Source organism: Heterodontus francisci, chromosome 1, assembly GCF_036365525.1.
Source record: "Heterodontus francisci isolate sHetFra1 chromosome 1, sHetFra1.hap1, whole genome shotgun sequence".
In the NCBI taxonomy this organism is placed as follows: domain Eukaryota; kingdom Metazoa; phylum Chordata; class Chondrichthyes; order Heterodontiformes; family Heterodontidae; genus Heterodontus; species Heterodontus francisci.
The window spans coordinates 196,011,164-196,299,521 of NC_090371.1; the positions used below are offsets into that span (position 1 = coordinate 196,011,164).

General features: G+C 44.5%; 1 protein-coding gene and 1 pseudogene across 1 annotated transcript; one reads left to right on the forward strand and one right to left on the reverse strand.

The window, feature by feature from the left end:
* Positions 1-20,275: 20,275 nt before the first annotated feature.
* On the reverse strand, positions 20,276-148,077 carry LOC137353252 (annexin A10-like). Its single transcript, XM_068019365.1, has 12 exons — positions 148,005-148,077; positions 135,067-135,148; positions 108,343-108,437; positions 75,512-75,625; positions 65,038-65,128; positions 52,451-52,530; positions 38,637-38,696; positions 38,400-38,493; positions 32,280-32,375; positions 32,067-32,125; positions 22,387-22,509; positions 20,276-20,921 (listed from the first exon to the last, which is right to left on the reverse strand). The coding sequence occupies exons 1-12, from the start codon at positions 148,020-148,022 to the stop codon at positions 20,853-20,855; spliced, it is 981 nt and encodes a 326-aa protein (XP_067875466.1). The 5' UTR covers positions 148,023-148,077; the 3' UTR covers positions 20,276-20,852.
* Positions 59,366-59,474, forward strand: LOC137377813 (U2 spliceosomal RNA; annotated as a pseudogene).
* Positions 148,078-288,358: the final 140,281 nt, after the last annotated feature.

Below are 288,358 nucleotides of genomic sequence, written 5' to 3' on the forward strand. Positions count from 1 at the left end.
TCAGTTACTAGGGGACATAGGTTTAAGGTGCGAGGGGCAAAGTTTAGAGGGGATGTGCAAGGCAAGTTTTTTACACAGAGTGTGGTGAGTGCCTGGATGTTGCTGCCAGGGGAGGTGGTGGAAGCAAATACGATAGCGACGTTTAAGAGACATCTTGACAAATATATGAATAGGAAGGGAATAGAGGGATATGGGCCCCGGAAGTGCAGAAGGTGTTAGTTTTGGCAGGCATCAAGATCGGCGCAGGCTTGGAGGGCTGAATGGCCTGTTCCTGTGCTGTACTGTTCTTTGTTCTTTGTTTGTTCTTTGTTCTATATCAAGAAACGACTGAAGGCACTCTATACTGCAAAAGCTATGGGTCCTGACAATATTCCGGCAATAGTACTGAAGACCTGTGCTCCAGAACTTGCCGCGCCCCTAGCCAAGCTGTTCCAGTACAGCTGCAACACTGGCATCGACCCTGCAATGTGGAAAATTGCCCAGGTATGTCCTGTACACAAAACGCAGGACAAGTCCAACCCAGCCAATTACCGCCCCATCTGCCTACTCTCAATCATCAGTAAAGTGATGGAAGGTGCCATCAACAGTGCCATCAAGCGGCACCTGCTTAGCAATAACCTTCTCAGTGACGCTCAGTTTGGGTTCCGCCAGGGCCACTCAGCTCCTGACCTCATTACAGCCTTGGTTCAAACATGGACAGAAGAGCTGAACTCAAGAGGTGACGTGAGAGTGACTGCCCTTGACATCAAGGCAGCATTTGACCGGGTATGGCATCAAGGAGCCCTAGCAAAACTAAGGTCAATGGGAATCAGAGGGAAAACCCTCCGCTCGCTGGAGTCATACCTAGCACAAAGGAAGATGGTTGTGGTTGTTGGAGATCAATCATCTGAGCTCCAGGACATCACTGCAGGAGTACCTCAGGGTAGTGTCCGAGGCCCAACCATCTTCAGCTGCTTCATCAATGATCTTCCTTCAGTCATAAGGTCAGAAGTGGGGATGTTCACTGATGATTGCACAATGTTCAGCACCATTCGTGACTCCTCAGATACTGAAGCAGTCCGTGTAGAAATGCAGCAAGACCTGGACAATATCCAGGCTTGGGCTGATAAGTGGCAAGTAACATTTGCGCCACACAAGTGCCAGGCAATGACCATCTCCAACAAGAGAGAATCTAACCATCTCCCCTTGACATTCAACAGCATTACCATCGCTGAATCCCCCACTATCAACATCCTAGGGGCTACCATTGACCAGAAACTGAACTGGAGTAGCCATATAAGTAGCGTAGCTGCAAGAGCAGGTCAGAGGCTAGGAATCCTGAGGCGAGTAACTCACCTCCTGACTCCCCAAAGCCTGTCCACCATCTACAAGGCACAAGTCAGGAGTGTGATGGAATACTCTCCACTTGCCTGGATGGGTGCAGCTCCAACAACACTCAAGAAGCTCGACACCATCCAGGACAAAGCAGCCCGCTTGATTGGCACCCCATCTACAAGCATTCACTCCCTCCACCACCGATGCACAGTGTCAGCAGTGTGCACCATCTACAAGATGCACTGCTGCAATGCACCGAGGCTCCTTCGACAGCACCTTCCAAACCCACGATTTCTACCAACTAGAACCTGCAAGTTCCCCTCCATGTCACATACCATCCTGATTTGGAACTATATCGCCATTCCTTCACTGTCGCTGGGTCAAAATCCTGGAACTCCCTTCCTAACAGCACTGTGGGTATACCTATGCCAAATGGACTGCAGCGGTTCAAGAAGGCAGCTCACCAGCACCTTCTCAAGGGCAATTAGGGATGGGTAATAAATGCTGGCCTGGCCAGTGACGCCCACATCCCATGAATGAATAAAAAAAAAGACTTTTCTCTCTTGGGGTTAATGTGTCTTCAGTGTATTCAGTGGCTTGTGAAAAAGAGATGAGAGCAGACAGGAGAGATCTTCTCAGTCCAGGAGCAGTCTTTCTGAGTTCAAATCTCTGTAGCCAGTTCAAAAGAAAACCCTGGATCAGCCAGGTAGTCATGTGACCAGCTGGTCTCACCAGTCCTGGCCCTTGTAGATTGTATCCTCCTTAGCAGGCCCTGGAATGCGCTTCCTCACCATCCATGTCAGTATGTTAGTATGCAAATGTTTTTTTCCAGCCACAGCTGATCTGTTTAATAAGTCATTTCCTCGCTCCAACAACTGTTAAAAATCAGTGTTCATGACAAAACTGATGTGCCTTATTCTTGGCAGGTGGGGGCCTGGCATGACAGTTGCAAATATGCTGAAGTAAAAAGAGAAAATGCTAGAATTACGCAACAGGTCAGTCAGAACCTGCAAATGGGAAAGGCAGATAATTGATACTGAAGGCTGAATTTTCTCAGGGAGGTGGGAGGGCTGGCAAGATGGCAGGGGAAGGCGGCAGGAGGGGAGCGCAACATCTTCCTGCCGCAATAACATATTGCCAGCAGTGGGAACTTTAGTGGCGCGGCTACCCAGTGGGCAGCCAATTCAGCCACTTAAGGGCTGAATTAAGGGACACTTCCTGTCCCCAGGTGGGAATTTTGCACATTGGACGGCCCCGCTGCAAGGTGAGGAGACCACCAGGTAAACCCTGACGGCCTCACAGTGGATTCCCGAGAGGGAGCCCTTGTTAATGGGTGCTCCATGGCCCACAGAGGAACTCCCATGGCAGCATTGCCTACCCCCGTGCTTCTTGCCACCAGTGCACCACAATTCCACCACCTCCTCCTGCCCCCGCCCTACCCCCGCGATCATCGAGGATTGCCTGTCTGGCCCTGGCTTCCTTAAAAAAAACTCATCAGTCTTCAAGGGCGCCTCAGCATTGAGGCACCCTCATCCTTGTGCTGCAGCCTCAACCGTGGCCGCTCCTAGCGGTGGGTCTGCTGAAGCTGCTGGCCCTCTGATTGGGCCGGCAGCTCTGTGCCGCATCCGGCAAAATGACGCCCCAGTGTCCCATGGTTGCTGGAAAGGGACCGGATCCTGCTCTCAGCCCCAGCACAGGACGTGACCCACGGCAGAAAATTTCAGGTGTGCAATCTTTCAATTAACAATATCTGTTCCAAGTTGAATTTAAACAATATAGGAACATAAGAAATAGGAGCTATAATAGGTCATCGGCCCTTCGAACCTGCTGCCCCATTCAACAAGATCATGGCTGATCTTCAACCGTGAACAGGAAACCCTACTTCACCCTGGCAGATGCATTTTCAGCATTTACAGCAACCCTCTTTTTGCTGGAGAATTAATAACAACTTGAAATCCATAAATTATCTGTGGAATATTTAGCCTTAATCAAATTTTGATATGTGTAAATGTAAAGGCAGGAGGCTAGACCTATTTTCATAGATTGGAGTTTCAATGCAATGACATTTCCTGGGAATTAACTACATAGACCTTTGTGTGAGCTAATGGCATCACTGGAGACACAAAAGCACCCTACTAGTACACTGACTGGAATCATATATCTATATACATATCCAGACTTCTTATTACATTCAGTAGAGTGGTGCCTGACTGTTCTGCATTCCTATAATTGGGCATTAGAATGTTTCAGCTATAACAAGGACATAGAGATTATATTGATCTATCTCATGTACATAACAGTTCCATATTAGCGAAAATCGTAGTAAATTGTGGAGAAGCTCAATTGGAAGAGAAATTATTGGAAACTCCATTTTGTGAAATTAATAATTCAATGATTATAACTGTGATGGAATATAGGTATAATAGGCTTAATTAGGTATAATTTATATATAGCTAATATATTATCCCTTTTAGAATTAAAGATTAAATAAATGGTCAGTTTTCAAGACTCACTGACATTCCCCTTTAAGAAGGTAGAGTTAAAAAATTTCAAGGTCTTTCAAGGTCCCTGTTACAATAGAATGTGAACCAAAAACAAGTTGGAAAATCCATTTCAGTATCTCTGTTGCCAGGGGCATGGAGGATAAACACACACATTGAAATATCCTGCATCAGTAAAAGGTAGCCATAAATTTAATTAATTGATGGTATTGGTAAATGTAGGCAGATTGACCCAAAAAGAGGGTTCAACCTACCATAAAACACAATCAAAGATAATAAAACAATAAAATGGAATAGTACTTACAGGATCAAGAGGTGAAGTAAACACAATTATAAATATTTTGACCAGATAAATGCTCACAACTTCAAGAGCAAGGGAATTCCAGTAAAACATTAAGTGGAGATGTTATTTAACGATACTACAAAAATGGATCTTGAAATCAAGAAAAACACACATAGAAAGATAACACCTATATGCTAAAAGGTCAGAAGATATCTTCGAACCAGTATAAACATGAGAGGCTTTGAATCAAAAATTAGACGTGTTGAATTCCTCAAACAATACTTCTCACCCTATGGTTTACTTTGGGAATTTAAGATAAAAGTTTACTTTAAATTTTGATTGATATTCTAAGATATTTTGCTGCAACATTAGCAAGGTTAAACTTTTGGCTTCAATGTTAGAAATAAGATTGTGTGTTGCATCTCTTAGTAATATTTGATATTGTGATATACTTATCCACTTAAAAGTGTATTGCATGTTAAATTCTTTAATAAATATATAAAATTTAATAAGTCATCTCATGTAGCATTCTGTATACAACGACAAGAACCCACTCTCTGTGTCTCTTTAGATGGAGAGATACGTATTGAAGAGAGTTTCCCAGACCCTTATGATATCTGGGATATTTATAATTTAGCGATAATTATTAAAAAATAGGCTATCTGAAAGATGGTAATATTCTCTGTTAGTTTTCTTTCTTTGAAGGAAAACTAGTTCAATTCTTTGGACCCAAATAAGTGTCTATAAGAATTTGTGTGGTTTGAACTTAATTAAAGGAGATTCATAAAGATGTACTCCTGATTTGGTTTAGTCCCTATAAGGGGTTAAAGTCATAAATCACTTCATAACTAGCTCCAGTATGGAGCTCAAAGTGATTTTTCTCTGAAATTGGCATGTAAATAACCTCTTTAAATTCCTGATGTGATGAAAATATTTTTATTTAATAATATATTATCTATTTATTCCTTGTTTCTTTAACAGTATCTCATATACTAGGAAGCTCAGTTCTCCTCTGCTGAAGTTTATTCACCAAGCAGTCAGATTTATTCTACACAATTTCTTTTGTATCTACAACACATTTAAAAACATATACAGTCTGCTAAGAGTTACAATTACTTCTCATGACAGGTTCCCCAACACACTTTCTTAGCTTCCTGATTGCTATGAAACAGCATGATCAACTATATTGAGATTCAATTATGCATTAAAAAAAATATTCAGTTTCCTATTAGTAAAGGACAGCCAGTAGACCAGGAGAGCAGAAGAGCACAATAGTAAAAGGAAGGAATAGTTGAGGAGGAAAGGGGGCTAAAGTGGGAAGGCAGATAAGGGAAGCAAGGAAGCTTTGAGGACCATAGACAAAATTCATGCCTCAAGAGCAAACATAAAGTGGTGATGTTTGAGAACGAGCAAGCCAGAAGTTCAGTAAAAAAACAAAAGGGGGAAGGCAATTGGGAGATGTGGAGTGGCAACAGTTGGAAAGAGAGGTGAAGGGCAGGAATGGTGACAGCAAGGTGGAGGCAGAGTAACAATAAGGCCAGGCAAGGAAAAGGGGAGAAGAAAGCAGAAGCAAAGAGAAAGAGGAATCAGAGTTAATGTTTCAGGTTTGTGACCTTTCATCAGAACTGAAACACACCACAGAGCTGAAATTTTAACTCTGTTTTTCTCTCCACAGATGCTGCCAGACCTGCTGAGTATTTCCAGCACTTTCGGTTTCTATTTCAGATTTCCAGCATTTGCAGTATTTTACTATTATTATATAAAGAAGGAAATATTGGGCTGGATTTTAAGAGCCTGCTGCTCGCCCCACCGCAATCATGTGGAGGGACGGGCTGTCTGTCCCTGGCAATGGTGTAAGCTGCCTGTGTGCAGGCACTAGTGTCATTTTTAAAGGGCAACCAGCCCAGCCGGCACATATAAATTTTTAAAGAAGTAACCCCCCAAAATTAAATAAATAAATTTCTAACGCCCCTTTCCCACTCCCCCCAATAACAATTACATTAACTATTTGCACTTTCCCCCAAAACACTTACTTTTTACATCTGACTGTCCCCCACAAACTGCACAATATTTAAAGTTCAACCCGTCCCCCCTCCCTGCACTGAAAATCTTACCTCCTCCCCCCTCTCCACCAGTGTGGCGCTGCCTTTCCCTGGACGGGTATTTGAAGGCACGGGAGTGGCAGCTGCTGTGCCAAAGATCGTAGTGGGCCCTCAAGATTGCAGGTAAATGTATGTTAATTCATTCATTTTATTGCTTTCAATATTTCAATTGAGGTCCTGTCACCCGGCAGCGGGGGTGGGGGGGGGTGGGCGCCACGGAGCCTCGCTGCTGCCGGGAGGATCAGGCCGGGCCCTCTGGCATCGAGGTCCGTGGTGGGCCTCAACCAGTCCCATCTTCAGGCCCTCCCCACCAAGGAACCCGATGCCTGGGGGACACAAAATCCAGCCCATTGAGTGTACTGTTCATTCATAGCTCTTATACATCAAACACGTATTAGTTTGAAGCCTGTGTCGTGACTCAGCAGAGCTTATCCAGTCTATCACCCATAATGAGAAGAGAATTTACATAGTGGCATGTGGCATACTTCAGATTTATATCGAGTAAGGAATTTCTGTTGCAATCCTGAGGTTGTGCTATCACTTATTTAGATATTGGGCAGTAAATGGCACACTTTGGGTTGTAGGGAATGAAAAGCTGTCACGGGAGTGACTGGTGCTACTGAACTTGAGAAGAAGACTACCAATGGAGCAACAGAAAGAACTGTCAGTTTTTCTGATGTGACACTGGAGGCCTTCGTCCAAGAGGGCAAAGGAGGAGATAGGTCATGTTTCCACAGGGGCCAGGAGACCCTCCAGGCAAATCGTTTTGACTGGAAGGGGAACAGATGCTAGAGAATTCTAGGAGTTCAGCCCTGAGGATCTGGCTGTAGTGCCGCAAAAAAGTTCAACGATGTTACCTGAGTGGTCAAGGTCAGTCAATGCATCTTCCAATGCCATCTTCTAACCACTGTACTATCAACCTCTCATGCTACTCAATACACTACAGCCCCATCACCCACCCATTAGCAATCAGGACTCATGCCTAACATTCAGGTTTGGGAACTAATACTATAGGAGAGCTCAAGATACTCTGACTGGGTTCGATTAAATCATTTTCCAGCATGTACTGGATTTCCTGGCAGACCTGAGCTAGTTTATTTGGGTTCAGTCTATAGAGGTTCTGTTTTATTGGTGGGGTCTCTCCTACCTCCACATGGTGCACTGTTAAAGATGTGCAACCCGGTTCGTCCCTGCAGACTTCCTTGAACTCCTTTAATAATGTGATTAGGTCCTGTCTCTGTTGTTCAGAGAGATAATCCAGCATTGTGTCCAATCCCTTTAAAATTTCGCTGTTTTCCAATTTAGTGGTTGGGGGTTCAATTTTAGAGTTTTCAGGGTTCTCGTCCTCGTCCAGTTGATCCCCACTATTGCTCTCTTCCTCTATCACTTTTACTGCCTGGCACACACATAATGATCTGTCTAGTCCCTGGCTGTAGTATCTTTTCAGCATGTTAATATCACACATCTTTGTTTTTTCCTTCTGTCAGGAGTGTTAATTAGGTAGCTTACCTCATTCACTTTTTTCCCTGCACTATCTGGGCCACTAAACTTGCCTTTAAAGGTTCACCCTGCAGGGATAGCAGCACCAGACTTGGTCTCCTGGTTTAAACTCACGGACTGCACCTTTCTTATCTGCCTGTCATTTCATTTTTTTCTGAAAGGTTTTGAGCTGTTCCTTTGATACTGCACAGGCCTGGGAAAGTCTCTCCCAGAAGGCGGTCACATAGTTTAGTATCGAAGTTTCGTCTCTTTGATCTAGGAACTTTTCCTTGATCAATTTTAGGGGGTCTCTCATCTCATGTCCGAAAATCAATTGCAAGGGAGTAAAACCTATGGATTCATTAGGGGAATCCCTGGTAGCAAATAGCAAGAAAATTACTCCTTTGTCCCAGTCGGAGGGGTATTCACTGCAATATTCTTGGAGCATAGTTTTTAGGGTCTGATGTTCCAGAGCCCCTTGGGGCTGGGGGTTATATGCTGAGGATTTCAGCTGGTCAATACTTTGTATGACTTCCTGGAACATTCGGGACATGAAATTGATTCCCTGATTGACTATTTCTTTGGGGAGTCCGTATCTGGTGAAGAACTGGGTTAACCCCTCGACTATGGCTTTGGTAGTAATTTGGTAGTATGGCTTCTGGGAATCTGGTGGCCATATCCATGATAGTTAACAGGTACTGATCACCTGTCTTGGTTTTGGGTAGGGCTCCCATCCAAATCGATTAGAACCCTACTGAAAGGTTCTTCGAAAGCAGGAATGGGGATCAGTGACGCAGGTTTAAGGGTAGGTTGGGGTTTCCCAATAATCTGGCAGATCTGGCAGAATTTAGACACATCCGTGTGGAATTGTGGCCAGTAAAAGTGTCGGCTAATTTGTGCTTGTTCTTTCGGATACCCACCTGCCCAGCCATGGGGATTTCGTGGGCAATTCATAGAAACTCTCTGCGATACTTGTGGGTGGGGGGGGCACAATTTGGTGAACAACTGTCCACTCCTCCTCTGCATGTCGCTGTGGGGTTCTTCATTTCTTCATTAAAATTTCAGTTTTTAAACCGTAACACTCAAGCAGCTTCACTGTGTCTGCCTCGGAATAAGCTGTCTGTGCTATCTTTTTTAAATTAGGGTCTGCTTTTTGGGCTTCAATTGTGGAGGGTCTGTCCTATACTTCCCCTAAATCTCTGAAAAAGTTTCAGCCAGCCAGAGCTCTGAGTCATGGGGCTGATTTTCTGGTTCAGCTCTCTCTGGGGGAGCTTGCCTGTTACTGCACAGGCAGGAAAGATTCTAGGGACTTCCTCCTGTATTTGTTCTTTCTTCTTGGCCTCATTTGGCTGGTCTAATATCACTGGGGCTGCGACCACCTTACCTCCAGAAAATCATTGCCAAGTAGCCAGTCTATGCTGGCCATAGATAGAGCAGGGACAATTCCTGCAGTAACAGGCCCAGAAACAAGGTCGCACTGCAAGTGGAGCTGATACAGGGGCACAGACATGTATCATCCTTCAATTCCTTTTACCAGAACCTTCGAAGGTCATTCCTTTACCCAACATAAGGGATTGAATGGCCCCGGTGTCTCGAATCAGGACAATGGGTTTACTTGCCTCACTAGAGGGGTATGGAGACACCGTTCCTTTTAAAACAAAGTCCTGATAGCTTTCGGAATTTTGTCCACTTCTCCCATACCTACAGCAGTATTCTTTTTGGATTCTTTTCCCACGGCTAGGGCCATAGTCGGGTCTGCCTGGGCACCCTTTTCTTTGTTAACCCTGTTCACCCCTACAAAATTAATGGGCTTCCCCTTCAACTTCCAACAGTCAGCTTTGATCTGTCCTGTTTTGCTGCAATGGGAACACACAGGTCTGTTGTATACATTCCTGCCCTCTGCATTTTCTTTCCTTACTGGTAGAGGGCTACTTGTGTGCTCACCTTTTGTTTCTCTGTCACTAACGCGCCATCATTTATCACCTTCCCACTTGCTGCCCTTTCTGAATCTTTGGGAATTATCATGAAAGGCCTTTCCCTGAGTAAAGGGTTTATGTGCGAGGCAGTCATCTGCCATGGTGGCGGCTTCTCTGACCCTGTGAATTCTTTGTTCTTCTATGTGAGTTCTTAAACTACTTGGAATGCTATTTTTAAACTCTTCCAGCAAGGAAGAGGGGAGGCAGTGGCGTAGTGGTATTGTCAGTAGACCCAGGGTATTGCTCTGGGGACATGGGTTCAAATCCCACCACAGCAGAAGGTGGAATTTGAATTCAATTAATAAATCTGGAATTAAAAGCTAGTCTAATGATGGCCATGAAACCATTGTCGATTGTTGTAAAAACCCATCTGGTTCACTAATGTCCTTTAGGGAAGGAAATCTGCTGTCCTTACCTGGTCTGGCCTACATGTGACTCCAGACCCACAGCAAAGTCGTTGACTCTTAGATGCCCTCTGAAATGGCCTAGCAAGTCACTCAGTTGTATCTAACCACTACAAAGTCAATAAAAAGGAATGAAACCGGACGGACCACCCAGCATCGACCCCAGCACTGGAAACGAAGACAGCAAACCCAGCACTGTCGACCCTGCAAAGTCCTCCTTACTAACATCTGGGGGCTTGTGCCAAAATTGCGGCAAGTGGTGAGGGAACCAACAAGAGGGGAAAACATACTTGACCTTGTCATCACCAATCTGCCTGCTGCAGATGCATCTGTCCATGATAGTATTGGTAGGAGTGACCACCGCACAGTCCTTGTGGAGACGACGTCCCGCCTTCACATTGAGGATACCCTCCATTGTGTTGTTTGGCAGTACCACCATGCTAAATGGGATAGATTTAGAACAGATCTAGCAATGCAAAACTGGGCATCCATGAGGCTCTGTGGGCCATCAGCAGCAGCAGAATTGTACTCAACCACAGTCTGTCACCTCATGGCCCGGAATATCCCCCACTCTACCATTACCGTCAAGCCAGGAGACCAACCCTAGTTCAATGAAGAGTGCAAGAGGGCATGCCAGGAGCAGCACCAGGCATACCTCAAAATGAGATGTCAACCTGGTGAAGCTACAACACAGGACTATCTGCGTGCCAAACTGTGTAAGCAGCATGCAATAGACAGAGCTAAGCAATCCCATAACCAACGGATCAGATCTAAGCTCTGCAGTCCTGCCACATCCAGCTGTGAATGGTGGTGGATAATTAAACAACTAACTGGAGGAGGTGGCTCCACAAATATCCCCATCCTCAATGATGGGGAGCCCAACACATCAGTGCAAAAGATAAGGCTGAAGCATTTGCAACAATCTTCAGCCAGAGGTGCCGTGTTGATGATCCATCTCAACCTCCTCTTGAAGTCCCCAGCATCACAGATGCCAGACTTCAGCCAATTCGATTTACTCCGCCTGATATCAAGAAACGACTGAAGGCACTGGATACTGCAAAAGCTATGGGCCCTGACAATATTCCTGCAATAGTACTGAAGACCTGTGCTCCAGAACTTGCCGCGCCCCTAGCCAAGCTGTTCCAGTACAGCTGCAACACTGGCATCTGCCCTGCAATGTGGAAAATTGCCCAGGTATGTCCTGTACACAAAAAGCAGGACAAGTCAAACCCAGCCAATTACCGCCCCAACAGCCTACTCTCAATCATCAATAAAGTGATGGAAGGTGTCATCAACAGTGCCATCAAGCGGCACTTGTTTAGCAATAACCTTCTCAGTCACGCTCAGTTTGGGTTTCCGCCAAGGTCACTCAGCTCCTGACCTCATTACAGCCTTGGTTCAAACATGGACAAAAGAGCTGAACTCAAGAGGTGAGGTGAGAGTGACTGCCCTTGACATCAAGGCAGCATTTGACCGAGTATGGCATCAAGAAGCCCTAGCAAAACTGAGGTCAATGGGAATCAGGGGGAAAACCCTCTGCTGGCTGGAGTCATACCTAGCACAAAGGAAGATGGTTGTCGCCGTTGGAGGTCAATCATCTGAGCTCCAGGACATCACTGCAGGAGTTCCTCAGGGTAGTGTCCTAGGCCCAACCATCTTTAGCTGATTCATCAATGACCTTCCTTCAATCATAAGGTCAGAAGTGGGGATGTTCGCTGATGATTGCACAATGTTCAGCACCATTCGTGACTCCTCAGATACTGAAGCAGTCTGTGTAGAAATGCAGCAAGACCTGGACAATATCCAGGCTTGGGCTGATAAGTGGCAAGTAACATTCGCGCCACACAAGTGCCAAGCAATGACTATCTCCAACAAGAGGGAAACTAACCATCTCTCCTTGACATTCAACGGCATTACCATCGCTGAATCCCCCACTATCAACATCCTAGGGGCTACCATTGACCAGAAACTTAACTGGTGTAGCCATATAAATACCGTGGCTACAAGAGCAGGTCAGAGGCTAGGAATCCTGAGGCGAGTAACTCACCTCCTGACTCCTCAAAGCCTGTCCACCATCTACAAGGCACAAGTCAGGAGTGTGATGGAATATTCTCCACTTGCCTGGATGGGTGCAGCTCCAACAACACTCAAGAAGCTCGACACCTTCCAGGACAAATCAGCCCGCTTGATTGGCGCACCATCTACAAACATTCACTCCCTCCACCACCGAAGAACAGTGGCAGCAGTGTGTACCATCTACAAGATGCACTGCAGCAATGCGCCAATGCTCCTTCGACAGCACCTTCCAAACCCACGACCTCTATCTACTAGAAGGACAAGAGCAGCAAATGCATGAGAACACCACCACCTGCAAGTTCCCCTCCAAGTCACACACTATCCTGACTTGGAACTATATCGCCGTTCCTTCACTGTCGCTGGTTCAAAATCCTGGAACTCCGTTCCTAACAGCACTGTGGGTATACCTACCTCAAATGGACTGCAGCGGTTCAAGAAGGCAGTTCACAACCACCTTCTCAAGGGCAATTAGGGATGGGCAATAAATGCTGGCCTGGCCAGTGACGCCCACATCACATGAATGAATAAAAAAAAGCAACATCACTTCTCACAAATTTTCATCTGAGGATTCTAGCTTGAGAGAAAGTATCCAGCGGTCAAAAGCCAAGTTTGATTCTTTTGAATTCAAGGTTAGTCTGTGTAGCTCTTTTCTGGGTGTGTCGGAATTTCTGTCTATATGCTTCCAGTACCAGCTCATCTGCATTTACAATTGCAGTTTTAGTTTGTTCATAATGAGAGGAACTTTCTTCTGATAACAGGGATAAAGCTTCACGAGCCCTGCTCATGAACTCACCTTGTAAGAGGAGAATCCAGAATTCTTTTGGCCGTTTTAGCCTGGTAGCTATTTTCTCAAAGGCGATGAAATATGACTCAACCTCCTCATTTAATTTTGGCACTAGTCTTGAGTGTCTCAGCACATCCAAGATTGGCTCTGAATTGGGGATATGGTTTGAGGGACTAGTAGCATTTTCATTTTGGGTTGGCAGTCTCTGTAACTCAAACCTTCTTGCTGCTTCCTCTCTTTGCATTTCTCTTTCCCCTTTTCTCTTCTGAAACTCTCTTTCCTCTTTTTTCTTTTTTTGAAGCTGAAACTCCCTTTCTTCTTATTCCTTTGGAAGCTGAAACTCCGTTTATTCTTTTTCCTTTTGAAATTGCAGCTCTTTCCTTTTTAACTGCATCTCCCTTTCTTTCATTTTCATCTGTAACTGCATTCTAGCTAGAATTATTTTATTAGATCGGATTCCAAGATTTCTTCTTCTAGCAGGAGGAAGTTTCAGATGATTGTCTAGACTTTTCACCAGTTCGGGTTTCTTTGATTTTTGTCGGAAAGTGATCCCCATCTCTGTAGCTAAGCTTTTTAAATCTTCAATGCTTAATTTGTTTAACTTATCATGGCATATCTCTCCCTGCTGCACAAACTCCTCAGCATTAAATGTGGCCATCTCTTTTTTTTCTAACACCACAGAGAAAAAACAGAAGACTACAAGAAAACCTATTTGTTTATTTTCCACAATTTTAGAGATCAATTTTCCTCCCGTTTTTCCAAATCTCTTGTTTGTCTGGTGGTTCAGATCCAGGTGCAAGCCCCCAGTTTGTTACGGCTTCGTGGTGTGATGTTGGTGGTTCCCACTGTTCAATTCCCCACATGACCACAGCAAGTATACTTGTATTAAGAGTTAAGCCCCTTTGTGTTTTATTTTTCAAATAAACAGACAGCGACAGGTTTTCTTGTAAGTTTTAAAAAACAAAGTCAATTGTTTATTTATCAATATGCCTTATCCCGAGATTGTGATAACCACATTTGCTCACGCATTCACTCACACACACACACAAGTAGAAATAGATAGAGAATGGAAAGATGTAGGTGGGTTTTAGTCGGGGGAGAAGGGTTACATTAAACCTGTTAAATTCTCTTGAGACTTAGGTTATAGAGGGTTGCAGGCCTGTGATGATTGTAGATTTCTCTCTTGATTGAAGGTTCAGTTGAAGATGGTGGGTCACTTCTAGCTCTCTCTCTGCTGTATGATGTAGATGTCAGATTGTTCAGCAGGTCATGTGCTGTCTGGCTTGTTGGAATGCCAGCAGTTACAAGTAGCTTCACCTTCTGGGTCAGTCTCTCTCTCTCTCTTTCTGGCTGTCTTTAAAAAAAAAGTAAAACAGTCATTTCTCACCTCCTGTTAGGAGATATTCTGGTTTCTTTCCCAGGGTATTCACACAATGGCCCAGGATGTGGCTACTTCACACCTCCTTTGTTTTAGAAAAAGACATTCAATTCTGGAATGTTTTTATGATAGGTGTAAGATGTGTTTCATTATCACCTTTTGGCTTTGAAGATTTGTCCTTTGTCTTTGTCAAACTATTTGAATATACAAAAGGTTAATCCCCTTTGCTTCGGTGGCCATTTTGGACCATTGATTACTTTAAAAAAATAAAGGTTCATTTTTTAAAGACAAAGTCCATTTTTTCAACACTCTTCCGAGTTACTCCATGAATGTTTTACTATTGCACCTCCGATGTGTGTGATGTGCCTCAGAGTTCTCTGTGTCATGCCTTATTTCGAGGACTCTGCCTCTCAGCTTTGGGCAGTCATTGCATAATGATACTTTGAATCACACCTGAAGCACCTATTGACTATTCCTTGGGCATTCCTGGGATTCATTCAGCTATGATTGCTGTTCCTATTCTGTATTCGCTGTAATAGTCAGACCTGCTAAAGGTGTTTTCATCCTCATTCCTCCTGTCTTTATCTCTTACATTGTATTTATGCCTGCGTCCAGTATCTGGACCATTTCTAAATGCAGTAAACATTGAGTCCTCCATTCTTTGTGTCACTGCAGAATTCCATGTTTGTTCTACCAGGGCTGCAGGAAATGACGGTTTCCCCTGGAATTTCTTTAAGGCAGATCTAACAGAGAGTTTTTTCCAAGAACTGAACTCCAGTTAGAACCAGAAGCCTGTCCGTATGCAACACCCTAGCACAATCTAGCAATTGAAATGCTAGCGCTGAACCAGGGATCTCCAAATTGAATTTCCTCAATCTTCTATAGAGTCTGTTAAAGTCCATGATATATTCCTCCATTGAAAAACCATCTGTTTTCCAAAATCTATCAAAGTCTGACTGTGCTTCATATGCATTCAATAGGTCATCCAAGAATTCTAACAGAAGAACCAACGCTTCATCAGTATCCAACTGACGGGTATCCAGTTGAGAAAACACTTTACTTCTGATTTTACTTTTGGTAGGAAGTGCCAACGCCAAGGCAATAACTTGTTTCCTCTTTGGTAGAGATGTAACCCGTGTCCACATATCCACTTCATTCTTCCACTGGTCATATGGTTCAGACTCAGAGAACATCGGAGGGTAATCATACCCTGAAAATTTAGACTTGCTTTCTGCCATATTTTCCACAATAGCCTGTGAGATTTTAATTTTCTATGTAAAAAAAAAATTCCTACTTTCCAACCTTCAGCTTTAGGCAACCATCCTCGACCACCATGTTAAATTTCAGAAAGCTTGTTGTAGAAGGATAATGTTGGAGCCTATCTTTACTCAGTTTCACCTTTATTATACAGAGTAAAAGGATTACAAAGATATAGCTCCTCATTCAAAAACCTCCACCAGTCTCTGCAAGTGTCTGATTATAATGCTGAAGTAAGAACCCAATTAACACCCTCCACCTGCATATAATCAAACAATTGATACACAATTAACAGATTAATGGTGGGGGGGTTGGGGTCTATGACAGGGAGACAGGGTCTCAGGGTCTATGACTGGGGTCAGCACCTCAGGGTCTCTGAGGACGCGTTGGGGTTTCAGGGTCTATGACGGGGTTCGGGGTCTCTCAGTTGTTCTGCAAGGTGGGGTGGGGGGGGGGGCGGGGAAGAGGGGGGCTGTGGTAGTTCTTGGGTTTGGCTGGCTGTAGTTAGTGACCAAATTGTTATATAAGATGTTAGGTCGCTCATACTGCTGGATAAGAGGATCAGCTATCAGCAAGGGTGGGTACTGAGGACCATCAGGAGTGCACTAGGAGAAATGTCAAAAGCTCAGTTGCCAAGACAGGGTTGTCTCTGCATCAACAGCACTCTTTAGGCCTACTGGTCATCTGGCCTGGGTCTCATACACCCTGTCGTTTTGGACCCCAGTGGCATCATGTGGCACCTTCGATGGAGGGAGGGGCCACAGGCAGCTGCACCTGCCTGTGAAGCTTCACAACAAGAGCAGCAGCAGCTGGCCATGCCAAGAAGGGCCCACATGTGCCAGAGAGTGTACAGGAACTGGATCAGCTGCCTCCAAATTTCCGAGAGACATTGTAAGCAAAGACTACAGTGAGGCCATCACCAACTTATGCACCTTGCTACAGGACGAGTTGCGACCCATAGGATTTGGTGGTCACCCTATGCCAATGTCCCTGAAGATCACTGTGGCACTAAACTTTTATGCTTGTGGATCTTTTCAAGTATTCACCGGGAACATGTGTAGGGTCTCACAGGCAGCAGCCCATCGCTGTATCAAGGAGGTGACCAATGCCCTGTTCAAAAGGGCCAGCGACTATGAGCGCTACCGGACCGACCCTGACAGTCAGGCCGAGAGGGCCATTGGATTTAGGACCATTGGCGGATTCCCCCAAGTGCAAGGTGTATTGGATTGCAAGCCTGTGACCATCAAGGGTCCCAAGAACCAGCCAGTCCATAGCAGAGGGATGGAAATATGGAGAATTGTGGAGCAGCGGTGATGTGGGAAACTGGAGTTCTAAGTATTCGCTCATGGACAGCTTGTCTGGAGTGAAAGGGCCCTGGATGCCTTCTCCTTTCCTTCCTTCCTCCTCCTTTCTTCCTGCTCTTCTTTTTTCTCCTCCTCCCTCCCTTCCTTCCTCTTCCTTTCCTCTTCCTCCCGAGATGCTTACCAAAGGCCTGGTTGAAAGAGTGCCACTCTCAGACACTCCAATCGAACTTGAAGAGTTCAGGTGTAAGCCCCTGCTGCCAGCAGCATGGGTTGTTACCATTGCTGAGTACCACATGGCTGCTGGAGCAGGAAATTGAGGAGAAAGTGCCTGAGCTAAAGTGCTCACTCCTGCCTTATTTGCATGTTTGCAGTGGGCCTGCGCCTATTGTAGGTTCTCAACCCTCCCAGAGTAATGTAAAGGAGACAGAGCCCTGACCCAATGGGTTTCATCCCCCTTTTTACTAACCATTGCACATTCCCCAACATCAACAACCAAAGCTTATATAACATCTTTAATGTAATAAAATGTCTCAAGCTGCTTCACAGGAGCATTATAAGCAAAATTTGGCACTGAAACACTTAAGGAGATATTACTGCAGATGGCCAAAAAACTTGGTCAAAAAGATTGCTTTTAAGGTGTGTCTTAAAGAATGAAAGACAGCCAGAGAGGTAAAGAGGTTTAGGGAGGAAATTCCAGAGCTTAGAACCTATGCAGCTGAAGACACAGGTACCAATGGTGAAGCAGTTAAAATTGGGGTGCTCAAGAGGCCAGAATTAGAGGAGTGCAGATATCTCAGAGGGTTCTGGGGCTGGAGGAGATCACAGAGAAATGGAGGGGTGAGGTCAAGGAAGGAATTGCAAATAAGGATGAGAACTTTAAAATTTAAGCATTGGTTGACTGGGAGACAATGTAGGTCTGCTGGCACAGGTATGATGGATGAATAGGACTTGTGCAAATAAGGACAGGGTCCGCAGAGCTTTGGATGATGTCAAGTTTACGGAGGGTAGAATGGGGGAGGCCAGCCAGGATGGCGTTGGAATAGTCAAATCTCAAGGTAACAAAGGCATGGATAAAAGTTTTGTCAGCAGATAAGCTGAAGTGGGGACGGGGTAGTTGGCGATGTTCTGGAGATGGAAATAGGTGGTCTTAGTGATGGAGCAGATATGTGGTCAGAAGCTCATCTCGGGATCAAATATGACACCAAGGTTGCGAGCAGTCTGGATCAGCCTCAGACAGGTACCAGGGAGAGGGATGGAGTCGGTAAGTAGGGAACAGAGTTTGTGGTGGGGACCGAAGGCAAAGGCACGATCTTCCCAATATTTAATTGGACGAAATTTCTGTTTATCCAGTACTGGATGTCAGGCAAGCAGCCTGACAATTTAGCTACAGTGGAGGAGTTGAGAGAGGTGGTGGTGAGGTAGGACTGGGTGTTGTAATGTACATATGAAAACTCTTGCGGATGTTGCTGAGGGGCAGCATGTTCGGGTCTGAGGTTCTGTTAAAGGATGATAAATACCCGATAGATCAAGATTATAGGATGAACAGGTGTTGGGTGTTAATTAGTTCATTATATTCGAGTGTGCATATATAAAGAAGAGCCAGCCAGCACTGGCTGGGGGTATTGTTTGGAGAGCAGAAGTAAGCTATGTGGCAAGCAATAAACAATCTCTGGCAAAGCATCCTAGTCTCAGTGTCTTCTTCACAAACAGGCTTGGAAGTTTCTCTAACACAGTATTGAGATGAGAAATAGGAGGGAGTCAAGGATAGATCCCCAGGGCAAAAGTTAAGAAAATTGGCTCCATATTTATAGTAGAAAGGGCACAGAAAATAACTCTAAGAACAAGTTAATAAATTGGTATGGTACAAAAAGTATAAAAGTTGATGTGTTATCATTGATGAAACTATGTAGCCTAAGTTTTCTGCCTCTTCGCCTTTGGATTCTTTGGTAGATCTGGGACAGGCAAGGTTGAAAGCAACTGGGAAATGCACTCTGTGTCCCTGTCTCCCTGCTGTTTTCTTGGGGTCAGTCCTGTTGGGGCACAGTATGTGTACCCCTATGTGGGTTGTAAAATCCATGGTCTCTGCCATGTATTTTGTTCTTTATAATCTTTGCATACTGGATGCTTAGGTAGTCTGTTAGGCCCCTATGTTCATCATTCAGATGTTAGCAAAATGGTTACTGGCCAGCTTGAAAGAAAATGGCCCAGTACAAGCACCCTCGGATTGCGCCTATGCACAGAACCCTTTAATTTAAACCAACATTTTCACAGTGTAATTATTTTTTCAATCCAGGCACCTCTTTATCTCACTCCGGCAGGATCTCAGGCTCGCTGCAGCAACCCTCCACCTTTATATTGGAATAACTCTCTGATGGAGGGTGGCAAGCCCACCTCCTGTATGTTAATAACTCTGGGGCTGGAATTATAGCTGGGGTCAACCGCGCCTCTCTGTGGCAAATGCAAGTGCCGACCCATTGACGATGTGCCTTGATCTGTAAGCGGGAGGGATACTGAACGTCTAGTCAAGTCTGTCTATTCTCAATTTTGGAATATTTGAAGTAAAAAATATTAATTCTACTTTTAAGGAAACTTTACTGATCCTGGTACCCAACAAACAATTGTTCCATAGTAGGACAGCTCCTGATCAGGCCTCAGCCTGGTTGAATGTCTAACTTTTATTGAAATAAATGGAGCTGCTCTGAGAATTGTATGGGGTCTTCTTGTACTCTACATAGCAGAGTGACTCAGCAAAAACCCAAAATGCTGGGTCTTCCGAAGGTGAAAAATAACCAGCTAGATTATCAACGTTATCTCAAAAGTACTAGATGCTTTTAAATGCATATAAAAAGGTGCTTAACAAAGTGAAGGTTTTACTACTATGACAGCTACTCACTTTGCTGAGAGGCACAGCAGGAACATGAAGCTATTCGCTGCAGGTGTGCACCTTGCAGAGTTGAAATGGATCATGTAGAAGCAGAGAAGTTTCCAGCACAGATTGAAGCTACATACCACATTCTGCAATGCCAGCTCTTTGCTGGAGCAATCAAAAACTAATCCTACTCTCCTATTCTCTTCCCTTAGCCCTTTATCTTCCTCTGGTTCAAATACCTATACAACTTTCTCCTAAAATATGGAATGGTCTCTACCTCAACCACTCCCTGTGGCATACCATGTTCTAATAACTGTCTGAGTAAAGAAATTTCTCTTAGTGTCCCTCCTTAACTATTGAGTCTCTCATGGGAAACAAACCTGGTCAATCTATTCCATAAATGACTGATTCTTTTCAAATTCATAATTGTTTTAATGACATGAGTGTTACCAAACCTTTTATGCAAGACGTTTTGCATTTATTAGGACTGTACTTTATTTAGTATTATAATGAAATGTATTGCAAGCAATTGAAGAGAAAAACATGCTTTTATTTTGTTACAGTTATTACATTTTGTGCTAAATCAACTGAATAAATCACAAGATCTACAAAGGTACCGGCAAAAAAGCAATCAAGTCACAGTAATAGGTCAGAGATCCTTCATATGATAATATGCTCTGTTCTTCAAACAAGAGTGAATGAATAATCAGAAACCTCTGCATTCATTAAGAAGTCTGTGGGCACATTCGTAATAAGAACAGGAAAATGTACCTAATAGTTTCTTTGATATTGTCATCTCAAAAATGTTCTGCAATATTAAAAATTCCTGCTGATCTTGTTTAGCAATGCAAGAGTTATCCTTAAATAGTAATTAAATAAGCTGTTACATTTTTAAGGCATGATTTATAAAACGTATTAGAGCATTTTTCTCTTCACAGATGCTCAGAAGATCATCAAAAAAGATTTATCTATAGTAACTGGTTATCCATGTGCATTTTGCTGCAACTGTTTCTAAGACAATAATTTGACTCTTCAATCAACATTAAAAACTGGAGTGGGCTTGGGTTTTGTGAGACTTCAGAATTTTTACTCTTGATTTACAAGTAGTCATGAATCTTTCTTCATTTAATAATCTTCAGCGTCACCAGTACAAATTGCCAAGAGAGCTGCCTCATAGTGTCCTGATGCATATTCCTGCAAGGGATCAAATAACAGGTTAAGCACCTGAATTAAAATAGAGGACAAAGAAATTCTACACCAATGTGTTAATATTTGCACAGCATCATTTCAAGGTTTTAATTAATATTTTCTTTTGATATGTACTATGTGGACATAATAACAGTATCAAGCAGTAACAGTCTGAGTCAGTTTTCTTTTAATATTTACATCCATATTTAAATCAATCAAGTGTACAAGTTGAATGTGACTACAAAATCAAAAAAAAATCTATATTTAGCTTTACTTATCACTCTCAATTTTAAAAGCAACCCTTCAGGGAATTAATAACATTGAAAATATTTTAGTGCTGATTTTAACCCTGCTTACCCAATGAAAAACATATGGGAGGGCAGTTAAAATGCCTTGGGATTTAGCTGCAGCAATCCCGCTGTTTTAACGCAGGATCCGATTTTAATCTGGTCTTCTGAGCAGGCAAGTGGAAGCCAACATCCTATTTCTTTAAATAGGCTCATCAGGCTCTAATGGTGTCATCAGGGCTTCCTCTACAATTTTAACCGGAGGCCTGCTCGGGAAGATGTTGTGGCTTCTCCACTGAGTCAACCTAGCTGGAAGAGGAGCTATGGCCGGAAGAGGAGCTATGGCCTGAAGAGGCTCAAAAGGTAAATGGATTTTCTTTTTCTTCCTTTCCTTGTAAGATGAAGAGGAGCACGAGAGCTCCTCTGGACCCCAGAGAGAAAGTTGAAGCTTCCTCTGCATCGGACTTCCTGGATGAGATCATATAACTCTGTATAGACTGTTGAGCAAACATAGGACTTTCCTGGTCTGTACTACATCATGTGGTGTATATACCCACTACTTCAGACTTGGCTCAGCGGTGGCTGACTCCGCGTCAGAAGGTCATGGATCTAAGCAATGCTCCACTGACTTAAGCACATAATCTAAGCTAACACTTCAGTGCAGTGCACGTCGGAGGTGCTGTATTTTGGTGTTGAATGTGAAACTGAGGCCCTGTTTGCTTACTTAGGTGCAAAAGATCCTATGACACTATTCAAATGTTATCTTCCTAGTCAACATTTAGCCCTCAACCAACATCACCAAAAACAGATTATCTTGATCATTTATCTTTGCTCTATGTAGGACCATGCAGTGCACAAATTGGTCGACATGTTTGCCTATATAAACATCAGTTTATGTACCTCAAAAGTAATTCATTGACTATGATGTAATTTAAGTTATTGAAAGAGGTATGAAAGATACTTTTCTGGTGTAATTATTTTAGTGGTATAAAAGGAAAATAGTGATTTGAAAATTAGATTTATGAGTAAAGTTTCTTGTTCTATTGATAACCTATTATAACTATGCAAATTCCAACAGGCTGATTCTGCCTGGCCTGTAGTTAATAATACAGAAAATCAGACCATGAGGTAATTGCTGGGTTTCCACGTGTATGCATGTACCATAAAGGATGAACAAACCATACCTTGATATTGTGGTGTAGGGAATTTCCATATCGCTCCTTGTAATTTCTTTTGATATTCATCAGATCCAGCTCACTTCTTGAAATCATGATTCTTATAACTGTTCTGTTGTGAAAGCCAAAGTCCTAAGTAAATTTATAAAAATCTGGGTTATATAATGGACTTCTGCAAAAATATTCCCCAGAGAAGTGGTACCATTTAGTTTTGTTTAGGCAGTTTTATTGAAAAAATGTATAGTTATTCCTAAATAATCAAGCTGAATTTTGTGGAAAGTAGTAAGTATTAAAAATAACATTAAGAAATCATGGGAAGGACGATTTTGTGATCCTGCGCTTGTAGCAGCCAGCAGCATTCACAAGGAGCATATCTTGGCATCTTACAAGCACACAGCCTACTGGGAGCACTCCAGGATATTTCAATTTTGGAACATAGACTTTCCATCTAAATGGTGGATTAGGAGGAGCATTATATCCTGGTGCCATTACATACTTATGTGCATGCAACAGTGAAAAATAAATCATAAATCAGCCTGAGAGGTGGTCATGATCATTCCTTTTAGATGGAGTTTACATCTATTTATTAAAGTCCAGTAGTTGAAAAGGCTACTGGTAAATTTTAAATGTGCTGTGAGTGTGGCTAAGTCAATGGAAATAAAAGCCAGGAGATGGAAAAGGGACTGCTGACTTGTTATCACCACTTTTCACTATTGCACACAATCAAGATTTACCCCAACAAATAAGTCCATTAAAGTCAAAGATAGACTATCCATAGGCAGGTTACTTAACATGGACTGTAATTGCTGAATTCAAGGACTTGGGTACAAAATTGTGAACCCAGAGTTCAGAAAAAATATGTTTTTTTTGTGGAGTTGCAGATATGGTAGAATGGCGATCTATCTTGTTATGAATCATAAGATTCTTCAGAGTAATATATTTTCCATTTGGAATTTGTAGCTTGCTGACCCTTCTTAAATTGGCTTTTGTGTCTTTTTTTCTTTGTATCAGAGGAAAGTGAAGGATTCAACATCCTTGACTAATACCTAAATTGTTTGCAGGCAGTCACCTGCCAAGATGTTTAAGATGTTGGTATTGCCTAGGAAATGGGAGTCGATGCCAAGCTCACTCAGGTGATAGTTAAATATAATTAATATTGATCACCGGATTATCAATTGCATGCTGTTTAATTACAAATGACAAGCTATTATCTGTATTGGCCCTTCCACAAGAAGACTCTCATCCATTGTAGCAGTGTTGCCTTGTTCTAGAGGTATGGAAATTGAATTAAGAAGCTTGGCTGACATTCCTCAATGCTTTGAACTCTATTTTGATTAATAGTCAATTTTTTATCTTCCTTCTTGTCCTACACTGGATCAAAGAGATAAGGTGATATAACTAGGACTACAGTCTGTTCTTAGGTTCCCATCTCACCATCCACGAACAAGAAACTAGAAGAACTCCATGACATTCATCTCTCACCGAAGCTTTTCGTTACAGACACATGATTCAAAGTTATAGAAGAGAATTTCTACAAGTTTATAGTAGGAATAATAATGAGCTTTCAGGATAATGAACTGGGGCATGACAAACTGCGAAAAAATGGAAGGGATAGCAGAGGACAGGAACAGATTAGCAGATTAGACAAATTGGTGGGAGATTCAATGCAGAGAAATATGAAGTAATGCATTTTGGGGAAAAAATGTGAAAAAATATACTTTAAGTTGTAAAATTCTTAACAGAGTGGAGGATCAAAGAGATCTAATGGTGCAGATAACCATATTTTTGAAAGGAGTAAGTGTGAGATAGAAAAGGCCATTAAAAAGCAAATGGGATTCTGGATTTTATACAAAGAGACACTAAATGTAAAAGCAGGAAGCAATGTTGAAGTTGTACACATTGTCTACACTTCCAAACCCTCCCATTAGCCTCCTCCTATTTCTACAACTAATAGCCCTGTATCCCCTTTCCTAATAGGATTGCATCCAGTTCTTTTTTAAGCCGTACCGTGGTTTTCGATTCCAAGCGCAGGCTTGGAGGGCCGAATGGTCTGTTCCTGTGCTGTACTGTTCTTTGTTCTTTGTTGTTAAAACCCCTGCTGATATTTTGTTACCCCTTTCTAATACCCTCTCACTGAAAAAAAAAGTTGCCGAAAATCAAATTTTTCCTTTGACATTTTAAACCATATTCTCTCATTCTTAAATTGTGTGACCAACAGAAAAACTTTCCAGGATTTAATTTCTTATGCCCAGAAAGTCCTCTCCTCATCCCTTCTCAAGAGAGTTAAGTCCCAAACAGACAATCTTTTCTCATAACTCAGCCCCCTAAATTCAGGAATCAGTTTGGTATACCTCCTCTGAACTCCCTCCAATAACCCTACTTGACTTCTACATTATAGAAATCTAAACTTAGCATTGTATTCCTGGACATAATTGACACACAATCCCAGTGCTTTGCAAGCTGTATGCACCTAAAGAAGCTGGTGGCAGAACCATGGGAAATAGATCTGCCAACCTCAGTTGCTTATTACTGGCGATCTGCAACCCCAGAGGCAGCGAGGAACAATTGGCTCAGATGCTGGCTGAGGCCACAAGAAGTGCCAGGGTTGGGGGAGGGGGTGGGATGGAAAGAAATTGCTTTTATACCGGTGTCAGTTCACCCTGTCCCTTTTATCCTAGGGCCAGTTCCTACTTTCCCTTTTATGCCAGTGTCAGTTCACCCTGCCCCTTTTATCCCAGTCTCAGTTTCCTCTTTCACTCTTTCAGAATTGGAAATATTCACTGATGATTGCACAGTATTCAGAACCATTCATAAATTTTCAGATACCGAAGCAGTAAATGGTAACTCCTCAGGATGTTGATAGTGGGGAATTCAACGATAATAATGCCATTGAATGTAAGGGGAGATGGTTAGATTCTTTCTTGTTGGAGATGGTCATTGCCTGCCACTTGTGTGGCAGGAATGTCACTTTCCACTTATCAGCCCAAGCCTGAATGTTATCCAGGGTTTGTTGCATATGGACACAGACTGCTTCAGTATCTGAGGAGTAATGAATGTTCTGAACACTGTGCAATCATTTGCGAAAATCCCCACTACTGATCTTATGATGGAGGAAAGGTCATAGATGAAGCAGCTGAAGATGGTTGGGGCTATGACACTATGCTGAAGAACTCCTGCAGAGATGTCCTGGGACAGAGTTTGGAGCCCATCCTTTCCAGTGTGGAAGTGGTGACCAACTCCATAGCAAACTTATGGACCCAACCATGATACACTATCTGATGGCTGATGTCTCAGCTTTCATTGCAGCACAAGCAGAAGCCACCCAACATTTGGGTTCTGAAGTCATGCAAGCTCACACCCTGCTCTTATGAAAGCTCAGCTTGCTATCAGACAAGCTCAGACAGCTGCCAACTTAGCTGCAGGTACAAGTGTTCAAAGTGGTTTGCAGCATGCCACAGCAATCTGTCCTCCAACACATTGCTAGGATTGCTGAGGTGCAATCTTAGGAGGATGGCAGTGGCACCGTGGAGCACAAACCTGCTGTCCTTCCTTAAGTTGACAGCATATGTACTCCCACTGCCGTTCCGCAGCGCCCTTGTTGTTGCTTGTCAGCCAGCCAGCTGTCGCCCAGGCTGAGATGGTGCAATCGAACAGTGAGGCCTTCTAGAGCCAGAGCAGCTTGAGGGCATCCTGCACGACCATCTGCAGTCTCGCCCCTGAAAATCAGCAGCCTTTCACCAGCCATGCTGTGGTCACTGGGGTAGCACTCCAAAGGAGCAACTGGACAGGCAAAGGCACACAGAAGACAGGCACTAAGGGAATGTACAAGCGTAATTAGTTGATGTTTGTATGCAATACGAAATGGTTTGATTTACAGTTTGGAGCATGTATTTTGTGGTGGCTTTTATTTTTGCAATTTAGCCAAGCAGATGCTGTGATGGTCAGTAATAGAGGGAAGGTAAGCTGTGGAAATTTTGTGAATTGGGAATTGGAGTTGTGTTTACTGGTATTGCAGTCAGATGAGTCAATCACAGACAGCCTGCCAGAAAAGTTTTGGTTGTCTCCTCTCTTCCTCCTTCACCTCTTCCTCCTCCTCCTCTTCAACTGGTCACTATATAGCTGGTGTCAAGGGTTGTGCCCTCACGATGGTGAGGTTGTATAACTTGCAGCAGACCACCACGAATCTTGCCACATGCTCTGCCGAGCACTGCAGGGTTCCTCCAGAGCAGTCCAAATAGCAGAAGCGTTGTTTATGCATCCCAATGGTCTACTTGATCACATTTTGTGTGGCAGCATGGCTTTCATTATATGCACAAGCCCATGTGTGCATGGGTTGCACACTGGAGTCACGTTGTCAAAGGAGAGCTCTTGTTGCCCAGTTGCCACCCTCTGGTTTGTCATGGTGGCTCAAATGCAGCTGGCACAGGGAACTGCTGCAGATGGAAGGCATCATGACTGTTGCCAGGAGAGCAGGCATTGACCTGCATGATTCACTGCGTCCTGTTAAACACCAGCTAGACGTTGAGGGAGTGGAATCCCTTTTGGTTGTGGTATATTTCAGAGTTGACATGTGATGCCTGCAAAGTGACATGTGTGGACTCAATAACACCCTGCACCATGAAGAAACCTGCAATCCTCATGAACCTGCGTGGCTGCTCTGCCTCCTCTCTGGCAAGAGAGACTGAAATGTATTCAGCTCTCTTGGAATAGAAAGCTTCAGTGACCTCCCTTATGCAACAGTGGATGGCAAAGTGGGAGATGTTGCAAAGATCGGCTGCTCCAGGCTGGAAGTAGCCATAAAAGTTTGTGGTCATGATAACCTTCACAGTCACTGGCAATGCCATCCTCGCCCTGCTCTGAGGCTGCAGTTACAGCTATTTCAGTGAGGACATCCTTAGTGAAGCAGAGACATCTGACACACTGGGCTGGGTTCTGTGTTCATCCTGATGGCGAGTTTCAATGCGGTGTGGGGGGAGAGGGGGGGTGGCGTGGGGGGCTATTGAATCGGGCACAATCGCCCACCACGGAACCCAAAGCTGGGAATCCCGGTTGCGATTCTCCCGCAGGCGGGATACACTGATGACGGCCTTCCTCCCCAGAGGCCAAATAAGGGTATCTTCCTGCTGCCACTGGGATCATACCAGCGACAGGGAGAGCCTCTGCCATGTGGGGAGTAAAATGAGATGCCCTCCCTGCAGGCTTGGGGAGGAGTCCCTCTCTCGTAGGCAATTTGTAGCCCATGGAGGAACCCCACTGGGAACAAATGTACTCCCTGGGATCCCCCTCCCCCTGGACTGAATGACCACCCCCACACTCCCTCGCCAGAGCCTTTCGGACTGGCCCTAGAGACCCTGTCTCACTTACCTGTGCTCCAGGGTTTCACCGCTGGGCCTGGGTCTGTGGCCTCTGCTGTACCTGGTGACGCTGCCGATACCGTTGAGCTGCCGGCCCTGTGATTGGTTGGCAGCTCTTGGGGGCTGGATCCCCGTCCCCATTAAGTGTTTCCAGGGACGGGGATCTGGCCTCCTTAAACATTGACCCCAAAAGACCAGAGGATTGCTCCGGGGGCGGGATGGGGGTCAGAAAAATTGCAGAGGTGGGACTCCCCCCGACTTTTCAGCCCGGCCCTGGGAGCTCCGCCTTCCGCAGAAAATCCAGCCCACTGTGCCTCGCTGAGGTTCAGGAGGGAGAATTGTCTCCTGAACACCCTGGGTGGATGTGATCTCCTGCTGAGAGGTCTTCTCTCCCTCCTCCATCTTCCAGCACCTTGTCCTGCTCTGTATCACTTCTGATCATTCTCTTCGTATTGCTGTAGTCCAAGAGGGATGCATACTGCTGCATCCATGTCTAGGAGAAAGTGGTTTGTGCAGAATGCTTGAAGTCAGGACAGAGACCTACATCACGTGCCACACCACTCCCTGTAGACTTCAGCAACTTTAATTAATTCAGAAAACCACCAAACTCTTCTACAATTGCAGCAAGAGCCAGTAGAAATCTCTCAGCAACCAACCTGACAGTAATTAATGATTCCTTTAAATAACACTGGTGTGTGGAGGAGGCGCCTTCCTGCTGCTGAATACATGTTCATCTGTGCGTGTTTAAGAGAGAGTATTAGCTGGAGCGTTGAGCTCCAAAATGGCTCCACTGGCGTCAAATCAGCGTTACATGCTGATTGACATCATGATCTGCCTACTCTGGATACTTCTGGAGAACGCTCCCTGAGCTAATGCCCTCACCAGAAAGGCATCTGGCATGGCCTGCACCAAAATTGATTCAATTTTGGAGGCAAAATAGCACAAGGAATGCCAAAAACCGAGTGCTACAAAGCCAGATTTTCTGGCAGCAGAGTCAAAACCAGGAAGTATAAACCAGGAAGTATAGATTCGATGTAAGTCATGTACAGTGTTAAGGCCGAGGGGGGAGTAATGCACTGTCAATTCAGTCCCAATACTCCACAGGTCACAGCATATTATTATAGTTTTCCCACCCTAACCGAAAATCAGTCAAATTAAACACTTTATTAACCCCCAGAATAAAATACACCAAACCAGGTATCTTTAAACAACAACAAATTAACTATTTATTAATAAACTAAATCTTAATACTATTAAGATAAACTACGTCTAAAGACTTTATAACTTATTATTTTCTCTTAACCCTAATGCACACACATATACATTCAAAAATCAACAGTTAACCGGTTTGAAAAATAGTACTTCTTCGGAATAAAGTAAGTAGCTGGGTTGTAAGTCCTGGTGAGTTACGTTCCTGGTTGGTGGGGTGTCTCAGATTAGAATAATCAGATGCCACTTGAAGTCTCCAGGCAAATTCGATGAAACAGTCTTTTAATAGAGAGGCATTCGAAGCAGTTCAGTTGCAGCAGGCATCACACATTCTTTGAACAAGGAGTATAGCTACAGGTCTATTTGGATTCTAAAATTGGTAGTTTTGTCAGTAGAAATTTTACTGAGAATTCCAGCAAACACAAACAAATGACAGAGTCCTTCTTGAAGGCAAATGTTCTTTTTTTCCAGGCTTTTTTTTTCTCTCCTTAGGCAATACAGAGCCTGAAGATAAATGTAGATTTTCCTGCTAAGAAAAATAGACAGCTTCTTCCTTCAGAGCATGCTTCGCTGGACTCCCGTTCAAACCAGTTGAAGCCAGTCTTTATCCACCGTTAAAAGTTACAGTACACCATGTGACCTTCTCTCTCTCCTGCTGTGGCCTAGGAAACAGGTGCTGCTGCTGGCACACTGTGCTTAGTCTTAAAGGCACACTGTTTTAAAACAGAGTCTTAAAGGCACACTGTTTTAAACAGAAGAGAAAAGAACAGATCCGTGACAACAGAAAGCAAAATTAGGAGAGGGGAAGAAAGATGGTATTGAGAGAGAGATAAAAGAGGCAGAAAGAAAAGTAAAAGGCAGTATTTTAATTTAAAAAAAAGTCCAACCCTAATTAAATTCTACAGGAATGAGACTCCACAATTATAAATTTCAATTTCAGTTGGTTGTTTGGTAGTAATTATAACTTATCACACCATTAAAAATTCACTTACACCTGAATGTACGCACCCTAACATTTCCTGGCATGTTTACTGGGTAACTAATTGGTAAATACAGCAACTTTGTGCCCTTGCTTTGATTTCAGTGTCCAGGCTATTGGTGAAATATTATTGCACACCCCTGTGGAGAAGCGGGCTAACTCAGACAGCAACTTCCAGATTTCCACATTTAGCTGCACATCTGCTTATTTTAGAAGCTGATGTTAGCCTTACCAATGCAAAATCCATTCTAGTTTCTTGTCTACATCAAGCTCTTTAAACATTCCCCACATCTCACTGCATATATTTTCAAAGCTTCCCTTATGTGTTTGTGTTAATTAAATAGAGAAGCACTATTTCATTGGTCACTAAAATAGAATCATTGAATAGTACAGCAAAGAAAGAGGCCATTTGGCCCATCCAGTCTGTGCCAATTCTTTCAAAGAGCAATCCAGTTACTCACACTCCCCAGCTCGTTCCTCATATCCTTGTAACATATTCTCCTTCCAGTACTTATAAAATTCCCTTTTGAAAGCTACTATTGGGCTGAATTTTGTGGAGGTGGCAGAGGTATCAACGCCAGAACCAAAAGCAGGAGGTGACACTGCTTCAGTTAGTGGCCAGACCCGGGAAGACATATTTCCAATTAAGAGGCTGCCACCGGCCGCTGTTCAATTAAGGGTGGCCTGCCCCAAGCACTGCCGGCTCAATCAGAGGACAGGAAGCTCAACAGCCTCTCAAGCAACACTGCTAGTGATGGCCATTGCTGAGGCTGCAGCTGCAAGGAGAGGGCGCCTCAATGGCTGGGTGCCCACAAAGAAAGGTAAGTGGGGTCGGGGATTGCTGGGGCCAGGCAGACATGCCCTGGCAATTGGGTGGTGGGTGGGGAGGGGTGGGGGAGGGTGTCATGGAACACCAGTGACAGCGTTGTCACGAAGGTGGCCATAGCCACCAGTGGGCCTTTTCGTGGGCCATGGAGTGCATATAAAGGAGGTCGCCCAACCCCCCAGAACACAGTGGGCCCCCACAACAGGGGCAAAATGCCCATGGAGGCAGAAACTCACCCATAATTGGCCGCTTAAGTAGCTCAATTGGCCTCCTGGCAAGCAATCGATCTGCCAACCTTCCTGCCTCTGGCAAAATTCATGGCGGTGGGAAGACGCCGGGCACCCATTTGATGCCTTCCTGCACCATTTTGTCAGTCTTCCCGCCAACCAGCCCATTGCTAAAGGGCCCGCAAAAGTCCGGCCATTGATTCTGTATCCTCCACCCTATGAGGCAGTACATTCCAAATCCTAAACATTCATTACGTAAAAAAGATTTCCTCATGCCACCTCTGGTTCTTTTGCCAGTCACCTTAAATCTGTGCCCTTTGGTTATCGACCCTTCAGTTATTGGAAACAGTTTTTAAAAAAATTTACTCTACCTAAAACGTTTATGATTTAAAATACTTCTATTAAATCTCCTCTTAGCCATTTCTGCTCTAAGGAGAACAACCCAGTTTCTCCAGTCTAGCCACGTAACTGCAATCATTCATTCTTAGTAATGTTCTTGAAAATCTCTTCTGCCCCCTCTTCAAAGCCTTCACATCCTTCCTAAGTGTGGTGCCCAGAACTGGACACAATACACCAACTGAGACTGAAACACCCCAGGTCCCTCTGTTCCTGCACCAACTTAAAAACTCTATCATTTAGCTTGTATTGTCTCTCCTCATTCGGCCTACCACGTCACACGTCATCTCACACATTTCTGAGTTGAATTTCATAAGATGCATTCTGATTTGATAACAGTAGGGGACACTAGTGTCTGTAGAATGTCTGTAATCAGTTTTACTGTAAAATTATAGGCGACAACTAAGAATTGCACATGTTCTAAAACTGTAGTCAATCAGCATTTCAAAGTTTATATTTTATATGAAGGAAATAATTTAGTGCAAAATAGTAGATTATTTAATTTTTATAGTGATATCCTCTCCAAGTTCATCTCTGTGTATGAAACTATCCCCCTGTGGGAGATGGAGATATTACTGGAAATATGTGAGTTTAATATTTCAAATGAAAATCCCAGTTGAATTGTAGCTATATCAATTTTGTCTTAAAAATATCTATAATATTCCAAAAATGTGCTTTGGAAGGATAAAATTACTTACATATATTGCACTGTAGAGCTTGTATGCAAAATAGGAAGCTTTGTCCCGAACACAAAGAACTGTGAGAAATAAAACAAAAGAATACAGATTGATTATATCAATAAAAACCTAAAGAAATTTCTGTTTGAAATTTGAGTTTAATGCATTTTGCAACTAGAATTTTAAAAATGCAACTTGAATTTAAATGTAATTTCATAAATGTAATTCACTTACTAACTGCAATAAGTAATTCCTGGAAGTGTCCATCATAACAGTCAGTGATTGCTTGTACAATATCTTGGCCAGACACAAGTTGGAATTGTTGAAAAGCTACAAGTATAAGTAAGATTATGGAAAGTTATGAAGTTTTTCAGCAATGTTCTAATAATCTGCCTACAGCAGTATAATAAGGTCAGAGTGCCAGCAACTTTAAGTGCAAAATACATCACGTAACACAGTGAAAAATAATTGACTGCAATTCCAGTACTTGATCGCTAATTAGATAAAATCCCTGCCTGATTTTAAGAAATTTATCTCTGATGTCAGATTCTTAAGCAAATATCTGCCTATCTTTGAAGTGCATAACCCACTGGCTGTGCTCAATCTTCTAAAGTACAAATTACACAGTGTAAAAAGAAAAATAAATGGGAAGTTGTGAGTTTATTATACGTTTTGTCACAAAAAGTCATACTTAATAACGGGTAAAATCACAATAGAAATGTTTAGTGCAAGGTGTTAGTATCTGCTTAATTTTTACACATGTCAATGTCAAAGATCATGCTTGCTATTTATTTATTGTCACATTCATCAAAGGAGCTATAAAGAAGCCCAAACATAACTAATATTTTAATTACTTATGTCCAGATTTTGCCAAACTGACAAGTATTTAAATATATTTTATTATGCATTGTAGTTATTCTATAGTTTTAATTACAAAATCTATCTTATTGACACATGTCCAGGAATTGCAGTCCATTTATATGGTGTTGGAAATGTAGTGTGGTGGTATGTCTGCCCATCTCTTTGCCCTCTGCTTGACCCTGTCCCAAAATCCCAAGGATGAAGTAATTTAAATAGAAGCACTGGTGCTACTGGTGCCCCTGCCCCACGTAGCTGGCAGGATTTCAGAGCTGCAACTTACCACTCTTCCTGGGGACGGGTCCATAGGCCATGACTTTCCCTGTGGGACCTGGAGGAGCACTCCTGCCTGTCCACACAAAGGAATGATTTGCACTCACTTTGGAGGGTCTCTTCATCCTCCTGAAAGCTGCTGACCTGCTTCAGCCTGCAGGGAAGTTGTGGGGACTTCAATGCTCAGGCCTGAGTTATCAATAGGAACCAAATTTGCATAAATCTGCCGCTGATGCCTAATGGCGCCACATTCACCAAATTGCATTCAGTAATTCAAATGGAGGTCTGTGGGATTCCAGCAGGGGAATGGGGTAGGAAGGCTAAATGCTCCATTTTCAAAGGACCGTCCCCACCTGAAAATTGCATCGGTTAGGCCTTGAGTGCCAATCTGAGGAATTTGACCAACATGAAAATGGTTCCCTATATATTTCCATAGCGATATTTAGCAACTACAGTACTACAACCACGAGTTTCATTCATTTGCAGCATTCTCATTTTCCCTGCCTGCCTTTGGTTGTATGTGTGCATGATTATTTGCTTGTTCAGAGAATTAGCTGCATTCAGAAATCAAACTAGTTTCATTTGATAAATTTGTAAATCATCTTCAATGGTGTGTGCAGAATCATCACCATGCTTGCCATCCTGGGGTCTTCAGGAATACATTGGAATCTTACTAATTGATAAGTTTCTCTGAGCCTTCCATGACTACACATTTTTTTCATTATAATTCTGGTTTCATGGTACTATGGATACAGCTTGAAGCCAAGACTGATGGCTCCATTTCTGATTCCTAAACCGTAGCAGGGAGGAGAAACAACTATCAGAATCTTTCTAACTGCTCTGTGATCTACAGAATTTGAGGGACAAAAACACATTTCGGGTACTCTGAGTTGATTTTAACCCTGTTCATCTGGCAGAAATCAGACAACTGGCAATTAAAATCACCCAGGGAACTTATCCGCCACGCTCCACTCTTTACTGCAGTGTCCAATTTGAACCTGAGCAGGCAGGATGAAAGCCCACCAGAAACCAGCTTGGTCTTTTTTTAAATATGCAGATCAGGCTCTGAAGTGCTTGGGACCCGACTGCTATTTTAATGATGGGTTTGAGCAGGGAAGTGGTTGTGGCTTTCCTGCCAATTCAACCTAATGGGAAGAGGAGCCAAAGTCCGAAGATGGCTAAAGAGTTAACTATTTTTTAACTTTCCTTGTGGATCCTTCTGAAACCCCCTCCCCAAGACTTACCTGAGGCTGGGGCCCCTGGTAGTGGTCTTCTGCTGTCCGACATTACCCTTCCGCCCAGTGGCCAGCTGCTGCTTCCTGCCAGTGTTGGGTGGGAAACATACTGGCGACATGCAATTGAGGCCTTGAAGTTAAAATTGCCCAGACCTCATGCAGCTGAGGTCAGGAAGGTACGTTGACCCGCACCCACCAGCTCCCATCCAGTCCCTGCTTGCCTAATTCCCATCCTGAGTTAAAATTGGGTCTTTTGACAATACAGCTGGCAATATCATCATCTTATCTTTTCAACATTGCATTCTCAATGACCTTGCTATAAGCCAAAGGGTGAAAGTAAAATTTAACCTAGACAAGAACAATAATTCATCAGATAATTAAAGTGCAGATAGAGATTTGCAGACTCCTATTAGGTTAAACCTCTGTAGACTAAAAGTATTATGGCACCTAATTAGGTTATTGACCTTCGTTAAATGAGGGACATCTAACTTTGTTTTGCAATTCAAATCATTTTAAGAAAAAGTGACACATTCTCATTGTATAACAGCATTATTTATTTAGTACAGTTTTTTTTTATCCTTTCATGGGATGTGGGCATCACTGGCAAGGCCAGCATTTGTTGCCCATCCCTAATTGCCCTTGAACTAAGTGACTTGCTAAGCCATTTCAGAGGGCAGTTAAGAGTCAACCACATTGCTGTGGGTCTGGAGTCACATGTAGACCAGATCAGGTAAGGACATTAGTGAACCAGACAGGTTTTTACAACAAATGATGATAACTTCATGGCACAATTACTGAGTGAAACTAGTTGCTTTCAATTCTAGATTTTTAAAAATTATTTCTTTGAATTGTTTAATTGAATTCAAATTCCACCAGCTGCCATGGTGGGATATGAACCTGTATCCAAGGACATTAGCCTGTACCTCTGGATTACTAGCTCAGTGACATTGCCACTACTCCACCATCTCCCCAGGATGACAGAAAAGGTGATGACATTCTGTCGAGAGCAATAAGGAGAAGAAGATTTTCTGAATAAAAATCTTGCTTAACGAAAAGGCTTCTCACAGATCCTTCTCAAATCATCAACTGATCATCTCTGTTTTTGAAACTCATGTCAGATAAAGCCAGCAGATCTTCTAAGGAATAATACTCTGGAGGTCCCGATTCCAACACGACTGGAGTTCCCAATCTGAGGAAAGAAATTTCTGAGTTGGCATTGACTTCCTTCCTGCACAACACCCGTTATAAATTTGAGCCTGCTACGTTTTGGAAGTACCTCCCACTCAGCTGGTTGTTCTCTTCACTAAGCCACAAAGATACCCAGTGCTTTACCTGTTTGAAGCAATAATAATTCATACAGTCAGTCAATAGTCCTTAATTACTTGATGTTTTTTATTTATATATTCTCAACAAATTATAATGAATAAGCTTAAATATGACTTAATGTCCAAAAGAAAAAGTGGTTGAACAAGTGAGATGATGATAATGTTATTCCATTCTCTACTCAACTTTTAGCTGTATGGTCTCCTGGGGGTGAAGTGATTTTTCTGGTCATTATGTGTAGCAGCATTATTAAGGCATTCAAAATTCTCCTGCTGATTTCCATTTCCACAGTCCATCTTAATGACCTTTGGCTTTTAGCTGTGCAACATATTGTTCCTCAGGTCTTAGTTCCTCCTTCCTTGTGCCTCCTGCACCTTTAACTTCTGTATATCTCAACAAATATTTAAGTTTTCTTTGACCAATATATTCGGGCCATCTCCCTTTTTCTCATTGGCAGCTTGGCATGTTGGAAAGAGTTGCTATTTTTTCTAAATCCTCTAAAAGATCATATTTGTCTTTGCAGCTATCTTTTGAGGATTTTTTTTTGTCTTTTATTGCTTTTTTGTCCTCCTTGTTGGAAACTGTCCAGAATATTTTGAATGCACAGCAAGTAGTCAATGCAATGGTCATAGCATTAACAAATCACCCACATCATCTTTTCGATTGCATTAACTTGTCTCTGTGGATTCCCAAATGTGCACAATCTTTTAAATGGCATCCTCTGAACACTCTTGCAAATAGATATTTGCAGGAATTGTTTCAAAACAGTTTATTTTGAAATTGGTACTTACCTTCTTCCAACCAGATAGAAAACTGATATTACATTTTTAGCAGCATTGCAAACTTTCAGTTACACCAGGAGTGCATTTTTGCAATATCACACAAAAAAAGAATTTGTTCTGAGGATTGGGCGATGCGAGCAAGGTTGCATTTATAGTTACCTCGAGAAGGTGATGATTGGACTTGTCCTTGAACCACTGCAGACCTTGTGAAGATTGGACTTTAACAATAGTATTAGGTAAGGAATTGCAGAATATTAACCTTGTATTGTTGAAGAAACAGTGATATATATGTATCCAAGTCAGGAATGGTGCTACTCAAGGGAACTTTTCGTGATATTACTGCTGTTGTCCTTCTGGATGGATAAGGTTTCAAGGGAGGAAGGTATTGTTGAAGCAAGCTAGTTGGGCTGTTGCAGTGCATCCTGTAGATAGTAGTCTGGCCACAGCATGCCAGTGGTGGAGGGAGTAGATATTCAGTCCAGAGGAATTGATCAAGCAAAGTGCTTTGTCCTGAATGGTTTCTGCTTGACACTTGTAGCTCTGATGTTGATGTGGCTGGTCTAGTTAATCATCTGCATTAAGATTTTGTACTCAGGCACCTTGAAGCCACCATTTAAAGGTTTACTCACAAAGGCAGTACCCATGGTTCAATAATTTAACTGAAAAATGATGGTGTACGTGCCTATCATCAACCTGGGTCAAATACCTGGGGGGAAGAAACTAAGGGGAAGAAATTCGCTTGCATAGCCCCAGAGCAGGCAGTGTTGCAGGCCTTGAAGAACGCCACGCTGGCTGTGCAGGCAGAACTGCTTTCCGTGTATGAGTTTCTCCCCCTAATGTTTTTGAAGGAAAAATATGGTTGCAGAGTGCATTAAATTATTTCATCCTTCTTAGGACTTTTTTTTTACTGTTTTGTAATTTAAAAAAATATAATGTTATTGGAGGAGAATGGCTTTTGAACTCTTTTACACTGTGGGTAATTAGTAATCACCACCACTGTACACTAAAATGCCATCAGCAGTACTATGGTAATAAAGATTTGAATCTATTTTTCCAACAATCTCAGTGTGCCGTCATGCTAACAGGGAGCACACTGCAGGAAATCAGAGTGCAAGACATGATTCTCCGTCCATTAAAATTGATGGCTGGAAAATCATAACTCCATTTCCACAATTTCCTGGCAGGCACTCCTTACGACAACGGCTCCCCAGGGAACATAGAATGATGGGATTGTGCCTGAAATGCGAATTTAATGTTAAAATATAAGTCCTTTGATCCTTGGTACATTAGCTGATCTTAGTACCGGTGCCACATCTGCCATTAGCAACCTTCGTCTAGGGGAATATATGCCTGGGTCCTCATTCCTGATCTATGCTGGAAAGTGAACCTCTGTTGTAATTTGGTGATGACAGAATCCGGCTCGGCTATAGTGCCCCCTTTTCATGTTCAAACAGATGAAGAATGCTCACTTGTGTGAAATGTCAGAGGGTTGTTGAGACCTGTGGAACTTTACCTCAGTGTGTGCCTGAAACTTCAGGACAGGAGGGAGGATAGACTGGATGGTTGGCAAATTAGTTCTGTATCTTGTGAGCTATGTTATATAAGCAAAAAAATTCACATTTGAGCATCATTTGTTTTCTGTTAATACAACACTAATTCTAACATGTGCTTATACAATCAGGTTCTCTATATCGTACATTACCAACATAATTTGTGATTTCATTCAGCAGATATAACTCCCTGTGAAAATTTAAATAGCTCTTTTAAAAGGTAATTTGATGCCTGGTTTTGTAATGCAAGTTGTATACACGCTCTTATGACTTTATGGTTTCCATATACTAAGGAAATAATTCAGGATGTCCAACAGTGCAATCTATAATTACCCAGCCACAACTGTTGATAGCTCTTTTTACACAGGATATCTTGCAGTATATTTTTATGCTCCCCTGTTTTGCCTTGGCAAGCTTCCCAAAGGATCTGCAAAATCAAAAGTTAAAAGAAAGAATTAGCAGTGCCATGTTATCTATTATCTCTTCAAACTCCTTTGCTCAATAATTCAGTTAAGGTCAAGATAACAAAGTATGTTTGAAAGGGAAGCGTATAAAAGATTTGTCTTTTACCGTGGCATCTTGTGCAGCCATGCCTTGGTCCTCATATCCATATCCCTCTTCTCTGGCTCCCTGTGAATTTTAGACAATATTAATTGTGGTGTGTTATGAAAGTGCTTCCTTTTTTAATATTTTGTGAGGACTCGTGTTTTAAAATTATGGGAATGGATTCCTTTGGAGGACTGAAGTGATTCCATTGATGCTGGACTTTATTTTTTTTAAAGATCACTGGAAGGACTTTGGGACTGTTTAAAAATACTTACTGGAAGTCACATGTCTTCAGCTAAGTAAACAGCAGGTGCCTTCTGGCTATGGGAGTTGTTTACAGAGAAGTGACATGCCAAGATTTATGCTGGTCAAGAGTCGGTTTCAGTTTGGGTATTATTTTGAGTCAGTTGGGTTTGCTTCCTGCTGAGAGAAGCACTCAGCTCATTCTTTCTTCACCTCTCTGAGAAACCCTGAGAATCCAGTGTGATTGCTGAAACCCCTGTTGCCGCATTTCTCCTGGAAAGCCTGCCAAACTAATCCTTGATGTCCCCTGAAGAGAACTGCTCCAAAAGGATCCCTGTGACAGCCATCTATGCGTATTTGGGACACCAGAAAAGGAACAACTGATATCATTCCATATTTTATCCTTTTCCTTCAAGAATTAACAAGTATTTAGCCAAAGTATTTTTTTTTTGCCTTTTTGTAAAGAGATCTCTGCAGAGAAAACTTCTTTATTTTTTTCTTTAGTTGAGTTCCTCATATTCCCCCTGCATCTTTTGCCCAAAACTTTCAATCTTTGTCCCCTAGTCCTTCTACCATTTGTTAATGGGAACAGTTTTTCCTTGTCTAACTTATCTAAGCCTCTCATAATCTTGTACACTTCATAATAAGTAATTAAAACAAGAGGGATTTACTATAACCTTCTTCTACCAGGCAAATCTTTCACAGTGGCCTGAAGGGATTATTTATGGTAATACCTTCTGTACACATTCCTATGATAATTTTTTTTTTATTTTCAGAAGTGAAATGCTAGGCCCCATAGTATAGAACATTATGAAGGTTTAAATGAGTGGGTGTAAAAATTAGACAACTCAAATAGTAATGCTAAGCTTGCATTTAAAATCTGTAGGCTGTAGAAAATAGGGAAGGTTGGGGAATGTAAGGAATCCCAAAGTTTTGAATTAGACTGGGAGATGCTGTGATGAGTCTTAAAGGGAGTGTTTTGGATCCCTTAAGTCAGTACCTGGCCTGCTGAGGATCTGGATCTGAAAATCTTCACTTTGATTTCAACACTATTAGGGAGGGAGAAGAAGGCCTTCGATTACATATTTGCTACTTTGGAGAAACAAAAAAGGAAAGCCCAGAAGAATAGTGGCCATTGTAATATCAATAAAATAAAGGACAAGATTGTGATTATGGCCCTGAAATCCTGGTTTGTCTAGGTCTCTTGCCATAACTTTAGTGGGAGAACAGTAAAACCGCCCAGAGAAGAGGTATAGATGGGCATTTTCAGCATTACTGCTGTTTCTCTGAGGGTTTTGCCAGACTCCTGACAAAATTACAGGAGAAGACCTGAAGAATCCGTGTGGACCTTCAAGGGGCTATTGGAATATATTTGCTGCTGAGTTATGGATAAAATTTCAGCATGTGACCTTTAGCCCCGGACAATTTAGTGCTTGGGCAAAGCCGTGTGGTTTACCAATAGTTGTCATTAATACTATTATTAAAAAAATGTACATAAAGGTGCCTGTGAATCTAACTGTGGATATAACTTATTATCAGGACAAATAAAGGACCACACCTGAAATGCCAATCTATATTTGTATCTTTGTGCATTTTACATAGAATTACATTGAATATACCACACAGAAACAGGCCATTCAGCCTGATCAATCCATGCTGGCATTTATGCTTCACTTGAGCCTCCTCCCATCCTTTCTTATCTAACTCTATTAGCATAATCCTCAATTTCCATTCCCCTCATATGCTTATCTATCTTCTCCATCTATACTATTTACCTCAACTAGTCCCAGTTGTAGCAAGTTCCACATTCTCATCATTCGCTGGGTAAGGAAGTTTCTTCTGAATTATTTATTTGATTTCCTGGTGACGATCTGATATTGATGACCTCCAGTTTTGCTCTTCCCCACAAGTGAAAACACTATCTCTCTGTCTACTTTATTAAAATATTTCAGTGTGTTAAATACCTCTATAAGGTCACTGCTCAGTCTTCTCTTTTCAAAGAAAAAGCTTTGTAATGTCCAAGTGAGAAAGAGGTCCAGGGTTCCCTTTCAGCCTTCACCTGGTCTTACAGTAGCAGGGTTTAAATTTTAAACACACCGTGTTTTTAGCTCCCCCTTGGTGAATCCTTGTTCACTGCTTTCCAATTATAAGGCAAAGAAACCAGCACAAACAGGTTTTCTTAGGTTTAAAGAAGAAAGGTTGAAATTTATTAAAACTTAAACTTAAACTCTAATTCTGTTAACACCTACAGATACATGCGCACCCATGCTAGCATGCATATGCGATACATACATGCAGATAGGGACAGAAAAGAGCAGAAGAAATAAAGTGGAAAAGTTTGAGGCAATATCTGAAGAGTTTTTGTTATGGGTCTTCAAGCTCACTGTATAGTCCTTGATTGTAGGTAGATCTTGCTGTTCGTTGGGGCCCAGGTATTCTTCTTAAACCTTGTTCATTGTAGGAGATTTTTCTGTCTTGGGGTTCATTTGTCTTCAGTGGATTCAGAGACTTGTGAGAAAGAGATGGGAGTAGACAGGAGAGGCTGTGGCGAACCGGCCAGGAGAGGTCTTTTCAATCCAGGAGCAAACAGCTTTCTGCTGGCTCTCAGTTCAAAACTGTACAATTCAGAAAAAAAACCCAGGTTGCCAAGCAGGTTAGTCATGTGACTGACTGGTTTGACCATGTCTGTTTGTGGATTGTATTGGAGCAGAGAATAGCTCCTTTGTTCCAAGTACTGTCTGATAATATGCAAAAATGTCTTTCCAGCCAGGGACCTGGCAACCCCTTGTCACAGGCCTTCTCTTCTTCCCGGGAACAATTTGAAATTTAATATCCATGTGATGAAATTAATGTGCCTCATTCTTGGCAGTTGGGGGCCTGCATGACAGACACCCAACCTGTTTATCGTTTTCTGATAAACAGCATCCTTAAAAATCTTTTTGTACCTTCAACAGTACCTTTACATTCTTTTTATAATACAATTACAATTGTAATATTACAATTTTATAATTTTCTATTTTTATTTAATTTTCAGCAATGTCACTTTTCCTTTTACCTTATGAAAAAACAGGAAACAGATATGCAACTTTGGAAATGTTCTTCCCTCTGACTGCACACTATGGGCTGAATTTAGTGACCCTGTCGCGGGTCCCAGTGATGGAAGCGAAAATGCATACCATTCCCACTAGTCATGTGGGCGGCCAGCCCACCGCGATCATGTGGTGGGCAGCCACTTTACATAGTGTAGGTGTGGAGCCTGGCTAATCATGCGCTGGGGCGGGATGCGAGACTCCAAATACGGTATCAGGTGACTCTGGAGCCAATGCTGACGCCATATTTAAAGTCCTGCCAGCTCTGCTTGTATTGCTGTCTAGGACTGATTTGCAGTTAGCTCTTCACTACTGAGACCGGTGTTGGAGTGACTCCTGGACACCCCCCCCCACCCCCAGAGATGGACCCCGCAGGATGGCAGAGGCAAGACACAGGGTGGCTCCATGGTTTAGCAATGCATCCCTCAAGACTCTCCTCCAGGCTGCAAGGGAAAGGTAGGAGGTCCTCTTCCCCAGCGATGGCAAGAAGAGGTTCTCACACCTGACCAAGAAAGCCTGGATTAAGATAGCTGAGGAGGTTAGCAGCCATGGGGTCACAACCAGGACATGGGTACATTGTTGCTTGAGTGTCAATGACCTCCTGCATTATGCCAAAGTGACTGCTGAATAACTCTCTCCGTTTTAGGGATTACAAGCGGCTACGCAGGAAAAAGCAGGAAAGGGGAGGGAGGCACTACAACGGCGTTAGCAGAGGTGGTGAGGCATCACCTTATCCTGACAAATGCCTGGCTACATGTCGGCCCTAGGCCACCTTCTTTCACAGCTTACCCCCATTAACTGAGAGTGGACAGGAGCATGAGCTATATAGAATACCCCAGTAGGGGACGAGGTGCTGCCACTAGCAGAACTGACATGTTGATCTCTCTGCGAATTATGACTATTTCCCTCTTTCCACTGCCAAAACATGAGGGCCCATAACAGCAGGGAGACAGCCCGGACTGGTGGAGGCACCCGAGATCTTTGGCCTTTCTCCACAGCAGAGAAGGAGGCACTGGAATTAGTGGGGACCCAGTGTGGCTGCTCCATATCTGTTGGAGAGAATGGAGTCTCTGTTCAAGAAATACAGTGAGGTTTGTCTTCCATCGACATACAGTTCAGTTCTGGACACCCCCATAAAGCATGGCTGGCATGACGAGATCTGTATGGCTTAATTCACACATTTGTGTTCTCTCATGAAGGTTGGGGCGCCGCAGGAGACTCCAGTGGAAAGGAGACACAATTCTACCTCTGAGGAGGAACCACAGTCAGAGGAAGCCCTGTCCCATGACTCTCCTGCCCTTCCACCAGCACAGATACTTTCACTTCGGTGGGTTCCCTCTTGGCTATGTAATCAGGCTCACAAGCTGGTGAGAGCACCGCACGTGCGCCTGGGCAGCTGGCTGAGGCTGAGACAGCCGAAGCCTCTGACAGTCAGAGGACTGTGGGTGGCCAGGCCCATGCTGAGCCCCAGGCTGATGACGAGCCTCTGGTGTTGGCAGCACAGGGCATGCTGGAGTTGCAGGAAGAACTAAAGCAACATCTGGCAGAGATGTCAGAGGCCATGAGCAGCCATGAGTGAATGATGGAGGAGTCCATCCATGCCATGAGTGCTTCCATCTATCAGGCATGTGAGCACATGGCTTCCTCCATCTAGAGGTTGGCGACACTCATGGAGAGCCAGGTTCCACAAATGCACGCAGACCTGCACACCATCACCTTGGCCATGACCTCAATGCGGCAGTGGCAAGGTGAGAGAGGCACCTGGAGTCTTCTCCAGCTCCTCGTCCTTCTCTGGTGAGCAGAGAGGTTCAAGTGAGCCTTAAAAAGGAATAAGAGAGGCTGAGCTCCGCAGCTGCGGGCTCCCCTCAGGTGCTCCGAGTGTGGACACCAGCTCCTTAGCCCCTCTGCCAGTGAGCTCAGCTCCCGCAGCCGCAATGCCTGAGGAGAGTCCTGCACCAATGCAGAAAACCCTCAGGCAGCTGGGGCCTTCCAGGCCTCAGGCAGCCAGAGGACAGCTGCCAAGGGCTGATCAGCAGCCTGTCTCCAGCCCAGCTGCTAGTGCTGGGGTCACATCTCATAAAAGCGCTCGCAAACATATAATGAAAACTACCTAGAGACACTTGGGGTTCATGGGTTTTGAAATTTGACATCTGCTCCATCATATAAAGTTCTTTTGTTCAAGCAATTATCCTTCATTGTGTAAAAATGATTGTTCTATCGTGCATTGATTGTGAGCTGCCGTCTTCACACTTCCCCCTTAGTGGAAGCCAATGTAGGCACAGCCCTCATTTGAATAGTCTCTACCATGGGCTATAGCGCGTGGTACAGCCAGGCTCTAGGCATGAAAGACAAATAAAAAGGAAGTAACAGACTGCATGCATTGAGGTGAGTCTTTATTGTTTTTACTCTGAGTGGCCATCAGGGTGGCAGGAAGCAGTAAGTAAGAGATTGTCTCTTGCCTCCTTGGACAGTCACTCAACCTGCCTGTCCTCCAGTGCAAGGGTTTCAACATCCAGTGCTGCTTGTTCATCACCCTCATAGAGAGATACAGCACTGAAACAGACCCTTTGGCCCACTGAGTCTATGCTGACCATCAACCACCCATTTATACTAATCCTACATTAACCCCATATTCCCTACCACATCCCTACAATTCTCCTACCACCTACCTTCACGAGGGGCAATTTACAATGACCAACTTAACTATCAACCTGCAGGTTTTTGGCTGTGGGAGGAAACCAGAGCACCCAGTGGAAACCCACACAGTCACAGGGAGAACTTGCAAACTCTGCAGAGGCAGTACCCAGAACTGAACCTGGGTCACTGGAGCTATGAGGCTGCAGTGCTAACCACTGCGCCACTGTGCCACCCTCCTCTGCATCCTCCTTGTTGGTGGAGGAGTGTTGTTCGATCATGTCCTCATCATGCAAGGCCTCCTCCCTCTGCAGTAATAGATTATGCAGCACACAGCAGACCACAACAATTCGGGAAACCCTTGCTGGGACATACAGCAGGGCTTCACCAGATCGATCTAGGCAACGGAATCTCATCTTCAGCAGCCCAATGGCCTGCTTGATGGTCGCTCGAGTGGAGCCGTGGCAAGTGTTGTACCTCTCCTCCGCTGCATTGCGAGGGTTCCTCACAGGCATCAATAGCCATGTCTTCAATGGGTAGCCTTTGTCCCCAAGAATCCAGCCCTGAAGGCGAGCGGGGTGCCTGAAATACTGTGGCACCTGGGACTGTTGAAGTATGTAGGAGTCGTGGCTGCTTCCCGGGAAGCAGGCACACGCCTGCAGGTAACGCTTTTGGTGGTCACAGACCAGTTATATGTTGATGGAATGGATGCACTTCCTGATGATGAAGGCAATTAGCTTTTTCATTGGAGTCTTGATGCCCTCATGCGTGTAATCTATCACACCTTGCACCCAGGGGAATCCAGCGATGGTCTTGAAGCTGATGATTTGGTCCCGGTAGCGCACATAGTCGCCGGCCCTCTGGAACAGGGCATTGGTCACCTTCTCGATGCAGCGGTGGGCTGCTGTCTGTGAGACCCCACACATGTCCCCGGTGGATGCTTGAAATGATCCAGACGCATAAAAGTTTAGTACCACTATGATCTTCAGGGCCACTGGCATAGGGTGACCCCTAAATCCTATTGGTCGCGACTTGTCCTGCAGCAAGGCGTATAAGTCGGTGACGGCCTCCCTGGAGACCCATAGTCTTTGCTTACAATGCTGCTTGGACATTTGGAGGTAGCTGATTTGAGTCCAGTACCTTCTCTGGTGCAGGTGGGCCCTTCTTGGCATGGCCAACTGCTGTTGCTCTTATCGTGGAGTTTCACGAGCAGGCACAGCTGCCTCTTGGCCCTCCCTCTGTCGGAGGCACCACATCACGCCACAGAGGACAAAAAGGCAGGGTGTATGAGACCCGTGCCAGGTGACCAATGGGCCTCTAGAGCACTGTCAATACCGAGACGACCCTTCCTTGGCAGCTGTGCCTTTGCTACTTCTCCTGGCAGACTCCCTGATGGCCCTCAGTGCTCACCCTTGCTAATAGCCAACCCCTTCATCCAGCAGTATGGACACCCAACCCTCTCACCCAACAGTTTGGACAGCCGATACAGTCCCCCAAAACCAAGCTCCCCACCTTGCAGACCACCTGCGAAACTGCTCAGCAGGTACTGCCACTTGAGACCTTGCTCACCCGCACTCCCACCCGATACCCTGCACAGCTATTACGCCCCTTGCACACTACCCGAGACCATGATCCTACCTGGCAGAGCACACAGGACTGCAGGCCAACAGTCTGCTCCCCGCTCTCCCTTTTCCTCCTATGCAGTACTGGTCATGGCTGCCTACCCATTGTGGCACTGAGGCCTTGCTACGTTGCCACCAGCTTTCAACAGCTGGGAACCTGAAGGTACATGAGGACTGCCCATCATCCACTTAATTCCAAGCCCCCCCCCCACCATTAAATCACCATGAATTAGATGCTAATGTATTAAAAGTATCTGCTCATCAATTTAATTTGCATTCCAGTCGTGTTGGGGTGGCAAGATCACCTTGGTGCTTTCCTGCCACTGACTATATCCGGAACTGAGGTCATAATGTTGGATTTCTGGGTGGACGCTTCTGACTTGATTTTCTGGCCCATCACGCCACCATTCCCACTCCAAACAACTGCACTAAATTCAGCCCTATGCCACCATTAAATTTTGCTCGCTGTCATCTCATGTTGAAGCGCCACTTAAATTCTTTCCTTCACACCAATAGGTAGTATTCGGGCCTCGAGCATTGCATTGGTCTGAATGACTTTAATTTCTGAAGCTAATTAACAGTAAAGGAATGATCATACAATACAAAGGAATGATCACAATGTTGTAAATGGGTTTAACGATGAATTAATCTAATACTAAGAAGCATCCCAATTACAATGAAGCAACTTTTAAAATGCTTGTAAATGAAGATGGTGAGACCCTCAGGCTCTTTCCTTCTAGCTTTCGTCCCACGAAGAACTCTGTGGACATTCTCCCATTTGTCAATCTTATTTGGCAGAAGATCTGCAGAAACCTCACAAACATGGCATAATGTGGTTTTCCACTGAAGTTATGGAGAGCGAGTAGGAAAACCTTGATGGAAATTCACGCCCTCCCCTCTATTTTTAATCTGATACTTTAATAGACAAGATATTCGATATTATTGTATTTTTGCCTGTTCTGCAAACAAATACATTTTCATTCAGTGGAGATGCTTTCGTTAGGTGTATGAAGGAAGTCATGTAAGCACTAAGTGATGGTCATAGTTCCACTAACAGCAAACTTGTTTTGAAGGAACTATGTCCCCAGTAATTGCTTCCTCCCTGCTAAGCTCAGCCCATTCAATCTATCTTACAGAAAATAGGGGCACAAGTCTCACTTTGGTACTGATTCATGCTATTACAAACAAACCAAACTGGTGACATTTTGACCAGTTTGGAGTCTTCAATTTGATTGAGCACTGATCCATAGCATACACATACACACAAGTAATAATGTGAGTCAGTAGTTCCTGATGATATGGCATGTTACTTATCCTGCCTGAAAAGACCTAGAGTCACCTTATACACACAAATAAAAGCCAGGACCCTGACCCGCAGCCAAAAAGATGTGAAGTGAATGCCATATCAGCTAAATTCCCAAGCTGCTGTGAGAGCTAAACATTTGATATTTAATTAGCTGAGCACTGCGTTGACATTTGAAAGCAAAGGAGAATAAGACATTTTTCCCCTCTACATCTAGTGACCAGTATTGATCGAGCTCTTGGCCAGCCAGGACCAATGCACACACATTATTGGCAGCAAACCTTGCTCAGCTGCAACCTTAAAAAAAAAATCATTTAATAAATCAAGCAGCCTTTCGCTTCCCAAATTGTAGTATTTATTGGTAGAGTTTTATGAGCCCAATTAATATACTAAGTCATATTATTATGAAACACTGACTTTGTTGACCAGTGAAAATGTTTGACAGTTTTCAGAATGAATAATATTTTAAAAGTGTTTGAATAAGGTGTCATCAATTTGAAATAAAGATTTTATTGAAAATAATGTTCAAAATACTATTGGAATATGTTTGTTGCCAAATTATAGATAAAATTTCAACAAACAATCTTTAGCCCTGGACAATATTATTTTAAGTGTTTGGGCAAAGCCTCACAGTTTACCAATACAGCAGTTTATTTCTTCTCCCTTTCTCACTCCTGACGTGCCTATATTGTGAGCTATTAAGTAGAGCGAGGAGTCTGATGGTATATTGCTTTGATGTGCACCACACAGAACCACTGAGCGATAAGAAGTTCAGCCATTTGCATGTACGACCAATGCAACCTTACAGAACAAATTTTCTAACGACTGCGCTAACCTAACAATTATGTCAAAACTGTTTTCCTTTGTGGCTTGATGCAAAATATATTGGGGCCACAATCATGATGGTTAAACTGGGATGATGAACTCCACTGCTGAACCCAGTGAAGATTGTGGGATAAAAGGGGAGACACATCGTCAGCAAGGGCCTGATGCATACCAGCCACCTCTATAGGTGGGCCTTTCCTCTGGTTTTTCATTTCTCTGAGGATTCCTAAGCCTCCATAATGAACAGCCCGGAGGAAAAATGTTTATGTTTTTTAAGGTCTTGTTAAAGGCTAATTATGGGAAGGTCAGGCACAATTATGCAGTATTGAAGGATCTTTGAACAATCAGCAGTCCTGGCCAAATCCAGTCATGAATGTTGGTGGACAATTAAACAACTAAAGTGAGGTGTCAGCTGTATTAACATCTCCCATCCTCAATGATGGCAGAGTCCAGCAATTGCTTGCAAAAGATAAGACTGAAGCAATAATTTTCAGACAGAGTTGCTGAGTGGATGCTCCATCTCAGCCTCCTCCTGAGGCCCCCAACATCACAGATGTAAGTCTTCAGCCAATTCGATTAATTCCACGTGATATCAAGAAACAGCTGAACATGCTGGATATAGAAAAGGCTTTGGCCTCCAATAACATGCCAGCTGTAATGCTGAAGACTTATGCTCTAGAAATAGCTATGCTGCTAGCCACCTGTTCCAGTACAGCTACAACATCTACCCAACAATCTGGAAAATTGCCCAGGTGTGTCCTGTCCACAAAAAGCAGGACGAATCTAATCCAGCAATTACTGCCCTATCAGCCTAATCTCAATCATCAACAAAGTGATGGAGGTGTCATCAACAGTAAGCGGCACTTACCAGCAACCTGTTCACCAATGCTCAGTTTGGATTCAACTCCAGATCTCATTACAGCCTTTGTCCAATCATGGACAAAAGAGCTGAATTCTAGAGGCAAGATGAAAGTGACTGCATTTGGCATCAAGGCAGTATTTGACTGAGTGTGACACCAAGAAAGCCTAGTAAAATTGAAGTTAATGAGAATCAGGGGGAAAACTCTCCACTGGCTGGAGTCATACCTAGGACAAAGGAAGATGGTCATAGCTGTTGGAGGTCAATCATCTCAGCCCCAGGACATTGCTGCAGGAGTTCCTCAGGGCAGTGTCCTAGGCCTATCCATTTTCAGTTGCTTCATCAATGACCTATCCTCCATTGTAAGGTCAGAATGGGGATGTTAGCTGATGATTGCACAGTGTTCAGTTCCATTCACAGCTCGTCAGATAATGAAGCAGTTGTACCCACATGCAGCAAGACCTGGACAACATTTTGACTTGGGCTAATAAGTGGCAGTAACATTTGTGCTACACAAATGCCAGGCAATGACCATCTGCAACAAGCGAGAATCAAACCATCTCCCCTTGACATTCATTGGCATTACCATGGCTGAATGCCCCACCATCGACATCCTGGGGTCACCATTGACCAGAACCTTAACTAGGCCACCTACAAAAATACTGTAGCTACAAGAAACAGGTCAGAGGTTGGGAATTCTTTGGTGAGTAAACTACCTCCTGACTTCACAAAGTCTGTCCATCATCTAGAAGGCACAAGTCAGGAGTGTGATGGAATACTCTCCACTTGCCTGGATGAGTGCGGCTCCAACAACACTCAAGAAGCTCGACACCACCCAGGATAAAGCAGCCTGCTTGATCGGCACACCATCCACCACCTTAAACATTCACTCCCGACGCACAATGGCAGCAATGTGTACCATATACAAGATGCACTGCAGCAACTCACCAAGGCTCCTTCAACAGCACCTTCAAAACCCGCGACTTCTTCCACCTAGAGAAACAAAGGCAGCAGATGTGTGGGAACACCACCATCTGCAAGTTCCCCACAAACCTCACACCATCCTGACTTGGAACTATATCGCTGTTCCTTCACTGTCGCTGGATCAAGATCCTGGAACTCCCACCCTTACAGCACTGTGGGTGTACCTACACCAGATGGATTGTAGGGATTCAAGAAGGCATCTCACCACCACCTTCTCAAGGGCATTTAGGGATGGACAACAAATGCTGGCCTTGGCAGCAATGCCCAATGCAATCCCATGAAAAAAATAAAAAACGTTTTGATTTTTGGGTTCCTGATGCACCTCTGTGGGTGGACCTTTCCTCTGTTCTTTCATTTATCTGAGGATTCCTTAGCCTCCATAATTGGTCCTTAATGAACAGCCCGGAGTAAAAATGTTAGTGCTTTTTAAGGTCTTGTTAAGGGCTAATTATGGGAACGTCCAGCACAATTATGCAATATTGAAGGATCTTTGAACAATCAGCAATTCTGGCCTAATCCAGTCATGAATGGTGGTGGATAAGTAAACACCTAATGTGAGGTGTAGGCTGTATTAACATTTCCCATCCTCAATTCTTGTATTTTCATTATCAGTTTGCAATTCCTGAGAAAAAAAGGCCACTTTCTTTGTAAAGATTGGAATTTGGGCTCTTTTGTCTGCTCTCAATCTGGGGCGGAAATTGGTCAGAGGACCATTCTGCTGGCTCCCTCTGACTACCATCACTTTGGGGATTTTTCATCAGAAGTAACAAGAAACCTTGAACACATCTGCCCAGTGATGAATGGTATATTCAATGTGGGCAAGAATAATGCATCAAATTTCATTAGAATCATAGCAATACTGGATGCAAGTATCAGCAGCATGTTCCTGGCATCGAGCAGTTCTATGGCATAGGGAAGCAAGTGAAGAATTAAATGGTGCCTTAAAGGAATGTACATAATTATGCCTGAGGCCTACAAGCTACTTTTTCTCCTGCTGTCTGCAGGCTTTGCAGTGGAGACAGTAATCCCGTGGATCGCCTGCCACAAGTATGTTCACTAGACTGAACCTGACAAGTTCACCAGGGTAAGCAGCAGAGAGGCTGGGCAGGTGCAAAGCCCTCCATGCTCATTCCATGCTAGTTTTTCATCAAAGTGGAAATCTAGCTTGAGCAGTAGGTAAAACAACTTTATGAAGTATATTTTTAAATTGCAATTCTTTCCTCCGGAAGCCGTAGAAACATCTACAATGAAGTGACTGAAAGATCAACTCCTGTTGTAAAAGTCACTTTTGACAAAGTACTTGGAGTAGAGAGTTAGCAGTCACCTCTTGACATAGCAGAATGTTGCATTTATTAGAAGTAACTTATTATCCATGAAATGTATTTCCAGCTAAAGAGCCCAAGATATTTGAGTCAGTATGAATTTTTCTGCTTATTTGAGTGTCTGGAACACGTGGACCCTATTATCATATTTAAGAGTCTCCTAACAAAGCTGAATAATCCACACATATCGTGTTTCTGTTTGCTTAATATGAAACACCCAATCTCTCTCCATAGGAATACATCCCAGTTACCTATCCTTCACTAAGGACTGCACCTTGACATGGTGGAAAGGCTTGCATGCTCCTTTGATTTTCAGAGATATGCTGATTGGACTTTAAATCCTGGCAGAGCCACACTAGCCAGACATGTTGAAAGGTAGGAGACAGACTAAAGTTGAATCCTCCTGGCAGGAAGTTGTGAGTCAGACTAATGCCTTTCATACAATCCAGTAGCAAGATTACTATGTTACAAATATTTAGGAAAATGATTTGGGCACTCTCTTATACGCTGCAATCTTAAGCAGATTGGAAATTTCCTGTCATTGCAGAAGGACAAGAAAGGCCACAATTCCCATCACCCCTTCTCAGCACAGTCCAAAAGGACTGCCTCCAGTGGAATCTGGTATCCATTAGGGCTTCCAGGTATTGAGATGGATTAACAATTATGATTAGCAACACTTATATCTTCCGATCAAAACTTTTGACTAAGAATGAAAAAAAATCATTGTCACGATATGTCATTTTACACGAGACTGAGAATATTCTAGTCAGGCTTCATTTCCTAATGAAAACAATAGGAACATTAAATGTAAGTTACTTTCACGTGTTTGAGCCAACATGAGAAATCATAAAAGTTAATACTTGAACATTATAGTTAGTGTTTTTCATATCAGGACACAACATTTCTTTTACAAAACACAAAACAGACTCGATACAACATAAATAAGTTGCAAGATACCTGTGCAAGTATCATTAGGGCATCCCTGAAGTGCCCAGATGTTTCTGAATCAATATCCTCTTGAAGTGGTACACCGAATTCTAAAAACAAAACAAAAAATGTGCACATTACTTTGTTAGCCATGTGAAATATTCAATTTTATAGATGACACAATGGGTTAGATACTGTAATGGATTGGTAACCCAGAGATCATGGGCTGAATTTTATTCGGGCGCCGTTGCGCAGCCCGTTTAAACTCAGCGGGGTACCCGCATTCAGCGGCCACTGCAGAGCCCCTACAATATTTCGCACGTGGGCTCATTAGCTCAGTCAGCTGCTGGCTCTAATAGTTTACACCGACATGTAGCAGATGTGGACTGTAGCACAGCAGGTGAGCGAGGCCGATATGTGGTTTCCAGAGCCTTTGTCTGCTCAGGCACTGCCGTTCATCCCTAGACCCCTGCTAGCCCTACATGCGGAGCCTGGGTGACATCTGCCCTCCCATGCACCTTCCTGTTATAGGTCCTCATTGCCCTCAGAGATTGAGGATGAATGCAGTTGACGTCTCTCTTCATAATTCCAGGCATCCCCCTATTGGGTACGTATTTGTGCAGACCACCGCAAGCAGGAAAAAAAGGTCATGCCCTTTTTGGCCCGTTGTACAGGACACCGCCCTATCTATCCAGGCATTGGGAGCGTATTTAGAACATGCAGATCGCCAGCTCAATGGCAGATCTTTCAGCTCAGCGTTTTCTCTCTCCTCTGCAACAGTGGTGGGGTCTCTGACTGGTGTCGGGAGCCATGTCTGCAAGGGATAGCCCTTGCCACCAAGAAACCACCCCTCCATCTGAGCCAGTTCAGTGAACAGCAGTGGCAGCTGGGACTGGGGCAGGACCCAGGTGTCATGGCAGCTTCCTGAGAAGTGGTCACAGATTTGCATGAAGCATCTCCGGTGATGAAATACCAGCTGCGCTAGATTGAGAGGATTCCTTTAACTGCAATGTCTGTAGGTGGTAGCCTGGCGGGAGGCCTGATGGTCACATGGGTGCAGTCTATAGACCCTGAGGACTATGGTTCTCTGGCAATGGTGCCAAGACCGATGGTCCTCTGGGCCTGGCTGTGAGGGTCCGTCCTGAAGCGGACATACTCACTGGCCCTCCGTTGCAGGGCAACAGTGTCCTCCCTCATGCAGTGGTGCACTGCTGACTGTGTGACCCCACAATGGTCTCTGGTGGGTCCCTAAAATGCTGCATAGGCGTCAAGCTTAAGAGCCGCTGCCACTATGAGGACCGCAGGCATAGGAGGTCGACCGAAGCCCATGGGCTGCAGGTCATCATCGAGCAGGGCAGTGAGATGTGTCACCACCCTCTCTACATGTGCAATTACCTCTGAAGCTGGTGCTCCGACATCCGATGACATGTCATGTGGGGCCTGTAGATGCATGGCGACTGTAATGGCGAGCTCCCCTTGGGGGCTGCTGCTCACAACTGGGGGCCTGTACGTGGACAGCACCTGCCTGTTGATCTTGCCTCCGGTGCATACAGATCCTCAGGAGAAGTGGATCGCATGCTAAGGATGAGCCAGGCTCATTTCCATGTGATAAATGAAGCTGTATCCTTCATTAATGCAAAGGTTCCTAACAGGGCAGGGATTGGTGTTGACGGGTACATCAGGTGCTAACATGGATCAACTACGTGGCGTGGCATGGCATTGCCCATCTTGGCCAACACTGAGAGAGGCACAGCATGACCACATCAAGATCCTACCAGCTGCACGATTGCCCCCACCATCCATATAACCTTAATGCTCCTACCCTTTCTGGCACCCTCCCCAAACACTGGATGACTAGAGTGCGGTTTCTCCTGCGCAAACACAAATAAATGCAGAGAGTACACCGTTTACGGAAGGAGGGAACACAGTACTTCCCTTCCAGTTTGCAGAGTGAGACCCCTGAGTATTCCCCCTCCCTCCTCCCTTCCAGTATGCAGAGTGAGACCCCTGAAAAAGGAACTTACCTCCTGTTGTGAAACCTTCTGTGTCCAATGACCCGCCGGTTTTTCTAATCGTGAACGGGACGGCACGTGACGGCCGCCCGTTCAAAGTAAAATCAGGAAGTGTCCATGGAGAGATGGCAGGCTGCATAATCTGCAGAGGTAAGTACTGTTTAACATATTCTGATTGGGTTGCTGTCACCACGCTGCTAGGGGGGGTGGGTGGTGGAGGGGGCGGGAGTGCGGTGGGTGGCTGCACTGAGGTCCCCCTGCCACCGGTTATTTGCGGCGGGTCCTTCTCAATATCGTGGGTCGAGGCGGGCCTCTCCTTGCAGAATTTTACTGGCCCCTGCGCCGCAACCCACGTCGTTGAGAGGTCGGTAAAATCCAGCCCCATGAGTTTAAACCCCAGTATGATTATTTGTGAATTTGATAAATTTGTTTGTGAGCCAGTACAAGAAAATAACAAATCATCGTAAAGACACAATTAATTCACTAGCCTTATTTGGTCTTGTGCACACAAGACTTGTGATTTTGAGGACGATATATTAGCATGGATAGAGGACTGGCTGACTAACAGGAAACACAGTCAGGATAAATGGGTCATTTTCAGGATGGCAAACTGTAACTAGTGGAATGCCACAGGGATCAGTGCTGGGGTCTCAACTATTTACAATCTATATTAATGACTTGGATGAAGGGACCGATTGTTTGTAGCCAAATTTGCTGACGATGCGAAGATAAGTAGGAAAGCAAGTTGTGTGGAGGATACAAAGAATTTTAGATAGGTTAGGTGAGTGGGCAAAAAGTTGGCAGATGAAGTATAAAGTGGTAAAATGTGAGGTTGTCCACTTTGGCAGGAAGAATAGAAAAGCAGAATATTATTTATATGGAGAGAGACTGCTGAATGCTGCGGTACTGAGGGACCTGGGTGTCCTTGTACCCTGAATTACAAAAAGTCAGCGTGCAGGTACAGCAGGTAATTAGGAAAGCAAATGGAATGTTGGCTTTTATTGCAAAGGAGATGGAATATAAAAGTAGGGAAGTCTTGCTACAACTATACAGGGCATTGGTGAGACTGCAAGTAGAGTACTATATAAAGTTTTGCTCACCTTATTTAAGTAGGGATGTACTTGCATTGGAAAAAGTTCAGAGAAGGTCCACTTGGCTGATTCCTGGGATGAAGGGTTTGTCTTATGAGGAAAGGATGAGCAGATTGGGCCTATACTCATTGGAGCTTAGAAGATTGAGGGGTGATCTTATTGAAACATAGAAGACTCTGAAGGGGCTTGACAGGGTAGATGCTGAGAGGATGTTTCCACTCGTGGGGGAATCTAGAACTAAGGAGCACAGTTTCAAAATAAGCGGTGTCTCATTTAAGATGGAGATGAGGAGAAATTTCTTCTCTCAGGGTGTCGTTAGTGTTTGGAATTCTCTTCTCCAGTGGGCAGTGGAGGCTGTGTCATTGAATATATTCAAGGCTGAGTCAGACAGATTTTTGATTGATAAGGGAGTCAAAGGTTATGGGGGACAGGCAGAAAAGTGGAGTTAAAGCCACCATCAAATCAGCCATGAACTGAGTGAATGGCAGAGCAGGCTCGAGGGGCTGAAAGACCTTCTCCTGCTCCTATTTCGTATGTTCTTATGTAATGCGAAAGTGACTTAATTCTCCCTGGAGTGACTGCAACATGCTCAGTTGTAATGACTATGTCGTTCAGTAATAAGGAAAAGATGGATGGACCTATTGGAAATAACCCAGGCATCATACAAGGACAGGACTTAGGTATTTTCAGCCCAGTTGATCCTTCAAGGACTTTCTCACTAACATCTGAGGACTGGTGGCCACAGACTACACAAGCAACAGCCTGACATAGATATACTCATAGAATCATAGCAACATCAATTTGCATTTACATAACACCTTTAACTGGTCCCAAGACACTTATCATATCTATCAGTCATCTTTCCAGACTGCTCCATCACTATGCCTGGGTAGTCCTGTTCCATATAGGATACACAATACACATTGACGCTGGACCCCATGAAATCTCATGAGTTCATGTCAATAACCAGAAACCAGTCATCACAGCGCTAGGACATCAGTACAGGAGTTTGTCAGCAAACCATCGTCAGCTTCTTCATCAATGATCCTCCTTCAATCATGTGGCAAGGAGTGTGCTGTTTGCTGACGATTCTACAATGTTCAACTCCATTCATAACTTCCATATTGAAGCAGCTTAGACAACATTCAGGTTTGGGTTGACAAATAGCAGGTAACATTTGTGCTACATAACTGCTACACAATTCTACTTCCAGCAAGAAAAAAATGATTTCCCCCATGTACTTCAGCAGACCACCACCAATGAGTCCCTAACATCAATATACGGAGGCACCATAATTTTTCTCCCTTGTCATCGCAATTTATGAAGTACAAATAATGCCTTAGTGAACAAATCTTTAAGTGGTTGCTGCAAGGTGCCCAAGTACAAAATTTTATTGTAGATGACTAACTGGAGCAGCCATATTGAGAAGGAATATAGGTATAATAGGCTTGATTGAGTAAAATTTGGAAATAGTTAGTGTATTATGCCTTTAGAGTTAAAGATTGAATAAATGATTAGTTTTCAGAGCTCACTGACGTTCCCCTTTAAGATGATAGAGTTAAACATTTCAAGGTCTCTGTTAGAATAGAATTGCTGTTACCAGGGGCTTGGGAGATAAACAAACACATTGAAATATCTTGTGTGACCTCAATAAGAAGTAGCAATAAAACCTAATTGGTTTATGGGGTTGTTGTTTAGACAGGTCGGCTTCGGAGGTTGCTGTGGATACCATGGAAAGGGCAATTAACAATAAATGGAATTTACTCACAGGAACAAGAGAGGTCAAGTAAACACAATTATAAACATTTTGACCAGATAAAAGCTCACAACTTTAAATTCCAGTAAACATTAAATTCAAGATATGGATTTCAAAGGGAACACAGGAAGGTCACATCTAACGCAAAAGTCATATGACACCTTAGAAATAGTATAAAATACAAGGTTCTGAAGCAAACACTTAGGGGAGTTGAATCCTTGACAACACTTTTCATCCCATGCCTTATTTGGGGATTTAAGGTACAAGTTTACTTTAAATTTTGATGGATATTCTGGATATTCTAAGATAATTTTGCTGTAACATTAGCAAGGTTAAACTTTTGGATTCTCTGTTAGAAATAAGAATATCTGTTACATCTCTCAGTAATATTTGATATTGTGATATACTTATCTACTTAAGAAGTTTATTGCATGTTAAATTCTTTAATACATATATAAAAGTTAATAAATCATCTCAAGTAGTATTCTGTATACAACTACAAGAACCCCTTCTCTGTGTCTCTTTAAGTGGAGAGATATGTATTGAAGAGAGTTTCCCAGATCCTTATAATATCTGGGATATTTATGACTTAGCCATAAAAATATTAGAAATAGGCTATCCAAAAGATGGTAAAATTCTCTTTTGGTTTTCTTTCTTTGAGGGAAAGCTAGTGCAATTCTTTGGACCCAAATAAGTGTCTGAGAATTTGACTGGTTTGAACTTGATTAAAGGAGATTCGTGGGTATGTGCTCCTGATTTGCTTTAGTCCCGACAAGGGGTTAAAGTCATAAATCACTTCAATATCAACACCTTGGTTACAGGAACAGGACAAAATCTGGGTACTCTGTGACAAGTGGTATGCCTTCTGACCCCTCATATTCTCTCCACCAAGGCTTAAGTCAAGTGTCTGATGAAACTCTCACCACTTGCCTCGATGGCTACAGCCAGAACAAAACTCAAGAAACTAGATACCATCCAGGAGAAAGCAGGCTGCTTGATTTTGGCTGAACTCACTATCCATTCCCTCCGTCACCAATGAACTGTGACTGCAATATGTATGATTGTCATGCAGGTCCCCACCTGCCAAGAATGAGGCATATTAATTTTGCCATATGGACATTAAATTTCAAATTGTTGCTGGGAGAAAGAGAAGGCCTATTACAAGGGCTGCCAGATTGGCTGGAAAGACATTCTTGCATATTGATATACAGTACTTGAAAGGTCAAAGGGGCTATTCCCTGCTCCAATTTAACCCACAACGGACCTTTGATTACCAGGTATTGTGTGTAGAGGAGACATTCCAAGGTCTGCTAGGACAAGACAATCCACAAGGGCCAGGACTGTTTAGGCCAGCTGGTCACATGACTAACTGGCTGTTGCAGGTTTTTTTGAACTCGCCACAGAGATTGTGAACTCAGAAAGCTGTTTGCTCCTGGACTGAAAAGACCTTGTGGCTGGCTCACCACAGCCTCTCCTGTCTGCTTCCATCTCCTTCTCACAGAACTGAAACCCACATGAATCCCAAGAGAGAAAAGTCTCCAACAGTGAACAAGGTTTAAGAAGAATACTGGGCCCCAACGAAAAGCAAGATCAACCTACAAAAGGACTCTACAGCGAGCTCGAAGCACAGTAACAAAAATTCCCTCCTCAGAGATTGCCTCAAACTGTTCCACTTTATCTTTTCTTCTGCTCTTTTCTGTCTCTATTTGCATGTACATATCGCGTATACATGCTAGCGGGGTGCAGCGTGTATCCATAGGTGTTAACCTAATTCGAGTTTGTAGTTTAAGTTTAATAAAATTTCACCTTTCTTCTGTAAACCTAAGAAGCCTGTTTGTGCTTATTTCTTTGTTTTATAATTGGAAAGCGGTGAACAAGGATTCACCAAGGGAGAGCTCAAAACACGGTGTGTTTAAAATCAAACCCTGTTACAGTAAGACCTGGTGAAGGCTGAGAGGGAACCCTAGACACCTTTCTCACCTGTTGGTAACAATGATCTATAGGATGTGCTGCAGCAACTTATCAAACTTACTTCAAGAACATCTTCCTATCCTGTAACCTTTACTACTGAGAAGGGCAAGAGCATTAATGTTCTCGGCCTTTTGGCTAAGATCAAGTGTAGTATCTGTTCTTATCAGTGCTTATTTGATTGAGAAGAGACCATGATCATTGCCTTTTGATCCTGGGGAAGCTTTGAGTAAAATGGCTATAACCAATTTTCGAGCTTCGGCCCAGGGAGTGCGCAACACCGTTCGGGTGGTCGTGAAGGACAAGGAAGGAGATGCACCGGTCGATCGCACCTTCTTCATCAAGAAAATTCTCTTCGATTGCTGCGGATTTCAAGCGACGGACGTCTTCTGCCTGCAGGATTTCCCCAGCAGTGGATACTTCGACGTGACGTTCCGGAACGTGGCGGGATGCATGAAGTTCCTGAAGGCGTTCAAGGAGAAAGGGGACCGGGCGCCACTGTCGATCCTCACAGCGGAGCCGCTCTTCACGCTTCCGTCACAACGGGACCGGGTGGTGACGATTCACCTCTACAACCCCCATGTTCCGGTGGTGGATGTACTCACCTTTCTCGCCAGGGACGTCGAGGTGGCCGGCAGCAGCACTGATGTCAAGGACCCCTTTGGGATCTGGACCAGCAAGCGGCAGGTCAAGGTGACCTTGAAGGTAGATCCCAGTGGAGCCATCATCCACCCTCCCTCCAGCTTCGCTATCGGGGGAAGTCGAGGCTTCTTGGTCTACGCTGGGCAGCCCAGAGTTTGCCGCACCTGTGGCAAATCTGGTCACATGGCAGCCAACTGCAGCACGGTTGTTTGCAAGAACTGCAAGGAGGAAGGCCATCAGACCAAGGACTGTAAGCAGACTAAGTGTTGCAACTTGTGCGGTGCGGCAGGCCATCTCTACAAGACCTGCCCCAAACGTTGCCTCAGCTATGCTCAGGCGGCAAGGTCCAAGGAAAGGCCGGGAGAAGGTTCGACGAAGGCGTCCGCTGTTCGAAAGGAGACCAGCAACCTTCTCCGCAGTGAGGAACTTCAACCTGAGAAGGAAGGGGAGGCGGCTGAAACCAACGACCCAGCACCTACCCAGCGCCCGGAAACCCCGACTCCACAGACAGAATCAATGGAGGAGGAGGCAGCAGTTGGACAAACAGGTCAGTGGCAAGTGGTCCAGAGGAAAACCACAAAGAAAAAACATCCCAAAGCCACCACCCAAACCAGTGGCAAGAGGAGGCTCTCTTCTGAATCAGACTGCAACAACTCCTCTTCACTGGACAGGGAAATGCTGGAACGACAGCCCCTTCAAAAGAGGCGGCAGAACTCCGAGATGGATGATAAGGCATCCCAGCCCCCGGGCACTGGAAGCTGTGATGGGCCCGGCGTGGCCCAACCCCAATGCCCCACACGTAACGACGTGGCCAACGCATCTCAGCTCCGGGACACTGGGAGCAAAGACACGTCTGGCGCACCTGAGCTCCGGGAGACCGGGAGCTGTGATGTTTTCGAGGAGGAACAGATGGAAGCAGCTGAGGACAACCCAATCCTCTCTGCCTACAAGACCCCCCCGATGTCACCCGAGCGGCACAAACCCTGCAGGAAAAATCAGGAGGGGTTTCTGAGCCCAACCAACGTGAAACTGCTTGCGCACACGATGGGTATGCAGGAACATCCCGAAGGGGAAGGACTGGGACTAGCGAGGACAAATGGTATGGGAAGCAACAACTAATTTTTAGTAAAAAATGGGTGTAAGAATTGCTTCCATTAATGTGCGTAGCATTAAATCTACTACGCGATGTGTTTCAACCTTGGATTACCTTGCCAAGGTCAAAGCTGACCTACTGTTTCTGCAGGAGTGTGGAATACCACACCTCAGCACCTACAGGCAGTGGTCGCGATGGTGGTCCCACGGGCCATCGATCTGGTCGGGGGGTAATGACTGCCGTTCCTCCGGCCTGGGTATTCTGCTGCGGGGAGGTAACTTCACCATCTCCGAAGTTAAGGAGGTGGTGGGCGGCCGCCTCCTCGTAGCAGACGTGATGTACAACAACGCTCCGCTCCGGTTGATCAACGTGTACGCCCCGGTACAACGCAGCGAGCGGCTGACCGTCTTCCAGCAGCTCCCACTGCTGCTGGCGACGTCCAGGCCGGTCATCCTAGGCGGTGATTTCAACTGCATCATCGATGCGGCTGGACGATCCGGCAGTGACGACAGCAAACTGGACGCTACGTCCAGATTCCTAATAGAAACAGTTAAGGATGCCAAACTGCACGACGTCTTCAGCAAACCTGCAGACGGAGCACAGCGCAGATACACATGGTCAAGATCGGACGGGTCTGCCCGTTCCAGGATTGACTTCCTGTTTGCGTCCCGTGCTGTCACGGTCGGATCCACCGACGTCAAGCTTCTCCGACCACTGCCTCTTACTGGCCGACTGTCACTTACAGGACGACCAGCGGGTTGGCAGAGGGACGTGGAAGATCAATGCTACACTGCTGACCCCAGAGAACGTTGAGGAACTCAAAAGGGATTACAATGGTTGGAGGACCGTGAAGTCCCTCTTTGAGTCTCCAGTTCACTGGTGGGAAGCGATTAAGGAGAACATCAAGAGGTTCTTCATCCACAAAGGTGTTCAGAAGGCGACAGAGAGACAGAGGGAACTGTCCCGACTCCAGAAAATTATGCAAAATCTACTCCGGTTGCTGTCAATGGGGGTCGAGGTCAAGGAGAACCTCCAAGAGGTGAAGAGCCAGCAGGCCTCGGTCTTTGCCAAGGAGGCCTCCAAGATCATCTTCCGGTCCAGAGTCCGCTCCATCGAGCAGGATGAGACGTGCTCGCGTTACTTCTTCCAAAAGGTACAGAGAGAGAGCTCTGTTATCAGCAGCCTGAAGGAAGAAGATGGCTCGGTAACGTCTTCGCAGTCCGACATACTAAGGATCAGCAAATCCTTTTATGCTGGGCTGTATGACGCAAAGCCCACAGACAGCAGAGCCTCCCAGTCCTTCCTGTCATCTATCACAGAGGTCTTAGATGACAGCAGGAGGGAGGGACTGGACAAGCCGCTAACTCTGGACGAGCTGACAAAGGCCGTCGAGTCTTTCGAGACGAGTAAAACTCCCGGGAGCGACGGCTTACCGGTCGAGTTGTACTCGGCCCTGTGGGACTGGGTCGGCCTGGACCTGCTGGAAGTATACGAGAGTATGCTCCTGGCCGGCAGCATGTCAGAATCCATGAGAAAAGGCATCATCACCCTCATTTACAAGCAGAAGGGGGAGAGGGCAGAAATCAGAAATTGGCGGCCCATCTCACTGCTTAATGTTAATTACAAGATTCTGTCCAAAGTCATAGCCAGTCGAGTCAAGTCTGCTCTGGAGTTGGTGATTCACCCCGATCAGACCTGTACTGTACCCGGCAGGAAGATCTCTGATAGTCTCGCGCTACTCAGGGATCCGATCGCCTACGTACGGGACAGGAGGGTGGACACCTGCCTCATCAGCCTGGACCAGGAGAAGGCTTTTGACAGGATATCGCACACCTACATGATGGACGTGCTTTCCAAAATGGTGTTTGGGGAGGGAATCTGCAATTGGATCCAACTGCTCTACACAAACATCAGTAGCGCAGTCTCAATCAACGGGTGGGAATCTGAAAGTTTCCCGATCAAATCTGGAGTCAGACAGGGCTGTCCTCTGTCCCCGGTCTTGTTTGTTTGCTGTATTGAACCCTTTGCTGAGTCTATTAGGAAGGATGCGAGCATAAGAGGGGTGACAATCCCAGGCAGCGGAGGCACTCAGGTCAAAACCTCCCTGTACATGGATGATGTCGCCGTTTTCTGCTCGGATCCGCTGTCCGTTCGCAGACTGATGAGCATCTGCGACCAGTTCGAACTGGCCTCGGGAGCCAAAGTCAACCACGGCAAGAGCGAGGCCATGTTCTTTGGCAACTGGGCTGACCGATCCTTTGTCCCCTTCACCGTCAGGTCAGATTACCTGAAGGTGCTGGGGATATGGTTCGGAAGGGCCGGGGCGTGCACCAAATCATGGGAGGAGCGAGTAGCCAAGGTACGACAAAAGTTGGGCATGTGGGGGCAGCGATCTCTCTCCATTGTGGGTAAGAACCTGGTCATCAGGTGCGAGGCGCTCACGTTGTTGCTCTACGTGGCGCAGGTCTGGCCCATACCCCACTCCTGCGCCGTGGCAGTCACCCGAGCCATTTTCCGCTTCGTCTGGGGATGTAAAATGGACCGGGTCCGGAGGGACACGATGTTCAAATCTCTGGACAAGGGCGGGAAAAATGTACCCAACGTGGCCCTCATCCTGATGACCACCTTCGTGTGCGGCTGCATCAAGCTGTGTGTAGATCCCCAGTACACAAACTCCAAGTGTCACTACGTGCTGAGGTTCTATCTGTCCCCGGTGTTGCGAAGGATGGGCCTCGTCACATTGCCGCGGAACGCTCCGTGCAGTTGGGCGGTGCCGTACCACCTATCCTTCGTGGAGCAGTTTCTGCGGGAAAACACCTTTGACCACCGGTCCATCAGGCAGTGGTCTGCACGGAATGTCCTCAAGGCCCTACGGGAAAAGGAAACGGTGGATCCTGTCGGATGGTTCCCCGAGCAGACCGTCAAAGTCATTTGGCGGAATGCCTCATCACCAGAACTTTCAAACAAGCACCAAGACGTAGCTTGGCTGGTGGTGAGAAGGGCCCTCCCCGTCAGATCCTTCATGCACACCCGAAGTCTCGCCCCCTCCGCACAGTGCCCCCGCGTTGGCTGTGGTGGGGAAGAGACGGTCGCCCACCTCCTCCTGGAATGTGCCTTTGCAAAGCAGGTGTGGAAAGAGATGCAGTGGTTTTTGTCAAGGTTCATCCCAAGCAGCTCTGTAACACAGGAGTCTGTGCTCTACGGGCTGTTCCCAGGGACGCACACCGAGACAAACATCAACTGCTGCTGGAGGACTATCAATTCGGTGAAAGACGCCCTTTGGTCTGCCCAAAACTTGCTGGTCTTCCAGCGCAAAGAGTTGTCCACCACCGAATGTTGCAGACTGGCACATTCCAAGGTCCAGGACTACGTGCTGAGGGACGCACTAAAGCTTGGGGCAGCCGCAGCAAAGGCTCAATGGGGGAAGACCACAGTGTAAGGTTCCCCCACCAAGCTGGACTGAGGGGCTGGATCCATGGGAAACCCCTCGAACTGTATCGTTAATATTCTCAATTGCTGTAAATGTAAAACTGTAATTGACATGACAATTGTGAAACGGAAGGGTTGGGAAGAAACTCATGACAGTATTGAAGGAAACTGATCTCCCTTGCAATGTTTGTATTTTTTGGTGCTGTTTGGAAACTGTTTGGCAATGTAATTTTTACAGATTTTTATGAATAAAGTATATTTTGGAAATAAAAAAAAAGAATTAATGTCATGGGAGCATTATCACCTCCAAATTCCCTACTAAGAAACAGGCCTAACTTGGAAATATATGGCCATTACTTCACTGTTGCTAGGTCAAAATCCTGGAGTTCCCTACCTAAGAACATTGTGGGAGCACCATCACAATAAGGACTTCAGTTGTTAAATAGAAGGCCCACTTATACCTTTTCAGGGCATTTAAGGAGGGGCAAAGAATCTAGCCTGGCCAGCGTCATCCACATCTCAAGATCAAATTAAAAACCCAGCATGGATCCTGATGGTCTTAATTTCTGTAAAACTAAACTGGGAGTCATTTTATTATTCAAATGTAATTGTAAAAATTGTATTACGCATCATGTAGACGTCATTGATCGCGTAGATCTCACTGTTTGTTCTTGAGGTAAGAATCTCAATTAAACAGTTTTCATCTGTGCCTGCACCCTTCAAGTAAAAGAACAAAACAAAAGAGTTGATAAAAATGACTGTTATGAACCCAATTAGATTAATCAGGTATTGAAACAAAAACAATTCATAGCATCAAAAAATGAATACACTATTAAATATTGCAGTTTTTATTACTGGACATAAAAATGCATCTTAATACTGGCGTTAGGTTCAAATGCAGTGGATTAGTAGGGGCATGATGTCACGAATAATAATACTTTGAATATATACAGGCCATGTTTTGGTTTTTCATACTGCTTCCTGGATAAGTGTTTGAGACAAGAGAAAGATATTAATCATTTATATCAGGGAGAATGCATGAACAGATATATGAGCTGGTGTAGAGGCCTACAACCTCAGTTCTTTTTTTTTAGAGATACAGCACTGAAACAGGCCCTTCGGCCCACCGAGTCTGTGCCGACCATCAACCACCCACTTTTTATACTAATCCTACACTAATCCCATATTCCTACCACATCCCCACCTGTCCCTATATTTCCCTACCACCTACCTATACTAGGGACAATTTATAATGGCCAATTTACCTACCAACCTGCAAGTCTTTTGGCTTGTGGGAGGAAACCGGAGCACCCGGAGAAAACCCACGCAGACACAGGGAGAACTTGCAAACTCCACACAGGCAGTACCCAGAATTGAACCCGGGTCGCTGGAGCTGTGAGGCTGCGGTGCTAACCAATGCGCCACTGTGCCGCCCACTGTTCTGTAACGCACTGGTTCAAATTTATCACTTCAAAGCCATATGATGTGCAGGGTTCAGTTTTATAATAATACATGAACCAGATTAACCTTGTTTGTGGTTTGATTATTGTATAAAACTGTTCTGTGTAGCATAATTTCCATTTCCAGTTCCATACTACATAGCTTAGCCAATCCCTCTGAAGTGCAGTTGAAGAAGAAGGCTCACTTCCCCTTCTCAGGCCAACAGGGATGGATAATAAATGTGGCCTTGCCATCATTGCCTACATCCTGAGGACAGAAACAGGTCCTTTTATTATATAGGACTGCAATACCAGTGCAAAGTTACATTTCAAAAATGCTTAGGTGGTCTAATAGATCTCCTGCTTAAAAATTAACCAACCAGGAAGTGAGCCCAAAGCTCTCCTTTCAATGAGTTATGAGGGGTAGCAGATAGTGTAATTCATGACTGTAATATACAGACCTGGTCTAGGGCCAATATCCATAGTCTAACAATGCAAATATTATGAACAAAGAGATAAATAGGCACAGTGAATATTGGAAATTCAGGTGGGTTGGAGTGCACACCCATAAAGGAATGTGCATGATTTTCCTCAATTGAAATAAATGGAGCAAAATCAGGCAGGTTCCTTTACATACGATACACTCTAATTTTGCAATATTTGCTGCATTCCCAACATTGCAACAGAGACTACACTTGAAAAGTACTTCATTGTTTGTAAAGTGTTTTGAGACCACTTGAGGTGAACGGTGTGATAGAGAAATGTAAGTATTTCTTTATTTAGGTCATTCAGTGTGTCATTCCGGTGCATCTTATATTAAAAGGGGACTACCATCTTATGGGGGAGTTTTCAGGGAGGCTGAGTTTCAACATTTCAACATTTAACCCCCATTGGGCCAAGTTCGTTCTGTGGCAGGTGCTGTATCTGCAGCAACATGACAATGCAATTTTTATGATAATATTCTAGTATGTTAACATTTTGAAAACTAACTTATTTATCAGAATACAGGATTGGCAAAACAATTCTTCTTCTTTGACCTCCTTGTCTCGAGAGACAATGGGTAAGTGCCTGGAGGTGGTCAGTGGTTTGTGAACCAGCGCCTGGAGTGGCTATAAAGGCCAATTCGAGAGTGACAGACTCTTCCACAGGTGCTGCAGATAAAATTGGTTGTCGGGGCTGTTACACAGTTGGCTCTCCCCTTGCACTTCTGTCTTTTTTCCTGCCAACTGCTTAGTCTCTTCGACTCGCCACACTTTAGCCCCGCCTTTATGGCTGCCCACCAGCTCTGGCGATCACTGGCAACTGACTCCCATGACTTGTGATCAATGTCACAGGACTTCATGTTGCGTTTGCAGACATCTTTAAAGCGGAAACATGGACAGCCGGTGGGTCTGATACCAGTGACGACCTCACTGTACAATGTGTCCTTGGGGATCCTGCCACCTTCCATGCGGCTCACGTGGCCAAGCCATCTCAAGCGCCGCTGGCTCAGTAGGGAGTATATGCTGGGGATGTTGGCCGCCTTGAGGACTCTTGTGTTGGAGATACGGTCCTGCCAAGGATTCTCCGGAGGCAGCGAAGATGCAATGAATTGAGACGTCGCTCTTGGCTGACATACATTGTCCAGGCCTCGCTGCCATAGAGCAAGGTACTGAGGACACAGGCTTGATACACTTGGACTTTTGTGTTCTGTGTCAGTGCGCCATTTTCCCACACTCTCTTGGCCAGTCTGGACATGGCAATGGAAGCATTTCCCATGTGTTTGTTGATTTCTGCATCGAGAGACAGGTTACTGGTGATAGTTGAGCCTAGGTAGGTGAACTTGTGAACCACTTCCAGAGCGTGGTCGCCGATATTGATGGATGGAGCATTTCTGACGTCCTGTCCCATGATGTTCGTTTTCTTGAGGCTGATGGTTAGGCCAAATTCGTTGCAGGCAGCCGCAATCCTGTCGATGAGTCTCTGCAGACACTCTTCAGTGTGAGATGTTAATGCAGCATCGCCAGCAAAGAGGAGTTCCCTGATGAGGACTTTCCGTACTTTGGTCTTCGCTCTTAGACGGGCAAGGTTGAACAACCTGCCCCCTGATCTTGTGTGGAGGAAAATTCCTTCTTCTGAAGACTTGAACACATGTGAGAGCAGCAGGAAGAAGGTTAGCACCGCAGCCTCACAACTCCAGTGGCCCAGGTTCGATTCTGGGTACTGCCTGTGCGGAGTTTGCAAGTTCTCCCTGTGACCGCGTGGGTTTCCGCCAGGTGTTCCGGTTTCCTCCACAGCCAAAGACTTGCAGGTTGATAGGTAAATTGACCATTGTAAATTGCCCCTAGTGTAGGTAGGTGGTAGGGGATTAGTATAAATGGGTGGTTGATGGTCGGCAGACTCGGTGGGCCGAAGGGCCCGTTTCAGTGCTGTATCTCTAACTAAATAAATAAAAAATAAATAAATAAGTAGATTCCCAAACAGTGTAGGTGCGAGAACCCAGCCCTGTTTCACGCCACTCAGGATAGGAACGGGGTCTGATGAGGTGCCGCTATGCTGAATTGTGACTTTCATATTGTCGTGGAATGAGGTGATGATACTTAGTAGCTTTGGTGGACATCCGATCTTTTCTAGTAGTCTGAAGAGACCATGTCTGCTGATGAGGTCAAAGGCTTTGGTGAGATCAATGAAAGCAACATAGAGGGGCATCTGTTGTTCGCAGCATTTCTCCTGTAGCTGGCGAAGGGAGAACAGCATGTCAATGGTCGATCTCTCTGCTCGAAAGCCACACTGTGCCTCAGGGTAGACACGCTCAGCCAGCTTCTGCAGCCTGTTTAAAGTGACTCGAGTGAAGACTTTCCCCACTATGCTGAGCAGGGAGATTCCACGGTAGTTGTTGCAGTCACCGTGGTCACCCTTGTTCTTATAGAGGGTGATGATATTGGCATCGCGCCTGAGGTACTGCTCCCTCGTCCCAGCACAGGCAAAGCAGTTCGTAGAGTGCTGAAACTATAGCAGGCTTGGCACTCTTGATTATTTCAGGGGTAATGCTGTCCTTCCCAGGGGCTTTTCTGCTGGCGAGAGAATCAATGGTATCACTGAGTTCCGATTTTGTTGGCTGTACGTCCAGCTCATCCATGACTGGCAGAGACTGGGCTGCATTGAGGGCGGTCTGTGTGACAACATTTTCCCTGGAGTAAAGTTCTAGGTAGTGCTCCATCCAGTGGTCCATTTGCTTACATTGGTCAGTGATTGTGTCCCCTGATTTAGATTTAGGGGGGCGATCTTCTTGATGGTTGGCCCAAAAGCTCTCTTAATGCCACCATACATTCCTCTGATGTTTCCGGTGTCGGAGGCCAGCTGAATATGACTGCATAGGTGTTGCCAGTAGTCATTTGCGCAGTGCCTGGCTGTTCTTTGTGCAGCGCTTCTGGCTGCTTTAAGTGCTACGGATGTTAACTCGCTGGGGCTTTCTTGTAGTTCAGCAGTGCAATGCGCTGAGCGGCTATGACAGGTTCCAGCTCTTCAAAGTGAGATTGAAACCAGTTTGCATTCTGCTTCACACATTTGCCATAGGTGGTCATTGCTGAATCATAGATGACGTCTCTGATGTGGGCCCACTTGGTCTCTGCATCCCCTGTCGGAGTGTTTTGAAAGGCTTTTTCAAGTGAATTTAGAAACTTATATAACAGCTGTGGATGAGAAAGTCTGCTAGTGTTGATGTGCGGGCGGCCCTTCTGCTTGGAGTGATGCAGCTTCTTTGGTTTGACCTTGCTGCACACCAGGGAGTGGTCGGTGTCGCAGTCCACACTGTGGAAGCTGCGTGTGATTTGAATGCTGTTTAAAAAGGCTCGCCTTGTGACGATGAGGTCCAGCCGATGCCAACGACGTGATCTTGGGTGCCTCCATGAAACCTGGTGAAAGAGTTGAGTGTGAAAGAACGAGTTGGTGATGCAGAGGTTATGATAGGTACACAACTCAAGCAGTCTCTGTCCATTCTCATTCATCCTTCCAATGCCTTAGCGCCCAAGGCAGGAGGGCCATGAGTCATGGTCGGCCCCAACTCTGGCATTAAAGTCCCCCAGCAGGAACAGATGTTCGGTATTGGGGATGCTACTAATGATATTATGGAGTTCCTCGTAGAACTGGTCTTCAGCCTCAGATGGGGAGCAGAGCGTTGGAGCATAGATGCTGAGTAGGTGTACTGGACCAGAGGCGGTGAGCAGTCAGATGGACAATATTCGTTCCGAGCCATTTGAGGGTGGCTGTATCATGCTGAGCAGGGTAGGGATCCTGAAGAACCAAGACAGCATGGAGTGGGCTTCGCCATCAGAAATTCTTTGCTCAAAACAATCATAATAGTGTATTAACATCTGCATAACTCACCATTTCCCTGTTGCCAAATCTAGCAAATTATCTTGGATGATGTTGCCATTTTAAGATACAAATATTATCTAAGATGGCCTCAGACAATCAATGGCAATCAACAAGTTACTAATATCATAATGAGGAGAGGAAGACTGTTGAAAGTGAATGTGACCTTGAACTTAATGGAATGAACCTAATGGAATTTCTAAAAATGACTTCAATGTTTTTCCACCTACCAATTACATTTTTTAACATCATCTTGAAAATTTAATTAGTGGCATTGAATTAAATTCACCAGGGCTGTCTGTCAAATTAGAATTTATTGCAGCATTGAGTCATGGAGCCAGGGTGAGATATTAGCTCTGCAACATAACACAACCAGCTAATAATGTGAAATAGCTTTACAAACCAATGTTCAGCTGCTGTACAGAGCTCAAATGCATTGTTACTTGCTTTAGTTCTGTAAGTGATAACTAATCATACATGTTCAATCCATACAGCACAGCAGATGGACTCTGATTTTCTGCTGCAACCTAACATCCTGCCAGGGTACATTCTATTCCTTGATCAAGAGAACATTCAACTGATCTGCAGTTGGCTGCTTGCTAGCAAATGCACAAGGGTGATCTAATTCTTCCTCTGGTGAAGTATCTGTGCTCTGCTAACCACTTAACTACTGTTGAAGTCATAAAGTTATTTATTCATAAATATATAATATATATTAAAAAATCTGCGATTCCGTTCCGGTTCGTGTGGCAGGGCAGCAACCACACTCTGCCATTGTAAGAAGATGTTGGACTTTCTGGGATCCAGAAATCACCTGAAATAAATATGGGCATCTACATCAATCTGAGCGCAGCTTGATTTTCCCCTTGGAGGGGTATGTAAAATGACACAAAAATTTGTGGTATGGTAAATAGTGAGGAGGAAAGCCTCAGATTACAGGACAATATAGATGGGTGGGTAAGATGGGCAAAGCAGTGGCAAATGGAATTTAATCTTGAGAAGTGTGAGGTGATGCATTTTGGGAGGGCTAACAAGGCAAGGGAATTTACAATGGGTGGTAGGACCCTCGGAAGTACAGAGGGTCAGAGGGACCTTGGTGTACTTGTCCATAGATCACTGAAGGCAGCAGCACAGGTAGATAAGGTGGTTAGGAAGGCATATGGGACACTTGCCTTTATTAGCCGAGGCATAGAATATAAGAGCAGGGAGGTTACGATGGAGCTGTATAAAACACTAGTTAGGCCACAGCTGGAGTACTGTGTACAGTTCTGGTCACCACACTATAGGAAGGATGTGATTGCACTGGAGAGGGTGCAGAGGAGATTCACCAGGATGTTGCCTGGGTTGGAGCATTTCAGCTATGAAGAGAGACTAGATAGGCTAGAGTTGTTTTCCTTAGAGCAGGGAAGGCTGAGGGGAGACCTGATTGAGGTATACAAAATTATGAGGGGTATAGATAGGGTAGATAGGAAGAAACATTTTCCCTTAGCGGAGGTGACAATAACCAAGGGGCATAGATTTAAGGTAAGGGGCAGGAGGTTTAGAGGGGATTTGAGGAAAACTTTTCTCACCCAGAGGGTGGTTGGAATCTGGAACACACTGCCTGAAGGGCAACATTTAAGAAGTATCTAGATCAGCACTTGAAACGCCATAGCATACAAGGCTACGGGCCAAGTGCTGGAAAATGGGATTAGAATAGATAAATTTGATGGCTGACACGGACACAATGGGCCGAAGGGCCTGTTTCATTGCTGTACTCTATGCCTCTATGGTGCTAAAAGCAGCTTTGGAAGGAGCTGGCGGGCCCAAATTAAAAATGCAAGGTCTATGGAGACTGACCCCCTTTATAGGAGGGATGATTTATAGGAGTGTTCCTGGCCATATTCTGGAACATTCTGTGGGCTTCACTTATATTGTTCCATTGACTCACGAACATACGAATTAGGAGCAGGAGTAGGCCACCCGGCCTCTCGAGCCCGTTGTGCCATTCAATAAGCTCATGGCTGATCTGATTGTAACCTCAACTCCACATTCCTGCCTACCTCCATTCACCCTCTTGCTTATCAAGATTATATCTACCTCTGCCTTAAAAATATTTAAAGACTCTGCTTCCATTGCCTTTTGAGGAAGAGAGATCGAAAGACTCACGACCCTCAGAAAAAATTTCTCCTCATCTCTGTCTTTAATGGGCGACCCATTATTTTTAAACAGTTCTAGATTCACCCACAAGGGGAAACATCCTTTCCACATCCACCCTTTCAAGAGCCCTCAGGATCTTATATGTTTCAATTAAGTCACCTCTTACTCTTCTAAACGCCTGCAGATGCAAGCCTAGCCTGTACAATCTTTCCTCATAAGACAACCTCCCCATTCCAGGTATTAGTCTAGTAAACCTTCTCTGAACTGCTTCCAATGCATTTACATCCTCCCTTAAATAAGGAGACCTATACTGTACACATTACTCCAGATGTGGTCTCACCAATGCCTTGTATAGCTGAAGCATAACCTCCCTATTTTTGTATTCAATTCCCCTTGCAATAAATGATAACATTCTATTAGCTTTCCTAATTACTTGCTGAACCTACATACTAACCTTTTATGATTCCTGCACTAGGACACCCAAATCCCTCTGCATCTCAGAGCTCCGCAATCTCTCACCATTTAGATAATATGCTTTTTAAAAAATTTTCCTGCCAAAATGGACAATTTCACATTTTCCCACATTATACTCCATTTTCCAGATCTTTGCCCACTCACTTAACCTATCTATATCCCTATGTAGCCTCCTTATGTCCCCTTCACACTTACTTTGTGTCATCAGCAAATTTAGCAACCATACCTTCAGTCCCTTCATCCAAGTAATTTATATAAATTGTAAAAAGTTGAGGCCCCCAGCACTGAAACCTGCAGCACAGCACTCGTTACATCGTGCCAGCATGGAAATGACGCATTTATGCCTACTCTCTGTTTCCTGTTAGCTAGCCAATGTGAGGCATCTTGCTGGTGTCTGAGCCACTTGGGGCAGAGGAAGCAGGAGCAACGGAAAATCCAGTGCATGAAGACATCCTGACTCTTTCTTAATGTCAGGCCATCCATGAGGTGAATGGGGCTTCCATCTGTCCCAGCAGTCAGTGAAAATTCCCTGTACATTACCTTTAGGGCAGAACCTGGCATTTTCTGATCTCACCCCACATCCTTCCCTCAATTGTCCTCTCCCATTCTTTTCATGTTGCACTTTGTTTTAGGACCTGAAGAAATCTGGGGCCATTAAATTCTTGCTTGACAACAGGTAATTGAAGGAGGCATTTAATTTCAGGTGAGCTGGCACAGAGCCTGTGATTATAGACAGCACTGGTGACTGGTGTATCTAGTTTTCTTTTAACTATGTTGTTTCTTTATAAAAGTAGGAAGTGAATACACGGTCCTATGGTACATTATACAAGTTAAAATATGGGCTGAATTTTCACTTTGGGGATGGGACACGGATCCCAAATCAGCCCCCGGGGGGAAACAATCACTTATTCAGATTTTGACCGGGGCTCCCCCTTAATTGGCATGGAGACAGGTTCCCTGTCCAATTAAGGGCAGCAGGGGGGCTTGTGAAGTTGGAGGGCCAATCAGAGGCCTTTCAGCTTCAGAGGAGCACCTGGTTGCAATTAGTGGTAAGTAACTGATTGGGCTCTTCAACAGGAAGCTGTTCGCTTGGCCACTTCTTGAAAAATTTTAATAGAAGATTGAGAAAGCAGCCAGGCCACCACTGTGGGAGACTGGAGTGGTGTTGGGTGTGGGGGGGAGATGGGAATCCCTGTACAGGGCTGCCTTTAGCTGTGCCCACCCCAGGCAGTCACAGAGGGCACAAAGGCCTGCCTGGAGCGCTGGCACCCTGTCCCACCTCCAGGCAGTTGATCTGTCCCCCGCTGCATTGGGAAACTGAAGGCTGACTGGAAAATCCCAGTCGGCCTCCTTTACTTACCTTTAACAAGGCTCTTAATGAGGCTAATTGGCTTCCTGCCTCATGGGATGTGGGCAGCCTTGCCAGCCCGGAAGCCATCTTGGTCAAAATGGATGTCGCCAAGAATGGGGTCGGGAAACCAGCATGCCAGCCAGTCCCGATATTTATGGGCCCTGTCCGCCTCCCTTCCCGACCTCTGTGGGGCCCAGAAGCTCTGCCCTATAAGTTCTTCCTTATAAGGAGTAATTCTTGGACTATGCTTCTAGCTATTGGGAATGCATAATAAAAATTTGGGCACGCATTGCATATGATATAACAAGTGTGGCAGCATCTGAATTTCCACTATGCACTGTTAGGGGGAAAGACTCCTTGTTGGGACTGCAATGCTGTAAAATTATCCGTATTATTCTAAGCATAAAGAGCAAAAAAGTGCAGCACATAAAGAACATAAGTAGGTACCACCGTCACTTAAATAGTTACCAAAGCCTTCTCATTCAAACCTCATTCAATTTTGGAGGATCTATGTCTCAACTACTCAGATAAGTCTATGTGAAGTACAAGTGTTCATTTGGTGTGTTAAGAATGAGAGCTTGACAGTAGTATTACATTTTATATTTCGTGCAGACCATGAGCTCTCAGAATTCAGCCTTTAGCTCTCAAGAGCATACATTTGAATCCCAGCCTTGACTGCTAGTCGATCTTGTCTGCACTCATTTTGACTAGTTTTGGTTACTATATCACTTTACTTACTAGCTGAAGTACTTCAGTTGGGGTTGAAGAGGGATGTGAAGAAAAACAGCAATCCCATTAAGGATCTTTGTTTTGGTTCTGGAGGCCCTAAAGTTAAGGGATTTATGAAGTCAAATCTCAATCCTAAAATTCAAGGCTGGAACCCTAGTCTTCTTAGGTCTATGCATGTATTTTCCAATACTTCACCCTCCCCTCCTCCTCCCTCCCCTTTCCCCCAACACCCTGCACCTGCACCACTACAACCCTACACACACAGAACAACCAGGGCCTCAATACATTATACTGATTAAGGAGTGGAATAATTGCCTGGGACAGCAGATATCCCTAACAAAAAGGTGCAATGGGAAAATATTTAAAGGATATAAATACTTTTAACATCATAAAAGTAATTGTAAATATTGTAATTAAAAACATAAATAGTTCTGTTACTCTATGTGATCTTGCTACTGAACTGCCTTCTAAACTGACCAGTCCAACAATTAAACTAACCCATTCCAGCATAAATATGCTGCCAAATAAATACTTTGTTTTTAAGAGGGATCAAAAAACAATAGTCTTATTTATGTTTCCAATTCATGAAAATGTAACAGAATGTTTATACAGTACCTTCATGGCATGTCTTAATTCATGGGCATCAAAGAAGGCTGGTGGATACATCAGACCTACCATTACTTCTTTGAAATGGCCAGACAATTTCTCCTTAAGGTCGCTGACCAGATCCTGTATTTGAAAGAAGACATGTTTATTCATGAACAACATGCAATTACAGCTTAATCTGTCAATAACCTGGTGCTAATTCTTGGTTAGTGAAAGAAGCTGTCTGCTAAAATATTTTATAATCTTGTGCATTTGAGAAAAATCCACAAAACTTTAAACTGCACTTTGAAATTAATAAGTGTTATACATATGTTATGCTAATTAAGCTAATATTATTATGATGCTATACTAAGAAGATTGTGGTGATTTAGCTAACAGTGCCAGTTTCGACATGTACACTGATGACACCCAGCTGTACTTCCCCGTCACTTCTCTCGACCACTCCACTGGTCTCTAAGTTGTCCGACATCCAATACTAGATGAGCAGAAATTTCCTCCAACTAAATGTTGGGAAGACTGTAGCCATTGTCTTCGGTCCCTGCCACAACTCTGTTCTTTAGCCACCAACCCCATCCAGGGATAGGCACTGACATGTTGCACCACAGACATTTGACAAAATTATTGACTCAGCCATGGATGTGGGGGAAATTAATCTGTATATAAAGTGTATAGCCAATCTAATGCCATCAAAACACAATCCAATTTAAAACACATTTCTCACTATAAATAAAGTAGCTAAGCATACAAACATCAATGGAGAGCAGCACAACTGTATTAGCTAGCAAGCAAGCAAAATAGTATGCATTGCCAACGTAAATGACTTTTGTTGGCAGAATAGAGTTAGCTACATCATGTCATGTGGTGGTAGATGGACCTTATCAGATGACCTCTGTGGATTCACACTGTGTCAGGAGTGCAAATTCACCCAATAAACCATGAAACCCAAGGAGAGGATTGTTATTTTGGTCACTGAGGTGAAGCAGTTGAAAAATCAGCAACAGGAAGACAGACTATTTCTTACACAGCTGTTGTCACAAGACAATTTAACTCATGATTGTCAGTGTTTGTGCAACTTCTCCATCTGCTTGTAATATGTGTCTGAAGACAGGGCAGCCAAAAAAAGGGCAGTGATCTCCAAATCAGCAGAATTTTATAGGATGGAGCAGATAGTACTTCAGAAGAGTCATGTAAAACAAAAAAGCATAGTGTGACAGGAAGGGACAGAGAGATTAACAGTAGGTATCCAAGACTAGTTTATTCATCTTGACAGGCTGTTAAACTAGATCCTGGATTCTAAAATACAGAAACAACAGCATCTCTCATGGACAAAATGTCATTTTCTCACCAAAGCTAGTGACAAAATTAGATAAACACAATTACAAATAAAGAGCGTCCGTCAGTTCCTCCAATAAAACAATTCTCTTAAATTCACTGATGTCTATATCTCAGTTTATCACTGTCGATTCCGATTCAGCTCTGACAAGACAATTATTAACAAAAAGCTTTACTGCAAAAAGTTGAGCGGTTGTTACTGCATGTATTGTTCAGTTACAAAATGTTTAGTCACTATCTGTAAGATTGTACTCCAGACTAACCAATTTATGTCCAACCTCATTGTAAGGGTATTTGAGTACAGGAGCAAAGATGTCTTGCTGGAATTGTATAAAGCCTTCCTGGACTGCACCTGGAGCATTGTGTACAGTTTTGGTCTCCTTATCGAAAGAAGGATGTACTTACCATAGAGTGAGTGCAACAACAGTTTATCAGACTAATCCCTGGAATGGCAGGATTGTCTTATGAGGAGAGATTGAGGAAACTGGGCCTGTATTCTTTAGAGTTTTGAAGAATGAGTGGTGATCTAATTGAAACTTACAAAATTCTTACAGGGCATGACAGGGTGAATGTAGATAGGATGCTTCTCCTGGCTGGTGAGTCTAGAAGCGGGGGACATAATCTTAGAATAAGGGTTAGGTCATTTAAAACTGAGATGAAGAGGAATTTCTTCACTCAGAGGGTGGTGAATCTGTGGAATTCTCTACCCCAGAGGGCTTTGGAAGCTTAATCACAGAGCATGTTCAAGACAGAAATCGATAGATTTTTGGAGACAAGTGACATCAAGGGATATGGAGATAGCACGGGAAAGTGGTACTGAGGTAGATGACAGTCAATATAATTGAATGGTGGAGCAGGCTTGACGGGCTGAATGACCTACTGTTCTGATATTCCTATTTTCCTATGCTCCTATTCTTTCTTTCTTTTGGGCCTCCTTATCTCGAGAGACAATGGATACGCGCCTGGAGGTGGTCAGTGGTTTGTGAAGCAGCGCCTGGAGTGGCTATAAAGGCCAATTCTGGAGTGACAGGCTCTTCCACAGGTGCTGCAGAGAAATTTGTTTGTTGGGGCTGTTGCACAGTTGGCTCTCCCCTTGCGCCTCTGTCTTTTTTCCTGCCAACTACTAAGTCTCTTCGACTCGCCACAATTTAGCCCTGTCTTTATGGCTGCCCGCCAGCTCTGGCGAATGCTGGCAACTGACTCCCACGACTTGTGATCAATGTCACACGATTTCATGTCGCGTTTGCAGACGTCTTTATAACGGAGACATGGACGGCCGGTGGGTCTGATACCAGTGGCGAGCTCGCTGTACAATGTGTCTTTGGGGATCCTGCCATCTTCCATGCGGCTCACATGGCCAAGCCATCTCAAGCGCCGCTGACTCAGTAGTGTGTATAAGCTGGGGATGTTGGCCGCTTCAAGGACTTCTGTGTTGGAGATATAGTCCTGCCACCTGATGCCAAGTATTCTCCGAAGGCAGCGAAGATGGAATGAATTGAGACGTCGCTCTTGGCTGGCATACGTTGTCCAGGCCTCGCTGCCGTAGAGCAAGGTACTGAGGACACAGGCCTGATACACTCGGACTTTTGTGTTCCGTGTCAGTGCGCCATTTTCCCACACTCTCTTGGCCAGTCTGAACATAGCAGTGGAAGCCTTACCCATGCGCTTGTTGATTTCTGCATCTAGAGACAGGTTACTGGTGATAGTTGAGCCTAGGTAGGTGAACTCTTGAACCACTTCCAGAGCGTGGTCGCCAATATTGATGGATGGAGCATTTCTGACATCCTGCCCCATGATGTTCGTTTTCTTGAGGCTGATGGTTAGGCCAAATTCATTGCAGGCAGACGCAAACCTGTCGATGAGACTCTGCAGGCATTCTTCAGTGTGAGATGTTAAAGCAGCATCGTCAGCAAAGAGGAGTTCTCTGATGAGGACTTTCCGTACTTTGGACTTCGCTCTTAGACGGGCAAGGTTGAACAACCTGCCCCCTGATCTTGTGTGGAGGAAAATTCCTTCTTCAGAGGATTTGAACGCATGTGAAAGCAGCAGGGAGAAGAAAATCCCAAAAAGTGTGGGTGCGAGAACACAGCCCTGTTTCACACCACTCAGGATAGGAAAGGGCTCTGATGAGGAGCCACCATGTTGAATTGTGCCTTTCATATTGTCATGGAATGAGGTGATGATACTTAGTAGCTTTGGTGGACATCCGATCTTTTCTAGTAGTCTGAAGAGACCACGTCTGCTGACGAGGTCAAAGGCTTTGGTGAGATCAATGAAAGCAATGTAGAGGGGCATCTGTTGTTCACGGCATTTCTCCTGTATCTGACGAAGGGAGAACATTGCTCCTATTACCTGTGAGCAAAGGTGCACTTTTAACGTAATGTATTATATGATACAGACAACTTTCAAATGACATTGGCCACTCAGGTTATTTGCCCTCAAACTGGATAGTAAATGATGCACATTACAGTTACTGATCTTTGACATACTTGTAAAACTTGCCATTTAATCCAAAGCACAGCAAAAAATAATCAGTTAATGACTGTTCCTAACATGGTCGTTGAAACATCATAAATTTTTACTGTATCTTCCCCAACAGATTTTAAAATTGCAAATTCTGCATAGATTTTGTTAAGGAAACGTAGACAGTGAATCATAGATTAAGGTTTATTAAAGCTATCCATTACATTGTATTTACTAACTAATGTACATGGGTCAGCAGCATCCTGTTTTTGCCAACATCACTCAGCACCATTACAACACACTCTTACAATCATGAGGAACTTACAATGTTGACTTCTGGAGATTCCTTGGTTTTGCTTGCCTGTTTTCCCCCTTAATACAAGTTCTAGAATAATGTGATTCCAAATGGATAGCAGCAGAATTGCGACATTTATATAGAAGTAAAAGTCCAGCAATCTTTGACATGTCACTGAGCTTGTGTTAATCAAAACAACAACAAAGGTGCACTTTTGTGAAGAATCTTTGAATGAGAAGACTAATTTATTGAGTTACTTTCTGGTCAATATGTTGGATGTTAGTGATATGTTAGTGATATACCTGGCAGTTTTTTGCTTGCACAAGTAGTCAATGTTTGTCTGCACACTTGTAGCAATTCAAAGTATTCTGGATAGATGTCCATCTGTCAGGAGTGATCTTGAACACCCTCTCTCTCTCTCTCTGCCTGTATTCCCCCTCTCTGTGTCATTTCCACCCCCCCCCCCCCGTGTCGTCCCCCTCACTCTCTCTCTCTCCCCTCTCTCTCTCTTCCCCCTCTCTCTGCCCCCCTCTTTCTCCCTCCCCCTCTCTCTCTCTCTCTCTCTCCCCTCTCCGTCACTCTCTCTCTCTTTCTGCCCCTCTCTCTTTCTCCCTCTCTCTCCCCCCCTTTCTCTCTCCCTCACTCTCTCTCTCTTCCCTCTCTCTCACTGCCCTCTCTCTCTGCCCCCTCTCTCTCTCTCACTCTGTCACCCGCTCTCTCTCTCACTCTGTCACCCGCTCTTTCTCTCTCTCTGACAGTTGCAGACATAGGGAACTCTCCACTGAGCAGCTTTGTGGTTGGTCCGTTTTTTAACCAAATTCACAGTCTTTTTTCACAGTTGACAGGTGCTTAGAGTGGACAAGTTTGTGGTTTTCAGCAGGCTTTTAAAAAAAAAATCGGAACCCACTGGCAAACCACAAACATGTCTGAGATTCGGAAGCGCTGTCTCTGCTCTAAGCACCTGTCAGTTATGAAACTGATGGCTGCGATTATTTAAAAGTCAGTCTGGTCTGGAAGAAGCCAATGGGAAATTTCTCATCCCTGAAATCACGGAGCTCAAAATGTTTACCACGGACACTGGTGTCCATGTATGAACACGCTGCAGATCCCTGACCCCATCCCTTTGCCTGGTAACTGTCTGAGGCTGAACCAGACTGTTTGCAACTTTGGTGTCATACTTGACCTAAGATGAGCTTCTGACCATATATCTGTGCCATCACTAAGGCCGCCTATTTCCACTGCCGCAACATCGCCCGGCTCTGTCCTTGTCTCAGCTCATTTGCTGCTGAAACCCTCATCCATGCCTTTGTTACCTCTAGATGTGACTATTCCAGTGCACTCCTGGCCAGTCTCCCATACTCTATCCTCTGTAAACTTGAAGTCATTCAAAACTCTCTGCCCATGTCCTAACTTGCACCAAGTCCCATTCACTTATCATCCCTGTGCTTGCTGACCTACACTGGCTCTCAGTTAAGCAAAGCCTCAATTTTAAAATTATCATTCTAATTTTCAAATCCCCTCATGCCATCACCTCTCCCTATCTCTGTAATTTCCTCCAGCCCCTCTGAGATAGCTGCTGTCCTCTAATTCCGGTCTTTTGAACATCCTCAATTTTAATCTGACCACCATTGGCAAATGTGTCTTCAGCTGTCTAGGCCCTAAGTTCTGGATTCCCTCCCTAAACCTCTCCACTTCTCTACCTCTCTTTCCTCCTTTGAAACACCTAAAAACCTACATCTTTGACCAAGCTTTTTGCCATCTGCTCTAATATCGCCTTATGTGGCTTGGTGTCAAATTTTGCTTTATAGTACTTCTGTGAAGCATCATGGGATATTTTATTATGTTAAAGGTGCTATATAAAGTTGCTATTGTTAAAAGCACTATACAAATACAAGTTGTTGCTGTAGTCACAGTATTATGCTGCTTTTATACTTAAGTATTGATTCAATAGTTCCTGGCAAGAAGGAAGCAACATTTATGGCATGATGACATTCAAAATGCAAATGAAAAGCTGCCCACTTAGGACATAATTGGTTCAAGTAAGATGACCTCCAAAAAGTAGTCATTGTTTTACTTTGTAGGGGTGGCGCAATGGCGCAGTGGTTAGCACCACAGCTCCAGCGACTTGGGTTCAGTTCTGGGTACTGCCTGTGCAGAATTTGCAAGTTCTCCCTGTGACTGCGTGGGTTTCCGTCGGGTGCTCCGGTTTCCTCCCACAGCGAAAGACTGGCAGGTTGATAGGTAAATTGGCCATTGTAAATTGCCCCTAGTGCAGGTAGCAGAATGGTGAAGATGTGGTAGGGAATATGGGATTAATGTAGGATTAGTATAAATGGGTGGTTGTTGGTCAGCACAGACTTCGTGGGCCAAAGGGCCTGTTTCAGTGCTGTATCTTTCTGCGACTCTGTACCTGGAACTCAATGACAGAAACCAGCCATAAAGCCACTATTTATACATATTTTTTGTTTCATTGGATAAATTCTGATAGTACAGTTACTGATATTATTAAAGGACTGAACAGCAGTATTTCTCAATATAAACTGGATTTAGTGCTGGCAGCAGGGGTCTTGCCGCCGGGCCCGAAAGCAGTTGGGGTGGTGGTGGTGAATACCTGCTTCGGCAGTGAGCAGGACCCAGTCCGCATCACGTCAGCCAGCAGAAGCCAAATAATTGGCTGCTGCCGGGCAGTCATCACTATTAAGGACAGTCGCACATCCCCAAGAGCTGTGACCAATCAGAGGGCTAGCAGCTCAGCCGCCTCAGCAGCACCACCGGGAGTGTTGGCCATTGCTGGGGCTCCTTCTGGAGGAGGAGGGCACATGATGGATGTGCACCCTGACAATCAGGTAAGTGGGGTCTGGGGGTGCCGAGTCAGTCAGGCAGACCCTGGCGAGGGCGGTGAGTTGGTGAGGTGGCGTCATTGCCATGAAGGTGGCCATGCCGCTGGGTGGCCCCTCTGTGAGCCAAAGAGTGCTCAAAAAGAAGGGCCCACTCCAGTGTCCACCAGGAGACCTGGTGGTCTCCCCATATGGTGGAGGGCCCCACCCCCACCACTGGTTAAACGTCAGCAGAGGCAGGAAGAGGTCCTTATATGCCCAGTGCCTTAATATGTATTTGGGCGGGAGGGCTATCATCTGCCACATTTCCTACCTCCCTGCACCATCTTGCCAGCCTTCCTGCCTCCCAACCTGTCCCCAAAGGGCTGGTAAAATCTGGCCCAATGAACTGCCTCAATCTTCCATAGGTATTGCCATTTCAGATGGCATTGTGAATTAACGTTACATGACCTACACAACAGGGCCTCCTCAAGAAAAAATGCCAAACTCACCTTTGGAACTATCATGAAGACCCCATCTGCCAAGAATGAGGCATATTAATTTCGTGATTTGAACATTAATTTTTAAACTGTTGCTGGAGTGAAGAAATGACTTGTTTTACAAGAGAGCACCAGACACTTGACTGGAAGGACATTTGCATACTAAGAGACAGTACTTGGAGAGACAAAGAACTACTCCCAAATGGATATTGATCACCAGACATTGAAGATGTAAGGAAGTGCATTCCAGGGTCTGCTGAGATGATAGAATCCACAAACGCAGAAGTGATTAAACCAATTGGTCATCTGACTAACTGGCTGGTCCAGGCTTTTTGAATTAGACACAGGACAGTTTGAATTCAGATTGCAGAGTACAACTGAACCTGGAACAAGCCACCACCACCTTCTCAAGGACAATTAGGGATGGGCAATAAATTCTGGCCTGGCCAGCGACGCCCAAATCCCATGAATGAATGAAAAAAAGAGAGGTCTCTCTCCTGGCTGGCTCTCTCTCACTTTCTCCCAAGCCTCCAGACCCACTGAAGACACGCAAGCCTCAAGAGAGAAAAGACTCCGACATCGATACAAGTTAAAGCGTACCTGCAACCAAAGACTCAACATCAAACTGAAAGTACTGTAACTACCAGATATTGCCTCAAACTTTTCTGCTTTATTCCTTTTAATTTTTCTGTCTCCTTCTGCATGTGTTTATCGCGTATGCATGCCGGCATGGTCGCATCACGTACTCGTAGTCATTAACCAAATTAGAGTTTAAGATTAATAAACTTCCACCTTTCTTGTTTAAATCTAAGAAAACCTGTCTGATTTCTTTGCCTTACAATTGGAAAGCAGTAAACAAGAATTCACTGAGAGGGAGCTAAAACACGGTGTTTTTTAAATTAAACCCTGTTACGGTTAGACCAGGCAAAGGCTGAGAAGGAACCCCGAGATCCCTGTCTCACCTGGTTGTAACAGGAACCCATAAGGATAAGTTAAATTAAAAATGCCAGTAAGAAAATCAAGAACCCATAAAAAATGCAGGGTGCACAAATATCAAATAGGAATCAAAACATCAGCATTTAAACAGGGAGATATCACTCCCCCCACCCCCCACCGCCACCCACTCAAACAACTGTGTAACACAATATCAGAGAAAAGAGCACCTGTACTCAGCATGTAAGTGAGAAGGAAATCCCCATCTAGTGATTCATCACACCGAACAGGATAGTGTCAAGAAAACCTGCTATGCCAAAGGAGGATTTTTTAATTCATTGATTGGAAAGCTACATTAAACTTTTAATGAAACAAAAAGAGCTGGAATCCTACAGTTAAATTTTGAAAAAATCTGGTAGCTAAGATGGGCATCGCAATTTGTATTTGAACACCTTGCATGTTCCAAGGCATCAAAGAGGAGACACATATCTGATGAGCCTGTACCCAAAACAATGGCTTGCTATATGGATTGAAATTTCATTAGCAAGACACTCAAAGCCATCCTGGGACATTAACATTGAAAGGGCCAACCCTTCCAGGTGTAAATATTAACATCCTGAGGCCTGAGAGACTAAATTCCCAAACTTAAATCTAATTAGAAGGTTCCAGAGAATAGACTGAGGCAGTCATGTGATCATCTGCCCATTGCTGTGAAAGCTGGGAATTTCCCTTGGAAAAGGCAGACAAGCCAGTGACTCAAACTGGACAGAAGCCAGAAGGGCTGTCCCTCTCTCTCTCTCTCTCCCCAGAAGGCCTGGTGGGGCTTGTGAAGCTTATCTGCCTGTTGCTAGATCCAAGACAAAGCCACCAGGGGAAGAAAGCCAACTACAATGTTGCCACCAAGAAAACCCTGAACCAGGTGGGCTAGACATAAAGTGCACTTCTACCAGCCAAAGTCATCAAGAACACAACTTCAGCCAGAAGACTACGGAATCACCCAACTCCACAGACTGTATTAATTTCTATTTGTTCTGGACTCTAATCCAACCACAAATCTACTCCTCATCACTCTGTAATCTATTTGTGTGTGTGTGATTCTCATGTAAGTGTGTGTGTGAATATGTAGTGTAATTTTATTTTATTTATTTCGGGTTTAGATTGTTAAGTATAATAAACTCACCTTTTTCTGGTTTAAACTCAAGAAAACCTGTCCAATTGGTTCTTTTACAATCACAACAAAGGTAAAAAAGGAAAAACCCACTGAAGTGGTAAGCACATCCACAGTTTTAAAAGGAATAAACCCTGTTGCGGTCAAATAAGAGGAAGGACAAGAAGGGAGCCTATGACTCCTGCTCACCTGGTCGTAACAGAAGTTTGGGGGCTCTAGACCTTTATTGTAATCAACGACAAACAAGAAATTGGAAGTGGGAAATCAAATTGATCCTGAGCAAAAATTTAAAGACTTCAATACAGGTTTTCTTGTGGTTTTCACTGCTAGAGTACTAACATGTCCACATTTGAGGCTAGTACCTTCGTAAGCCAGAGTGAAGCAACTTGGGACAGTTTAAATGCCCTATTTATTGAAGAGTTGAGGAAAGTAATTGGGCAGTTAGGGATAATTATCTGTCCAAAGGCTAGGAAACGCAAAATTCTAAAACTTGTGGCCAACCATTTTGCACTTGAAACTGAAGAACAGGAGACAGGTTTAGAGTCAGAAACAGACAGGGTAATGTTAGCTAAGATACAACTAGAATAGAGGAGACTGGAATTAGAATTCCAAGAAAAAGAGAGAGCTTTCCAGAGAGAGAAAGAGGAGAGTATCAGAAAAGGGAAAAACAAAGGGCTTTCCAGAAGGAGAAGGAGGAAAGGGAGTTAAGGCAGCTCAAACTAACTACGGGAAGACCTAATACACCCAGTGAAGGCATGGCTAGTGAGGGAGCTACCCCTAGCTCAGAACCGGGTGCTGAGCTCTTAGAGTTCTCCCAGTTGATACCAAAGTCCAATGAGGGGGATGTGGAAGCATTTTTCGTCACTTTTGAAAAGCTTGCAAAGCACCTGAAATGGCTGGCAAAAAGCTGGATGGTGTTATTACAAAGCAAAGTAACAAGAAAAGCCCATGAGGTCTATTCACTGTTGCCAGATGAGAGTTCATCTGACTATGAGATGACTATAAATGTTATCATGGGGGCATATGAGCTAGTACCAGAGGCATACCGCCAAAAATTCTGAATCCACCGAAAGCAGCCTGAACAAACCTACCTCGAATTTAAGAGTTAAGCAACTTGCTTTTGACCAGTGGATATGGGCAATTAAGATACAGTCCACATACGAAAACCTAATTCAGGTGATCCTTCTCGAGCTGTTCAAAAATTTGCTTCCCCTTTCCATTAAAACCCACACAGAGGAGAGTAAAGGGTTCCAAGGGCCAGTCAGGCCACAATCCTGCAGATGAATTTATGCTTGTACACAAGCCCTTACCCCAGGGGAAACCCGTCCCTAATCACTCCCAAAAAGCTGAAAAGGATAAAAGGTGGGTGATAGGAGCCTGAAAAGCTCCGGGAAGAAGGGAAAGCTAGAAAGGGGCCCCTCCTCAGGTCAAAAATGACAGTGCTGAGAACAGGAGTAACACCCGAAGACCTGTGTGTTTCCATTGTAACAAGGCAGGTCACCTTTGAGCTGACTGCTGGTACTTACGGGGAAAACCGGTAGGATTAATCAGGGCACACCAGACCAGTGCAGGAGAAGGAGTCCTGATGGAAAGCACAGCAGATCAGGCTGTGGCTTTAACTGTTGGCGTAAGACCCAATAAACCTACTGCTGTGGGCGCGGGAAAATTTTACAAAGTCCCTGAAAGTTACCAGGATTTTGTGGCCCAAGGAAAAGTGACCCTATACCCCTTGAGTGGGGCAAGCAAGCCCATAGTCATACTTAGGGATTCGGGGTCACCAAATCCCTTCTGCTAGGAAAAGCCATGACCTTTCTCCCCAGAGCATGCATTGGATGCTAGTGAATGGTATTGGAAGAAAGTATATGCCCACACCTTTATACTGGGTGCACCTGGAGTGCGACCTTTTTTCGGCCCCGGTCCTAGTCTATTGGTGGATGGGGTCGACCTGCTCCTGGGTAATGATCTGGCAGGGGTGAAAGTGGTAGCTTCCCCAGTGGTTTTAGAAAGACCGAAAGAGGTCAGGGAGACAGAGCAGTTGCAGGAGAAGGTCACTGGCATTTTCCCTGACTATGTGGTGACCTGGTCCATGACCAAACAAGCTCCATCAAAGGAGGCTAAACTGGCACTGCAGACAGATGAACCTACTGTCTGGTTATTTGAAAGAATTTTTGGGGAAGTTAGAGGACCCAAAAGATGAGTTAAACAGAACTTCCTTGGTTGAGGCTCAGCAAGCTGGCCCAGTATTAAAAAATGTTAGCACAGACTGCGCAAACCGAAAGTGAAGCAGAGGGAGTCCCAGAGTGCTATTACTTAAAGTACCGTAAGGAAATGCTAAGAATAGCCCACGAACTTCCAATGGCTGCACACGTCGGTGTATGGAAAACTCAAGCCCTCATAAGACAGCAATTTTACTGGCCAAAACTCCACAAAGATGTGGTGGAGTTCTGTAAAACTTGCCACATGTGCCAGGTTGTGGGGAAACCCCAACCTGCAATAAAACCTGCATACCTATTTCCCAGACTGGCTTTTGGGGAACACTTCAGCAGAGTGTTGGTGGATTGTGTGGGTCCCCTGTTGAAAACAAAATGGGGCTACCAGTATCTTCTCACCATTATGGATGTGGCTCCCCAATTCCCAGAGGCCATTCCATTAAGAACTTTCTCTGCCATAGTAGTGGTGGAGTGGCTAACCCAATTCTTTACCAGATATGGGCTGCCAGCTGAGATCCAGTCGGATCAGTGATCAAATTTCATATCCGGGATCTTTAAAAAAGTCATGGGTAATCTGGGTATAACCCAGTCAATGTCCACAGCCTACCACCCACAGTCATAAGAGGCTTTGGAACGGTACCACCAGACCCTAAAGACAATGATCAGGGTATACTGCTATGAGTACCTCTATGACTGGGACAAAGGGCTGGGATTTCTCCTGTTTATCAACAGGGACTCACCCAATGAGTTCACCAGCTTTAGTCCCTTGAATTAGTTTGTGGACACAAGGTGAGAGGTCCTCTTAAAATAATCAAGGAGAGGTTTTTGGGACATAGGGATGAGTCTTCCATGTTATACGACATTTCCATGTTCCAGGAGCAGCCTGTGCAATGGCTCAGGAACACCTAAAAACCTCCCAGACAGCTATGAAAAGGCAGGGAGACAAACATGCCAAGGCTAGAACATTTCAGCCAGAGACCATGTATTGGTACAACTCCCAATTCAGGATGAACCCCTGAAAGCCCGGTTTAATGGCTTATACCATTTGGCAAAAAGGATTAGCCAGGTAAATTATTTAGTTGACCCACCCTAGACCGAGGGAAAAAACAAAGGCTGTGCCACATTAACATGCTGAAACTGTATCACAGCCGGGAAGGGGACAGACAAGCACAGGTCTGTCAGACAGTCAGGAAGGAAGGGGACAGAAAGCACAGTGAGGAATGTTAAAGGAGGGCCGGGAGGATTCCCAAATTGAACCCCCTACTGTCTGATTAGTCAACCTTGAAATGTTAGTAAAATTAGACCTAAATGCAGGCCAAAGAGAAAGGCTAAAATGGCACCTACAGAAATCTGCAGGGCCAAGAAAAGCTCCCAAAAGGGCAGGCCAAACTTGAGGGAGATGCCTCAGCTAGTTGAAGTACTGCAGGGGAGTGCAGTGAAGGCAGGACAGACAACAGTGAGTGGTAATGTCCCAGAAGACATGGGGCAGATTAGGAAAAAGATCCTCCCCACAGCAAAGGGAAAAGAGAAGCAAAAATGCCCGAAAGAAAACCGCACTTGTGTAACTCACCAGAAGACTAAAAGTGAAGTCAGTGTGTAGCTACCCACTGAAGAACCCAATGATCAGGTCCCAAACCCAAAGCTAATCAAACCCAACAATTTCAATTCAGAACTCAGCAAGAACAAGGGCTCGGAGGAAATCTCAGACACCTCACAGGGGCTAAAAACAATTTATTACCCACTGTCACTATAGAGAGGAAAATTATCAAGGTGCTGGAACCTGAATGGTTAAAGCCATGTGTTGCAGAAACAACAGTTGAAGGGTTAAAGCTTGTACATACAGAAGGACTCGCCACAAGCAATCATGGAAATTTTCAGACCCCAAGCTTCACCAACAACCACATGTTGAATGAAATGCACATTCCCAGCGTATTACAAATTGATGCTAGAGGAACTGTAACCCCATTTAACAACACATAACACAAAAGAAATACAATTTATTAATGGTACCACATCCAAAGGAAGGATGATGACAAATTTCAAAAAATTAAACCAGAATAGCTGTGCAGACAATGCCAGCTGCAGCAATTCTAAGATTAATGTGTGAACTTGAGAAGTGAGTGTTTGAGAATGAATGTGTGTGATTTCTTTTTCTGCAACCTTGTAATGAGTCACAAAGCACTGGCCAAATTCTTCCTATCACTAAGACACAAACTAACGGCTGACAACTCTTCCATCGGCTGAGGCACAAATAGGAGCTGGGAATCCCCAATCCACTAAGCCCAAATTCAAACTGAGAACAACCCAACTCTTGCTGCACTAAGCTTAACATTGATCCTTCCCCCTCACCACCTTTTGTCTATTTTCTCATCCATTTCCCCTCCCCCTCCTTCTATCTGCCACCCCACCCTTTCAATCTCCTCTCCCATGCCTCCCTGATCCTCTCCCACACCCATCCCTCTCTTCCTCTCCATCTGTTCTTTTTTCCCTCATTCTCATCACCCAATTCTACCTCTGCTTCTCCTTTCCCCCACTGAGGCACAAATTAGGGTCCAAACCCCTCCCCACATACAATTTAGACTCTCCCTTCTGTCTGTTGGGGCACAAATCGGTGCTCAACAGCATCTCCATCCAGTGAGCCCCAAAGCAAACCCCATGAACAACCTTCTCACTGAGACAAAATTTGAACTGAGACACCCCACATTACCACTAAGGAGAATTCTCTGTTACCTCTTCTCTGACTTTGACCCTTTTCCCTCCCTCTCCCCTTGCCTCAACATTTTCCACTTTGCTCATTCTCCTTTCCATCTCCCCTTCCTCTCTCCTATCCTCCCCTTCTTCCCTCCATTTCTGACAAGTGCTTTTCCCTTCCCTACCTGACCCCTCCCTTCATCCCACAACCCTCTCCCTTGCTCCTTGCATCCCTCTCATTCACTTCCCTCTCTCCTGTCCTTCCTATTTTCCATCTCCTTTTTTGATACCTTTGCTCCCCACCTCCTCTGTCCTCCTTTTCTTCTGTCCTCAATTCCTCTCCACTCCCTCTCCTTTTCCTTCCTCTTCACTCCTCCTCCCCTTCTCACTCATTCTCTACTCCACATCTCCACAAATTCAATTCCCTTTGAATGTCCTGAGGCCCTGTCTGCCCACTCAGTTGGATGTAAAAGTCATGGCACAATTTAAAGAACAGCAGGAAGAGTTCTTCTTTTGTCTTTGCTAATCACTCAACCAATGTCACTAAAACAACATTGGGACATCAGTAATATCATTGCGCACAAATGGTTGCTGTGTTTCCTTACATTACAGCAGTAACCACATTTCAAAAATGCTTAATTTGCTGTGGGTTTGGGACACCCTGAGATTGTAAAAGGTGCTATATAAATACAAGTTCTTTCTTAATCAAGGCCACTGATTTAGCTTTCAAGGAAAAGCTGAACAGTTACAGAAGGCAAACCACAACACAGTAAAAATTCCAGAATACCATGTAATAAGAAAAGAACAGAATTAGTCTTTTGAACCAGTTTAAACCAATGGCCTCCTTGGGTGTTGCATGGTATAAAACCCTATTATTACCAAGTAGAGTATCCGTTGATTCACTGTACGAAACACTGCAGGACATTGGCCATTTACTATAATAAATATTATTATTAAGGGTAAAACTTGTACACTTATTGTCAGTGGTTTAAATCTTGAATAGAATAGTTCTACTCCATCTGAAAATGAGAAGAGGGGATTTTTCTTGCCTTTTTTTATTATATTTATTTTTCGCTGTTTGCTTCCCAATGCAAGGGTCTTGTGGTACACTCCAGTGCTCCTCTTTTAAATAAACAATTGTGGCCCAAGCTTGATATCTCAGGCTGAGAATTTGGGGTGATAAACCCGCAGCTGAAGGAAAGAGGTGCAGTTTTTAATTACAATTTAAAATCCTGTGCACTAATATTTCTTATTTTGACCGATTTAGTTGTAGCACAAAGGTACAAAAATAGAAAAAATTCTCGGTATCTTCCTTCGTCTGCAGAGTAGCCTCCTAATTAAATGAATCGAATATTAAAATGTCCAGACACAGATGAAAGTGAGGGCATGCAGTGAGAGGATACATTTGCTTGAGTGAGACATTGCCAGAGTGAAGTTGGAAATTTGATGCACATGGGAATTTGTAGAGGGGCTCTGTTTCCTTTTTTTTAGCCTCCAGCAGCTGGTGAGTCTTCCCTTGACTCCAAGGTAGGTGAGTGCAACGTTCCGTTACTTCAACTGTGAGAATTATTAACTAATTGATTAATAAAAAAAAAAGTTGTACAAAGATGGCAGGACTGGTGGTGTGCTGCAACTGCAGCGTGTGGGAATCTGTGGAATACATTGTAATCCTGGCGGCACAGTGGCTAGCACCGCAGCCTCACAGTTCCAGCAACCCAGGTTCGGCTCTGGGTACTGCCTGTGCGGAATTTGCAAGTTCTCCCTGTGACCGTGTGGGTTTCCTCTGGGTGCTCCAGTTTCCTCCCTCATGCCAAAAACTTGTGAGTTGATAGGTAAATTGGCCATTGTTAAAAGAATTGTCCCTAATGTAGGTAGGAGAATTGAGGGGAGGTGGGGATGTGAGAGGGAAAAAATGGGATTAATGTCGGATTAGTATAAATGGGTGGTTGATGATCGGTGCAGACTTTTTGGGCCAAAGGGCCTGTTTTGGTGTTGTATCTCTCTATGACCCTATGACAACCATGTCTGCAGTAAGTGTCTGCAGCTTGCACAACTTCAGCTCAGAGTTGATGAGCTGGAGACTGTTGCAGACACTGGGAGCATCCGGGAGGGGGAGAGTTACCTGGACACTTTGTTCCAGGAGGAAGAGTAAGGAGAACATTAGAGATGGCCAATGGTCAGGGATAGGAGGGTGTGACTGTGAGTCAGGCAGGTCAAGGGAAGCAGCATGTAGTGATGGAAGACCCTCAGCCCCTAACCTTGTCTAACAGATATGAAGTCCTTGTTACCTGCTTGGATGAAGAGAACGACTGTAAAGTGGATGAGCAGACTGACCATGGAACCATGGTGAAAGATGCCATTCCAGTGAGGGGAGTGAAGAGGAATGTGGTAGTGATAGGAGACAGTATAGTCAGGGGGATAGATACTGTTCTCTGCAGCCGTGACTGGGAGCTCCAACAGCTGTGTTGCCTTCCAGGTGCCAGTGTTAAGGACATCTCCTCACGGCTAGAGAGGAACCTGGAATGGGAAGGGGCGGATCCAGTTGTCATGGTCCATGTGGGAACCAATCACATAGGTAGAACCAGGAATGATGTTCTGCTTTGAGAATTTGAGGAGTTAGGGTCCAAACTAAAATGCAGAACATCAAAGGCAATCATCTCCGATTGTTTTCCGAGCCACGTGCAAATTGGCACAGGGTCAAGCAGATTAGTGAACTAAATGCGTGGCTCAAAGAGTGGTGTGGGAAGGAGGGGTTTCAATTCTTGGGGCACTGGCATCAGTACTCCGGGAAGAGGGAGCTATTCTGCTGGGATGGGCTTCACTTGAACTGGGATGGGACCAGTGTCCTGGCCAATTGCATGACTAGGCTGTGCACAGCGCTTTAAACTAATGGGGGAGGGGGGAGGGTTTGGGTAAAGGCAACTTTAGAAATCCAAAGAGAGAGGTCAGGGTACTGGAGCAGGATAGTGATTTGGATAACTCCCAACAGAATGGGTCAGTAAAGGAAAAGAAAGTTTAACAAAAATTGTACATTGGCAAATGAGGTCATTGCAGGGAACAGAGGTAAAAAAAATGAAATTAAAGTTCATTTATCTGAATGCATGAAGCATCTGTGATAAGATAGATGAACTTGTGGCACGAATAGAGGTAAATGATCTAGATCTAATTGCCATTACCGAGACATGGTTACAAGGAGATCAAGGTTGGCAAATGAATATTCCAGGGTACACAATATTTTGGACAGACAGAATGGCAAAGGAAGAGGGTTGCCCTGATAGCAAAGGATGACATAAGGGCATTAATAAGAAGGGATCTGGCCTCAGAAGATCATGAAGTCGAATCAGTTTACATGGAAATTAGGAATAGCAGGAGTAGTTTACAGCCCCCCTAACAGTAGTTATATTATTGGACAGAACATTAAACAGGAAATTATTGGAGCATGTAAAAAAGGTAATGTATTAATTGTGGGGGAATTTAATCTGCATATAGAACTGGGACAATCAAATTGGCAACAATGAGTTTGTAGAATGTTTTCGTGACTATTTCTTGGAGCAATACGTTGTAGAACCAACTAGGGATAAAGCTATCTTAGATCTCATGTTGTGTAATGAAGCAGGGTTAATAAGCAATGTCATAGTAAAATATCCACTGAGAAATAGTGATCATAATCCCATTGAATTTATTGTTAAGTTTGAAAGTGACTTATTTCAATCATAAACAAGAATTTAAACTTAAACAAAGCCAATTACGAAGGTATGAGGGGAGAATTGGCTAAGGTTAATTGGGTAAATAGACTGGAAGGTATGGCAGTAAATGAACAGTGGGAAACATTTAAAGAAACAATTCAAAGGGTTCAATAAAAGTACATTCCGTTCAAAAACAAAAACTCGTTAAGAAAGACCCATCCATGGCTCACTCAGGAAGTTAATGAGAGTGTTAAGAATAAAAGAGGCTGACAATATTGCAAAAAATAGCAGCAAGTCTGAGGATTGGGAGGGTTTTAGAAATCAACAAAGGGCCACCAAAAAGTTGATAAAAAGGGAAAAAATAGAATATGAGAGTAAACTAGCCAACAGTATAAAATGAGAGTGTAAGAGCTTTTACAAGTACATAAAAAGTAAGAGAGTAGTTAAAGTAGACGTTGGTCCCTTAGAGGCAGAGACAGGAGAAATCATCATGGGGAATAAAGAAATGGCAAAGGCATTGAACAAATATTTTGTGACTGTCTTCACAGAAGAAGACACGGGTTCCATACCAGAAACAGGCAGTAACCTATGGGCTAAAAATAGTGAGGAAATTAAGGAAATTGATATCAGCCAAGAAAAAGTATTGAAGAAATTTGAGGGACTAAAAGCTAACAAGTCCCCGGGACCAGATGGTCTACACCCTCGGGTTTTAAAAGAGATAACTGCAGTGATAGTGAATGCGCTGGCTATGATTTTCCAGAATTCCTTAGATTCAGAAATGGTCCCGTCAGATTGGAAGTTGGCAAATGCTACATCGCTTTTCAAGAAAGGAGGGAGAGAGAAAATAGGGAACTACAGGCCAGTTAGCCTGACATCAGTCAGGAAGATGCTGGAAACTATTATTAAAGAAGTCTTAACAATGTACTTGGAAAAGCATAGTATGATTAGAATAAGTCAGCATGATTTTACTAAAGGGAGATCCTGTTTGACAAATTTATTAGAGTTTTTTGAGGATGTAACTAGTAGGGTAGATAATGGGGAACCAGTAGATGTAGTATACCTGGATTTCCAAAAGGCATTCGATGAGGTGTCACACAAAAGATTAATAGGCAAGATAAGGGCTCGTGGTGTTGGGGGTAAAATATTAGCTTGGACAGAGAATTGGTTAACAGACAGAAAGCAGAGAGTGAGCATAAATGGGGCATTCTCAAGTTGGCAGGCAGTGAATAGTGGGGTGTCACAAGGATCAGTGCTGGGGCCTCAGCTATTTACACTCTATATTAATGACTTGGATGAAGAGACTGAGAGTAATGTATCTATGTTTGCTGATGATACAAATCTTGGTGGAAAAGTAAGCTGTGGGGAGAATATAGTGAGGCTGCAAAGAGATATAGACAGGTTAAGAGAGTGGGCAACAAGATGGCAAATGAAGTATAATGTAAGGAAGTGTGAAGTTGTTCACTTTGGTCATAAAAATAGAAAAGCAGAATATTTTTTAAAAGGTGTGAAACTGGTAAGTGTTGCTGTTCAGAGAGACTTGGGGGCACTCCTACAAGGAACCCACAAAGTTAACATGCAGATGCAGCAGGCTATTAGGAAGGCAAGTGGCATATTGGCCTTTATTGCAAAGGGATTGGAGTACAGGAATAAAGAAGTCTTACTAAAAGTGTACAGGGTTTTGGTGAGACTGCACCTGGAATTCTGTGTGCGGTTTTGGTCTCCACATTTAAGGAAGGATATATCTGCACTGGAGGCGGTGCAGCGAAGATTTACTAAATTGGTCCCTGGGATGAGGAAGTTGTCCAATGATGAGAGGCTGAGTAAATTGGGCCTATATTCTCTGGAGTTTAGAAGAATGAGAGGCGATCTAATTGAGACATACAAGATTCTGAAAGGGTTTGATAGGGTAGAAGCTGAGAGATTGTTCCCACTGGTCAGGGAATCTAGAACACAGGAACACAATCATAGGATGAAGAGCCGATCATCCAGGACTGAGATGAGGAGAAATTACTTCACTCAAAGTGTTGTGAATCTTTGGAATTCTCTACCCCAGGGGGTTGTGGATGCTCCATTTTTGAATATATTTAAGGCTGGGTAGATAGATTGTTTGTCTTGCAGGGAATCAAGGGATATGAGGAGCGGGCAGGGATTAGCCATGGTCATATTTAATGGTGAAGCAGGCTTGATTGGCCATATGGTCTATTTCTGCTCCTATTTCTTGTGTTCTTGTGAAAAAGGCTTGAAGTCATTACAGTAGCAGCACTACCAATCCATAGTTGGCGTTGGCAGGCCTGAACTATTTTTGGGTTTGGGCCTCATTTGAATGCTGTCATTAAGCTGCAGATGCCCCACTGCAGGTTACCTATTGTGTGTGGGAAGTGTAAGAACGGGTGGGAAGTTGTCCGGCTCCTGTCATGAGCCAGCTGGCAGATTGGGCTTGGACGGGGGAAGCCAATCCTCTGGGTTGGGGGGGCGGGGGGGGGGGGGGGGATGCGGGGGGCTGGGAAGGTGGGTGTGGTGGTTGGGTAGTGAGCATGGGAGTCCCCAGTACTTTTGTGAGTAGCAGTGTTGCTTGAGCTGGCCCATGTACTCCCTTTAAAGACTCCTGGTTACTACTCAACACCTAGTAAAATTCAACAAAGCATGCATGATGCATTCTGAACCCATTTGTAACTGGAAATTATAAACAGGGTCCTACAACTAGGACCCCAATTTCCATGTTTAAGCAACCTCATGCCAAAAACAGGCTAGCATGCTGCTTGACCATTTGCAGGCTCACTTGAAAATTGCATCAGGCATATCTTGGGAATCAATGGACTGGCCGAAGATCTCCCGTACCCCACTGCCACATTTTCAAGTGTCTGATGTCCATATTTCAGGGAAGAAATGGATGTTCACAATGTGGAATTCTTGAATATAAACCTCAATCCTACCACTAGATGGCACAGCATGTCAGGAAATCAACCCACGGTTCTACCAGATTGCCTCCGACAATATCCATGTTAACATAATGACTCAGCAATTATACATTCCTGCCTCCTGCTTACAGCTCCACAATCTGCCTCGATTTATTTGTCAATGTGTGGTGCGGTGACAAAGCTAATGGGTTCTTTATCATATCTGTCAATATGCCTAGTCCCAAGTGATCCTGGAACCATTTGGGATTGGTGCACCACTATTCTGAAAAAGCCTTGAACTCTTCCAATATGTTTTGTTAAATGCACAAATAAATCTGCAGCTGGAAGGAAAGAGGTGCAGCTTTTAATTACAACTTAAAATTCTGTGCACTAATATTTCCTATTTTGACCGATTAAGTTGTGGCACAAAGGTACAAAAATAGAACAAAATTCTCGGCGTCTTCCTTTGACGGCAAAAGTAGCCTCCTAATTAAATGAATCGAATAATAAAATGTCCAGACATAGATGAAAATATTGGTAAATACAAGTACAGCAAAAACATAGCAACATTCTATTACCGAGTCAGTCATATCAGCCAGTGAATCCTAATGCTATGCTAAACACTCGTTGAAATGCTTAATATTCAATCGGCTTATTTCCGCCTTTGTGGAGTAACACTTTTTTGTGAAAAATAAAAGTGTAAGTCCTTCTCCCACAATGAAAAAAAGTCAACAAATATTTGCTACAAGATATTAATGCCGAACAAACAGAAGAACTATCAGGCATTGGAATCTCATGAGGATCTCCATGTAAAGTGCTCAAAAAAGGATTTCTGGTAAGTGAAAGTTTCCAGAATATCCTGTAAGGAATAGCTACTGGAAATTCTAATGAAGGGAGCCCAGATTTCTACTTTCAATTTTAACTAGAGCACCATTAACATGCTGTATTAAACATTTATTAATGGCTTAGAAAACTGCAGGAACTATGATGGACTAAATTTAGCAACTAGTACATCATTTCAAATCATCTCACAGAAGGAGAGCAATTAAATTCATCCAAAGTATATCAGAATATAATTAATAAAGCAGTCAATGCTGCTCTCTGGAAGTAAAAGGTCACAGCAGGTTAAAAACGAATTTGCAATGGTGAAAATAATCAGTTCATTCCTCTGTGTGAGTACAAGAAATATCAAACAGTCGTCAAATCACTCCTTGAAATAAAATTAATTCCTAGAATCATTTTGATACTGACAGTGGGCCCAAGAGAGTATCAATTCATTACAAGAATGAGGACTAATTAAAATGACCCCCTACAATCACAGGGAGGGCAAGTTGCAGCTGATAATAAAGAACAAGAAAATAAAAATTTAGGTTATCATCAATTAGCATACATTAATTGTATCATGCTGAAGGATATTGTCTGTGTTGTGTCATTGCTAAATATTTCATATCAGTTGTTTTTTTCGGAAGTTATATATAATAAATGACTATTCAGATACACATTTGATGAACACACATTTTGTTACGGCCATGCATTGTAGTTTCTGCCTCAGGTACTTCAGGTAGATGTTAATAGACTGGAGATAATAATTGTCCTTACCTTTAAATTTCCACAAATGGTACACAAGGAGTACATTTATTTGACTATCAAACAGTGATATTTCCTCTGGTGAATTGAATAAGTTACAAATACATCAACATGTTTAATGCTAAAGGGAAATTTTTGCATAATGCTTTTCTCTGTTAAAATAATTTAAAAAGGGGTGTTTTTACATTAATATATTTGGCATAACTCATATATCTATCATAGAATTTACAGAGAGATTTATGAACGTTGACAGACACAAACAGGGAACAGGTTGACGGTTCTGAAACATCCATAGCAGCATCATATGGATTGACAAGAATTTGGACTTCATATTCTCTATTTGGTCTCACATGGTATGGCATATGTGTTGTCATGACCAAGTGCTGTCTTCAAGTCAAGAAGTGTTAGAGAATGAAGGGATAATTGGATCAAGATGGAGGAAGGAGGCAAGAGGGAGGAGAGAAAGAGGAAAGCAGAAAGCAGTAAAAGTGGGGGGGGGGGGGGTGGGAAGAGAAGATAGGGAAAAAGAAAAGAGGCAGGAGAGGAAGGAGAAAAGGGGAAAGAGGCTGAGGAGGAGCTGAGATGGGCATGGGGAATTACCTCCATGGGACCGTAGGAAAATATTTTAGCAGAAGGGTGGGAAATACCTTGAGGAGGGGATGGTTGGAAATGTACTTCTGGCAGTATATATTATAGATATATATGGTAAACATTTTCATTCTAAATTTCTGGGACAGAGCATTGCATAACGGCAGCACATAGCAGAAAACTTGGGTGTGAATACGCCATGCTTATTATTCAGCCCACCTGACTTTTTGCCTACACCTTAGCAAAACATATAGGGCTGGATTTTGTGCAGGGGGTGGGGCTCCCAGCGCTGGGCCGATAAGGCGGGAGGAGTCCGGCCTCTGCATTTTTTCAGCACCCGCCCCCCCCCCCCCCAGAGCGATTCTCTGGGCTTTCTAAATTGAAGCTTCAACAGGCAGGATCCCCGTCCCTTTAAAGACTTTAAAGGGACAGGGGATCCCACCTCCAAGAGATGCCGATCAATCAGAGGGACCGGTGGCCACTGCAGAGGCCTCGGACCCAAGCCCAGCGCTGGAACCCCAGAACAGAGGTAGGTGAGGCGGGGTTGCCAAGTCCAGTCCAGAAGGCCCCGGTGAAGGGGGGGGGGGGGTAGGGCGGGGTGGGGTAGGGTGGGGTGGTCATTCAGTCCAAGGAGCAGGGGGAGGCCCAGGTGGATAAATTTGTTACCGGTAGGGGTCCTCCGTGGGCCACAAATTGCCCACGAAGGAGGGATCCCTCCCAAGCCCGCAGAGAGTGCGTTTCGTTTTACAAGGCGTCCTCCCCACACAGCCGAGGCCCCCCGCCCCCCGTTGCCCGCCACTGGTAAGATCCCAGTGGCAGCAGGAAGAGGTCCTTAATGGGCTGTTAATAGGCTACGTAAGGGCTTCAAATGGCCTCTGGGTGAGAAGGTCGTTGCCTATCCCGTCCCCAGGAAGATCGCTAGGCGATCGGGCACCTGTTGCAATACTTTGTGCACCCTCGCCTCTGTCCTACCTCAGGGGGCCTCACAAAATTCAGCCCATAGTGGGTGTATTTCCACAGAGATAACTACAGTGGATGAGATGTAGAAACCTCAGTAAAATGAATTTACAGGGGTGTAGGTGGTAGTTCTGCAGTTTTTCCACCAAAGTTACAGCTGATAATTAGGAGCATCTTTATGGAAAATTGCCCACTAGTGAGGGGTAAAATTCACCTTCAGGTGGTAGCAGCAGCCTGGCCCCTCCCCCCACCCCATGAACTTTGACTCCTATCTGCCGCCGGGAACGCCATTCTCACTGGCTACGAGTTGGAGTCAGTATCCGATTATGCTTACGAGGCCTGGGAGCTCAAATTTCCACATTTCACACCCTGAAATAAAATTGGGCATCAAGCCTCACTTTGTAGTTTCTCTCTTTCCGTACCTCTCTCCCTCTCTCTCTGAGGAGCAGTGCTTATCTCAGCTCGATGCATCCCAGAGTAACATGCCTGAACAACAGTTCACTTCTTTCACTCTGTTGTCCCACTACACGATTTAATTGCAATGCTGATTATTTTCAGAAGGCAAGTAGTGGTCTTCGATCTTGTCAAATGGAAATCAAAGTGAAAAGCAATGGCCTTTGATCTGTCATTTTAAACAATGTTTAAATTACGAGGTTGGGCTATTACAAATAGCTGATTATTTGACGCAGAATGAACTGTATTGTGTATCTGGTGACTCAAGTCTCATTGCTGCTGTGCTAATTTGCTCTTTTGACACTTAGCTGCTGACTCACTCTTCAATCTGTGTGCTGTTTGTATTTACCTGGCAGGGGAGAGATCATGATCAGTGACCTTTGATCCTGTTCCAGGTAGATTTTTGAATTAAATGGCTGTAAACAATTCTAGAGCTTCAGGCCAGTGAGTGTGTAACAGCGTTCGGGTGGTGGTGAAGGATAATGAAGGAGACGCACCTATTGACCGTACCTTCTTCATTAAGAAAATCCTTACTGATTGCTGTGGATTTCAAGCTGCAGACATCTTCTGCCTGCAGAGCTTCCCCAGCAGTGGCTATTTCGACAGGACGTCCAAGAGTGTGGTGGGATGCATCAAGTTCCTGAATGTGTTGAAGGAGAGGGGAAACCGGGCACTGCTGTCGATCCTCACAGTGGAGCCACTCTTCACGCTGCCGTCGCATTGCGACCGGGTGGTGACAATTCACCTCGACAACTCCCATGTTCCTGTTGTGGATGTACTCACCTTCCTCGCCAGGTACGTCCAGGTGGCCGGCAGCAGCACTGATGTCAGGGACCCATTTGGGATTTGGACCAGCAGGCAGCAGATCAAGGTGACCTTGAAGGTCGATGCCAACGGAGCCATCATCCATCCCCCCTCCAGCTTCACTACTGGGGGAAGTCGAGGCTTCTTGGTCTATGAGGGGCAGTCCAGAGTTTGTCGTACCTGTGACAAATCTGGTCCTATGGCAGCCAACTGCAGTACAGTCGTCTGCAAGAATTGCCGGAAGGAAGGCCTTCAGACCAAGGACTGTAAACAGAGTAAGTGCTGCAATCTGTGCGGTGAGGCAGGCCATCTCGACAAAACCTGCCTCAAACGCTGCCTTAGTTATGCACAGGCGGCAAGGTCCAAGGAAAGGCCGGGAGAAGGAACAGTGACCACGTCTGGTGCTGGGAGGGAGACAAGCAGTGAGAAAAGTCTATCTGAGAAGGAGAAGAAAGGGGAGGCAGCTGCAACCAATGACCTAACACCTACCCCATGCCCGGAAACTTCTCTCTACAGACAGAATCAATGGAAGAGGAGGCACAGATAGACAAACTGGTCAGTGACAAGTGGTACAAAGGAAAACCACAAAGATGAAGCTTCCAAAAAAGGAACAGGTCAGCACCCAAACGGATACTGCCAGACCTGCTGAGTATTTCCAGCATTTCTTGTTTTTATTTCAGATTTCCAACATCTGCAGTATTTTGCTTTTACTTATGGCAAGAGGAGGCTACCGTCTGAGACAGACTGCGGCAGCTCCTCCTCATTGGACGAGGAAGGGCCGGAAAGACAGCACCTACAAAAGAAGCGGCAGAACTCAAAGGAGCTGGAAGAGCAAGCCTACCAGTTCCAGGGCACTGGAGGCTGTGATGGGCCCAGTGTGCCCCAAACCCAAAATGCCAAACCCAGTGACATGCCCAGCGCACCCCAGCTCTGGGAGACTGAGAGCAGCGAAGTGTCTGGCGCACTCCAGTTCCGGGGAGCCGGGAGCATTGATGTCTTCGAGGAGGGACAGAGGGGAAAGACCAGCAGAGGACAGCGCAAGCCTTGCTGCCCACAAGAGCACCCCCGATGTCACCCCAGCGGAACAAAACCCCCATGAGTAACCAGGAGGGGTTTCTGAGCCCAACAAATGTGAAACAGCTTGTGTACAATATGGGTATGCAGGAACATACCCAAGGACTGGGACTAGCAAGGACACCTGGTGTGGTAAGCAGCACCCAACTTTAAAATGGGTATGAAGATTGCTTCAATTAATGTGCGTAGTGTTTAATCCACTATGCGATGTGTTTCGACCTTGGACTACCTCGCCAAGGTCAAAGCCGACCTGCTGTTTCTGCAGGAGTGTGGAATACCACACCTCAGCACTTACAGGCAGTGATCACGATGGTGGTCCCACGGGCCATCGATCTGGTCAGGGGGTAATGATTCCAGTTCCTCCGGCCTTGGTATTCTGCTGCAGGGAGGCAACTTCATCATCTTCAGGGCGGCACAGTGGCGCAGTGGTTAGCACCGCAGCCTCACAGCTCCAGGGACCCGGGTTCGATTCCTGGTACTGCCTGTGTGGAGTTTGCAAGTTCTCCCTGTGTCTGCGTGGGTTTCCTCCGGGTGCTCCGGTTTCCTCCCACAAGCCAAAAGACTTGCAGGTTGTTAGGTAAATTGGCCATTATAAATTGTCACTAGTATAGGTAGGTGGTAGGGAAATATAGGAACAGGTGGGGATGTTTGGTAGGAATATGGAATTAGTGTTTCTTTTGGGCCTCCTTATCTTGAGAGACAATGGATACGCGCCTGGAGGTGGTCAGTGGTTTGTGAAGCAGCGCCTGGAGTGGCTATAAAGGCCAATTCTGGAGTGACAGGCTCTTCCACAGGTGCTGCAGAGAAATTTGTTTGTTGGGGCTGTTGCACAGTTGGCTCTCCCCTTGCGCCTCTGTCTTTTTTCCTGCCAACTACTAAGTCTCTTCGACTCGCCACAATTTAGCCCTGTCTTTAATTAGTGTAGGATTAGTATAAATGGGTGGTTGATGTTCGGCACAGACTCAGTGGGCCGAAGGGCCTGTTTCAGTGCTGTATCTCTAATCCTAATCTAATCTCCGAAGTTAAGGAGGTGGTGGGCGGTTGCCTCCTCGGAGCAGATGTAATGTACAACAATGCTCTGCTCTGGTTAATCAATGTGTATGCCCCGGCTCAATGCAGCAAGCGACTGACCGTCTTCCAGCAGCTCCCACTGCTGCTGGCGCGTCCAGGCTGATCATTCTTGGCGGTGACTTCAACGGCATCATCGATGCAGCTGGACGATCTGGCAGTGATGACAGCAAACTGGACGTTACGTCCAGATTCCTCATGAAAAGAGCAAAAGATGCCAAGCTGCACGACGTCTTCAGCAAACCTGCAGATGGAGCACAGCTTAGATACACCTGGTCAAGATCGGACGGGTCTGCCCATTCCAGGATTGACTTCCTGTTTGTGTCCCGTGCTTTCACGGTCAGATCCACCGACGTCAAGCCGGTGTTCTTCTCTGACCACTGCCTCTTTCTTACTGGCCAACTGTCACTTACTGGATGACCAGCAGGTTGGCAGGGGGACATGGAAACTGAATGTTACACTGCTAACCCCAGAGAACATTGAGGAACTCAAAAGGGATTGCAAAGGTTGGAGAACCGTGAAACCCCTCTTTGAGTCTCCAGTGCACTGGTGGGAGGTGATCAAGGCGAACATCAAGAGGTTCTTTATCCTCAAAAGTGCTCAGAGGGCAAGGGAGAGACAGAAGGAAATGTCCCGACTCCAGAAAAGAATGCAAAATCTGCTCTGGCTGCAGTCGATGGGGGTCGAGGTCAAGGAGGACTTCCATGAGGTGAAGAGCCAGCAGGCCTTGCTCTTTGCCAGGGAGGCCTCCAAGATCATCTTCTGGTCCAGAGTCTGCTCCGTTGAGCAGGATGAGACGTGCTCACGTTTCTTCTTCCAAAAGGTACAGAGAGAGAGCTCAAGAGGATGGCTCGTTATGTCTTCGCAGTCTGACATACTAAGGATTAGCAAATCCTTTTATGCCAGGCTGTACGACGTGAAGTCCATGGACAGCACAGCTTCCCAGTCCTTCCTGTCATCTATCATGGAGGTCTTAGATGAAAGCATGAGGGAGAGTCTGGACAAACTGCTAAAGCTGGACGAGCTGACAAAGGCCGTCAGGTCGTTTGAGACGAGTAAAACTCCCAGAAGCGACGGCTTACCGGTTGAGTTGTATTCGGCTCTGTGGGACTGGATTGGCTCAGACCTGCTGGAAGTATATGAGAGTATGCTTCTGGCCGGCAGCATGTCAGAATCCATGAGGAAAGGCATCATCACCCTCATCTACAAGCAGAAGGGGGAGAAGGCGGAAATCAGAAATTGGTGGCCCATCTCACTGCTTAATGTAGACTACAAGATTCTGTTCAAAGTCATCGCCAGTCAGGTCAAGTCTGCTTTGGAATTGGTGATTCACCCTGATCGGACCTGTACTGTACCTGGCAGGAAGATCTCTGATAGCCTCATGCTACTCAGGGATACGATCGCATGTGTATGGGACAGGGGGTGGACACTTGCCTCATCAGCTTGGACCAGGAGCAGGCTTTTGACAGGATATCGCACACATACTTGATGCACGTGCTCTCCAAAGTGGGGTTTGGGGAGGGAATCCGCAATTGGATCAAACTGCTCTACACAAATATCAGTAACGCAGTCTCAATCAATGGGTGGGAATCAGAAAGTCTCCCGATCCAATCTGGAGTTAGGCAGGGCTGTCCTCTCTCCCCTGTCTTGTTTGTTTGCTGTATTGAACCTTTTGCTGAGTCCATTAGGAAGGATGCGGGCATAAGCGAGTGACAATCCAAGGCAGTGGAGGCACTCAGGTCAAAGTCTCCCTGTCCATGGATGACATCGTAGTCTTCTGCTCGGATCTGCTGTCTGTTCACAGACTGATGAGCATCTGCGACCAGTTCGAACTGATCTCGGGAGCCAAAGTAAATGGCGGCAAGAGCGAGGACATGTTCTTTAGGAACTGGGCTGACTGATCCCTTGTCCCCTTCACCGTCAGGTCAGACTACCTGAAGGTGCTGTGGATATGGTTTGGAAGGGCCATAGGAGTAGCTATGGTACACCAGAAACTGAGCATATGGGAGTAGCGATCTCTCTCCATTGTGGGTAAGAATCTGATCATCAGATGCAAGGTGATCACATTGTTGCTGTATGTGGCGCAGGTCTGGCCCATACCCCACTCCTCTGCTGTGGCGGTTACCCAAAGCCATTTTCCGCTTTATCTGGAGATGCAAAATGGACCGGGTCCGGAGGGACACGATGTTCAAATCTCTGGATAAAGGCAGAAAAAACATACTCAACATTGCCCTCAACCTGATGACCACCTTTGTGTGCAGCTGTATCAAGCTGTGCATAGAAAACCAGTACACAAACACCAAGTGTCACTACGTGCTGAGGTTCTATGTGTCGCTGGTGTTGCAAGGGATGGGTCTGTCCACATTGCCACGGAACGCTCCATCTAGTTGGACTGTACCATACCACCTATCCTTTGTGTAAAAGTCTGTGCAGAAAAATGCCTTTGACCACCAATCCATCAGGCAGTGGTCTGCACGGAATGTCCTCAAGGCCCTACGGGAAAAGAAGATGATGGGTCCTGTCACATGGTTCCCCGAGCAGACTGTCAAAGTCATTTGGCAGAATGCCTCATCACCAGAACTTTCAAACAAGCACCAAGACATAGCTTGGCTGGGGGTGAGAAGGGCCCTCCCCGTCAGATTCTTCCTGCATGCCCGGAATCTCACCGCCTCCACACGCTGCCCTTGAGGTGGCTGTGTTCGGGAAGAGATTGTTGCCCACTTCCTTCTGGAATGTGCCTTTGCAAAGCAGGTGTGGAAAGAGATGCAATGGTTGTTGTCGAGGTTCATCCAAAGCAGCTCTGTAACATAGGGGTCTGTGCTCTACGGGCTATTCCCAGGGACGCACACCGAGATAAACATCAACTGCTGCTGCAGGACCATCAATTCGGTGAAAGATACCCTTTGGTCTGCCGGAAACTAGTTGGCCTTCCAGTGCAAAGAGGTGTCCTCGACTGAGTGTTGCAGACTGGCACATTCCAAGGTCCAGGACTACATTCTGAGGGACGCACTAAAGCTTGGGGCAGCTGCCGCAAAGGCTCAATGGGGAAAAGACCACTTTGTAAGGTCCTCCTGCCATAGTGAACCGAGGGGCTGATTTGTAAAATGGAATGGAAGGGTTGTGAGGCAACTCACTCCTGTATTGAAGAAAATTGATTTCTTTTGGACTTTCTGGAATGTCAACTTGGTGCTGTTTTGAACTGTTTGTAATGTATTTTTTACAGATTTTATGAATAAAGTATATTTTTGGGAAAAAAAGTGCTGTTTGTACTGTGTCCGTAAAGTGCAGCCAGCTGTTTCATACCTTGAGCAGGTGAATGGTCACAAAAAGTGCTAGAACTCTGGTGAAGGAGCCATACACAAAACATCCGATCATCGATTTACTACATTTTGTTTTTATTCAGATTTCCAATGATCACAGTTTGAAGTGCCAGCTTGGCTCTGTTGGTATGACTCTCACTTCTGAATCAGTAGGCCATTAATGTTAGATGTAACAAAGTTTTGCACATTTTGAATCCAGGCTTTTATTTCAATGAAGTACTGAGGGAGTGCTACATTGTTGGACTTGCTGGACAGCATTTTCCCGGCTGCGGGGTGGCGGTCTGGGAGGCAGGGGGCCTGGAAGATAGCGGTGAGACATATCGGGATATCTCTCAAATGGAGGTGGGCAGCCAATTTACATAAGTAATGGCCCAATTTAGGGTGATTTTCCTGGCCCACTGGAAATTTGCTGGTGGCGGAGCGGGCCCCTGCCACGTGCAGAGGCCGTCAGTTTCATGGTGGCGGTCTCCCTGTGGCTGTCCAGGGTGCCTTTGGAACCGGAGGCTCCATGCCCCAGTGGGGGTTTGCAGCCAGGGAGGCTCTCCCTGTGGTCCCAATGGGCTTGGCCCCTTTCACTTTTAATTTTGTACTTACCTCTCTGAGGACGACTCCATGTTGAGCTGGCCTCTTGATCCTTGAACTGTCTCAGCAGCGCTCAACTCTCCCGCTGGGGTTACTGAGGCTCTAGAGCTGCCAGCCCTATGATTGGACTGGCAGCATTGACATCCCACCTGCTGTCCTTAGTTGGATGGTGAGTCTGGAGGCAATTAGGAGGCCACCTCTGGTAAAATTGCTGAGCTGGTTGCACTGCCGACCAGGGATACATGGACACCAGTGTCCATGGTAAAAAATGTTGAGGTCCGTGACTGGTAATTTCAGGTATGAGAAATTTACCTTTGGCTTCTTTGGAGCAGCTTTAAAATAACTGCAAGTGTCAGTTTCACAGCTGATGGGTGCTGGGAGCTTCAGACAGATTCGGGGTTTTCCGGCGGGTTTACATTTTTTTTTCAAAGCCCGCTGGAAAACCATGATCTGTCCAAAGTTTGTAAATCGCTGTTCCCGCTCTCAACACGGTTGGAGGGGGTGGGGGCCAAGAGAGAGAGAGTGGGCAGAGAGAGAGGGGGAGACAGAGTGGGGAGACAGGGAGAGGGGGATGGAGACAAAGAGCAGGGCCAGAGAGAGAGAGGGGAGACAGAGAGAGAGGGGAATCAGAGATAGAGAGAGGGGACAGAGAGAGTGGGGCAACAGAGAGAGGAGGGAAAGAGAAAGAGAGGGGAGAGCCAGATAGAGGGGCGATCAGTGAGAGAGAGAGAGGGAGACAGAGAGGGCAGAGAGACAGTGGGGAAACAGAGAGAGAGAGACAGAGAGTGGGGAACAGAGAGGGGGGAACAGAGAGAGTGCGAGGGAACAATACAGAGGGGGGTAGGGGATAAGGAGAGGGGAGTGTAATGGGGCTGAATGATATTGGCAAAAACAGGATGTTGCTGACCCATATATAGTAGTTAGTAAATACAATGTAACACATAGCTTTAATAAACCTTAATCTATGATGAACTGTCCATGATTCTGTAACAAAATCCATGCTGCATTTACAGTTTAAAAAACTGTCGAGGAAGACATAGTAAAAGTTTTTGATGTTTTACTGACCATATTTAAATGAGCCACCGCACGGGAGATCACGGCGGCTCTTTGGCATGTGGGCTGCCATTTTTTGAGCTCGCCGCCGATCGGCAGATTCTTAAAAGCCAGCCCTGTATTTCAGTCAGGATGGCAGGTGGGAGTCAGAAGACTCCCCATCCAAAGACTAAAAATTGGGAAAGCAAGTTTGACAAATCTCAGGAATTTCTTAACTAGTAACTAGCTGACATGACACAAAAGACTGGAGAATGAATCTGGTATCTATCTGTAATATAATCTGACATCTCGAAATCATTGCTGATTATGTTACCTAAGTGCAAAACATAATGATAAATAGTGGGAAAATGCCAGATCTCATACCTGTCCATACGCAGCAGTGTAGATCTGAGCAATAATGAGCCTTTGGGCATTACAGCGCTGGGTCAAAATTTCAATAAGATCATCTTTGTTGCATTCTAAATGGAGAAATAACAAAGAGTGTAATATGATTGTATTTTGATTTGAAGACTTTGGTATAATTATTATACAGTCAGCATTTACAAAAGATAGCCTAAAATCAATAAAATCTACTGATTCTGTTATCAAATAAAAAAACTCAATAGCCTGGACCCGCCTATCAGCAGTGAAGCTGACTGCCCAAAAAGCTACAAACTTACCTGGTATGTTGTTTGCAGGAAGAAGAGAACTTCTTTATCTTGCAGCAGGGCCTACCGTCGGGACAAACAGTGTGGGGTTCCAGCGCAGCACATTGCCCAAGAAGCCAAGGCCCCTTTTGACATCATGAGCTGAAGACATGTCCCTTGAGGTCTGTGTTCAGCTCAATATCAGGTAAGCTTGTTTTAATGATTTTTAATATATTTAAATAATTAGGACACTTTAAAAACTGTTATAACCTTTAAAAGACATTTAACACTTCTATAATTTTCAAATCGTGGACAGTAACCTTGAATGTGCGCAGCGAAAATCCATCAAATCATCCCTGAAATGAACCCGTTCCTTGGAAATATGAAATGGTCACAAATCTTTGAATTGTAGAAGTATGTTGCAAATATAAATATTAACAAAATGCTCATAACACAAACCCTGCAGCTCGAATTGGCAGCATATTGCTACTTCTGATTTTAAGAATTTTGGTTAACTTCTCTGTAAAGTGGTAAGGATAACCACAGCAATGCTGATTTAAATTCTTCACGGACTCAGACTCTGGGGTTTCAGCCATGGAACAAGGAGTGAATGTCATTCCTCGATAATCTGTCCAATGGGTTTATCCCACACCCCTGCCGTTTTGGTGGTGTTGGTGTGGGATGAGGGGTAGGGAGTAGAATGGGAACGGAAGCCCTGGTGTAGTAAGAGGGGCAGCATTTCTGAGTGTGAGTTGGGCTTGGACTTAACTGCTCACATTATGGTGTAGGATAATAAGAAGGATCCGCGATAACAAGGTGAGGAAATACTTCCTCAGCAAAGCAAAGACTTACATATAACTATACCCATTGCAATCCTGGAAGACCGCCATCATTAACAACGAGCTCAGTAGACTCAATGTGAACATTGCAGCACTTCAGGAGACACGCCTCCCTGCGAGAGGATCTCTACGAGAGCAAGACTACACCTTCTTCTGGCAGGGTAGGGATCCTGAAGATCCAAGACAGCATGGAGTGGGCTTCGCCATCAGAAACTCTTTGCTCAGCATGATAGAGCCTCCCTCAAATGGCTCAGAACGCATACTGTCCATCCGACTGTTCACCGCCTCTGGTCCAGCACACATACTCAGCATCTATGCTCCAACACTTTGCTCCCCACCTGAAGCTAAAGACCAGTTCTACGAGGAACTCTATAACATCATCAGTAGCATCCCCAATACCAAACACCTGTTCCTGCTGGGGGACTTTAATGCCAAGGTTGGGGCCGACCATGACTCATGGCCCTCCTGCCTTGGGCGCTATGGCATTGGAAGGATAAACGAAAATGGACAGAGACTGCTTGAGTTGTGTACCTATCATAACCTCTGCATCACCAGCTCGTTCTTTCACACTCAACTCTGTCACCAGGTTTCTTGGACGCACTCAAGATTGCGTCGTTGGCACCAGCTGGACCTCATCATCACAAGGCGAGCCTCTTTAAACAGCGTTCAAATCACACGCAGCTTCCACAGTGTGGACCGCGACACTGACCACTCCCTGGTGTGCAGCAAGGTTAGACTCAAACCAAAGAAGCTGCATCACTCCAAGCAGAAGGGCTGCCTGCGCATCAACACGAGCAGAATTTCTCATCCACAGCTGTTACATAAGTTTCTAAATTCACTTGAAAAAGCCCTTTAGAACACTCCTACAGGGGATGCAGAGACCAAGTGGGCCCACATCAGAGACGCCATCTATGACTCAGCAATGACCACCTATGGCAAACGTGTGAAGCGGAATGCAGACTGGTTTCAATCTCACTTCGAAGAGCTGGAACCTGTCATCGCCGCTAAGCGCATTGCATTGCTGAACTACAAGAAAGCCCCCAGCGAGTTAACATCCATAGCACTTAAAGCAGCCAGAAGCACTGCACAAAGAACAGCCAGGCGCTGCGCAAATGACTACTGGCAACACCTATGCAGTCATATTCAGCTGGTCTCTGATACCGGAAACATCAGAGGAATGTATGATGGCATTAAGAGAGCTTTTGGGTCAACCATCAAGAAGATCGCCCCCCTAAATCTAAATCAGGGGACACAATCACTGACCAATGTAAACAAATGGACCGCTGGATGGAGCTTTACCTAGAACTGTACTCGAGGGAAAATGTTGTCACTGAGACCGCCCTCAATGCAGCCCAGTCTCTGAGCTGGACGTACAGCCAACAAAATTGGAACTCAGTGATGCCATTGATTCTCTAGCCAGTGGAACAGCCCCTGGGAAGGACGGCATTACCCCAGAAATAATCAAGAGTGCCAAGCCTGCTTTACTTTCAGCACTGTATGAACTGCTTTGCCTGTGCTGGGACGAGGGAGCAGTACCTCAGGACATACGCGATGCCAATATCATCACCCTCTATAAGAACAAGGGTGACCGCGGTGACTGCAACAACTACCGTGGAATCTCCCTGCTCAGCATAGTGGGGAAAGTCTTCGCTCGAGTCGCTTTAAACAGGCTCCAGAAGCTGGCTGAGCGTGTCTACCCTGAGGCACAGAGTGGCATTTGAGCAGAATTCAGCACAGCGGCGCCTGATCAGACCTCTTTCCTATCCTGAGTGGCGTGAAACAGGGCTGTGTTCTCGCACCTACACTGTTTGGGATCTTCTTCTCCCTGCTGCTCTCACATGCGTTCAAGTCTTCAGAAGAAGGCATTTTCCTCCACACAAGATCAGGTGGCAGGTTGTTCAACCTTGCCCGTCTAAGAGCGAAGACCAAAGTACGGAAAGTCCTCATCAGGGAACTTCTCTCTGCTGACGATGCTGCATTAACATCCCACACAGAAGAGTGTCTGCCAAGACTCATCGACAGGATTGCGGCTGCCTGCAACGAATTTGGCCTGACCATCAGCCTCAAGAAAACGAACATCGTGGGACAGGACGTCAGAAATGCCCATCCATCAATATCGGCGACCACGCTCTGGAAGTGGTTCAAGAGTTCACCTACCTAGGCTCAACTATTACCAATAACCTGTCTCTCGATGCAAAAATCAACAAGCGCATGGAAAAGGCTTCCACTGCTATGTCCAGACTGGCCAAGAGAGTGTGCGGAAATGGTGCACTGACACGGAACACAAAAGTCCGAGTCTATCAAGCCTGTGTCCTCGGTACCTTGCTCTACGGCAGCGAGGCCTGGACAATGTATGTCAGCCAAGAGTGACATCTCAATTCATTCCATCTCCTCTGCCTCCAGAGAATCCTTGGCATCAGGTGGCAGGACCGTATCTCCAACACAGAGGTCCTCGACGCGGCTAACATCCCCAGCATATACACCCTATTGAGCCAGCGGCGCTTGAGATGGCTTGGCCATGTGAGCCACATGGAAGATGGCAGGCTCACCAAGGACACATTGTACAGCGAGCTCGTCACTGATATCTGGCTGTCCATGTCTCCACTTTAAAGATGTCTGCAAACGCGACATGAAGTCCTGTGACACTGATCACAGTCGTGGGAGTCAGTTGCCAGTGATCGCTAGAGCTGGCGGGCAGCCATAAAGACGGGGCTAAAGTGTGGCAAGTCAAAGAGACTTAGCAGTTGGCAGGAAAAAAGACAGAAGCGCAAGGGGAGAGCCAACTGTGTAACAGCCCCAACAACCAATTTTATCTGTAGCACCTGTGGAAGAGTCTGTCACTCTCGAATTGGCCTTGATAGCCACTCCAGGCGCTGCTTCACAAACCACTGACCGCCTCCAGGCGCTTACTCATTGTCTCCCGAGACAAGGAAGCCAAAGAAGATTGCAGTCCAGTGGAACCCTATAGTGGAGTTGGGGGGTGGGGTGGCCAGACAGCGGGCGAGAATTGGTGGGGCAGCCAGGGGGAGCCTGGGTTGGGAAGGTGTAACCTGGGGAGGGGAACTGGGGTGGGGGGAACCGGGTAGGAGACCCGGCGGGGGTAGATGGGTGAGGGGGGTGCTTGTGTGGTGGAGCCAGGGGTGGGGGGGATGCCGGGGTGGGGTTGGGGGACTGGTTTCGGGAACCAGGGTGGAGTAGCTGGGGGGTGGGGTGGGGGGTGTTGGTATGCTGAATGGGGGAGCAGGGGCGTAACCTGTGCGGGGGAGAGCTGCAAGACCCAGGGGGTTGTGGGGAACTGGGGTTCTGGGGTGGAACGTGGGGGGTGGGGGTGAATCTGGGGGTGCCAGTGGGGAGCCAGCGGGGAGCTGGTAGAGGGAGGCAGAGCAGCCAGAGGAGGGGATATGTTTCAACACTTCTGTTGCTTTGCATTTAAAGATGCACTCCTGAGCAGGCTCTGTGCGTGCTAATATTTGTCCTGAAAAGATCTTTGCGAAAACTGTAACTTCTGGGCAATCAGCCCAAGTTCCAGATTTACAGGTGCCAGTTCCCTTAGAAACTGGCCTGGTGGAACCATCAGCGTGTGCTCCGCCGCTGCCCTTTGAGGCGCACCGCAAGATCCGTTTCTCGGCACAAGTGCAATCGCCAGAAGTTGCGGTGCCGTTGCAGCCCTCAATACCCGCAAAAGTCTCAGATTTAGCCATTATTGGGTCTGCAAGATCCAGGCCAATATTTGCTAGGATGAAATTAAAGTGATTCCACCGGTTGGTGAGGCAATAATGATAGGAATCAAATTAGGAAGAGTGTTTGGAGAACACAATTAGCAGAGTCTAGAATTCACTGTCACAAATATTGTTGAAGCAGAATGCATGAATTTTTTGAACAAGAAGTTAGATTGTTACTTAAAAAAAGAGGGAAATTGGAGGGTTTCAGGAGTAAGCAGAAGAATGGGACTAGGTTGATGGAGAAAAGCACCAGCTCAGGCTGGAGAGGCCTTGTTTAAGTGCTGTCACATTCTATGGGAGTATTTTTTGACTTTGGGAGATGACCTTTGGGTGATATTGCCCTTTTTATACTATTATCCAAAATTAAAATGACCCCTTATGATTGACAATACCCTGAGACATCTAAGACTCAATATGCAGAAGCAATTGCTCTTATTCGAGGTGATGTTTAAACAGTGCAGCCTATAACTCTCCATTACTACCCGTGGGTCAATGTTATGACATTGATCTATAAAGATCTGAAAAGGTCCAGACTTGATCCCTGGTCAGTCGACAGTTGTCAAACTGAGCTGAAGCAGTGTCCTGATTGTTTCTGAGACAGGGAAAGAACAAAATATACAAAGTTCTTGGCCCTCTTTTCTACCCAGTGTCTCTTGCTGGAAGTTTACCTGTGTGGATGCCAGGATCCAATTTGGTTGTGATGTCTTTCATGGTCAAATAGCTGCCTAACAGTCCAGGGGAATTTCCTGACTCATACATAAAGAATGTGCACTTGGATGATGCTCCAAAGGCTGTCACTAATCATGGAATTGTGCTCATAGAGTTATACAGCACAGAAACAGGCCTTTCAGCCCTTCGTGTCCGTAACGGCCATTAAGCACCTATCTATTCTAATCCCATTTTCCAGCACATGGCCCTTAGCTTTGTGTGCTATGGTGTTTCAAGCGCTCATCTAAATACTTCTTAAATGTTTTGAGGGTTCCTGCTTCTACTACCCCTTCAGGCAGTGTGTTCCAGATTCCAACCACCCTCTGGGTGAAATTGTTTTTCCTCAAATCCCCTCCAAACCTCCTGCCCCTTACCTTAAATCTATGCCCCCTGGTTATTGACACTTCTGCTGAAAAAGTTTCTTCCTATCTACCTTATATACGCCCTTCATAATTTTGTATACTTCATACTTGTATGCTGTAGCTAAAGCCACTACTTTCAGTACAGCAAGAGTAAGGCAGAGAATACGGTAGAAAAAATTGAATGAGTAAATCCTCCCCAAAAACCTGCATATGGACTGCATTCTATGGTATATGAGTGAAGTAAAGAATATCAGTTCTATGACTAATTAGTCATCAGCTAAACACCATACTTCAATTAAAATTGGTGAACAAGGAGCAGTGTAATTAATCATTATCTGATAATCTAAATGACAATGTCAATTTCTTATAGTGTCTTTTGTAAGTTTCTCATTTCTTTCCTTTCTCTCCTGAAGGCACATGCTAATATATAGCTTCATGGGTATTAGACAGCCTTCTCGTCCCTTGTGCAAATGGCTATTCATCATGGCTGCATATTGTAGTATAATGTGTGTCAGCTGTTGCTGGGTAGATTATGCTGTCAGGCAAGCCCCCCCCACCTGCCAAGAATGAGACACATATTTTTCCTCATGAACATTAAAACTTAAAATTTGTGCTGGGAAGAAAAGAGGGCCTATCACAAGGAATTGCCAGGCCGCTTGCCTTGAAAGACCTTTTTTGCATACTAGCAGACATTGTTGGAACACGGGACCCAGTCCTTGCTTCCCCAATACACAGAAGAAGTGGTCAGACCAGTTTAGTCACATGACTAACTGGCGGTTAGTTTTTTGAATTTGAACTGGCCACAGAGCTTTGAACTGAGAAAGCTGTTTGCTCCTGGACTGAGGACATCTCTCTCCTGTCTGCTCTCATCTCTTTCTCACAGAACTGAAGACCCATTGAAGACACATGAACCCCAAGAGTGAAAAGTATCCTACATTGAACCAGGGTTAAGAAGAATACTGGGCCCCAATGAAAAGCTAGACTACTTACAAAAGGACTACAGTTAGCTTGAAGCACAGTAAACAAGAAACTCTTCTGATATTGCCTCAAACCTCTCTACTTTATTTTTCTCCTGCTCTTTTCTGTCCCTATTTGCATATGTATATTGCGTGTGTATGCTAGCATGGGGCACGGTGTGTATCCATAGGCGTCAATTGAATTAGAGTTTAAGTTTAAGAGTTAATAAATTTTGCTTTTCTTCTTTAAACCTAAGATGCTCATTTCTTTGCCTTATTGGAAAGTGGTGAACAAGGATTCACCAAGGGGGAGCTCAAAACACTGTGTGTTTAAAATTAAACCCTGTTACAATAAGACCAGGTGAAGACAGTAAAAGACCCCGAGACACCTTTCACACCTGGTCGTAACAATGTATATAGACCTTAAGCATCATCACAGGATGTGATGTCATGAGTCAGAACCTCGTATTGCTCAGTGTTAATATAGATACCTTAGAGATAAGACCCCTGTAAATAAACTCCTGTTACTTTGACCCAAAGTTTACTATCCTCATTTAATATTAACAGCACACTGACCAGTATAGTATACAGAGGCAGCGGTAAAAATAACTTTTGTAGGGTAAAGACAGAAGATATCAAACATCGAAGAGAAGTATGGAAAAGTCAATGGCCTTATTGGAGAGCTTTGAGCGAGTGGCAGGGCCCAACCAGGCTGAGGCATGGCCGAGATGAATTCGAAGATTCGACAGGTACCGTTCTACATCGTGTCTAATGGCATGACCAGACCGGGAAGAGGTCAGTGTTTTACTTTACACCATGGAAGACAGTGTGGATGGCAGTGTGGACCCTGGGGATCGATGAAAAGGAAACCCAGTATGGCGAAGTATTAAAAGAAGCCTTGGAGGAATACTTTAAGATTAGAAAGAATGGTATCAGGGAAAGGGTGAAATTCAAAAAACGCACCCAAAAAGGTGATGAAAGTATCGATTCATTCATTAATGATCTGTACGAAATAGCAGAGGATTGCTACTATGCGAGCTTGCGAGAAGAACTGATTTGGGACAGAATAGTAGTTGGAGTCATAGATGAAGCGCTGTCAGACCAGCTTCAGTCGAAAGAGGATGTGACTTTGCAAAAAGCCATTCTGTACAGCAGGCAGGCTGAGGTCTGAAAATTTAATTGACTACTTATTCAGGGGGATCCGGGGAGTCCGACCTCAAAAATTCTAGAATCAGTTGAGTCTGTGGAGAGGGCAAAGAATAATGGCACCAGAAAGCTTGAGAGGTAGGAAAGACATCTACAGGCAGCACCACTGAATTGCAGTAGGTGTGTCTGGAAGTGGCACTGACTAGAAATTGCCCAGTCCGGGAAGCTGAATGTTTCTGGTGCAAGTAAAGGGGGCACTTTCAGCAGGTCTGTCACAGCAGGAAACAAACGCTGCAGATTAGCAAAAAAAAAAGAAATAAAAGAGAAACAAATGATCAATAATCCCTTTCTTGGGGAAGTGCAAGAGAAAAACGAAGATTGCTGTGAAGCGGAAATCTTAGTGGGGAAAAATAAAACCAATTTCAAGTTAGATACAGGAGCAGCAGTTTCTGTCCTATCTGACAAAACACCATGGCTGAGGAAGGAAAGGATTAGGAAAATCAACAAGAAATTATATGGGCAAGGAGGGATTCAATTCAAGGTTGTAGGAGAAATACAAACAACTTTAACACACTGAAATAATACCACTTGGAAACCCTATATGTTATAAAGAACCAAGCCTGTTCACTACTCAGTAAGAAAGCTTGTTTAACCTAACAGCTGTTATGCAGGGTGGAAGAGATCAAGGGACAAGAGAATCAGCTCAGCGATTTTAGAGCTGAGTTCCCCAAATTATTTGAAGTTTAGGAATATTAAAAACAGAGTATCACATTACTCTCAACAAAGAGCCAGAACTGGTATGTTAGTTCAAACTGAGAAAGGTCCCACACCCACTCCTAGAAAAGGTAAATAAGAAAATCAATGCCATGCTAAATCAAGGAGTTATTTCCACAGTAACTAAACCCACTAGGTGATGCAGTGCTCTGGGATGGTTCCAGTAAGGAAACCAAATGGGTCTATTAGGATTTGTGTGGACCTTACACAACTCAATAAAACTATAGAGAGATTCACCCTGTGGCGTCAGTCGATCACTGCCTTGCAAAACTCCATATTCACCAAATTAGACGCAAAGAGCGGGTTCTGGCAGTTGCCTTTAGATGAGGAGTCTAAATTGTTAACTACCTTTATCCCACCCTTCGGAAGATTCTGTTTCGACAGACTGCCATTCAGTATTGCGTCAGCACCAGAGATATTCCAGCGGATGATATTAACAATTCTAGAAGGCTTAGAGGGGACCATATGCCACATGGATGATGTTCTGATTCATGGAGCAAACCAAGAAGAACACGACGCAAGAGTAAGAGCTGTGTTGCACAGATTACAAGAGGCTGGTCTCACATTAAATGAGAAATGCATATTCTCACATTTGACAGTGAGGTTCCTTGGCCACATAATTGATGGATCAGGCATCAAGACAGATCCACAGGAGACAAAGGCAATAAAGGATTTCCCAGAGCCAAAGACCATAACATATTTACAGCGATTTATGGGTATGGTTAACCAGGTAGGAAAATTCCTACCAAATTTAGCCACTGTTAACGAGTCTTTACGATGTCTGCTAAAGAGCAGTGTTGCCTGGTGCTGGAAAGATTGCCAGGAAAATTCTTTTGAGAAGATCAAAGAAATGTTAACTTCAACAGAAGTATTGGTGCATTATTATCTGGAGCTAGTGACCATTATTGCAGCAGATGCATCATCAACAGGATTACGTGCAGTCTTGTTCCAGATTCAAAAAGATGGATGACTCAGGCTTGTGTACTTTGCTTCTTGTTCATTGTCAGAGACAGAATGAAGGTATGCAGTGATTGAAAAGGAAGCTTAGCAGCAACATGGGTGTGCAAAAAATTTTCAGACTATGTACTGGGCCTCAGGGTCAAGATCGAAATTGACCACAAGCCACTAGTGACGTTGCTCAATTACCCTCCGGTATAGAGATTTTGACTACGACTAATAACGTAAGACACAACAACTAAACATGTCCCAGTAAAACATCAGGTGACAGCTGGCATGTTATCAAGAGCATCAATTGCTATACCTGAAGTGGGAGATGTCTCATTCTTGGAGGAGGTGGAACTATAACTGAAGATTTGCCAGCAACTGCTCAAAGATGACGCCAAATTAGAAACCTACAGAAAGAGGATGAAGTCTGCGCAAAAATAAGACAGTTTTGCTAAGAAGGTTGGCCAGAATATGTGCCTAATAACCTGATTTTAAGGGAATATCATTGGCAATGAAGCCATCATACTACTGTGAACGACTTACTAGTCTATGATGAAATTCTAGTTATTCCGTGGGCTTTGAGGTTAGACATCCTAGAGAAACTACACCAATGACATTTAGGAATCACCAAGAGCAAGAACAAGGAACTCAGTGTGGTGGCCGGGGGTTTCCAAGGAGATCGAAAACAGGACTTCCAGGTGTATCACATGCGCTACAACTAGACAAGACTCTAGAGAGCCACTGATGTCATCTTCATTTCCGTCCAGGCCATGGGAGCACCTGGGAATGGACCTGTTTGAACATAAAGGGAGGATTTTCCTTATTGTCATTCACTATTACTCCAGATGGGTTGAAGTCAAACCAATACATAGCCAGAATTCTGAAGCTGTAATCAAATCATAAAAATAAATTTATGCAACACATGGCATTCTGGACCTAGTCACCCCTGATAATGGTCCACAATTCACGAATGAAGCCTTCAAAGCTTTCGCAGAAATGTATGGGTTTGCCCATGTTACAAGTTCACCGAGGTACCCCCAGGGCAATGGAGAAGCAGAGAGAGGCGTTCGAATCATGAAAATGTTACTGAAAAAGAATGAGGATTTTCACCTGGCACTATTAAACTATTGATCAATGCCACTCCAGAACAGGTTGGCCCCATGTGACTTGCTAATGGGTAGGAGATTGAGGACACAACTACCCACACTCCCAAGAACCTTTCAGTCACGAATCAGTGCAGAAGATCGGGAAAGAGTGAGGATGAGAGAAGAGGAAGAGAGGTCAATCCAAACTTTTAAAAGACAGTGTTTTAGCTTCCCCTCACTGAGTCCTTGCTCACTGCTCTTTAATTGTAATTGCAAAGAAATCAACCAGACAGGTTTTCTCAGATTTAAACAAGAAAGGTGTAGGTTTATTACCCTTAAAACTCTAACTCAGTTAAAACTACTAAAAATATGCGACACGATCACGCGAGCATGCATAAATGATAAACACACACGTAAACAAAGGAGGAGAAAGAATTAAAGGGGGGAAGGTTTAAAGTAGTAGATGGAATTTAGTTACTGGTTTTGGGTTGGATGTTAAGTTAAGTCTTGCAGTTCTCTTTGGGGCCCAGTACACACTTTCAAATTTGTTTCTCTGGTCTTCTGTCTTGAGGCTTAAGTTACTTACACGTGTCCCTGGAACTTTGTGTAAGAGAGAGACAGACAGAGTGCTCTCTTCTTGAAGTTCAGTTGAAGTCTCTTTCCTTTCTGTGTCAGGCACAATTCAAAATGCCCCAGGTTGGCCAGCAGGTTAGTCTTGTGACTCCTTGTTTGGTTTGTGGATTCCTCCAAGCTTACCAGAAGGGGTGGAATCCTGGCTCTTACATCACTATTGACAAAACCCATCTGGCCAATTGAATTTGGGAGTACTCCCATTGTCTCTCCATGCCACTGTCTTTTAGAATGCAAATGTACAGCCATTTTTTCAGCCACTGTCCTGTGGTCTTTTAAAACAAGTTATGTTCAATGTCCAGTAACCATTCAAATAATGTTCCATGTGACAAAATTAATATATTTCCATCTGGCAGGTGTGGTTTCCATCACAATATGGGGAAGTGATGGAGAAATCTCCATACCCTCAATCCTGCATCGTTCAGACAGACCAGGGATGGAGAAGGAGAAATAGATCATTGGTACTGACACCATAAATGGGAAAAATCAAGAGGATCAGCTACCAGAGAGAGCTGATGAACCACTGACACGACCAACAACAGATCACCCAGACAACAGTGAAAACAGAGAACATGAGTCATCCAGTAGTTCCACTCATCCTCAGGAAAGTTGGGAAGAAGAACCGAAAGATCCAATACCCCAGAAAGTGGAAGAAGAACACGGTGTGGCAGAGTCGTGAGAACCCCACAGCATTACAGACCTGATGAATGAAGTCAGAGATTTGGGGGGAGATGTAGCATAATGTACATGAGCTGTTGCTGGGTAGATTATGTATACAGACATTAAGCATCATCACAGGATGTGATGCCATGAGTCGGAACCTCGTATTGTTCAGTGTTAATGTAGATGCCATAGAGATAAGACCCCTGTAAGTAAACTCCAGTTACTTTGACCCAAAGTTTACTATCCTCATTTAATATTAACAACACACTGACCAGTATGGTACACATATAGTGACAGCACTATTCCCAGCCAAATACAGATGTTTTGGTAAATTCCCCGTCAATTATCTTGGAGATCTCACTATTTTGTTTGACTTGGATTGATTTTACACATTTGCAAGTAACTATCGGCCACTCACGGCATTTTGCTGGACAAATAATCCTGCTGTACTCAGCAGACTCTGGCCAGGATTTTACTGGCCACTGGAAGGCAGGCTGGGAGGCAGGGGGGAGCCAGTGAAATTGTGGTGAACTGCGTCGGGTTGGCTCCCTAATTTGGTCCTGCCACCAGGGCATTTTCCCAGCGCTGGGACTGGATGCAGAGAGGCTGCCTGCTCCAAGGAGACGGGTAGCCAATTACCAGAATTAAAGGCTCAATTAGGGTTCAATTTATGGTGGCATCAGCATTTTGCTGACAGCAGAGGTCACCTTTCTGAGTGGGAGGCTGCCAGGTAAATAGAAGCTTCCCCTCTGCTGCAGCCCAGGGGGCTAGCCCAACAAGGGGGCTGTGGACAGGGATGGCAGAGAGTGCATATATTAACTGTAAACAATAAAAAATTGTTAGTTAATCTTTACCAGAGTCTAAGACTTTCTCTAGAATGCCCTACAATGTTACTAATACAAATACAACTAAACCCAACAATCCTTACCCGTTTTTTCTGTCCATCAGATACTTTGACTGAAATGGGAGGCAGATGTATAACAAGCCTGCCTAAATATGAACCCTGATATTCTGTGTACATTCTATCAGCCACTTGCTATAATTCAGGAGGGGCACCAGCAGAACCTCAGAGAAATGGCATTAGCAGATGAAAATGCCTTGTACTCCAATTCGCTGGGGGTTCAGCTGCTGGAGTTACAACAAGAACCTGATAAAACCCATGAGGAGTTTAAAGATAGTTTGGACCTACTTATGCTGCAGCAAGTAGTGGAATGGAATCACTCTGTCCAGCTACAAATTGAGGTGGGCACATCACTGATGCGGCAAATAGCATGAGTGGTCACCCAAAATACGCACATCCTCCTGACCTGGGCAATATGACAGAGAGTCGGGGTGTACCTATATGATGGACAGATGTTTAGCCCTAAAACCATAAGACCTCTCCTCAAATTTATGGGCTCTCATCTTTTACAACAATTCTCTTCAGCAAAATCACTTTAACATGGTTATGTGTTGGCTAAGTCAATCACATTGGCCTAGAAATCTATTGATGCCATGACTATTTTATATGTACAAGCATAAAATGGATGTCTAAGCATCCAATATGGCACACAGCATGCATGCACACAGTCTGTGCCGGAAGTGTATCACCCAAAACATTGATAAAACTGAAGTATGGGCATCCAGGACTCGTGTCTGAAATAGGTATTTGACTCATAATGCCTGTCTCAGGGCCCATTCTCAAAATTGGGCTGCCTGAATATAGCCAGCACTGTGTTACGTTCACAATAACCAAAAATACATCTGGTCTAATCGATGGTTTTGAAAGCTAGAGGCGACCACCAAAAAGTATAACTAAATGTAGAGTGGGGAGCTGCACAAGTACTCCTCCTGGCTCCACAGCAACTCTGAACACTGTTGACAGCCCTGGCTCATCCCCATCCTGATTGCCTCTCCTCTCGCTGAATCGCCTTCCTCCCCTTGCCCATTGCACCTGCCTCCCATGACCTACTTGAGGGTTGTTTCCAGTGACACAGTGGCCCACAATCTACAACTGCTTTGCCAGAGAGCTGGCTGTGAAACCACAGCAGGTGTCTACAGCTCCCTCATCTAATTTAAATAAGGCCCGAGGCCTAATATTGAGTGTGCCTTGGGCTCATCCATTCCATTTGTGTCAGTAGGTCATTGCTATCAAATGTCACCCCCTCCTCAAACTGCTTGAGGTCTTCGCCTGTGCAAAGTCCCCATGCTTAAATGGACAATCCACGGTTGTCATTTCAACAATAACACCACTGATCCTTATCTATTAGGTAGAATAAATGCAAGAGATACGCAACTGCTATTTTTAGTAACCTGGTCTGTAGTACTGGATTCAAGGTTAGAATCTACTGTTACCAGGATCTTATGGCCACATGCTGTTCATTAGCGGTAAGGTGAATGCACAATTCATCTCATGACTCCATTACATGAAACTTGATCAATTCAATCTTTCACTTTGCTGAAAATCATATTTCATTATCAAAATGTTGTGCTTGAAATCTCATTTTAATCTTTCAAGAATTCAAAACAACTTAAAAATGTATCACTTGTCTTGAAAGACAAAGTCATCCATAAAATGTTAGGTGTTTGGAAATGCTTGTTGCTTTGTCAAATAAATTGCATTTGAAAGATGAAGGTGATTAAACGTGAGATCATGTGATTGCCTATTGTTAATGTTACATTAGAAAATTATAAACAAAGTAATAATAAAGAATAAAAGAGATAAAATGTTTTTAAAACAACAATAGCATTGCTCAGTTGAATTGAAATCAGCTAGTTTATAGAGATTTTTCAGAGTAGGTGTGATTAATAATAGTGGAAACAAAACAAAAGCTAATGCAATTTCATTGCTTTTTTATATTCAAGTAATAAGGTTTACAGTCCTGTAATGTTGGTTGACTGATTTGTGCCCTTGATATTTTGCATTTATGAGGATTCAAAACTAAATTTAAAAAAAATCATGATAACAATGTATGATTTCTTTCATTTTCCTCAGAGGGTGGTTTATTTTACATTAAATTTAAATTAAAGAATCAATACATACACTTCTAGTGTGCATGAATGGAAATTTGATCTTTAAAAAAGTCATTATTAATGAAGAATTACTTAGGGAATTTAGTCATTGTAGTTTCACCTTGTTTAGAAAATGATTTTCAGGGACATTTAAAATTGCATCTTCACTAAATATTAAAGGGTGGAAATGATCAAGTTTATAATTAGCAAAAGTAAACAATGTCGAATAAATGCTTCAGAAACTCTGCCTTTGCACCATGTATGACTGCTTCAGCAAGTGCATGTTAAGGAATATGTTATATCTGTTGTACTCAATCCCTTACTGTACTGACTAAACTTAATGGGGATAATTTTAACTTTAGGCAAAAATGGGTGATATTGGATCAGACGCCCGTCATGCATCTCTCCCAAATTTCATATCCATTATTGGAGAGAAAAGAAACAAGAAATGGGAGCATACATTTCATTTAATTTCATTTCGAAAGTCAAAATTACCCCAAATCTTTCATTAGAAACAGAAAATGCTATAGACACTCAGAAGATCAGGCAGCATCTTAACCTTCTCTGCTGCGATGGAAGTAGTCCTAATTGCTCGAGTTGTCCTCATGATAATGCTATCCCATTCCTGGCATCACCCTGTTGAATTTACACTCTCTACGGCTTTAATGTCCTTTCTATAATGAGGCACTCAAAACTGCAAACAGTATTCTAACCGTGGCCTGACCAAAATTTTGTATAAATTCATTTGTGTTGCTTTACTCTTGTACTGAATGCCTCTAGTTTAAAAACCCCAAATACCTTTTTTTTTTTGGCTTTATCCACCTGCACTTTCAGCCAGTAGATATTTATAGCCCTAGATCTCTCTGTTCATCCATAATGTGTTTCCATTAAGTTCTTTGTTTTTATTCTCCCAAGTTGTATTATCTTGCACTTACAATAATGTGCATTTAATGTCTGCCCAAACTGCTAACCTTTCTGTCCCCTCCAGAAGTCTTTTATAGTTGTCCTCACTGTTTGACAAACCTAATTTTGTGTCATCAGCAAATCTGAGATTGTGTTACCTACAACCAAGTTCAAATCATCAATATATACTGAGAAAAGTAGACCCAGCAGTGGCCCTTGGATATATCACTTTCAACGCTTCTCCAATCTGTGCAGCATGCATCTATCATCAACCATGTTCCTATCATTTCCTCGCATACTATATGCCTGAATGTTTCAGAGGCCTCTTGTAAGACCTCATCAAATATCTTCTGAAAATCTATACACAAAACATCGACTGCAATCCTTTTATATATTCACTTCTTCAAAATATAAAGCTTTTTCAAATATAACATGTTGACTGGCATTGATTAACTCATGCATTTTCTAAACAAATGCTAATTTTATCATTTAATTATCGATCCTAACATTTTTCTCACAGTAGACAATAGTCTAACTGGTTGGGAGCGGGGGACTCAGTTGATTTCTCCCGAACTCCCCGCACCCCTTGCCAAGTCTTACGACCAGGTGAGAAAGGTGTCTAAGGGTCCCTTGTAGCCTTCAACTGGTCTTATTGTAACAGGGTGTTGTTTAAATACACTGTGTTTTGAGCTCCCCCTTGGCAAATCCTTGTTCACCACTTTCCAATTATAAGGTAAAGAAATGAGCATAAATAGGTTTTCTTAGGTTTAAAGAAGAAAAGTGAAATTTATTAAAACTTAAACTCTAATTCGGTTGATGCCTACGGATACATACAAATAGAGACAGAAAAGAGCAGAAGAAAAATAAAGTGGAGAGGTTTGAGGCAATCTCTGAAGAGGGCTTTTTGTTACTGTGCTTCGAGCTCGCTGTAGTCCTTGTTTGTAGGTAGATCATGCTTTTCTTTGGGGCCCAGTATTCTTCTTAAACCTTGTTTCACTGCAGGAGACTTTTCTCTCTTGGGGGTCATATGTCTTCAATGGTTTCTGAAGCTGGTGAGAAAGATGAGAGCAGACAGGAGAGAGATGTTCTCAATCCAGGAGCAAACATCTTTCTGAGTTTTAAAACTCTGTGGCAAGTTCGAAATCAAAGAAACTCCAACAGCCATGTGACTAAACTGGTCTGACCATGTTTGTTTGTGTATTCGGCCATCTTAGCAGTTAACCTGGAATGCTAGCCTCTCCACCTTCAATGTCTGGTAATCAAAAGTCCATTGTGGATTAAATTGGAGCAGGGAGTGGCCCCTTTGTCCTTTCCAAGTACTGTCTGTTACTATGTAAATATCTTTCCAGTCAAAGGTATGTTTTTTTTTTAAGCAAGCTCTTTCTTTACTTCAGTAACAGTTGAAAAATCAAAGTGCATGTGGCAGAATATATGTGCTTTATTCTTGGCAGGTGGGGGCCTGCATGACACCTCCACCCCCAGGGGAATGAAATGCGATTTGAAAAAAAAAGGCACATTTCATTTAAAGGTTTGAGAGAAAAATAAGATACAGAAAGAAAAACCATGCATTTCTCTCATTCATTTCTATTTATTCATCAATCTTAAAGCTTATTAAAGTTGTTTTTTCTGGGTGCCAGTGCTGCTTTAACTTCCCTTTTTTTTGGCATCCCAGTAGCCATGTGGTTCTTTGGGGAAGCTTTTCTTCAGTTCGCCCATTGCCATGACTGCCTAGGGTTTTGTTCCTGTTGAGGTAATGTTTTTTTTTCCAGGAGAGTTAGTAGTGGGCAGGTCTATCCTGAACTCTCTTTCAGTGCTTTGCTGAGTCATGCAAAAGTTTTTGGCATCAGGGGATGGGTGTTTCCCTTTGCCTCTGACTGTGGGGGAGGATTCTTTGTTAATATTCCCTTTGATCTCTGGGACACTCCTACCTGCAGGTATTTGGGCAGACTTGACTGCACTCTCCTGTGGTACTTCGACTAGGTGAGGCATCACCCTCATGGTTTCTGTGCCACCTAGAGGTCTCTCTTTGTCTCTACAGGTTCCTGTAAACGCTGCCAGCAACTCTGGTGAGATGGTTCGAGTGTCTGCGTTTACATAGGAGGATGTGGGTTTTAACTTTTCACATTTTTCAGGATTGGCTGATCGGATAGTAAGGGTTTCCATCTGGGATTCCTCCCAGACTTCCTTTAACCTACCCTCTTGGTCACTTTATCCCCTTCTCTTTCCAAACTTTTGCCAGTCGTGTGCCTGCCTGTCCCTTTTGTTCACAGCGGGGGGGGGGTCCCTTACAGTTCACCAGCCCTCTGCTGGAGGGTCCTCCTAACACTGGTACAGGACTTAGGGGTGCAGGTTTCACTCTAGGTTGGGGTTTCCCCTCAACCTGGCACATGTGGCAACTCCTGCAGTACTCCACCACATCTTTGTGGAGTTTTGGCCAGTCAAACCGTTGTCTTATACGGGCTTTGGTCTTTCGTATACCAGCATGTACAGCCACTGTAGTCTCATGGGCCCTTCTTAATATTTCTCTCCGTACCTCTGCGGCACTACTAACTGGGGAACTACTGTCCACTCTTTGCCCTCAGGCCTGTGAGGAGGTCTCCATTTCCTCATCAGTACCTCATTCTTTAAATAGTAGCAATTAGGGACACCCTCTGCTTCACTTTCAGACTGGGCAGCCTGTGCTAACTCTAGCAATACTGGGTCAGCTCACTGAGCCTCAGCTAGGGAAAATCCATTTAATTCGTTCCTTGGGTCTCCTAACTTTTCAAAGGAAGTCTTGGACAGGCAGACCTCATGGTCATCTGCCTGCAGTGCTAATGCAGTCTCCTCTGGGGGAAGCTGGTTTGATCATGGCCTGATCCACTACACATTCAGGACCACTGCAGAGGCCACTGCCCTGTCTCTCTGACCTCCTGCAATCTTTCTTTCACTACTGAAGGGGGGTTACCACCTTCACCCCTGCCAGATCATTATCTAGGAGCAGGTCAACCCCGTCCAAGGCAAACTAGGGACAATCCCTACGGTGACCTGTCCCAAAACTAGGAGGCACTCCAGGTGTACCCAGTGTACAGGCACAGGCATACACTGCCCTCCAATACCATTCACCGCTATTTTGGTGCTCACTGCACTCTCTGGGGGAAAGGTCAGGTCTTTTCCCAGTGAAAGGGATCTAGTGGCCACTGTGTCCCTGAGAATCATGATGGGCTTGCTTGGCCCACTCGAGGGGTATGGGGTTACTTTCCCTTCAGACACAAAACCCTGATAGCCTTCAGGAATCCTATTAAATTTTCCTGCACTGGTCATAGTAAGCTTCCTAGGTTTCACTCTTACTCCAGTTAAAGCCACAGCTTGTTCTGCTGTGCTTTTCATCAGGGTCCCGTCTTCACTGAGTGGGTGTGCCCTGATTAACCCGACTGGTTTTCCCTTTAGTTTCCAGCAGTCAGCTTTTAAATGCCCTGCTTTATTACAATGGAAGCACACAGGTCTCCGGGTCTCACTCTTGCTCACAGCACCTTCCTTTTTGACTGGAGGAGAGCTCCCTGTGTCTCCTACTTTCCTTTCTCTCCCAGGACTACCTGGGCAGTGATCACCTTCTCACCCTTTGTCCTTTTCAGATTTGTGGGGGTGATTAGGAAAGGTTCTTCCCTGGAAACCGATTTATAAATTAAAGCAAACTCATTGGCCAGAACGGCCGCTTGCCGGGCTCCCTGACCCCGCTGCTCCACTACATGGTTCTTTATTGAGAATGGGAGAGAGTTTTTAAATTCCTCGAACGGAATTACTTCTCTGAGTGTCTCATATGAGCTGTATTTTAAGAGCCCTCAGCCACTGGTCAAAAGCCAGCTGCTTACTTCTTTAAAACTCGAGATAAGTTTGATTAGCTTTTGGCAGTAGGCTTCGGGCACTAATTCATATGCTCTGAGGATAGCATTTTTGGACAGTTCATAATTTGATGAACTTTCATCTGGCAACAAGGAATAAACCTCATAGGCTTTTCCAGTTAGCTTGCTTTGTATTAAAAGAGACCAGGTCACAGCTGGCCATTATAGCTGCCTTGCCAGTTTCTCAAAAGACACAACAAAACACTTCCACATCTTCCTCATTGAAATTTGGAATTAATTGAGTGCATTTTAGCAATTTTGTACTCAGACTGAATTATGCTCCTCCATATTGGCCATGCTTTCACTGGGGTTACTCTGTCGCCCCCTAGTTAACTTAAGACGCTTCAGCTCTCTTTCTTCACATTCTTTCTGGAATATTCTTTCTCTCTGTCCTGCCTTTCATTCTCTTCACATTCCTTTTGGAAGGCTGTCTCTTTCTCCCTCTCCTGCCTCTCTCTTTTTCCTCTAATTCAAGTTTTCTTTTTTCCAATTGTAACTTTTCTGGTAGTACCCTGTCTGGGTCTGCTTCTAACATGCTTCTACTTCTTCAGATTCAAGGGAAAGATGGTTGGTCACTAGCCTTAGGAGTTCAGACTTCCTAGCCTTGCCACGTACAGTGATCCCACACTGCTCAGCCATTTTTCTCAGCTCCTCCATAGACAGTTGTTTTAACTTCACCCCAGCTTGGAGAGCAACTCACTTCAGTTGCAGCCATGTTGGTATTCAATCACACTCAACCACAAGAAGTCCTGTATTAATCTTGCTCTTTTTTTGCTTGGGAACAATTTGGCTTCCCACTTCCAATTTCTCTCGTTTGTCTGTGGGTCAATTCCAGACACTAGCACCCAAATTTCTATTACGACCAAGTGAGAAAGGTGTCTAGGGCTCCCTTTTAGCCTTCACCTGGTCTTATTGTAATAGAGTTTTGGTTAAATACACCATGTTTGGAGCTCCCCTTTGGTGAGTCCTTGTTCACTGCTTTCCAATTATAAGGAAAAAAATGAGCACAATCAGGCTTTGTTAGGTTTAAAGAAGAAAAGTTAAATTTATTAAAACTTAAACTCTAATTCAGTTAATGCCTATGGCTACACACTGTGCCCATACTAGCATGCATACGTGATACGCACACACAAATAGAGACAGAAAAGAGCAGAAGAAAATTAAAGTGGGGAGGTTTGAGGCAATCTCTGAAGAGGGGTTTTTGTTACTGTGCTTCGAGCTCGCTGTAGTCCTTGTTTGTAGGTAGATCTTGCTTTTCTTTGGGGCCCAGTATTCTTCTTAAACCTTGTTCACTGCAGGAGACTTTTCTCTCTTGGAGGTCATATGTCTTCAATGTTGTCTGAAGCTGGTGAGAGAGATGAGAGCAGGCAGGAGAGATAGGGCGGCACAGTGGCGCAGTGGTTAGCACCGCAGCCTCACAGCTCCACCGACCCGGGTTCAATTCTGGGTACTGCCTGTGTGGAGTTTGCAAGTTCTCCCTGTGTCTGCATGGGTTTTCTCCGGGTGCTCTGGTTTCCTCCCACAAGCCAAAAGACTTGCAGGTTGATAGGTAAATTGGCCATTATAAATTGCCCCTAGTATAGGTAGGTGGTAGGGAAATATAGGGACAGGTGGGGATGTGGTAGGAATATGGAATTAGTGTAGGATTAGTATAAATGGGTGGTTGATGGTCGGCACAGACTCAGTGGGCCGAAGGGCCTGTTTCAGTGCTGTGTCTCTAAATAAAAAAATATGCTCTCCAATCCAGCGCCAAACAATTTCTGAGTTTTAAAACTCTGTGGCAAGTTCGAAATCAAAGAAACTCCAACAGCCAGTTAATCATGTGACTAAACTGGTCTGACCACGTCTGTTTGTGTATTTGGCCATCTTAGCAGTTAACCTGGAATGCTAGCCTCTCCACCTTCAATGTCTGGTAATCAAAAGTCCACTGTGGATTAAATTGGAGCAGGGAGTGGCCCCTTTGTCCTTTCCAAGTGATGTCTGTTACTATGTAAATATCTTTCCAGTCAAGGGTCTGGTGTTTTTTTTTTAAACAAGTTCTTTCTTTACTCCAGTAACAGTTGAAAAATCAATGTTCACGTTGCGAAATATGTGTGCCTCATTCTTGGCAGGTGGGAGCCTGCGTGACACAAGAGATACTGAGGCTAATTGTGACAAACTACTGCAGCTCTGATTGAGATCAGTTATCTCCACACAGACCAGCATTCAAACCTGATACTTCGCTGATCTATAACTCATTTACACAGTGCAATTACGATTGAACCAACTTAGAAGATATCTATTTACCGCAGTAAAAATGGACTCAATATAGGCTGGGACTCTTTCCATTGCACTAACTTTCAACTGAATGCTCTGCACACTTCATACTAATTTGTTCCTAAAATGCCAACCCATAATCAAGGGCCGCAGAGGGTTGAGGATGGGGGCAGGTTAAAGAGTTAGATATGCAGAACACGACTCTAACACATGCCTGATGCCTTTTTTATGGCGGTGCATACTGCGGTGTCCATGTGTCCCACTGTGGAAAGGCGGAACACTTAACATATCAGGCTGCTACTGTGTAATTGGGAATCCAATGCAAAATTCACTGCTGCTTTCTAGAGGTCGGGAAACCTTGCAATGTCAGGGAGGCAGGATCTGCCAGCTCCACAAGACAAGTGCCTTTTCCAGGACTCCTTCTTAGTCAGGAGGAGCAGGAGTGCTCCCCACTGGCCCCTCATGGAAGCCTTTGGCGTCCCCCAGTTCTGATTGCCATGCAGCCCTCCCGATTGCAGCCTCTCCCTCCTTCCCAATTGCCAACCTCTCTGACCTCCCAGTTGCCTGGGGCTGTTCCCAAGGGTCATTGGCTGTGCCCTCCCACTGCTGGATTTCTCTCCCAGTTATCAATGTGGCTGGCTGCCGGGCAGATAAAGAATTTAAAAAACAATGAGATCCTGATTTCAAATGTGACAGGGCCTCCATGTCCCTGGCTTTGCCTAGTTCTGTGTCCATTTTCAGCCTTTGCCTATACCCTCCCCATAAATACCGAGGCCCCACAGTTTAATATAGTTCTGGGTGCAGTTTTACTCTAAAGGGATCATTTATAATGGAGTGTCATGTGCTTATGAGGGCAGTAATTCCTAAGTGAACATTAAGTACCTTTATATATTATATATGTGCTGTCATGAAATGATTTGTGGTCATAATTGCTTATTTCACAATCAGTGTAATGATTATGTAACTAATGTGAACCATGTTAAAACAAATCCCTCATCATTGCAATCAACATAACAACTACAAAGTTCAAAGTATGAATCCGGCTAATTAATACAGACTATTTCAAATAGAGGGGTGTTACCTTAATGAACATGTTACACATTTTCCAATAAAATATGTATAATCTCATTGTTGTTGCAGTTTTGCTGCTGTCATTCTGTCTAGACTAGAGTGGTATCTGGGTCATCAACATTGAAGTAGCATAATAGAGAAAGAATAATGCTGAGCAATGGGGATCTTTCATGAAATAATAAACTCCCATATTGTTTTGTTGAGAAATATGGTACTGAGGCACACCTGTGAACAAGTACTTGGTTTGACAGCTGCACTGTGGTAAGCTGATCTCAGCAGGCACTAATCTTTGCCTCAGTGTCTACTCCCTTTCTTAATCACTAACCAGTGAGTGTTGGGCAAAGAATGTTTGGCTACTTGGAAACTGCACCCAGCCAAGAGTCAGCACCTTCATGAGAGGAGTTAAGGGGGAGGGAAACAGGTGGAAAAAGGAGAAAAGTAATTTCATCCTAATTTTATCTTGTTTTGTGGGGTATTTAAAGAGTTGTTTACTGCGAATAAAAGAATCTCCCGTGTCCAAATACTTCTACTACATAAATACCTATCATGGAGCCTGAGACGTCAGATGTAAAATGTAATTTTCCAGGTACCTGCATAAAGTTTGAAATCGATGTTATCATCAATTTGCATGCATTTCAAGATATAATGGGGCTAATTTTAACTTAATCTGCTGGGCGGGAAATGCACAGGATTGGGTGGAACACCAGTTTTACACCCAATCAATACTATTCTGCTTTGAAGTCGATGGAGAGTAAAATCAGGGGGTACAATTCCAACAATGCACCCAATCCCATCAATTATTGAATGGGCGGATAAGATTAAAATCTCCGCCAACAAATATTGATATACTGTTTAAGACTTATCCACAGTTCTAAAAACACCTCTTTCTAAATTCACGAGCCCACAAAAATTCAGAAAGAACAAATGGTGATTAAGAGATATGAATGTGTAAATATGACTGAATTGCCTGAATTGAACAGGTAAAATCTCAAGATTCGAGGGCTGATATGGTCCACAAGCTACAGTTAGAAGCCCCTGGCTGGGAAATTCCTCAAAGCCGCTCTCTTGCTCCCTCACTAGAAGCTAAGAGGAAGCCTTGTTTAAACTGGTTTTCTGTCACAGCTCCGGTAAAATTATGGCAGCAAAGTGGGAGTGACTCTGAAGAATTTATGGGCCCCATTTCTAACATATTGGCCATTTATTGGGGGTGGTGCGGGGCGGTGGGGGGGGGGGGGGGAATCAATCAAAAATCACATGATATGGATTAAAGAGATTGACCTGTCATTGGTGCAAAGAATCATGAATAACTCAATATCACAAATTTGATTTTTCTAGCAACTTTTGTATTTTTTTCCATCTTTTGCACAAAGTATGATTGCTGGTAATGTTACTGGAGAAGTTAGCTTGGAGAAGTGATTGCATTTGACCGTGTGGGTTTTGATTTAACACATTTGCTGGAACTGACAGATTTAATTCAGCTTCCTCACACATGAACATAGTTGCTTCTCCCATGAGGTTCACACTCACCATTTGTACCAAAATATTCCAAAATTAAAACAAAAAACAGACAGAAGGAACATTAAAGTTGGTTCAATTTACTAATAATTAATGCAACAAGATGATTTTTAAATGAGACTCTGTTGGTGAAACTCCTGGAATAAATTTCAGGCTATTTATTCAATAGTGTGAATGCAACAGGCTCTGTATCTGGTCACAATTTATGGTGCTATTTTTGGATGCAACAAAACCTACCATGGATTCTTGCATTTTTCTTTAAATGTGTTTTAATAGTAATTAATAGACAGGGCCACAATTGCAGTTGAAAGCCTATTTATATTTTCTACCCAGACACTTCAATGAATCAAAATACTGCATGTACTAAATGTCCCCGAAAAGCACAATATCACACTGAATTCATTCACTTGTATTAGGTTTCCACTATATTAATCCAACTTAAAAATAGTTCAGGTTTTAATAAATATTGATTAAATAATGCTCAGGATATTTAAGTAAAAACAGTATTGTAGAGATTAAAAATGTTTTTGTCAGTAATGGGTTCAAGCATTGTCCTTAAACCTTTGGGACTAGGATTTGAATATAGGTGAGATTGATTAGATTCTCCTCTCTCTGGTGACAATTTGTCCTCAGTGGAATCAACTTGAACACCCTCAAACCATTTTTAGGGATTATAAGTCCACAATATAAATGTGCTTATAATGTGACACTAATTGGCAACCTTATTTATAAAGACCACAAAATTGGCTAGTTTGGCAAATGGCACCGCCAGGCTTGTATAAGAAGAAAGGGTGTGCCATTCTAAGGTTGGAATTAAGACATGCAGGCTGGAATTTTACCAAGTTCCCGCACCGCCCCCCACCCCTGGGTGTGGGCTTGGAGGTGGGAGGCGTAAAATCAGGAGGGTGATGGGGTAGCCATGCCCATTGCCTACCCGCCCCGACTGGTATTTTGCCCTTAGGCCAATTGAGGCCCTTAAGTGGCCAATTAATAGCCACTTAAGTGTCTCTTCCCACTGCCACTGGTATTTTACCAGTGGTAGATGGGCACCGCCACTTGGGGAGGCCGCCCAGTTAAACCTCGCTCCCTCCTTGCGGGCTGTGGGTGTCTCCAGACATCCTGTGCACCATGGAAGATTCCCCCAGCAGCATGGGCTCCCCCCACATTGAAAGACCCCCTGCCCTCTCCATTGAACTCCCTCCCCCTCGCTGGAGTATGGCTGACTGGCCCTTGCGAGGTCCATCCCCACTTACGTGCGTCTGAGGATGGCCTCTATGGTACCTCTTCTTGCTGGGTGCAGTCCCAGCAGTGGCCACCGCTCCTAGTGCACTGCTGGGCCTGAAGAGCTGCCAACCCTCTGATTGATCGGTAGCTCTTGGAGATGGGACATCCTGCCTCAGAGGAGCAGAAGCCACGACTGCAGGTAATTAATTGCCTGAGGACCATGAAACATGGCTTCCAGGGCCAGTGGAGGTAGGCTTGCCCCTGGCTTTCCAGTCAGTGGGCGAGACCACTATCTCCTTTTAAAATACCGGCCGCTGTTGCAACAAAGCAGGGGAAACTTTTCTGTGTTTCTAACCCGTGCTATACTTACTCATCGAGCTTTTGATACTGACACCAGGTACAAGTATGCAAATTATTGCAATCCTTCACAGCTGAATTAAAATTCATGATGTCAGTAAGTGCTTGGTTTTCTGGCATGACATTAAATGTTTTAGGAATGTCATTATGGAAAATGATGGAAAAACTATCATGTTTGCCAAATCACAAGATAGCACCCACAGCAATGAAAGCCTCAGGAAGTTTCAAGATTGACAACTAGATATAAAGAAAAGTTTTTATGATTAAAAAACAATTCAGGCTTTCTTTTAATTTGGTTTTGCTAATCAGTGTGTCAAATCAATGATTGCTCTTCAATCTTTTTGGAGGATGAAGGATTTAGAAGGTGACAATGTTTGAACTGTTGCTTGAAAGGTATTTTCTTGTAACAATCTATTTATTCGTTGTTACATACCCATTTCTTGTAGTGCTGAGGCCAAAATTTCTGCATCTTGACCAGGATTAAAGTCTGCTGCTGGAAAAATGGTTCCCTGATTCTGTAAAAATAAAAGATGCATGATGCCAGATAACACAAACAAAGAACAAAGAACAGTACAGCACAGGAACAGGCCATTCGGCCCTCCAAGCCTGCGCCAATCTTGATGCCTGCCTAAACTAACACCTTCTGCACTTCCGGGGCCCATATCCCTCTATTGCCTTCCTATTCATGTATTTGTCAAGATGTCTCTTAAACAACGCTATCGTATCTGCTTCCACCACCTCCCCTGGCAGCAAGTTCCAGGCACTCACCACCCTCTGTGTAAAAAACTTGCCTCGCATATCCCCTCTAAACTTTGCCCCTCGCACCTTAAACCTATGTTCCCCAGTAACTGACTCTTCCACCCTGGGAAAAAGTTTCTGACTATCCACTCTGTCCATGCCGCTCATAACTTTGTAAACCTCTACATGTCGCCCCGCCACCTCCGTCGTTCCAGTGAAAACAATCCGAGTTTTTCCAAACTCTCCTCATAGCTAATGCCCTCCAGACCAGGCAACATCCTGGTAAACCTCCTCTCTACCCTCTCCAAAGCCTCCACATTCTTCTGGTAGTGTGGCGACCAGAATTGCACGCAATATTCTAAGTGTGACCTGACTAAGGTTCTGTACAGCTGCAACATGACTTGCCAATTTTTATACTCTATGCCCCGACCGATGAAGGCAAGCATGCCGTATGCCTTATTGACTACCTTATTCACCTGCGTTGCCACTTTCAGTGATCTATGGACCTGTACGCCCAGATCTCTCTGCCTGTCAATACTCCTAAGGGTTCTGCCATTTACTGTATACCTCCTACCAGCATTAGACCTTCCAAAATGCATTACCTCACATTTGTCCGGATTAAACCCCATCTGCCATTTCTCTGCCCAAGTCTCCAACCAATCTATATCCTGCTGTATCCTCTGACAATCCTCATCATTATCCGCAACTCCACCAACCTTTGTGTCGTCCGCAAACTTACTAATCAGACCAGCTACATTTTCCTCCAAATCATTTATATATACTACAAAGAGCAAAGGTCCCAGCACTGATCCCTGCGGAACACCACTAGTCACATTCCTCCATTCAGAAAAACACCCATCCACTGATACCCTCTGTCTTCTATGACCGAGCCAGTTCTGTATCCATCTTGCCAGCTCACCTCTGATCCCGTGTGACTTCACCTTTTGCACCAGTCTGCCATGAGGGACCTTGTCAAAGGCTTTACTAAATTCCATGTAGATAACATCCACTGCCCTTCCTTCATCAATCATCTTTGTCACTTCCTCAAAAAACGCAATCAAATTAGTAAGACACGACCTCCCCTTCACAAAACCATGCTGTCTCTCACTAATAAGTTCTTTTGTTTCCAAATGGGAGTAAATCCTGTCCCGAATAATCCTCTCTAATAGTTTCCCTACCACTGACGTAAGGCTCACCGGCCTATAATTTCCTGGATTATCCTTGCCACCCTTCTTAAACAAAGGAACAACATTGGCTATTCTCCAGTCCTCTGGGACCTCACCTGTAGCCAATGAGGATGCAAAGATTTCTGTCAAGGACCCAGCAATTTCCTCCCTTGCCTCCCTCAGTATTCTAGGGTAGATCCCATCAGGCCCTGGGGACTTATCTATCTTAATGCTTTGCAAGACACCCAACACCTCCTCCTTTTTGATAATGAGATGACTGAGACTATCTGCACTCCCTTCCTTAGGCTCATCATCCACCAAGTCCTTCTCTTTGGTGAATACTGATGCAAAGTACTCATTTAGCACCTCGCCCATTTCCTCTGGCTCCACACACAGATTCCCATCTCCGTCTTTGAGTGGGCCAACCCTTTCCTTAGTTACCCTCTTGCTCTTTATATATGCATAAAAAGCCTTGGGATTTTCCTTAATCCTGTTTGCCAATGACTTTTCATGACCCCTTTTAGCCCTCCTAACTCCTTGCTTAAGTTCCTTCCTACTGTCTTTATATTCCTCAAGTGCTTCATCTGTTCCTAGCCTTCCAGCCCTTACAAATGCTTCCTTTTTCTTTTTGACTAGGCTCACAATATCCCGCGTTATCCAAGCTTCCCGAAACTTGCCAAACTTGTCTTTCTTCCTCACAGGAACATGCTGGTCCTGGATTCTAATCAACTGACGTTTGAAAGACTCCCACATGTCAGATGTTGATTTACCCTCAAACAGCCGCCCCCAATCTAAACAAATGGGCTAAGCTACACAGCACAAAATGGAAGGCCATAAAGGTTATTGAACAATAATTATAAATTCAATGTCTGTTCAGCTGTTATTTTATATTACTCCTTTAAATAGCAAAATTAATATAAGCTAGCTAGATTTAGATTTTTGATCTACTATACATTAAATTAAAATATTCGTTTATTAGTTGGACTGAATGTATTTTATGAACATTGCTATTTAAAATAATACAGTGTACTTTTCAAGTTTGGTTTTATATCTTACTTATTTTTGCATATATTGGGGGCAATTCTGACAGGCAAGGGAAGGTGGGTTTGGGTATGTGAGGGAAGTTAAATCCCCTAAAAGTGACATTGGGTTGGGATCCCACCATCATCTCATCCTCTTCCGGGTTTTACCCGGAAAGGTTTGAAGGCGGGGAGGAAACTGCTGTGCAATTGTTGGGTAAAACATTCAAATATTATAATATTGCTGAAAATAAAGACACGTTGTCAAAGCTTTTCGAATTGCATGCATCAGGACAATCCGCAAGAATAACCAATGTAAGGGAAAACAACAACTTATACTGCATGAAAAGAGAGTGCTGATTGATTGGCTAGTGAACTCTGATTGGTAGAAGTGTTGCCATGGAGAATGCACCAATTTATGGTGACTGACAGTTAACTGCCAAGCTTTGTTTGAAATTTAAACTAGGCAGCTTGACTCTGATTGGTCAAGGCTTTACCCTGAGGAATGAACCATCGAATGGCTGTCACTTATTTGTTCAGCTGAAACAAGCACAATGTTTGTACATATTCTTTCTGTCTGCAAAGAATAGGGCCCTGTGTATTAATATATGTAGCTTCCAATACACACAAATGCACCACACTGCGAGCCCTACTGACAATCTTAAATTGGTTGTCAGCGTAATTCTTAGCACACTGTGGATTATTTAGCAAATGTTGTCCAATCGCGGAATCACATCTAATGTTGAACACTATGTTTTGAGTTTTGCAAGCACGGGCTGGTTGGGTACGGCCTGTACCTTGCCCGTTGCGAACAGCAGAAGGGACATGTTGTTTGATACGATTCGCCAGTCTTTGGGACATATGGCCTATATACTTAGCATCACACTACCTGTTATAATAAGCACTTCAGTAGTGGTTTAATCAAGGATTCTGGCTTTAACAGCCAGTGTACCTATTTCCCGAGCTATCAGCAACTCACCAGGGTCACCAAAGTGAGTGCACAGCAGAGAGTGTTTCTTCAGTGAAATTGACAGGCTGGGAAGCCTTTGATCAGTGAAACTGAAGAGCTCCAGCCATGGCCAGGTGAGAGGCTGCTGCTCACAGAAACTCCTTCTCAGACAGTGCTTTCACTGCTTGACAGGTGATTGCCAACTTCTTGGAAGTCACTTCATCTGTCTTGCACTTCACTTAGGACAGAGGTGATGGACACAGAGATCCAGTTCCAAGGAGGTGAGACCCCCCCCACCGCAACAAATGATTTACAGACAGAGGATCAGCTATATTGACGTGTGAACACCAGTGCCTCAGGAGGCTCAGGCCCTCACGGCAGGTCATTGCTGACATCTGTAGCTGCCTGAAACAAGACCTCATTTCTAGTGGACCAGGTGGGCACGCATTGCCAGTGGCCATCAAGGCCTGTCACTGCAAGGTCACCCCATCCCTGAGTCTCTGTCTCTCCCTGGAGTTCTCCGCTCTCTTCTCCTGCAAGGACAGAAAGCAAAGAGCTATGAGTATGACAAATGGCTTATGTGGGGAGGGGGGATGGACAACATTTATGGAGTATGACTGTGAGGCATGGGTGTGAGAGGGCAATGGGATGAAGGTGAGTCTGAGTGTTGATTGCTTAGATGAGGATGTGAGGAGGTGCCTGGAGGGAGAGGAATGAGTAGAGCTACAAGGTGTGCTGTTCTGAGAGTTGTGCAGAAGAATGATGGGAAAGTCAGAGTTTGGGACTTGGCATCTGAAATTGTTATGCCACTCACCTTTCCTGCCCTCCTGAGGTCTTGGATCCTCTTGGTGCACGGTCTCCAGGTTGGAGGGACCATATTTCTGCTGTTCACATCCTTAGTCGCTTCTGTCCATGCCTGCTTGGCTTGTGAGGCTGGCCTCTTCCTCTTGTCCTTGGGAGAGTTCACCTCACAGCATCCTTTCAGATTCCACAGCAGGATCTCCAGGTAAGACTGTGACACCTGATGGGGAGCAGCATTCCCAGGTCTCCTCCCCATTCCTGTAATTGCTGCTGCTTCAAAGATCTATGAGCAAGCGAGCCATTCTGGCCCCTGCTGGGGTCCCTTTAATTAGAAATCCTTCCTTTGACAGATCTATCGTGTCATCCCGCCCACTGTCTCTGATTGGTCAAGAAACCTGGAGGCAGGATGCGAATGCCATGGCTCAGTTAAAGAGCCATGGCAAAGCTCTTTGCAACTGTCAATAGATTTCTGACCCGCTATAGGTCCCGCCATTTTGGCAGGGATCATCAGTTGAAAATTCTGCCCATTATTTCAAACTGTTTGAAATGTTCTTGTATTTATAAAATGTTATATTTATGAATATTTTACTATTTTCCAATAGTAACATGACCAGTTAGAGACTATGGATTGAATATTCAGGTCTCTCCAGGGGCAGGAGCAAAAGTCGGCGGGGGATGAAAGCGTGTTTCACCAGGTTGAGGGGAGAGTGGGCCTGAGATCCTGCCCAATCCATTAACAATGCCAATTAACATTGTTAAGGGGCTCATTGAGAACTCGTTAAGGGGCGTGTTCTGATTTTGATGGGGGCACACAGGCTGCCCGCATTATCTGGGGCAGACCAGGTGTATGGAGGAGGACACACAGTGGGGAACCAGTCATAGCTGCCCCAAGGAATTAGGGGGGGCCCCATGAAAGAGTGAAGGATGCAAAGGGGCACTTGACGATTGGCACACAAGTGCCATCGGGTCAGTGCAGGTTGTGGGCAGAGTGGGCAGTAAGCACTCAGGCAGTGCAGGAGGTCGTCATGCTCCTGGCATCACAGAGACATAAGAGGGGGAAAGGTTGCCAAACAGAATTGACAGGCCATGTTAGCACAAGGAAGGCAGCAGCTGGCAATGTGGGGATAACTCTCAGATTTTGGGTTGACTGGCAATCAGGAACAATACCCTCCACAGCTAGACCAGAGCCCTGGGCATCAAGAAGGCAGAGGAGAGGGACAAGGGGCAATAAGGACACAGAGGACATACCCTCAGCATAAGATCTACCACCAAAGATGGAGCTGCTTTGAGATGATCAAGAACTGGTGTCTCTCCAGGCAGTTGGTCACAGACATCTGTGCCCTTGTCGCTGAAGATCTCACACCTCGCAGCACTGTTGGCCATGCTCTGCCACTAGCTGTTAAAGTCACTATGGCCTTGAACTTATTTGCTTCTTGCTCCTTCGAAGGATGAGCTGTGGATCTTGGTGGCATCTCACAATGGCAAAGCTCAAAGATCACTGATGCCCTATTTGAGAGAGCGGGACAGTACATTCAGTTTCACACTGAAACGGCCTCACAGGCATAGAGGGCAGTGGGTTTCCCCAGGTGCATGGCATCATTGATTGCACCCAATTGGCCATCAAGGCACCCAATGACCAGCCACTGAGATTCATCAACAGGAAGGGATTCCACTCCCTCAACATTCACCTGGTCTGCAACCACAAGAGCTTCCTCCATGTGGGCACTCACTTTACTGGCAGCTGTCATGACTCATTCATCCTCTGCCAGTCCAGGGTGCTGCAGCTCTTCATTCCATTCCCCAAACTCCGTGGATGGATTCTAGGGGACAAGGGATATCCCTTGAAGAGATGGTTACTCACCCCTCTATAAGAACCAGAGATACAGCCAGAGAGGTATTACAACGGAACCATCTGCTCACTAGGTTAACCATTGACATACCATTGGGCTTCTGAAGATGTGTTTCCAGTGCCTGGACCAGTCAGGTGACACCCTGCAGAACACCCCTATAAGGGTCTCGCACATTGTGGTAGTCTGCTGTGCTCTCTATAGCATGGCACCCAGAGAGGGGTGGACCTTGAAGAGGGTGATTTCCTGGAACGACACAGCTCGTCGGAGGAGGAAGAAGGACAGGACATGGAAGAGGAGGCAGAGGGGAAGATGCAAAACACTGAGGTGCCCCAGCTGCACAGGGAGGTGCCTGGGCCCGGCGTGGGGGCTTGAAGATCTCATTAGGATGCCATCAACATCACGGATCTTCTGATCCAGGCACGGTTCAGCTGAGACCCTCTGACTCAGGAGGAATGGCATGGTCTGGAACTCACTCTGAGCTGCCTGTGCTAACAGCTTGGAACATGTAAACTCTTACCGCCAATGAAGGAAGCACATATGCCCAGAGGTTTCACCGCCTCCGTAGACAGACCTTTGTTCACCACTTCATCCCTCTTTTCTTATCTTGCTGTTAATAAAAGAATACTTACATACCTGGCTTCATGTGTCAGTATTTACGTGGTGCTCATGAAGGAAAACAGTGCGCAGTGGCACGTAGAAGACACCCCTGTCACTCACACAGTGCTCTGCCCGACACAATGGTCTCTACTTTCGTCCACATCTACGCAGTACTCCCCTTGTTGCTTTGGATGAGGTGGAGGCAGCCTACTCACTTGACGCTGCTTGCGGCTGAGATGCTCGTGACGGTCATCCTCGTTGTGGAACTGCCCATGGGGCATGCTGCAGGGGCACCCTCCATCACTGGGACGTGATGCTCAGATGCTCCCTCCATCAGAGGGGCTAAAGGGGCCGATGATGATGCTCCATGAGGGGTGGCGCTTCATCCTCCTCGGTGACTACCTCAGCCCTTGGATGGTGCTCCATATGACTGGAGGGGAGAACCAGCTGGGACATAACTGGCATCCACTCCAGACATCAGCGCCACTGACCTGTCCATGCTACATAGTGTGGCATGCATCCTGTGTACACCAGTGCATAGTTCCTGCATGCACTCCAAGTTCTGCTCCTTATGGCTCTTGATGAGTTTGGCCATTCTCTCAATGGAAGAGCTCATGCGTTTAAAGCCCTGAGCCATTGTGGCACATATGAGCTGGATGGATTCTTTCATTCTCAGCCCATGACTCCACACTTCCTCGGGGAGCTCTGACATGTGGGAGCACATGGGTTGCTGCTGGTCGAGACAGAGCCTCCTTTCCTGTGACTCCTGAGGCCCTGCATCTGTGCCCAGCTGAGCCGGGCTGTGTCTGTTCTCCATCCTCCCAGGGGAACAGGCCACACCTGTAACTGCCTCTGACACCTCCTCCTGCACACGAGTGTTATGCTCATCACTTAGAGCCAGCCTATCTAACCGTGTGCGAGGACCTATCGAGATGACTGTATATGTGCTGCTGAAGGGTGTGTTTGTAAGGTGTGACAGTGCCTCTTCGGAGTTCTGCTGTTGCTGTGCTTGGCCCAGTGATAGTGAGGGAGTTGGTCTCATTGCTCGATATCTGCATTTATGGGAGACACAAGAAGAGATCATGAGAACTAGCCTCAGAGAACGGAAGCCCCTGCAGTGCTGAGACTTCCCAGAACAGCTCATTGTTCGGTATGCTGTCAGACGGGGTACAACACTATGCGACCCTTCATGAATGCATTACACTCTAATCACCATCTCCACCGCAGATGCTCCTTTCCTATTGTCCGAGTTCCTCATCATCCATAACCCTGGTGAGGTCCATGGCTTCCCCCTCCATGGCAATGGTAATGTGAAGGTAGGGAATCCCTCCTCCAGTCTGGGCCCTCTCCTGGACATTATGAACCCATTTTTCCTACAAGGAGAAAACAGAGCGAGATTATGCAATGTTGTCCTCTATGGCCAATGCCAGCTACTCCAATTAACTAGAAGCTGTATATTTCAGTGCTGGCAGGTTCTCTGCAGCGCTATGGCTCTGAGCCATTCTGAGGAGTCAGTAAGTGCCCCCGACACATACCCCTGCCATGTTCAGGAGCAGCATGCAACCTGAGGCTACTCAGCTGGTGTGTCTGCTGGAGGGTGAATCCCTAGAGACCTGTCCTGAGGTTTGGGGTTGCATTCACCTAGTCAGAGCTTATCAGGTCATTAAACCTCTTCCTGCACTGGATCCAGTTTCTACGCACCATACTCCTGCAGGCTGTATCAGCTATCTCCCTCCAGGCCAGCTTAATCTGTGTGGGTGGCCTCCTCCTGCCACCATCCAGGAAGAGGACCTCCCTCTCTCCCTTATGGCCTTCAGGAGGACCTCCAGGTCTGCATCGGTGAATTGAGGGGCTGCCCTGCCACGGATTCCAGGCCTTTGTCTCTCTGGAGACATTCTATGATTCAATGATTCTATGATCTTCAAGACTGAACGTAAAGCAGTGAAATGGTAGCTACAGTAATGGCTGCCATGGTCTTTTTAAATCAGGTCCGCACTTGAAAAGTTCCTTCCTCTGTTCCTGCCCCCACGGCCATTAATTGGCTGCCAAATATGTCTCCAGGCCAATTAAGGAGGCGGCCTCATTAAAATCGGGGCAAATGACTGTTTCCCACCGGGAGCGGGTTCGGGACCTGGAAATTGTCCCGACTTTCATTTCCCGCCCCCAGAAGGAAAATCCTGCCCTATGTTGGTGAAAAGAAATTTAAAAATCATGTATTTTTAACACACAACTATCTTAAGTTAATACTACGAACAACTGCAGAATACATTTACTTCCCCTGAAGACTACAAATTATACACATAAAATTGAACTTACTAACTTAATTATGTATTTATTTATATGAAGGAGTGTTTTTTTTATTTGTTATAGGAGATGGGTATCACAGGCAAGGTGAGCATTTATTGCCCATCCCTAATTTCCCTTAAGAAGGTGACGATGAACAGCCTTCTCGAACTGCTGCAGTCCACATGGTGTGGGTACACCCAAAGTGTTGTTAGGAAGGGAGTTCCTGGAATAAAAACAAGAAATGCTGGAAATACTCAGCAGGTCTGGCAGCATCTGTGGAGAGGGAAGCAGAGTTAACGTTTCAGGTCAGTGACCTTTAATCAGATTCTGATCAGATTTCTGATCAGATCACACTTGATCAAATGCTGCCTTGATGTCAAGGGCAGTCACTCTCAGGTTACCTCTGGAATTCAGTTGTTTTGGCCATGTTTGGACCATGGCAGAAATGAGATCTGGAGCGGAGTGGCCCTGGTGGAACCCAATGTGTTTTATTCGAAGTGATGTATTAAAGTCCACAATAAACACATGAGCATAGAATTTCCAGCTGCACTGTTGCGCTGCTGGAAATGTCAAGGAGAGAACTTCTGCCGACCGTTTGGTTCCTGCCACAATCATGTTCTGAATATTAATCAATGATTTGAGCATCCCTTCCATTTTACTCTTTTGATAACGGGATGGTGGCCCAAAGTCAAACAGCAATCAACCCTTCCAGGATTGATTGCTATTTGAATTCAGCATATATGGGCCTAATATGGTGCATGTACTTGTTTTCTATGCGCGATGCCAATATCATCACCCTCTATAAAAACAAAGGTGACCGCGGTGACTGCAACAACTACCGTGGAATCTCCCTGCTCAGCATAGTGGGGAAAGTCTTTGCTCGAGTCGCTCGAAACAGGCTCCAGAAGCTGGCCGAGCGCGTCTACCCTGAGGCACAGTGTGGCTTTCGTGCAGAGAGATCGACCGTTGACATGCTGTTCTCCCTTCGTCAGATACAGGAGAAATGCCGCGAACAACAGACGTCCCTCTACATTGCTTTCATTGATCTCACCAAAGCCTTTGACCTCGTCAGCAGATGTGATCTCTTCAGACTACTAGAAAAGATTGGATGTCAACCAAACCTACTAAGTATCATCACCTCATTCCATGACAATATGAAAGGCACAATTCAACATGGTGGCTCCTCATCAGAGCCCTTTCCTATCCTGAGTGGTGTGAAACAGGGCTGTGTTCTCGCACCCACACTTTTTGGGATTTTCTTCTTCCTGCTGCTTTCACATGCGTTCAAGTCCTCTGAAGAAGGAATTTTCCTCCACACGAGATCAGGCGGCAGGTTGTTCAACCTTGCCCGTCTAAGAGTGAAGTCCAAAGTACGGAAAGTCCTCATCAGGGAACTCCTCTTTGTTGACGATGCTGCTTTAACATCTGACACGGAAGAGTGCCTGCAGAGTCTCATCGACAGGTTTGCGGCTGCCTGCAATGAATTTGGCCTAACCATCAGCCTCAAGAAAACGAACATCATGGGACAGGACGTCAGAAATGCTCCATCCATCAATATTGGCGACCACGCTCTGGAAGTGGTTCAAGAGTTCACCTACCTAGGCTCAACTATCACCAGTAACCTGTCTCTAGATGCAGAAATCAACAAGCGCATGGGAAAGGCTTCTACTGCCATGTCCAGACTGGTCAAGAGAGTATGGGAATATGGCGCACTGACACGGAACACAAAAGTCTGAGTCTATCAAGCCTGTGTCCTCAGTACCTTGCTCTATGGCAGCGAGGCCTGGACAATGATAGTCAGCCAAGAGTGACGTCTCAATTCATTCCATCTTCGCTGCCTCCGGAGAATACTTGGCATCAGGTGGCAGGACCGTATCTCCAACACAGAAGTCCTCGAGGCGGCCAACATCCCCAGCTTATACACACTACTGAGTCAGCGGCGCCTGAGATGGCTTGGCCATGTGAGCAGCATGGAAGATGGCAGGATCCCCAAAGACACATTGTACAGCGAGCTCGCCACTGGTATCAGACCCAACGGCCTTCCATGTCTCCGCTTTAAAGACGTCTGCAAACGCGACATGAAGTCCTGTGACATTGATCACAAGTCATGGGAGTCAGTTGCCAGCGTTTGCCAGAGCTGGCGGGCAGCCATAAAGGTGGGGCTAAAGTGTGGTGAGTCGAAGAGACTTAGCAGTTGGCAGGAAAGAAGACAGAGGCGAAAGGAGAGAGCCAACTGTGAAACAGCCCCGACAAACAAATTTTTCTGCAGCACCTGTGGAAGAGCCTGTCACTCTAGAATTGGCCTTTATAGCCACTCCAGGCGCTGCTCCACACACCGCTGACCACCTCCAGGTGCTTACCCATTGTCTCTCGAGATAAGGAGGCCAAAGAAGACTTGTTTTCTATAGGTGTGTGTACCACTGGCTGTAGAAGGATTTCTGAATAATCCCAGAAAACGCTCCCTCTCTGAGATGCCTCCAAATTGACATCTGGAGAGAGGGGCTGAGTGAAAAAGCACCTGTCCCTCCCTGTCAAGATTTGCTGGTGCAACTCTCAATTGGCAGAAACCTAGTGGAAATAGTTCTGTTCCAGTTTTAGGCACCTCTGTTCCTAAGATGCCTGATTTCTATCTTAAGAAAGTAGAGGTTGAAGCTATTGCTTTTACTTCATTCCAAATATTTCTCATGTTGTTTATAAGATGATCACAAACTTTATAAAGTCACATGCAAATAATTTGCAAGATATGTTAAAACTGACATAAATGAACAACTTCAAGCTAGAATGGGAGTTGGGCTCAGTGACTGTCGAACAGAATGAAGGATTGTTTTTTTTAATTATTCATTCATGGGATGTGGGCGTCGCTGGCCAGGCCAGCATTTCTTGCCCATCCCTATTTGCCCTTGAGAAGGTGGTGGTGAACTGCCTTCTTGAACCGCTGCAGTCCATTTGGGGTAGGTACACCCACAGTGCTGTTAGGAAGGGAGTTCCAGGATTTTGACCCAGTGACAGTGAAGGAATGGCGATATAGTTCCAAGTCAGGATGATGTGTGACTGGGAGGGGAACTTGCAGGTGGTGGTGTTCCCATGCATTTGCTGCCCTTGTCCTTCTAGTTGGTAGAGGTCGTTTCTATACTAAAAGGGATTGTAAAGATTTGTGCCGGATGAGTCCACCACTGGTTTAATAAGGCTACTTCAGTCAACCATATTATTGAGTTTGAGCCCTGTGATCAAATAAAACATTTGACCAAGTCAGAGCTGTCTTTGTATTCAGGTACATATCACATGCACAAAAATGATCTGTTAACATCTTGGGGCCTCATTATAATCTTTACTTAATTCCCTCTAAATTGGTGAATCTCATTCAGCTTTAATGAGATTATATCCCAGATAGAACTGACCAGAAAGGGAAGCAACTATAATGGTTTTGTTAAACTTTTCTAATATTTGTTTTAGAATAATAATTTTCTAGAAAAATACACTGGTAAAACTTTAAAAATTAATGTTAGATTCCAAGCAATTTTTACTGCTCCAATGACATCCTTTTCAGACCAAAATATTTTAAAAAATATTTTGTTTGGACTTTAATCTTCAATGTATATTATCCGGGCAAATATAAGTTGGACAAATCTCTTATGCAGTATTTAAATCTACCATCACACTTTTCAATGAAGGTACCAGGAATATGCCAGGAATCCTATCTCCTATTGGACACTCTTATGCATAGTAAAGATTTACCACTGGTCTGAACAGATTATGTTAATCATGACATGGATGACAAAAATTGGTACCTATTCTCAATACAGGCATATAGAGTTACTGAATGTAGCTGACATAAGCACTCAATACTTTAATAGCTCATTTACTGACAATATGGAAATACACCAGTGGCAAAGGACCTCTCTTTATCACACAACACTATTCCTCATGGATCCAAGAGAGAGAAAATTTTTAAACAGGATACTTACCATTTGGCCACAATACATGTTTAAGATTCACAGTCTCAGGTTTGCAGGTCTGTAATATAATCAAACTGGAATGACAAATGTGACTCTGACCTTGCAAACTATTTAAGTAGCTCATTTAATTTACATAAAGTGGTCATGCCATGAATAAATTGTACTGCCCAATCACAAGTTAGTTGCTCTGTGCGTGATGGATGAGGTCCTCTGAGCTATGAGGTTTGAATAGCTCTCTGTACTGCATAGTGCACATTGTAATATTGATTGGTTTGCCTAGTTACACAATAATTATATCACAAAATGTCACATTAGCATTCTGGCAAATTTGTACTTCACCTTCGATATTGCACAGCCCTAAGAAGCTTGCACTGCCCAAATAAAAGAACAGCTCAAATATTACTTTAAAAATTTGAACAGAAATAGATTACTCATTTATAATGCACCTGGGGCAAAGTTATATAAAACAAAAACATCCTGGAAACCATGACTAACATTTTTACAATTAATGTTGTGCAATTTTCAGAGATCCAAAGCTTAAAACAGGGTTATGCCATTCTAGGAGCATTGATGTTATTTAACAATGATCACACTACATTCGTACAGCTCAACATTGTATCGCTATTAAAGAATATTTCTCAGAATAAGGTCACAGCACAATGATTGCCAGTGCATGACTAGTATTATATTTTAAGATTTAGAGTGAGCTATAATTCTGCTGCTGTATATGATAAAAGTTGTATCTTTTTTCATTCATGTTCTTTTTTTGAGTCTTGCTGAACTATCGCTTGGTGGTCAAGTAAGTAAGCATGTGATATGTTGTCAGGGCTCTGCGATATCAATCTGTAACCAGCTGTCTGGAGGTGAATGAGAGTGGCCCAAAGCGATGTTTCCTGTTTCTTGTGGAACAATGACTAATCTCCACATCTGTTCCTGTTTTCAGATGAAAATTGGTGCGTTAGTGGTTCCAAAATCTGAAACCAAAATAGCACCCACATTGTGTCCAAGGTCTGTCCGATGTGATTTTCGAGCAGCCTTGATTTAGGTGAGTCATTGCTCCTTTCTGAAATAGGTGGGAGCAAATTCAGGTACTACACTGGTCTCAAGACCCAAACACTGTTTTCAATGCCATCTACCTCACTACTGACAGTTCTACAACCTGACCAGAAACCATGAGCGGTGCAAGTTTGGAGGACCACATTTTCAGTCTTATACAAAGGGATCCTCAACTGCTCTTTAATTGTGTAGAGGTAAAAATTGACATGGACTGATCAGGCTAAATGGCCTGTTTCCATGTTGTAACTTCTATACGCTAGAGTTCTCACTAAGCAGAGCATTGGACTACTGAAGTAAAGATTATGCTGTCTGGTCAGGTCTGGTGATGGGCCGCGCTATAGTCCACAAAGAGTGTTCAGCCTCAAAGGGATTGGTTGCATGCTGCAGAACTTTGCGCTGCAACAGGAACAACATCTAGGGCTGAATTTTGCTGTTAATGGGAAAGTCCCACCATTGGGGCTGAAGACGGGAAGTGACTCCGCTTTGGCCGGGGGCAGAATCTGGAGCAGCATATTGCCAGTGGTGGCCAATTAAGAGGCCGCCGCTGCAGCCGTCATCCAATTAAAGTGGCCATTGCTGAGGCTGCAGCTCCAGGGAGAGGATGTCTCATTGGCCAGGCACCCTCAAAAACATATATGTTAGGTTGGGGAGCACGAGAGCCAGGCATCCAGGCCCCCGTGACTGGAGTGGGGGGGTGGTGGGCTGCAGTGTCACTCATTGCCATGAGGGCAGCCATTACTAGGGGCCCCTCTGTGGGCTGTGGGGCGCCCCCACGGGACTCGCTGGGAGGCCGCCAAGGTTCACTGGGTGCTTTCTCCATGAGGTGGCGGGCCCTCTCGACACAGGCAAAATGTCAGCAGAGGTGGGAAATGGCCCCTAATTGGCCACTTAAATGGCTCAATTGACCTCCGGGCAGGCATCCAAGCCATCACCTTTCCCACCACTGGCAATATGGCATGACGGTGGGAAGATGTTGGGCTCCCCTGCCAATGCATTCCCCAGCCATTTTTCTGGCACTCATGCCTCCCAGCCTGTCCCCAAAGGGCCTGGACAATTCAGCCCCTCGAGTTACCAGGCGTTGAGCACAATGATGTAGAAACATTGAAGACATTGCAGATGGCGAGGAAGGGCTACAAACATTGGCTGCAACCAGATTTTTTTTGGCAATAACTTACTGAAGAGTGCTTCACCTGAACAGTCCCTGTTCCCCAACAATAACAATTATGTTATGCATTTTTCTAAGTCCTTCAAACATCCAAAAATTGAAACTACCTCAAAAAGCACCATTGCTATTATTATTAACTAACATTGGAGCTACAGCAGATATGACAGAAATACCCCTGGCATACAAAGATTTTGTGAAACATTGTAATTTGCAAATTCTCGGAACAAACCATTAAACTAGTGATCAACCTGGGTGGAAACCCCTGGTGCCTGCCTTATATACTCTTTTTGCTGATCTATGAATTTACCTTAAAAAAGACAGCCAGGAAAGAGAGAGAAGCAACATCCAGCAGCTGGCTTTCCAGCAAGCCAGAGGCATGTGACTTGCTGTAGAATCCTCCATCTACATTATACAGCAGTGAACTAGAAGTGGCCCACTGTCTTCAACTGCACCTTCAATCAAGAAAAAAAACTACAATCATCTCAGGCCTGCACCCATCGAGAACTTAATTTCCAAGAGAATTCAACAGGTTTATCGTGACCTCTGCCATTAAAAATTACCTTCCTTTTTATTCCCTCTCTATGTGTCTCTTCTTGCTTGCGTGTGCGTGTGCGTGTGTGTGTGAGCAAATGCATGAATGGATGCGGTTGCGACAATTTTGGGATCAGGCCTATTGATCAATAAACAACTTATTTTCCATTGTTTAAAACCTGCAAGAAAAACTGCTACTGTCTGTTTATTTAAAAAATAAAACACCAAGAGGTTACACCCTAATAACAAAACACTTGCTATGGTCAGGTGGGGAGTTGAACAGTGGGAACCACCCACATTGCACCACGTGTCTATAACAAATTGAGGGCTCGAAGCCAGGATCTGAACTGCCAGATAAATTAGTGATTTGGAAAATGGGAGGAAAATTGACCTCTAAAATTGAAAAGATAAACAAACAGGTTTTCTTGTATTCTTCTGTTTTTTTTTCTCTACAGTGTAAGAAAGAAAAAAGATGGTCACATTTAATGCTAAGGAATTTGTTCAGCAGGGAGAGATATCCCATGATAAGTTAAACAAATTAAGTGTTGAAGATTTAAAAAGCTTAGCTACAAGAGGTGGGAATCACTTTCAGACAAAAGGCAAAGAAACCTGAACTGGTAAAAAGTCTAGCCAACCAGTTTAAAGTTACCCCTGAATTAGAAGAAGACAGCCATGGAACCAGAGACTGAAAAAGTATTTCTAGCTAGAATCCATTTGCAGATCAAAAGGGAAGAAATGCATTTTCTAAAGGAGGGAGAGGAAAGAGAAATGCAAAGAGAGGAAGCAGCCAGAAAGTTTGAGCTAGAAAGGCTACAAGCACAAGGTAAGCATGCTACCAGTCACTCAAACCTTATCCCCAATTCAGAGCAAAACTTTGATGTGCTGAAACACTCAAGACTAGTGCCAAACTTTAATGAGGAGGAGGTTGAGTCATATTTTATCTCAATTGAGAAAATAGCTGCCAAGCTAAAATGGCTGAAAGAAGTTTGCTTCATCAATGACCTTCCCTCCATCATAAGATCAGAAGGGGGGATGTTTAGCACCATTCGCGACTCCTCAGATAATGAAGCAGTCCGTGTCCAGATGCAGCAGGATCTGGACAACATCCAGGCTTAGGCTGATAAATGGCAAGTAACATTCATGCCACACAAGTGCCAAACAATGACCATCTCAAACAAGAGAGAATCTAACTATTTCCCCTTGACATTCAATAGTATTACCATCACTGAATCCCCTGCAATAAACATCCTGGGGGTCATCATTGACCAGAAACTGAACAGGATCAGCCACATAAATGCTATGGCTACAAGAGCAGGTCACAGGCTGGGAATTCTGTGGCAAGTAACTCACCTCCTGACTCCCCAATGCCTGTCCATCATCTACAAGGCAAAAGTCAGGAGTGTGATGAAAAGCTTTCCACTTGTCTGGATGGGTACAGCTGCAACAAAACTCAAGAAGCTCGACATCATCCAGGACAAAGCAGCCTGCCTGATTGGCATCCCATCTACCACCTTCAACATTCACACCCTCCACCACTGACGCACAGTTGCAGCAGTGTGTACCATCTACAGGATGCACTGCAGCAACTCACCAAGTCTCCTTTGACAGCACCTTCTAAACCCGTGACCTCTACCACCTAGAAGGACAAGTGCAGCAGATGCATTGGAACATCACCACCTGCAAGTTCCCCTCCAAGCCACACATCATCCTGATTTGGAACTATATCACCGTGCCTTCACTGTTGCTGGGTCATGATCCTGGTATTCCCTTCCTAACAGCACTTTTGGTGTACCTACACCCCAAGGACTGCAGTGGTTCAAGAAGGCAGCTCACTACCACCTTCTCAAGGGCAATTATGGATGGGCAATACATGTTGGCCTGGCCAGCGATGTCCACATTCCCCGAATGAGTATAAAAAACTTTGTATTGATTAATGCAAGGTCAATGCAGTTACAAAAACAGATTCATACACAATCCCTCGTATCGAAGACTGCATAGATCAGGCAGGAAATTCCAGCTACATCAGCAAATAGACCTATTGAAAGAATACTGGCAAATACCAATGACCCAGCAGGCAAAGCAAATCTCCACCCTTGTCACCCACTATGGCTTATTTCAGTGCAAAGTGCACTTCGGTCTGCAAAATGCTGCAGCAACATTCCAAAGGTTAATTAATCAAGTGATAGCTGGTCTAAATAACTGTGTTATTTACCTCGATGACCTGCTAGTTTTCAGCAACACCTGGGAAGACTATTTAAATCAATTATAGGCCCTCTTCAAAAGCCTCCAGAATGCTCACCTGGTGACCAACTTGGCAAAAAGTGAATTTACCAAAGACAAATTCACCTATTTAGGCCACATCATAGGCCAAGGTTGAATATTGCCAAGGACAGCAAAATTGAGTCCCTGGTAGATTTCCTCATTCCAAAAGCCAGGTAGGAAAACATGCGCTTCCTGGGAATGTAAGGGTTCTACTGCAAATTTGTTCCCAATTTTAGCACCTTAGTTGCTCCCCTGACTGACCTGCTCAAGATAAGTGCAAAAATAGTGTGGTCGGAGCTGTGCCAACTAGCATTCGAAAAGTTGAAGGCAATTCTAACAAACAACTGGTATTGGCAGCCCGAATTTCAACAAACAATTTAAAATGGCCATTTGCCAGTGCCAATGCCAGTGATTGTGGAGTAGGGACCGTCCTACTCCAGGACGATGATTCAGGTTTGGAAAGACCAATTATCTATTTCTCAAAAAAACTGAACAGACAGCAAAATAAATACCCTATTATAGAAAAGGAAGCATTAGGGCTCCTCTTAGCTCTTTGTTACGATCAGGTGAGGAGGGGTCGAAAGGCTCCCCTCTTGTCCTTCTCCTTATTTGACCACAACACTGTTTATTCCTTTTAAAACAGTGGATGTGTTTACCAATTCAGTGAGTGTTTAAGCTCTTATGTGCTATGATCATGAAAGAACTGATCGGAAAGGTTTTCTTGAGTTTAAACAATAAAGTTAGTTTTATTGTACTTAAAGTCTAAACTCGATCCAAGCAAAATAAGAAAACTACACTCACACACACTGACATGAAAATCACACACACAAAAGTAGGTTACAGAGTAATAAAGAATAGTTTGGTTGGTTTAGAGTCCAGAACAAATAAAAATAATATACAGTCTGTGGGGTCTGGTAATTCAGTTGTCTTCTGGCTAAATTCATGGTTCTGAAGTCTCTGGCTGGTAGAAGTACACTTGCAGCTGGTCCACCTGGTTCAGTGTTTTCTTGGAGGCAGTGATGTAGGTGGCTTTCTTCCCCGGGGTCTCTGTCTGCAGCAAAGGTAGACTTGAATGTTCCACAGACGCCGACAGGTTTGGAAACTTGCGATGTTACCTGGAGAGAGAGAGGGAGAAAAAGACAGCCCACTGCGGTCTTGCACTGGTTAGCTCTGAAAGCTTGTCTGCTGTATGTGACAAAAAACTCCAAGTTCACACAAACTGGGGAGACTGTCACATGGTTCTCTCAGTACTCTTTTTTTAATGAGGTCCAAAGTGTACGAATCCCAAATCTCTCTCAGGCAGTATTGTTTCAATATTTACACCCTGGGGCTTCGTCTCCACGAGTGAATGCTCTAAGATGGCTTTGAATGTCCTGCTAACTAGGGTGATACTGGATAATTTGCTCAACTGTTCAGGTCATTTTCCTGGATGGGACCTTTTTAGACATACGTCTCCACTTCAATGTTCTGGAATGTGAGGTATTTCAATGCAAATTGTGGTGGCCATCTTGGCTGCCAGCTTTTTAAAAGTTAAATTTAGGATTCCAGCTTTCCTTTTTAAAAGTTTAATATAGGTTTCCAACCGATAAATTAAATATCATCATTCAGCATAGCATGTTTTCTTGACATCTGCAACATTTCGAAGTCTATGCTAATAACAGGCACAGAGAGATTCAAATTCACACGGTCAACAATCCATTCACCTTCCTTGAAAATTTCACAGTAAAAAACGCCAGGCTATCTCAATGGAGTTTATTCCTCCAATCATTCAACCTAAAAATTTCACCCAGTTGGGAAAGACAATGTCCTAGCCAATACACTGTCAAGAATATAAAGAACACTATGTAAATTAAATTGATATTTTACTTGGGGCCGGAGGTCTGAGGAGTGAATGAAATGAATGTGTACAGTCATGTGACCCTAAACCTGCTTACTTTTATTTCCCTTCTTTCTGAACCCAAAAAAACAAACAACATAAAACTGATATCCAAGGAATTTAATTTTTTCCTTTTTGGGGAGGTGTCACGCACAGTAGAAGTGCGATGATACAAACTATGGGCTAACTCCGAAGAAAATCTGACTTTGTCATTTAAAATGAACCTTTATTTTAAAAAGTGAACAATGGTCCAAAATGGCCACCGAAGGGAAAGGGACTGGCCTTTGTCTGTCAAAGACAAAGGACAAATCTTCAAATCTAAGAGGTGTCAATTCAACCCCATTCTAAAACATTCCAGAATTGAATGTCTTCTTCTGAAACAAAGAATGTGTGAAGTAGCCATTGTGTGTTCACCATAGGGAAGACATGCGAATGTCACCTACCAGGAGGTGAGAAGAAACACAGCTTTACCTTAAAAATGACAGCCAGGCAAGAGAGAGAGAGAGAGAGAGACAGTGAGAAGCAAAATCCACCAGCTGGCTTTCCAGAAAGCCAGAAGGCACGCATCCTGCTGTACAATACTATCTCTACATTAGAAAGCAGTGAACTAGAAGTGTACTACCATCTTCAACTGAACCTTCAAGCAAGAGAGAAATCTACAGTCATCTCAGACCTGCAGCCATCAAGAACTTATTTTCCAAGAGAATTCAGCAGGTTTATCATGACCTCCCTCCCACCCAACTAAAAAAATCACCTTAAAACCAAAAAAGTGCTGGAAATACTCAGCAGGTCTGGCAGTATCTGTGGAGAGAGAAGCAAAGTTAATGTTTCAGGTCAGTGACTTTTCATAAGAACTGACAAAGGTTAGAAATGTAATAAAGCAAATAAAATGTAGGTGGGGCAAAAGAGAACAAATGGGAAGGTGTTGATAGGACACAGGGTCACTGAGAATAACTGACCAGGAGGTCATGGGGCAAAGGCAAAGACAAAGAGTGTGTTAATGGGGTGGTGAAATACAAAGCGTTAGTGCAGAGAGGGTGTTAAATGACAGAAAAATGAAAGCCCGAGCCAAAAGCAAAACATGAAAAAAAGGTAGGCAGGCACATGGTAAAAAAGGGATAATGATGAAACAAACTAAAATAAAATGAAATAAAAATAAAAATACAAAGTAAAACTAAAAAAAGGTAAAGCTAAAAAAAAAAGGGGCGGTCAGTCATGCTCTGAAATTATTGAACTCAATGTTCAGTTTGGTAGGCTGCAGCGTACCTAATCGGTAAATGAGGTGCTGTTCCTTGAGCTTGTGTTGATATTCACTAGAACGCTGCAGCAATCCCAGGACAGAGATATGGGCATGAGAGTAGGGGAGTGGGGTGTTGAAATGGCAAGCAACAGGAAGCTCAGGGTCATGTTTTCGGACTGAGTGGGGTGTTCTGTAAAGAGGTCACCCAATCTGCATTTGGTCTCCCCAATGTAGAGGAGACCACATTGTGAGCAGTGAATACAGTATACTAAATGGAAAGAAGTACAAGTAAATTGCTGCTTCACCTGAAAGGAATGTTTGGGGCCTTAGATAGTGAGGCGAGAGCAGGTAAAAGGGTAGGTATTGCACCTGAAGGTTCCTCAAATGAGGCCATATGGGTAGAACTTAAAAACAAAAAGGGGACAATCACTTGACTGGGAGAGTACTACAGGCCTCCAAACAGTCAGGGAGAAATAGAGGAGCAGATATGCAGGCAAATCTCAGAGATGTGTAAAAATAATAGGGTAATAATAGTAGGGGATTTCAACTTACCTAATATCAACTGGGATAGTCTTAGTGCAAAAGGCTTAAAGGGGGCGGAATTCTTAAAATGCATACAGGACAGCTTTTTGAGCCAGTACGTAGAAAGTCCTACAAGAGAAGGGGCAGTGCTAGACCTAATCCTAGGGAATGAAGCCGGACAAGTGGTAGAAGTGTCAATGGGGGATCATTTCGGGGATAGTGACCATAACTCTGTAAGATTTAAGGTAGTAATGGAAAAGGACAAAGACGGGCCGGAAATAAAGGTACTGAATTGCGGGAAGGCTGATTTCAATATGATAAAACAGGATCTGGCCAAAGTGGACTGGGAGAAGCTACTTGTAGGAAAGTCTACATCAGACCAGTGGGAGTCATTCAAAGTGAAAATAGTGAGGGTTCAGAGCCAACATGTACCCGTTAAGGTGAAGGGTAGGACCAACAAGTCCAGGGAACCCTGGATGTCAAGGGATATAGAGTATTGGATTTGGAAAAAAAGGAGGCTTATGGCAGATTCAGAGTGCTGAAAACAGCAGTGGCACTAGAGGAGTATAGAAAGTGTAGGGGGGTACTTAAAAAAGTAATTGGGAGACCGAAGAGGGGACATGATAAAACACTGGCGGTCAAGATAAAGGAAAATCCTAAGGCATTTTATAAGTATATTAAGGGCAAGAGGATAACAAGGGAAAGAGTAGGGCCCATTAGGGTCCAAAATGGCAATCTGTGTGCGGAGCCGGAGGACATGGTGAGGTTTTAAATGATTACTTTTCACCTGTGTTCACGATGGAGAAGGACGGTGTAGGTGTAGAGATCAGGGAGGGGGATTGCAATATACTTGAACATATTAGCATTGAAAAGGAGGAAGTATTAGATGTTTCAGCGGGCTTAAAAGTGGATAAATCCCCAGGCTCAGATGAGATGTATCCCAGGCTGTTATGTGAGGCAAGGGAGGAGTTAGCAGGGGCTCTGACACAAATTTTCAAATCCTTTCTGGCCACGGGAGAGGTGCCAGAGGACTGGAGGACAGCGAATGTGGTACCATTATTCAAGAAAGGTAGCAGGGATAGACCTGATAATTACAGGCCGGTGAAGTCTAACATCAGTGGTTGGGAAACTATTGGAACAAATTCTGAGGGACAGGATTAATCTCCAGTTGGAGAGGCAGGGATTAATCTGGGATAGTCAGCATGGCTTTGTCAGGGGGAGATCATGTCCAACTAACTTGGTTGAATTTTTCGAGGAGGTGACTAGATGTGTAGATGAGGGTAAAGCAGTTGATGTAGTCTACATGGACGTCCGTAAGGCTTTTGATAAGGTCCCGCATGGGAGATTGGTTAAGAAGGTAAGAGCCCATGGGATCCAGGGCAATTTGGCAAATTGGATCCAAAATTGGCTTCGTGGCAGGAGGCAGAGGGTAATGGTCGAGGGTTGTTTTTGCCAGTGGAAGCCTGTGACCTGTGGTGTACCACAGGGATCAGTGCTGGGACCTTGCTGTTTGTAGTGTACATTAATGATTTTGACGTGAATATAGGAGGTATGATAAGTAAATTCCAGATGACACGAAAATTGGTGGTGTCATAAATAATGAGGAGGAAAGCCTTAGATTACAGGACAATATAGATGGGCTGGTAAGATGGGCGGAGCAGTGGCAAATGGAATTTAATCCTGAGAAGTGTGAGATGATACATTTTGGGAGGATTAACAAGGCAAGGGAATATACAATGGGTGGTAGGACCCTAGGAAGTACAGAAGGTCAGAGGGACCTTGGCGTACTTTTCTATAGATCACTGAAGGCAGCAGCACAGGTAGATAAGGTGGTTAGGAAGGCATATGGGATACTTGCCTTTATTAGCTGAGGCATAGAATATAAGAGCAGGAAGGTTATGCTGGAGCTGCACAAAACGCTAGTTAGGCCACAGCTGGAGTACTGTGTAGAGTTCTGGGCACCACACTATTGGAAGGATGTGATTGCACTGGAGAGGGTGCAGAGGGGATTTGCCAGGATGTTGCCTGAGCTGGAGCATTTCAGCTACGAACAGACAGAAAAGGCGAGGGTTGTTTTCCTTAGAGCAGAGAAGGCTGACGGGGGACATGATTGAGGTATACAAAATTATGAGGGGCATTGATAGGTTCGATCGGAAGAGACTTTTTCCCTTAGCAGAGGGGTCAATAACCAGGGGGCACAGAATTAAGGTAAGGGAAAGGAGGTTTGGAGGGTATTTGAGGAAAAAAAATTTTCACCCAAAGGGTGTTTGGAATCTGGAACGCACTGTCTGAAGGGCTGGTAGAGGCAGGAACCCTCTCAACATTTAAGAAATATTTAGATGAGCACTTGAAACATAGTATACAAGGCTACGGGCCAAATGCTGGAAAATGGGATTGGAATAGTTAGGTGCTTGATGGCTGGCACAGACACGATGGGCCAAAGGGCCTGTTTCTGTGCTGTATAACTCTATGACTCAATGACTCTATGACCTCCTGCATTTGCATGGGGAAGTGCCGTGGGAAGGGGACGAGGTGTCAGGGGTAATGGAGGAGTGGAACAGGGTGTCACAGAGGAATGATCCCTTCGGAATGCTGACAGGGGAGGGGAGAGGAAGATGCATTTGGTAGTGGCATCACGCTGGACGTGACGGAAATGGCGGAGGCTGGTGGGGTAGAAAGTGAGGACAAAGGGAATCCTGTCGCGATTCTGGGAGGGAAGGGAAGGGGTGAGAGCAGAGGTGCAGGAAACAGGCCGGACATGGTTGAGGGCCCTGTCAACCACAGTGGGGGGAATCCTCGGTTAAGGGTAAAGGAAGACACCCCCACCTCAATGGATTTTGTGCTCGGCATGATGTTGAACTCTTCTTCCGTCGTCTTCACCTCCGGGCTCACTTCTTTGACTGGGAGTCCTCCCCCCGACCAGCGGACTCATTCACCCGCCTCCAGCATTCTCCCTCCACCTGGACCCCTCCCTCTGGCCTCTTACCCGCTCTTGATCTCTTCATTGAAAACTGTCGCGAGACATTGGCCATCTCAAATTCTCTGCCCACCGACTCCCACAGCTACCTCGACTATACCTCTTCACACCCTGCCTCCTGTAAGGACTCCATTCCATTCTCCCAGTTTCTCCGTCTCCGATGCATCTGCTCTGATGATACAACCTTCCACAATAGCGCTCCTGATAAGTCTTCCTTTTTCCTTCACCAAGGGAAGATCTCTGGAGGAGATGAGGTCAGTGATAGTCCTGTGGACAGTAGCTTGATGTTCGCTGGTGGGGCCATGGTCCAGGGGGAGGTAGGCAGAAGTGTCTGAGAGTTGGCGCTCAGTCTCGGCAAGGTAGAGGTCAGTACGCCAGACAACAACAGCACCACCCTTGTCGGCAGTTTGATCACAATGTTGGGGTTAGACCTGAGAGAACGGAATGCAGCAAGTTCAGAGGGAAACAGGTTAGAGTGAATGAGGGAGGCAGAAAAATTGAGACGGCCGATCTCTCGCTGACAGTTTTCAATGATAAGCTCCAGAGTGGGTAAGAGGCCAGAGGGAGGGGTCCAGGTGGAGGGAGAATGCTGGAGGCGGGTGAATGGGTTTGCTGGTTGGGGGGAGGACTCCTGGTCAAAGAAGTGAGCCCAGAGGCGAAGGCGACAGAAGAAGAGCTCAACGTCATGCCGAGCGCAAATTCTATTGAGGTAGGGATGTCTTCCTTTTTCCTTAACCGAGGATTCCCCCCACTGTGGTTGACAGGGCCCTCAACCGTGTCCGGCCCATTTCCACACCTCTGCTCTCACTCCTTCCCCTCCCTCCCAGAACCGTGACAGGGCTCCCCTTATCCTCACTTTCCACCCCACCAGCCTCCACATCCAAAGGATCATGCTCTGCCATTTCCGCCACGTCCAGCGTGATGCCACTACCAAATGCATCCTCCCCTCCCCTCACCTATCATTATTCCAAAGGGATCATTCCCTCCGCGACACCCTGGTCCACTCCTCCATTACCCCCAACACCTCATCCCCTTCCCACAACACCTCCCCATATCGCAGGAAGTGTAATACCTGACCATTTACCTCCTCTCGCCTCATTATCCACGGCCCCAAACATTCCTTTCAGGTGAAGCAGCGATTTACTTGTACTTCTTTCCATTTAATATTCACTGCTCACAGTGTGGTCTCCTTTACACTGGATAGATCAAAGGCAGATTGGGTGACCACTTCGCAGAACAGCTCTGCTCAGTCTGAAAACATGACCCCGAGTTTCCTGTTGTTTGCTATTTCAACACACACCCTGCTGCTCTCATGCACACAACTCTGTCCTGGGATTGCTGCAGTGTTCCAGTGAACATCAACACAAGCTCAAGGAACAGCATCTCATTAGGTACGCTACAGCCTACCGGACTGAACATTGAGTTCAGTAATTTCAGAGCATGACCGGCCCCCCCCCTTTTGTTTGTTTTACCTTTTTTTAGTTTTACTTTGTATTTATTTAAATTTCATTTTATTTTTGTTTGTTTCATGGTTACACTTTTTTTAGCACGTGCCTGCCCACTTTTTTTTCATGTTTTGCTTTTGGCTAGGGCTTTCATTATTCGATTATTTAATATCCTCTCTGCACTAAAGCTTTGTATTTCACCACCCCATTAACACACTCTTTGTCTTTGCCTTTGCCCTATGACCTCCTTGTCAGTTATTCTCTGTGACCCTCTGTCCTATCAACACCTTCCCATTTGTTCTCTTTTGCCACACCCCCACTTTATTTACTTAATACCTATTACATTTCTAATCTTTGCCATTCTGATGCAAGGTCACTGACCTGAAACGTTAACTTTGCTTCTCCCTCCACAGATGCTGCCAGACCTGCTGAGTATTTCCAGCACTTTTTGGTTTTATTTCAGATTTCCAGCATCTGCAGTATTTTACTTTTAAAAAATCACCTTCCTTTTTTTCCTCTCTAACTGTCTCTTCTTGTTAGTGTGTGTGTGTGTGTGTGTGTGTGTGTGTGTGTGTGTGTGTGTGTGTGTGTGTGTGTGTGTGTGTGTGTGTGTGTGTGTGTGTGTGTGTGTGTACGTGCGAGTGAATGCAATTGCAACAATTTCGGCATAAGGAGTATTGATCAATAAACAATTGATTTTCTGTTTTTTAAAACCTACAAGAAAACCTGTTGCTGTCTGTTTATTTTAAAAAAACCCTAATAACAAAACACTTGTTGGAGTCAGATGGGGAGTTGAACAGTGGGAATCACCTGTATCGCACCACATGGCCATAACATAGTGAACTGCAATGATCCTTCTTCTCAAGGTCAAACCCTTGAAGTCGTCACCTCTGTCCTCTCCAGCTGACCTAGGATGTGAGCTTGCTCTCCAGCACGCTTTCCACCTGAACTTGCTCCTGCAAACTTGTGTTCAAACTTGAATCACCAAGTGCAGACCCCTTTATCTCACTATCTGCAGTATGTAACATACTAATTTCGGAGCTGATTTATGAAGGGTGAGAGAATCTTCAGGAGGGTTTTCCTCAGTCTTTGGTGCAGTTTGGCTCACGACTTCTGCTGAACTTGGAAAAAGTGGAGAGGGCAATGGTTAGTGGTATAGGTAAGCAGGATGTCCTGCAGAGTAAAGGAGGGAGAGCGAGAGATCAGTATAAAGAGGCAAGTATAAAGAGGTCTGTGTGCCCTCCAACCTCACCATCTGTAGTGCTGGATTTCTCCCTTTTCCAAGATGTCAAAGGTGGCCTCCTCAATTGACACTTCGGAACATAGGAACATAGGAGCAGGAGTAGGCTATTCAGCCCATCAACAAGTTTGTCAAACATGATTTCCCATTCATAAATCCATGTTGACTATGCCCGATCAGATCATTATTATCCACGTGTCCATTTATCACATCCTTTAGAATAGATTCAAACATTTTCCCTACTACTGATGTAAGGCTAACAGCTCTGTAGTTCCCAGTTTTCTCTTTCCCTCCCTTCGTAAATAGTGGGGTGACATTTTCTATCTTCCAATCTGCAGCAACCATTCCAGAATCTATAGAATTTTGGAAGATGATCACCAATGCATCCACTATCTCCATAGCTACCTCTTTCAACACTCTGGGTTATAGAATATCAGGCTCTGGGGACTTATCAACCTTCAGCCCCAGTCATTTCTCCAATACAACCTTCTTACTAATACTAATTTCCTTCAATTCTTCATTTTCCCTAATCTCTTGGACCTCTAATTTTGAGAGATTTCTTGTATCTTTCTCAATGAAGACAGACACAAAGTAATCACTTAGCTTCTCTGCCATTTCTCTATTCCCCATTATAAACTCTCCTGACTCTGCCTGTGACTCTGCCACATTTGTCTTAGCCAAACGTTTCCTTTTTACGTACCCTTGGAAGCTTTTACAGTCCGTTTTTATGTTATTTGCTAGTTTACATTCATATTCTATTCTCCCTTTCCTTATCAGTTTCTTGGTTGCTCCTTTGCTGTATTCTATAATCCTTCCAATCCTTAGATTTATTACTATTTCTGGCAACCTTATAGGCCTTTTCTTTTAATCTTATACAATCCTTAACTTCCTTTGTTAGCCAAGGTTGACTGTCTTTACTTTTGGGGTTTTTCTGCATTGAAGGAATGTATAGTTGCTGTAAACTATGTAATAACTTTTCGAAGACTATCCATTTTCTATGCACTGTCATACCTTTTAATGTATTTTCCCAATCCACCTCAGCCAATTTGCCCCTCATACCTTCATAATTTCCTTTGTTCAAATTTAACACCCTGGCTTCAGATTGAACTACCTCACTTTCAAACTTGCATTAATGCTGGTCTTCCTTCTAACCTTGACATCTACCTATTACTGTGCACATCGCATCTTGGAGGAAGAGTGGGAATGGGTTAGTGTGTTAGATTTTGAAGTGTTGTAAAAAAGTGTGAGGATACTTTTTGTTGAGCTGCTGCTAAGAGGAAGAAGCAACAGGTGTGAGAAAGAAGGGAGAGTAGTCGTGATGGCAGTAGCAAGGCCCAAGGTTGTCAGTGGAAGCAGAAGGATGTGCGCTGAAGTATCTAGATGCACGTGGAGGAGAGGCATGGGAAGCAAGGGAGGGAAGAATTGGTAGTGCTTGGCCTAATGAATGATTGTGCAGGGCTGTGCAGAGCTTAAGACAGATGTGAAGGCGATTCATACGTTAGCGTCGCTGGCCTGAAGTTGTGAAATTTACTATATAAATGTAAGTCTTTCTTTTTTTTCACTGCCAATTGTGGCCTTTCTTGAGGGATTGACATTGTGAGCCACCTCTCTCCACTACTGCTGTGTTGTTTGCCTTGATGCCCATCACTTAGGAAGATGACTTCCTTCCTGCTGTTAAGCTGTTCCACAAGCAACCTCATGGCATCATCTGCAAACCTGGCAGCAAAGTTTGAAGTGCCAGCTCCAGTGGATACATAGGAATTGCTAAACAAAATACTTAGTCTACCACAGACCCAGTTTGATAAGGTGGCGGTTTAAAAATGAAAAACAAAGGAATGTGCCGCCCAATCCTCAGCATACACACCTGCCACAATTTTCACAACTGTGAGGTTTGTGGCATGTCTGTGTCCAGCTGTTGAGAGGTGGAGCACCTCATTAAAATATTTGAAACGGGCTCCCACAGTGCATTTGGGACTCTGATTTAAATTTACCAGTAGATCTGTGGATTTCCCAGGGCTCAAGAAACCTGATAGTTAAAGGGAAGCAGGAGCTCAAGCAGGTACGAAGCTTTTTACAGGACTCCTTATGTGCCAGAAGGAGCAGGGTTGCTGCCCCTGGCCCTTCAAGAAAAACTTCGGCCAGTCCGCTATTTCCTACATTGCAACAGTGACTATATTTCAAAAGTACTTCATTGGCTGTAAAGAGCTTTGGAATGTCCTGAGATTGTGAAAGGTGCTATATAAACACAACTCTTTCCTTTTTTCCCTGCTGATTGCGGTCTTTGTCACCATCCACCACCACCACCACACCCACCCTCCCCCCCCACCCCCCATCCCCTCCAGCCTTGATGCCAACTCCCCTCTTTCCCCTTATGCCTGATCTCCAGCCTTCCCCCTCCTGTTTAGTGGGGACCATCTCCTGCCACTTGTTTTCCTTCCAGGCAGCCGGCCAGCCTGTGAATTTGTCTGGCTGCTGGCTGGGAAACGGAAGAAAAAGTAGTGATAAGGTCTTGTTGTTTAATTTGGCAGGACCTTCACGTCCCCAGCATTGACATACACCCTGTCCGTCACATCCACCCCATAAATATCGGGGTCATTGCCTTTGCAGATTAGTTTTGAATTTACCTGTTTCAAATGCAGGCTGTGTTCACCATAGAAAAATTGCACCTCCTCTTTAAGTGGTGCAGGCTGTTTTTAAATATCGGCAGCCTTGCTGGATTTCTTGCCCTCCTTGCCTATGAGGAATATAGGATAGGTAGCACTGGCAGCTGACCCTGAATATCAAAATAAGGCCAACCACAAAAATGGTTTGACGTCCTCTCATCCCTCCCACGCTACTCCCCGACATCTTCGAATGGGCGAAATGGGCACTCACCCACTACCCACTCTCAATGGGCTGGATTTTGTTCTCCCCCTTTAAAAATGGCGCCAGTGTCTGCACACAGGCAGCTGTCGCCATTGCCAGGGTTGGACAGCCCACCCACTTCCACGACATTGGGGAAGCGGGTCACTCCGGTTTTTTAAATGAGCCGCCATGCGGGAGATTGCAGCGGCTCTTTGGCGTCTTCAGCGGCGGGCTCTTAAAATCCAGCCCAATTAGTGTGTAACCCAAGCATTGCTCCTACCCCATGCCTCCTCCAGTGGCTCAGATTGGAAACACCCTAAATAAGAAATCAGAGATATGTTCTGCCATTCTATGCCAAAGTGCATTGGAACACGAACACACGGCTCTACTGTTCTAGCTCACTCACCTATGTTTTGAGTCTTGCATTGATAATTAATAACCATGATAAAATAGCAAAGCTTTTCTAAACCATTTCAATTTGGCATCTGGTTAAGAGTTGAACTGACTGAGTGAAAACTGCAGGCAGTCTCAGTATAGTGCATATTGAATCAACAAAGCCTTGGTTTCAGAATAGTATTACAACTAAATCCTCAGTGGTTCAGAGAAGGACATTTTATTGAGATTACAAATAAAGCTATCAGTCCTTTTCGAAGCTGGATAGCATCGTTGATTAATATTGCTGCACATAATATAACCTCATCAGCAGACGTGGTCTCTTCAGACTACTAGCAAAGATTGGATGTCCACCAAAGCTACTAAGTATCATTACCTCGTTCCATGACAATATGAAAGGCACAATTCAGCTTGGCGGTGCCTCATCAGACCCATTTCCCATCCTGATTGGTGTGAAACATGGCTGTGTTCTCGCACCTACACCTTTGGGATCTTCTTCTCACCGCTGCTCTCTCATGCGTTTAAGTCTTCAGAAGAAGGAATTTTCCTCCACATAAGATCAGATGGCAGGTTGTTCAACCTTGCCCATCTTAGAGCGAAGACCAAAGTACGTAAAGTCCTTGGCAGGGAACTCCTCTTTGCTGACAATGCTGCATTAATATCCCACAGGGAAGAGTGTCTGCAGAGACTCATCGACAGGTTTGCGGCTGCCTGCAATGAATTTGGCCTAACCATCAGTTTCAAGAAAACGAACATCATGGGCCAGGATGTCAGAAATGCTCCATCCATCAATATCGGTGACCACGCTCTGGAAGTGGTTCAAGAGTTCACCTACCTAGGCTCAACCATCACCAGTAACCTGTCTCTAGATGCAGAAATCAACAAGCGCATGGGTAAGGCTTCCACTACTATGTCCAGACTGGCCAAGAGGGTGTGGGAAAATGGCGCACTGACACGGAACACAAAAGTCCGAGTGTTTCAAGCCTGTGCCCTCAGTACCTTGGTCTACGGCAGCGAGGCCTGGACAACATATGTCAGCCAAGAGCGACGTCTCAACGCATTCCATCTTTGTTGCCCCGGAGAATCCTTGGCATCAGGTGGCAGTCCTCGAGGCAGCCAACATCCCCAGTATATACACCCTACTGAGCCAGCACTGCTTGAGATGGCTTGGCAATGTGAGCCGCGAGGAAGATGGCAGGATTCCCAAGGACGTATTGTACAGCGAGCTGGTCACTGGTATCAGACCCACCAGTCATCCATGTTTCCACTTTAAAGACGTTTGCAAACGTGACATGACATCCTGCAACATTGACTACAAGTCATGGGAGCCAGTTGCCAACGATCGCCAGAGCTGGCGGACAGCTATAAAGGCGGGGCTAAAGAGAGGTGAGTCGAAGAGACTCAGCAGTTGGCAGGAAAAGAGACAGAAGTGTAAGGAGAGAGCCAACTGTGTAACAGCCCCGACAACCAACTTTACCTGCAGCACCTGTGGAAGAGTCTGTCACTCCAGAAGTGGCCTTTATAGCCACTCCAGGCGCTGCTCCACAAACCACTGACCACCTCTGGGTGCTTACCCATTGTCTCTTGAGACAAGGAGGCCAAAAAAAAAAGGACATAATATAAATACTTTAGATGGTTGAGGATAGATATGCAGCACAGTGGTAATGTCTTCTGCACAGAAAATCTACAGCCAAAAATCAAGCTTTTGATTCTTGACAGAGACTAACAAATCAATTTGGCAACCATGGCATGCTTGACAGAATATTGGGTAAGAAGACACAAAGAAAATGATGGAGGTCCACTTCACCTTAAGTGCTTTCAGGCTGTTATGTGCATCTTAGTAACTGATCAATGGAATAGCATTGCCTGCAGCATTACACCCTACGTACAGTTTTGGTCCTCGTATTTAAAGAAGGATATACCAGCATTGGAGGCAGTTCAGAAAAGGTTCACTAGGTTGATTCCTGGGATGAAGGGGTTGTCTTATCAAGAACGGCTAAACAAGTTAGGCCTTTATTCATTGGAGTTTGGAGAATGAGAGATGATCTTATTGAAACATATAAGATTCTAAGGGGGCTTGACAGGGTAGATGTTGGGAATATGTTTCCACTGGTGGGGGAATCTTGAACTAGGGGATGTAGTTACAGAATAAGGGGTCACACATTTAAAACTGAGATGCAAAGGAATTTCTTCTCTCAGAGGGTGGTGAATCTCTGGAATTCTCTACGTCAGAGAGTTGTGGAGGATAGGTCACTAAATGTATGAAAGGAGGATGTAGATAGATTTTTGAAATCTTGGGGAGTCTAGGGTTATGCGGAGCATAAGAGGAGTTGAGGCCTGGGACAGATCAGCTATGATCTTATTGAATGGTGGGGCAGGCTTGAGGGGCTGAATGGCCTACTCCTGCTCCTATTTCTTATGTTCTTATGCAGCTCTCCTCACTAAATACAGGTAGCTGACCTGAGAGACAATTTTATTTTTCTTATTTAGAGATACAGCACTGAAACAGGCCCTTCAGCCCACCGAGTCTGTGTCGACCAAAAACTACCCATTTATACTAACCCTGCAGTAATCCCATATTCCCTATCACCTACCTACACTAGGGGCAATTTACAATGGCCAAATTACCTATCAACCTACAAGTCTTTGGGAGGAAACCGGAGCACCCGGCGAAAACCCACACGGTCACAGGGAGAACTTGCAAACTCCGCACACGCAGTACCCAGAATTGAACCCTGGTCCCTGGAGCTGTGAAGCTGCAGTGCTAACCACTGCACCACTGTGCCGCCCCGAGGTAAATGATAGTTCAGGCACTGTCAAGGTATATGCCCTCGAAGAGGAAAGGTAGGACAAACAAATCCAGAGCTCCCTGGATGACAGAAGAGATAAAGATAATGATGAAGAAGAAAAAGTGTGCTTGTGACAGATGTCAGGCAGATAACACAATGAAGAACCAGTCTGAATATAGAAGGTTGAGAGGGGAAGTGAAAAAGCAAATAAGAGAAGCAAAGAGAGAGTATGAAAAGAGACTGGCAGCTAACATAAAAGGGAATCCCAAAGTCTTGCATCGGCATATAAATAGTAAAAGGGTGGTAAAAGGTGGAGTTGGGCTGATTCGGGACTAAAAGGGGGATTTACCCATGGAGGCAGGGGGAATAGCTAAGGTATTAAAAGAATACTTTGCATCTGTCTTTGCCAAGGAAGAAGGCCATGGTGGAGAGGAGGTAATTAATACACTAGAAGGATTTAAAATTGATAAAGAGGAGGTATTGGATAGGCTATCTATATTTAAAGTTGATAAAGCACCAGGACCGGATGAGATGCATCCAAGGATACCAAGGGAAGTCAGAGTGGAAATTGTGAAGGCATCGGCGATAATTTCCAGTTTTCTTTAGTCTCAGGTGGTGCCAGAGGACTGTAGAATTGCAAATGTTACACCTTTGTTCAAAAAAGGATGTAAAGATAAGCCCAGCAACTACAAGCCAGTCAGTTTAACTTCGGCGGTGGGAAATTTCTGGTAACAATAATTTGGGACCAAATTAATAGTCACATGGACAAATGTGGCTTGATTAAGGAAAGCTAGCATGGATTTGTTAAGGAAAAATCAAATTTAACTAACTTTCTGGAATTTTTTGAAGGGGTAACTGAGAGGATTGATGAGGGCAATGTTGTTGATGTGGTGTACATGGACTTTCAAAAGCATTCAAAATCACGAGGGGTCTGGACAGAGTAGATAAGGAGAAACTGTTCCCACTTGTGAAAGGATCAAGAACAAGAGGGCACAGATTTAAAGTAATTGGCAAAAGAAGCAATGGCGACACGAAGAAAAACTTTTTCATGCAGCACGTGATTAGGATCTGGAATGCACTGCCAGAGAGTGCAGTGTAGGCAGATTCAATTGAAGAATACAAAATGGAATTAGATAGTTATATGAAAAGGAAGAATGTACAGGGTTATGGGGAAAAGGCAAGGGAATGGCACTAAGTGAATTGCTCACTTGGACAGCCGGTGTGGACACGATGGGCTGAATGGCCTCCTTCTGTGCTGTAACAATTCAGTAATTCTGTGAAATGAGAGGGGTTTACAATGTTCTAAAATGAGAGGAAAAAACTGAGAGGAAATATGCACCATTTTAAAAAAGATTAGTCTTAGTTTTATTACTCTAATGCACTTTGTCACTTTGCTTGTGGCCTTTTAACAATAATGGTCTGATGATATTTGGTTGTTTGAGAGTTCAAACCAAGATCTGATCAATCCCGTAATACGTTTGCTGATGCAAACTGAAAATGTCTGTTTTAATGTAAATTATCACAGTCCTTATCCTGATTGAGACAATGGGTTGCGCATTGTAGATTTTTGACAGCATAAATCTCTTTTAACTTTGATAGGATATTGCATGAAATTGTTTGTCAGATAATGAGGTGCAATGTATAACCATGTTGGAGGAGAGCGTGACTTTGTGCAATAGAGTAAAATGGGTGAGAGTAGGGTCGATATTGACACACATGCCCATGACAGGCGGGAGAGAGTCGGAGGAAAGGCCAGTAGTGTACAAAGGAAGTTCACATACTTTGGCACTTTGGTGGATGCCTGAAAATTTCAGTATTCCTACTGAATCTGGGAAACTATGTGGACCAGCTACACTATCCCCTTCCAGGCACCCTCATTCGGTATAGGACATCCAAGGCTTCGTCAACCTTCCTCCAGAGGAGAAAGCCCTGGAAGTGGCTGGTTCGCAGGGCGGCCATGCGAAAGCTGATGATAAGACAGGAGTATCAACCCAAGAGGATGAAGAGGCATGGTGCTCACGTGTCCACCACTGGACATATGGAGCTCCATACATCAGGCATGGTTGGGATGAGGAGATGTGAAGCCCTCAAAGCCTAAATGTTTGTGTTCTCTCATGCAGGTCTTGTATTTCCCAAAGGACAATCAGCTGCACAGAACAGGGGCCACAGCAGTCCACTTCTGAGGAAGAGGTGCGAGCCTCAGAGGGTGCTGTGTCACATCATTCCCCCGCACCCTCCACCAGCACAGATACCCACACGTCAGTGGGTGTGTGTTCTCAATAAAATTCAGGATCACAAGCTGGTAAGCACACATGCACACATCCAAGCAGCTGACAGAGTTTGTGACAGCTGAGGCCACTGACAATCATAGGACTGTGGGAGGCGAGGCCCATGCTGAACCCCAGGCTGATGAAGTGCCTCTGTTGTCAGCAACACATTACCTGCTTGAGCTGCAGCAAGAGGTAAACGAACATCTGGTGCAGCTGCCAGAGGCAATGTGCAGCCATGCGCGGAGGATGGTGGAGTTCATCCTGGCCATGAGTGCTGCAATATCTCAGGCTTCCTCCATCGAGATGGCGACCCACACCGAGAGTCAAATTCAGCAGACCAGTCAGTGGATGCCAGAAATGCACACAGACCTGTGTGCTATTGCCTCGGTATGAACTCAACACAGTGGCAAGGCGAGAGGGGGACTGAGGTGCCTGGAGTCTCGACCAGGTTCTCATCCTTTTCTGGTCAGCTCAGAAGTAGAAGAGTGCCTTTCAAGGGAGGACGAGCAGTTGCCCGGGGGCCTGGGGGCCGCTGTCAGGGTACTCTGAGTGTGGACAGCAGCTCCTCAGCCCCTCTGCCCAGTAATTACAATGACAGGGTCATCTCAGGCCACGAGGCAGCAAGGCCAGCAGCCTGCCTCCACCGTAGCTGCAAGCGCATGGATCGCACCTCATAGGAGCACACGTAAGCACACTAAGAGAAGCACCTAGATGCATTTGGGGTGCACAGATATTTAGACCTTTCACATGTTAAACGTTAATACAATAATACCACTTGATGAATGTCAGATTTACTGCTGTTAGTCATCCATCTATTTATTGCTGCTCTGTCAGATGCCAAAAATACCCTTTCTCCCTCAATGGCCTGCAAGTGTTGCACTAGACTGCGTTCGGTCAGCTCCGCAGCTCTGTCAGTGTGCCTATAGTCATCGACCCTCTTGATCAGAGCATTGGTCACCTCCTTGATGTAGCAGTGGGCCACAGCCTGTGCGATCCGACGCATGTTCCCAATAGATCCCTGAAAAGATCCAGATGTGTAAAAGCTGAGTGTCGCAGTGATCTTCAGGGCCACTGGCATTGGGTGTCCACTGAAGCCCAAGGGTTTCAGCTTGTCCTGCAACATGATGACGGCCTCCCTTCAGATCTTTAGTCTGCGCTGACACTGCCACTAGGACATCAGCAGATAGTTGAGCCATGTTCAGTAGATTCTCTCCCGCAGTTAGGCCCTTCTTTGAGTGGCAGGCATTCACGCTCCTCTATGCGCCCATGCCAGTGTGACCAACCAGAGGCTGGTCCCCTTGCTGTTTCTGCTGTCGTTGCTGTGAAGCTGCCGGTGCCTGAACCTTCTTCCCTCTCCGCTGCTCCTCTTCCTCATGGAGGGCTACAAAGACTGGGTGTATCAAAATGGCTGGCTGCCAGAGGTGGCGCCGAGGTCTTGCCTCATTGCCACTACATTTACCCGTTTGGGGCTCTGAAGGCCCGTAATTCCCATTCACCATTCATGAAATACAAAATTCCCTGTAAAATGCCATTCAATTACATTTAAATTAAGGTTAATTACCCTCTAAAGAAGCTCAATTGATGTCCCGCCACATCATAGTGAGAAGTCTGCCCTCCATCTTTCCCGCCGCATGTAAAATTCGGAAGCAACGTCACGACATCGGGCATCCATCCAAATGCATCCATCCACATTTTCCAGCCCCACCACAGCTTCCTACCCAGTTCTTTCAGGCTCGGTAATATTCCAGCCTAGGTGTGTAACTTGTTGTTGCAATATCTGCTGCTGATGAGCTAGGACTTCATTCAGAGTTACAGATATAGCACAGTCAGTAAAACACACTCTCCTGGTACTGTTGCAGCCATAATCTCTCCTGCTCCTTTCCTCTGCATAGCCATTTCATCTGCCACAATCATTTCGATCACAATTATTTGGGAAGTCAACATACCCAATAAGTGCCTAACAGCCCCCACACTGATCAAGGATTTTGCTGCTAACTTGAGTGGCATAGGGAGGTAAATTAGTATAGCAGAGGTCTCGGCCTGCATCTATGTTTGCATTATTGGCCACTAATTACTTCCCTTATTAACAGCAATAATTTGAGAAGTAGAAGAATTAGCCTTAGAAGAAATTAAATCTGGAGTTCTTTAGCTTAACTGTTTAGTTGTCTATTCATTCCTGAATTCCTAGGAATCCAAGTGGTTAAAACAAAATCCTCAAATATGTACTCTTAATCTAAAAATGTTACGGTTGGCTCCCGGGCTGCAAATGTTCTCAGTGTTGTTTCCACTTTGCTGATGTAACTTTGGCAGAAATGTGTAGGAGACTCTGTTTATCCATATAAATGACATTTCCACCATATTTCTGGTGAAGTTGTGACAGTGGAAAGGGAGCAGCTCCAAGGAAATTCTGAGATTTCTTCTATCTGAAGTCTGGGTGTTTCTGGAAGCAAACATTGTGGGGAGTGGCTATTACCAATTATTTGTATAAAGCTAATAATGACTCTATTGATTCAGTTTGTTTTCTCTGATAAGTCATCCAGCATGTAATTTTGAAAGTTAGGATTGTGCAACTCCTTTTAGATTAACATTTATGTTGTAGTTAAATCATTACTAATTTATTTTCTTTGCCATTTAGTTTCTCATCTCACCCTTTACTCCAGCACTAATTTACAAAGAATTAGATAGAAATGACAACATTGAAACTGGCCGTCAGTATTCATCCTTCACAAGAGCAGTTGTCCTAATCTCATGTGCCTGCACTGTTCTCAGATCACTTTATTCTTTTTGTCTGCAACTAACCAGCACACCTATTTTACAACTTGTCCTGGGTGGTAGTGTTAAATGGGCAGCGTTGCACCAATTGCCTGTTTTACGTCCCACTGATCTGTTGAAGTCAAACAGAACTGAATACTAGGCAGGGAGTGTAAGAGGCAGCAGATGCATTTCCGTCTGTCTTGCTCTACTGCCAAGATGAATATCTACCTCAAGGGTCTTTGCTTCATTCACTGACTCTGTGATGCACACAGTCTATAGTGAGACTGAAACAGCAGCAAAGTAGCTACGCTACTCTGATATTAGTCATCAAGAGCTGCAGCAATCTGCTTCCCCACAAGGAACACCTGGCATTTCATCAGACTGTTCCTCTAAATACATAACTGAAAATGCAAATATAATAATCAGGGTTCTCATCCCATTGGCAGTTCGTGGCAAGATAGGACAGGATGTCTGCCAACCCAACTGAATGAGACCTCAACCTATTTTCCAGGGTCAGGAGGCATTAAGTAAGAAGAGCAGCTCCCAGCAGGATCCCAGCCACCAGGTCTTCCACTGCAAAGCCAGAAAAGTTTGGCGGTGCTGTAGCAAAATTGATGCTGCAACATCTGAAGAGCTGCAGTTCCTTTAAAAAGCATGGAAGTACCTCAAAGGTCTGACCAAAGGTTTTAGTTTAGAGATACAGCACTGAAACAGGCCCTTCGGCCCACCGAGTCTGTGCCGACCATCAACCACCCGTTTACACTAATCCTACACTAATCCCATATTCCTATCACATCCCCACCTATCCCTATATATTTCCCTACCACCTACCTATACTAGGGGCAATTTATAATGGCCAATTTACCTATCAACCTGCAAGTCTTTGGCATGTGGGAGGAAACCGGAGCACCCGGAGGAAACCCACGCAGACACAGGGAGAACTTGCAAACTCCACACAGGCAGTACCCGGAATTGAACCCGGGTCGCTGGAGCTGTGAGGCTGCGGTGCTAACCACACCTTTTTTAGGCCTTGGTAAATCATTGGAGCCTCAGGGGATGGTGTTTCCCACAATTGGACTGCTTACTTCCAAAGGAGGCATCTGCAGGCCTTCCACTCCTCTGCCAGAGATTACTGACATTCCTCGATTTGGTGGTGACAGCAAAAGGCAGTGAAATGGGACAGATTGCCGGACTCCGTCTCACCACCATAATTTACATATGGTAGATGATGAAGAGGCGACTGTAGCCATTCTGATGGGCTGAAGGGAGGGGCAAGAATTTGGTGTTTGGTCTTGCTGGCCATTTTCCCCTTAGTGTCCACTATCATCAATTGATTTTGGGTGGGATAATAGAGGATAATCCAGCCCAATGTGTTAAGCACCATCACACAGAGTGGTGTGTCATCACAAGGCCCATGACTAGGAATTGTAAGACAGAATACTTTGTTAAATAGATGGGGAAAATTATATAGAATATATAAGGCTGGGTCTAACTTTATGCTAATTAATGCTGGTCTGTAGACAGTTCCACCAATAATTTTCATGGGGTTTTCACAATCTCCAGTGCCGATTCGGTGGAAGATTGTAGATAACCTGAGAGAAACGGTGTAACAGTTCGATAAGACATTTCTCTTAGGTACCCACTGATCTCCCTCCAAAGTTAGCAGTGGGATGGGGGTGGAGATCAAAAGTGAGGCCTGCATGCTAAGGGAATCTTTTTGATTCACTGTTCCTGAGTTTCCTGTGAAATAATGAGGGTAATTTCCAAGCTAACCACCTGGGCAGTAAGTTAGTCGAGCGGATCACCAACCCATTGTAGAACTGTCTTGATTTTCATCCCTTTGGTTTTGGCTGGGTTCTACAATAGGTGAGTTGTCTGTATTACCAGGTTACCTCCGAGGTGGTGAAGGTGTGAATGACCCCCGACATGTAATTTTGGTTTGTAGGTAAATTATTGGAGGTAACTGGTTACAAGATTTTTCTATGTTAACAATAAAAATCCATCTTAAAATTATTTAGACAGCTGTGCTTACTAATTACATCATTCCGCATCTATGTTCTGCATGTATTGAAGTTTAAATGTTGCCATACCTGAAATAGGAAATCATCCAGAATTATGTTTTAAGAATTAAATTGTCACAGTTTAATGAATTCCTTATATGTAAGCGAGTTATTTACACCGCTTTTAACTGTCTAAGTTTCATAATTATTTGGGTCATACCCTTTCCTTCAACTGCTGAATAGTTTTCTAGTTTTCAGGCAACTGGGAAGGTGGTTCTTTGCTTTCAGCCATTTTAGAGGGAACATGTACAAACTGTCGAAGAGCTGGACAGCTCTTAATGACACTAATTTTTTACTACATAATAAGCTGCTGGAAAAAAAGTCATTACATGTGGGCATTATATGTGATGTGTCAGAAGCACCATCAAAATATGCTAATGAGCTGGGACTGCAAGCTATGTTATGGGTGAGGTCAGTTCATTAAGAGTGGAATCTTCTTCACATAAAATTTTCAGGCGTTGGGACAATTTCTGGGTCCCAACTCCACTTGAATCAGCAGTGTGCCTGCAGGGGAGATCTTCTGGGAAGCAGCCAATTAGGCCTCTGCATTCACTGTCCAATTAAGGAAAGCAAGTGGAACACAGATGCGGTAGGGCCAATGGGAGGGCTTGTAGGAATGTCCACCCTACTGGGAGAGGGGAGTGCTGCTGAAGAAGAGGGAGACCTTGGGGTGGGGCGCCTCAAATGGAGGTACTCACAAAAGGCTCCAAAGTCAGTTAAAAAAAATAAGGCCGACTGTGAGGGCCCTCAGGGTGGAGGGGAAACCTCTCCACAAGAATTCTTGCAGTCACAATTGGACCTCTTTGAGCCCTGTGGCTGCCTGATACTGGCATTTCATTCAGCCTCCGATGATCCTCAGACCTCCTGCTGAGAGGCTGCCTGCACAGAGTGTCTGGGCTCTTGACAAACAGGCGGCCCGTGCAATGCCAGGAAAATTCCATTAATGTCAGAAACTGGCCCTTGACTGAGGCCTTAATTACTTTATTACCTGCTCATATCTGTCGAGCGGGTTGCCACTTCCAGTGGCTGCTGGCCCTTCGAAACCCGCTTGGAGGAAGGACAACTTCGGGGAGCTGTTCAGATGGAGTTTTCTGCTACTTCCTGGGCCCTCCACCTCCAAAGCCGCTGCCTAGGGGCCGGGAAGATTCCGGCCTAAGGGTGCAGGGCTGCTGAGTGCTTGAGGAGCAATTACAGGAGTTTCTATGGCCTGACCTCCATGTTGCGGGGTTGGAGGGGGGGGGGGAGCGTAAATGGCAGAATTATTTAGCTGTGGTTGTTTGACATTCTTGCTCCTAACCACAATGATATTCCTAAAACATTGTGCGCTAAGCACTGGAAATACCACAAAATTATGTAACTGTGCTGACCTCATGTGGTAATGCAAAGACAGCTCAATCCAGCATTGGTGCTGGCAGCAGCCAATGAGCAGCAATCTCATACTTTAGGTACCCATTGTCATTAAATACTCCCAGGTTAAGTGCAGTCCAGGTTGTTATGTCAAATAAAGCTCCCATGACTATTGCCCAATTAAGCACCTCAGCTCTAATCTCAGATAACAACCTTTCTTGCAACATTGTTCATTTCCTACAGCCTCTGTATGTGATGTGATTTAATCCATATTTGTACACAGCTTGTGTTGTAGGCTTGTGGCTGCAGAGGAGTGGATTAAGGTGATGAAAGGAAAGATAGGTGAAACAGGGAGTGAGAGGTATTCAAAGTAAACAGGGGTCAAGGACACCAGAAGTCTTAAAAGGATCTCAAATTCTTGGGTTTTGAAGGGCAGAAAATAGTTTGATGTTGTTTATTCACTGCATTAGTTTAACATGAGGTCTTATTGTAAGCAGCCATTATTGAACTTGTTTTATTTACACCTCCCCAACAGAGAGGGCAGCAGAGAGGCAGTATAGAAAATGCACAGCCAGTTAAGTACATGTACAAGTAAGTAAGTACAAGTACATACACTCACTCCCCACTTAAAAAAGAACTTATATATTAAAATGTAAAATGGTACATGTGCATAATGCCCTAATATACAATAAAAATAACTGAAATTTAACAGGTTGGTTGCATGCTTGTTTTTACTGTAATCACAACTAAAACATATATCACCAATATTTCCAGAATAATAAATATGTTAAAAATTTGTTTTTCCTTAACACCAGTATGTCTTTAACAAAAATATCATAATTTGACAAGTAGTAATGAAAAGAACAGTGTATTTCTTCTTCCTATATACTTTCCATTAACCTACCTGGCTTCTTTCTCTTTCTATCTGGGTATCTTCTTCCATTTCCATAAGCTTGACTCTGCTCTCTCAATATCTCAGACTGTGTTGACCCTGAACTTTGACTTTGACTACCAACTCCACTTAATGGTTGGGACTGTGAAATTGATTTGTTGGTCTCAATCAAAGACCCTGACTCACTTTGTTCTACTGGTGGATTCTGTGATACTGGCAAACTTTCAATTTCTTTGTGACTTGTACTTTCCTCCTGACTTTCACTTGGGACTGCAGGAACTTGGACTATAGGACGTTTCTCATACTCTCCCTTTGTCAGATTTACTTTTTGAAGCAAATAATCTATATGACACTGACAGAGTCACTTTCCAAATCTCACTAGATATGTGAATGTCTTTTTACAACAACTCCAAACACACTCTTCTCCATCTCACCTTGGTGGTTTTTCACCATGACCTGTTGACCAGCACTGAATTCTCCAAGTTTCATAACTCAAGTAACATGACTCATCTTCATTCAGTCTTGCTTTTCTCTTACTTTGCTATTGACATCAGGCTTAAGCGAACTAAACCTTGTCCATGGAGCATGTTTAAACACTAACTTGTAGGATGAGAAACCTGTTGTAGATGGTGGAGTTATTCTGTAAGAGAGCAGAAAATTGTCTAGCCTGTGTCAAAGAGAAACATGAAAATTACTGCCTAGCCTGTCACCTAGCAAATAATTTCTGCAAAGACCTCTTCACAATTTGTATAGTTCTTTCTGCAGCACCATTCAGGGCTGGGTGATATGGTGGCATTAGACTGTGTTTAACTCCATTCTTACTCAGAAATATTTCAAACTCTTCTAGTATAAACTGTGAACCATTATCTGACACCAACATCCCTGGGAACTTATAGATTGCAAACCAATTTCTCAAAACCTCAGTAGTTTTGGCACTTGTGATATTGGAAATAGACATTTTGAGACACACTTCACAATCTTTCACCACCTCTTCAATATCTCTATCTACCTTTGGTTGCCAAAAATAGCTTCTTGCTACTGCTTTCATATGGACTATCCCTGTGTGCTCTTGATGAAGTTCCTCTAACAATCTCTCCCTAAACGTTGGCATAATAATAACTTTTAAACCCCATAGGAGACAGCCTTGAGTTACACTCAGTTCATTTTTACATGTGAAATACTCCTGCAATTTCTCATTATCACACTCTTTAGGCCAGCCATTCATAACATAATTTATTTTTTCACTGAGCACCACATCCTTGATAGTTTCTTCTGAAATTCCTCTGGCAGATACTGGTATGTAATTTGTATATGTAAAGTAATTCATAGGTAACTCATTGGCTAAAATTGAATTAGTCTTCACTTCCTCAATGTCAGACATACTCTCACTGATCCCTAATGTAAACAATTCAGCCCAGTTTAACTGTATTTTCTTGAGCCAATTTCTTTACATTAGGGAGACTTTGTTCCCTCCTATTACTACCAACGGCAAGTAATAGGATGCATCATCATATTCCACCCTAACACTGGAATACTGTTATTGGAATAACTAGTCAGTTTCACACAAGATTTTCATAAGGGAATATGGGTTAGGGACTTCTTGTACTCTCTTTCCAAGATAACAGACACTGCTGCAGCTGTATCAACAATGAAGCTAAGTTGTGAATCTCTGACTTTCATTTTTACTGTGGGCACTGGAATTCTATCTTCAACCCTTTTACTCTCATCTTCTATGTGCTGTTTTTCTTGCTCTCTGACTGAGTACAACTCTTGATCTTCCAGCTCGATAGCATCAACTGCTTGTTTCCATATTTATCATGTGCACATTCGAGGACTTCCAGATTCCTGAACTAGCTTCAGGTCTACCACAAACTGGTGCATTGCTGCAACCTGGAGCTTTACTGCGACCTGGAGCATTACTGTTTCCTCTACCCCTGCATGCCATCTGGATATGACCAACTTTCCCACAGGCATAGCATTTTGACTGGAAATGGGGGCAATTAGATGGATGGTGTCTTCAATGGCTACGGCATCTAAATTTCTGACTCTGAGGCCGGAATTTTATGCCCCTCCGAAAGAGAGAGCTGATGGTGGAGGGGCGGGGGGGCATAAAATGGAGTGGGAGGCTCGAGGGGCTCTTCCTGACCAACTCCCACCTCCGCCACCATTTTACGCAGGGCAGCGGCGGGAAACGGCCTGCCCGCCTTGGATAATCAAGGCCCTTAAGTGGCCAATTAATCGCCACTTAAGGACCTCCACCCACCGCCACAGGGATTTTACCATTGGCAGGCTGGCAGCCCAGGCCTGAGAAAAGCCGCCTGACAAAAGTAGGCAGCTTTCTGACAGCCTTGGCGGGGGGGAGGTGTGGGTCGCTCCTGATCGGGCACCCTGTGCCCAACAGACGGCCACCCCTGATGCCCCAACCAACCCAAACGCTCAACAGCCCCTCCCCCCAATTGACCCATCCCCCCTGCCTTACGAGGTCCTGACTGATCACCCACGGCGAGGCCCCAAAAACCTACCTTTTTCTGCGGCTGTCATGTGGAAGCTGGGTTGCTTTCCCAGCAATGGCCACCGCTCCCAGTGGCGGTGATGGGACTAAGAGCGGGTGGCCCTCCCGCCTAAGACCAATGAAGGGTCTGGGGTCCGTAAAATCCGGACTGGATTCCCAGGCACGGCAGAGGTAGGATCACCACTGACATTTTAGTCGGTGGACGGTTCTTGTCCGCCATGCGAAAAGTTCTGGCCTGAGTCTGTGAACTTGGCTACTGTGGCCTGGTTCCTGCTGACATCTGGTGGGCCTCCCCTGCTGGCTCAGGAAAAGAACTTCCTTGCAATTTGCAACGATCTCTTCCTGCCATTTCCATGGATTTGACCTCCTCACAGGCCTCCTTCCATGTAAGCTTATTGCCTTTACTCAAAAGCTTGGCCTGGATTTTACTGTTCTTTAGACCTCCAAAGAACGTATCTCGAAGGTTGACTTCTAAGTTCGCACCATACCCACAGTGACGAGAGTTTTTTTAATTGAAGAATATAATCTGCAATAGACTCACTTGGCAACTGCTTCCTTTCATGGAATGTAACTTGCAGTGCAATTTCATTCTTAATCATGCCATCTGGCCCCATCATGGTGAGGAAAACATTCCCTATTTTATTAGCTTGCAACCTTCATTCATAATTACACCAGTCCTCTTTGTTAGGGTTTTGTCCCAAAATATGTCTTCAGTGTTATTGTATACTGTGCTACAGACACACCCGGAGCAATCTTTCAAATCACCCAAGCTTCCTCAAAATCGACTTTGGGAATTCCAAAAAGTGTATCACAATGTTCTTCAGACTGTAATCTCTCGAATTAAATATATATAAAAAAAAAGTCAATCCCATCTTGTTGCCATTTTTCTGTTGTGTTTTCACTGAATAAGGCTAACAAGCGCATCAAAGACTTGCTCAGATCAAAGAACAAAGAACAGTACAGCACAGGAACAGGTCATTCAGCCCTCCAAGCCTGCGCCGATCCTGATGCCTGTCTAAACTAAAACCTGCACTTCCGGGGTCCGTATCCCTCTATTTCCATCCTATTCATGTATTTGTCAAGATGCCTCTTAAACGTCGCGATCGTACCTGCTTCCACCACCTCGCCCGGCAGCAAGTTCCAGGCACTCACCACCCTCTGTGTAAAGAACTTGCCTCGCACATCCTCTCTAAACTTTGCCCCTCTCACCTTAAACCTATGTCCCCCAGTGACTGACTCTTCCACCCTGGGAAAAAGCTTCTGACTATCCACTCTGTCCATGCCACTCATAACTTTGTAAACCTCTATCATGTTGCCCCTCCACCTCCATCGTTCCAGTGAAAACAATCCGAGTTTATCCAACCTCTCCTCATAGCTAATATCCTCCAGACCAGGCAACATCCTGGTAAACATCTTCTGTACCCTCTCCAAAGCCTCCACATCCTTCTGGTAGTGTGGCGACCAGAATTGTACGCAAGTGTGGCCTAACTAAGATTCTGTACAGTTGCAGTATGACTTGCTTATTTTTATACTCTATGCCCCGACCGATGAAGGTAAGCATGCCGTATGCCTTCTTGACTAACTTATCACTTTCAGTGATCTGTGGACCTGTACGCCCAGATCTCTCTGCCTGTCAATACTCCTAAGGGTTCTTCCATTTACTGTATACTTCCCACCTGTATTAGACCTTCCAAAATGCATTACGTCACATTTGTCCGGATTAAACCCCATCTGCCATTTCTCCGCCCAAATCTCCAACCGATCTATATCCTGCTGTATCCTCTGGCAATCCTCATCATTATCCGTAACTCCACCAACCTTTGTGTCGTCCGCAAACTTACTCATCAGACCAGCTACATTTTCCTCCAAATCATTTATATATACTACAAACAGCAAAGGTCCCAGCATTGATCCCTGCGGAACACCACTAGTCACATCCCTCCATTCAGAAAAGCACCCTTCCACTGCTACCCTCTGTCTTCTATGACCAAGCCAGTTCTGTATCCATCTTGCTAGCTCACCTCTGATCCCATGTGACTTCACCTTTTGTACCAGTCTGCCAAGAGGGACCTTGTCAAAGGAGACACGATCTCCCCGTTACAAAACCATGCTGCCTCTCGCTAATAAGTTCATTTGTTTCCAAATGGGAGTAAATCCTGTCCCGAAGAATCCTCTCCAATAATTTCCCTACCACTGATGTAAGGCTCACCGGCCTATAATTTCCTGGATTATCCTTGCTATCCTTCTTAAACAAAGGAACCAACATTGGCTATTCTCCAGTCCTCTGGGACCTCACCTGTAGCCAATGAGGGTACAAAGATTTCTGTCAAGGCCCCAGCAATTTCCTCCCTTGCCTCCCTCAGTATTCTGGGGTAGATCCCATCAGGCCCTGGGGACTTATCTACCTTAATGCTATTCAAGATGCCCAACACCTCCTCCTTTTTGAAAACGACATAACCTAGACTATCTACACTCCCTTCCCTAGACTCATCATCCACCGTCCTTCTCTTTGGTGAATACTGATGCAAAGTACTCATTTTGTACCTCACCAATTTCCTCTGGCTCCACACATAGATTCCCTCCTCTGTCCTTGAGTGGGCCAACCCTTTCCCTGGCCAACCTCTTGCTCTTTATATACGTATAAGAAGCCTTGGGATTCTCCTTAATCCTGTTAGCCAATGACTTTTCATGACCCCTTTTCGCCCTCCTGACCCCTTGCTTAAGTTCCTTCCTACTTTCTCTATATTCCTCAAGGGCTTCGTCTGTTCCCAGCCTTCTAGCCCTCATGAATGCTTCCTTTTTCTTTTTGACTAGGCTCACAACATCCCTCGTTATCCAAGGTTCCCGAGATTTGCCAAACCTATCCTTCTTCCTCACAGGAACATGCTGGTCCTGGAGTCTAATCAACTGACGCTTGAAGGACGTCCACATGTCAGATGTTGATTTACCTTCAAACAGCTGCCCCCAATCTAAATTCCTGCCTAACTGTTATAATTAGCCTTCCCCCAATTTAGAACATTCACCCGAGAACTCCCCTTACCCTTATCCCCTTAAAATTTACAGAATTATGGTCACTGTTCCCGAAATGTTCCGCTACTGAAACTTCAACCACCTGGCTGGGCTCATTCCCCAATACCAGGTCCAGTACAGCCTCTTCCCTAGTTGGACTATCTACATATTGTTTCAAGAAGCCCTCCTGGATTCTCCTGACAAACTCTGCCCCATCCAAGCCCCTAACACTAAGTGAGTCCCAGTCAACATAGGGGAAGGTAAAATCACCCAACACTACAACCCTGTTGCTTTTACATCTTTCCAAAATCTGACTACATATCTGCTCCTCTATCTCCCGTTGACTGTTGGGAGGCCTGTAGTAAGCCCCCAACATCGTGACTGCACCCTTCCTATTCCTGAGCTCCACCCATATTGCCTCGCTGCATGACCCCTCTGAGGTGTCCTCCTCAAGTGCAGCTGTGATATTCTGTGATATTCTGTGATAAACCAATAATGGAACTCCCCCACCCCTTTTACATCCCCCTCTATCCCGCCTGAAGCTTCTAAATCCCGGAACATTTTGCTGCCAATCCTGTCCTTCCCTCAAGCAAGTCTCTGTAATAGCAACAACATCATAGTTCCAAGTACTAATCCCAGCTCTAAGTTCATCTGCCTGACCTGTTATATTTCTCGCATTGAAACAAATGCACTTCAGACCACCAGTCCCACTGTGCTCAGCAACATCTCCCTGCCTGCTCTTCCTCTTAGTCTTACTGGCCTTATTTACTGGTTCCCCCTCAGTTATTTCACCTGCTGACCTACTGCCCTGGTTCCCACCCCCCTGCCACACTAGTTTAAACCCTCCTGAGTGACGCTAGCAAACCTCGCCACCAGGATATTAGTGCCCCTCCAGTTTAAATGCAACCCATCCTTCTTGTACAGGTCCCACCTGTCCCGGAAGAGATCCCAATGATCCAGATATCTGAAACCCTCCCTCCTACACCAGTTGTTCAGCCACGTGTTTAGCTGCACTATCTTCCTATTTCTCGCCTCACTGGCACGTGGCACAGGGAGTAATCCCGAGATTACAACCCTAGAGGTCCTGTTTTTTAACTTACTACCTAACTCCCTAAACTCCCCCTGCAGGATCTCGTCACTCTTCCTGCCTATGTCGTTAGTACCGATGTGTACCACAACCTCTGGTTGTTCATCCTCCCCCTTCATAATGCCCCCTGCCCGTTCAGAGACATCCTTGACCCTGGCATCAGGGAGGCAACATACCATTCTGGAGTCTCTTTCACGTCCACAGAATTGCCTAACTGTGCCCCTGACTATAGAGTTCCCTATAACTATTGCTCTTCTGCGCTTTGCCCTCCCTGCTGAACAACAGTGCCAGCCGTGGTGCCACTGCTCTGGCTGCTGCTGTTGTTTTCCCCTGATAGGCCATCCCCCCAACAGTATCCAAAAAGGTATACTTTTTAGAGAGGGGGATAGCCACAGGGGATTCCTGCACTGACTGCCTGCCCCTTCTAGCGGTCACCCATCTATCTGTCTGCACCTTGGGTGTAACCACGTCTCTAAAACTCCTGTCTATGACGCTTTCTGCCACCTGCATGCTCCCAAGTGCATCCAGTTGCTGCTCCAACCGATCCATGCGGTCTGTGAGGAGCTGCAACTGGGTACATTTCCTACAGATGTAGTCGTACGGAATGTTGTGAAGCGTCACGGACCTCCCACATCTCACAGGTGAAGCACTTTACCCCTCTAACTGACATTTCTAGCACTAATCAATAAATTAATTTAAAATAAATGCTTAAATACTTATTAAATCCTTACTAAATTAACAATATGGTCCCTAGCACTAGGTTTCTTCGATAAATATTAAATGCTAAATACAGTAATCTTCTCTCTCCAGTTTAGTTACTCCTCCACATATTAATTAATTAGTTAATTAGGGTTTTGATCACTTTTAATCAATGTTTTATTTTCAAATTCAGTGCAGATTCCCTCCCAGCCAATCAGGTCACAGCTTTCCTGTGACGTCACTTTTTCAATTTTTTTTTCCACCTGAGGTAACTTACCAGTCCGGAACTCCTCTGTCCGAGTCTTCTCCCTGGATGTAGGCCGCGAATCCCCGAGGTAAAGTTTTTATACTTAACGGTCCGGAACTCCGCTCTTCGAGTCTTCTCCTTGGATGTAGGCAAGGGTAATTTGGTCTTGGCGAATTAGCTCCATTGTTTTCCTCCTTGGCTCCGTGTCTTTAAGGCAAATGGTACACAAGGAATGCAATGGAAATCGTGAGCAGCCATTCATTAAATTATAGTGCACCAAGATGAAGATTGGCATTATTTATGTGATTGGATGTGTTGTGCGAAAGGCATTGTAGAATGAGTGATGTTGATGCATGTATGCAATGGTTGTGATACATCATTTGCCATGTACTGTACCAAACCTGTACTATCTGCTGCAGGATAAACAAAGCCACAACCAGGGCAAGCGTGCTGGAACGGGAGGAGGGATCCTTGTCATCAGGCTGAGGAGGAGGTGTCAGAGATCACGAGAGAGGAGGGAGGCAGAGCAATCAGAGTTGGCGAGGCAGGATCCACAAGGAGGAAGGAAGAAGGGTCATCTCTGATCTTGCAGCCATATGTGGACAGTAAAGGAAATTGCGTGAACTCATGTGCATCAGATGCTTACAGTGTCTCTGTTTGTGTCTCCATTGCAGGTGCCCGTACTGGAGTTGTGGAACACCATGTGGCCCAAGAATCCTCCTCTGGGGAGGCAGAAGAAGCCAATGCCCCAGTGGGGTCATTGTTACCTGGGTCTTCTTCCACCTCTGCCACCGCAGATACATCCATAGGGTCCAGATTAGAAGAAGTGCCACAATCTGGTGGTCACGACACAGACACGTCCCAGCAGCTGAGGGAGCATGTACCAGCCTTGTCTCCTGACAATAGGAGGACTGCTGGGGACCAGGCCCCTGCTCAGCCCCAAGCTCATGGTGAACCTCTGTTTGTTGCCTCGAGAAGTCTGCTGGATGTGCAACAAAGCCATGTTGAAAATATGTCAGAGATGCCTAAGGTCATGCGTGGCTTTGCGCATGCCATGGAAGAGTCCATGCAAGCCATAACATCTGCCATGTTCCAGGCACTTGAGCATGTGGGCTTCCTCAGTGGAGAGTCTGGCAAGTTCCATGGCGAGTCTGATTGAGAACTCAAGCCATATGTGGTCTGACTTGCACTTCATTGTTGTTGCCGTGGGCTCCATGCCGCAGAGTCTAAGCAAGAGGTGGACAAGGAACCTGGACCTCCCTCCAGGTGTTCCTTCCCCAAAGGGTGACAGGTAGGTGCCATCGTGCTCACAGATAGAGGAAGAGCACATGGTAGCTGGGCCTTACTCTCAGGACACTTCTAGGGTACGCATCACCTCATCCTACCACCTCCCCCCGCCACCCCCCCCACCCCATGCCCCTAGCAACAGGGCAGTGCACTGAGTAGACTGCTTCCACCTCAGCTGCTAATGCCCGGGTAGCGCCTTATCGTAGTGGCATAAAAAGAAAATTCAAACAGTTTTGAGCATGAAGATGGCATGGGTGATGTACATATTGTGATAATAGTAAAGATTTTTCAATACATCTTTATTTCATTTAAAATTTAATCCACTCTTGTTAGTCTTTTGATTGGTTTCAGATGGAAACAAAAATGTTATTTGGAGGCTGTTACAAGGGTTTTACTTTTGTCCTAAAATCTTAGAATTCTTTGTGTTTTAAAAAACCTGAAAAAGGATTTTTTAGTGGACATTGACACCTGCAAATAGCTGAAATTTTTGGATGTTGACTTTGTATACAAGAACAGAAAAGCAGGCATTTTCAAGGAAACCAGCAAAGAGTTTTGACCTCATCAGAGCAACACTTTGAATGACGAGGGAAACTCTATGTTTGGTCATGTGAATAGCTCTGGCAGGTTTTGCTTTCACTTTGGACTCTTTAAAAGACCAATGAGTTGGACAAAGCGCAGACATTTTAAATTTGGCTTCGACCTGCCTGGAGATGAGAGAGAAAGATCCAGAAAAAGTGTTAGCATTCTCTGTAAAGGAAGCTTGCATCTCTTGAGAAGAATCCCCTGTATGTCAGAGGTAGCAGGTTCCTATTGCCTCCTGTCTCTGAAAGATCCCTGCATCGTGTGGTTCCTGTTGCCTCCTGTGTTTTAAAAAATCCAGAAATCTGGAGAAGACTTCGACATTTAGACTGCTGCTTTAAGACTCAAGCAGACCTGTTGCTGCACCCCTGCTGAAAGACCTATGTGAAGCCTGCTGCAGTTGAATTGCCTTGAACGCCTACCTATCACAGGTTGTTCATCAACCTCGCTTGGAGAGACCGAGTGACATCTGACTATTCAACTCTGGGACACCTTACCAAACAGAAGAATTTCCCGCCAGAACATGACAAACTGAGTTATTTTATTATTCCTTCTATGCCTATGAAATAACTGTAAACCCAAAATCCTCTTCCCCAGTTAACTGGTTTCTTTTTGGGCTAAGGAAGTAGGAGCTTTTTATTTATTTTTTTTATTTAGAGATATAGCACCGAAACAGGCCCTTCGGCCCACCGAGTCTGTGCCGACCATCAACTACCCATTTATACTAATCCTACACTAATCTCATATTCCTACAACATCCCCACCTGTCCCTATATTTCCCTACCACCTACCTCTACTAGGGGCAATGTATAATGGCCAATTTACCTATCAACTGCAAGTCTTTTGTATATAGATTTATCTCATTATTGGTTAAGACTTCTTCTTCTACTTCTCTTCTTCTTCGTCTTTGGCTCCTTGTCTCAGGAGACAATGGGTAAGCGCCTGGAGGTGGTCAGTGGTTTGTGGAGCAGCGCCTGGAGTGGCTATAAAGGCCAATTCTAGAGTGAAAGACTCTTCCACAGGTGCTGCAGAAAAAATTGGTTGTCGGGGCTGTTACACAGTTGGCTCTCCCCTTGCGCATCTGTCTTTTTTCCTGCCAACTGCTAAGTCTCTTCGACTCGCCACACTTTAGCCCCGCCTTTATGGCTGCCCGCCAGCTCTGGCGATCACTGGCAACTGACTCCCACGACTTGTGATCAATGTTACAGGACTTCATGTCGCATTTGCAGACGTCTTTAAAGCGGAGACATGGACGGCCGGTGGATCTGATACCAGTGGCGAGCTCGCTGTACAATGTGTCCTTGGGGATCCTGCCATCTTCCATGCGGCTCACATTGCCAAGCCATATCAAGCGCCGCTGACTCAGTAGTGTGTATAAGCTGGGGATGTTGGCCGCCTCGAGGACTACTGTGTTGGAGATGCGGTCTTGCCACCTGATGCCAAGGATTCTCCGGAGGCAGCGAAGATGGTTAAGACTTAGTTTATTAATAAATAGACAATTTTGTTGTTGATTAAAGAAGCCTGCTTTATTCTGGGCACAAATAGAGTATGGAATTAGCAGCTCTTTGGTAGGTGAGAACATTTATTGATATGCTGTGACCTGTGGAGAAGTGAGACTTAATTAACAGTGCACGCCTCCTGCCTCAGTCAGAACAAGGCCTATGGCAGGAACACCTTGATGTTTGCAAAGCATCTCAGAAAATGTTCATTTTTCATTTCTCATTGAACTTTGAGCCTTCAGTCATCTATGATGGCTATTTCTCTATTGATGGTTAATCATCTTTTCCATACTGTCATGCCTTACTTTTGTGTTTCTGCGGAAAAAGTTAATGCTGCTTGCAGTGGTGTTTAGTCACATCCATCAGAGCCCATAGATTATTTCAAGTGCCAATCACATGAAAGTGCAACAACGCTTTGTTAAGGTTGCAGCGATGAATAAGACCTCAGGCAAAAGTGAATTTCTGTGGGGAATTTTAATGTTTCTCCCCCCAATGTTCCTTCATGATGCGGATTATTGTTGACTGAAATGTTCATCAATAAGGTTCGCCCTGATGTTCATTGCATGTCTCTCCATGGCCCTCAAATCAATGATGGCATTGTTGTCCTCCTCCTCTTCACCCTCTTCATAGTCATCCTCATCGGAGGAGGACTGCTATTCCTTTGCCTGCAGAATGTTGCCACGTCTAATTGCAAGGTTGTGCACGGCACAGCAGACAATGATTATTCATGACTGCCTCTGTGGTGCGCATTGAAGAGTCCCTCCAGACTGGTCAAGGCAACGGAATTGCATTTTCAGCATGCCAATAGTGTGTTCAATGATGGCTCCGGTGGATGTGTGAACAACATTGTACCTCTCTTCAGCAGCGCTTTGGGGTTGACGTACTGGTGTCATCAACCATGTGCAAAGACGGTAACCCTTGTCACCCAGGATCCAACTGTCCAGTTTGGCTGGTTCCTCGAAAACTACTGGCAGCTGGGAGTTCCTCAAAATTTATGAGTCATGACAGCTCCCTGGGAAACATGCACAAACATGCATGATTCTTCTCCAGTGCTCACAAACCAGTTGAACATTTAAAGAGTGGAAGCCTTTGTGATTGACAAAGACAGCTGGCTGGACTCAGGGATCTCTAATGGCCACAAGTACAGTCAATTACCCCTTACACTCTAGGGAACCCAGCGATGGCGCTGAAGGCTGCAGACCTTGCTGCCTGGCTGTCCTCGTCTCCAAGTAAATAGATGAAATAATTGGCACATCGAGAAAGGACATTGGTCACCTGTTTGATGCACCTGTGTGTCACAGACTGCGAAATGCCACACATGTTGCCCGTGGATCCTTGCAAAAAAATTGAAGGCAGCGGTCACCTTGAAAGCAAGTGGCATTGGATTCCCACCGAACCGAGTGGCTGCCAGTCATGCCACTGGATCCTACAAATTAGTGTGACCATTTCACATGACATCCTTAGGCATCTCTGGCATTGCCTCTCTGACATTCGTCGGTAATTTGTCCTTGTCCTGAGGATGCGATGACATTCCAGTGCTGGTCTTTGACAAGGCCCTTCCTGGATGTTATCATTTGGAGCATCCTCACTTTCCTGTTCGGCCTGTTGCTGCTGCTCAGGCATCATGAGTTGAGTGTAAAGAGCCCTCCTTAGTTTCTCTCATTGCTCTTCTTCCCGTGGTACTAGTCAAATTGGGTATATGAGACCCATGTCGCTGCAGCTTTTCTGAACAATAAATAAGCAGAGCGTGGCAATTCAGCCCTCTGTTGCCAGTGAGCTGAAACATCAAGGCAATGAACAGTTCCCTTATATCTGTCTTCAAATTGCAGCTGGGTACAAGCACACCCACTAACGTTTTCCTCCTCCCACTGTCCTTGCAATCCTTGGGTGGCCACGTGGTTTCCATTATGGTTGGAGAAAATAGTGCACATGGAATTCAGGGCAAGTCTCCCCACCTTCCAATCTCCTCCTGCAACCTTCCAACTTGAACCCATCACCCTTGACCCACTCAATGTTACCATTACTCTTCCCTCCATAACCATTGAGCCTCTCCCGATTACCTTGTGCAGTGTAATCATCACTTAATTCATGCCATCCCTCCCTCCTGTTCCTGCTACCATTACTATCAACATGCCGACTCTCACCTTTGCTCCTCCTCATATCGACCTGACCATTGTTGCCAAGTCCCATTTCCCTCCATATGAAGCTGTCAAATATCCACCCATTAGTCTTGACCTTCCCCCCTACAGAATCCATTTGCCCCCATTGAATGTGACTGTTCCGTCTGTTGGCCAGTACCCTCAATTTGCCCCACAGCTCCCTGACATTGACAGCACTCATCCATCCCTTTAGGCCCTTGCCAAATATCTTCACACTGTACTGATCTAATCCACCCACCACCCCTGCAGCCGAAAACATGCAACTTCAGCATCAACAGCACCATTCAACACCCTGGACACTCCACTCCACATTGGACAGAGGGGCCAAGGGTGGATTTTTTTGAGAAGGGCTGATGACAGCCACTTTGAATGGAAAGGGAACTGATTTATAATGCCATTTACATGGAAGACAGGAAAGGAAGTTGGACGCTCAGCAGTTTAGTGGCGATGGGGGTCAAGAGAATAGGAGGCGGTTCTCACGAACACAATAAGATCAAAGAGGTATAAGGAGTGTTAGAGAGATACCAGGGAGAGTCATGAGGGCAATTTTAACATTCTGATGCACAGCAGGCAGGGGTGTCCTGGTAGCGCATAAGAATCTCCACACATTGTGGCGTTTTAACTTCATCGCATGCATCTTTCATTATTGACAGGTTCCCTACCCAGAAGTCAGCCTGATTGAAAGGCTTCGCTTCCAGTCATAGAGTCATAGAGTTATACAGCACAGAAACAGGCCCTTCGGCCCATCGTGTCTTTTTGCAGCGGCGACAGGGAGAGCGAGGTGGCAGCTGGGTAAGTAAGTCCTATATATTTGGGCAGCGGCTGAACCCGGGACACTACACCTGTAGTGTCTCCCACCCGCCCTCCTCCTTTAACCAAAAAAAAAGGAATCGGTGGTGTGCAGATAAGGTAAGGCTTTTTCTATTTCTTTTTTTTTCCGTGTGATTGGTAAAAACTTTTTGTTCCTTTTTCGTTTATCTAAGTTAAGACTAACTTAAGCTTAAGATTGAGAATGGCAGGAGATCTCAGACCCGTGTTATGCTCCTCTTGCTCAATGTGGGAGCTCAGGGACACGGCTGATGTCCCTGACTCCTTCACGTGCTGGAAGTGTGTCCAGCTGCAGCTCTTGTTAGACCGCATGACGGCTCTGGAGCTGCGGATGGACTCACTTTGGAGCATCCGCGATGCTGAGGAGGTCGTGGATAGCACATTTAGCGAATTGGTCACACCGCAGATTAGGATTGCTGAGGATGAAAGGGAATGGGTGACCAAAAGGCAGAGAAAGAGCAGGAAGGCAGCACAGGTGTCCCCTGCGGTCATCTCCCTCCAAAACAGGTATACCATTTTGGATACTGTTGAGGGAGATGGCTCACCAGGGGAAGGCAGCAGTAGCCAGGTTCATGGCACTGTGGCTGGCTCTGCTGTTCGGAAGGGCGGGAAAAAGAGTGGAAGGGCTATAGTCATCGGGGATTCGATTGTAAGGGGAGTAGATAGGCGGTTCTGTGGTCGAAAACGAGACTCCCGAATGGTATGTTGCCTCCCAGGTGCACGGGTCAGAGATGTCTCAGATCGGCTGCAGAACATTCTGAAAGGGGAGAGTGAACAGCCAGTTGTCGTTGTGCACATAGGCACCAATGATATAGGTAAAAAACGGGATGAGGTCCTACAAATTTAGAGAATTTAGGGAGTTAGGAGCCAAGTTAAAAAGTAGGACCTCAGAGGTAGTAATCTCAGGATTGCTACCAGTGCCACGTGATAGTCAGAGTAGAAATGAAAGAATAGTCAGGATGAATGCGTGGCTTGAGAGATGGTGCAGGAGGGAGGGGTTCAGATTTTTGGGACATTGGGACCGGTACTAGGGGAGGTGGGACTATTACAAATTGGACGGTCTACACCTGGGCCGGACTGGAACCAATGTCCTTGGGGGTGCTTTTGCTAACGCTGTTGGGGAGGGTTTAAACTAATGTGGCAGGGGGATGGGAAACAAATGAGGTCAGTGGACAGTAAGGAGGTAGTAACTAAAGCCTGTAAGGAACTAGATAATGAAGTCAGCGTGACTAAAGGAAAGAGTAGACAGGGAGCAGTTGATGAACGCAAAGGGACTGGTGGTCTGAGGTGCATTTGTTTTAATGCAAGAAGTGTAGTAGGTAAGGCAGATGAACTTAGGGCCTGGATTAGTACCTGGGAGTATGATGTTATTGCTATTACTGAGACTTGGTTGAGGGAAGGGCATGATTGGCAACTAAATATCCCAGGATATCGATGCTTCCGATGAGATAGAGAGGGAGGTAAAAGGGGTGGAGGAGTTGCAGTACTGGTCAAAGAGGATATCACAGCTGTGCTGAAGGAGGGCACTATGGAGGACTCGAGCAGTGAGGCAATATGGGCAGAACTCAGAAAAATGAAGGGTGCGGTAACAATGTTGGGGCTGTACTACAGGCCTCCCAACAGCGAGCGTGAGATAGAGGTACAAATATGTAAACAGATTATGGAAAGATGTAGGAGCAACAGGGTGGTGGTGATAGGAGATTTTAATTTTCCCAACATTGACTGGGATTCACTTAGTGTTAGAGGTCGAGATGGAGCAGAATTTGTAAGGAGCATCCAGGAGGGTTTTCTAGAGCAGTATGTAAATAGTCCAACTTGGGAAGGGGCCATACTGGACCTGGTGTTGGGGAATGAGCCCGGCCAGGTGGTTGAAGTTTCAGTAGGGGACTACTTTGGGAATAGTGATCACAATTCCGTAAGTTTTAGAATACTCATGGACAAAGACGAGAGTGGTCCCAAAGGAAGAGTACTAAATTGGGGGAAGGCCAACTATACCAAAATTCGGCAGGAGCTAGGGAATGTAGATTGGGAGCAGCTGTTTGAAGGTAAATCCACATTTGATATGTGGGAGGCTTTTAAAGAGAGGTTGATTAGCGTGCAGGAGAGACATGTTCCTGTGAAAATGAGGGATAGAAATGGCAAGATTAGGGAACCATGGATGACAGGTGAAATTGTGACACTAGCTAAGAGGAAAAAGGAAGCATACATAAGGTCTAGGTGGCTGAAGAAAGACGAAGCTTTGAAAGAATATCGGGAATGTAGGAACAATCTGAAACGAGGAATTAAGAGGGCTAAAAGGAGTCATGAAATATCTTTAGCAAACAGGGTTAAGGAAAATCCCAAAGCCTTTTATTCATATATAAGGAGCAAGAGGGTAACTAGAGAAAGGATTGGCCCACTCAAGGACACAGGAGGAAAGTTATGCGTGGAGTCAGAGAAAATGGGTGAGATTCTAAACGAGTACTTTGCATCGGTATTCACCGAGGAGAGGGACATGACGGATGTTAAGGTTAGGGACAGATGTTTGATTACTCTAGGTCAAGTCGGCATAAGGAGGGGGGAAGTGTTGGGTATTCTAAAAGGCATTAAGGTGGACAAGTCCCCAGGTCCGGATGGGATCTATCCCAGGTTACTGAGGGAAGCGAGAGAGGAAATAGCTGGGGCCTTAACAGATATCTTTGCAGCATCCTTAAACACGGGTGAGGTCCCGGAGGACTGGAGAATTGCTAATGTTGTCCCCTTGTTTAAGAAGGGTAGCAGGGATAATCCAGGTAATTATAGACCGGTGAGCCTGACGTCAGTGGTAGGGAAGCTGCTGGAGAAGATACTGAGGGATAGGATCTATTCCCATTTGGAAGAAAATGGGCTTATCAGTGATAGGCAACATGGTTTTGTGCAGGGAAGGTCATGTCTTACCAACTTAATAGAATTCTTTGAGGAAGTAACAAAGTTGATTGATGAGGGAAGGGCTGTAGATGTCATATACATGGACTTCAGTAAGGCGTTTGATAAGGTTCCCCATGGTAGGCTGATGGAGAAAGTGAAGTTGCATGGGGTCCAGGGTGTACTAACTAGATGGATAAAGAACTGGCTGGGTAACAGGAGACAGAGAGTAGCAGTGGAAGGGAGTTTCTCAAAATGGAGATGTGTGACCAGTGGTGTTCCACAGGGATCCGTGCTGGGACCACTGTTGTTTGTGATATACATAAATGATTTGGAGGAAAGTATAGGTGGTCTGATTAGCAAGTTTGCAGACGACACTAAGATTGGTGGAGTAGCAGATAGTGAAGGGGACTGTCAGAGAATACAGCAGAATATAAATAGATTGGAGAGTTGGGCAGAGAAATGGCAGATGGAGTTCAATCAGGGCAAATGCGAGGTGATGCATTTTGGAAGATCCAATTCAAGAGTGAACTATACAGTAAATGGAAAAGTCCTGGGGAAAATTGATGTACAGAGAGATTTGGGTGTTCAGGTCCATTGTTCCCTGAAGGTGGCAACGCAGGTAAATAGAGTGGTCAAGAAGGCATAAGGCATGCTTTCCTTCATCGGACGGGATATTGAGTACAAGGGTTGGCAGGCCGTGTTACAGTTGTATAAGACTTTGGTTCGGCCACATTTGGAATACTGCGTGCAGTTCTGGTCGCCACATTACCAAAAGGATGTAGATGCTTTGGAGAGGGTGCAGAGGAGGTTCACCAGGATGTTGCCTGGTATGGAGGGCTCTAACTATGAAGAGAGGTTGAGCAGATTAGGATTATTTTCATTAGAAAGACGGAGGTTGAGGGGGGACCTGATTGAGGTGTACAAAATCATGAGAGGTATAGACAGGGTGGATAGCAAGAAGCTTTTTCCCAGAGTGGGGGATTCAATTACTAGGGGTCACGAGTTCAAAGTGAGAGGGGAAAAGTTTAGGGGGGATATGCGTGGAAAGTTCTTTACGCAGAGGGTGGTGGGTGCCTGGAACGCGTTGCCAGCGGAGGTGGTAGACGCGGGCACGATAGCATCTTTTAAGATGTATCTAGACAGATACATGAATGGGCAGGAAGCAAAGAGATGTAGACCCTTAGAAAATAGGCGACATGTTTAGATAGAGGATCTGGATCGGCGCAGGCTTGGAGGGCCGAAGGGCCTGTTCCTGTGCTGTAATTTTCTTTGTTCTTTGTGTCTGTGCCGTCCATCAAGCACCTAACTACTCTAATCCCATTTTCCAACACTTGGCCTGTAGCTTTGTATGCTATGGCGTTTCAAGTGCTCATCCAATACTGTCAAGTGGGGTACGCTAAGGATGAGGCCACAGGACCAAGCAGGACCTGTTGTGTGATTGCCTTGAAGAATAATATACCTTTAAGATCTTAGTATGGTATTGAGCTGAGTACCAGATTGCAGTCATGTGACTACATGCCAGTCTCACTCTGAAGGCCTGCTACCCGACCCGAACCCGGCGGAACCCGATGACATGTGTCAGGCTATGGTCAGGTCGGGTTACACTTCCCGGTCCGGCATTCGGGCTCGGGTCGGGCCAGGTTGGACACGCTCTATCACAGGTAAGTGGCTCCACTGTTAATTTAATTTTTGGACTAGAAAGGTGGTTTTGTTACAATTATTTTAAGCTTGTGCTGATAAACAACAAAGTGAAAAATGGAAGGTAAGTTAACTGATGGTCGGGTCGAATCGGGTGCAGGAAGATATGGAAGGACTCGGGCCGGGTTGGGCTCGGGTCGGATGTAGTTCTGTCGGGCTCGGGTTGGTTTTCTTTTTGCAGACCCAAGCAGGCCTTTATCTCACTCTGCTACTTGGACACCAAGAGGCAAGTTCTTGCAAATAGTTAGCTCTGTACTGTATATATTAGTTAGCTGTAATAAATCTGTTTTGAGATCTTCAACCAACTGAACTCCACGCATCTCAATTATGTTGCATCAGACAACATAAAGAGCTTTTCTTTACAGATCCAATCCCTGAATCTGGTTGGGGAATGGTCTGATCCTTGACCCCATTTGGGGGTGTTAGTATGATTCTGAGGTAGTGGGCTATGATCCAAGGGGTGGGGGGGGGGAGTGGGTGTATGATCCCTGATCCTGGTGGAGGGATCTGATCCCTGACTTTGGAGCTGGGGCGGGGTGTGGGTGGGGTGGCTGATCTGCGATCCTGGGGAAGGCAGTCGGACTCCGGGGGTGGTGGTCCTGATCCCGAGTTGGGGGTACTTCAATTCTCCTTAGCTGACTGCAACTGTTGGGTTTCCCAGGTAAGCTAGCTGGACCCAATTAAATCTGAGGCCTCCAGCCTCATTAATAGATATAAAACTCCTGTCCACCTTCTGGGAGTGGGTTGGCTGCTGGTCCTGTCCCGCCTGAGTAAAACAGGAAGTTGGCGGGTTGGAGCCAGCTTCCCGTTACGCTTCCATTCTTTGCCCATTTAACGCCCCCCCAGCCACACACAATCTAACCAACACATCCATGTTAAAACTCCCTCCACACGGTCAGGGCTGACAGCAGGGGAGAATCTGAGCAGAGATTTGATTTGATGGAAAAAAGGGAAAGGGGTGGGGAAGTAGAGGCAGCTGAATGGATGAATTCAACCTTTTGAAGCATTTGCACTTTTTCCACAAAGCACCAACTCTTTTCTTTATCACTCTGATTGCCAGTTTGAGTCTGACAGATGCAGATACATATGTGCAGAGGGAAACTGAAAATGAAAAGTGTGTGGAGGACATACTGAGGGCTGTACGGTGAATAATTTAAAAGAAACATTTTTAGTCCTTGAGCAAAAATTAATCGAGTCAGTCATTAAATTGCTTCATGACCTCCAGACAGTAGAATTCAGAGAAGCTGTCTCAGAAAATGACAGTGTAGCTGCACTGGTATCGAACAGAAACAGCTCCCAGCCAGTCTTAGAGGAGTAAATGTGTGTTGATGTAAATGTTACATTTGTCACAGTGATTAATGAATCACTGCTCTAACTGCTCCCAGTCAAACTGAATATGCATCATGGTTCCCTTTAGAAAGAGCATTAGTAAAATCTGAATAATACCTCGATCCAATTAGTACAATTGCTTGATTTTAACTTAACTAATCTGAAGGCTTGTTATGCTTTGTATTTTAATGATTCACAACATAAGAAATCAGATAGTCCACCATAATCACTCATAGATGACGATAAGCTTTTGTTTCTTTTCTATCTCTTTCTTTAATAATTCTTTAATAATTAATTTTTATGGTAATTATATAGTGAAACATACGCATCCTTCTCATGCAGGTTGTGCCAGATGCCATCTTGAGTAGGGTATTAGCATAAACACAGGAAGCGTACGCTGGAAGTATGCAGAGAAGGCAGTTTTGATGTCAATCAGTGTGTACCCTGATTTGGCGCCAGTCGTGCCAAGTTGGAACTCACTGCTCCAGTCAATACCCTCTCAAACACGCACAGCTGAACATATGTTCAGCAGCAGGAAGGATCCCCCACCAGTACTATTTAAATGGCTCATCAGATTTCTTTGTGGTTAGCCGCTGAGTGACTTCTACTGGCTGATGCTGAGTTTATAGATGTGTTTGGAGATTTATACTGTTATTTAAAGCTGTTGAAGTTTGCAGGCAGTGGTGTGGTATGTGGTGAAGGCCTTGGTTCTGACTTCAAGGAGGTCTGGACCAAACAGTTGCTCCCAGACATATGTACAGTAATTTCTATCCACCTTGGACAACAACATGACAGCGAGAATGAACAGAGACGACACAGAGCAGCATAAGCTGCTCGAAGGAGGAGGGGGAAGAAAGGCTGTCAGCAGGAAGCCAGCTCCTCCCAGGGTCTTCAGGGAGCAATTCTCTTACCTCAACCTCAGCGAGGAACAGTGTGTCAGATGTCTACACTTCACTAAGGAGATGCTCACTGAAATATGCCACCTGTTGCAGCCTGAACAGTATCCTCAGAACAAGACGTGGCCGGCATTGCCAGTGCCTGTGAAGGTGACTATGGCCTTGAACTTTTATGCATTCTGCTCCTTCTAGATTAGAGCAGGCAATATTTGTAACATCTCACAGTTCGCCAACCACAGCTGTGTAAGGGAGGTCACTGAGGCTCTGTATTCCAAGAGAGCTGAATATATTTCATTCTCTCTTGCCAGAGAATAGCTGGTGGAGCGAGCATACAGCTTTGCAAGGATTGGAGACTTCCCCATGGTGCAGGGTGCCATTGACTGCCCATACGCCACTTAGCGGGGCTGCATGACAACTCTGAAATGTACTACAATTGGAAAGGGTTCCATTCCCTCAATGTCCAGCTGGTGTGCAACAATACACAACACATCACGCAGGCCAATGCCCAGTATCATGGCAGCAGTCACCATGTCTTCATTCTGCAACATTCCACTGTACCATCTGCATTTGAACCATCACAACAAACCAGAGGGTGGCTACTGTGTGACAAGGGCTATCAACTGACCACATGGCTCAAGACTCCAGTGCACAACTCATGCACATGTAGACAGGTTGCATATAACAAAAGCTATGCTGCCACACAAAATGTGATTGAGAGCAAACCATTGGGATGATTAACAATGCTTCTGCTGCCTGGACTGTTCTGGAAGAGCCCTGCAATACTCATCAGAGTGCATATCAAGCTTCATCGTGGTCTGCTGCATGCTGCAGAACCTCGCCATCATGATGGCACAGACCTTGCAACAAGGTATACCATGAACAGTTGAGGAGGAGGAAAAGGAGGAAACAGAGGAGGAGGAGGAGGAAGGGAGGACTCAACCAACACATTTTCTTTCTGGCTGGTCTATCTGTGATCGGCTCATCCGACTGTGGTACCAATGAATACAACACCAATACCCATTCGCCAAAAGTCCCACACTTTACCTTCCCTCGCTTACTGATCATCACAGCATTCGCTTGAATACAATGCTAAAATAAAAATCACCACAAATCAAACATTCCAAAACAAATATATCAATCAAACCATCCAATATTCCATACAAAAATCAACTAATCACCCTTGTGCATTCCCTTAGTGGTGTATTCCGTGTGCCTTTACCTGTCCTAGTGCTCCTATGCACTGCTACCGCAGTGGCTGCAGCATGGCTGGTGGAAGGCTGTTGAATTTCGTTGAGGAAAACTGTAGATGGTCTTGTAGGATGTCCTTGAGCAGCTCTGGACCTGGAAGGCCTAACTTCACACTGCACCACCCGAACATAGGTGGCAACAGTCTGCTCTGCTTTGCTGCCAAGTATTCTCTTGGACCTGACCACCACTTCCATGCTGGAAAGGATGGGCTCCATGTTGTGCACAAAGTCATGTGCTAAATTGGTGCTGGACTCCTCCGTGCTCTTTGACAGTGACCATAGGGTTTCTGGCAGGCCTGCCAATGCACCAAGCATTTCATTGTGCGTAACCATCATCCTTTTACTGTAATAAAAGCAAAATACTGCAGATGCTGGAGATTGCCCCATTCACATCCTCATCTGAATCCTCTGAAGCAAAACTCTTGTGCGATCTCGCCCTCAGACATGCTGGTACCTGACCTGCCCTGGCTGGTGTCCAATTGTGCCTGATGTCTCACCATGTGCAGATCTTGCCTCTCAGCTACCCTTGAAAGTACGGGGTTTTTTCTTCATCACAGTCTTCCTGCTCATCCAGCACTGCCTGGCCAGGTTGCAGTTCTTGGTTACCTGAAAGGAGGAAGGTACAAGGATAGGGTTGTAGTGAGGGGATAGGGAAAGCAAGAGTTATGTGGTTACTGCAATCAGTTCTTTATGTTGTTTGATGCAACATAAATGAGATGCATGGAGTCCAGTTTGCTGAAGATCTCTAACAGGTTTATTAATGGCTGAACTATTATATACACTACAGAGCAAACTATTTACAGAACCTTCATCTGGGTATTGCAGTTGCAGAGTGGACTGGCTTGTAATCACATGACTACATCCTGGTACTTAGTTCATTAGCATACCGAGATCTTAAAGGGACATCACTCTTAAGGCAATCATACAACATTCCCTTTCTTTCCAAAGGTAAGTCTCGTATACTGCAAGTAAAAATACATAAAATTAGATAATGTGAAAATTAGTTGGACAGTATATAGATTATAAAATTTACAAGTATCGAAGCTTAACAGTCCATACATCGTTTCGGTGGTTTGACAACTCTTCCAGATCTGGTAATGGTATAACCCTCTGGGAATATAGATTTCACCATTGGCTGTTTTTGGTTTGCAGGCATGTTGTCATTGTGTTGGTTGTTGTCTGGTTGTTCTGTCTCATCCTCATCGTCAGAGTGTGGGCTTTCGAGTCTGCTGTGCGCAATTGGAGTATTGCACACTTCTCAGAGTTGGCTTTGGTTCCTTCTCAATAGCGTTCCGTTAGATGCTGTAATCTCGAAGGACCCAGGCTCACTGCATTCTTTGGATATCTCTGCGGGTAACCATGTTCTCATTGTCGGGTGTATGACCCTGATCTTTTGTTCTATGTGAAGCTGAAGTAGTCCCACCCCTGCATGTCAGTGATGCACCATCTTCATTCTCTCCTGTTTTTCGGAGAATTTAGACAAATGATGGCTTGGCAGAGTCGTTTGCACCTGTCTGCCAAACATGATCTTTGCTGGTGACGGTAAGCCCATATCCATAGGTGTAGCTCTGAGGTGGAGCACTGCAACACAAAAATCGTGTTTCGTTGTCCTACACTTTAGGATACGTGATTTGACTGTGTGAACCATTTGCTCGGCAAGTTCATTAGATCTAGGGTAATGTGTTCAGGACGTCACATGGTTTACACCCCATTTGACACACATATCCCTGAAAGGTTTGCCCTTATACTGTGGCCCGTTGTCAGAAATTATTTCTTCAGGTTCACCGAATAGATTGAATATGGCACACAATGTGTCTGCGATGACTACGCTTTAAGTATCTTTTACCTGTCTGACAATTGGAAACTTGGAGAAATAATCAGTGACTAAGATAAAGTCGTCTACATTAACGGAAAATAGGTCAGTGGCGATTTTGGACCAAGGGACTGACAGAACCTGGTGAGGGTGTAGAGGTTCTTTGCGTTGCTGTGTCTGGTGGCTCTGGCATGCCTCGCACATCCTCACTAACCTTTCAATGTCACTGTTGATCCCTGACCAATAAACAGTGTCTCGTGCAAGTCGTCTTGTTCACTCTAGGCCCATATGGCCTTGGTGACCATTTTGGTACCCAGTTGTAGCAGATGTCGAAGTCGTACCCCTGTACTTACACTAAGTGTCGTTGTAGTTGAGGTCGTGCGCTTGTCAATGGTTTGCACAGGATCATCTCCAGTGGTTTGTGGTCGGTGCTGTGACTTTTCTTCCCCCCACCCCTCCAAGAGGTCTTTCTGAAATGCTTCAATGGATGTTGAGACAATTACCAGCTCCATTAATCCCTCGGACAGCTCAGTTTCTGAAAATTCGCATTCGTGGCCCTTACTATGGCATCTGCTGACCAATTGGCCTACTGATTCCTGTGGCTGTTGCCTGTAGGACATCAATTCCAGGTGGTGAATTATAAAATTCACTCTTGATCTTTGACCTTACTTCGGTCTTCCTTAATTAAAGAATCCATGTAACACCTTAACCAGTCCACTCCACATACTGTGGATATACACCCACTGTCTAGTACTGCACAATTGAACAAATCTGTGACTCGGACACTCACTAATGGACTGAAGCTTCTCGTGACCAGTACAATTCCTTCTGAATGATCAGTAGCGTGATCCGCGCCTTTCGAATCTTCTACGTCACGTGTTATCCCAAAAACCCTGTCATTCCTTTTTGGACAATGCAATACATAGTGATACTTTGAGTCACATTGAAAACACCTGTTGATCACCCGTTGGTTATTCCTGGGGTTCATCCTTTTGCCATAATTGCCCAATTCCTGCTTTCTGTTATAGCTGCGAAAAGGGTCTCTATCCTCATTTGTTTTGTATGTGTTTCTCCTTTCATACTGATGTTTGGGCCCCATATTTGAATGGCCTCGAAATGCAAGATGGAGGTAACCAGGGAGGTGGTGTAGGGGGGGGAGGGTTGGTAGCAAGGCCAGGGGAGTGGCTCTCAGGGGGTACCCCCTTCCTGATGCTGGATCTCTCGTTCAGGCACTAAGTGCCTTTTAGTGAGGGACCCCACCCCCCTCACCCCGGAGCCAGCAAGCAACCTGCATGGGTTTGCTTGGCGTGCTGCCCATGCGGCCACAGACCCTTCTGCTGCTGGGCTAATTGCGGCAGGATGAGGCCCTTAATTGGGCAATAATTGTCCACTTAAGGACCTCAATTGGTGGTGGGGCAGGAAAGACAGGCCTTCCCACCCCAGACTTAATTTGGGTGGAGGCGAGAAGTTGGCAGAATCCCCACCACCATCCCGCCCGATTATATGTTCTCCCCAGCCCCAAAACCGTCGTGAGGAGAGCATAAAATTGCCCCCCCTCCCCATAAGTCTTACCATAGCAAAGCAAAACTACCTGGCCCTGCAAGAGCAGCTTTCGTGGCGGGCGGTGTGACTTAATTAGGCATGAGTTGATACTTTGCTTTCCCAAGGTGGGATTTTGTTTTGTAATTAAGTCAGTGTGTTTACAACGGTACGGGGTTCATCCTGTCCTGTGGCGGGTTCCAGCTTTCCATACATTTGCTTAGCATGAATACTCATTACCCCACAATTATTTCAAATTAGGTCCTACCTGCCAAATTAAGTCAGAGGCACCTGGGAATCTTGGGTCATCCGGTTCACATTCTTTTAAAGGCGGCGTTCACCAGTCGGCTTTGTGCAGTTGTATCTGAGGTCAATGGTTTCCTTTCTTGAACTTCGGCACAATAAAGGCCAACATTGGAAAGGATGCTTGGTTCCAGGCTCAGGACCAGCAAGGTCTATTTCTTTGACAGGGATGGCAGGGAAGACATGGTGGGGGGAGGACACAGGGTGGGTTCTCGGCAGCCTGGAGGTGCAGGGAACGAAAGTTATAGCATCCAGGATGTGTACTAGGTTTTGTTGATGCTGCAGTTGGCTGGGGACGGGGTGTTGTTTTGAGCAGAAGATTAGAGTGATGGTCATGATGGGCCTAAAGGGAGGGGTGAGTGCTGTCCACATCGGGGTCCTCAAGGTACTGACTGGCAGAGGGTACAGTCACAGGGGGCAATTGGCTTCGGTAGGGGGGAAGATCAAGACTAAGGGTTGGGTATTTAATATCATCACAGGGAGGAGAACGGGACTCGGCAATGACGTCAAGGTGGATTTTTGGAGGATCAAATGTTAGAGTCGACATTTTGATGGTCACGGGGGTAGGAACAAGGGGAGAGGGATGGCATGCATAGGTTTATAGTTATCCGGTCCAAGGTAATGGGGGCAGGTTCAAGGGTTACACATGGAAGGTGTAAGATAACATTGGGTGGGTCAAGGGTGATGGGGGCAGACTGAAAGCTGACAGGAGGAGGTTGGAAGGTGGGGAAACCTGCCTCATTTGTTACATGCATAATTTTGCAAAATGATACTGGAAACCACGTGGCCATTCAAAGTTTCAAAATCAAATGGGAGGAGACAATGATGGGTGGGTGGATTTCAGACTGGGTACAATGTGAGTCGCATACAAGCTATCTGCTCATTATTTCAATGGTAAAGCTCCACGGCAAAACAAGGGTAATTTTTAACACTGGTCTCGTTTTAACAGTTGCAAAGCTGCAAAGACATGGATCTCATGCACCCAATTTTTCTCCAGCATGGGAAGAAGAGGAAGTGACTGAGGAGGGCTCTTGCACCTCAGTGGCTTGTGCCATGATGCCAGCAGCAGGCAGCACAAGAAGGGGAAGCTGTTCAGAATGATGCCGCCCAGGTAAGCCTTTATAGAAGACGGGCGCTGGTGCGTTAGCGCATCCTCAGGACAAAGACAAATTACCTTCAGATGTCTGAGAGGCAATGCCAGAGACTCCTGATGATATTCTTGAAATTTATGCGATGATTCAGCATGACCTGCAGCCGCGAGGTTTTGGTGGCAATCACATGCCAGTTGCCTTCAAGGTTACTGCTGCATTCAATTTCTTTGCTCGTGGTGCTTTCCAGGGGTCAACAGGTGACATATGTGGCATCTCACAGGCTGTTACTCATAGGTGCATCAAATAGTAGACAAGGACAGCCAGGTAGCCAGGTCAGTGTCCTTCGGCCCATCGCTCATTTCCCCAGAATGCAAGGGGTGATCGATTGCACTCATGTGATTATTACAGCTCCCTGGGACTAGCCAGCTGCATTTGTGAATTGCAAAGGCTTTCACTCTTTGAACGTTCAACTGGTTCGCAACCACAGGCAAAAAAATCATGCAGGTCTGTGCTCATTTCCCAGGGAGCTGTCACGACTCATACATTTTGCAAAACTCACAGCTACTGGAAATTTTTGAAGTACCATCCCAAGTTGACGGCTGGATCCTGGGTGGCAAGGGTATTCCCCTTTGGACATGGTTAATGACGCCAGTGCGAAATCCCCAAGGTGCAGCTGAAGAGCGATACAATGCAGCTCACGTACCATAGACTTGCCCGCTGCCCTGACCAGTCCGGAGGGGCTCTTCAGTACGCACCATAGAGGGTTTTACGAATAATCGTTGCCTGATGTGCACTGCACAACCTGGCAATGCAGCACAGACATATTTTGCAGGAGGAGGAACGGGAGGAGCAACAGTCCTCCTCAGATGAGAATGAAGATGAGCAGCCTGAGGAGGAGGCTAATAATATGAATGAGAATTTTATGGATGTTATGGCCATGGAGAGACATACAAGGGACATCAGAGAGAACCTTATCTTTGATTGTTTCAGCCAAGAGTGATGCACTTACCAAATTGAAGCGCAAACATTAGATAAATCAACTTTGTGGAATTTTCAAATGCCCCTGCGACCTGTATCATTGCTGTAATGTAGAAGCACATCTCGAGGAACATCAACAATTGCACCTACAATGGAGATGAACTGAACACCCTGTCTGCATTCATTCATTGAATACTACCTGCGTCTCCATAGTAATAGTGTCTTGTATCCAAGCATTACCCCTGGAACATAAGCTCCTACAAAGTTACAGCACTTTGATTGGACTGGTACATCAAAACCGATCCAGGTTGTGGTGGAGCTGCTGCAGTTACTATACAAGGCATGTAAGAGAGCGTCTACGGAACTTACATTGGAAGATATGTCACTATGGAATACTGTGAAAAATCTTCATGAAAGAAGAACTGACATTGAAGATTGAAGACACAAATGTCAACTGTAAAAACACAATGGACATTTTCTAAAATCCTTTGAAAGCATAAATGCGTGTCAGCCATAAGGCAACAATAATGATTATCCTCTTCAGATTGCAAATGTTAAATGATATACGAGAATGTATAAAAAAGTAAATCAAAGAAATGTATTTCACAATATTATGGCTGAAATTTTACGTTGGGCTGGAGGCCCCGCCCACTGGCCAAAAAATTGGGGCGAGCCCACCTCCACTGGGCCTGGAAGCCACGCTATGATTTTGTGTAGCCCAGGTCCTTCATTGATCTCAGGCAGGACTTCCACCCCTCTGAGGCAGGAAGTCCCACCTCTAAGAGCTGCCGGCCAATCAGTGAGCTGGCAGCTCTCAGACCCAGCAGCGCCACTGGGAGGGTGGCCACTGCTGGGACTGCATCCAGCCAGAAGAGCAGGAGGGATGCCGGCCCGGGAATGAAGGTAAGTGTGTGTAGGGCCTCGCTGGTGACAATCGGCCGGACCCCGGCGAGGCAAGGGAGGTCAGTTGGGCGGGGAGAGGGGGAATGCAGTGAAGTGGGGCGGCTAGTGCTGTGGGGGGGGCCCCTCCATGGGGCACAGGGTGTCTGATCAGGTGGGCCCCCACCAGCCCGCAAGGCGGCTGCCAGGTTTTACTGGGCGGCCTTCTAAGGTTTTGAGCTGCCTGCCCGCCCGCCGTTGGTAATATACCTGTGGCGAAGGGAGGAGGCCCTTAAATGGCTGTTAATTGGCCATTTAAGGGCCTTAATTGGCCTGGGGTGGGCAGGCCGCATATCACTGCTCATAAAATTACAGCAGGGCGGGAAGAAGATGGGAATGGCACCCCCCACCTCCTACTCAATTTTACCCTCCACCCCACTCCTGCGGAGGGTGTAGAATTCTAGCCTATAATTTGAATGTACACTATTATAAACACCTGTGCCAGCTTTTGTGCTCATAATTCCTTAATTTTCCTTTTCTTTTATTATGTCTAGGTGCGACCCCGACGTTAGCAGCTCAGGTGGAGGCAGTCTGCTCATTGCGCTGCCCCATTGCTGTGGATGACTGTGGCAAGCGTCCTCTGGAGGAACGGGGCTTTGATGGCCTCATCCTCCTGGGGGTCTGCAGCATTGGTGCTTGAGTATCCCCCGTGTGCTCACCTGCCTGAGGCAAGGGGTCCAATGTCGGGGATAAGGACGAGACGCCCCTTACCCTGGGGCTGTCCTGAAAGGAAGGCCCTGGGGAAGCTGGCACGTGCGCCTCCTCCACCTGGGTGCACGATGGCACCTGCATATCTCAATGAGGGGAAGGGTCGCCCGCAGGGAGGACTAGGTTCCTCGTTTCCCTCTCGCTCAGACTCTGCTGTGTAGAGCCCATGGCAACAGTGATGGAGTGCAGATCAGATTGCAAATGGGTTGAGTTCTCAACCAGACTCGCCATGGAGCTCATCAAACTCTCCACTGAGGAAGCCATATGCTCAAATGCCTGCAACATAGCAGACGTCATGACTTGCATGGACTCCTCCATGGCATGCACAAAACTATGCATGATCTCAGGCATCTCCGACATATTTTCCACATGATTGCACTGCACTTCCAGCATACTTCTTGTAACCTCAAACAGAGGATCATCATGAGTGTGGGGCTGAGCAGGGACCTGGTCCCCAGCAGTCCTCTGATTGTCAGGAGACCCGGCTGGCACATGCTCCATCAGCTGCTGGGATGTGTCTATGTCTTGCCCATCAGATTGTGACCCAGATTTTAATCTCAAACCCCTGTGTGAATGTATCTGCGCTGCGGGAGGTGGAATAAGAGGCAGGTGACGTTGCACCTTCTGGGGCATTGCCTTCCTCTCCCTCCCAAGAGGAGGAGTCTTGGGCCTCGTGGCATTCCGATGGTCGAGTGCGGGCACCTGAAGTGGCAAAACCAGCAGAGGCACATTAAGCATCATTACATCATGAGGTCAACAGTTTTTCACACATTCCTCCTGTGTTCACGCACAGCTGCAACAGTAAATTTAAAACTTCATTCTTACGCTGTGATGATCCAGCCTCGCCGTCCGCAATAGCTTGACCTCCCTCCCGTCCAGCCATCTCTGCTGCCTCCATGCATTCGAATGCATGCCATGACTGCTCACTGTCATATACACACTCTCACAGAACCAAGGAGCAAAACACTTGTACAGCTTCGGCAACATCACTTACCCTCACAGATCTGAGCAAGTCATTGACACGTTTCCGACACTGTACTGAGGTTCTACAGATGACCTCACAGTTCGAGATCTCCTCTGCCATCTCCATCCAGGCTGCCTTGTTCAGGTGGGAGGGTCTTCTGAGTCCATCTCTTTGGAAAACCTCCTGCCTTTCGCTGAAGGCCTGGAGGAGAATCTGCAGGGAAGCATCACTGAACTGTGGGGCGGGACGCTGCCTGCTGGCTGCCATAACTGTGTTGGTGTGGGTGGTTGTCATACTAGACCCCCACCTGCCAAGAATGACATTTATTAATTTTATTAATTTTGTTATGTGAACATTGATTTGAAAACTGTTGCTGAAGTGAAGAAAGGACTTTTTCAAAAAATTACCAGGCTCCTGGCTGGAAATATATTTGCATGTTAACAGATAGTACTTGTGGAGACAAAGGGGTTATTTCCCTTATCCAATTTAATCCCCGATGGACTTTGAGCACCAGGTATTGAGTGTAAGAAGAGACATTCCAGGGTCGGCTAAGACCAGAGAACCCACGAACAGATGTGGTCAGACCAGCTGGTCATGTGACTAGCCTGCTTGGCAATCTGTTTTTTTTCTGAATTGTACCAACAGTTTAAACTGAGAGTGCCTGTTTGCTCCAGGACTGAAAAGACCTCTCCTGGTTGGCTCACCACAGCCTCTCCCATCTGCTCCCATCTCTTTCTCACAGAACTTCAAATCCACTGAAGACACATGAACCCCAAGATAGAAAAGTCTCCTACAGTGAACAAGGTTTAAGAAGAATACTGGGCCCCAATGAAAAGCAAGGTCTACCTACAATCAAGGACTCTACAGTGAGCTTGAAGATCTGTAACAAAAACCCTCTTTAGAGATTGCCTCAAACATTTCCACTTTATTTTTCTTCTGCTATGTTCTGTCTCTATTTGCATGTGTGTCTCGCGTATGCATGCTAGCATGGGCGCATCGTGTATCCGTAGGCGTTAACCCAATTAGAGTTTAAGTTTAATAAATTTCAACCTTTCTTGTTTAAACCTAAGAAAACCTGTTTGTGCTGGATTCGTGGCCTTATAATTGGAAAGCAGTAAATAAGGATTCACCAAGGGGGAGCTAAAAACACGATGTGTGTTTAAAAATAAAACCCTGTTACAGTACGACCAGGTGAAGGCTGAGAGGGACCCCTAGACCCCTTTCTCACCTGGTCGTAACAGTGGTGATGGTGAGAGGAGTCAAATATAAAGGGGAGTTGGTGCTGGGATGGGAGAGATTGTAAGGAATAAAGGGGTGGGGAGAGAAAAGAATGAATTAAGCAATATGAATAAAGATTTTTTGAGGAAGATTAAAGACCAGAAAGGCTGCTGAACCTCTAGGTTTGCACTGCAGAATGATTCATAGCTGTGGTGTTAATGGTGCTTTGTGGAATGATGGTAGGTTAAACCAATGAAAATCCATCCCAGCTGACTGATCGCACGTGTCTCCCGTGCCCACCGCCAGCACTTAAATTTACATATATAATCGCATGGAAACCTGTAAAAAGAGTGGATGCAGAAGTGCCGCCAGCTTCCGGTTCTGCTGTTGGAGATGCAGCAGGATGCACAACATACCGCCGAGGTGTTGTTTCTCAAGCTAACTCGCTTCATTTGTAACATTTTCCAGTTCTGACTTTCTCTTTCCACAGATCCTACCTGATGTGCTGAGTATTTCTAGCATTTGCTGTTTTTTTATTACAAACCAGTGAGGTTGAGTGAATGTTGGTGAGACTCACGATCGCAGGAACTATTGCAATTCACTATTTTACACATCATTATTTCAAATACTGACACCATTCATACAGTAGCACACATGTGACAGTGAAATAAAGGTTGAAATTACACAGGAAGCTCATTGGCATCAGCAAGGAGAAAGAATCAGTTATCATTTTGGCTAAAAACCATTAACCTGTTCTATCCAGAATAATCTTGGGCTTAATTTTGCTGATTACTGGCCAGTCCTGCCGCTGGAGCTGAAAACAGGATGTGATCCCATTTCGGTAGGCAGCCGGACTCATAATAAACTTAAACTCTAATCAATTGATGCCTATGGGTACACAACATACCCTTGCTAGCATGCATATGCGATACACACATGCAAATAGAGACAGAAAAGAACAGAAGAAATCAAGTGGAAAAGTTTGAGGCAATATCTGAAGAATTTTTGTTATGGGTCTTCAAGCTCACTGTACAGTCCTTGATTGTAGGTAGTTCTTGCTTTTTGTTGGGGCCCAGTATTCTTCTTAAACTTTGTTCACTGTCGGAGACTTTTCTCTCTTGGCGTTCATGTGTCTTGTAACAGGCCTTCTCTTCTTCCCAGCAACAATTTGAAATTTAATATCCATGTGGAGAAATTAGTATGCCTCATTCTTGGCAGGTGGGTGGACACTAATAATGAAACAGTAAAGCAATTGGCCTTTGTAAATTGTATGGTTACAAAAATTACCATTCACTCTTCTGATGAACAGTCCCACCCAAAATATATCTTTTCTTTTTAGATGCTGTCTAACCTACAGTGCCTTTCCAACGTTTTCTGTTCTAATTTCCCAAATGTCTCAGTATTTCTTTTCCTTTCATCTTTTGTTTCCATTTTTGACCAGATCCCTAGGCAGCATCACCTCAAATAATAATAAAAGCCTGGTACTGAAGCTGAGTGACAGAAGTGAAGAGGAGGCATCATCAAAGAAAGAATATATCTCAGGTTATCTGCAATAAATGTGCAGGAGCATTAATTACTTTTTTTTCTGGAAAACTAATTTCAGGGTTACAAAATGTCTATAGCAGTCAGTCAGGTGTAATTACTATTCCAGAGCATGTCCAGAAGGACTTTAATTATAAAATATAACTGCTGGCCTTTTTCATTACATGTCAGAGAATAATTAACTTAAATGCTATATGGAGATTCTAGCATTGACTAAATACAAAAATGAACTTGTTAAGATTGATGGGAATGATGCAGGCAGATGTAAATTAATGCAACCAATTTCGGAATAAGGCTGGGTACATTTAAGAAAGGCTAGTATGATTTACAAAATGATTTTCCACAACCTCCAGATTTTTTAAGAAAATGTTTTTCAGTTGCACATGTCATGCTTTCATACAGACCATGATAATACTCTGGGCATTGTATGAACTTTAGTGCACGTGCTGCTGAAGAAAGCACTGACTTCCTACATTCTTGAGAGAAAGCCCTATAAATGAAGTGGTAGCTCAGATTTATTTAAAGAAAGATTGGGATAAATTTTCCTAGCCCTGTGGTGGTGGGCTTGGAGGTACGTGGGGATGCGGTGGCAGACCAGGAAAATAGCGGGGACCTGCTTTGGGAGAGTTCCCTGACACATTCCCACTGCCGGGGAACTTGACCTTCTCAACTCCCACCTCACCCTCATCTTGCTATCTGGCGTGAAGTTCAAGCTGCAGTTGGTGTGACCACGGACCTCTTGCTTTCCATCCAACCCTTTTCTCTCAACCCACCACCCTCTTCTGCATTTTGTTATCAGATACCCAAGAATTGCTGCCTAGCCAGCCAGTGCAGCCTCATAAGGAAGGGCGAGAATAACATCTGACCTCTGAGGAAGAAGCACCATCATTCAATCTGACACACACAGCCACCAGCTCAGATATTGGCACTGCAAGTACCTTAGAGGGTGCTATAGAGACTGGATCTGCACGTGGTGAGTCACTGGGTACAAGTCGGCTGCAGACAATCCGGGGGAAAGGGTAATTTGTGTGCCAGCTCCCTAGAGAGTGAGGTTGCAGATGTGTTCTGCTGCAAGGGACTCAGATGAGGACTTTAATGGAGCAATGTGCAGGACAATGCCAATGGACATGCACACTGAGATACCTGATGCATTGGGAGGCCAATCAGACAGCCTGTTGTCACTGTTAAGGAAGATGCAGGAGTCTGGCTCCAACTTGACACAGGCCTTTGCACAGACCTTGGATCCTATCCTTTCCAGCGTGTAAGCGCTGGTCAACTCAATGACAGCAATTATGGACCCAGTCGTGATGCAGCGTCTGGTGGGCGATGTCTCAGTTTCCATTGCGCAAAGACAGAAGCAACCCAATGTCTTAGTGGTTCTATGCAGGCTGAGACTGCTGCCATCATGGCTGCAGATACGAGTGCTCAAAGGCTGTCATAGCATTCCAGCAATCTGCCCTCCATCAGATTACTGATTGCTGAGGCGCCGCCCTAGGGAAGTGGCAGTGACTCTGTGGAGCATATCCCTGCTGTCTTCTCTCAAGATGACAGCATTCATTCTCCCAAGACTGCCCTCTGCCAGTGCCCTTGCTGCTGCCTCTCAGCCAGCCAGCTCACACCACTGCCACCCATGCCGAGCTGCTGCAGTCCAAAGCCAGGGTATGAAGGCCCAGAGCTGCTCAAGGTCGTCCTACAAGGCGATCTGCAGTCTCCCCTGCTGAAAGTCAATAGCCTTCCACTAGCCATGCTGCAGCCATTGGGGTAGCATTGCCTACTAGCACTAGGACAGTCAAAGTCACTACAAAGGTAAGACAGACACTAAGGGAATGCACAAGGATGAATAGTTCAGTTTTGTATGTATTATTGGATGTGTTCTTGGTTAAAGTTATGGAATTTTTTTTGTTGATGACTTTTATTTCAGAGTTTTGACTCAGAGGGCACTGTGATCGTCCATAGCAGATAAATCGTAAGGTGGGGAATTGGGAAGCAACTCTGATGTCGGGATGACTTCTTATGGGAATCAGAGTCTGAGTACCTGTTCATGGACAGTTTTTCTGGAACGAAGGGATCCTGGATGCTTCGCTCCTTCCTCCTCCTCTTCTTCCTCCTACTCTCCTCCTCCTCTTTCTTCCTCACTGCACTGCTTCCCCTCTCTGTTGCACAAGAGGGACTGCAGCTATAGTCCCCATTCCTGAAGCAGACTTCCTCCTGACATGCCAATCAACTCCTCTGACCTCCTTGTCAAGTTTCAGCAACTTTAAAGTTCAAAACATTTTCAGAACTCCTCCGATACCAATCAACACAGTACTTCCTTGGAGGGAGTTGAGAGCGGTGGCAGTGGGGGACCTACATGGAACCAACTACTGGATAGACTATAAATCTAGACCAGGCTCGGGGCATTCCATTTACCTGGAGGGAATTGTGAGTGGCAGCGGCAGCGGACTTACGTGGAACCAACTACCGGAGAGACTATAAATCTAGACCCAGGCTTAGGGCCTTCCACTTACCTGGAGGGAGTCGGGACCGGTGGCGGTGGACTTGGCGAGGAACCAACTACCAAAGAGACTATAAATTCAGACCCAGGCTTGAGGCCTTCCACTTACCTGGAGGGAGTCGGGACCGGCGGCGGTGGTGGACCTACGTGGAACCAACTACTGGGGAGGCTATAAATCCAGACCCAGGCTTGGGCCTTCCACTTACCTGGAGGGAGTCAGGTGCGGCGGTGGCGGTGGACCTATGTGTAACCAACTACTGGAGAGACTATAAATCCAGACCCAGGCTCGGGGTCTTCCACTTACTTGGAGGGAGTTGGGACCGGCAGCGGTGGTGGAACCAACTACTGGGGAGACTATAAATTCAGACCCAGGCTTGGGGCCTTCCATTTACCTGGAGGGAGTCAGGAGCGGCGGCTGTGCTGGACCTATGTGGAACCAACTACCAGGGAGACTATAAATCCAGACCCAGGCTCGGGGCCTTCCACTTACCTGGAGGGAGTCCAGGTAATATTAAAAATATTAATTGAGAGTAACAGTGTGGCTGTAAATAGCTGGAAACTTTTTAAAAAATGGATCTGGTTCTGGGGAATGAGGTGCGTCTAGTGGAGAATGTTATCGTCTGAGAGCACTCAGCAATAGTGATCATAGTATCATAAGATTTACATTAGTTATGGAGAAGGATAAGGAGCAATCTAGAATTAAAATACTTAACTGGAGGAGGACTAATTTCAATGATTTGAGGAGGGATTGAGTCTAAGTAAATTGGAGTGAAAGACTGACAGGCAGAAATGCTCTGATGAAGGTCACAGACCTGAAACGTTAACTCTGTTTCTCTCTCCACAGATGCTGCCAAACCTGCTGAGTATTTCCAGCACTTTCTGTTTTTATTTTCAGCAGAAATGTATTGGAGCAATGGATGTCCTTTAAAGAGGAGATTGTCTTGGTACAGTCTAGGCATATTCCCAAAAAGGGGAAAGGAAAGGCAATCAAAACCAAAGCTCCCTGGATGTGAAAGAGTTACAAAGTAGGATGAAGCAGGAAAAGGGTGCATATGAGAGATTGCAGCATGATAATACTGGGAGGATCGGGCTGAATTTAAAAAGTACAAAGGGCAAGTGAAAAAGGAAAGAAAAGCAAGAGACACTACAAAAATAGATTGGTAACTAAACTAAAAGGGAAAGAAAAGGTCCTTTATAAATATATTAACAGTAAAGGGTTGTTAGAGAAGCAGTGGGGACGATTAGGGACCAAAATGAGATCTACTGGTGGAGCCAGAAGACATGACCACGACTAAATGAATACTTTGAATTGATGTTTAACAAGGAAGGGGACTGTGCCAAAGCTATGGTAAATGAAAAGGTTGCCACGATACTGGATAAGATAAGAATAGATAAAGAGGTACTAGAAAGGCTACAGTACTTAAAGTGGATATGTCACCGGGTATGGATAGATAGGATTCTAGGTTACTGATGGAATTAGGGGACAAATTGTGGAGGTACTAGACACAATCTTCCAATCCTGCTTAGATACATGGATGGTGCCAAAGGACTGGAGGATTGCAAAGTTACAACTTGTTCAAAAAAGGGCAGAAGCATTAACCTGTTAAATACAGACCAGTCAGTTTAATGTCAGTGCTGGGGAAGCTTTTAGAAACAATAATCTGGGAGAAAATTAAAAGCCACTTGGGCTAACATGGACTATAAAGGAAAGCCAGCAAGGATTTGGAAAGGGCAAATTGTGTTAGACTAACTTGATAGAGTTTTTTGATGAGTTAACGCACTGCCTGAAGAGGTGGTAGAGGCAGGGACTATCACAACATTTAAGAAGTATTTAGATGAGCACTTGAAACGCCATAGCATACAAGGCTACGGGCCAAGTGCTGGAAAATGGGATTAGAATAGGTAGGTGCTTGATGGCCGTCACAGACACGATGGGCCGAAGGGCCTGTTTCTGTGCTGTATAATTCTAACAGAAAGGGTGGATGAGGGCAGTGCTGTTGATGTTGTGTATATGGACTTTGATAAAATATCACATAGTAGGCTTATTAGCAATATTGAAATCCATGGGATAAAAGGTACAGTAGTAGCACAGATACAAAATTGGTTAAAGGATAGAAAACGGAGAGTTGTGGTGAATAGCTGCTTCTCAGACTGGAGGGAGGTGTAGAGTGGAGTTCCCCAAAATTCAGTAGGAGGACCGCTGCCATTTTTGTTACACATTAATGACTTGGACATGTGAATACATATGCAGATGACACAAAACTTGAAAATGCAGTAAACGTTAAGGAAGATAATAATAGACTTCAAGAGGACAGGCTGTGGAATGGGTGAACACATGGCAGATAAAATTTACACAGAAAAGTGTGATGTCTTATATTTTGGTAGGAAGAATGAAGGGAGACAATACGGGCTGAATTTTATTAGCTCCCAATGATGTAGAGGAGGTGGGTGCTTCGTCCCCGGCAATGGTGTCCAGCGCCATCGCACAGGCGCCAGCACCATTTTTAAAGGACGTCAAGCTCTGACAAGTAATTTTAATTTTTAAAGAGTACTGCACGTTCAAATTAAATTTAAACAGTCAATGAAAGGTCAAAGCCCCTCTTCTAACCACCCCACCCCCGCCCACCCAATGACCAAACAAGATATTTATTTCCCTCTCCCTCCCAAAAAAATTTTCTTTGCCGGTCCTGACGTTTCACCCTCAAACTTTATTATCTTTGCCCTTCAACCCTTTCCCAGCATCCCCTCAACCAATTGTAGCAGTTTTCCCTGCTCCTGCCCAAAACTTCATTCCTCCCTCCTCCCCAACAATGTTCCGCCTTGGATCTCCGAATGGATATCCGAAGGCACGGGACTTCCGACAACTGGCTGGGATGTCAGTGTGGGACAGCCGTTGCTACAAGGTAAGTCATTATTCATTCATTATAATTTAATTAACATATTTAAATAAAGTCTCCATCACCATGCGGTGGGGAGGCCACCAGGAGGCCTTGCCGCTGCCGGTAAAATGGGATAGGGCCTTCCTGGTGTCGAGGCCCATGGCAGGCCTCTCCTGGAAGGATATTCCAGGCCCCCCGCCACGACCTCCGATGTCGGGGAGCTTATAAAATTCAGCCCTACATGCTAAATGGTACAATTTTAAAGGGGATGCAAAAAGAAAGAGACCTGGAGGTGTTTATGCACAAATCTTATCAAGGTGGAGAATAGGCTAACAAAGCTGTTAATCAATCATATCAGGGATCCTGAGCTTTACAAATAGAGACACTGAGAATAAAAGCCAGGAAGTTATGCTAAACTTATATAAAACACTACTTCGGCTCCAGCTGGAGTTTTGTGTCCAATTCTCGGCACTGCATTTCAGGAAGGATGTGAGGGTTTCCGAGAGGGGACAGAAGAGATTTACTTGAATGGTTCCAGGGATGTGGGAGAGAAGCTAAAGAGGAGATTTGATAGAGGTGTTTAAAATTATGAAGGGTTTAGATAGAGTAAATAAAGAGAAACTGTTTCCAGTGGCTGAAGAGTGAATAACCAGAGGCCACAGGTTTAAAGTGATTGACAAAAGAAGCAGAGGTGACATGAGGAAAAACTTTTTTACGCAATGAGATGTTAGGATTTGAAATGCACTGCCTGATAGGATGGTGGATACTAATTCAGTAGAATTCTTATAAAAGCGATTTGGATAAATACTTGAAGGAGAAAATATTGCAGGGGAAATTGCACTAACTAGATTGCTTTTCAAAAGAGCTGGCATAGACTCGATGGGCTGATAAATATCCTTCAATACTGTACTATTTAATGATTGTATGGCTCTATTGCTACCGACTTAATATGGTGTCAACTCTGCACATATACGATCATTAAAAGACATGTTTGCAATAGGTAGTCTAAAAATAGTTGACAAACTGATCAGGGATCAGCTATCCCCATTGCACTAGTCTGTTCATTGATCTGCTTGGAGGTCACATTTGGCTCAGGGCCCTGTACAATTGCATGCGTTATGCAGTCTTAATACCAGGCATGAAACTTTCAATTGTGCACTTAATATCAGAGTTTTGATTCCACTTTATGCCTTGGCAGCAAACAATGACGGTACCATTGCTATGTCAGCGATTCATGATTGTGACAAGCTGAATCAGTGGTAATTAATGTAAAATAATGCATTCATTGTAATCCATATCATTTTAAGCACTGAATTTTATGCTTTTGCTTTGCTATGATTTTCATATCGAATCGATCTTCATAGTGGTATATACAACAGTTGGATCTCAATCAATTGGGTTGCATCTTCTCCACTCAGGCTAGTTGCTGAACTGTTGTCTCAGCTTTGGTATAAAAGCACTTATCATGCAGAAGCACTGGCATAATGCCTGGTAACACTGATGCAATGCCTGGTGTCGACATTTGTGCGATAGTGCTTTGGATCTCAAAAGAAACCAGAGCACCCACTGTTTGCAGCAAGGTTAATCTGGCCAGTGCGAGTGAGGCAGCATTATTTAATGTGTTTTACAGACATTGGCTGAATAACTATAACATAGAAATAAAGATGCTTATATTGGAAATTCAAACAGGTCCAATTTGTAGCACATTCACAGCAAATGAGTAAACAATGGGGAATTACTTACTTCCATTGGGTGTCAAACTGATGGAAGGGTCACATTAGACAAGTGTGAATACTTGATGCAAATCACTTGCAGTTTGAAACTGAAACCTAGCAGTCAGGTTTAATTACTTTTATAGAATGAACTGCTTTGGGCTGACATGCCGAGATATCCAGAAAATTATATGTAGTTCAACTTACCTTAAGCAAGCTAAATGCAATCTTGCTGGAATTGAGGGTGTAAGTATACTATAAAGGAACAGTTTGGGCCAAAACTTTGGGGAGGGGTGGGGCTGGCAGGGATGGGGGGGGGTGGGGGGGGGGTGAAATGCACTGTTGAAGCATCACAGTGCAATTGCTGAGATTCTGACTCTGCCAAAATTCACAGGGTCAGGGAAAGGTTCTCTGTTGCCTGAAGCAGGAGGGGTATAACTAGGGTCCAAGAACAAGTACAAAGGGTTCTTCTGACACCCTACATCATTTTGACAGTTTCCAGTTTCCTGGCCCTAACCGTCTCCACTTCACTATGGACAATCTCTCGACACCTCCATCCTCCACCAAGATGGTTTGAGGGCTCTCCGCTTCTTCCTTGAACAGAGGCCCAACCAATCGCCATCCACCACCACACTCCTCCGCCTGACTGAACTTGTTCTCACATTGAACAACTTCTCCTTCAACGCCACTCACTTCCTCCAAATAAAAGGTGTTGCTATGGGTACCCACATGGGTTCTAGCTGTGTCTGCCTTTTTATGGGATATGTCGAACATTCCTTGTTCCAGTCCTACTCAGGCCCCCTCCCCCAACTCTTTTTCCAGTACATTGATGACTGCATCGGTGCCGCTTACTGCTCTCGCCCCGAACTGGAAAACTTTATCAACTTTGCTTCCCATTTCCACCCTTCTCTCACCTTTACATGGTCCATCTACGACACTTCCCTTCCCTTCCACGACGTTCTGTCTCCATATCTGGGGATAGGCTGTCCACTGGTATTTATTATAAGCCCACCGACTCCCACGGCTACCTTGACTACACTTCCTCACACCTTGTTTCCTGTAAGGACTCCATTCCATTCTCCCAGTTTCTCCGTCTCTGACACATTTGATTCGATGATGCAACCTTCCACAACAGTGCTTCTGATATGTCTTCCTTTTTCCTCAATCGAGGATCCCCCCGCACTGTGGTTGACAGGCTCTCGACCATGTCCGACCAATTTCCCGCACTTCTGCCTTCACCTCTTCCCCTTGTCCTCACTTTCCACCCCACAAGCCTCCACATCCAAAGAATCATCCTCTGCCATTTCTGCCACCTGCAGCATCATGCCACCACCAAACATATCTGCCCTCCCCCTCCCTGAAAGCATTCTGAAGGGATCATTCCCTCCGTGACATCCTTGTCTACTTCTCCATCACCCCCAACACCTCACCCACTTCCCACGGCACCTTTCAATGCAATCGCAGGAGGTGCAATACCTTCACTTTTGGCTCCTCTCTCCTCACCATCCAAGGCTGCAAACACTCCTTTCAGGTAAAGCAGCCATTTACTTGTACTTCTTTCAATTTAGTATACTGTATTCGCTGCTCACAGTGTGGTCTCCTCTACAATGGGGAGACCAAACGTAGATTGAATGATCGCTTTGCAGAGCACCTCTGCTCGGTCTGCAAGCATGACCCCGAGCTTCTGGTTGCTTGCCATTTTAATTCTCCACCTTGTTCCAGTGAACATCAATGCAAGCTCGAGGAGCAGCACCTCGTTTTCCAATTAGGCCCGCTACATTCTTCAATAATTTCAGACCAAAGGCCCGATTATATTTTGTTTATTTATCATTTTTATTTGTTGTTTATATATTATTTTTTAATTTTATTTATTTATTTTTAACCATGTGCTAGACCTAAACTTATTTTTCATGTTTTTGCTTTTGTATACACCTGTTCATTATTCTGCCGTTAGCACTCGATCTGGACTCATGTTTTGTCTTTTGCTACAACTGTTTAGCACTCCATTTGTATTCTGTTCCATAACATCTGCTATTTAACCTCTCCCCCCCTTGCCTTATTCCCTACCTGAATTTACCCCACAGCCTTCTAACTTTTGCCAGTTCTGATGAAGGGTCACAGACCTGAAAAGTTGGGCTGAATTTTACCGGCCCCTCGATGCCATGGGTCGCAGCGGCGGAGGCGGGGGGGGGGGATGGTGAAGGTGCTGGTAAAATTCTGCGGGGAGAGGCCCGCCTCGACCCGTGACATCGAGAAGGGCCCGCCACATATTACCGGCGATGGGGGGACCTTGGTGCAGCCCCTCCTGCCGCTTGGATTCAAATTAACAATAAAGACATGTAAATGAACTTACCTGCAGGCGGTGGCCGTCCCGCGCCGATATTACGGCTGCCATTCGTCCTTCGCGTGCCTTTGGAACTCTGTATGGAGTTCTGAGGCGAGAACCTGGTGGGGAGGGGGGAGGAATAACATTTTCGGGGAGGGGGGAGGAATAACATTTTCAGGGCGGGGGGAGCCAGAAAATCACTTTTTATTAGATGTGGGGATGGTGGGAAGGGGTTAAAAGGCAAAAGTTAGAAGGTTGTGGGGGTAAATTCAGGTAGGGAATAAGGCACGTTTTGCAAATATTGGGCAGTGAAATGCCAATGGGGGGGTTCAGAACATATGAGGTACACGACGTCTTTAAAATTTTAAATCTGTGTTAAGGGCTTAAAGCCCTTTAAAAGTTGTGCCGGCACCTGTGCGCTGGTGCCGGACATCGTTGCTGGGGATGTAGCGGCCGTCCCCTCTATTTAAATCAGCTCCCGCACGTAATATCACGGAGGCGGTGCAGTGGCCCCTCCATGTCGGAAGGCCGCCGCTGTCACAATGAGCCGCCGCAGAGCACAGTGCACTAATAAAATACAGCCCGTTGACTTTGTTTCTCTCTCCACAGATGCTACCAGACTTGCTGAGTATTCAGGCACTTTCTGTTCTCATCACAAAGGGTTAAGGTTGTTCCTAAGCATATCCTCTGGCTGGGATTATAAGCAGTTGAGTCTGCAGACCTCTCAACTATTGGTGGCTATACTGCAGTATGATTGCTTTTCTAACAGTTTGCAAACTTGGTTTCAGGTAGCATTAATCTGTCAATTGTTCCCTCTCCAGGAAGACATGAATACTTGAGCCCAGCAGATCATTCAGGCTTCAAAAGTAAATGCATGAACTCTTTACAGAGCATTTGAATTCCAGCATGATTCGGATAAATGCATACGAAAGTGTTAAATGAAGGAAGTACATACAGTTCATTAGTTCATTCCCTTTTACAAGTCATCTACAATTTACTTTATCATGGACTCTACCCAATCCATTCAGTCTTTTGAGGGAGAAAGTTAACCACAAGTAAACCTCCATTTGATAGCCTTATAAAACATCTCCTTAGCTACCAAAAGCATCAGAGCTAAGGATCAGCATACTAATCCAACTCTGCAACTAACATTAGTCAACTCTGATCCGTTGTGTTCCACAGTGGCGTCTGATTAATGGTATTGTGGTTCTGACCCTTTTTTTCCGCTCAGAGTTGACATTATTTGTAATGGGGTAAAAGACTCCAGGAGCATCTTCATAACTTTACACAAAAATCACATTGAGTTCATTCAACCAGAACAAGTAAATATTTTTCAGATGTTGAAGTATCATTCAATAACTTGAACCTTTTTTCTTTTTCTAAATTAACCCAAATTAAAAAAGTATAGACCATGAAATATGCATCTAAATTACATTGTAGTTTTTAATTAAAATTATATCTGGAAATACTTATTTTCTTAAATTACAATTACTATTCTTAAAACAGACAACAGCACATTTACAGCATATTTCTCTTTTTAATTATTGCCCTATTTTCCAGAACTTTATATAAACAAGTTAATTAAAACAAAAATGACATAGAAGCAAAGGATAATTTAAAAACCTATAATATATTAAAATGTTTTGCATATACCTTTCTGTTCATGTTGCTGCTCTTGGTGGCAGGCTCACAAAATGGCGGCCCGCACGCAGGGGCCACACTCTGCAGCGCCACCGCAATCTCCTGCGCCAGAGCTCATTTAAATAGCTGGGGCAAACCACCCCCCTAATCACGTTGAGGGGGTGGGCTGTCCGACACAAGCAATGGCACCAGCCGCCCGTGCGCAGCCACGACAATATTTTTAAAGGGCAGCCAGCCCTTTTGCCATATTTAAATTTTTAAAGATACACTGCCCCAAAATTTATCAAAATTCTAACACCCCATTCTCACCCCCACCAATAACAATTACATTAACAATTTTCCCTTTCCCCCCAAAAACACTTACCTTTTAAATCTGACCTTCCCCCCAACCCCCACAGACTGCACAATGTTTAAAGTTCATTCCTTCCCACCATCCCCTACACCTATTACATTTATTTGACCCCATTCCACCCCGCCACATTGAAAATCTTAACTCACCCACCCCCCTCCCCGCCATTGTCACGCCTGCTTTCCCCAGGTGGGGAATTGAAGGCCCAGGGGTGCCGACCGCCGTGCTGAAGATCGTGGCAGGCCTGGGAAGATTGCCAGTGAGTATATTTAAATGAATAATTTTACTGATTTAAATATTGAAATGCTGTTCCTGTTGCTCAGCGGTGAGGAGGCCACCATGGAGCCTCGTTGCCACCGTTTGAATTGGGCCAGGCCCTCCCATTGTCAGCCTCCGTGGCGAGCCTCTGCCGGAACGATCTTCCGCACCCCCTCCCCCCGACCACGGAGCCTGACATCGGGGACTTGGTAAAATCCAGCCCTTTGTGTGTCAACATTTATCATGAAAATCACTATATTAACATGTCAACATTTTATAAGGGATACCATGTAAATGCTTGCTGTTATGCTGTAATTGTAGGTCTCCCAACACTAACTGTGCTGTGTGTGAGCTGCCAACTATACCCGCCATTTAATTTTATTACGTTGATTTTCAGGGTTCCAGCTTTCCTTTATGACCCAGTTTTCTGGCTTTCAATTTTGTTGTGCTTGATTTTCATATTCCTCACCTGCTATTTGGTGCACCCAGATTCCACCATCTACTTAAATGAAAACAGAAAGTGCTGGAAATACTCAGCAGGTCTGTTAGCACCTGTGGAGAGAGAAGCAGAATTAAAATTTCAGGTCTGTGTCCTTTCATCAGAACTCGCAAAGACAAGTTTATTTCAGATTTCCAGCATCTGCAGTATTTTGCTTTTATTCCACCATCTACTTGTCTGACTCACTCCAGCTGTTCAATTCCAATTTTAGGCTTTGGCCTACCTGTTTGTCTTGGTAGAATTAAGCCTGAGCATTCAGGCCTCCTCACACTCAATTAATGTTTCAAACATCCTATTTCATTTCCTTGAGGCTTTCAGCCTCCCATCTCAGGTTTTGTGTCCACATCCACACACACTTCAAATCTGAGAACCCTGACCTGTGACTGCTGGCTGTGCATTATAAAGCGAAATTTGACACTAAGCCACATAAGGCGATATTAGGGCAATGTCCAAAAGCTTGGTCAAAGAGGTAGGCTTTAGGGAGCATTTTAAAGGAGGAAAGCAAGGTGGAGAGGAGAAAGGTTTAGGGAGGAAATTCATGAGCTTAGGGCCTAGGCGGCTGAAGGCACAGCCACCAATTAAAATTGGGAATGCTCAAGAGGCCAGAATTAGATGAATGCAGATATCTTAGAGGGTTTTGGGTTTGAGATTACAGAGTTAGGGAGGGACAACGCTATGAAAGAATTTGAAAACAATGATGAGAACTTTAAAATTGAGGCTTTGCTTAATCAGGAGCCAATGTAGGTCCGTGAGTGCAGGGGTGATGGGTTGATGGGACTTGGTGCAAGCAAGGATACGGGCAGCAGAGTTTTGGATGACTTCAAGTTTACAGAGTGTAGAACATGGGAGGCCAGTCAGGAGTGCAGTGGAATAGTCAATTCTATAGGTAACAAAAACGTAGTTGAGGATTTTGACAGCAGATGAGCTGTGGCAGGATACTGTCGGGCAAAGTTGTGGAGGTGGAATTAGATGCAGAAAATGTGGAAGCCCATGCCACTTGAGGACACCGACTATCTGCTTGATGACGTTTCTCCTGGCAGCATGGTTCTCGTTGTAAGCCTCCTCTGTATCTTTGTCCGGGTTCCTGATAGGAGCCATTAGCCACTGTTGAAGAGGATAGCCCTTGTTTCCTACTAGCCAGCCTGTGAACTGGTGGCCTTGTTAGAATAAAGGCGGCATGGAGGATTGGTGCATGAAGAATGACTCATGACTGCTGCCAGGAAACCAGGCATAGACCTGCATGATGTATAACCTCTGGTTGTAAACTAGCTGGATGTTGAGGGAATGAAATCTTTTTCTCTTGACAAAGATGTCAGGCAGGTGATGGAGGAGCATGTAAGGCAATTTATATGCAGTCAATGGCGCCTTGAAGCCCACAATGCAGGTGAAGCCTAGTTCTCTCTGCTAGTATCTGCAGAAGCATCTGGATCTCTTGTTGGGGGCACTATATGAATCTGGCTTCGTGGCTTCTCTGCTGTTGTTCCTGCTTTTCTTTCTGTCCAACATAAAGGGGGAATCCCCATTGGGAAACCTGTACTGATGCCTACAATTATATTTTAGTGAAAGCCCCCAAACAGAAAACTATCTTGAGGAAGACTTCCAAATTAAGCTAGTAGCTTCTAAATAATGTAGAAGAAATGTTCCATATGATAATGCTCCAAAGTAAAGTAACCACTCTTTATGTAATGCAATGATGAAACAGCTAGTTTCACCTTTAATAATCCACCACCAGCTTTCTTAGTTGCTGCTTTAACTTACCCCTCTTTTATAATGGCAGATAATTCTATCTGTTCTTACTAGGGTGGGTGTTTTCCTGCTCTCATATTCAGGGGAATCTACTGAAGAAAACTGCTAGATCTGTGTTTTGGTCCAAATTCGTCCACCCTTCCACCATGAAAAATGTCAAAGAGGATTGTCAGATAATTTTCTTTTTATTCTAAATCAACATTGCTGTTTTTTGCAGGTACTTCTCCACTCTACTCCTTTTAAAAAAAATTGTTATTGCAATGTCAGTGACTCTGGAAAGCTAACTTTTATCACCCATCCTTAGTTGCCCTGAGTACATTGAATCTGCCATGTAGAAGGCCAGACCAGCTATAAGGTCCTTTCCCTGAAAAAGATTGGTGAACCAGTTGGATCTTAAAGTTAAAGTGACAACTTTTATGGCCATTTTTTCTGGGTCCATGTTAAATTTAATTTCACAACTTACCATGATGGATTTGAACTCACCATCTAGGTTATTAGTCCATGGCCATAACTATTACATTACCTTATTATTTATTTTAGACTAATGGCCCAGTAGTTACCTAGGTTTCCTTTTGAAATAGAAATATCGTGTTTCCCTGATGCTAATTCCACTTAGCAATTCTTCCGTGATGATAGTCAACTCTCTAGAAATGCCACCCCTCCCCCCACTACTGCCAATTTCCTTCAGTATCTTATGATATGTACTTTCTAGGCCATGCAATTTGTTAAATTCTATCAAATGAAGGAGCAGTACACAATTAAAGGTAATTGGAGGAATGTTTACTTCTGAAAATATGCATCAATCCAGACAGACTGTGTAAATTATCAACTGTTTAACTCAGGCATTATCTCTCTAGGAGATGAGTTCATCAGTCATTCTAATTGCTTTATTTCCTATAGTCAGTTTCAGATGGTGCCTTTTACAGGTTGCCTTTCTGTAATTTTAGCTGAAGGTTTTGTCATAGAAAATTTCACACTGTGCTGCAACTGTCAATATTGACTTTGTTTTCAAATCCATCACACTCTGAAGATGTCAAGGTGGTGGACTGTTTGGCGCTCTTGAGCTAAACATCGATTGATGCTAACAGTTCTATACTAGCTGGATAGGCAGTCTGATGACATGCATATTCACTATTGAATGAGACAGGTGGCTAGAAACACTATCAGCATCACTATGTGTATGTCAAGCCACATGAAGGAACTGTCAGCAACCCATCTGAGTAAAGAAATGCAGACACTGCCAAAAAGCAGGCAGCTGAGAGAATTGAGTACTGTTTTGGAGCCAGAAGAAGCACTTCTGCTCCTCCTAGTCTGACAAAAATTCTTCCTCAAGAAATTCTGGGCCTTTTCTTGATTCTGAAGTGATATTTTCAGCACCTGAAATAAAAAAAAAGGACATGGGTTAGCTTTTAGAGTGAAGGGAGATCAGGGAGGGCTGAGTGCCTGGTGAAAGCAGCTGCAAATTGTTGTGCAGAATGTATAAGATGAGCTGGAAGTAAGAAGGGAAAAGAAGGATAGGAATGAAGAAACTCTGTGCGATGTCTCCTCCGGCATTGTCACTCACCATGGTCATGATTCACAACGTGATGGCCAGCATGTCTTCCTCCAATGAGGAAAGAATGTATCGGAGGGCTAAGCCGCCTTAGCTCGCTGCATTCTGCCTCATGTTGTGCATGACCTTCTCTTGCAAGTAAGATGGGAATTTGCTAGTGACAGCCTTGTGAGCTGTTGTGAGATTGTGTCTGTCATTGCTGAACAGCACAGGTGCTGTGTGCAAGATGTGAGATGTGGGCAAGTAAGGGTTATAATAGTGGTGAGAGTAGTGGTGAAAAATGTGAGTGGGAGAAGAAAATGGAATGCAGTGTGGTGTAGTGATTTTAGGAGTGCAAAGGGAGGCAGGAAGCAGAGCATTGTGAGTAGTGAGCCCGCAGGTGATGATCATGTGAGGACAAAGTGATGGAGCTGAGAGGTAAGATTCTAACCTTGACAACTCTGGTGTGATCAATTAATTTTTTTGGCATTGAATCTGTATCCTTGGAGATCATTTCCTCTATTGACCTCCTTAATCACCTCATCTCACTGTCTTCTGGGGTGTTGCCTGGAGGGCTTTCTGCATTCCGCCCAATGGGAACAGGATGTCACTCCTCCTGCCACTATCTGGACCAAGGCCTCCAGTGCTGCATTTGAGAATCTATGGGCTGGATTTTATGTGGCCGCTGCTCAGTGCCGCTGCAATCTGATATGTGGCACCTCATTAACATGGCTGGGGTGGACCATTCCCCCGATGACGTGGAGGGGGCGGGCGAGCTGTCCTCTGCAATTGCGTCCGGCGCCACTACGCAGGCGCTGGTGCCATTTTTAAAGGGCTTAGAGCCCTAAATGGCAATTTAAATTTTTAAAGGAACAGTGAATTTAAAATTATTAAAAATAATTTAAAAATCTTTGCAGCCCCTCTCCCACCCCCCAATATGTCATTCCTACCCTTTCCCTCCCACGAAATATATGACCATGCACCCCTCTCACGGAAAGTGCAGAACCTTTTACCATTACCCCTTCCCATCACCCCCTCGACCAATCAAGTAAGTTTGACCTCGCTCCCCCCCTCCCGCACTGATAAACTTCCCCCCTCGCCCCTCCCCACAGGCATTGCGCCTCGTTTCCCCGGACGGGGATTCGAAGGCGCGGCAGTTCTGGCCGCCAGGATGAAGATCACGGTGGCACTGAAGGAGGTGACTGGAAAGTCATTAATTCAGCTAAGTAAATTAATCTTAATATTTAAATGACGGTTCCATTGTCGAGCGGTGGTTGGGGGTTAGAGGGGCCGCCACAAGGCCTTGCCGCTGCTGTCAAGATAGGGATGGGCCCTGCCGGCGTCGAGGTCGGAGGAGGGCCTCATCCGGGGCAATTTTAATGTCACCCCTGCCACAGATCCCGACGTCGAGGCTCCTGTGAAATCCAGACCTATACCTCTTGCAGTCTCTTGCAGCCATTTTTCATTTTACAATGTTTAAAGTTTCACTGCTGCCTGCAGCCACAGTGCAATTCCCTTTTAAGAATCTAGGGTTCAGCTGTTTTCACTCAACTCTATCACACAGTCAGGTTCAGTGACCCTTCCAAACTGGTGGCTGCGGAAATCATGAGCACTCCTGTTCTAAAATACATTAACCAAAAAAAGACAAAAATCGATACAAAGATGTGAAAGCTAACTTTAGTTCTTTTGTGGCTATTTGATATTTTTTTTTAAAGAATGGCATCGTCACTCTTTAAATACAGATGTTGATAAAATAGTTATTAACAGACTTCAGAAACAGGAATCTTGAATATTTCAAGGCCTGTAGTAATCATCCTGACTTATCAGAATATTAATCAAACATAAAATTGTCATAATTTCCACAGAAATCACATCTACATTGACAGGCAGAAGGAAAATGGCCCCAACTTTCACTTGCTAATGAGATGCTCAGGCATGACACAAACTGTCAATGACAGATTCTGTTCTATATGTTGCACCAGCAATTCACAGGAATATCAGGGGCAAAAGAGCATTCCCTGTCATAAACAGCTACATGTTACATTTTATCATTTTGTGCTGGTCCTACACCTTTTCAAATTTGTGAGTGTTGTGTTGTGCTGGCTTAGACTATATCTATAAGTTTGTTATTCCACTTTGCAGTATGAAACTTGCTGATAGATACACAACAAGCCTGCATTTATTTATTTGTTTCATCAATATGCAGCTCTTTCCCATCATCAATTTCAAAGGAACGTGCTGCTCATTTCAAAATTGGAACTTTTTTATTACTGTGCCATACAATCCCAAAAGAATCTGTAAAATGAAACCTCAAGTGAAATTATTCTTATCTCTTAGTGACTACTTTTACAATCTGACTGATTACTGTTCCTTTGGGGGAAAAAAACCCTTTGTGGTTGCACCACTGAGACTGATTACATTACTAGTATCTTGAAGACCGGTGTTCTTGAAGGAGAATAAATCAAAAAAAAGTTCACCTTTTATCCTTAACAAGCACTAATGGCAACAGATCTTTACAGCTGTCACCCTGAACTACTTTTTTTCTTTAATTGCTGTATCAAATTTTTGCAGTGTTAACACAAAAACAAAGCACAACTGAGCTTCCCCTCCCTATGGAGCAGCAGGAAAACACAAGATCTATATCCAAGTAGAAGTCTTGTGGTAGCTGTTTGTCTTTATGTCTGAATGAAAAGTATCACCTGGATGGAACACAGAGAGGAAAATTGGGCTGAGAGATGGCAAGTGCCACAACGGCGTCTGCCCCATTTTCCTTTCCTTTCAGTTAATCAAATGAATGCAATCCCATTAACTTAAATCCAAGAAATACCAGGAAACCTTTGCTATGAACATTGTTACGACCAGATGAGAAAGGTGTCTAGCGATCTTTCTCAGCCTTCACCTGGTCTTATTGTCACAGGGTTTATGTTTTAAACACACTGTGTTTTTAGCTCCCCCTTGGTGAATCCTTGTTCACCACTTTCCAATTATAAGGCAAAGAACTGAGCACAAACAGGCCTTTTTAGGTTTAATGAAGAAAAGTGAAATTTATTAAAACTTAAGCTCTAATTTGGTTAACGCCTACGGATACACACCGCGCCCCTTGCTAGCATACATACACGATACACACATACAAATAATGGGCAGCACAGTGGCGCAGTGGTTAGCACTGTAGCCTCACAGTTCCAAGGACCCGGGTTCAATTCTGGGTACTGCCTGTGTGGAGTTTGCAAGTTCTCCCTGTGTCTGCGTGGGTGCTCTGGTTTCCTCCCACCGCCAAAGACTTGCAGGTGATAGGTAAATTGGCCATTATAAGTGCCCCTAGTGTAGGTAGGTGGTAGGGAATATGGGATTACAGTAGGGTTAGTATAAATGGGTGGTTCTTGGTTAGCACAGACTCAGTGGGCTGAAGGGCCTGTTTCAGTGCTGTATTTCCAAATAAATGAATAAACCCTAAATAAATAGAGACAAAACAGAAGAAAAATAAAGAGAGCTTTGAGGCGATCTCAGAAGAGGGGTTTTTGTTACTGTGCTTCGAGCTCTCTGTAGTCCTTGATTGTAGGTAAATCTTGCTTTTTGTTAGGGCCCAGTATTCTTCTTAAACCTTGTTCACTGTAGGAGACTTTTCTCTCTTGGGGTTCATGTGTCTTCAATGGGTCTTCAGTGCTGTGAGAAAGAGGTGAGAGCAGACAAGAGAGAGATGTTCTCAGTCCAGGAGTCAAGAGCTTTCTGTCAGTTTAAAACTCTGTGGCAAGTTCAAATTCAAAAAACTCCAACAGCTAGTTAGTCATGTGACTAAACTGGTCTGACCACGTCTGTTTGTGTATTGGGGCAGGGACTGGTTTCTTTGTTCCAACACTGTCCACTAGTATGAAAAAAATGTCTTTCCAGCCACGGGCTTGGCAACCCCTTGTAATCGGCCTTCTTTTCTGCCCAGCAACAATTTTAAAATTTAATGTCATGTGGCAAAATATATTTGCCTCATTCTTGGCAGGTGGGGGCCTGCATGACAACATATAGGGCCGGATTTGGTTATCGCGCTGCTAGGGGTAGCGGTGGGTGCACAAAACCTCTGTCGTCCCGCCTGTGACGTTTATGGCCACGCCATCGCGATTACGCGGCAGGCAGCCACTTAGCATAATGACAGTGACCGTCCCCCCCAATCACATGGCAGAGGTGGTATTGGCGACCCTGTTTACTGCATCTCCCTGATGTTGGATTGCAGAGTTCAACCCTGCCCCCCCACACAGCACCCACTTGCAGAATTCCCCTCCACAACAGTACCAACTTGCAGAGTTCCAACCTTCCCTTACATTCGCAGATTAACCTTAGTGGCAATGACCAATGTGTCATGCAGGCCCCCACCTGTCAAGAATGAGGCACATTAATTTCACAATATGGACATTAAATTTCAAATTGCTTCTGGGAAGAAGAGAAGGCCTGTTATAAGGGGTTGCCAGGCCCCTGGCTAGTAAGACATTTTTGAATATTAACAGACACTGTTTGGGATCAAAGGATCTGTTGCTCCAATACAATCCACAAACAGATGTGGCCAGACCAGTTAGTCACATGACTAACTGGTTATTGCAGAGTTTGAACTGAGAGTTTTAAATTGGAGAGACAGTGTTTGAACGGCCAGAAAGCAAGATCTACCTACCAGCAAGGACTCTACAGTGAGCTCGAAGACCCGTAACAAAAACTCTTCAGATATTGCCTCAAACCTTTCCACTTTATTTCTTCTGCTCTTTGCTATATGCATGTGTGTATCGCGTATGCATACTAGCGTGGGCGCGTTGTGTATCCGTAGGCGTTAACCGAATTAGGTTCAAGTTGAAATAAATTTCAATCTTTCTTCTTTAAACCTAAGAAAACCTGTGTTTGTGCTGGTTTCTTTGCCTTATAATTGGAAAGCGGTGAACAAGGATTCACCAAGGGGGAGCTAAAAACACGGTGTGTTTAAAATTAAACCCTGTTACAGTAAGACCAGGTGAAGGTTGAAAGGGAACCCTAGACCTCTTTCTCACTTGGTCGTAACAGAAATTTGGAAGTTAGCATTCTGGAATTGACCCACAGACAAATGAGAGAAATTAGAAGTGGGAAGCCAAATTATTCCCAAGCAAAAAAGAACAAGATTAACACTGGTTTTCTTGTGGTTGTGTGTGATTGAATACTGAAATGTCTGCAACTGAAGCTAACAGCTTTCCAAGCCAGGGTGAAGTAACTTGGGATAAGTTAAAAGCACTGTCTCTAGAGGAGTTGAGGAAAATTGCTGAGCAGTGTGGGATCACTATACGTGGTAAGGCTAGGAAGTCTGAACTCCTAAGGCTAGAGGCCAACCATTTTTCCCTTGAATCTGAAGAAGCAGAAACAGCGTTAGAAGCAGACTCCGACAGGGTATTGTTAGCAAAGATACAATTGGAACAAAGGAAACTTGAATTAGAGGAGAGGGAGAAAGAAAGAGCCTTCCAGGAGGAACATGAAGAAAATGAAAGGCAGAAGAGATAGAGAGAAAGATTATTCCAGAAAGAATGCAAAGAAAGAGAGTTGAAGTGGCTTGAGTTAACTAGGGGAAGACAGAGTAACCCCAGTGAAAGCATGGCCAATATGAAGGAGACTAATTCAAGGTTGGGTCCAGAATTGTTAAAACTAGCTCATCTAATCCCAAAATTCAATGAGGAAGATGTGGAGGATTTTTTGTGTCCTTTGAGAAACTGGCAAGGCAGCTAAAATGGCCAGCTGAGACCTGGTCTCTTTAACTACAAAGCAAGCTAACTGGAAAAGCACATGAAGTTTATTCCTTGTTGCCAGATGAGAATTCATCAAATTATGAATTGACCAAAAATGCTATCCTCGGGGCATATGAATTAGTACCTGAAGCCTATTGCCAAAAGTTTAGAACCCTCTGTTTTTAGCTCCCCCTTGATGAATCTTTGTTCACAGCTTTCCAATTATAAGGCAACAAAACCAGCACAAACAGGCTTTCTTCAACTAGGCAAGCTGCCTCTGGAGGTGCAAAGGTCTGGCAGCTCACTCAATTAATAATATTGAGGCTTGAGTCGCAATTACAGGCTAGCCTCAAGTTTCCCAGTTCGGCTGTGTTTTGTGGCCACATTGCTGCCTTCATGCCCAAACTGGGTGCTGACAAATTTTTACTCTGATGTTTCTATATCAATCCCATCTAAGACCAGTAGATGGCTTTATACAGCTTTAACATTTTGTTACATTTCCCATTCCTTCAGGAAACAATGCCTAGAAATTCCAATGAAGGCCAAGGTGGAATCCTGGAAAATCTCTGCGTCATGCAATAGAAAATGGGGTATTATCCTGTTGTATTGTCATTCTTGTAATTCTCACCTTTTTCTGCAGGGAAGGCCATGAGGGGATCTTCTCCCGCCCCACCCATGTCAAGGGGTTATGTCAGGAGTGTTGCTGGGCTACATCACGAATTCTGCCCTTTACACCCTCCATAGGCCTCAGCCAAATTTCTGATAGCTGAGAACTTGCATAACCCCACTAAGGCTGGCTAAAGAGCCCCACACTTTCACAAGTGAACAATAATCAATCAAAGATTGATTAATTTCCTGAAGAGGCTTGCTTGGTCCATCAGTACCACAAGAACAGAAGAAGTTGATTTTCTTTGAAGTCTTGCCTCCGCTGTCAGATTGACATGTCACTGGCATTTTGCTAACAGTTTCGGGTGGTGCCAGTGATGCATCCTTGCAGTTGTATTGTATTCGCCCTAGCCATACAAATTACCCTGTCCTTGGGACCTGGAATGTAGTCTCCGGCCTAGACTGAGGCTGGACAGGGTTCAGGCGATCATAGTTGTGCCAGCAGAGTGAACTCCAGGGATTACAGGCCCGAATTTATTCTATACAAAATTCAAATGAACTCTAAATTGCAGTTGGAAATTAGGCGGCGCAGTGGTTAGCACCGCAGCCTCACAGCTCCAGCGACCCGAGTTCAATTCCGGGTACTGCCTGTGTGGAGTTTGCAAGTTCTCCCTGTGTCTGCGTGGGTTTCCTCTGGGTGCTCCGGTTTCCTTCCACATGCCAAAGACTTGCAGGTTGATAGGTAAATTGGCCATTATAAAATTACCCCTAGGATAGGTAGGTGGTAGGGAAATATAGGGACTGGTGGGGATGTGGTAGGAATATGGCATTAGTATAGGATTAGTATAAATGGGTGGTTGATGGTTGGCACAGACTCGGTGGGCCGAAGGGCCTGTTTCAGTGCTGTATCTCTAAAAAAAAAATTTATTATATGCTTATATCATTGTATGGGTAAGCTATAAACCTAAACAATCCGGTGGATTTCACTTTCTGGTTGGGTATCACAATTCTGGTTCATAGGAACACAGGAAATAGGAGCAGGAGTAGGACATTCAGTCTGTCGAGCTTGCTCTTCCATTCAACTAGATCATAGCTGATCTTCTACCTCAAGACCATTTACCCGCACTATCCCCATATACCTTGATGCCTTTAATATCTAGAAATCTATCAATCTCTGTCTTGAACATACTCAATGACTGAGCCCTCTGGGGTAGAGAATTCCACAGATTCACCATCCTCTGAGCGAAGAAATCCCTTCCCACCTCAGTCCTAAATGGCCTATTCCTTATTCTGAGATTGCGTCCCCTGGTTCTAGACCCCCCAGCCAACAGAAACATCCTTCCTGCATCGACCCTGTTGAGCCCTATCTCAGTTTTTAGTTTGTTGGTGCTTTAGCTCCTTCAGTTGGCTTTTCTCACACAGGCTCCAACCTTTCACACATTTTGATGAGATTTCAACTGTTTACCATTTGCTTTTATAAAATCATGTCCTGCCATTCTTTGCTGAACAACTGTTACTTTCTGTTTAATTTTCCTGGATACATGTGTTTTCACAGTACCTCCTGGTAGCAGTGTTTTTAAAGGATGAAATCCCTGGCTGTAGTCCATCTTTTTCTCATTCTTCTTGTACTTGTGCTGTTGTGAAATTCCTTTAATAATATTTGGTTTCATGAGTCCATCTGAGATGGGCACTGCTGCTATTTTATGGTATCAATAATTACCTTGATGGTTCTTTATAATCTCCAGCTGTGTTATGATAATCAAACAAGATATGTGTCTGTTTAGCTTTTTACATCAAAGCTTTGCAATTTTAGAATAACATGATAATTAATGCCAGCCAGCACGGATTTCCGAAAGATCTGTCATGTCTGACAAATTTACTAGAGCTATTTGAGAAAACAAAAGAGAATTAATAAAGGACATGCAGTGGACATTATGAATATGGACTTATAAAAGTTGTTAGATAAGATGCTGCAGAGGAGGCTTGTTGATACAATTAGGGAGCATGGCATTCAAAGGAGTATGAGAACATGGACAGAAAGTTATTTAAAGGTCAGTGTTACGACCAGGTGAAAAAGAGGTTCAGGGTTCCCTTTCAGCCTTCACCTGGTCTTACCATAACAGGGTTTTATTTTTAAACACATTGTGTTTTTATCTCCCCCTTGGTGAATCCTTGTTCACCGCTTTCCAATTATAAGGCAAAGAATCCAACACAAACAGGCTTTCTTAGGTTTAAAGAAGAAAAGTTGAAAGTTATTAAACTTAAACTCTAATTCGGTTAATGCCTATGGATACACAATGCACCCGCGCTAGCATGCATACGCAATACACACATGCAAATAGAGACAGAAAAGAGCAGAAGAAAAATAAAGTGGAAAAGTGTGAGGCAATATCTGAAGAGTTTTTGTTATGGTTCTTCAAGCTCACTGTAGAGTCCTTGATTGTCGGTAAATCTTGCTTTTTGTTGGGACCCAGTATTCTTCTTAAACCTTGTTCACTGTAGGAGACCTTTCTCTCTTGGGGTTCATGTATCTTCAGTGGATTCAAAGGCTTGTGAGAAAGAGATGGGAGCAGACAGTGGAGATCTTCTCAGTCCAGGAGCAAACAGACACTCACAGTTCAAACTGTTTGTACAATTCAGAAAAATCCAGGTTGCCAAGCAGGTTAGTCATGTGACTAACTGGACTGACCACATCTTGGATTGTATCACCTTAGCAGTCTCTGGAATGTTCCTCTTACACACAATACCTGATGATCAAGGTCCATTGTGGGTTGAATGTGTCAGGGAATGGTCCTTTGTTCTTCCAATCACCATCTTTTAATATGCAAATGTCTTTTCCAGCCATGGCTGATCTGTTTAACAAGTCCTTTCTTCACTCCAGTGACAGTTTAAAATCAATGTTCATGACAAAATTAATGTACCTCATTCTTGGCAGTTGGAGGCCTAGCATGACAGTCAGAAAGCATAGATGCATGCCGAATAGATATTTTTCAGTGTGGAGGGATATAAATCGTGTGTTTCGCAGAGATTGCTTCTTTCTCTCTCTCTCTATTATATATATGTAACTAGGACCCTGATTGCCATTTTAGGTCAGAACTGGTCAGAGCCTGTGCTGTGCACACAGTGACCAGTTCCACAGAGGTGGAACTGAAGAGGCCTGCTAAAGGTAAGCGCTGAATTATTTTTTGTAGGCCCCAGAGGAGCATTCCAACTCCTCCGGAGGTCCCCAAAAAATAATCTGGACTGACCCGATCTTGAGGCCTCAATCCAGTGAACCTGCAGCTCGCCTGCCAAATTTAAATGAGCTTCGCAATCATGGGGGTTTGTTGGCTGCTGGAACAGGGACCCAACCACCCCACTCTGCCAGTCAGTAGCCCAAAGGTCAACATCAACCCCCTTGTCCTAGTTTTGGTCACCTTACTTAAAGAAAGCTATGGAAATGGTGCAGAAGAGAATCACTAAGCTAGCATCATGGATGAAAAACTTTAGTCATAAGAAGAGACTAGAAAAATTGGGTTCTTTTCATAAAATAAATAAAAAGATCTAAAAGCCATGTTCAAAATTTTCAGAGGTTTTGATAAATTAAATTAGGAAAAGCGGTTTCACTGGTCAATGAGTTAACTAGAGAGCATAAACTTAAGATCATCATTCAAAGGAAAGGGTTAAAACACTTTTTTTTAACACAGTGGATTCCGAAGGTACGGACTATCCTACCAGAAACAATGCCGGAAGCAGAATAAATAATAGATTTTACAAGGGAAGTGGGTTAATATTTGAAAATAATTACATTGGTATGGGGAAAGGGCAGGGGAATGGGACTAAGTGAAGAGCTCTTTCAGTAAGTCAGCTCAGGCAGGATGGGTTGAATGGTCTCCTTCTGTGCTGTGAAATTTGTATGATTCTATAATTTATATACCTTTTGCAACTTGCTTATTGGATGATGGACACTTTGGTGGCAAAGGCTAGATTTTAACTTCTTAATATGCTGACAGCTACAGTTGGGATTGCGAGGGGCAAGGGATCGGGGGTGGTGGGGTGGGGTTGAGTCCGGTAGCACGCAAGAAACGCAGAAGTAAGTGCAATGCCTCTGTCAGTGGCTTTTTAACCCAACCACTGCATTACCATATAATTTCCAGGCTTCCTGACCAAATAGCAGGAGCAGGCGTGAAGATGACCCACGATGTGATTTTAACTTATTTAAAGAGACATTGCAAACATGCAATTTTATGGAATTTGGAGTTGCGAGCACACCAGAAATCGTCAGAATGGAGTCCAGACGTTCAAATGCTGCGCCTTGCTTTAGTGGCACCTCGCTGGATGCACTGCTGGGGTTGTCAGGGCTTGCAGGGGGCTACAATTCCCTACTGTTGGGTCGAAGAAACCTGCAGATGAAACAAGGAAAGCATGGCTGGAAGTTGTCCATGAGGTCAGCAGCAGGAGTGTGGTGGCAAAAGCAATTTAATAAACTGAGCAGGACAGGCAAGTGGAGAGTTTTCCATTACACTCCTGGCATTTGCCTTGTAGTTGGTGGACAGGCTTTGGGGAGTCAGGAGATGGGTTGCTCACTGCAGAAGTCTCAGCCACAGTATTTATATGGCTGGCCCAGTTAAGTTTCTGGTTAATGGTAACCCCCAGGATGCTGATGGTGAGGGTTCAGCAATTGTACTGCCATTGAATGTCAAGGGAAGATGGTTAGATTCTCTCTTGTTGGAGATGGGGGTCCTAATGTTACATATTACTTACCAATTCAAGCCTGAATGTTGTCCAGACCTTGTTGCATGTAGGCACAGACTGCTTCAGTATCTGAGGATTTCCAATGGAACTGAACATTGTGCAATCAACAGTGAACATCCCCATTTCTGAGGGGATAGAGCATAGGTCATTGATAAAGCAACAGAAGATGGGTGGGCCTAGAACACTACCCTGAGGAACTCCTGCAGTGACGTCCTGGGGCTGAGATACCTGTTCTCCAATAATCACAACCATCTTCTGTTTTGCTAGGTATGACTCCAGCCAGTGGAGAGCTCACACCCCACCCGAATCCTATTGACTTCAATTTTACTAGGCCTCCTTAATGACACTCAGTCAAATGCTGCCTTGATTTCAAGGGCAGTCACTTTCAACTCACAACTGGAATTCAGCTGTTTTGTCCATGTTTGGACCAAGGCTGTAATGAGGTTTGGAGCTGAGTGGTCTTGATGGAATTCAAACAGCATCAGTGAACAGGTTATTGGTGAGTAAGTGCCGCTTGATATCACTGTCAATGACACCTTCCATCACTTTGCCGATGATCGAGAGTAGACTAATGGGGCAGTGATTGGCTGGGTTGGATTTGTCCTGCTGTTAGTGGACAGGACAAACCGAGCAATTTTCCACTTTGTTGGGTAGATGCCAGTGTTGTAGCTTTACTGGAACAGGTTGGCTAGAGACACAGATAGTCCTGGAGCACAAGTCTTCAGTGCTACAGCTGGAATATTGCTGGGGCCCATAGCATTTGCTGTGCTCAGCTCTTTCTTGATATGTGGAGTGAATTGAATTGGCTGAAGAATGACACCTGTGTTTGTGGGTCCTCAGGAGGAGGCTGAGATGGATCATCCATTCTGCACATCTGGCTGAAGATGGTTGCAAATACTTCAGCTTTGTCTGTTGAATTCATGTGCTTGGCTCTGCCATCATTGAGGATGGGGATGTTTGTGGAGCTTCCTCCTCCTGTTAGTTGTTTAATTGTCCACCACCATTTATGACTCAACATGGCAGGACTGCAGAATTATGATCTCATATAGTGGTTGTGGGATCACTTAACTCTGCCTATAGCATGCATGTTGTCCTGTGTTGTAGCTTCACCAGATTGGCAGCTCATTTTTATGTACACCTGGTGCTGCTGCTGGCCTGCTCTCCTACGCTCCTCACTAAACCATGGTTGGCCCCCTAGCTTAATGGTAATGGTTGTGGTAGAATGAGGGATATGCTAGGCTAACAGGTTACAGAATAAGGTGGAATACAATTTGGCTGCAGCTGATGGCCCAGTTTTGAACTGCTAGATCTGTAGTAGTGCCACTCAACACAGTGGAGGGTATGCTCAGTGTGAAGATGGGACTTCATCTCCTTAAGGCCTGTGTGGCGATCATTTCTACTAGTACAGTCATGGATAGATGCATCTGCAACAGTAAATTGTTGTGGATGAGGCAAATCAGTTTTTCCCTCATGTTGGTTCTCTCACCACCTGCCACAGGCCCAGACTGGCAGATATGTTCTTCAGGACTCAGCCAGTTCAATTTGTAGTGATGCTATTGAATCACTCTTGGTAATGGAACTTGAAGTCCCCCACCCAGAGTACATTCTGTGCCCTTACTACCCTCAGTGCTGCTTCCATGTAGTGTTTAACTTGAAGGTGTACTGATTCATCAGCCAAGGAGGGGTAGTAGATGGTATTCAGCAGGACGTTTCCTTGCCCATGTTTGACCTGATGCCTTGAGACTTCATGGGGTCCAGAGTCAATGTTGAGGACTCCTAGGGCACTCCCTCCTGACTGAATACAATTGTGCTGCCACCTCTGGTGGGTATGTCCTGCTGGTGGGGCAAGATGTAGTGATGAAGGTTTCTGGGACATTGGCTGCAAGGTATCATTGTGAGTATGTCTATGTCAGGCTGTTGCTTGATTCGTCTGTTGGACAGCTCTCTCAATTTTGGCACACGTCCCCAGGTGTTAGTGAGGAAGACTTTGCAGGGTCAACTGGGCAGTTTGTGCCTTTGCCCTATTTGGTGTCTAGGCCAATGCCAGACGGTCTATCCAGTTTTATTCCCAGACGCCATTTTCATAGTGATTTGATACAATTGTGTGGCTTGTTGGCCATTTGAGAGGGCAGTTAAGAGTTAACCACATTTCTGTGGGTGTGGAGTCACATATAGGCCAGACTGGGTAAGCATGGTAGATTTCCTTCTCTAAAGGACATTAATGAACCAGATGGGTTTTTATGACAAAATGGTAGTTTCATGGTCACCATTACTGGTACTAACTTATTTTTCCAGATTTATTTTATTAATTGAATTTAAATTCCTTAGCTGCCGGTGTGATATTTAAACTCATGTCTCTGGAGCATTAGTCTGGGACTCTGGATTACAAATTCAGTAACATAACTACTATCCTACTGTTCCCAGCTAACTGTGGGTCCGTGGGTTTCTCGGGCTTCCTTCAGCTCGCCAGTGATAGTAAAGCATTAACACAGTGGCAACTGAGGGCTCTGAAGACATAACAAGGAAAAATGCCAATAAGTTTTGACACATCACAGCTGCTTTCTTGCCTGATTGTGTGAAAGGGGTTGTTCACACAATCACAAGGGATTGTTATGTTGTGTTGAGAGGTTACTTTTACAACTTTAGAGCAGAGAATTACACTTTGAAGTTTTTTACATTTGATCTGCACTTTGGAGCTCTGATCTATCAGATCAGGATGGCTGCTGTTCATGCTGTGTTACTTTGGACCTCATGAGGACTGCTGCTCACAGACCTACAGCTCCACAGGAAAGAGGGAATTAACAGGAAGGAACTACTCGCAGGTGGCCGTACCCAGCACATAGGATCTACAGGCAGAAGATAAGCTTCTTCATCATGTCAGAACACCAATGTTTCAGCTGGCTCAGGGTCTCACGTCAGATGGTGGCAGATATTTGTGACCTGGTGGAGCAAAACCTGCTGCCAACTGGACCTGGTGGCCATGCTTTACCAGTGGCTGCCAAAGTCACCATTGCCTTCAACTGCTTTGCCTCTCGATCCTTCGAGGGCTCTGCCGGAGACATTTACAGGATGTCACATCCTGCAGCCCATAAATGCATAAGTAACTGATAGTTTGTTCACCAATTATGCCACGTTTTCCTATGATGATGCCAGTTACAGTGAGTGTGCACTTGGATATATGTTTCTGGCTAGTTTCCCAAAGGTGCAGGGTGTCATCGACTGCACACATGGTAATTAAGGCAGCTAAAGATCACCCAGAAGTGTTCATCAACAGAAGGGCTTCCAATCCATCAATGTACAGCTGGTGTGCAACCACAGAAAAGATATTTATGCAGGTGTGTGCAAGACTCCCAGGCACCTCCCATGATGCTTTCATCCTGAGGCAGTCCACCCTCCCTAATCTCTTCACACCTTGAAGCAGACTTACCGACCGGCTGCTTGGAGACAAGGGATACCCACTTAAAATGTGGCTGATGACACCTGTGAGGAAACCAGGAAATGAGGCCCAGCAGCAATATCACTGTTCTTCACTGTCACTGGATCAAAATCCTGGAACTCCCTTCCTAACAGCACTGTGGGCGTACCTATACCACAAGGATTGCAGCAATTCAAGAAGGCAGCTCACCATCACCTTGACATTCAATGGCATTACTATCACTGAATCCCCCACTATCAACAGCCTGGGGTTACCATTGACTAGAAACTTAACTGGAGCAGCCATATAAATACTGTGCCTACAAGGTCCGAGGCTGGGAACTCTGTGGCGAGTAACTCACTTCCTGACTCCCCAACGTTTGTCCACAATCTACAAGGCACAAGTCAGGAGTGTGATGGAATACTCTGCACTTGCCTGGATGGGTGCAGCTCCAACAAGCCTCAAGAAGCTCAACACCATCCAGGACAAAGCAGCCCGCTTGATTGGCACCACATGCACGAGTTTCAACATTCACTCCCTATACCACTGATACACAGTGGCAGCAGTGTGTACCATCTACAAAATGCACTGCAGCAACTCACCAAGACTCCTTCGACAGCACTTTCAAACCCGTGACCTCTACCATCTAGAAGGACAAGGGCAGCAGATACATGGGAATACCACCACCTGCAAGTTCTCCTCCAAGCCACACATCATCCTGACCTGGAACTATATCGCCATTCCTTCACTGTAGCTGGGTCAAAATCCTGGAACTCCCTTCCTAACAGCGCTGTTGGTGTACCTACCAGCATGGACTGCTGAAGTTCAAGAAGGCAGCTCACCACAACCTTCTCTAGGGATGGGTAATAAATGCTGCCCTAGCCAGCGACACCCATGTCCTCTGAAAGAATTTTTAAAAATACAAAGAAAGCCATATGACAATGGATGTGTCATTGAGCAAGCCATCAACATGCTGAATACGTGCTTCAAGTACCTGAACAGATCTGGAGCCATCCTTCAATACGCAGTAGCCCATTTCTCCACAATGGTCGTGGAGTGCTGTACTCTGCATAGGATTGCACAGCAGCGAGGTTTAGACCTGCAGGAGGAATAAGATGCAGAGCAAACAGCCCCTTCAGATGATTTTGAGGAGGAGAAGGAAGCAGGATGTGAATTGGCCAAGGAATCAGCAGTGGTGCACATTGCTGTCCGGGATGCCCTCATTATTGTGAGATTCACTTAGGTTCCACCAGTCCATCTATCTGGCAACTGCATGCAAAAGCAACTTTCCCCCGAAACTTCGACAATGACACCAATACAAAGCAGTCCTGCATATAAACAAGCATCCCTTTCACAGCCCCCCATTGCTCAGCATCAATTCATGGCCTTCTGTTCATCACAAGTGAAAAGGCCAGTTGCCAGGCAGCAACCAGAAATGGACAAGATAGGAAAATGGTGGAGATGATATTTATGTGTCTCAAAAATAGAACAGAAACTTAACAATCTAATATTGTTTAACACATCCATGTGCAGACCCTTGGGCAACTACAAATCTTTCCTTTTCCTTTTCTGAGAACTTCCACATGCTTCAACCCATGTGGCTTCAGCAGAGGTAGAGGTAGGTTGCTCAGAGCCCTGGTCTGACTGTTCAGATGCTCTTGGCCAACGTCCTCTGGGTTTTGGAATCCCTGCAGGTCCTGTCAAAGACTGCTCCAAATGCATCTGTCAGTGGCAGCCTCGACCATCCGGACACGAGGCAGCATGTGTGGTACTGACTTGGGGGTCGGTGGGGGCAGGAAGCAAGTGAGAAGCAGAAGTGCTTCTGGAGTCTCTACTTCTATGTTCCCTTTCACCATCACACCTCTCATGGTCCACCCACACTTCCCTGTTAGCAATAAGCTGGAAAATTCTTTGCTGTGGATCAGAGGGCAATGAACAGCCAAGGTTAGGGTATCTCAGCCTATTTACGATGGCATTCATAGTGTGAAAGTCATTGGTGAAGGCCCATGTGCACTTCTTTGATGCCATATTTGATGCTCCATATAGGTGGCCACTCTTTCCATCATTGTAAAGGCCTGCAACATTATGTCACTCATGCTTGAGATGGACTCCTCTCACCTCAAACGTATCTGCAAGCAAAATCCTAGAACCCCCACCTAATAACACTGTGGGTTTGTCTGCACTGCATCAATTGCAGAGGTTCAAGAAGGTGGCTCACTACTACTTTCTCAAGGGCAATTAGGGATGGGCAATAAATGCTAGCCTTGCCAGAGTGTCCACATTCCACGAACAAATAAGAATAAAATTGCAAAAGCTATGTTAATATCCCTGTAATTGAGCGATTAATATGTAGAAGTTGACAATCGGCTTCTTTGGAATGTGTTACATGGACATAACCTAACGTGCTGTAGTTAAATGTGGAAGTCGTTGGGTTGTAGCTGTTTCCCGAAAGGCTCACACTTTTCCAGGACTTAACTCCCAACTGCACCCAATTCTGCACATTCACCCACATTAAAATTACCCCCAATTTGTGTGTTTGAATGCATTATAATTTCTGAACTTATTCTTACAAACTGGGGTTCATTATCTGAAGCTACTTTGTTTGGGATACCATATCCAATAAACTGCTGCTTGCATTGCACAATCACATTCAAACTCTAGATATTGGTTAACTTATTGAGCAAAAGAATTGAAAAGTAGTTTCTGATGATTAAATATTGATTCTAAGTAATTCAAATATATCAGTCCCAAATTTCCATCAAGGGTCTGCTTGATATGTCAGGTGCTTTCTTTGGCTGTTTCTCCATTTTCTTTCTATATGTGTTGCATGTTAGATGTCAGCTCCCCACATCTGCAATTTGTGCTGATGGACCAGATCAGAACACAACATCTCAGACTAACCTTTTGAATAATTCAATTCCATGGTCGCTTCGATGAATTTCTGCCAAGCTAAGTTTGTTCAGGCTCAGAGGTACAAGAACTTTCTGACTTACGAAGATGAGCCCTTCTTCGAGGGTTAATTCACATTAGCAGTTCCGATATTGCTGTCACTCAGAATGGGAATTTTAATTGTGAGTGGGATTCGGGTCAGTCATTAATTATTTAGGGTATCAAGGGAGATGGGGATTGAGTGGGAAATTAGAGTTGAGGTCGAAAATCAGCCAGGATCTTACTGACTGGTGGAAAAAGTTCGAGGAGCCATATGGCCTACTCCTATTCTTATGTTCTTAGGGGTCAAGGTGCATGGTGAGTGTCAAACATGGCCAACCTTAGCACCATAGGGCCGGATGATTTTAACCCCAGAGCCTCATCTGTTTGCTGCCAGTCAGCTGCCAACCCAAATGGAGAATAAGTGACAGCTGGCTGATGGGTAGGGTCAAAATTTCAGGGGATAGAAGGCTACCATCCGGCACTAACAAACAAGAAGGTAAGTCATAGGGAGAGGTAGGTTTGAGAAGTTTTTGCAGGAGGAAATGGGGGATCTGGAGCAAGGGAGGCCTGAACTTTCCTTGTGGGGTCCAAGGAGCACACCTGCTTCCCCTGGCCCCACAAGTGAAGTAAAGAAAGAATGTATCTTAAATGGCTTCGACTGGTCCCAGATCCTCTTTCCCTTGTCTTCACAACCATAGCAGCTTCCCCATTCAGGCCAGAGTTAAAATTGCAGTTGGTGCCCAATGATGCCATCAGATCCCGATCTACATATTTAAAGAAGGACCCAGACTATTTCTGAAGAGTAGGCTAAAATGGAAAATGTCCAGCCTGGGGATTGATGGTAAAATCACTTGGTCCATTTAAACTGCTTACCCATCCAGTTTCCAGCAGGCAGATAAGGTTAACATTGCAATACTACAGCACTGGAGTTTTCATCACCAGGTCTTGCAGTTCTTGAAAACTCCTTTCATGCTTGTCCACCCTATGTCATGTCTTTTTCAAGCAGCTTCCTTAACAATTCTATGACATCTGGCAATCTATACAGGAACTTGCCCAGATAGTTCACCATGTCAAGCTACCATGGCAGAACTTTTTTGTTGTTTGCTTCTATTTTCAGGTGTTTGGTTGCTTCCAATTTGTACCAGCATCCTTAAGTCCTTCTACTGTAACTGACTTCTTGTACATTGAACCTGCTCATGTTCATATTCAGCTTCAAGTTGTGACCTTTTACTGATTGTAAGACTTTTTCCAACCTTTGATCATTGTTACGGACAGGTGAGAAATGATAGGGATGGTTCCCTCTTTCTCACCTCTCAATTGACTGAAGATAGCTTTTTTTAAAAAAAAGGTGTTTTTAAACCCCGAGTACTTTATTTGTCAAGGACAAATGACAGGTTTTCTTGTAAGTTTAAAAGAAAGATATATGTTTATTATACAACACCTGAAATCAACAACACCCACTCACACTCATACAAATAGGCACGCACTCAAGGAAAGGTCGAGACTATAAACATAATGGGCTGGATTTTGTTCTCCCTCAGGTGTCAGGTTCCGTGGTGAGGGTGGGCCTGAAGATGGCTCCAGATGAGGCCCGCCGCAGACCTCGATGTCGTGAGGGCCGAGCCCAATCCTCCTGGTGGCGGCGAGGCTCTGAGGCAGCACCCCCGCTGCTGGGCGACGGAACCACAATTTAAATACTCAAATTAATAAAATTAATACATTTAAATATACTTACCTGTGATCTTGAGGGTCCACTGTGATCTTTGTTGCGGTGGCAGGCACTCCCACGTCTTCAGATCCCGGGCTGGGGAAACGAGACACAACATTGGTGGGGAGAGGGGAGGAGGTACGTTTCTCAGTGCAGGAGACAGGCGGACAGGGTCAAATACACGTAATGGGTGTAGGGGACGGTGGGAAGGGTTAAACCTTAAACTTTGTGCAGTTTGGACCGGGGGGGAGGGGGGGTGGGTGGGGGCTGGGTGGTGGTGGGGGTGGGTGGAAGGTCAGATGTAAAAGGTAAGTTTTTTTGGGGGGGAAAGGCAAATAGTTATTGTAATTGATTTTGAGGGGTGGGAAAGGGCCATAAGAAATGTATTTATTTAATTTTGGGGGATCTTTCTTTAAAAACTTAAATATGCCAACAGGGCTGTCTGTCCTTTCAAAATGGCGCCAGCGCCTGCACACAGCTTGCTACCGAGATCAGCAGCGGGCTGTTAAAATCCAGCCCAACATGGGTTAGGCTTGATGATTTTAAAGAGTCCTCTGTTCAATTTGCGTTTCCCTGGGGTGAAGACTTGTAATGGCGCAGGCCCTCTTGTTCACTGAAGAAAGAGTTGTGAGGTTCAGGAAGATGCGCTGTTGCAGATGCTCTTGTTTTATTCCAGCCAAAGGTCAATGGAAAAGTCCTGGTACAATTTCTCAGGTAGGAAGTTCAGGGCCAAACTCCAGTCACTGGCTACATGTAGTTCAAAGCTAGTAATCTTAGGCAGGGTCCTCGCTCTTCAATAGCATAGATGGAGCTTCTTTGTCTGCCCAGAATATACCTTTATTGAAGCTCCTTATCAGAATCCTAGTTTTTGTCATGTGACCATAGTTTCTCTTTCCATTGGACTCATACATGGTTTCTGATGGTGAGGCCATTGTTAGACAATGGAGTCCGGGTGTCATTCATCCTCATTTCACCGTGATAATGTAGGGCTTTTCACAACCATTCTTTGGATTTTGAGTTTGGAATCAAAAAGTCTGCAACTGCATTATTAATACAATCAGATGGAAAGAAGCAGCCATTTCCACAGAAAAGGAGATTTGCATTTTAATGATTTCTCAGGGATGTGTCCAGAAAGGTCATTTTTATTTTAATAACTTCTCCAAGATTTGACCAGACATGAAAATTATTTCAAGATTCTTGTAGTTCCATGTGAATTAGCAGGAAAGGAAGGGCCACCTGACCTCTTACTCGATATTGTTTACAAGAAAAGTGTCCATTTCAGGTTTACTTCATAAGTTCAGATTGTGTAGGTGTGACATCATGTTTCTGTTCATCATCTCCATAAATCAGGATATCATGTAGATTAACTTCCACTCCTTCTATGTCATCTTGCATCCATTACATTGGGGCAGATTTTCCTGTTCCTGAAGGAGTTGTTACAAATCAGACATTCCTTATGGGCTTGCTATTCTCCCTGCCAAATTTTCTCACGTACAGGAATAGGTGCAGGAAAACCTATTCCTGCACGTGAGAACATTTGGCAGGGAGAATAGCAAGCCCATAAGGAATGTCTGATTTGTAACAACTCCTTCAGGAACAGGAAAATCTGCCCCATGATATCTACTGAAGACTTGTTGTTTCTCAAAAAGGAATACAGATTTGCCAATCACAATGTGATTTATCAATTAGAATGTAACCGCCTTACAACACACAAAGAGAGCAGCTGACTATCAGAAGAGAGGTAAGTGTGATGGCCCACAACATCAAAGTACTGTTTGATCAAGAATACAAGGAGCTCCAGCAAAACCTTTCAGTGGCTGGAGTCACACCTGATGTGAATTAAGATAATTCTGGTTTATGGAGGTCAATAATTGAAACCTCAGAGCAGCATTTCAGGAGCTTCTCAGGGAATCATCCTGGACCCAACCATGTTCAGCTCCTTCATCAGTGACCTTTCCTTGATTATAATGTCAGAAATGGGGCTGTTCACTGAGCATTCACAACTCCTCCAATAATGGAACAGCACATGCCAGCCTACAGAAGACCCAGATAATGTCCAATCTTGGGTGGATATGTAACATATATGCCAAATAAATACTGGGCACTTATCATATTGAGCAAGAGAAAGCCTCCAGATCTTCAATGACAGCACTATTATGACGTCTGCTACTATCAACAGCTTAGGTATCACCACAGACTAGAAGCTGAAATGAATCAGCCATAGCAACACTCTGATTACAAGAAAAGGGCAGAGCCTGATACTTTGTGATCAGTGGTTCATCTCCTGGCCCTTTAAAGCCTCTTCATCAATGACTAGCATTTAATATTTATAGTAGGAATCTAGCACTAGGGACCATATCGTTATTATAACAATTTAGTAAGGATTTAACAAGTATTTATTTATCTTAAATTAATTTATTAATTAGTGCTAGAAATGTCAGTTAGAGGGGTGAAGTACTTCACCTGTGAGATGTGGGAGGTCTGTGACACTTCCAGTGTTCAGGACGACTACATCTGCAGGAAGTGTACCCAGTTGCAGCTCCTCACAGACCGCATGCATCGGTTGGAGCGGCAACTGGATGCACTTAGGAGCATGCAGGTGGCAGAAAGCGTCATTGACAGAAGTTTTAGAGAAGTGGTTACATCCAAGGTGCAGGCAGATAGATGGGTGACTGCTAGAAGGGGCAGGCAGTCAGTGCAGGAATCCCCTGTGGCTATCCCCCTCTCTAACAAGTATACCATTTTGGATACTGTTGGGGGGGGATGGCCTATCAGGGGAAAACAGCAGCAGCCAGAGCAGTGGCACCACGGCTGGCACTGTTGTTCAGCAGGGAGGGACAAAGCGCAGAAGAGCAATAGTTATAGGGGACTCTATAGTCAGAGGCACAGATAGGCGCTTCTGTGGACGTGAAAGAGACTCCAGGATGGTATGTTGCCTCCCTGGTGCCAGGGTCAAGGATGTCTCTGAACGGACCGGGGGCATTCTGAAGGGGGAGGGTGAACAGCCAGAGGTTGTGGTACACATTGGTACCAATGACATAGGCAGGAAGAGTGATGAGGTCCTGCAGGGGGAGTTTAGGGAGTTAGTTAGAAAGTTAAAAGACAGGACCTCTAGGGTTGTAATCTCAGGATTACTCCCTGTGCCACGTGCCAGTGAGGCTAGAAATAGGAAGATAGTGCATCTAAACACATGGCTGAACAGCTGGTGTAGAAGGGAGGGTTTCAGATAGCTGGACCATTGGGATCTCTTCAGGGACAGATGGGACCTGTACAAGAAAGACGGGTTGCATCTAAACTGGAGGGGCACTAATATCCTGGCTGCAAGGATTGCTAGCGTCACTCGGGAGGGTTTAAACTAGTGTGGCAGGGGGATGGGAACCAGAGCAGTAGGACAGCTAGTGAAATAAATGAGGGGGAACTAGTAAATAAGGCCAGTTAGACTAAGAGGAAGAGCAGGCAGGGAGATGTTGCTGAGCACAGCGGGATTGGTGGTCTGAAGTGCATTTGTTTCAATGCGAGAAGTATAACAGGTCAGGCAGATGAACTTAGAGCTGGGATTAGTACTTGGAACTATGATGTTGTTGCTATTACAGAGACTTGGTTGAGGGAAGGACAAGATTGGCAGCTCAATGTTTCGGGATTTAGAAGCTTTAGGCGGGATAGAGGGGGATGTAAAAGGGGTGGGGGAGTTGCATTACTTGATAAGGAGAAAATCACAGCTGTACTGCGGGAGGACACCTCAGAGGGGTCGTGCAGCGAGGCAATATGGGTGGAGCTCAGGAATAGGAAGGGTGCAGTCACGATGTTGGGGGTTTTCTACAGGCCTCCCAACAGCCAGCGGGAGGTAGAGGAGTAGATATGTAGACAGATTTTGGAACGATGTAAAGGTAACAGGGTTGTAGTGGTGGGTGATTTTAACTTCCCCTATATTGACTGGGACTCACTTAGTGCTAGGGGCTTGGATGGGGCAGTATTTGTAAGGAGCATCCAGGAGGGCTTCTTGAAACAATATGCAGATAGTCCAACAAGGGATGGGGCCGTACTGGACCTGGTATTGAGGAATGAGCCCGGCCAGGTGGTCAAAGTTTCAGTAGGGAAGCATTTCAGGAACAGTGACCATAATTTCATAAGTTTTAAGGTACTTGTGGATAAGGATAAGAGTAGTCCTCGGGTGAAGGTGCTAAACTGGGGGAAGGCTAATTATAACAATATTAGGCAGGAACTGAAGAATTTAGATTGGGGCGGCTGTTTGAGGGTAAATCAACATCTGACATGTGGGAGTCTTTCAAATGTCAGTTGATTAGAATCCAGGACCAGCATGTTCCGGTGAGGAAGAAGGATAAGTTTGGCAAGTTTTGGGAAGCTTGGATAACGCGGGATATTGTGAGCCTAGTCAAAAAGAAAAAGGAAGCATTTGTAAGTGCTGGAAGGCTAGGAACAGCCTTGAGGAATATAAAGAAAGTAGGTAGGAACTTAAGCAAGGAGTCAGGAGGGCTAAAAGGTGTCATGAAAAGTCATTGGCAAACAGGATTAAGAAAAATCCCAAGGCTTTTTATATGTATATAAAGAGCAAGAGGGTAACCAGGGAAAGGGTTGGCCCACTCAAGGACAGAGAAGGGAATCTAAGTGTGGAGCCTGAGAAAATGGGCGAGGTACTAAATGAGTACTTTGCATCAGTATTCATCAAAGAGAAGGTGATGAGCCTAGGGAAGGGAGTGTAGATAGTCTCAGTCATCTCATTATCAAAAAGGAGAAGGTGTTGGGTGTTTTGCAAAGCATTAAGGTCGATAAGTCCCCAAGGCCTGATAGGATCTACCCCAGAATACTGAGGGAGACAAGGGAAGAAATTTCTGGGGCCTTGACAGAAATCTTTGCATCCTCATTGGCTACAGGTGAGGTCCCAGAGGACTGAAGAATAGCCAATGTAGTTCATTTGTTTAAAAAGGGTGGCAAGGATAATCCAGGAAATTATAGGCCGGTGAGCCTTACGCCAGTGGTAGGGAAATTATTAGAGAGGATTCTTCGGGACAGGATTTACTCCCATTTGGAAACAAACAAACTTATTAGCGAGAGGCAGCATGGTTTTGTGAAGGGGAGGTCGTGTCTCACTAATTTGATTGTTTTTTGAGGAAGTGACAAAGATGATTGATGAAGGAAGGGCAGTGGATGTTATCTATATGGACTTCAGTAAAGCCTTTGACAAGGTCCCTCATGGCAGACTGGTACAAAAGGTGAAGTCACACGGGATCAGAGGTGAGCTGGCAAGATGGATACAGAACTGGCTCGGTCATAGAAGACAGAGTGTAGCAGTGGAAGGATGCTTTTCTGAATGGAGGGATGTGATTAGTGGTGTTCCGCAGGGATCAGTGCTGGGACCTTTGCTGTTTGTAGAATATATAAATGATTTGAAGGAAAATGTAGCTGGTCTGATTAGTAAGTTTGCGGACGACACAAAGGTTGGTGCAGTTGTGGATAGTGATGAGGATTGTCAGAGGATACAGCAGGATATAGATCGGTTGGAGACTTGGGCGGAGAAATGGCAGATGGAGTTTAATCTGGACAAATGTGAAGTAATGCATTTTGGAAGGTCCAATGCAGGTGGGAAGTATACAGTAAATGGCAGAACCCTTAGGAGTATTGACAGGCAGAGGGATCTGAGCGTACAGGTCCACAGGTCACTGAAAGTGGCAACGCAGGTGGATAAGGTAGTCAAGAAGGCATACGGCATGCTTGCCTTCATCGGTCGGAGCATAGAGTATAAAAATTGACAAGTCATGCTGCAGCTGTACAGAACTTTAGTTAGGCCACACTTAGAATATTGCGTGCAATTCTGGTCGCCACACTACCAGAAGGACGTGGAGGTTTTGGAGAGGGTACAGAAGAGTTTTACCAGGATGTTGCCTGGTCTGGAGGGCATTAGCTATGAGGAGAGGTTGGATAAACTCAGATTGTTTTCACTGGAACGACGGAGGTGGAGGGGCGACATGATAGAGATTTACAAAGTTATGGGCGGCATGGACAGAGTGGATAGTCAGAATCTTTTTCCCAGGGTGGAAGAGTCAGTTACTAGGGGACATAGGTTTAAGGTGAGAGGGGCAAAGTTTAGAGGGGATGTGCGAGGCAAGTTCTTTACACAGAGGGTGGTGAGTGCCTGGAACTTGCTGCCAGGGGAGGTGGTGGAAGCAGATACGATAGCGACGTTTAAGAGGCATCTTGACAAATACATGAATAGGAAGGGAATAGAGGGATACGGACCCCGGAAGTGCAGAAGGCTTTACTTTAGGCAGGCATCAAGATCGGCCCAGGCTTGGAGGGCTGAATGGCCTGTTCCTGTGCTGTACTGTTCTTTGTTCTTTTGTTCTTTGACTAGGTTCAAATACTCACCACTCACCTAGATTCGGCTGCAGCTACAGCATTGCTGAAGAAGATCGATATCATCCAGGACAGAGTAGTCTGCTTAATCAGTTCCCCTGCCACTGATGGACTCAATATTCATCCCTTCCGCCACTGATGGACTAAGCTCTGCAGTGTGCATGGTTCACAGGATGCACTGCACCAACTCATCAAAGTTATTTCAACAATACCTCTCTCAGGTGACTTCTACCACCCAGAAGAACAAAAGCAGCAATGTTGAGGGAATACCATCATCTCCACATTCTCTTCCTAGTCATACAACATTCTGACTTGGATATGTATTATTCTTCCTTCTACATTGTTGAGTCATTATTCTAGAATTCACCATCTTGGAAGCATCATTATCACAAGAAGTGCAACGGATCATGGAGAGGATCACCACCACCTTCTCACGGTAACTAAAAATGGGCAATAAATGTGGCATTGGTAGTGTTGCCCATATCCAGACAACACATTTTAAGAACAGTAGGAAAGAAAGCAATGTAATGATATAAATAAAAACAAGAAATGCTGGAAATACTCAGCAGGTCTGGCAGCATCTGTGGAGAGAGAAGCAGAGTTAACGTTTCAGGTCAGTCACCTTTCATATATCGGAAAGAAACCAATTTTTGGTTACTCTCCTGTGTCATTCCAAACTGTCTTATAGATCACTACCTCATTTTAAATTGCATCACCTGCTCACTGTGAATGGAAAAAAGGTAAGACCCTGAAACTCCACAGAGCATGATTGATCTCCGATTAGAACTGACCTCCAAGGAATTGCAGAAACAGCTATTTTTAGCTGCTTCATGTGTCTTCACTGGTCTCCCGCCAGAGATACACTGGGAGACTGGTAGAACCTCTGTGGAATTTCAGGGCCAAGGTTAACATGCATTTACATGTATATAAATTGTTAGATTTATACAACTTTAGTTCAAAATTTGGTTTACATTGCCTTTATAATCAGTTGAATAATTCAAAAGAATATCAGCACAATTAAATCGTGTAGTTAATTAAGTCCTGTACTTTAACAGCCAAACACAGCCTTTTAAAAAAAAAATCAACAATGTTGCTTGAATTGTTTGATTTTATATGAAATACATTGGCCCTGAATTTCCTCAATGTCTGTTGCAATTGGCTGAATTTTGTGCCGATGGCGAGACTCCCGACGCCAGCCAAAAAGACAGGGGTAGCCGCACCTTGGCCATTTGACAGCACAATTTTAGGGCACGAGGCCAATTAACAGCCCAGTGCTGGGATCCCCATCCCTTTAAAGGCAGGGATCACACCTCCAAGTGCTGCCGGCCTATCACAGGGCTGACAGCTCAGTAGTATCAGCAGAACAACTGGGAGCGGTGGCCACTGCCAGTACTACAAGAGACTTGGACCCATGTCCAGCGTTGGAGCCCAGACCCAAGGAGAATGAAGTGGGGTCACTGGGGCCTGACCTGCAGGCCTCGGCGAGGAAGTGGGAGGTTCAGTGTTTAGTACGGTGGGGGAGGTTCAGGGAGGTGGGTGGTTTCCTGATGAGGGGGCCCTCTGTGGGTCACAGATTGCCCCATGGAGGAGCGCCCCCCACCCCCAAGCCTGCAGGGAGGTCACCTCCTTTTACTGAGCAACCTCCCCTCATGGCGAGGCCCCTCCGCTGTTGGTTAAATCCCAGCAGTGGCAGAAAGAGGCATTTAAGTGGCTGTTAATAAGCTACTGAAGGGCCTCGAGTGGTCTCTGGGTAGGAAGGCCGTCTTTGACCTATCTTGCCCCGACAAAATTACTTTGTGACAGGGAGGCAATGGGCCCTCCACCCTCCCTGCCTTCCGTCGCAAAACTATGGGTCCCCGCAGCCTCCGAACCCATCTCAGGGGGACCCTTAAAATCCAGCCCATTGTTGCTGCATCAGAACATTTTACCATTCAACAGCAGAGGGTGTTGCATGCAAGGCTCCTGGGTAAGGTAATTTGCTTATGAGTGATGTAAGTTGTGGCATTCTTGACTTTTAAAAGTGCAGCGAACAGCTTAGGTCTGAGGTAAGTTCAGTGCAGAAGTGGTGTGGCCTCTGTAAATCTGCAGTCTTCATCACAGCACTTAAGGACAGCAAGGAAAGGCTGTATATATTTTTTTATTTGACTCCTTTCTATTATATATCCTTTCAGGACATCTCCTACTCCCATGTGAAGTGCCTCCTGCCAGAACCATGAGAAGTCATGGGCCAACTGTGCTTTTGGGACGTCATCTTGTCAAAGTACTGTGAAGTTTTCATAAGAAGACAGACAAGCCCTCCTGGGAGAGATTGAAGACAGGACAGACAGACTCCTGGGTGTGCCAGGCAGCAAGCCATCCAGGAGCCGTCAGCCTTGACGTCTGAAGGGAGGTGGCCCTGGCACTTACTGCCAACATCTGCCTAACATCAATTCTGCCTTATTCTCCGTGCTTCCTTGCGTTGCTTTTGTGTGGCGTGTGGAGAGGCGCAGGCAATAAGTGGATCAAAAATGTAGGTGTGAATAAGACTATAACATTGCAGTGGGTGAGAGCCAACATATCATCCCAGTGATCAAATATGTGAAAAAGAAAGTTGAGAAAGTATCTCTGAAGCCAAAAATCAGCAAGCAAAGTTTGGTGACGATTCAAAGCTCTCAAACACTTCCGCCTCAATCCATTTTTATGCAATGATATAATAACTGTGTTAGTGCTTAATATAGCAAGGGCATTCAGGGCTATTACTTAATTCATTAAGTGAATTCTACTCGTGTCCTGGTAAGTTACAGCAGGAGACCAATAGAATCCCTATGGAATTTCAGGTCCGTAATGTTTCAATGAACTTTTTTTTTGTAATGTTAGAAACACTGGCAAAGTTGCAATTGTTGCCTATTCCATGTTGCCCTGAGAAGGTGCTGGTGGGCCTTTACCTTGAATCACTGTAGTCCTTCTGGTAACGGTACTCCAATGATGATGATGCTGGCAATGCTTATTTTTTCTGCTGCACAACGCTTAGAAGTTAAACATTTTCTCTGGGTCTTAGCTGTGAATCAGCAACATTTTAAATATAACTTATAAAATTTGAAAAATTAACTATTTGTCCCAGACATACAAAAAAGGGAAAAATTATGATATAACACAATTAATAAATTGAAAATAAATGCAATTTTTTTCTGGTGCATTCTGTGCCATCAAATGAATGATACAAGTGCTGGGAATGAAATAATTCCTCATTTTAGGCATCCAGCATCAGCCATAAAGTACCCACCAAATCAGGCTGAATACATTGGTTAAATGCTGTCTTATTTTAGCTGAACCTTGGACAGATACCCGACTGTAAGAATGTGAGTGAGGTTAGTGCCTCTTTTGTGCTGTACATCCTGTCCATTAAATTGAAATTTTCCGAGGTCCCAGAAGATGTTAATCCCATCAGATAGTATTTAATTCAAATCCATGTCCCAGAAGTAACAGGCCAGTGTCCAACTCACCAAGGCCCAAAACAAAAACAATATGAAAATAAAGGAGGAAAATCAAGCGTGACACACAAGAGCAAAACAGCAAGCAACTTAAAAGAAAAGATAGTTTACCATTTTTGGTGTAATCTTTTAATGGAACCTAAAGCTGGAGACCATCAATTTCATTTTGAAGGCAATTAAAATAGAAGTATATCTCAGGAATTCTAGAGTAATTGCTAAGCTAAAAGACAGACATATAAATTTATCTTGGGCCATTGCAACAAGTGGGCGATGGCAAATTGCCAGCTTGTTTTCTCCTCTGCCTAATGTTCTCTTCTACTGAAGCCAATGGGCTGTTGATTCACTATCGCTGTTTTGTGCTGCTTCCCGTTGTAAGTTTATATCCTATATGTACCCTATATGTATACCTTTCACAATGAATTAAAAAGTGCAATAATGTTTCTGTTGTTTCACCTGTTCGATCATTTCCAATACAGGTAGACTGAGGGGACTGTAGCACACATCTGCAACCTGACTCCATTTCATATGCACTATAGCTAGACAAATATGATTACTTCACTATTGCCTTCATTACTATACCTGACAGGAATGTAGCATGGTTGGAGTGGCCCAGCTTCATTAATCATAGATGCTTAAAGCATACAAGGAGGTAATGTGGCCCATTCTGCCTGTGCTGGCTCTTTGGAAATCATCCCACTCCCTTGCTTCTTCTCATAGCCTGACAAATGTTTACTGATGTCTTATCAATATTCACATTTTTTATAAAAATCTACTTTTAAATATCCTCAGTAGAAATTAGATGATACTGTACTTTTAAAATTAAATTTATGAAACACTTTTTAATAGAGTCCAAACATTGCAATAATGACACAGCATTGTGACTCTTCCAGTGAGGGATCCCTAGGAACTGCTTACCTGTTTGTTGGTTTATTCAGTGTGAGCAGTCAAGGATAAACACATGAGTTACCAAAAGCTTTAGGCCAAAAGACACCAGGAGCAGGAGGGACAATCAAGTTTTCAGAACAAGCTTTTGTTTAAGGAAGGTAAAAGCTTTGCTCCAAAGTACCAATTCATGTCATGACAACAGTAGAATGGATGATCTAATGTGACAATTTCAGCCCCACATTTCCAACAAATTTACACCTTTTTGGCATTTTGGCTCAGGTTAAAACATTGAAAGTGTTATATAATGTCTCAATTTCAACCTTTCTCTGTTGGTGCCTTTTTGGATATTTTTGCAATTACAAACCCCCTATTCATCAATGTTTGCATTTAAATTACTTGACCAGATAGCTATTGAATGCTCTGTCCTGGACAGTTTGATGTTAACAATAGATTGTGCAGAGTAGTGATTTATTACATTACTTTCCATACAACGATTCTCTTTAGATGGAATTGGTTTATAAAAGACATCCCCTCAAAGCATTTTCGAGGGCAGCTTGTAATGGTATATACCTAAGAAATAGTCCTGACAATGGTAAAAGAGACAAGAATAATCCCATTGGAAAGTAAAGCTGATTCGTATTATTTTAGTCATTCAATTCAGAAAGTGACCTTGAAACAATAGAATGGGTTACTTCATAAAGCACCACATATTAAGATGTTAAATTAAAGATTTAAATTGCTGGGAAGTTCCACAGTAACTCCAGCAGGAGACCAGCAGAGTCTCTAGGCAATTGGCCTAAAATGCCTATTTTTAGCCATGTACACAATTTCCCTGGGGATCGTGTAAGAAAGTGTATAATCCAATAGGTTAAAAAAATTAGTATTGGTTAAAAGGCATCATGAAATAGCTTAGAGGGCTGCAGGAAAGGAGGAAACATAGAAACCATAGGGGCACATTAGACATGATTCAATAGGAGGCACAGCCTAAGTAGATAAAGAATCCAGAAGTTAGCACCAACATCTGTGTATCATGAGAATTTATTCTGTGTGATAGAGGCTTTCATAGTTGAGATTAAGCCATCAGGATTCTGCAAGCCAGCCAAGACAGGAGATGACAACATTCAGGGCAAGGTAGGAAGAAAAGCAGGATTCATCAAAGCACTTGTGTAAAAAATTATGGCCTAGTTTGGAGTTAGTGGCCCCAATATTAAGCTGGAGATGGGAATGGAGCAGTGAGTGACGAAAGCACAACATTATGAAAAGACTAATTTTGACGGGGGTTCCTGATTATCATTTCACTTCTGTATGAGTGGGCATGATGTCAACCCCATGATGCAATTTCCTATTGACTATTTAAAGGCCCTCATCAGAGATGAAATGAAGGCGTGGACCATGGAAGATTGTGGATTTCAAGAACAACATAGAGATGATTAGAAGGAGAGCAAAGGATAAAGCCAGGTTTACTGAGTTGTTGCTGGATATTCTGCTGGGTGCCGTAAGGACCAGGAAGGAAATTTTCTTTTGCAGAAATGAGAAAAAGAAACCTGCTCCTACCACGAAGAAGGCATGGCTGAAGGTGGCCCAAGAAGTGAACAGCAGGTGTATCACTATAATGTCATGGATCCAGTGCCACAAATGTATCTATGACCTGACCAGGTCAGGACAGGTGGGCAAAATTAGAAATACAGCTATATCCTTCTCACCTGGTCTTGTCAATCATATTACATTCACAGCACTGCTTGCATCCACTTCACTTTCATTAGCACCTATTGCTCTGTTTACACCCTCTCATCGTATTCCTCTCACATTCTCACATCTCTCTTCCTCCTCCACCACAATCCTCATTTCATCTGATATCACCTTATTCAGCTCCCCCAATTCTCACCACACATCCTCAAATGACACCATCTCCATGTTCCTCAAACATATGCCAGTGCCACTCCTCGCGATGCATATGCCATATTGTCACGTTCACCGAATGCACTGCATCCATCGTGTAACGCAGGAAAAAGCACATGGAATGTGTGAAAGTTCCAGCTCAGTGTCTCTTTATTCCACTGGCACCAAACATGAAAATACTCATGAAAAAAAAACATCATAAAAAAACATACTCAGAACAATGAACGACTGTTGCTCGCCACCGCAATGCAGGAAAACTGTTGAGAGTTCAACCCCTTGTTTCGAATCAGCAGGGTTGCAAATTTGTTTGCTACAAAATGGGTCACAGGAATGCCTCACTTCAGCAGGAGTGCAGGTCTGTGATCCTGAACCTTTCTCTCTCAACCTCTTATCCCCACTCTTCGCAAGGGGATTTTAGACTTAAATACGGTACTTGAAGCCCCACAAGAACAAAGTTGACGGCAGGCTCGCTCGTCACCCCCCTGTTGCTAATTCCACTTAAATCCATGAGCCACAGATTACCTTGATATCCAGATCACCAGAGTCCTCTTCAGCATCTCAGGGCTTCTTGGCCTCAGGAGCTTCCAAGCTCCCTATCTAGTCCTCTGTGGCCCTTGGTAGCTGGATGCACACTCCAATTCTCCCGTGCTGACACTGTTTCCCAGCCACCGATGCAGACCTTAGCCCTTCTCTCTCCGGCTCCTTCTTCTCCTGCCCAAGCTGCTCCTGCTCCTGTGGCTCTCTGGCTTCACCTCCGAGCCCGCCAAAGACACTACTCCTGTCCCCGAAGGAACTTCCGAGCACCGAATCTGTCCCAACCTGATGCTTGCCACAGCTACCACCACTTACTGGCCCGGAGAGGTCCTGAGGAGAATGTCTGATGAAGCAGAAGCTGCTCCCAAACGCTGAGGAAATATTTGCTCATCAGTTCGCAGCATCTGACAAGAAGACAACACAACCCTCATAATCGGATGCACACATACCTCAGAGGAACTCAAAGGTCTGTAGTGCCACACTTGCAGGAGAAGACAAAGCGCAGAATGCCAGAGAGAGGGCAAGGGGTGGAGACGGACTCCTCCAAGATTGTGGAGCTACACCTGGCAGTGGAGGAGGCCCTGAAAATAAGCTGCATCTCTGGTGTCCTGCCCCCCTCGGTATTGGAGATGATGAAATTGGTAATGCATTATTAATCTCTCAGACGTAGATCTCTGACAGACAAAGTATTCTTCAGAGCACAGCGGGGATAAAGTAGTGGCGGAGAGAGAGAGAGAGTGAGAAAGAGAACACTGTGAGAGGAAACCAAGAAAAAAAATCAAAATATAACATCACAGCAAAACAGGTAAGTGATTGGTTGGTGAGTATTTTTCTTTCTTTCTCTCTCTAAACTAGGTCATTTTTTTTTCAAATTAGGAGCCGATAAATTAATAACCTCAATCAGGGTGAGTATAATAGTAAGTGAATTAATGGGAGTAGTAGCACAGAGCAGGTCTAGCACCATTAATTAAAATTAATAGTTTAAACAAGTTACCAACTAGATTCTAAGAGGGAATAGAGTATCTTTTTAGATTATGGATGGGCAGCTGCGATCTGTTGCTTGCAATTACTGTGCCATGTGGGAACTCCAGGATACCTCACGTGTCTGGGGTGACCATGTGTGCAGGAAGTGTTTATAGCTGCTTCAGCTCAAGCTCAGGATTTCCAAACTTGAGGGGCAGCTGGAGTCTCTGTGGAACATCAGGGAGCAGGAGAGTTTCCTGAATCATACTTTCCAGTAGGTGGTCACCCCAGAGGCAATAAGAGTTCAGGAAACTAGGTGGGTGGCCATTCGGAAGACTAGGAAGAGGCAGGAGGTGCAGGAGTCTGTTCCTAATATCAAACAGGTAATCAGCATTGGAGACTGCTGGGAGTGATGATACCCTGATACCCAGTCCAGACCATGGCACCAGTGGGCAAGGGACTATACAGGAGGGAGCAGCAAAGTGCAGAAATTAAGTTGTTATAAGTCTGTGACCATCATTGTGTGTCCCGCACTGGCGCAAGGACATTACTGAGAGGGTGCAGGATATTCTGCAGAGGAAAGGGAGTGAGGCAGAAGTTGTGGTACACATTGGTACCAATGAGATAGCACTGAGGTCCTACAGTCAGACTTTCAGGAACTATGGAGTAAGTTAAAGAGTAAGACCTCAAAGGTAATAATCTCTGGATTGCTCCCAGTGCCATGTGCTAGCGAGAGTATAAATAGTAAGATAGGGGGGATCAATGCTTGGCTTGTAGCATGGTGCAGGAGGGAGGGCTTCAGATTTATCACACATTGAAAACTGTTCTGGGGCAGAAGGCATCTATTCAAACAAGATGGGTTGCACCTCAACAGGACTGGGCCCAATGTCCTCTTGGAGTGGTTCACTAGTGTGATTGGGGAGGGTTTAAACTAAATTGGCAGGGGGATGGGGACCAGCATATAGAAGTAGAAAGAGGAATAAGGTGCATAATGTGAGAGTGTCGGATAATACTCGATAAGGGAGTAGTTCTATAAGATTGGAGCAGACTGAGAAGGGCTACGAAGAATGCAAAGTCAGGATTACAATCTATGTATGTAAACTCATAAAGTGTGGTAAAAAGGTTGGTGAGCTCTGAGCACAAATAGCAGTGTTGTAAAATAAACAGACTTGGCACGGTGAGTACTCGCAACCGACTTTTATTGACTTGTGCACAAGGAGAACAGCCACAGCGCGCCCCACAGTGGGGCTCACTGCAATGTTCTAAAGAGTTTCCGCAAAACAGTGGCAGTTATAGTGTTCTGTAACCAATAGTCTTACAATAATAATTTCAATCCTTAATTTGCATTCAAAGACACCAATGATACTACAGTTGAGCATTTGCCCTAAACGAATGGGGTACAGCATTAATGGCATTAATTCAATCCTTCGTTTACATATCTATCTCACTATTGGCCTTGCAGCTGGTACAGCAGTCCACAGCGTGAGACAGAAAAACACATTCTGTCTCAGCAACACTCATTTTATCTCAACTCCCTTGCCTAGTACATTCCTAAGGAACACCAAATGTATAAACATGATAACTAGCCAAATCAACACCCCTTGTCCAAGGATGGCTCACCTCAGATTCCACACTTCCCCCCTTAGTGACTAGCTAAGTCCTCCAACTGGGTGTCATTTGCTGTTGACTTTATATACCTTCAGTTGGGACCAGTGTTTCCATCGGCCCTTCCCTTTACCATTACTTTGTCTCCCACAACAGGCACCTTTGTCTGTTCTATAGAATCTCCTGCCTCAGCTCATACAGTTGCCTGCACAACTCCTTCACAAATCTTTAACCCTTTCTCTTGTGGGTCCTACTTCCTCACTACCTGCTACGACATACCTTGGCAGTCTCATCACCCTTCCTGTCACTGTATTCATCAAATCCTTTCCTACTTTAGCTACACCACTCTGTCCCTTTTGTTCCTTTTTCAAAATATCTTTTACTAGCTGACTAAGAGTTCTGACCTTCTGGTCCACATTTTCCAAATCTATAGTATTGACAATTGAAGTTCCCGTATTAAAGACTGTGGCTGCTTTGTTCACTAAACTACGTTTACGTCTCTGTCCCTTTATTATTCCCTCATCACCAAATTCTTGCCTTAGCAATTGTTACAGTAATACCTTGTACAACTCTCGGGTCTTCTCAGGGCACCAGTCAGGTAGCTGGATATCTGAGATATTCAATATTACCGGTACCAACTCAAGCTTTATATTATCATATACAATTTTATTAGTTTTTATTATTGCACGTCCATTTTCTGGTCCTGCAGTTAAGGCAGGGCAAGGGAGATCAGTCACTTGTGGCTGCTGGGTGGTAACCTTACTCGTGAGTAAGTCGGATGTGGGTTAAACTGTGGTCATTGGAGTTTGTTGTCCGTTTAATAAATTTTGAGTGCTGGTTTGATTGCTGGCTCCTTCCCTTGTACACCCCCCAATGATTTTGACACAAAAGGTCCCTGGAGGGCCTTTGCTGTCAAAATATGACACACCTGGTAGATTAAATTGTCCACTAAAATAAAAGCAAAATACTGCAGATGCTGAAAATTGTCTCATTGATAAAGATGCTGTGACATGTGATGTCTGCAAGTAAGTTTTTAAATTCTTAAAGCTGCTGGATCTCTTGCTGTGGCATCAGTTCTCATGTGGCCTTGGAACCTACCATCACCTGCTTAAAAAAAACACCAAGAATCCATTGTGGCTCTGCCCCTGAGCCCAGTGGGTTAATTTGTCCAATTCTATCTGTCAATTTAGAAATTTAAAGATTTAATAATGTCCATTATATATAAATTTTACTCTCGGCAATGCAAAATTGTGTGGTGGATTAAATGGAAAAACAGTAGCTGCAGCGGGGTTTTTTTTGTCTCCAAGGGGGTGGAGCAAAACATTCTCAGCTGCATCACTTTACAAAACCTTTTCTTCTCTGATCGAAAAGAACTACACTCCATTTTAATCTATTTTTTTCAATCCTTTTGGTATCCTTAGGGTTGGAAAGCAACAAAATCATTTGTAACATTATCAACTTCAAAGGAAAGCATCTCCATCAGGAAAGACAGCATTTTAGATTAAACTATAATTGTTTCCAAATTTTTTAGCATCTTTTGTAAGAGGTTTCTAATCCAAGGATTTTTTTTTTATATAACAAAGATTATTCCAAATTCCAATTCACTGCAATAAATATTTAAAAATCAAAATTGCCAATGTAATATGAGTGAGTCTTATGTCCGGAACTTAAGAATCCCCCAAAACTTGACATGCTAAACTTGAAAGTTCATTGTGGTCATAAATGAAATTTCCAGGTTTTTTTTCAACTTAACAGGTCAATTAACCTTAATCGTATAAACTTAACTCAGACTTATTAACTTATAATACTTATTAACTACACACAGAACAGAATAGCACATGCTTATTTTAAAAGATAGGTAAATTACGTCATTTTTCTTGTTCTTTCTTCAGGCGCCTTTTCAAATGACTAATAAAACCAAAAGCTAAAGAAGAAGTTATTTAACATTCTTATAACAAAAGATTTAACACCAGCTTCTTAAACAAACTTTAAACAGACAGAATCTTTCCCATATCTCCTTTGTTTATCCATCTCTCCCTTAAACCAATATCCAATTCCTGACATTTGCTACGTAAAACAGTCAGTAAAACATGTCTTTAATTTAAACTCCAAAAAAAAACTAGAACAGATTTTAAACTGGAACTCCAATTAAAGCAGTAGTTGTAAACTTCAAATTGGGTTTCAGCCAGACATCTTCAGACCTTCAAGGCTGAAGCTTATCTCTTACAAAATTGTTCATTGCCTTTTCACAGTTGCAAAACCAACTTTTAAAATCAAAATAAAATTTTAACTTAAAATATAATTCAATTTTATATCCCATTCCTGGGTGCACAATCTTAAATTGAAATGAATACACGCAACAATCACTTTTCACACTCATTCAATTCCAAACAACTTAGAAAATTGATTCCTGTAATGGGTTATGAATTCAAAATACCAAAATCTCTGTCAAATTCCCTGTCCCGATGTCAAGCAACACACAGCTTCAACTAATTCACAACCAAAATAGGTTCCCACAAAATATACACGTCTAAAAATAGAAAAAGTAACAGACTCATTCTTTCATCATTAAGGCCAGACAACAGAGTTAACGACAGCCGGTTGTACAGAACACAAGCTGCACATCCCACATTCATGGAAGCTTCCAACATTCACACATTCGAATCAAAAGACACAGTAATTTGTTTTTACTCACTTGAAATTTCACTAAAACATTCAGAACTTGTCCGGATCCGGATGGGGACTCTAACCCCGAGGGGGACTCTAACCACCCTCTGAGGGGGACTCTAATCTCCCTCAACTTTTGACTTACCCCGGTAGTGCTACACAGGTGAGCGTGTGCGTTTCCTCGGTCAAAACCTCGTAATGCCGAAATCAGGCAGCCATGGTCATCGAGCCGTTGACCCACGAGGCACCACGCTATTCTCCCGTGCTAGCACTCTGGGGGTTCGTCATGTCGGTGGAACCTCCAATTAACTGTTGTAAAATAAACAGACTTGGCACGGTGAGTACTCGCAACCGACTTTTATTGACTTGTGCACAAGGAGAACAGCCACAGCGCGGCCCACAGTGGGGCTCACTGCAATGTTCTAAAGAGTTTCCGCAAAACAGTGGCAATTATAGTGTTCTGTAACCAATAGATGTCCTTGAAGACACAAGGACAGAATCCATTTGGTTGGAGTTGAGAAGCAAAAAGGGTATGATCATGCTACTGGGTGTATTCTATAGCCCTCCAAATAATAAGAGAGAGATAGAGGAGCAAATCTGTAGGGAATTCAGAGATATGCAAGAATTATAGAGTGGTGATATTAAGGGATTTTAATTACCCAAATAATTTTAGAGTGAAGGGAAAGGAGGGAGAGGAATGTCTGGATTATGTTCCGGAGAACTTCCTTGATCAGTATGTTCTTGGCCCAACTAGAAAGGAGGCTTTGCTGGATCTGTTGCTGGGAAATGAGGTGGGCCAAGTGGACCAAATGTCTGTGGGGGAACACTTGGGTAAGAGTGATCATCGTATGATAAGGTTTAGACTCGTAATACAGAAAAGCAAAGAACATTATAAGGTAGAATGTCTAGATTGGAAAACAGCTAATTTCAATGTGATGAGAAGGGATCTAGCCAGGATAAAATAGAACCAAAGAATGAGAGGAAAAACTGCAGTGGAACAATGGATTATCTTTACTGAAACACACTTCAGGTACCTTCCAACAAGAGCAAAAGGTAGGGGAATCAAAAACAGAGCTCCTTAGATAAGGAGGGAGATAGAGAATATGATGAAACAAAAATAAGTGTGTATGATTCATGTCAGATGAATTCTTCAAGTGACAACCAGGCCAAATACAATAAGTTGAGATGAGAGGTGAAGAGGAAAATAAGACTGACAAAGAGAGAATATGAGAATAGAATGATGGTCAACATTCTAGGGACAAAGAGTGTAATATATGCTTAGAGGCACAGGTCAAGGCTAGAATACCTATGATTACTTTGTATCAGTGTTTACTCAGGAAGAGGAATCTGAAAAAATATTGGTAGAAGCAGAGAGAGTAGAGGCAATGGATAGGGTCAAAATTGAAAGGGAGGAGGTACTGGAAAGGCTTAGGATAGATAAGTCATCTGGTCCAGATGGCTTGCATCCCAGGTTGAGAAAGGAAGTGGGGGTGGAGATAATGGAAGGGCTTGCCATAATCTTCCAATCTTTCCTAGATGTGGGGGAAGTGCCAGATGATTGGAGAGTGGCAAATGTGACACCCTTATTCAAGAAAGGGTGGAAGGACAGTCCGAGCAACTACAAGCCAGTTAGTTTAACATCGGTGGTGTGTAAGGTTTGAGAAACAATAATCAGGGAAAAAATCAACTGTCACTTGGCGAGGTTTGAGTTAATTAAGGATAGCAAGCAGGGATTTGTAAAAGGCAGATCATGCTTGACTATTCTAATTGACAAAAGACATTTACATGGACAAAAGAGCGGAACTCCAGAGGTGAGGTGAAAGTGACTGCCCTTGACAGCAAGGCCCTTGACATCAAGGCAGCATTTGACCAAGGATAGCATCAAGGAGCCCTAACAAAACTGGAGTCAGTGGGAATCAGGGGGAAAACTCTCCACTGGTTGGAGTCATACCTAGCACAAAGGAAGATGGTTGTGGTTGTTGGAGGTCAATCATCTCAGCTCCAGGACATCACTGCAGGAGTTCCTCAGGGCAGTGTCCTTAGCTCAATCATCTTCAGCTGCTGCATCAATGACCTTCCTTCAACCATAAGGTCAGAAGTGGGGATGTTCCCTGATGATTGCACAATGTTCAGCACCATTCGCGACTCCTCAGGTACTGAAGCAGTCCATGTAGAAATGCAGCAAAACCTGGACAATATCCAGGCCTGGGCTGATAAGTGGCAAGTAACATTCACACCACACAAGTGCCAGGCGATGACCATCTCCAACAAGAGAGAATCTACCCAACTCCCCTTGACATTCAATGACATTACGATCACTGAGTCCCCCACTATCAACATCCTGGGGGGTTACTATTGACCAGAAACTGAACTGGAGTAGCCATATAAATACCGTGGCTACAAGAGCAGGTCAGAGGCTAGGAATCCTGTGGCGAATAACTCACCTCCTGACTCCCCAAAGCCAGTCCACCATTTACAAGGCACAAGTCAGGAGTGTGATGGAATACTCTCCACTTGCCTGGATGGGTGCAGCTCCAACAACACTCAAGAAACTCGACACCATCGAGGACAAAGCAGCCCGCTTGATTGTCACCCCATTCACAAACATTCACTCCCTTCACCACTGACGCACAGTGGTAGCAGTATGTACCATCCACAAGATGCACTGCAGCAACTCACCAAGGCTCCTTCAACAGCACCTTCCAAACCCATGAACTCTACCACTTAGAAGGACAAGGGCAGCAAATGTATGGGAACACCACCACCTGCAAGTTCCCCTCCAAGCCACACACCATCCTGACTTGGAACTATATCTCTGTTCCTTCACTGTCGCTGGGTCAAAATCCTGGCACTCCCTTCCTAACAGCACTGTGGGTGTACCTACCCCACATGGACTGCAGCGGTTCAAAAAGACAGCTCACCACCACCTTCTCAAGGGTAATTAGAGATGGGCAATAAATGCTGACCTAGCCAGCGACACCCACATCCCATGAATGAATATCAAAAAGAATTGAATTTTTTGATGAAGTAACAGAGAAGGTGGATGTTGTCTATATGGATTTTAAGAAAGTGTTTGATAAAGTACCACATAAGAGGCTAGTTAACAAAATTGAGGCTCATGGAATAGCAGGGTCAGTGTCCAATTGGATAAAAAATTGGCTCAAGGGTAGAAAACAGTGAGTTGTAGTGAATGGCTGTTCTGCTGTTTTTCAGACTGGACGATGGTAGACAGTGGTGTTCCCTAAGTATCAGTGCTAGGACTACTGCTTTTTTTGCTATATATAAATGACTTGGAACTTGAAACACAGAGTAGAATTTCAATATTTGCCTATGATACCAAACTTAGAGGAGTAGCAAACAGTGAGGATCATACAAACAGCCTGCAACAGGACATAGATAGGCTAGCAGAATGGGCAGACAAGTGACAGATGGAATTTAATACTGGCAAGTGTGAGGTGATGCATTTTGGCAGAAGGGATAGGGTGAGGCAATATAGACCTAATGGCACAGTTCTAAAGAGTGCGCAGGAACAGAGGGACCTGGGGGTGCATGTGCATTGATCATTGAAGGTGGCAGGACATATTGAGATAGAGGTTAGCAAAGTATATGGGATCTTGGGCTGCACAAATAGAGATGAGAGTACAAAAGCAGGGAAGTTATGCTGAACTTTTATAAAGCTCTGGTTCTGCCCCAAGTAGAGTATTGCGTCCAGTTCTGGTCATCACACTTTAGGAAGGATGTGAATGTCCTTGAGAGGATCAGGCGGAGATTCTCAGGCTTACTACTATTTTTTTTGGCAACTATAAGCCTCTTCCTTTGATCTAATACAATTTTTAACTTGGTTAGAAAAGCTGGCATTGTTCTCCCTGGAGCAAAGGACATCAAGGAGAGATTTGATGGAGATGTACAAGATTATGACAGTCTTAGATAAGTTAGACAAGGAAAAACTGTTCCCATTACCTGATGGTACAAGGACTCGGGGACACAGATTGAAGGTTTTGGACAAGAGATGCAGGGGGAATTTGAGGAAGCACTTTTTTATGCAGCGATCGCTAATGACCTGAAACTCGCTGTCCATTAGTGTGATGAAAGTGGAGACAACCAAAGATTTCAAAAGCAAATGGGATAGGAACTTGCAGGGCTACGGGGATCGAGCGAGGGACAGGATTACTCCACAGAGAGCCAGCATGGACTCGATAGGCCGAATGGCCTCCTTCTCTGCCGTAAATGACTCTATGACTCTATCAGATATGATCACTTCAAAATGTAAATTTCAACATTTGTAAAATTCCATGAGTCAATCCAAAACTAGCGTCTTAAATCTAAATCAAGGTACGAGGGGCAAACTGGCTGTGGTAGATTGGAAAACTACATGAAAAGGTATGATGGTAGACAGGCAATAGCTAGCATTTAAAGAATTCATACATGGCTTACAACAAATATATGTTCCTTTGGGCACAAAAACCCAACATGAAAGGTGATCCAACAATGGCTAACAAGAGAAGTTGAAGATTGTATTAAATCAAAGGAAGAGGCTTATAAAGTCATCAAAAAAGGTAGTAAGCCTGAGGATTGGGAGCATTTCAGAATTTAGCAATGGAGGACCAAAACACTGATAAAGAAAAAGAAAATAGAATATGAAAGTAAACTAGCAAGAAGCATAAAAAATGGGCTGTAAAAGCTTCTATAGGTATGTAAAAAAGGTGAAGATTAGCAAAGACAAATGTGGGCCCACTGCAGGCAGAGACAGGGGAATTTGTAATGAGGAATAAGGAACTAGCAGAGAAACTAAACAAATACTTTGAGTCTGTCTTCACAGAGGAAGATACAAAAAACCTCCCAGGAATACTAGGGAACCAAGGGACTAGTGAGAATGAGGAACTGAAAGAAATTAATATTAGTAAAAAAGTAGTACTGGAGAAATTAATGGGACTGAAAGTTAATAAATCGCCTGGACTTGATGATCTACATTCCAGAGTGTTGAAAGAGGTGGCTGTCGAGATAGTGGATGTGTTGGTAATCAACTTGCAAAAATCGGTAGATTCCTGATTGGAAGGTAGCAAATGTAACCCCACTATTTAAGAAAGGAGGGAGAGAGAAAACGTGGAACTCCAGACTTGTTAGCCTAACATCGGTAGTAGGGAAAATGCTAGAATCTATTACAAAGGATGTTATAACTGGACACTTAAAAAATAATGGTAGGATTGGGCAGAGTCAACATGGATTTATGAAAGGGAAATCATGTTTGACAAACCGGTTAGAGTTTTTTGAGGATGTAACTAGCAGAATAGATAAGGAGGAACCTTATGTGGTGTATTTGAATTTTCAGAAGGTTTTTGACAATGTCCCACACAGGAGGTTAGTAAACAAAATTAGAGAACATGGGATTGGGGGTGACATTGTGGCATGGATTGAGAATTCGTTAGCGGACAGTAAAAAAGAGAGTAGGAATAAAGAGGTCATTCTCAGGTTGGCAGGTTGTGACTAGTGAGGTACCACAAGGATCAGTGCTTGGGCCTCACCTATTCACAATCTATATCAATGATTTGGATGTGAGGACTAAATGTAATATTTCCAAGTTTGCTGATGACACAAAACTAGTTGGGAATATGAGTTGTGAGGAGGATGCAAAGAGGCTTCAAGGGGATTTAGACAGGCTAAGTGATGTACATGGCAGATGGAATGTAATGTGGAAAAATGTGAAGTTATCTACTTTGGTAGGAAAAACAAGAATGCAGAGTATTTCTTAAATAGCGAGAGATTGGGAAGTGTTGATGTCCAAAGGGACCGAGGTGTTCTTGTTCATTATTCACTGAAAGTTAACATGCAGGTGCAGCAAACAATTAGGAAGGCAAATGGCCTTAACTGCAAGAGGATTTGAGTAAAAAAGTCTTGCTGCATTTGTACGGAGCTTTGGTGAGACCGCGTCTAGAGTATTGTGTACAGATTTGGTCTCCTTACCTAAGGCAGGATATACTTGCCATAGAGGGAGTGCAATGAAGGTTCATCAGACTGATCCCTGGGATGGCAGGATTGTCTTCTGAGGAGAGAGTGAAGAGACTGGGCCTATATTCTCCAGAGTTTAGAAAAATGAGAGATGATCTCATTGAAGCATTCAAAATTCTTACAGGGCTCAACAGGGTTGATACGTGAAGGATGTTTCCCCTGGATGCTTGGGGGAGCGGCAGGATTCAAGAACCAGGGGACACAGTCTCAGAATAAGGGGTAGGCCATTTAGGACGGAGATGAGGAGGAATTTCTTCACTCTGAGGGTGGTGAATCTTTGGAATTCTCTACCCCAGAGGGCTGTGCAGCGTCAGTCATTGAGTACATTCAAGACAGAGATCGATGGATTTTGAGATATTAAAGATATCAAGGAATATGGGGATAGTGGGGGAAAATGGTGTTGAGGTAGAAGATCAGCCATGATCAAGTTAAATGGCGGAGCAGGCTCAAGGGGCCGAATGGCCTCCTCCTGCTCCGATTTCCTATGTTCCTATGTTCCTAAATATTATTCATCTCCTCTCTCCTCTAGGGTCAACATATAAAGAAAACGAGCCCCTGCCCAGAGACGTTGAAGACACCTCAGAAGAGCTCACTCCTGCTGAGGTTGCTTCAGCACAAGACATTAGTATTGCAGGCACCAGGGCAGATATGACAACATCGGTAGTGCCTCTTAGACAGTTAGATGGAATGTCACTGGTGAATTGCATGGCACATGTGAGTACCAGCAGAGAATGGTGGCAGGGACAGTTGAAGAGAGTCCATGTCGGAGGGTGCTGTCCTCTCCAAGCTCTGCTCAGCAGGACAGATATGCAGCACCCAAGGGTCCATCAATTAAAAAGAGAATTGTAGAGGCTAAGCAGAAACTCTGTGAGGTACTGACAGTCCCACCAGACACTCTAATCACAATATCCAAGAAGATGGCAGAATCAAGCTGGAACATTTGGGGAATGATATTGCAGGGCTTTTCAACCATTTGTTGAAAGACTGGTGGTCTCTATGGGAGTTGAACCATGGCATAAAAATGAGTCTTCCAGGCCCAGATGGCAGCCTTGCAAGCTTTGTCTGCCAATATGTCTACTGGCTATAATAAAAACAGAAAATGCTGGAAATACTCAGCAGGTCTGGCAACATCTGTGGAGAGAGAAGCAAAGTTAATGTTTCAGATCTGTGACCTTTCATCAGAACTGTCTACTGGCTATCATATGCCAGCAGACAAATTAGACATGAGCTTCCAAGGTGTCACTGACCTCCTCCAAGCTGCTTTCGCACAGAGAGACAGGATTGATTCAGGTGATAAAGGAGATAAAAGTGCGCATGCTTTGCAGAATGTATGCCCATCTGCTCAACCAGTATCTGACAGGCTATCTTATCTTCCGCTGGCCAGTCTGCCTCTGCAAATGTGCAGGTGGAGCATTCTATGGCAGGGCACTCACAAGCTCCAAAACCTAGAGACCTTTGGCCACGAAAAGCTCAGAAGTCAGAGCAAGGATCAAAGCAGCCCACCACTAACTCTGCTGAAGCCACAAGGGTAGCACCCCGTAGAAGCGGCAGACACAGGACAAGAAAAACTTTTTGTTCATCGAGACTAAAAATATAGGTATATTTATATATTTGTTTTTGATATTTACTTCTTGGATCTCATTAAGTTTATAAATTGAACCACTTTCTCATGTACCCCATTATTGAGTGTCATTTGTTAAATACTGAATGTAGAGAATTGATGAATTGGTTGACATCAGTTGATAGATGTGCAACCAGTGGATGGATGGTTACAGGACTGCTTGGGTGAAGGTTGATGGTATCATGACATTGGTCCAGTGTGAGTGACTACCTGAACCTTCCAGCTATCAGGGTCTTGATCTTACATTGGGAACCCCATCTTCCTCCTCACCTGTGTAATTCTCATTAGATGAAAAGTCCTGAGTGGCTTGTTTTTCTTACCGTTATAGTCCTCACTGCTACACTATGTTGTGCAGAACACAGCAGACCATGATGATCTTGGAGACATCTCGCTGGTGAGTACTGAAGGGCGCCTCCAGGCCTGTCCAAATACCTGAAGTGCAACTTGAGCATGCTGACGGCTTGCTCCGTGACACATTTGATTGTCATATAGCTTAGGTTCTACCGCTCCTAGTGTTGATTAATGGGGTTCCTTAGAGTTCCATCAGACAGATTTGAAGGACATATCCTTTGTTGCCAAGCAGTCATCCTTTCAGATTGGCTCCAGGTCTGAAATTGGTGGGGATGTTGGACTCCCACAGTTATAAAATATCATGAAAACTCACAGGGAATCTCATGCAGACCAGCACGATACTCTTTTTGTGGACTCTTTCTGTGATTGCACACTACCTGTACATTGATAGAATGAAATCCCTTGTGGTTGATGAATGTTCCTGGTTGAGCTGGGGTGCTCGAGTTTCTGTATGTATGCAGTTGATGACATCCTGCATACGTGGGAAGTCAGTCAGAGATGCGTGCCTCAGTGCACACTCATTCTGGCTAATGTTCTGGGGAAGCTTATATATCTCCCAGCCCTAGCAAATAATCTTCCCATCACTTGCTTCATTGAGCTAACTGCAAGTCTCTCCCTATGTGGCAGCCTGGAGACAAAGTAACTGAGGGCAGTGGTGACTTTCACAGTCACTGGTAATGCATGGCTGCCAGCTCCAGCAGGAAGTAGGTCTTCTTCGAGGAGGCTACAGAGGTCTGCCACCACCTGATGTGACAACCTGAGTCTTCGGAAGCACTTTTCCTCTTGACAGCTCAAGGAAGCTGAGCGTCTGTCTGTGGACACTGTTACATGAATAGGGCCTTCTGCGAGCTCATCCCCTCTGTTGGTTCCTCCCTGCTGGCCATTTGCAGCTCCCTCAACAGCATGCCCTAGCTGCTGTTGATCCTCATTTGCTTCCTCTTCCTCAGTCCAATCGAGAGCTGCCAAGGTGCCACCCATCACCCGAACAAAGTAAAACTCTCCAATTCATGCCCTTACAACGAGAATTTAAACCAAATTATAGCCAACAAGGAATAGAAGAAGGGCCTGTAAGAACTGAAATTTTATTCACATTCTGTCTCCTCTCCTTTAATCACCCCTGGAAAATGCTGCACAATCTCGCCTCTGTTTCACTGTCAACGTTTTCAACTCTTGGGGAACCTGTGTTGCAACAATTAATTTAAATTCTGAGTTCAAATTGCATTATAGGAGCCCAAGGTAAATATGTTAATGAGCCTACTGCCTCTACACAGCAGGACACTCGGCCACTCCGATGCCCACCACCATAAAAATGGTGGAGGGTGCATATATAATGGGTTAGGGTTGGGTTACACTATTTTGACATCATAAAACCCTCCATACCTCTCCTGCCCATTGTTGAGGGGTTAATAATGAGGCTAGTATGTCCAAACTAAATTACTGATATCCTCAGAAAAAATGGATGATAAAAATGATGTAAGGTTACCTTCTCTTCTATTGAAACAACTCTTTTAGCTCAGCAATTTTATTTAACAGTATAGCTGAAAGTAAAATATTTATTCCCCTGCTACTTGCCATTCACAGTTATCTGCCTGGTTTTGATGCAGTTGTCAGGATAAACTCTGGTATTGGAGTCCTATAGGAAAGGAGTGAAAATTACAACTCTGATGATTCATATCTCACTAATATTCCATCCAAGTTAAAGAATCCAAGCTTTTCTGTTCAAATGCATGGACAGAAAATTTGGGCGATGAAACCACAATTTCCAATCCAGTGCTCCCTAAGAATACCTCAGCATCTTGAAGAAAATGCAGGTTGAGGTCTCTGTAGACTAATTGCTGTTTATTCTGGGAACTTGGCATATTGGAATCTGATCATTTTCCGTCTGTAGCTGGGAAGAATCATGCATTTTTTAGATTGTTTTGTACCTTTAACTATATTTTTAATTATTCCAAGTGCTTCCTTAGAATCTGCATTGACAATCACATATGGTGTGTCTGAGCCAAAGCCTAGTAACCTTTGTTCTCCGAGTTAATCAAATGGAAAGGCAGGCAGTAGTTCATATGCTGATTCTATTTCAGTTAGCCTGGAGGGGTTGTAGTTTACAGTTCCAATTACTGTCAGGTGTCATAAACAGACTATTAAATGACCAGGCCCCTTCAGTTTGCACCTAATCCACTTGAGCATTAAATGTTGCTAACATTTTCGCTGCCAGCTTATTGAGAAGAAAGCGTTTGATCATCAAATTAGATTACATTTGCATCAAGAAAACAAACCCAAATAATCCAGGAATGCACTCATGGCCCTCGATTCCTGGACAGGCAGTGCCTCGATCATTCCATTATCTATAAGCAGTTTCACGAGTGCCATCTCCCAATTAATTTCAGCAAATATTGTTGTTCAGTCTTACTGAAAAAGACTGCAAAGGATTTGGATTTTTTTTTGTTTGGAAACAGTTTTGGTTATTTTGCTTTCACTATCTTGCTGTGTCTTTCTGTTCCTATGTATTATTTAATGTATACATAAAACTGATAAGTGGTTTTCACGCATATACATTGTGCTGTATTAAGTTCAGCCTGCCAGATGGAATAAGAATGTGTTGGAATTCCATGTATTTTTCTGTAATCAACATGCCATAATTAAAGGTTACTTTTTATGCGTATGCCAACCCATCAAAAGCTCTTTGGAAGGGCATTGCTTTCAGTACATAGAAAACTTGGCCTGCACATTGGAATTGCCTTTTAACTACAAATGCAGGACAATAGTATTTGAAAAAAATCCTGAACCCTAACAATTGGTGACAACTAAAGTAGGACAAATATCACATGCAAACAAAACAGGCTGTTTAAAGTCTAAATTCAGATAAATTATCAGAAGCAAACAGAAGTTGTTTAGAGCAATCATTATAGGGAAGGGAGAAAAATTTGGGCAGAAAGGCTGATCCTGTCACTTAGCGATAAGGGGCTTACTGCATTTTCATGACTAGATCCGATGTACAGTGCAGATTATAATGTTGCAAATTATGCAATTCTTACTGTTATTGACCTCACTCCAGAAGCATGTGGGAATATATTTAAAATGTTATAGAAAATGATGGATCATCGGTAAAGAGAACTCAGGGTAGAAATTAAAAATGTATGAAAATGGTGATTAGAGAGAGAGAGAAACTTAATAATTTTAGAACTATGTGATTTAATGTTAGAAGATAACCTTCTGAAAATTGTTTTGAATGATTGCGGATGGTGTTGGGGGCTGAGGGGGGAAGTATGTTTGCTTGACCAAGGGCCTGAGTGAAATTACCATTTTGAAGCTGCATGAGCACCAGTGATCCGATAAGTGGGTGAACCATTGATGTTCTACAACAGTTGACCACCAAGTGATTCACTGAATTGGGTGATCAACTCAGGTGCCATAAACTCGAGATCACGGAATGTGATTCGAGTGACATTAATTGTTCAATGGGACAAAAGTTAAACAATCAGTAGCTTGACAGGGAGTTTGGGCTGTGCTCAGAGAGATTGTGTGTTGTTGTGAGAAAAAAGATTGTCAGGATTGTATAGCAACACTGAGCTCACAGAATAGCACAGTACTTATGCCTGATTATCATAAATGAGCAACAAACAGAAGGCCTATTTGATATAAATGTAGTCTGGTATACTAACATCTGGTGTAGGGTAATCAGTTTTTAGAGTGCAGGCGTGCGTGCCTTCATATTATATTGAGGATTAAAGATGCACTTTAGGCCGAAGTGCGGCAACAGTGATCATTCTGGATGTGCGAAGAGAGCAGGAACCTTAGCATCATTGCAGTACTGTGGAAATGATTTAAATGTTAATGTATTTGTCATCTGTGTAGTTAATGTTAATGTATTTGTGACTTTGGCTGTTTTGATTAGAGATTATAGATGATTTGATAGAAGTGTTTAAAATTCTGAAGCAATGGGACAGAAGGGATAGAAACAAAGAGATAAATTTTAGTTTACACTGCATGGGTATTAATCTGGCAGAGCAGATTTGTGCCCATTCCCCAGGCACAAAAGTAAGAAAAGAAATGGGACAACGGCCAATGATGCCTAGACTTTACCACCTTTACATCTCCATGGGGTTTCCAGTGCTTTCCCTGAGGGACAGAGCAGGGCCTGAGCCTGCAATAGTTGGCCTAGTGTGGCTGGGTAATGAAATGGGCAAGGCTGTTTGCAGACTCCATCACCGTTCCCTGTTGTAATATCTGTTTGGGGAGGTTGGGTTCTGCGACCGGAGCAAAAAGTTGGCAATGGTCTGGCATCAGGATCCTGTCTGAACAGAGCATCAGAGAGGGCTTGCTAGCAAGCCAAAGAGAACGCCAAAGGTAAGTACTTTTTCTTGTATATTTACCCAATGAATATTTAGGTCTTATAGCAGTAGCTAGGAGGCCCTGAGGCTGGTAGGCATCTATATTACACTTTCCATTCACTTTTCCCAGTCCAGGTCTCTGGTGGAGGTCGGCCTTTGCCAGAGTTATGACCAGATCACATTAAATACCCAGGACACCAAAAGCAGCCACAGCCGGGCCTGGCATTTCAGCTATGTCACGCTTTTCCAGGACTGGAGCAGGGAGTTGCCAGGAAAATTTCCAACAGCAGTTGTGGGAAGGTGCAAATGGATGGCAACCAGGAATGGTTGATTCTCATCCTTGCTGCCCCATCCAAATTTATGGTCATTGGGACTAATTGTGTGTCTCCCCCCCAACAGAGATTTAGCTGACATCAGACCATTCAGCAAACTAGGGCAAACCTATGAATTTCCTGGTCTGTATGGTTTACCATCACATGACACAGTGCATTTAAATACTATGTTATTATAGTAGTTAGACTCCAGAGTTGCTATATGTTGTTGCTAACACTGGTTGCTATGCATTGTTGTTTTCCATGAAAGAGCCATTAGTTATGAGAAATTAGCAATATTCTAGAACTTTCATAAGTGGCACACAGCCATTGAGACAGGATGTTTTCTACAAATGGAATATCTCCAGATAATTTATTACTGTCAGCGGTTAACTACACATTTGGCTGTTGAGAGGGTACCAGTAAAAGGACAGACCGTACATTTCCGCCTGAAACATATTACAGCTAATTGTTCTGGGATGTCCCTGAATATATAACAGTAGCCTCAGCAGAAATTTCTTATATTCCCTCGTTGCATGTTTAAATCAGGCTCTGGCAGAGTTACATTTTAAAATGTTGTTCAGTACAACTAGTCAAAACAAATTCCCTCAGATTCTGCCCACCTAACTAAAGACCCAGAATTTGCTGGAGCAGATCCTTACCCTGTTTGTTAGTCTTTTTCTCTCACCATGCAACTCAAAAAAAAATTTGCACCACAAATTGCTGGAAATGTGAGTTGATCATGGCGTGGTGAGGTCAAAAGGGAATCTGGAGCCTTGGTGAACAACAGGACCAATCTCTTTAATCAATGAGATTTAAGGATAGAGAAAGATGCAGGGGAATGATGGAAGAGGAAATAGGGTGAATTAGAGCCATATTAGGTAGAATTTAAGGGAGAGAGCACAAGTTTGGATTAGGAGAGAAAGAAAAAAGAGACAAAAATGAAAAGTAAGAAAGAAATTTTAAAGAAAGTAAAATTTGAAATTAATACAATTTCTAAGAACAATCTACCATCTGCAGGAATGAGAGTCCATAATTTTAAATGCTCCTTTTCTAGGCCAGAGAGGTTGAGTGGTATTGCAGGAACAGAAATTTTGTCATTAACTGGGTTCTTACGCCATTAATTACTAGCCCTAACTTTCTGCAGCAAGTTTAATGTGCATTTACTGCACAAACATAGCTATTTCTTGAAACTCATGAGGAAGTTATGGATGAGCTGGAGTTTTTGCAATACTCATGGTGGAGTGGTGAAAATTGTCTGTAAATTTGTGGCGATTTGCAACTCATGGGATATCTCTTCCTCACTACAAGTTGCTGAGCTAGTTAGATACTAATAACAATAAATGCATTCTACTTGCTGTCCTTATGCCAGAAAATTCTGGGCCATTAAAGCAGAGGAGTCTGAAAGTTTGTTATGTGTATACTGCTAATTGATGCTGATGATGATACAGTCGTTAAATCTTCCAGGGATATAGGAAGGTTTACTATGATGGGCAAATGTACGTTATATCACTGGATACATTTTAAGCTTTCCTACAAGTTGAAAGTGCTGGTGATTCCCATTGAAGGCAACCGGAACTGTAACCTGAACTTTATCCTGACCCTTGCTGACTTTTTAGTGGATCTGGAGTAAGGTGGGCTAGGACATTGTTCAAGGACAAGCTCTGTTGCATCCCCACCTACTCCTGCTTCTATCCAATTCCCACCTCCTACTGCTCCCATCTAATCCCCACAACCTCCAGCTCCCATCCAATCCCTGTTCCCTGGGCCTGGCAGCAGCCAGTGGAATGCAAAACAAAGAAATACATTGTTGATACATTTCTGCCCATTGAGTGCTGGGCTCAAGCAATGCCTGTTAAGCCAAGACATCCAGTGCTTGATGGATGCTGCAGGTGATGGGAATTTGTTTTGCAAGTTGCAGCCTGTGCAAACAGTTACAGAGTGCAGCCTGTAACAGGCCTAAAAGTAGTCATTGAAAAAATGGTCAAAAGAATTGTGGTCAATTTTGAAGGGAGCAAGGAGGCTGCTTTCAACTTTATGCTTTGGAGAGATGCTACTAAAAACCTCCATTCCTGACCTGTCACATTTCCAGGCAAACCAGGCAGTCTGCTGCCAGTGTCAAATGACTCTGCTGCAGTCTGGGTGCATCTCCCTGGTGAGTGGAATTCCCACTCACTACCCCCAAAAATACATTCCAATTACCAAAGTATAGAAAATGTTATTTTTGGATTTTACCCATATACAGTTGTAGTAAAACCTGTTATTGTTATATAATCCGGTAATTTACAAAGGTCTGGGAATTGCAGGGAGAAAAATTCGATTGGGCCCGTTAGCAGTTCTAGGGATCATAATGCGCAGTTACCCGATGGTGGGTCCAGTTGAGGCATGTGCTGCCTGCTCATCAACATGATTGCAACATGCAACATGCAGCCGAGCACGAAAGTTGCTGCTGACTGGATGCATGCTCAGCAGGGGAACCTAGATGCGAGTGTACCTAGTACAACGTACTTCTTAATGGCAGCCTGCCCCTCTTGGTGGGTAGGGCCTTCTATTGAGAACCCTGCTCCTTCTCCCTCTGCACACAGCTTCCCCTCTCTACTGTTGTACTTCATGTCCCTGTTGTGTTGCAGCCCAAGAGGGACTGTAATGGGATCTGCAAGGTCCAAAATGGCAGTTGTGCACCAAATCAGCATTAGATTCTGTTTAGTCCCACATTCTGCTCATTCTCCATGCTTCCAGTGCATGCTCAACATGCCGACACTAGCACCTTAAAACCATTGCACGGGCCGTGCCAGAAGTGGCTGGAAGTGGTCTGGATGACACTTTTGGCATTCCGTGTTTCTGTTACACTCACATCAGTGGTGTTATGGAGCTGAATTTTGCGGCCATAGTGTTAGCAGGCCTCTGTACACATCTCAAATAAACTGTTTCTGCGGTTGTCAAATCTGACATGGATTATTCCGGGTCATTTCATCACATGACCTCCCACCTCCAATTGCCTTGGCCCATGTTCCTGCCATTATTTGCCTAGCACAGTGCTGCAGCCATTGGTTGCCACCCACCCACACCCCCACTGTGCCCCCTCTCCAGTGCTCCCCCAACAATGCATCTGTCACAGCACTCCCATCACAGTGCTCCCGCCACAAGTCTCCTGACACGTCCATTCTCACAGTGCACCTTCCCAAATCAATTGGAAAGCAATGTTATCCCATTGGATGATTTTTGACTGTCAGCCAAAAAGCCTTTTTCTCCTATCTTTGATTTTTTTTCATACGCCAATGATTTTTCTCCCACATTCTTTGCAGCAGTTTTGGGAGATTACTCCTTAATTGTTGGAGATTCTGAAACAATCCAGGAGGGTTGGCATTCCTTACTGTTTCCCAACTGGTAGGTTGTTTCTGCAGTCGCATTTTTCCTGAATCGCTCCCTTTGTAAAACTGTTTAGACTATTGTCATTATTCAAAAAAAAATGCATGTAAATATGGCACATAAATATTAAACTTCAGTTAGTATTATTTATATTTCAAAGTCACCTTCTTGTTTCTGTTTATCTTTGGCTTCACTGCATTTCACTGATATTTGTGAATTATTAGGCATTTGGTCGATCTAAACACTGATATGCATGATATGTTTAACCGATAGTTAAACTAACATTCAGTAAAAATAATAACATGTCTGGAACACCAAACATGGTAACATAGAGCCCAGCTTTAATTTTGCTGTGACTTGATTTAAAGTATTTTCTCAAAACTTTTAGTATTCCCAAAGCACCTAATAGGCAGTTAGCTCTTGCTAACATTAAAAATGTAACTGACATTTGGACATCAGTGAATGAACTTCAGCTTTGCTTAACCAGTGAGTAATGTGGATCTGGCAGTTAGTGTCAAACATCCATCTGCCTTTTAACAGGGCTAATAATTGCTAAGTAATTTTATGGCCAACTTTTCATATAGACCAATTTGCTTGTTGTCTTTATGTTACAAGGAGCCGTAGATGTACTTGGTAATGTTACACTCACAAATGATCCAGTTATATTGTAGGTTTTTCCTGGATTCATTATAATCTTCAGGCACTGCACCAAAGTAGAACCTGTTGTATAATTGCAGTGTATGTCAAATAGCTTCACACTCACAGGACTGGGAACACAGAGGGTTAAAAATTTGTTCTTCATCTCTGAAACCTCAATTTGAATCCCAACTAAACTGATGGAATGAAAGTGTCGGGTAGTCTGCTGATTGTGTGGGCCAGAAAGGTTGAATGGTATTGCAGGAACAGAAATCTCATCAGTGAAATAAGATTTGATAGTTCATCGTGAACATAGGCCCACAGAGCAAAACTGCCCCTAATTTGGCATGAGGTTGGAAATCTCATTCAGGTTGATTAAATTGAAAAATCTCACACGTGCAGTTCCAATGTTGAGGCTGAGGCACGCTGTTTAGGCAGAGAGTAGAGGAATCTTTATATTATACGTGACCTTGAAGTGCTTGATGCTGACACCGGGTGCCTGAAATGAAAAGTGTTCCATTCACAGCATTAACAACTTAATGAGCACAAAAAAGTCAATAAAAAAATCAATTCACACTCAGTCCATATATCAGAAGTGGTGCAACCCACCTTGAAAAGGTCTAACTACAGCAAGTGTGACATCAACTTTTTAAACTTTAATTTTGAATTTAAAATGTTCCCAGATGGATGGTCTCTGCTAACAAACATAAAATAAAAATTAGCAGTGTTGAGATGCTAGTGTATAGAACTTCTACTTTCGTGAACCAGGAAATGATATGAAAGAAAGAATAAAGTAGAATTCATTCATGTCGGTCCTCTCATGATGTCCCAAAGTGTTCCACAGTCAATGAAGTGCTTTGAAAGTGTAGTCTCTGTTGTAATGGAGGGAAGTGGCAGCCAATTTATGTAGAACAAGATTCGACCAACAGTAATGAAATTCATGACAAAATAATCTGTTTCGGTGGTGTTGGCTCAGGGATAAAAATTGACCAAGACACCAAGAGAACTCACTTACTCTTTAAATAGTGCCATGGGATCATTTACATTTATTTGAGAGGGCAGATAGAGCCCTGCTATAACATTTAATTCAAAAGAAAGAAACTCCTCAGAACTCTACTGAAGTGTCAGCCCTACATTATGTCCTCAGGTCCCAGAATGGAGCTTCAATCCACAACCACCTGAGTCAGAAGTAAGAGTGCTATCACTGAACCACCATTTACATCACTGAATAAACCTCACAGTTTTCCCTTCATGCCAGATTCAAAGCAAGTATTGGAACCATGACAATTGATGTATATGTAGGAGTAATTACAATGAAATTATCTTGTGGACAGTTTCAGATGATGCCATAAACAATCAAATGTATTGTTTGAACCCTGAGATGAAATGAATGTATTATACTTTCACCTGTCTTATCTTCCATTATATTTAGAGTGCAATTGATGGGAGATGTTTTATTGCAGTTCTGGTCTACTTATTGCTGTCACAGCTGGTGTCACTATCCTGATTTGTCTGATTTATGCCAACTGACACGTTCAAGTATTAACAAAGATGACAGTCATGGCAAGATTACTAAGTGGTAAGGAAATAGTACAATCAATGCATATCCTCTGTATAGATTGAGGAAACCAGGAAAGAATACATTAAAACTCGAATGATGGAAGATGGCGGAAGAAGACAAAATTATTAGATTTCATTTAGAGGGCAATATTGATATTATTAAACATATATCTGATATTAATGATTCACGGGAGGGGCTAGTAACTTTTACTCAGCACTGCCTCTGACACAGTTCTATCCCTACTCATCTATTCAGTCCACATGAAGAACTGAAAATAAAAATGATTATAAATAGATAACTTTGTTTGATACTGTTTGTCTTCATTGGCTGCAGGACTACTGGAAAAAATGGGAATGTTACTGGGATTATCAGTGAGGTTGCCACAACATCTGTACCAAAAGCAGTCTCAGCAACAGCAGCACAGACTGCTGGAGGGTCAAAGAAGATTGCGAAGGAGGTGTTATAGTACACAGGTCTTCTGCAACCGTGGCCTAAAATTTGGTTTATACCAAAGTTCTAAGGCCCCAATGTATCAGGCTGGAAACATGCACACCTTTCCATTCGGAAGTGTGCTTCTTGCCATATATCTCGCCCAAAACAAATGTTAGGCTCTTTGCATATGCAAATAAGGGGCCTAATGCATATTTGAACCCCGCTTTTGTGAGATAGATTTGCCCTGAGGCAGCCTGAATGCCAGGCAAACTTAGAAAGTAGCTCTAACGATCACTTGCAATAAGGAAGGTAAGTAAATTTTAAAAAATACATTAAAGAATCCAGATGTCGCTATCAACCACCACCAGCAGCAACAAACCCCCCCCCCCCCCCCCACCCCCACCCCCCACACCCCACACCCCAATTGCTGCTGCTCCCAGATAGATCCCTGATCCTGGACTCTCATCACCCTTCTGCTCCTGATATTGAGCCCCATGATGCTTAACAAGGAGCCCCCATCATCTTCAACCCTGACCCATGCCCCATCGCAATCCGAGCCAGGCCCCCATCCAAATCACTGACCCCTGACCCATGCCTTCATCACAATCCAAGCCCAACCCTTGTCCCCATATAGATTCGCCGGTCTATGATCTAAGCCCCAAACCCAACACTGATCCTCTACCCAGGCCTGATCCCCAACCATGACCAATACTCCCTTCCCAAACCCCAGCAACACTTACCCAAGTACTGTTGCGATGCTAGCAGTGGTTGTAACTTGTTTCGTCTTCACCAACAAATTCTTGACACTTGAATTGAAATTGAGGCCCGAGGCCCATTATCTGAGGTGTCTTGGGCCTCACCGTTCAGGTGATCATGGCCCGATTTTTAGGCCAGGATGTAATATCGCAATATGACAGAGGAGCAATGGGTGAGAATACTGTGCTTCAGCAGGCAGACAGTCACTGATCTATATCACCTGATGTAGCAGGATTGAAGTCAGACACCAGGGTACACTCGGCACTGCCTCTGGCTGTGAAGGTTTCTGGGTCCTTAACTTCTATGCCACAGACTCACTCTAGACTGCAACAGGCAACATCAGCAGCATCAGTCAGTCTGCTGCTCATTCAACCATCAAGCAGGTGATGGATGCTCTCTTCACAAGGAGACAGTAATACAGCATCTTCCCAATGTAGGCTGCTGATCCAGAGGAGAACATTGTTGGATTTCCCCAGGTGCAAGATGTCATTGACTACACAGACTGTCCTGAGTTATCCACTTCAAGAACCAAGCATGTTTCATAACAGGAAGGGGTTCCACTCATTGCATATCTAGCTGGTCTGTGGTTACAGGCAGTGAATAATGCAGGTTTCCTGGCAGCAGTCATAATGCCTTTATACTGCACCAGTGTTCAATCTATCTCCTGCCTTTGACAAAGACCAGCCGGTGTCAGGCTGGGCCCTTAGTGATACAGTGTATCCTGCACCTGACCCATGATCCCTCTCAGGAACCCAGACAGATACAGAGCACTGATACAATAAGAGCCACACTCAAACCACAACACTTACTGAGCACAGCATAGGCACCCTCAAACAAAGGTTCCTTTGTCTGGACAGATACAGTGGGCTTCTGCAGTATAGCCTCAGAGTATCCAGATTTTCAGCGGTTTGGTGCATATTACATAAATATGCCATTGGCTGGGGCAGTAAGGTCAGAGGTTGGCAGGTAAATGTAAGAAATTGCCATATTCTCAACTAACTTCGGAACTTCTGGTTGAGACTTGTGAAAGCTATCCAACCCAACAGCATTGATAATTTAAATGAAATATGGAATACTGTTTGTTTTAACCTGTTTTACAGAAACTCAACCAAATGAATCAGCATGTTTTAAGAAGCTGAGAGCTTGTGCTAATGGGAAGATCTTCTTTAAAACTTGCTAATCTGAAACACTTTGAGAATAACCTGATGGAATTTAATACTTACAAATGTGAGGTGATGCATTTTGGCAGACGGAATGGGGAGTGGCAATATATACTTAATAGATACTTAATGGTACAGTCCTAAAGAGTGTGCAAGAATGGAGGGACCTTGGGGTGCATGTGCAGTGATCTTTGAAGGTAGCAGGATATATTGAGAGAGTAGTTCGTAAAGCATATGGGATTTTGGGCTTCATAAATAGAGGCATTGAATACAAAAGCAGGGAGGTTATGCTGAATCTTTATAAAACTCTGGTTAGGCCCCAACTGGAGCATTGCGTTCAGTTCTGGACACCACACTTCAGGAATAATGTGAGGGTCCTTGAGAGGGTACAGAGGAGATTGACCAGAATGGTTCCAGGGCTGGAGGATTTTAGTTACAAGGTTAGGTTGGAAAAGCTGGGTTTGTTCTCCTTAGGACAAAGGAGATTGAGGGGAGATTTAATAGAAGTGTACAAGATTATGACAGGTTTACATAAGTTAGACCAGAAAAAGCTGTTCCCATTAACAAATGGTACAAGGTTCAGGGGACACAGATTGAAGGTTTTGGGCAAAAGATGCAGGAGGAATATGAGGAAGCACTTTTTTACACAGCGGGTGGTAATGACCTGGAACTCGCTGCCCACAAGGGTGGTGGAAGTGGAGACAATCAATGACTTCAAGAGGACGTTGGATGGTCACTTGAGAGAAATAGACTTGCAGGACTACAGGGATCGAGTCGGGGAGTGGGACAGACAGCAGAACTCCGTGGAGAGCCGGCATGGACTCAATGGGCTGAATGACCTCCTTCTGTACTGTATATGACTCTATGGGCTGAATTCGAAAAACCTGCTGCTGAACCCGGCAGCGGGCAAAAAAGAGGGACGCACGCCAAAGAGCTGCCGTGATTTCAAGTGCAGCAGCTCATTTTGAATAGCCAGGGCAGGCTGCCTCCCCATCACGTGGAGGGAGCGGGCTGTCCATCCCCGGCAATGGCGTCAGCTGCCTGTGCGCAGACGCTGAAGCTATTTTTAAAGGCCTGTTAGCCCTATTGGCAAATTTTAATATTTAAAGAAAGATGAAATAAAATAAAATAAATACATCTCTTTTGCCCCTCTCCCACCCCCCAACAATTAAATTAATTATCAAGAAATGCTGGAACCACTCAGCAGTTCTGGCAACATCTGTGGAAAGAGAAGCAGAGTTAACCTTTCGGGTCAGTGACCCTTCTTCGGAACTGACAAATATTAAAAATGTCACAGGTTATAAGCAAGTGAGGTGGGGGTGGGGCAAGAGATAACAAAGGAGAAGGTGTAGATTGGACAAGGCCACATAGCTGACCAAAAGGTTATGGAGCAAAGGCAAACAATATGTTAATGGTGTGTTGAAAGACAAAGCATTAGTACAGAAAAGGTGTTAATGGATGGAATATTGAACAGAAGCAAGTGCAAACATGAAAAAAAGTGGGTTAGCAAACTGAACAAACTAAAATGAAATGAAATAAATGCAAAAAAAGGTTGTAAAAATGTAAAAAAGAAAAAAAGAAAAAGAAAAAACAACTAAAAATGTAAGTAAAATGGGGTCCTGTCATGCTCTGAAATTATTGAACTCAATGTTCAGTCCGGCAGGCTGTAGTGTGCCTAACATTGATTTCAATAATTTCAGAGCATGACAGCACCCCATTTTACTTTCATTTTTAGTTGTTTTTTCTTTTTTCTTTTTTTCTTTTTTACATTTTTTTCAACCTTTTTTTTGCATTTATTTCATTTCATCTTAGTTTGTTCAGTTTGCTTACCCACTGTTTTTTTTCATGTTTGCACTTGCTGCTGTTCAATATTCAGTCCGTTAACACCTTTTCTGTACTAATGCTTTGTCTTTCAACACACCATTAACATATTGTTTGCCTTTGCTCCATGACCTTTAGGTCAGCTATGTGGCCTTGTCCAATCTACACCTTCTCCTTTGTTATCTCTTGCCTCACCCCCACCTCACTTGCTTATAACCTGTGAATTTTTAATAATTGTCAGTTCCAAAGAAGGGTCACTGACCTGAAACGTTAACTCTGCTTCTCTTTCCACAGATGCTAACAGACCTGCTGAGTGGTTCCAGCATTTCTTGTTTTTATTTCAGATTTCCAGCATCCGCAGTATTTTGCTTTTAATTAAATTAATTATTTGCCCTTCCAAACTAAAAAAAACTCTTAGTTTTAGCATCTGACCTTCCCCCCACATCGGCACAAACTTTTAATTAGAACCCTTCTGACCATCCCCCACAATCATGACATTAATTTGACCCCGTCTCCGACCCCCCGCACTGAGAATTGTAGCTCCTCACCCCTCCCCACCAGTGTTGTGCCTTGTTTCCCTGGATGGGGATCCGAAGGCATGGCAGTGCCAGCCGTCGTGGTGAAGATTGTGGCGGAACATTGGGAGGCAAAGGGAGAATCATTAATTCAGGTAATTTAATTTATTTGAATATTTTAATTGCGGTCCTGTCGCCGAGTGGTGATGCGGGTGGGGGGGGGGGGGGGTGCGGGAGGGGGGGTGGGTACCACCCCCAATATCGGGCCGGGCCCTGCCGGCATTGAGATCCATGGCAGGCCTCATCCAGGGCCATCTTCAGGCACCCCCACCACAGATCCCGATGTTGAGGGCTCTATAGAATCTAGCCCTATGACTCTAATAACCTTGTTTTCTCTTGAAACATTCTAAGAGACCAGACAAAGATATCAGTTTAAAGGGATCTTACTGCTACAAAGCTGTGTTGTCATTGGCTGGAATTTTACACCCCCCAAAAGAGCAGGGCGGGTGGGGTGTAAGATGGAGTGAGAGGCTCAGGGGGCCCTTCCTAACCCGCTCCCACCTCTGCCACTAATTTACGTGGCGGGGTGGCGCCGAGAAATGGCCCGCCCACCCCAGGCCAATCAAGACCCTTAAGTGGCCAATTAACAGCCACATAAGGGCCTCTGCCTACTGCCACAGGGATTTTATGGTTGGCAGGCAGGGGGCTGAGGCCACAGAAATGCTGCCTGATAAAAGTAGGTGGCCTTCTGACGGCCCTGGGGGGGTCCTCCTGATTGGGTATCTTGTGTCCGACGGAGGGCTTCCCCCAATGCTCCAATGCGCAACACGCACCCCCCCAACCAACTCCCCTTGCTTCGTTGGTGCCCAACCGGTTAACCCTGGCAAGGCCCCAAAAACGTACTCATTTTCCGGCGCTCTGTGACATCTTTATTCTTCAGCTGGGTTGCAGTCCCAGCAGTGGCCACTGCTCCTGGTGGCGCTACTGGGACTAAGAGTTGCCAGCCCGCTGATTGGCCAGCATTAGGTGGGACTTCCTGCCTCAATGAGGTGGAAGTCCCGCCGAAGACCAATTAAGGGCCTGGGGATCATAAAATCCGGTCTAGATCCCCAGGCCTGGCAGACGCAGGATCCCCACTGACTTTTCGATCGGTGGACAGCTCCCCTCCGCCCATTGTAAATTCCGAACATTATGTTTGCTGGAATGCAAAGTTAATTAGTGTGTAGAGACTTGGTATGGTTTCAATAGTCTGACAAGATCAGATAACATTTGGACTGGATAACCATTATGAACAGCTCTGAGCAGGTGAATACGAATGAAAAAGCTCTGAAAATTAGCTTACAAATCGGAGACAAGATATTTTAAGAGAGTAGAACAGCATAGGATGACATAAGGGAAGATAATGTAAAAGCTTGGTTGATCAAAGACAAATGGCCTGTGTGAAAGCTCTAGAAGCTCATGGAGGATGGATAACATAAAAGTGGTCTTTAACTTCATGGAGCAAACAAAGAACCTGATGCTCCTTTGGATGATTTATATTATGGAAGACTTTTACTGGACAGTGAGGCCCTGTCAGAGTAACATCCTGACTGTTATTGATAAAATAAAGTATAAAACGTCATTGCTGTGGCTACAAGAGCAGGTCAGTGGCTGGGAATTCTGCGGCGGGTAACTCACCTCATGATTCCCTGTCCACCATCTACAAGGCACAAGTCAGGAGTGTGATGGAATACTCTCCACTTGCTTGGATGGGTGTTGCTACAACAATACTCAAGAAGCTCAACACCATTCAGGACAAAGTAGCCCATTTGATTGGCACCCCACCCACC

Excerpts from the sequence above, each read along its gene's own strand:
- LOC137353252 (XM_068019365.1), bottom strand. Across the intron at positions 22,510-32,066 it reads AGCTCTACAGTGCAATATAT|GACTTTGGCTTTCACAACAG; the intron begins GTAAGTAATTTT and ends AAATTTACTTAG. Across the intron at positions 20,922-22,386 it reads CCCTACACCACAATATCAAG|GAATATGCATCAGGACACTA; the intron begins GTATGGTTTGTT and ends GATCCCTTGCAG.